Source organism: Phascolarctos cinereus, unplaced genomic scaffold (genome assembly GCF_003287225.1).
Source record: "Phascolarctos cinereus isolate Bilbo 61053 unplaced genomic scaffold, phaCin_HiC Scaffold_4;HRSCAF=312, whole genome shotgun sequence".
Lineage (NCBI taxonomy): Eukaryota > Metazoa > Chordata > Mammalia > Diprotodontia > Phascolarctidae > Phascolarctos > Phascolarctos cinereus.
The window spans coordinates 466,083,596-466,307,156 of NW_027555847.1; the positions used below are offsets into that span (position 1 = coordinate 466,083,596).

A 223,561-nucleotide genomic window follows, 5' to 3' on the forward strand; every position below is an offset into this window, starting at 1 on the left:
TCCTGGGAGAGTATAGTAGGAGTTACACTTTATTGTATCGTGTTTTAATTATCCATGTGTACTTTATGAATCATCTATGTTTTAAGTATTTCTTTTGTAGTAGGGAAAATAAAGTTTTCATATAACTCATCTATCTTGTACATTGACTGTTCTTCTACTCCCTTTTGAAGATATCTAAACATGAACCAAAGCTAAACCTTTTTAAAGTAATTTTCTTTGTTAAAATTTTCATTTCATTTTATTTTTATTCTGAACTTAAACACCAAAAAAAAAAATGAGCAGTTCTGTATACATTGTAGAATAATTGGAAGAAATTATATATGAAACTAAAAATTTCTATTACATAGAGCTTGGTTTTCTTTATAAATTAAGTCAGGGTAGGGATCACTGGAATCAATCCATCAAACACTCCCATTTCACTTAAAGCAACTGACAAGAGGGAGAATAAAACCTTTGTAACAAATAAGCATAGTCAAACAAAACTAATCCACACAGTAGCCACATCCAAAAATTCTCGTGGCTGCACTTTGCATCCATCACTTTTCTGTCAGGAGGTAGGTAATATGTTTCATCATAGCTCCCTGGAGACATGGTTGGTCATTATATTGACCAGAGTTCTTAAGTTTTTAAAAATTGTTTTTCTTTGCAGTGTCCATATCCTTATGTAAACTTTTCCACTGGTTTCTCTCACTTCACTCTGAATCAGTTCATAGTACCCAGGATTCTCTGAAATTGTTTCTTTCATCATTTCTTACAGTGAAATAATATTCCATTACATTTCATGTACCACAATTTGTTTAGTCACTCCCCAGCTGTTTGAGAGTCAATCCAAGGCACTTAGATTCTAGTTCTTTGCTTTTCTTTTCCCACCCTTTTAATTCAATCTTCAAAACTAGAAAGTTTTGTTTGTGACTATTTCCTCCCCAGTATTATCCTCCCTCCTAACCTCCCAACCCCACTCCTCATTTGTTTCCTTCTTGAGTTTGAAGTAATTTTCCATCAAATTGTTTGTGTATAGTGTGCATGTATATGTCCTTTGTCCACTGTAAATAAGAGGAAAGTTCATCAAATGCCTACTCCCCCCACTACTTCCTCCATGCTTATATGTTCTCATACACCCTAATTATGAGAAATAGCAAGTTCCATTTCCTTTTCTCTCATTCTACATTAGTGACTTCTTTCTTTTACCCTACTGTCTCTTTCTCCTCTTAAAAGCCTCAGAACATAACAACCAAAATCCCTCCCCAACTCCATACCTCTGGGTTTTTCTTTTTGTTAGTTTGTTTAGATGCCTTGATACCCTTTAAAGATATTAAGTTTCTGAAGGAACGTGGTTCTTGTGTTGTTGTTTTCCTCTCTCCTTTTAAGACAGCTATCTAGGTTTCTCCAGACTCTTCTGTTTGTATTTCAGAGTTCCTACTGAGCACTGGTCTTTTCATCAGAAATACTTGAAAGTCCTCTATTCCATTAAAGATTCATTTTTCACATATAGGATTATACTCCACTTTTAGGGTTTTTAAAAATTACATTTTATTTTTTTCAATCAACAAAAACCAAGCTTCTCTCCCTCCATTAAGAATGAAAGAGCAAAACCTCTGTTACAAACATGTATAGTCAAACAAAACAATTTTTTCATGTTGGCCATGTCCAAAAAATTACATCTCATTTTACATTCTTAGTCCTTTACATCACTATCAGGAGATGGGTAGCATTTTCCATGATAAGTCTTTGGAATCCTGGTTGGTTCTTAAGTTGATCTGAGTCTCTAACTCTTTCATCGTTGTCTTTACCATATTGTAGTCATTGTATAGATTGTTCTGGTTCTGTTCACTTCACTCTGCATCAATTCGTGTAAGTCTTTCCAGGGTTCTCTGAAACCATCTCCTTCATCATTTCTTATGATACAATACTGTTCTATCACATCTGTATGCCATAATTTGTTTCGTCATTCCCCAATTTATGAGCACTCCCTCTGATTCCCATTCTTTGCCACCTCAAAAAGAACTATAGATAATTTTTCACATCCTCAGTGAAGATTGGTTTTGCTTAGGAATAGTCCTGCCCTCAATCTACTCTCCCTCTGATTCCTCCTTCTCCCTTCTCCCCTTTTCTTACTATTGCCCTGTTGAGTAAAATGTATTTCTGTACCCAGTCTCTCTCTCTCTCTCTCTCTCTCTCTCTCTCTCTCTCTCTCCTCTCTCTCTCTCTCTCTCTCTCTCTCCTCTCTCTCCCTCTGCCTGTGTGTGTGTGTGTGTGTGTGTGTGTGTGTGTGTGTGTATTGTAATCTTCCCTCCTTGACCTGTTTCAGATGAAAGTGAGGATCAAGTGTCAGCTGCTCCCCCTACTCCCTCTTCGTAGTCTGTATAGATGTCTACTTGGGCAGCCTGATTACATGAGATAATTTTCACTAACCTTCCTTTCCCTTCTCCCCAGTGCAATCCTCTTCCCCTCTCCAATCTTCTCTTTAAGATGATTCAGATATAACAGAACCAATCCTAGGCAATGTCTAATTAAACTGCCTCTATGACTGCTGATGATATCTGAGGCTCAGAGGGGACATGCATTTTGTCTCCCCATGTTAGAATGTAAAACACGGGGGCAGCGAAGTGGTGCAGTGGATACAGCGCTAGCCCTGGAGTCTGGAGGACCTGAGTTCAAATGTGACCTCAGACACAATACTTACTAGCTGTGTGACCCTAGGCAAGTCACTTAACCCTGATTGCCTCATCAAAAGGGAAAAAAAAATGTAAAGCAGTTTGTCCTTGTTTGGTCCCTTATGGGTATTCAACTTTTTGTTTCCCTCGTGTTTGAATTTCAAAGTTTCTATACAGTTCTGGTCTTTTCATTAGGAATGCTTGAAAGTTCTCTATTTCATTAAAGATCTATCCTCCTACCCTATAAGATTATATTCAATTTTTCTGGAAAAGTTACACTTTATATATACTTTATACTATATCCTTTGCATTTTGAAATATCATATTCCTGCTAAATTGTGTGTGATCCTGTCTGTGGCTCCTTCGTATTTGAGTTCTTTCTTTTAGGTTACTTTCAGTACTTTTTCTTTGACCTGGAAGCTCTGTACATTGTCTGTGTTTCTAGGAGTTCTCAGTTTGGAGTTTCTTTCAGGAGGTAACCAGTGGATCCTTTCTGTTTCTACTTTGCCTTCCAGTTCTCAGAGATCCAGTTAGTTTTCAGATTTCTTGAAACTGAAAGTTTAGAGGACTTGATTACAATGTTCAAGTAGTCCAATGGTTTTAAAATATTTTCTCCTCAATCTGCTTTTTAGGTCAGTCACTTTTGCTATGAGATACTTTATATGTTATTTTTCCAACGTTTTGACTTTAAATACTTCTTATCTCTTATAGTTATTGTCTTCTCTTTGGCTCGTTCTCATTTTCAGGGAGTTAAATACTTGGTCAAGGTTTTTACTTCTTGTGCCAAGTTGTTAATTCTCTTTCTAATTTTCTATTCCACATCTCTCGTTTCTTTTCCAATTTTTTCCTTCAGTGCTTTAATTTCATTTAGAAAAAAAAAGTTAAATTCTTTTTTAACTCTTACATCATTCTCTTCCCAGAATTCTAGTTAAATTTGTGGCCCAAGCTATGTTACTGGGTGGTTGTTTTTTTTAGGCTTTTCTTATAGCTGTTTTGGAGTTAATCTCTTTTGGGTTTGCATCTTAAATATCTCTGTTGCTGTAATAGCTTTTTATAGTGGGATTCTTTTTGTTGTAATTGTTCATTTTTCTAGACTCTTTCCTGACTTCAGATTTGATGTTAACATTGGGCTCTCTATACTTCTGAAAGGAAAATCTAGGTTCATCTTGTTGCTACTTTCTTGAGGTATTGGGTATTGTCTTATTCCAATATTAGGCAGGGGACCTACAAGCTTTCAGTGCTCCCAAAATAGTCTGATCCAGCACAAAGTTTTCATCTAGAATTTCTTGAAATACAGTTTCCACAGTGATTTGCTGGGAGTCCAGTGATTTTTAAATGACCTTTCTTTAACCTATTTTCCTGGTCAGGTGTTTTTTATATTTATATTTTGTATGTCTTGCATTTTCTCCTATTTTATCAGTCTTTTGATTTTATTCTAATATTTCTTGCTGTCTTGTAGCGTCATGGACTTCTGTGCTCTATTCTAGTTTTCATGGAGTCCACTTCTTGGGTTAGATTTACTATTTTCCTTTCTAATCTACTTATTCTCTTTTAATTCTATCCTCCAGAGTTTTTGTTTTATGTTTTAATCTCTTGCTTTATTTCTCCTAGATATTCATGTAGTCCTTGTAGAATTTTTTTTTCCCTTTGAGTCTCTGCTTTGCAATTGTTATCAAATTACTCACTTCTTTTGAAGGATCATGAGATTTTTCATGTCGGTCAGAGTTTGTTTTTTAAAATTTACTCCTCTGATCCATTTTAGTTCTGAAATTAGAGTTTTATGCCAGGACCAGGCTCCTCACCCTGCTATACTTTTAGATTGGGTGCTGAGCCCTGCTTAGGTCACCTTCATTCCTGTGCTGATCTCTATCTCCTGGAGTTAGGAACCCCTGGATCTTTGGGTTTCAGTGTGCTGGATCTTCAGGGCCTTTTCTGACATAGAATGACAGAGTGTGAAGGACCTCAAAGGGCTGTCGAGGTCAGAGACTTAAGTGCTGTGTCACTATTTGGTGCCATTTCCTGGGGCTTCCAGAGTCCCCACTCTAGGGCTTTCTGACTACCGTGCTGCTTTTTCAGGGGACCCTTTCCCCCACTCTTGCTGCCTCTGAACACAAAACCTTGCAGGATATGCATGTCTCATCTAGTTCTTCTGCTCTTATTTCTGTACTCATCTCTTTGGAGGGAGTGGGGGAGCTTTATCCTTAGGTCTTCATCCTTCTTTAGGCTGCACTCCTGACTTCCTGGATATTCTCTACCATACCATAGATACCTGTTCAACCTGCGGGCTCATTGTACCCCTAATGCTTCTCACATTGGAAATACTTATCACCCCTATAGCCTTTCCCTCTGATTGGCTGATTCTTCCCAGAACCTCTGCTTTAAAGGAGAATGCCTAGGTCAGCCATGTCTTTATTCCTTTATAGGCTGTACTCCTGAGTCTCCGGTTTCCATCCCACCCACCCCCCTCCACTTTTCAGTTTCCCTTTAATTGCTCTCTTGCCACACTAGAATGTAAACTCCTGAGGGCAGAGACTGTCTTTCTTTCTGCTTATGTTTATATTTCTAGCACTTAGTACAGTGCCTGGCATATAGTAAATGCCTATTGATTTGACTTGACTTGCCTAGGCTCCTACTTCTGAATCCCTTAGTTGGAAAGAAAAGAGAAGAAAAAATGCTCATTAATCAATATGCATTTTTAAGCAAAATAAATCCCCAAATTGACCAGACCCAAAAATGTGTGTCCCATTCTACAACTGACTCTAGCTGACCACTTAATGTTTCTACGTTAACTGATTCTAGACTGTTTCATTATAAACGTCCTTTTAAACATCTAAGAGTAGTGCATTGTGCCTATCCCATCCTGCCTAATGTATGGTATTGGCCCTCCTCACCTGGCCATATTACCTTCTTGGTCTTTTTGTCCTTGAGTCTAAATCCACAACCTTCCATTTATCTTTTGAACAACCTAGTGACCTCCCAGGTTCCTATGCCTGAATCTCTGTCTTAAATTTGCCAATTCCTGACAATTAAGACCACTCATTTTGGAGGAACTTAATAGTTACCTTCCCCCCTCCCCAATTTATTAGTAATCTATAAAACTTTTTGGCATTTTTCTTCATTAGTTATGAATTGTATTTTTCAGCTTTTTTCACTTACTATATTTTCTTTCTTTTCAATGAAGTCACCAATTATCAAGATGTACATTGGCTTGGTTTAGAGCACGGGTTCCCAAACTTATATGGCCTACCAACCCCTTTTCGAAAAAAAAAATTTACTCCATATCCCTCCCGGAAATTTTTCTTTAACCCTTTAATGTTTTTTTTAATTTGTGTCATTTCAAAAAAATATAAATTATATATTTTTTGAAATGAATCATCTTAAATTTAATAGTTTGTTGTAAATTTGTGGGGTTTTTCCTGCATTGAAATTTTGATGACCTAATAATGCAAGTCATTATACCCACATATTCCTACCCATGCATGTTAGACTTCTCAACAATGCCCAATACCCTGGCCTGCCAACATTTGCTTCTTAAGATTTGTCAGTGGACTTGACCACTGATTGGTTATAACTTGCATTTTGTGTTTATTTGGAAAATAATGTAATTATTATGACTTTAACTCTGTTACACAACAGATGAAAATGTACTAATGGTTTTTCAAAATTTTCTTCTCTTCTCTTCTTTCCTTATGCTTCTACCACCCCCTTATTTTTATTCAATACCCTCAATTGCATCTGAGGCTACTACCAACCCCCTGCATTGTTCCAGCACTCCCCAGGGGAAAGTATTGCCCACTTTGGAGTTTTTTTTACAGTATTTTTGTGAAGTTCTTTACAGAATTTTTCTTCTACATCCTCCACAATAGATTTTTGATACATAAGGTGCCACTATCTTCATGGAGGACCACTTTTTACACTCTTTTTGTTCTGGAAGTTTTCAAGACCAAGTATCTAATGAAATGATCCTTCTTTTTTTTTTTTTTAATTTATGGAATAAAACAAGTATTTCCATAACATCATAAATAAAAAAGATGATGGTACCTGAAACTTCAAATCTACTGTGTACAACTTGCTGTTCCTTTCAAATATACAACAAAATTATCATGTAAATTTCTTTTTTTTCCTTCCTTCTCCCTGCCCCCACTTTAGAGATGGTTACCATTAAACACAAACAGGCGCATATATATATGTGTGTGTGTGTGTGTCTGTGTCTGTATGTCTCTCTGTGTGTAAAATTATTCTATACGTACTTCTGTTTATCAATTCTTTCTCTGGATACAGACAGCATCTTTCTTCATATGCCTCTTACTGGCTTTGGATAAATAGTAAAACCGATTGAGAGCCATAATTACAAGTAGCTACAACTTTTTTATTTCTTTTGGTTGTATCAGGCTTCCAATGGAGCTTGAGGCTTTTTGCATACTGCTGTTATATTTGCAAGGAGACATAAACTCCACACTGGTGGAGGGAATGCTGAGGTGATTCTGGAGACCTACCTAAGGCACTGATTTGGGATCAGAGCTTTTAGTGAGACACACACATGTGAGTAGAAAGGCTTTGGGAGAGAAAGACAAGTGATGCCAGAGTGTCTAAGGAAGAGGGAGAAGACTTTGGAAGCTGCAAACATATAGAGAAGCCAGCTCTTCAACATTTCCCTCATTTTGTGTTTGCCTTTTCAAAAGACTCAGGCACCACCAGTATCTTCATCCCAAAATGCTCTGAGAGCACATTTGTCCTCTTTTCCAGGAAGCTCTGGCCCCAAATCCATTTCTTATCAACATATGCACCATTCTCTCCCGAAGTCCAGAATCTCTTTGTGCATATGCAGCCCCAATGTCCAAAGCCTGATTATATATGCATAGTTTAAAAAAAGAAAAGTCAACACAGAGCTCAGGACCTCCTGCAATGTACCAACTTATGGTCATGGGACAAAAACCTCATATTAAGAGAAACAATGGTTGAATGAAAGTTTGTATATATTCTAAAACCTTTATGATTCTTAGTATTTTCTCTCTCTTCTGTCACTCTCCATTTTCCATCAGCAGCTCTGCTTTGTTTCTGCCCCTCCCAGGATAAGCTTATCACCAGAAAGCACCATGCAGATTGACTCAGTAACATTCAACACCTTCTCAACTCCCTCAGGAAACTCCTCCCAAAGTCTTACTTTTATTTTTCTAAAATTTCAGAACTTTCCAGGTAACACTAATTTTCTGTCAGCAGCTCACCTTGATATAGATTCCATGGAACATTATACCCTTTGGCGCCCCCTTTCCCTTTCATGTTCCTTTTTAGGTATTTTCTTCACCCCATTAGATAGCCAAGGTCCCTGAGCATAGAGACTGTCTTTCTCATTTGTATCCCAAGAGCTTAGCACACTTCCTGGCACATAGTAAGCAATTAATAAATGTTTTATTGAATTGAATGTAATGCCACTTTATTATCATCATTGTATAAGAAGACTGGTGGCTATCTTGTATCTTTGTCTATTTCATGGATTGTCATAAAAAAAAAGAATTCATCACACATTGTCCAGTTCCTTTGAATTTAGCAGTGGTAGTATTCAGATAACAAAGAGTCTATTTCTGAGATAATACTTTCCAGCTTGGCAAGACCTGTCAGATCTTTTGTTTTACTGGCATATTCTTCTAGATACTAGGGTCATAGAATCAGAGATGTAACACCTTCAAGTCCAACACAGTCATTTTATAGATAAGGGACCTGTTGCCACAAAGAAGTAAGGTGACTTGCTTAAGGTTACAGACAGTGAGTTGTTATTATCAACCAGGGTTTGGACCTAGGTCTTCTCACTCCAAATTTAGTACTATTACCCTTAAATCAAGCCATAATGAGGAATCAGAGGAGGACTGCTATAGAGGGTATCTAAGAATAAATCACAAATGTAGATCTTCAGGTGGAAGTGTTTGTCACGCATAAGATGAATGCCATTGTAATTGTAAAAAGCAGTTGAAATCTTTAAAGAGATAAGTAGTGGCCTTTTCTCTTAAAACAGAGATAGTAGTAGCAAAGATGGGGAGCTGGACCAAATGGGCAGGAGAAAATGCTACTGACTACCTGGAACCTGGCAAAAGAACCAAATAAGAGTCCAAGATAATAGCAGTAAGGTTGGCAGAAGGGTGGAGAACTCTCACTAGCCACAAGGAAAGGACAGACTTCTGTGGAATGTCTGGGAGAATTACAAAAAGCCGTGTGCTTTCATCATGGTACACGACAAGCTTTGCGCCCCTTAAACTAAGCTCATGACATTTTGCCTTTGTTTGATGTCAATGGGGATTGTGGCAGGCCTGCTCCAGGTCAGGTTACTCTAGTTACTATGTGGGTCCAAAGTAAGAATCCATAAAGCTGCTTACAACATTAAGAAAGGAGCAGACGTATTCTCTTGGGTTGAAATGCTTTCCATTTAGTCTTTTAGTCTACCTTTTACTAAATCTTCTTCTTCTTGTTGTTGTTTTAAGATTAATTCCATGGTCGATTTTTTAGCTGGAAGATGTCAGCACCAACCAGACTGCAGCCTAGCACTCTCAAGACCCAGTTTGAAGAGGTTTGTGGTGAAGCCTCTTTAACAAACTTTTCAGATAAATTCTCAGCGAGCCAATCTCTCCTTAGCACACATGAAATATCAGGTGACATGAAAAAACACAATACATTCCCAGGCAGACGTGCCCTAACACAACTAAATTGTGACCGCTTTACCCTCTTGTATTTTGAAAATGCAAATCACTAATTCCAAGTGACTTATGCCTTAGTTATTCAAGCAAAACTATCTTGCTTAGCAATTACAACAGATAGTTTACTCCTGTCAGGCTACTTGTTTTCTTTTTAATTCTGTGGGTTGAGTTGATATGTCAAGGCTTTCACCCAGTTTAAGGAGAAAAAAGACCATGGTCACTGGGAGATGAGATGGTATCTCAATCTTCTGTTTTTATTCACCCATATTCCCTTTTCCTGTTACTCCATTACCTGCACATCAGTGTTCTGGCAATATCCAGAAATGTATGATATCTATGTGTAGATTCCAAATAGGCAGATTCCAAATGCACAGTCAGTGAAACCTACCAGAAAATTTTCTTCAGAGTATATTTGTTTAGATGGTTATCTATTTACCGAAGTATTATGCAGTGTTTATCATCCTGTACCTGAAAAAAATATTGCATTAGTGTATGCAATAAGCCATAAATTATCTAGTAGAAGATGGAGGATTTTTGCCAGAACTTGGCTTACTATTTTCAACAATCATGTCATTAACAACACTTTTCATCTGCACACTAACATTGCACAAACCATAACATCATGAAAGAAATGCTAAAAAACAACCTAACAATGTTACTATCTTTTCATTCAAGCCATATGTTGCCCTCAGCACCACAATTTTATTTAAACATAATTATAGCATTTCGGCTGTACAAATATCAGCATAAATTAAAAAGGCTTTAATTGGGAGACATCTTCAACTTTCATTAGGAAAACAGTTATGCTGAAACATCAATAACAGTAATTCACATAATTATGTTTGTTTGCCAGACTTATTTGGTCTAAATGATTTAACAGCTAAAGTCAGTTTTCATAGCTTGTATAGTTTTGAATTTAGGCTTTCCCCAGTACCACCATCGGGGAAATACCAATTACAAAACTGGATGTTACACACATGAACCCTGTGTGTAACATCTCCCTCTGGAACAGATGACCACCTTTCAGCGGAAATTTCATAAACACCTTGCTCTATGGCTGATAAATGTCTAAGACAGCATTTATATGGGGCTCTGAGCTTTGCAAAAAGTTTTACAAAGACTATCTCATTTGATTCTTATAATAACCCTAGAAGAGAAGTACTATTATTATCCCCATTTTACAGATGGAAAAACTGAGACAGAGGTTAAATGATTTGCCCAGGGTCAACTAGCTATTAAGTGTCTCAGGCAGGATTTGAACTCTGGTCTTCTTGCCTTCAAGTCCTCTCTCCAGAGTATACTACCTATCTGTAAAGTTTCTAATGTTATGGATAACAGGAAGTCACATATAAATTTAAGGTTTCCAAATCTCTCCATAAACATTGCTTTATTTGATCCTCATAAAGATCCTGTGAGGTAAATGCTACTATTATTCTCATTTTACAAATGAGGCACCTCAGGTTGTGAAAGCTTAGTACTGTGAGAAGTTAGACACAATATCTGAAGGATTAAAACCTCTAAACCTTGCTAATTCTAAATCAAGCATTCTGGCCGTTTTGCCTTGGATGCTGAGCCATAAATTTGGTCATTCTTAGTATAATATCTGTGTATTCATAAGAGGCTCAGGCTATGTGACAACATTTTACTTTCTTTTATCCTTTCTTTGTCTTTCTTCCTTTCTTTCTCACTCTCTTTTTCTTTCTCTCCTTTCTCTCTTCCTTTTGCATTCTCTCTTTTTTCTTCCTCTTTCTCTTTTTTCTTTCCTTCATTTTTCCTCTCTTTCTCTTTCCTGCTTTCTTTCTCCCTTCCCTCCCTTTCTTCTTTTTCTTCCTTATTAATTTTTTCAATTTGATTTGTTTATTTACTTATTTAATATTTGTACTCCAAAAGGTTTTGGAGGCAGGTTATGTAGATTACTCTTAATGCAAAACAAGGCAATTAAGGATAAAAAACCAAACAAACAGAGGCTAGATAAAGGGAATAAATGTTACCAGCCACAGTAGATAAGTGGATTACTACAATTGGGAACAGAATTTGACTCTAAATTTCCTGTCAGTTTAGACAAAAAGAGAAACACATTGGGTTACATGATTTGCATTTCCTGACAAAAGAAAGCAAACAAACTCCTCCTCAGAGACAAACTTTTTTTCTCCTTGGAACAAATGGAACCATTAAAATTGCCAATTCTCCTGATTTGGGTGGAAATCTCTTGGAACCTATTCGCATTTCCCAAGGGGAAAAGGTTAGGAAAGGAAGTTAGGACTCAGCCTCTCCAGTGATATTTTACTGAAAACAAACAGGTCCTTTTGGGGGGTTTAGGGAGGAAGTTGGCAGGTAAAGGAGAACAGAGTGTCCTTTTCAAATTAACCCAGGCCTTGGGTCATGTCCCATTTGCCCACATTTGAGTGTCTAGCTAGACTCTAGCCCCCTTCCACCAGCACTAATCCTGAGGAGAGTGAAAGCTCTGGCTGTCAGAGGCCACATTTAAACACAGCTAACTCTAGAATCCACAGAATCTGAGTAGGTATAGCCTGCTTGTATATCCACTGTAGTATAGCCACGTGTAGGAACCGGCCCATATCTTGATTCCTGTAGTAACTCACTCACTCCTCAACTTGTGGATTCTTGGCTCCCATTCTAACATCTTTTCTTGGGTCTCTCTCATGACTCAGCACTACTTCTCCCCACTCCCACCCCTGTTTCCCCTTAGGGCAGATCTCTAGATATGATGTGGCCTCTACTTTCACTTGATTGGCTAACACCCTAAGAACTTTCCAGTGGCTATTCCTGACAAAAGAATTTGTGCTTCCATCAATACTCTCTTTTCTTTAATCAGTCAATCCACAAAATATTTATTAAGTACCTACTACATACCAGGTACTGTGCTAAGAGCTGAGAAAGCAAGTATAAAGAATGAAAGAAACCAGTGAGCTTACATTCTAATAGAAGAGACAAGTACGTACAAATATTGAATCTATGCAGATATAGTCAAAGCAGTTAAATCCAAATAGTTTGAAAGGGAGGATGCTAGCAGTTGGGGGAACACGGAACACTTCTTGCAGAAGATGGTGCTTGAGTTACATCTTAAAGAGAAGAACTCTGCAAAGCAGAGATAAGGAAAGAGTGCATTCCTGCCAGGGCAAAGGCAGAGAGAATGGGAAAGGGGAAAATCTCTCTGAGAATCAGAGAAGGCCATTTTGGCTGGATCTCGGAGGCAGGGAGTAGTTGTGATGTTCAGTATACGATACGTCTGGAAAAATAGGTTAGGGGTAGGTTGTGTAGGAATGTCAAAGCTAAACAGAAGAGTTTCTAGTTGATCTTAGAGGAAATAGGAAGCGGGAGAGATGATTAAGTAGAGAAGTCACATGGTCAGATCTGTGCTTAAGGAAAATTACTTTGACTGCAGTGGGTAGAGTGGACTGGAATAGTGAGAGACCTGGCTCTGGATTCTTGTTCTTACTCATCCCAGAGGCAAGAATTTGGTTTCATTATTAACTAAAACTGAGTCCAAAGGTAGAGCATTCTTACTTTGAGTTTGTGGAGTTGACCCGTATCATCTGGTGCCAAAGCTGCAGCCCAGTCAAAGTGGTGGAGACAGGGATGAGAAGCTCTTGGTTCACTGGTATCATTTTTGTTTTCTAAACTACCACCAGGACTCCTTGCTTACTCTAATATTGTAAGTCATCTACAAGGGGAGAAGAGTATGGGTTGTTTTTTTCTCCCTATCCCTTCTCCCACTTCCTAGTAACAGCCTGACAACCTCTTCTTCTTCTTCTTCTTCTTCTTCTTCTTCTTCTTCTTCTTCTTTCGTTTGCTTTTTTGGTGAGGCAATCGGGGTTAAGTGACTTGCCCAGGGTCACACAGCTAGTGTCATGTGTCTGAGGCTAGATTTGAACTCAGGTCCTCCTGACTCCAGGGCTGGAGTTCTATCCACTGCGTGCCTAGCTGCCCCATTACAACCTCTTCTGAATTTAAAGATTTATTCTGAAGTCTTACGTAGACAATTCAAAGATGGGTTAATAACTCAAGTAACAGGATGAAAATGTGCATTTTCATACCTTACAAAGCTTTAAGTGTTGAACCCTGGTCCCACTACAGGACGTGTGTCAATCTTCTTAGTTCTTCTTTTCAGTCTACACCATGGCATTAACTCAGTTCTAGTCTTGTGACAGCCTGAACTGCCTTTTGCAGAATTCTGGAATTATTTCCCCCCATTTCCAATAAGACATACAGGAATTGAGGCCTGTGCAAAAGTTCCCCCTTCAGTTTGGTTATCTTGATGCACTTCATCTTCAACCCAATCACAGGTATTTGGGAAAACCCATCCTGCCTCTTTATTACTGAGTTAAAAAAAAATCTTCCCTATCTGGGCCCCAAAATCACCACTTTCTGGGGTTTAGCCTTATATACCTCTTCAACTTTTCCTGGAAGACTGCATGTTGTGGCCCCTTTGGGAGCAGTGGACAAAATGACAGATTTGCCATCAGAAGATCTAGGTTTGAATCCTGGTTCCACTGAGCATCACTTGTATGGCCTAGCCTTAGGGCAAATCTCCTAACCTTTCTGAATCTCAGGTTCTTCATCTGTAAAATTAATGGAGTGGATCAGATGCCTCTGGGTTCCTTTCAACTCTATCTATTCTCTTAATATACTTTTTAAGAAAATCACTGATGGACTATTATTGTTAAATTGTTGGCCTTTTATGGATATAAATAGTTTAGGATCATTGCAAGCACCACACAGCTTTCCAAAAGTATTAACATATCTCTTCCTCCTGCTCAGCCTAGGTTTAGCTATTATCAATCTACAGTGGTTGTGTGAAACAGATATATTAATGTACTAAATCACTGGCCTGCCTGTCCAGCCTCATATCAAAACCTGGTCAATATATTTATTTATTTTGTCTTGATATAGTAAGTATAGTCTTAATAGTCTTTTAATATAGTAAGGCATTCCTCTTCTCGCATAGTCTATTTCTATCTTAGCTGATTCCTTGGAACAGGTCATATCAGTTGAAGGTTTTGACCTGTTCAGCCTTTGATGAATGATATTAATAAGCCGGCTGAAGAGAGGTAACTTCAGATTCCACCAGTTATCATTAAGCCTATTCTACTCCTAATATGTTGAGGGTCATGACTCCTGGGATCTTCAGGCTTCTTTGGTCATTGCAACAGGGGCTCTAGATTCTCTCTGACAAAGAAAGGAAGTTGTCCCAGTGTGCTGTTTAACACAAACACATTTATTATATTTATCACCAATCAAGTAGCGAGTGATTGCAGGGAAGTACCAAAGACGGTTGGAGTTGGGTGAGGTCCTTGAGGACAATCACTGTCTAAGATCCTACTCCTGCTCAACCATTTCTCCAGTAGAACACAAACCGCTGGCAGATAAAAGCTTGTGCCCACCCAGAGTGACCTATCAAGACAAGATAGCTTCTCCCTTTATATCCTAGAGTCAGCAATCTCCAAATAAGGTCACAGATAGAACCTGGCAGGGTCATCAATGACCTGACACCTTAAAATACATTTAACATCTTAGATCACTCCAGGACACATAGACCTGTAGAATCTGTGAGATGGACAGACAATCCAGGGATAAAGTGCCTGGAAATTGACCTTCAAAAAAACAGAAATACATAATTTTGCTTGAGAAAGAGAGAGATTTAATAGGAACTATCAGCTCCTAGACGATAAACAAGAAAATCCTGTAGAAGTTGAATTACCAACCATATGGACTATTATGAGAACTATTAACATACAAATGAAAATCATTTGTATATGATGAAGATAGAAGCTTCAAGAATAAGACAAAATAGAAGATATAGAATTATTTAATGGATCAGTACTTGTTCTTAGCCCAACAGAGCCTGACTAGACAAGAGGCCATATGGATTTTTTAGCTCCTGGAAGATGAGGAGAGGCACAGAGAGAGAAAGAGAGACAGAGACAGAAAGAGAAACAGACAGAGACAGAGAGAGAAGGAAGGAAAGGGAGGGAGAGAGAGGGAGGAAAGTAGAGGAAAAGTTAGTTCTCACTAAAGTTTATTTTTGTCCACAGGGAGGTTGGGGGGCAGGAGGGAGGGACAGGGCTCCTCAGTTCTCCTACTGCTCTGTCCTCAGGATAAGGACAAGCCCAGAAAAGAGCCAGTTCAGATTGATGCTGTCTTGCTGACTCATGGCTAAGCAGAAGGAGAGAAGAAAGGTCAAAGCAGTGTCAAGAGGCTGGTGCTTTCAACACTAACTGGAAGGGAGAGAGAAGTCAGAGACTTGTGTCCCTTCAAGTCAAGCCAGGTCACATGCTTCCTGTTATATCCAAGGCTATTCTCCCCTTCCCCAAAGGCAAGACAGTATCTCTGGTTCTTTCAAGAAAGAGGTTATTTATATATATATGAATAAAGAAGGTCTGACTCCATTGCCAAAAGAAAGCCACCTTTTCAGGCCAGTCCACACAATTCATTGGAAACCATGGTTCTACACTAAGGGAGCCCTGCACTATTCAGGATAAAAAGTCATCCCTTTAGTCAGGGGAACATTACTGTACTGGTCAGAACTAAGTGATATCTGTTCCCAAAAGCATTAGGAGTTAGTTAGGCAGCATCAGTATAATTAGTATTTATGGCACATGGACTAGCTCATTCAAACTTCTCTAAGTCTGTGCTTCCTCACTCCATGGTTGCTTACCCCGAGGCACTTTTGCTCTCCACTATTGAACCTATGTCCCTACTATTTGCAGAACTAGATTCATGATTAAATTGGAGGAATGAAAAAATAGAAACCGAACACCTTTCTCCTGGACTCAACTAGAGATCCAGTCTAATCATTTTCCTATCTCAGCATCATCAGCAACTGACCCTACTTTGGCTATTCCTCCTGAGGATAGCTATAAGCTATGATAATTACAAAAACAAAAATTACACGGGCATATAGCACCATTAACATATGCTCACTCTCACTCCCTCAGATCCCTACCCCCACCATTAATTGGGCAGGATCATCCTATCACTGGCCTAAAGCATTAGTGCCTGCATTAGAGAACTCAGATTATAGTCTGGGTATATATTATATAATGTGACTGCCAAGTCACAATATTAAACCTTAGGATGATAATATTAACTGACATTTATATAGCACTTTAAGGTTTGAAGAGTACTTTACCTATATCATTAGATCCGCACAACTCTGTGAGGCTTATCATCCCCATTTTACCAATGAGGAAGCTGGGACTCATAGAGATTAAACCAATTGCCCATGGTTACAGTTTGACTTAACTTATTATAGCAAAAATCACTGTGTTTACAATCTGCTTGTGCTTGAACTATCAAGTATTCTTTTTTCTTTTTTACATTTGCTTACCTATTTTGTTTTGACATGGTAGTCATTCCCTGGCAAACAACCCTGCCCTGCTCTTGTAACACATTTTGAAGGCCTTATGAGGCTCTTAAAAATTTAAGCAGAACAACTTATTAGAGTGATTTGGACTCTCACTTTCTTTTTAAAAAATCTCTCTGGATCATGCATATAATCTTCTACCTACTATGATTCCTTCATTACTGGGAGTTTGAAAGTGGATATGGAAGGGAACAAACATCTAGCCAGCAGTTTGGCATGAGGAGCAAGGGTCAGACTGCTTACAATATGATGGGAGAAAAGAAAAAGTTGTCTTAATTCTCCAAACTTTAAAGTGATTTTAAGGAAAGGATTAGTCACATCATTAGCCACCAGAAATTAGGAATCTTAACCTCAATTTCACCGTTGACTTGTTGCAATATGACTGAGCCGGGGAGGGGGTGCGGCAAGGAGAGTAGGCAAGGAATGGGAAGGTTTATTTCAAATTGGAAATACTGATTGCCTGACCTGGTTTTTATGTAGATTGCAAAGCAGTTTGCAACTATACAATGCTTATTTTATGGTTTTTAATTAAGCCATATTTTGTTAGGAAACTCTGAAATCATGGGTAATATTCAAAGATCTTACATTTTTAGAAGTGTTATAACTTGTCTGACTTCGTTTCTCTCCTACATTTAAGAGGAGGAAAAACGTCTGCCTTTCTATTTCATGCCTTTAGATAATTAGTTTAGCTCTTCTAGCTAGCTTTAATAATGGAATTAATCTGTTTGTCCCTGCTTTCTAAATGACATAGAAACTATCAAAAAAATTAGAGGATTTATTATCATCTTTGTGTTTCCTGGGAGATGAAGATAACACCTAAGACTTTTCCAGTCTGAACATGTTCCCCTATCTCAAGTCAAGGAAGATAGTCCTACAAGTGGGAATGATGCTGAATATATTTTGTGAATGAGTTATTCAAGAATATTGAGAAAAATTAAAGGAGGATGGGGGCAGCTAGGTGGCGCAATGGATAGAGCTCCAGCCTTAGAGTCAGGAGGACCTAAGTTCAAATCTGGCCTCAGACACTTGACACTTACTAGCTGTGTGACCCTGGGCAAGTCGCTTAACCCCCATTGCCTCACCAAAAAAAAAAAAAAGAAAGAAAGGAAAAATTAAAGGAGGATAAGAACAAAAGGTAGTGAGACCTAAATTCAAGTCCCATCTCTGACACATACTGGCTAGGTCACCCCATATAAATAAGTCTCTTACCCTTTCAGTGCCCTGGGCAACCCTCTAAAGTTAGAAGCTACAGAGCAGATGCTGGTCTGAACTGGCAGGAGTTCCCTCACTGTGAAATCCATTTTCCAATGAAATCATAGCTCCGGCACCCTCACCCCCACCCCCCTCCACGCAAAGGAGCAAAAAGTGTATGTATTGTCAAGAAAAAAGTAAAAGTCTACCTGACTCCCCAGGGACTAGAGGATCAATCACAGCACCTGGCAGCTAGCTCTGAACATTACATTCAAGGAACCAAATTTGGCAGTCACCTCTGGCTTGAGAGAAGGAAAGGGAGGATTTATAGTAGTCATTTTCAGACAAGATGCTGCTGTGAGAAGGCAATCCCCTTCATCACTAGAGGACCAGTTTGTGGCTGAGATTAGAATCAAGGGATCCTAGAATTGTCCCGTTGGGTTGTAAATCTCTGAATGCCATAAAATCCTACCAAACCCTTCCCCCCTTTTTTTCTGAAGAGTGGATTTTCAAAGAGTCCCTTCTAGGCAGGAGGGTGGAAGCAATTTAATGTGGGAAAGCTGTTTTAGAGCTTCAAAATGCTGCTCTCTGCAGTCCAAGATAATGGAAGAGTTCATGGAAAGACTCAAGCTTACAGTGCCCTCTAATTTATTCAGTTCAACCTTAGAGAAAATCGAAGGAACTGAAGAAATGGCAGGTATATGATGAGCCTCTCAGATTCCCAGAAATTCCATTTTGAGGGACAGATGTTAATAATTTCTCATTGCATCATTTGGTGGATCGGCTGAAAACAAGAGACCAAAATCAAAACACAGTATCTTAGTGCCCTTAAAAGTTATCTAGGCCAACTTCTTCATCAATGCAAGAAACTTCCTACAGGCCTCTGGTTGAATATTTCTAATGAGAGCTAACTCATCACTTTACAAGACAGCCTGATCCTTTGGTGGAGAGCTCTGATCATTAGAATAGCCTTATCCCCCAGTTCTCATTGTCTCTTCTTCCCCTCACTTACTCCAACATCTCCTTATCTAGGACTTCAGAACTTTAGATTTCCAACACTAAAGACTACCCTTTCCCCAGGCTACATTTCAAAACAACAGCAAGGTATTAATTCTAAGATTCTGACAAATACAAAAACTGCAAGAATACATTCACTGGAATCACAACGCTATTTTGATTTTTCAAAGGATCTATCATTGTGAACATTCCCTTCACTGGTGAAGATCACAACCCCATTTGGCATCTTATCCTATACAATTCTTTTCCACAGATTTCTATTAAATACTCCATAGCGAAACAGAGGCTATAAATCTATACATAAGCATCCTTGCAGGCTGCATATTGACTGAGTTTGAAAATGTAACATTGTCTTTGCTTTATTGTATTTTTATTTATTTTGTTAAATATTTCCCAATGACTATTTTAATTAGGCTCAGACTTCACTCTGGAGTGTTGTGGACTGTGTGTTTAACATCTCTGCCATAAAGGACCCACTTAATATATTAGAGGTTTTCTTCTTCTTTTGTTAATATTTCTTGTGTACCAGTACAGTACGTGAGCTACTAAACTATAATTCCTTACTTTTGCTTTTGACCAGAACATCTCCTTCTTTAGTCACACGTGTCATTAACAATTTCATTTACATCATATTTTAAGTATAAATCAGTGTTAGAAACATGTGCTGCTTACTTACGCCTCCATTTTTCTTTCCATTGCCTTTTGGATCATCTGAAATTTTGATTCATCTGAGGTAATGATATTCCATGATTCACAATCACATAATCACCAGAAATATATTGGGATTGAAAACGTGTTTTTACAGCAGTAAGTAACGGGAGATCATCAAAAGCAAAGAAAAAAATGCAATAAGATCTCTTTTACAATTATGGCTAGGGGAGAATTTGTATTCAAACAAAGGATAAAGAAAATCACAAAGATAAAACATGATTTTGATGACAGGAAATTGAAACACTTTTATGCAAACAGAACAATGCAACTTGGATTAGAAAGGTAATCGTTAGTACAAGGGTGAAGGGTGGAGAATCTTTGTAGCAAATATCTCAGTAAAGGTCTACTATCCAAGAAATATAAGAAATTAACACAAATATGTAACACCAAAAGTCATTCCCCAGTGGCTAAGTGGTCAGAGGATAAGAATAAACAGTTTTTTTTTTAATGAAAGCTAACAATCATATGAAAGATTTCTCCAAATGACTCATTGTAACAAATGAAAATTCAAACAACTCACCACACACCCAGCAAATTGACAAAGGTAATAGAGGATGTAAATAGGACCAGTACATATATTATTGGTGAAACTAATCTAACCATTCTAGAAAGCAATTTGGTTTTATTCTTTAAAAAAGGTGATTAAAATGTCCATATCCTTTGATTTACTATTAGGCATATATCCCAAGGAGGCTAAAGACAAAAAAGGTCCTATATATACCAAAATATTAATTGCAATACTTTCTATTATATCAAAGAACTGAAAGCAAAATTGTAGTTCGCTGATTGGGAAATGGCTAAATTATAGTTTAGTGATATATTGAGATATTAATCTACTGTAAGAAATGATGAATCTGGGATAGCTAGGTAGCATAGTGGATAGAGCACTGGCCCTGGATTCAGGAGAACCTGAGTTCAAATCCGGCCTCAGGCACATAATACTTACTAGTTGTGTGACCCTGGGCAAGTCACTTAACCCCATTGCCTAGCCAAAAAAAAAGAAATGATGAATCAAAGAATTCAGAAAAATGGCAAAGATTTATATGAACTGGTACAGAGTGAAATTAGTAGAACTGGGAAAACAACACACACAACATTTACAAAATAAAGGAAAGAATGATGAAAGCAAGTAAACACCATATAATTATAGTTATCCCTTCCACATCACAACTTTCCCCATTGTGGTTTTGGTATATTGCAGTTGGGCATAAGAAATTAAATGGGAATTTTGGAGGAGTTTTGTGGAAGCTGCAGATGACATGCAAAGGCCAGCAGATGACACAGAAAAAGTTCAGAAACTCAGAAATACATAAAATATATGTACAGTAGTAAATAATATTAATCCAAATTTTACAATAAGGTACTGTAAACATCCCATTAAAGATAAAAGAAAAAAATTCAGGTTTCTCTGGTTTAAAGGGAGGGCCCAAAATTTTTACATGGATTTTTCAGATTGTGAGGGTGCCATACCCCTAACCCCTGCAGTGTGGAAGAGATAAATATAATTTCTTATGCCTGACCTATGATATAGCAAAACTAAGATGGAGAAAGTCACAATGTGGAAGGGATAACTGAATAATGACTATATATGGCCTTGGAGAAGTGTTGAGAAAATGCTTCCCCTTGTTACAGGGGTAGGTGACTATAAGCAAAGGATATCACATAATCTAACAGATATGGTCAATGTTTTGGGCTGGTTGTACTGAACTTTTTTCTTTTTAAAAAAAATTAAGTATAAACAAAATAATATTTAACATCAAAATATTTCTAAAATTTTGAAAATTTTATCACAAGAGAAATCTTGCTAAAGGAAATCTTGATGGAAGAAAAATATTTTCAGAAGTGAATGGGATATTCAAACAAAAAATATCAATTTTTGATATTATTTTAATTAATTAATTAATTTTTCGTTTTCAACATTCACTTCCATAAGATTTTGAGTTCTAAATTTTTCTCCCCCTCCCTCCTCTTCCTCCTCCCCAAGACAACATGCAATCTGACATAGGCTATACATATACATTCATATTAAACAAAAAAGGTATAGTTTTTTTAAAGAGAAAAGTATGGCACAATTTCCCAAATGTGATCTAGTGTTACTATTCCTAGGCTAGACGTAGAGGTGGGAGGAATCTTATAGGTGGTCAAATTCAACCCCTTAATTTTACACATAAAGAAACCAAGGCTGACAGAGATTAAGTGACTTGCCCAGAGTCACACAGGTAGACCTGCAGAGAGGAAGTAGACTACAGAAATGGAATGAATGACATGTTGCTATCTTTGTTTTGCTTTATGAGAGAGCTCTATTGGTATGGTGTTCAGAAATGACAGAAATGAAACAAAATCACCAATAAACTTGTTTTAAAAGAAAGTAAACTTATGGGGGCAATAATTTGTTTATGTCTTTGCAGCTACATATTTTGGGTTAAAATTCTGTCTTCTAATTTTATCACTGTTTTGGAATCTTCCCCTCTTTGAGATATTTTCAAAATGGACTCTGCAGGGCATTTAAATTTTATTTTCTCCAGCATCCATTTTATTCTGTATGTATTTGGTAAGGACCACTCATTCTTCCAGGCTTCTTCTTAGGTGTCTTCACTACTTTCTCACATAGAACTGAAGTGACAGATTCCAAACAAGCTGGCTCCACGTCTGTTCCTGATGAATAGAAATTACTGCAGAAATGTAGGAAGAAATTTATAAGAATAAGAGCCATTCCTCAATTGGCAACTGGTCAAAGGATATGAACAGGCAGTTTTCAAAGGAAGAAATCAAAGCTATCTATAGTTACCTCCCCCATTTTATAGAAGGAGCCTTTGCCTTCGTAGAAATGGGAGGTCCACAGGAAGGGAACAGTGAATATATTTTCACATTTTTTCAAAGTATTGAAAACTTCAAAGTTTTGCTGATGGCTTTCTCTTTTCCTCTTTTTCTTTTTTAAAAAAAACATTGTTTGTTATATTGGTGGCTCTCTGGAAGGAAAGAATATAAAGGGAAATTTAGACACTATAAAAACAAAAGTCACCAATATCAATTTTTAAAAAGAGAAGTCTCAATCTGGTGTACTGTTTGTCATTAAAATACTAGCAAGATTAAAACTTAGCAAGAAAAATTAACATGCACTGTGTAGAATTGTTTTCCCAAACTTTTTAGCATCCTGGCTAATGATTTGCAGAAATATGTGAATAAAGGGTTTTTAGATTATCAGTATTTTGTGATTATGAAACATTTGACTAGGAGGAAGAAACTGTACCTTGAGATTCAAATGCAAAACAGATGTAGTGGGTCAAATTCTGCTCCAGAAAGTTCATGAGTTGATGAAGGTGTATGTCTTACTAAGCTAGAGTAAATGCCAAGTTTTACCATTAGGGAATTCTGGGGACTGAATCTAGCGTGGTACGACATTCAAAATACAAAAAGTCATTCGCATTAGTTTATTAGTTGTATTGACCTCCAACTGATTCTTTCAAAGGAGTCCTTAGGTTTGAAAACACGCAATTATTTATATATAATACTATAAAACTAGAATTAATTACAAATCTGAAATTAGATTGCCATATTTTAAGAGCGGTAGCATGCAGCAATAGCTTGTATTATCTGTATTTATATGATACTTTGATGCCAATGCTTTTTTCCTAAAAACACATAAATGCTTTGATTTTTTAAAAATTATTAGCTTTGAAAATTTTAGTATAATTTAGTTTAAATTACTTTGAATGTGGAGGAATATGAAAAAGGATGTGTTATTTACACATTACTGAGTGAAATACAAAACTGTATGGGAATAATTTATGACATAAATTTTGATGTCCTTATTATTCTGTATAAATTCTTAAAACCAAAGATTTATTAAATTCTCTTTGTCATCACTGTTTAAAAGTTTTATCTAAGTCAGTCACCTGTCATTTTACATAGCTAACATATTATCTCTTCTTTTCTTTCCCATTCATTTTACTCCATGAAGTAAGGTTTATAATAGAAACACTAACTTAACAAATGGGAAACTGTCAAGTGATATGATTAGATCATTGGTAAGACCATTGGGTGATGTTTTATGATAATAGGTTCCCTTTGGGTTTTATTTCCAAGATAAAATGATATCTCACTTTATAAAAAGTATACAAAATGTGGGAGCCACAGCAGAAAGAAATTGATGAACTGGCAAAATACGCCTCTGTTGAATATTTCTTCCTAGCATCTACATGAGTATATAAATCTAGTGATCTTTTTTTACTAAAGATATATTTTCCAGTATTCTAGTTTTAAAATACAAAACAAGAAGCAGAAATTTTGGAAATAATTAATGTATTTTAAATTACATTAAGAATTAAGGAAAATTTCTATTTTATTTTACACCTCATAATATTCAACCACACAGTCATGAGTAAAATGTGAAGTGGAACTTAATTTCAAACTTAACAACCCATTATGCATCTTCATCATGTCACTGAACTCAAACCAACTGTTGATATGTGTTCTCTCTTAAGAATTGATAGCAGGGTTGAGGGTGGGTTGGCGGGAAAAAGTCAAAATGATTCAGTGTGTAACAAGTTTAAAGGAAGGAGAATATGTGGCTCTGTCCTATACCACCTGGACTTCTAGTCAGGAGAAAAAGCAGGAGCACGGACTAGGACTCAAGGAAGCTGGTTGGCCTCTAGGGTACTCCAAAATGTGAAATTTAGATTATTGATTGATTAATGGTTAAGAGGTTTTTTGTTTTTCTGTTTTTTTGGACTGCAGCAAAATATATTCTTCAGGCAATGATAAAATCATAATGTATGATAAAGGAAAAATAAACATTTATATGCTTACATCAGTGAAATCACAGAGAAAAAGAATCAGGGAAACTACATTACATTTTTAAAAGCACTATGGTCAATGAAAACTATATGTAATTATTAAACATTTGCACCAAATGACAAAAATGTTTAAATTCTTAGAGAACAGTAAGCAAATTTTCTTTTTTTTCTTCTCCAGATCATTTTAAAAAATAATTAATTTATTTCTTTTTAGTTTTCAATATCCATTCCCATAAGATTTTGAGTTTTAATTTTTTTCCCCTTCCCTCTCTGTCCCTCTCCCCAAGATGACATGCAATCTGACATAGGCTTTACTTATACATTCATATTAAACATTAGTCATGATGTAAAGAAGGACTTAAAACTAACGGGAGGAGCCACTAGAAGGAAGAAACAAAACAAAACAGAAAAAAAAAAGAGCAAACAATATGCTTCAACCTGCATTCAGACTCTTAAGTTCTTCCTCTGGATGTGGATAGCATTTTCCATCATGAGTCTCTGGAGCTGTCTTAGATCTCTGCATTGCTGAGAAGAGCTAAGTCTATCAAAATCAGTCATCTCACAACGTAGTTATTACTGTGTACAGTATTCTCCTGATTCTGCTCATTTTACTCTACATCAGTTCATATAAGTCTTTCTAGGTTTTTCTGAAGTCCGCCTGCTCATCATTTCTTATAGCACAATAGTGTTCCATTACATTCATATACCACAGCTTGTTCATCCATTCTCCAATTGATGGACATCCCCTCAATTTCCAATTTTTTGCCACCACAAAAAGAGCTGCTATAAATATTTTTGTACATGGTAAAGAGTTTTAATCACATATCTATGGATCAAATTTGAATTTAATAGTGCGGGCCTCAGCAGTAGAGTTTGTAAGAGCTTAGGTACCCAGATTTTAAGGGCTACAAGCTGGTCCTGTCTTTTGTGGGAGATAACAAAGATGAGCGGTGGATGAATCCACATGGTCAGGAGATGTTTGCCCAGCACCAGGTCTCTCTGGTTTTAACTGGTATCTGTCACAGGGCTTTCCTGAGGGTGTTACCCAACTGTGTATATTCCCTGTTGCTATGGATTCTAGAACCCCCTCTTGCCAGTCAGTATGGTTTGGTTTGCATCACTGGGTGGCAACAAACTACATAAAAAGCTGCCCTGATTGTAAGGTGTGTCTCTGATTAGTGAAGGGCCATTGATCTCTGTTATTGGCAACTGCTAGCCTTGCTAATAAGTAGATTGTGCTCAGACTTTAGTGCCTCAGTTCCTCTTTACTGCAGGTTTTTGCCACAATTGGTAAGCTAGCCAAGAACCTCACCTCTTGGGCCAGTCTAGTTGAGGAATTCTCAGAGTGCTCCAGGAGCATTTTTTCACTACGGGACTTTCCCAAGGAGGATTGCTCCTGGGATAGGATTTCTTCTCTCGGCCTTAAACCTAATTTTCTCCAAGGTAAGGTAAGTTCCTAAATGGGAGATATTGTAAACCAGTCAGAAGTTTTTATGCTCTGTGTAAAAGAATAAAGGATAAAGAAAAAAAATCTATTGTAAGCAGAGCACCTTCTCTCTTGCAAGAGGAGACAGATTTATTTTTCCAATAAACTAAGGAATTTCTTTTGCAGATAGAATAGCATTTTCCTGCATCTAGAAAAAGCTTTAGGGTACTAAGTTATTATACAAGCAGAATATCAAGGCTATAACAGGGGCCTCTTAAAATCAATTGTGCACACTAAGCTTTTAGCAGAAAACTTTAAAGAGAAAGTAAATACTTCACAGGGAGATTTGAGAAAAAACTAACAGCCACTTTTTTTCCAAGTGGCAGTTTGCCAAAGCAATATAGTGTTCAGCTGGTAAGACAAAAAAATGTTTTTAAGTAATCATTTGGCCTTTTCCCAAACAGTCATTCAGAATAGAGAATCAGTCCTCAGGTAACCCTTTAAGTCATGAACCAGACACCCACTCTGACATGAAAATTAGTAACAGCTGCACCAAGGCTGTTTTGAGCATGGTGCTGTGATAGCAGTCTCAAAGGCAGGGGCAACTAGGTGGAGTGCTGTGAGCCTCTGGGAGGGACCCCCTGGTGAAATTTCCTGGGCTTTGTTAGATCCATGAGTCAAGGACCAGGCCTATGGCTATATGCTTCTAAGGCAGCCATGCCTACATTGCCAGGTAAACTGAGGAAGCAAGGACCAAGGGATGTAGCTGAACCATGTGACCCCTTGGAAGGGAACTTCTGAGGGATAAACCTTAGAAGGAGCTCCTGCCTTTCAAGGCAATCCTACAGCCTAGATCTCTAAATAATTAACTAAAAGTAACAAGTAACTCGTAACAGTTTGAATTCTGTGCTTTGGTACAAGTAGATGATGCCTCACTAGTCACCACTGTGGAGTCACCTGTGGCCACTTCCTAACTACCCTCCCTGGACCACTTGTGATCACTACTGTTGCTTTCCCATTTAATATTTCTTTAAAGAGTGACAATGGGGAGAGGTAATGGTATTCCTGCAGGGATACTCCTGGAAAAACTGCTTAAATCCTGGAGTCAAAGCAAGCTGTTGGTTCATCCAGGAATGACAAAAGCATATGCTGTCAAATTAAGCGAGCACTGATCTAAAACTGCTAGTGAATCAACTGATGAACTGTTTTGGCCCAAGCATGGCTCCTTGGACTACCACCACATCTTGGAAAATTTGAGAATGGCTATTGAAAACTCTCACTTGCATCAAATGAATTATTGGTCTTAATGGGCATGTTTTTAGTGAAGAATCTTGCTCACAGCAACAAAAAGGGCCTTCTTTCTCTCCTTTCCTATCTTACACTCCTTCCACTCAGTCTACTCCTATTACTCTTCCATCTGCTCCTTCAACCTGTTCCTGAATCTCAAAGAACCCCACTCCCTCTGGGAATGGAGGAAGGCTGACCGGCTTGGTACCTATTCAAGGAAAGTTGACTCATGGTAATGCTACAGGGAATCTGACTTTTTATGAATCTCCCACAGAACAGCCTGCTGGCATTCTCCCTCTGCAAGAGATGCTCATTCAGGATTTCACTAATGGAGCTTTAGCCATTGTTAGAAATTACCATTCTTTTAGTCCCTCTAATCTTGTCACCTGGAGGAAGGACACCCCCCCAAATTCAATGAGGATGCTGGAGCTGTTATCAATCAATTCCAGGCTATTTTAGAGAGTATAATTACATCTGGGGGGATATCATGGATTTAATGGACACGGTACTTTCACCCAGGAGAAAGGCAGCTGTTAATAGAAGCAGTCAATAGGCTACCAGGAGACCAAGTCTCTGCTGGACAGATAAATCTTCCCAATTGGCCCTTATAAGACCCTTTCTGGAATCCTAATGATTCAGGTAATTGTGCTAGGCTGACACAAGCTAGGGATGCTTTGATTAGAGGAATGGAAAATTGTGCAACATATCCTGGGAAACAGACAATAGTTTCCTCAAGAAACCATTCAGGAGGAAAATGAAACTCCCAGACACTTTTATAACAGACTATGTTAAAATGCAAAGAAAAACACAGGGTTAGATCTACTCAACCTAGGGATACCAGGAGAGTTGATTCAGCTTTTGTTCATCAGTCACAGTAAGATATATGTAATTAGGTCTCATGAGACCTGTCATGGATTGCATGAGAAGAACATAAGTGAACTCAAAGGTATTCCCCAGTATGTTTATTAGGGTAGGTACAAGGATGAAAAAGCTCCAAAGGAAAGGGTCAAGAAGGAAGCCCCCTCCCTTTTGGTTGTGGTCCAAGTGACCCTGGTTGTGAGAATTCTATATGTTTTTATTGCTACAAAAGAAGACGTCTCAAAAGAGACTGCATGAAAAAACATGATCTGTATTTTCAGATTAGGGGTGACTTCATCACTCCTCACTTTTCAAACAGCAGTGAGTTTGCAAGTTCCCATAGAGATGGGTTTGTAAGACCCTTATGAGAGTCTTTAGTATGAAGGTGTGAGGGAGAGACAGAGACAGGGATTCTGGGGAAAACGCCCTTTTTCCTGGACCAAAATTCTTTGCCCCAGTTATCCCAGTTGTTGCCTCTCCCACTGGTGAATCCCATGTTCCTTTTAAGGTTGGTAATGTTTCTTATGACTGATTGACACCAGCACCTCCAATTCAGTTTCAAATACATTACAAAGTTCTGTGTATTCCAACTGAACTCCAAAAGGTTGCAGAAATTGAGGGTGTACCCCAAGATGTTTCCGTGCTATCTCTGCAAAGTGTCACTGTAGCCCTCTTTCAGTGCAACATTGATGTCCAAGATGCCTATTAATCTGTTGGGGTGAGATCTATTTTGTAAATTAAAAGCCACTATTTCATGCCTTCCTGGTAATTACTTTCTCCTTATCTCCCAGAAGATTCTTGGTCCATGATTTCTGTATTAATTGACCTCTCTGATGATGATAATAGTGACGATGATGATGATGATGAAAGTATTGTTCCATTATTCCCAATTTTATCTTTTACTACTCAAACTAGTTTTTCACCAGACATTCCTGACTCATTATGGGCCAGTTCATCTTTTGATGTAGGACTTTTGAAATCCGCTTTCTCAGTTACAATCACTCTTGAGAAAGGAGACCCCATCATCCCTACCCCAGCACCTTTTGTCTCAAGAAGCAACCAAAGGAATCTCCGCTATTATTGATTCACTAAGAAAACAAAGTATTAGGGGGCAACTAGGTGGCTCAGTGGTTACAGCACCGGCCCTGGATTCAGGAGGACCCGAGTTCAAATCCAGCATCAGACACATAACACTTACTAGCTGTGTGACGCTGGGCAAGTCGCTTAACCCCCATTGCCCAACTGGAAAAAAAGAAAAAGAAAACAAGGTGTTACAATACTCTACAAATCCCCTTATAACATTCCCATCCTACCTGTTAAAAAGCCTAAACCAGGCCTAGATGGCAAATCTGTTTATCACTTTGTTCAGAACCTACATGCTGTTCATGCTTATGTTATACCTAGACATCCAGTGGTACCTAACCCTGCCATTATTGTTTTTTCTCTTCCCTGCAAGGCTACCTGTTTAACAGTGATAGATTTGTGTTCTGACTTTAGTATCCCCATTCACCCAGATCCCTAATACCTATATGACTTCACCTGGAAGGATACCCGGACACAGTGTCTGCCTCAAGAGTACGTGGAAAGTCCCACCTTGTTTTCCCAATTGTTACAGCAAGATATGGCTTCTCTCACTTTTAAGGGTTCTGCTTTTATCCAGTATGTAGAAGGCCTCCTCCTAGCCTCCCACACACCTGACATCTGCCAAGAAGATGGCCATCATCTTCTTCAGTTTCATCTAAAGGGCCATAAAGTCTCCAAACTAAAGGTACAGTAGTGCCTTCCTCGAGCGGAATACCGTGGTTTCCTTCTGTCTGCTGATACTCAGCTCTCTTTCTCCCAAGTGCATACAAGCTCTGTGGCAGCTGTCTGTGCCGGGAACCAAGAAGCAATCATGAGCAATCCTAGAAGCTGCAGGTTATTGCAGGCGATGGATTCCTTCGTGGGTGAGATTCCTCACCTCACAGCACTAAGGACTGAGTACCTGAACCTCTGCAATTAGAACCTGAACATCTTGCTACTGTCATTGATCTCAAGAAAGCTTTTCAGTCTGCATCTGCCCTCGGGCTCCCTGACTTCAGGAAGCCTTTTACTCTTTTCAGCTCATGAGCCAAGCAGGGTGGCCCCCCGGGTCCTGACCCAGAATTTTGGTCCTTTTTTATTCCCTGTTGCCTATTATTTTGCCCAGTTGGATTCTGTGGCCTCTAGTGCTCTGCTCTGTTTGCTGCAACTGCTCTTTTAGTGGAAAAGGCTAATGACTTAGTTATGGGAGCCTCTTTAATAGTGCCATGCCCCCATGATGTTGAGGCTCTTCTTCTCCTTCACCCTATTTAAGCCTTTTCAGAACACAGATTAGCAAGATATGAAGTGATTTTGTTTGGGAAAGAAAATGCGACTCTTCAACATTGCTCTGTTCTCAACTCTGCAGCACTCCTTCCTGACTTAAACATTTCTACTGAACCTTTACAGGACTGTGCTTCTGTGGTGGACATGGCTGAACGACCCCGGGATGACACTCCCCTCCAGAACTCTATGTCCTTTATGCTGAGGGATCTTCTTTCATCAGAGATGGTGTCCATGCTACTAGTGCAGCTGTGGTCTCTGACCATGACACCGTTTGGGCAGGCTCATTGCCATCCAACCTTGGCACTCAAGCTGTGGAGTTGGTGGCTTTGACTCACCACTTTGCTGCTGATAATAATGCTGCTGTCTATACTGACTGCTATGCTTTTGGAGTCTGCCATGCGATTGGAATATGCTCTGGCTTCAGAGCGGTTTTCTTACTCCCTCCAGAAAGGTTATTGCTAACGTCAAACTCATCAAAGATTTTCTCTCAGCCATTTACCTACCTGAGGCCTTAGGTTATTGTCCACTGTTCAGCACTGACAGTTTGTCAAGGCAATAATAAAGCAGATGAAGCTGAAAAATTTGCTGCTTTGTATTTCCTCTAATGACAAAAAAAAAAAAGAAAATGGAACCCCTCCCACTATGATGACTTTGAAGTAGAAAAATGGAAACAGCAATATAAGACAAAACAGGTCTTTGGGGTCTGCCTGACTGAGGATGGTCAGCCACTCCTTCCTTGGAGTTTCTGTCACCAGATATATCTTTTTGTTTGTAAGATGGGCTATTACGAGGAATTGTAGACACAATTAAAAGGGGTTGGGTTACTCCAAGAATTACTCCTGTTGCATTCTGATTTTGCGCAGCATGCCCTACTTGTTCATCTTTTAACAACATGCTTTTAGGAATGCAATTTTTGTTGGCTTTGTGTGTGTGTGTGTGTGTGTGTGTGTGTGTGAGAGAGAGAGAGAGAGAGAGAGAGAGAGAGAGAGAGAGAGACTAAGACCACTTAGTCTATACCCCTTTTGAACAGTTACAGATTGACTTTATTTGCATGACTAAAGCAGGTTATTATTAAATTTGTCTTGTGATTGTTGATCAACTTATTCACTGAGTGGAAGCATTTCCTAGCTCTAAAGCCACAGATGCCTTTGTAGCCAAAATGCCAAAATGCATCTTAAAGAGATTGTGCGTAGGTATGCCCCCCAACCCTGCCACCCTGAATGGACTTTGACCCCTATTCTCTTTTTACAGATTCCATTGTCTCTCAAGTCTATTCTAATTTGGGTATCTTTCCTAAATTTCATACACCTTATCATCCCCAGAGTTCAGCTCAGGTTGATCACATAAACAAAGAATTAAAATCCCTTATTAGAAAACTGTGCTCTGAAACCCACCTTGAATAGCCTGATATCCTTCCCTTTGCTTTGTTCTGTCTACAAAGTAGACCAAGGAGGGAATTACATGTTTCTCCTTATGAAATGCATTTCAGACATCCTCCCATAAAGGTAAAATCTTTTTCCTTAGTGAATACATCATTGCTCGGAAGAGGTACTTCTGCTGCATCATGTATAAAGGAATTGCAAAATAGACTGAAAACTCCATGACATAGGAACAGCGATACAAACAGGGTCTTTGGACTTTTTGCTTTCACAACCTTCGCCCCAGTGACAAAATCTGTATAAAGAACTTCCAACGAACTAGCAGAACTCAACTGGCTTGGGAAGGCCCATTTCAAATGTCCTCAAGATTAGGGAAAAAACACTCTTGGATTCACTGTTCACACACAAATCCTGTGCCATATTCTGATGCACGACATGCTTCTTGGTGTTTAATTCTTCTAATTACATTTGTCATACCACACCACAATAACACCACTATAGAAAGTGGAAAACAGAGAGGGCCTCTAGGGTTATGGTTGCCTTCATCCTACTGCTCATAGCAGGTCTTATAATTCTTGCATGTGTGATTTTCAGTTCAGGCCCACAGCCCACACTTCCTCCTGCTCCCATCTTTGCTTCATTACTGATTGGTTTACCTTTTTTCTGCTCTGACTCCTTCTTTGGTTGTCTACCAGAACCTGACAGTTCTTATTTACATAATTCTGGTAATCTAGCGTGTTATCTAAACCCTGGTTCTGGCAGTGCTATAGTCTGTTCCACTGCCTTTTGGAGACCTCAGCACAAGCCTATATGTCAACTGTCTTTCCCTGAGCTTTCTAGCCTTGTCACTAGGTCCCTAAATCCTCCTTCTGCCCCTCCACTCCTCTTCTCCCTTTTCAATAGAACTTGTTAGTACTGTTTCTCTTTCTGTAGGGTTAAATCATGTGAATCAATTCTTCTTAGTAAATATGACTACTGTAATCCCAATAAATCTAATTTGTCCAGTACCTACAAATAGTAGTTTTTACTCTCTATTTTGCCTATTTCTAGGAAGTCTGTAGGAATGTTAGCCTTAATGGGAATAGGCACCCATGAGACAGGATCATTATTATAAAGCTGATGACAAACCCAGCAGCCACGGAATCCAATGATTCCAGCCTCCTGCCAGCTGTATGTGACCTGGTGATGGATCCTAACCACCACATTATCATTCAGATATATTGAAGAGGGAAGGACTAAAGGTGACATTTCCAAGACCAAACCAACATGGCAAAGGTTATAATGCCAAGTGCATGACTTTTGTAATTCGGATTCATCTATCTGTTCTTCTAATTAGCTAGATTCAGAGAATGAAATAAAATGCTGTTTTGCATCTCCAATTAGAAGAAAGCATTTACCCAATTCCTTGTCAAAGTGCACTTCTTCAGGCTTAGAAAAGGACCCCGCAGTTCCATTGTCCAGTGGGTTTTCAGGGTTAGAAATCCAATTTTGGAAAATTTGGCTTTTGGGAGGGTCAAGAATATCCTTTAATTACCTAGTTTCCCCATTTCCAACAATAATAGGTGCTGTATAAGACCAACAGAATAACAATTATTAGTGGTAGTGTCAGCATCCATATGTGGAAAGGGCATTCCTACAAACTTCCTAGAAATGGGCAAAATAGAGAGTAAAAACTACTACGTGTAGGCACTGGACAAATTAGATTGATTGGGATTACAGTAGTCTCCGATTGAATGTGCAAAGGGCAGGGCTAACACCTCTTTTCAAATACCTTTTGTATCTTTTATTTTTATCATCTGTGAAACCACAAATGGCACGTGGAATTTGACTTGGAGTTTGGGCAGCCCTTCAGTTCAAGTACATATGAAATATCATTTTCTTAGATATGCCCAATTTAGAGGAGCAGCCTAAGACTTCCTTTAAGGAAAGAATTTCTCCTCTCCCTCTCATGTCACCTCTGCCTAGCTTTGACATTTGTGCAAACATCACTAAGACCCCTATTACTGGAGTAGTGAATATGGGTAATGGTGTTCAATATCACCTGATGTTCCCCTTTTCTGACTCCTCCTTGGTCTGTGCTAAGGTAAATCATACAAGTGGCCATTTTTCTTTTGTGTCATGGCCCTTCAAAACTTCCCAGAACATCCTTGGGGCCCAGTTTCACTGGGTCATTTTTTTTTTATATGCAATCTATTTGCTTAGTCTACTCTTCCTCTTGGATCATATAGGGTCTGTAGTATTGCCAATCTAGCTCCTTCTGTTTCTGTTTATAATCACTCCTTTGGATTTGTAACTTGGAAGTCCATTCAAAATTTGGGATCCTGGTGGCCTTCTGGCAACAAAAGGTCAGAGGACTATAGATCTCCAAATCCTATAAAGGATTCTTCCCATGTAGACAGATTTTTTTTGGTCCCTATTTCCATCTGTTGGGGTTGCCTTCACTATGCAAACAATTAGAAATCTCTGCAGAAACTGAGATCTTAGCTCAAGATACAACTCAGGCTATTTCTCAGACCTCTGGTGCTATTTCTTCTTTGCAGGTTAGAAGTTAATTCCTTGGCTGCAGCAGACTTGCAAAATTGTCTAGTACAGCAGCGGCTGGAGGGGTTTGTTCTGTTATCAAACCTGCTATATCTATATTAACAAATCAGGGGATATACTTAAAAAATTCATGAACTTCAATGGATTATGTTATATACACAACTAAGAGCTAATGAAACCCATGTATCTCCAAAAGAGGATCTGGTGGGGTCCCCTCTTCCTGGCCTTTCTCCTTCGTTCCAGTGGGGAGTCATTCTCTCCACCTTAGTAAAAGAACACTGATCTGGCTTCTCCTAATTGGTGTCCCTTGTTTTATTAACTGAGATACTGGCTTATATTCCAATTTAGGGTCAAGATTGATTAGATTGGATTAATGGTCAGCCTCCCTGTTTCAATGTTACAATCTGATTACTGTAATAATGACCTTCTTTTGAATCACCTTAATGCTATGACTCTTCCACTCTGCAAATTTACATCACTATCTGAAATCTCCTGCCTGCCTACAGATACTCCCTTAAAAGATGAGAATGGTAAGAGTCAGCAGCATCTTCTCATCTTCAGTGACTGCCTCCAACCTAAATGAAACCCAGTTGCCCCCGTGTCCGGAAGATTTCTCTTCTCTGGCACCTCCTTTTCCATGAGAGGAGTGTTCTCGTTGAGTCTGTGGGGCTGTGGCTATGGTCTGTTATTATGGGGGCCTTGCTTGTGGGAATTGTAATATCTTCTTTAAAAGAACCGTAGACAGTGAGAACCCTCCTACTTGTAAATATCAGAATAATAGTCAGATCACCTCACCAGAAGGAGATGCTCAGCTTGTCAGTTATGAAAAATGCTACTTCCTATTTATAACCAATAAGAAATTCAGATGGGGGCAACTAGGTGGTGAGTGGATAGAGCTCTGGCCTTGGAATAAGGAGGATCTGAGTTCAAATCCGACTTCAGACACTTGACATTTATTAGCTGTGTGACCTTGGGCAAGTCACTTAATTCTGATTGCCTCACCAAAAAGGAAAAAGAAAAAAAAAAGGAAATTCAGATGGATGAGAATCTTGGGTGCTCCCCTATAGAGCCTTCCTGCTGGTTTGCCACTGTCTAGATATACTGTCATAATCAATGCTGTCAATCATCTTTCCTTAGAGACTAAAAATCTGACTAAAGCTTTGTGTGAGTCTCTTGACTCCCTTCAAACCCAAATTAATTAATTAATTCTCTGGATCAATACTTAAGCAAACTCTGGATCAACTAAAAGACTTTGATGATTTTATCAGTGACCCACAAACTGATTTTTTATTTACTATATCCATATTTCTATTGTAAATCTAGTTCAGATAAGCCAATCATTATGTAACAATGTATGTTTAGAAGGTAAATGCCCATGTCTTCCCATTCTTCCTATGCACTGACACATTTACATTTGTAAAAATTTTCTGGTGGAGATTGCTTCTACCAGACTTTGTCAATGCATTGATCTTATTTGTGATCCATAAAACTCAGAGGGGAATTGTGAAATTTAGGTGATTATTGATTAATGGTTAAGAGTTTTAGTTATTTTAGTTAATCACTGTAACTAGTATCTACAGATCAGTGAATTTAATAGCACGGGTCTTAGCAATAGAGTTTGTAAGAGCTTGGGTACCCAAATTTTAAGAGCTACAAGCTGGTCCTGTCTCTTGTGGGAGATAACAAAGACGAGTGGTGGACGAGTCAACATGGTCAGGAGATGTTTACCCAGCACCAGGTCTCTCTGATTTTAAGTGGTATCTGTCACAGGGCTTTCCTGAGAGTGTTATTCCACTCTGTGTTTTCCCTGTTGCTATGGACTCTGGAAACCCCTCTTACCAGTCAGTGTGAATTATAGCCCACCCTTCGCATTTCTTCTGACCAATCACAGGTTTAGTTTAGTTTGTATCACTGGATGCTATGTAACCACCAAATTGTATAAAAAGCTACTCTGATTGTAAGATGTGTCTCTGGTCACTGAAGGGCTATTGATCTCTATTATTAACAACTGCTAACCTTGATAATAGATTATGCCCAGGGGCAGCTAGGTGGCCCAGTGGCTAAAGCACTGGCCCTGGATTCAGGAGGACCTGAGTTCAAATCCAGCCTCAGACACATAATAACACTTACTAGCTGTGTGACCCTGGGCAGGTCACTTAACCCCATTGCCTAACCCCCCCCAAAAAAACAAACAAACAAAAAAAACCACATAGATTATGCCCAGACCTTTGTGCCTTAGTTTCTCTTTACTGTAGGTTTTTGCCACAGCAGGGAGAAGCAAAACTATCAAGGAACAAATAGGGTTCACAGGGCTGAAGCAAAGACATGCCAGAAAAACAGCATCATAAATCAGTTTAAAAAGCAAAACAGGGAGCTAAATTGGAGAATCCTAAGGGGAAAAAAACCACCACAATAATTTGCTTTAATCAATGGCTGAAACTGTCAAGCTTTTAGAACTGGGGGTAGTGGATTAACCCAAGTCCCCCACCATACTACCTGGTACTATACAGCTAAGGCACCTGGGATACACTGAAAGCATTGGATCATCCATCCTTACTTGATTAGCACTAGGTTTAGCCTCAAACTTAATAGATATAATGTTCCAACCCGTGTGACTTTTGACATTTGATGGCAGGCATTATCTACTGGAAAGAAAGAAAGAAAGAAAGAAAGAAAGAAAGAAAGAAAGAAAGAAAGAAGAAAGAAGAAAGAAAGAAAGAAAGAAAGAAAGAAAGAAAGAAAGAAAGAAAGAAAGAAAGAAAGAAAAAAGAAAGAGAGAGAGAGAGAGAGAGAGAGAGAGAGAGAGAGAGAGAGAGAGAGAGAGAGAGAGATGGAGGGAGGGAGGGAGGGAGGGAGGGAGGGAGGGAGGGAGGAGAAAGGAAGGAAGGAAGGAAGGAAGGAAGGAAGGAAGGAAGGAAGGAAGGAAGGAAGGAAGGAAGGAAGGAAGGAAGGAAGGAAGGAAGGAAGGAAGGAAGGAAGGAAGGAAGGAAGGAAGCTTTATTATAGCGCCCTGTTGCAATGCTTCATTAGGGCATGGAGCTGACCTTTAAGTTTCAAAGGATCTGCACAATTAACACAAACTCTGGCAGGTCTTCCAAAATGGGAAAGGCTTTGATTATGGACCTGGTGATTTGAGGACCAGCCAGACTAAGTTTAACTCATCACCAGATAATGTGACCACCAAAGTTTTAAACCATGTGTGGCAAGACCAACAAAACTTTCATTTCTGCAATATTTTCCATAGTCTCATCTTCTCCGAAGGTCTTTCCCCTCTTTTGATTATGTGCATAAGAATGTGGTCTTGCATCTTAGAATTTTGTAGATGCAAGTGCTATCCTTTATTCTAAGGAATATAAATGAATATTTCCTGCTACAGAATATAAACATGCATATACACATTTATAACTAGCTATATTTTTTAAATTTCTTTTTCTGTTTTAATATTTCTTTTTTAAATTACATATAAAAACAATTTTTAACGTTTGTTTTTTAAATTTTTGAGTTCCAAATTCTCTCTCTCCTTCTCACCATGCCACCCCTCTAAGATGGAAAGCAATTTGATATAGGTTATACATACATGTGCAGTCATGCAAAATATTTTTCAGGGCAGTTAGGTGGTGCAGTGGATAGAGCACAGGCTCCGGAGTTAAGAGGACCTGAGTTCAAATCTGGCCTCAGACACTTGACACTTACTAGCTGTGTGGCCCTGGGCAAGTCATTTAATGCCATTGCCTAGCCAAAAAAAACCCCAAAACAAAATATTTTTCTATATTAGGCAGGTTGTGAAAAAAATGTATCAAAACCCCCCAAAATTCCACAAAAAAAAAATAAACTAAAAATAGTATGCTTCGATCTTCATCAGTTCTTTTTCCGGAGATGAACAGCATTTTTTCATCATAAGTCCTTCAAAATTGTCTTGGATCTTTGTATTGCTGAGAAGAGCTGTGTAATTCATAATTGACCATCATATGATATTGTTGTTACTGTATACAATATTCTGGTTCTGCTCACTTTACTTAGCCTCAGTTCATGTGAGTCTTTCCAGGTATAATTAGCTATATTAAGAGAAATCTTCTGATGGAATACTACTGTGCTATAAGAAATAATGACCTCAATGATTTTAGAAAAGCATGGAAGGACTTGCATGAAATAATGAAAAGTAAAATGAACAGAATATTGTGTGTAGTAGCAACAATATTGTTTTAAGAATGACTTTGAGTAAATGGTTATTTTTGACTATTATAAATACCCAAACTAACTATAGAGGACATATGAAGACACTGTGCATCCAGAGAAAGAATTGATAAATAGAAGTACATATAGAATAATTTTACATACATATACATATATATATGTCTATTTGTATCTAATGGTGTCTAGGGTGGGAAGGAGGAAAGAAAATAAGGGAAAAAAAGAAATTTACATGATAACTTTGTGTATTTGAAAGAAATAGCAAGTTGTACATAGTAGATTTGCAGCTTTATATGCAATCATCTTTTTTATTGTACTATGTTATGGAAATGTTTGTTTTATTCCATAAATTAAAAATAAAATAAATTTTAAAAAGAGTCATCTTAGTAGAATATCTGTGTATTGGAAATTTGTTCAACCTTCAAATCTGAGTAAACATTTCACATAGAGAATCCCAAAGTTGGGAAAATATAAACAGGCCTCCTAACTTATAACTTAAGGCCTTCTCCTGTTACTTGTCAGATTAATAGCATGCATCCTGTAACTTTTAAATGTTTCTTCTTTCTTGTTTTCACCACTCTTTTCCCAATAACTTCATCTGGTCTCAGACGGTGCTATAGTGCCTGGCATCATAGATAAGACCCTTCGTGTCTCCCTTCTGAGCCAACCTTAAGTAAATCAGAGAACGTTCTAGTCTGATACTTTTATCTTACTTTACTGCCTTCAAAGATTCCAAAGTGTAGATCATCTGGATACCAGATAACACCAGTAACCATCCTGGAACGCCTAAACAGAGGAAGAATCTTTAACCCATATCAGAGAGGTAACTTTTTCTATACAAAAAGGGAAAGCTGGGAAGACATCTTTGGAGCTGTTACATTATCCCAATCTGATGTAACTGCCATACCATCTCCCTAATCTGATTGAAGATTTAGAGGTCCCCTTTATTCCATTCCCATCTCCTGTCTGTTGGACAGAATATCCATTTAATAAATCTCTACTGTACACATAAGTCTTAAGCATATGTTTCTTTATCTCCTTCCTAGTGCATTAGCTTGAGTTACCACCTAATTACTCATCTGGACATACATGTGCTGACAAATCAATGTATTGAAATGGGCTGCAGAAATTAAGCAAGTTTTCTCATTTTTAAATTCATACAAATCATGGAACCTACATTCAAATTGCTACAGAGATGAACCCTCATTTGCACAGTAACTCAAGCCCATGTACTAGGATCTAGAGGAGTCACCGTCTGTATCAGTGGAGGGATAAAACTGATGAAATCCTCCATCTTTAAGATATTTGGATGCCTTGATTCTGCCCATTGAGTTTATGACTTTTATTAGTTTATGCTAACCTTTATATGGTGAGCCTTGGCTGATGCAGAGTTCAGTCTCCCTACCTTTTCTCATTCTACAAAGTTCTTTTATTTGTCTTTCTATCATAGCCAAGGGAATGATGGCAATATTTAGAATCAACATTTTTTTTTAGTGCAAGTGTCTGTAAAGGGTATCTTCTAATTGACATTAAATGCTAAAGTCAGGAATTAGAAATAGAGCAACCCTCAATTGTGATTTGAGCAACATGACAGGAGGATTTCATAATCTCAAATGCATAGGGCTATTGTAAATTTGAAATGCTGCATTCCAGAGCTTCAATATATAACTTACTCTTGTTTATTAATCTCTTAACAAACCACCACTTGTCTATTCCCTCAAAAGGTGTAACTTTACTGAACTTTACTTCCCTGTTTGAAAAAAATGCTTTATTTAAAAAAAACCACAACCACAAACATGAAGTGAATAAATTATCTTGAAAGTGTTCCTTAAAAGTGTAGGAACTCTGTTTTTAACTTTTGGCACGGTCTGAATTTAATCATTCTATTGAAATTCTATTAAGTTACCATGTCTATTACAACATTTTTGGATTACATATATGTTGCCATTCTGTTAAAAGTACCATAATAATTTCTAAAATAATAATGGCTTGTATTAATATAGCATAATATAATTTGCAAAGTGCTTTATGAATATTATCTCATTTTATCCTAACAACAACCTGATCAGGTAGGTGCTATTATTATCTCCATTTTACAGGTGAAGAAACTGAGGCAAAGAAAGGTTAAATGATTTGGTCAGGGTCACATAGCTGAAGCTAGATTTTAACTCCGTTCTCCTAAACTCCAGGTCTAGGCCTTCTACTACTACCATTTGCCTAAAAGAAAATTATGTAAGTCAAGAATCCAGAATCATTTATTTATTTGAAGCCACAATTCCAAAGTCCAAAACCTTATCTCAGATATCATCTTCCTACCCATCAATTTGCTTCCCAAATTTGCCTTTCTCTTATGAATCCCTTGCCTTCTATGGGCAACAGTGATAAAAAAAAAAAAAGCAAACAAACAAACAAAACCCCACAAATAACACCTCTGCCCTGAGGTCTTTAGTTTCCTGACCTATAATTCATAATTCTTTTTAAAAATTTTCCCTAGAAGACTTGTATGGGCTGATGTAAAGTGAAATGTACTGTGTACAACGTAACAGCAATATTGTAAGATGATCAGCTGTGAATGACTTAGCTATTTTCAGAAATACAATGATCCAAGAAGGACTTATGATGAAAAATGCTATCCATCCCCAGAGGAAAAACTGATGGTGTCTGAATACAGATTGAAGCATACTTTTTTTAAACTTTCTTTTTCTTGAGGTTTTTTTTTGTCTATGTTTTCTTTCACAACATGATTATTGTGGATATGTTTTGCATGACTACACATGCATAACCTATGTCAAATTGCTTGCCTTCTCAGTGAGGGTGGGAGGTAGGGAGGGAGGAGGGAAGAGAATTTGGAACTCAAAGTTTTTAAAGAGAATGTTAAAAATTGTTTTTACATGTAACTGGGGAAAAAAATAAAACACTAAATGTTTAAAAATGTTTAAAAATTCCTCCTAGATTCTGTCTGCTTACATAAATCAACCAAATGGACAGTAGTAATCAGGTCTGACAAGTTCTGGAAGATTCTTCATCACATCATGAATACATTAATAGACATTCTCTGTTTTTAATAAATTAATACATTAAGAAATTTGCAATACCCACATACAACCCAAATGCAGGGACAAAAGGGCTTTTTATTAATTTGACTAAAGATTTGAAAGTAGATATACCATAATCCTAGTGGTGCATCAGTCTAGTTTACTGTCACCATATCTCTATATTATCCATTAGATACATACTGGAGGATAGAAAGCTGATGATAAATGTATACTTGGACTTCTACCTCCAGAGGTATAAAACCAAAAGCCAGGTACAAGTAGACTTTCCCGCTTCCAAAGACCATCTCACAGATGTGACAGACAATCAGTCATCTGGCAAGTATTTACTGAGTGATCAGAAGAGTGCATAGCTCTTTACTAGATTTTGAGCTTATATATTAAGAGTAGTTAAATCAGAATTCCTGATCTCAGTGAGTTAAGAATGCATGCAAATTCCAGAGATAAAAATCTACTGCCAACTATGTGTCTTTGTTTGTCCCAGAACTTCAGCCTCTGGTCTAGGGAAGAAGAACACTAGAACTCTTTAATCACCATTAAAAGGATTTAGATGGACAGCACAAATAAAATTGGATTCATGTTATATTAACATTATGTATATTAATATTATATAATATTAAATGAAATATTTGATAGTTTTACCTATGACCATGTATATTTTGGTTGTATCTGATATTTGCAACACTTAATAAGAAGTAAAGAGTGGAAGAATCAGCACACTTTCAACTTTGGAAATATTGCCCAATGCATAGAGCACTGGGTTTAAAAATTAAAATTTATGCATTTGGTTACTAACTCAAGTAATGAATTAATAAATAGATCATATCAGACTAATCTCCCGTGTGTGTGTGTGTGTGCGTGTGTGTGTGTGTGTGTGTGTGTGTGTGATACTTGGGTTTTGACAAAGTCTCTCATGCTATTCTTGTGAAATAATGGAGAGATGTGACACAAATGACAGTAGAGATGTTGAATGTCCAGTTGAATGTCCAGAATCCAAGACTAGTCGTTAAGGAGTTGATGTCAACTTGGAGAGACTGACCCAGTAGAATGTCCAGTGAATGGATTGTATTCAGCCCTTTGACATTTAACTTTTATAGAAATGACTTGGACAAAGGCATTCTTATCAAATACGCAGATCACATGAAGTTGGGAGGGCTAGGAGCTGCATGATGGGATACAGAATGATGCTGACTGACTAGAACACTGTGATGAATCTCATAAGATAGAATTTAAAAGGGATGACTGTCTTACCTCCACTTTGGTTAAAGGAATCAATCTCTTAAGTACAGAAAGGGGGAAATGTTACCAGACAACAGTCATTATGAAAAAGATACAAGGAATTCATCAGACGGCAAGATCAAAGTGTGTCAACAATGCAACATGGTAGATAAAAACACTAAAGTGATTTTAGGCTGCACTTGAGAGAGAGATGGTGTCCAGAATAAGGGAAATGATAGTCTCATTATACTCTGCCCCTGGTCAGATCACGTCTGGAATATTTGTTTCCTAACTCTCCAATTTTGGTGTTGGTATATTTTTAGAGGAGAACAACTCAGATTATGACCAGGCATTGGAGAAAATACCATACTAAAAGAATATAGGTACTAGGGTTGTTTATACTGGAAAAGAGGCTTATAGAGGATATAAGAGCTGTTTTCAAGTATTTGAAGGGCTGTCTCTGAAGAGGGACTTAGACTTTTTTTGTTTACAGAACTACAAGCAATGGATAGGAGCTTTCTGAGAGGCAGAGAAGGAAAAACAGCTTTGCTAAAAATTACAGAAATTCAAAAGTGGAATGGGCTGCCTCCAAAATGAAGGGAGCAAGTTTCCCTTTTTTGGAGATCTTCAAGCAAAGACTGGATTGTAGACACTATAAATGTGCTTATTAATTGATTGATGACCATCTGTCAGGGATTATAAATTCACTGGTCTAGAACTAAAAGGAACTTTAGGGGGCTTCTGGTCTGACTCCCTTAATTTTACAAATGAGATAACTGAGGCCAAGGAGGTTAAGTGATTTGACTAAAGCCACACAGGTAGTCAATGTTACAGGGAATTTCTTTGTGAGCTGTGGGTTAGATTATATAACTTTTGAGATCTCTTCCAACTCTGAGATTCTGCCAGTCTATACAACCCACAGGCAGCTAGGTGGTACAGTGGATACAACACTGCGCTGGACTCATCTTCATGAGTTCCAATTCAGCTTCAGACACTTACTAGTGGTGTGACACTGGGCAAGTTGCTTAATCTCATTTGCCTCACTTCCTCATCTATAAAATGAGCTGGAGGGGGAAAAATGGCAACACTCTAGTATCTTTGCTAAGAAAACCCCCAAATGAGGTCCCAAATAGTTGGACATGACTGAAATGACCCAATAACATGCAACCCACAAGCAAAAGCCACAATAAAGGAAGAGGTCAGATTTCAGTAAAGCTAACAAAATCAGGGGACCAGAAATAGGCAAAGGGCAACCATCAAGCCAATGCAGCCCAAAGCTGAGATTTGACGAAATGGCTTCTTCTCCCAAGCAGGTTCTGCAGTTTGGTGCTATACAGAGATAGCTCTGGAACAGTAACATGTATGTAAAGCTTTATGAAACCAGTTCCTTGATCTTCTGCTGCTTATTTTCTCCCTGAGGAAGGTCATGGCCACTGTATGAGGTTCATTCCTCTTTCCCTCTTTAAGCTTTTGCAATCATCCTATCTACAGTAACTTTTTTCATGGCAATAGGATACAGACATCTATCTCACAGATGTGATCATGGTCTATCTTTAGCTTCTAATTGGCCATGTGACAAATATTCTAAACCTTTGCTAATTAGTCAGTTTGTGAATATATAGCAAATGGGTTCCCTCTTCAAACAGAAGTCAGATGACTACTTGTTACAAATGTGATAGTGGGGATGCTTTTCTTGCAGAGGTTGGACTAGATCCAGTTCTCAAATTCTATGAATCTTTGATTTTTTTCTATTCTCTCTTCTAGTGCAGATAGTTACTTCTCCATAACTTCTCATTCTTTTTTATTCTTATCCATGTCTTTCCATAAATATAGGATCTCTCCAATATACTGGAGATCTATCAGTCAGTCAATAAACATTTATTAAGTATCTATTATGTGCTAGGCACTGTGCTAAGCACTAGGAATACCAAAAAATAAAAGTAAAAAAGAAAATCAATCCCTGCCTCAAACTAAAAATCTGATTGCCCTGAAGTTTACAATCTAAGGCGGGGGGGGGGGGGGGAGACAGGAAAGAAGAACATACAGAGGGAAGCTGAAAAGGTGGGGAGGAAGGTGCCTAGAAACTTGATGGTTAAGTCCAGAGGAGTATGTTTGGGGAGGAAACAAAGAAATGGTTGATCTAGGTGCCATCCTTAAATGGAGGAGCTCTCCATTTCCACCCTCTCCAAATCAGAGGGAAGGGCCCCGACAAAGGATACTGATGAGGCATGAGTTCCAGGGTTGAAGTGATCTTCCTAGATGATATAGTTCCTGGGGCATGGTGGTAAAGGCCAGAAGAGTGCAGCCACGTAGGAAATGTGATTAAGATAAGCACTGAAGGAGAGGAGAGTCAATTTCCTCCTAGGCACAACAGGTAGAGTCCAAAGCAAGGAAGGCCAGGGTTTCCTTGGTACGAGAATCCTAGAACTTCAAATGGGAAACCAATTTCAGAAGAAGATATTCAGTCCGGGAGGACAGGATCAGGGGACAAGACTCAGGAAATATCAAATATATGACTATTTGTATGACTCACCCTTTTTCTCCAAAGTTTGGTGGACTTTTGTGGCACCTATACTCATTTTTTTACTACCATTCTGCACTAATAGGTTGGCACAGTCATAAGTGAGGTCTACCATGTATTTTCCTGACTCAGATGCACCAGAAAGACCATGATTTGATGAATGTCCATCTGTTGTACATTATTTTTCCTTCTTTTCTAGTCATACACACCCTTTATGTTTTTTTGTGGCCTTCCAGATCAATTCAATCCCAAATATATTAAATATCTACTGTGGACAAAATCCTTCTGTCATGCAAATTATCCATTATCACTTGGATAATTTACAGTTGGGATTCTTCTGAAATTAGTGCTTCATGATTCATAGTTTTGAAACATCAGCAGGAGACGACTGAATGAATAAAAAGAAATGATTAAGCACTAACTATGTGCCAAGAAGTGTGCCAAACATGAGAAATATAAATACACAGACACGACCTTTGCTCTCAAGGTGTTTTCATTTGAATAGAGAAAGGCAACATACAAAGGGGAGGGGTAGACATGAAAGGTTGTTTTGGTTTAGGAAATCAAAGAGACTCCAAATGGAGCTGTCGTTGTTTGTCCTTCATCTCTTGAAGAGGACAGTGGCATCAGGAAGGTGATGCCATGACTTGCTGCGCAAAGTCACCAGCCTCATTTTCTCCTCTGGAGCCATCTGGGTCCAATGGCAAGATATGGATCAAGATGACTGGGCATGGCACCATGCAGTGGGAGACCTTGACCTTTTTAAGCTAAGGTTTTTCTTTCCCAGGTGTGTTTGTCTGAGGCAACTAAAAAATGAGGAAAGAATGGCCTCTTTTACCTAGTTAAAAAGAAAAAAATCAATCTAGGAGAGGAAGACCTTCAGGATTTCTGGCCAAAACAGAAACAGTTGCTATTTATATTCACTCTGAGCAATCAAATGGGGCTTGGCCTGGGATCTACTGTTGAGAGCCAGAGTGATCTGGGTTTAAGGCATGGCCCTTAAGAAAGAAATCTAACCCATAAATCCCAAGATACCTTTTGAGGTTTCAGCAATCAAAATTTATTTTCCTTTGGCAGGTAAGGGTATGATACCTTATGTGGACAGAGAGGAGAGCAAAGGAGAGGAAACGGGACCCAATTTGACTGAGGCAATGCCATTCAGTGATTAAGGCTAAGTAAAAAATGAGGCAAAGAATGGAGCCATTGAGGAGCTGATTGATATAACCTTTTCAGAATCAATGGTATTATTGATTTGATTACAATTTTAAGAATAAGAAAGGGAGGTGTCAATAAACTCCAAATAGACATACGACTTGGGCATAAAGGGTCACATCATAAGCAATAATTTGTTTAATTAAAGCAGCACAGGAAAAGATATCTTTTTCAACCATGGATAGGGGAAGAATTTTTGACCAAACAAGAAGATCACAAAAGATAAAATGAACAATTTTGATTACATAAAATTGAACAGCTTCTACACAAGACAGAGTCAATAAAGGGGAAATTAGAAGAGAATCTGTTAATTAGGAAAAAAATCTTTGCAGCAAATTTCTTTGATAAAGGTCTGGTACTTATAATAATTAATATTTATACAACACTTACTATGTGCCAGGCACTGTACTAAGAGCTTTACAATTGTTATCTCATTTGAGCTTTACAACAACCCTAGGAGGTATGTGCTATTATTATGCTAATTTTTCAGATGAGGAAACTGAGGCAAAGAGCAGTTAATTGCCCAGAGTCATAAGTAAGTGTCTGAGGGCGGATTTGAACCTAGGTTTTCCTGACTAGGAGCCCAGCTCTCTATCCACAACATCCTAGCTACCTTTAATACCCAAGATATACAGGGCTTCAAGCAAAATCCAATCCTTAGTTGATAAACATTTAAAGGATAAAACAGTCAATTTGCAAGAAAAAAAAAACCTCAAGCTGTCAATAACTATCTGAAAAAATGTTCCAAATCACTAATGTAAGGTGCATGCATATGCACATGGGATTTCTAAATGCAGCTTCCAGGGAGATATGGATAGACATTTCTGGAATCTTGCCCACCCCTCTCCAAGGGAGACTTTGATTCCTGCCTAGAGGGGAGCAGGAAACAGGGCCAGGAGATTAGATATTTCTTTCTTTCAGAAGGGGCACTGAACTAGAATTATATTGCTGTACTAGTGATGTAATTTAAAAAAAATCAAAAGCAGCTAAGCTGCTAAGGGGGAAAACACCCCAAAGTTTATTCCCACAGACTTGATTCCTTTACACCAAATGCTAGGTACACAAAGGCCATCAAACATAGTGAATAGAGAGTAAACTCATTTATCTAAGCAAATAGTGAACAGAAATTGGAGAAGTTATTCAGATTAGAATATACCAGGAAATACACAGGGTGAATGCACTGTTCTCCTCGGAGTGAAATATTTCAACTCAACTGAGAGAGGCTTCTGATATCACCCAAGGGGAAATCTCCTGAAGTCTCTAAGGAGGTAAGCATTAAAAAATGCTAGCTGATTGTTTCAATGGATGGCTAGAAGCATAGTTCAATGGTCATGGGTTGGCTAGTTATAGTTGGGTTACCCAAGTATGAGCTTACTGACTCAGACCCAGGCTGGGTGTTCCAAAGTTGAAATGGATTGTCTCTCAACCCTGGTCACTGGAGGTCTGGAGGTCAGAAGGGTGAATCACTGAGAGCAAACATACAGTCCTCAGTTTCTAGCCAGCCCCAAATCATCAGAGCATGCTTCCACCTGTCTTTACCAGTCATCTTCTTGTCTGTATCTTCCAGACCACCAGATATATAGATCACCAGAGACCATGCCTTAGAAAGCCTGAGCCCATTCAGATATAGAACTCTAGCTCTAGAGCTAAGCTATACTGATCAGTGAGTCAGTGAGCATCATCTTATGTAGCTCACTAGACCTAGCTGTCCCTACACCACTGAAGTGATGTTCAATTTCCCAGGTGTGATCTAGTACAACCTCCTCCTTTTCCACCATTTTAGGGACAGGTCATTGTCCATCTCCAATTCTTGTCAATGGGCATATTTACAGGGCGTCTCTAAAGTCTTAGTGCACTTTTAAGCTCTAATAGCTTAAAAATGCACTAAGACTTTGGAGATATCCCATAGCATATGTGTGGAGATACACACACACACGCACACACACACACACACACACATATATGTATGTATTATATACATATATATATATATATATATCCACATATATATGTGTACCTACATCTGTATATACACACACATATTTCCATGTATATTGTGGGTGTGTGTGTATGTGCATGCATATTTATGTGTGTATATGGTGGAGGGGAAGGAAGGGAGGGATTAGCTCAATTGACTCCTCATTAAGCTGTAAATCTCTACTCTGCTTTTTTTCACCTACTTTGTTCTTCCAGTGTGGATGAGTAGAGGGATTTCTTTATCCCTAAACCATACCAGAAGGAATTTTACACCACCATCATAAATTCTGCTAATTATAACTTTTTATCAGTGGTCGTCACAATTTGTTTGACTTTCATTCCCTTTCCATTTGGGAAGCTGAGGATTTCCTAGACAAAGTTTTCTCTATACTTGTGTCCCTTTCTTTCATGAAGCCCTCCTTTCTAGCACATTTGTGCTCTAGACTTAGCTTATCTTCCATTTTCTTATCACTGGTTGTTACCAACAGTCCTTATCCTGTCTTCTTTCTACCAACAGGCACCCATATATTCTATCCAAAGTAGAGATACAGACCTCACTGTTTGGGAAGGAATACTGGCAGACACCCAGAAGCAGAGGGATATACTAGATAATTTCTCGAGTTTTCTGTGGGTTCTAAATGACTGAGGAACCTATGAATATATGACATCATAAAAAGAAAGGAAGCTAATGTATTGGGTATCAAAATACCACAGAAGTTTTTTCCACTTAAGAAAAAACAACAGAAGAATAAGAGGGCAGAGTTTAAATATGCAGCTATAAGATCTAAAGAAAAATTGCCAAAATAATAAAATATCCTCTAGCACATTTTCCTGAATAATTTTATTTTTCTACTTGTATTTAAACAGTAATATAATAAAAATTTGCAATTATGGTTAAGATAAAAAATTTTAATTCATTACTGAAAATTTAGTTTGCTTTTAAAAAACACCTTTATTGTACTCTTAATACTTAAAAATTAGATAACCTGTTTTAATGGCAACTATAAAACACATTTTTTTTAAAAAATCAAATTACTTCAGAATTTAAACTCAATAGCTGCTTTACTTTGAGCAAATGACATACTGGTAAGTTAAAGATTGCCTTTCATCTTTATTTTTCCTTTCTAAAGACACGACACCAGACAATTCTCTGGCATACATTTTCCTAATGACGTCACATCTTCCATGGCAACTGATACAAGCCTATTGTGCATAAGGTAAAGCAATTCCTGGTTGCTTTTCTTTTTAGAATCATTATATAGTCTAGTAAAATTCTGATATTATTAGACCTATTTATATTTTCATATAAATAAATGAAATTGATGTTAAAAATAAAACCTCAAATTTTTAACCTTCAGGCCAAAGAACAGGGCAATCTGGGGTAGTTATGACTATGCTAAGGTTTTTACTAATCTGAGCCCATCCAAGCCTTTGTCAAGCCCTTCGTGATGGAAAGTAGGTTTAATAAACATCTAAACAATTAACTGCCCAGGAAACAGCAAAAACAGATCCTATCTAAAGCTACTTAAAAAAAAAAGAGAGAGAGGGTGTATAGTATCTGAAGTCATGTCACTGGAAATGCAAAGCAAAAGACAAACATGCTAATGAATCTGGAGTAAAAAAGAAATCAGTGAGATTGATAGAGTACATTTTTATGTCCCTTCTCTTCCTTCCTTCAATCAATCAATCAATCAACATTTATTAAGCACCTACTATGTGCTACGCACTGTGCTAAGTAGCCTGGACATTTGAGTTCATCCCTCACCTCAGACATATCTGTCCAATATCTGATCACTTCATTGCATACCTGAGTGGAGTCATGTGATACATTATCACATAGCACAGTCCTTTCAGAAGCTTCTTAGTCCTAGATTCTCTCTAAATATTTTTTGATCACGCGTCCATAACAATAAAGATATTTTGATCATCTACTCCCAATATATGCATACTTATTTATTTGTAAATTATATGCTATGTACTATTGTGATCATAATTATGTAAAAGCTTACACAGAAATACAAATTTTAAAAGGATGAGATAAAAATGAAATAATATTTGATACTAGAGTCAATAGGGGGCCATTGGAGTTTATTGAAGAGGTGGGGGTATGTGACATGGTCAGACTTGTGCTTTAGGGAAGTCTCTTTGGCAGGGGTATGGAGGACAGATTGAAGTGAGGAGAGACTACAGTCTAGGTGACCAATGAGGAAGCTATGGCAATAGTCTAGGTGAGAGTTGATGAGGGTCCCAACTAGGATAGTAGTTGTGTCAATGAAAAGAAAGGGAGAGATGCAAGATTTTGTGAAGGTAGAATTTACAAGATTTGGGAACTGTATCAATATAGGGGTGATTAAGAGTGAGTAATTGAGGATAGCATTGGGGTTAGAAACATTAAAGGAGGGTAGTGTCACATGGAAGAATGATAAAGGGAATGTTTTTTATTGCTTTTATTTGGGGACTTTATTACTTTATTTGGGGAGGTTGGAGGGCAATGCCTACAGCAGCCTTGAAGTAATACCAGGGCAGGAAAAAAACATGCTTGGTGGGGGCAGGGAAAGAACAGGAATTTTCCCAGTGGCATCAAGACAAATACTGCTCTGGGTCCCTGGTAGCTGTTATGCCTGCCTCTGAAGGGATGAGGTTGGATACTTGAATAGCAAGAGCAAGAGGGTAGAGTAGAGATATACTGGGGATAATGGTAGGTATGGCTTTTTGGAGATAAACCTCCCTTAAAATTGGCTACTTAAGAGAGGGTGAGATATCTATTTACCCTCCAGTTGGTTGATCACCTACCTCTGAGGTCAGGTCAAAGTTCCTGGGGTCATACCACAGCCTCCTAAGGAACTATAATTCTCTCTTTGGTGATCACTGGTCATGACATCTTATACCACACACCACAATAATCTACAAATGGATATGCAACCCAAATATAAAAAGTCACTCCATAAAAAACTAAAGAGAATGGAAGGATGAGCTTTGTTCAACATTGATAATAGCAGAAATTTTTACTAAACAAGGGATAGAGGTGATCAAAAAAAATATAAATTTGATTACATATAAAATTTAAGTTATTGTATGAATAAAATCAAGGCTGCTAGATGATAACTGGGTAATCTTCATTATCATGATTATTATTTTTTTTGTACCTGAAACTGTAGATCAATTGTACGCAACTCGCTATTCCTTCTAAATATACAACGACGTTATCACGTAACTTTCTTTTTTCTTTCCCTCTTTCCCAGAGCTGGCTACCATTAGACATAAATATGTCTATATAAGTCAGTTCTTTCTCTGGACGATCATGATTATAACTGTCATTTATATAATGCTTTACATTTTTCAGTGCTTTACTAAATTACTGCTTCTGATGCTCACTACCTAGGAGTTTTTGCATAAGTCATTTAACCTGCTGGGTCTCCCACTCAGGACCTCTGTATGCTCATCTGTAAAATAAGAGGATTGGACTAGAAAGCCTCTAGAGCTATGATCCTTCGGTCTTATTTCTAGAATAACCCTGTGAAGTAAGTACTAGAGGTAGTGTTATCCAGAGGAAAATGAGGCCCCTGGTCATGCAACTACCAAACATCAAAGGTTAGGTCTGAACTTGTGTTCCTGACTCCAGGTCTAAGCCTCTGTCTACTAACTATACCATGCTGCATGACCTTAAATATGGAGGTAAGGTCCACTATCAAACCAATGAGATGGGACAAAAGAAGAGTTTTCTCTTTCTTCATATGAAGTCCAGTATCCTTAGGACAAGTTCGAATTTGAACTACATTGTATGCAGCAAGCTTATTTACCATAGCTGGAGCTATGATGGCCACAGTGAAGGACTTAGATAAATCTGTTTCCTGCAGATTATTCCTGACTATGGCAGGCTGACAGGCAATGGGTCAGTCATCTAGCAAAAGCGAGTAATAATAAATGAACAGCTCAAGAGTTGCACTGATAGCCATGAAATAATCAGATAAGGCTCTAGCTCTTCATTCTGAAACCTCACTCCAGTTTGGAATTCACACATTTGAAGTATTCTCTCACCCCATAGCTCTCCCTCAGACTGGATGGCTCTTCCCAGACCCTCCATGTAAGGACAGCACCTGGGCTAGCCATGTCTCATTCCTCTCCAGTACACATGCTAGACCTCTGCTACCATGTCCCAGCCCTGGTTACCTTTGTGTGCCCACCCCCCTTTAGCTTGCTCTGATGTTCTGTCTTTCCCCATTAGAATATAAGCTCCTTGAGGAGGAAGGGGCTGTCTTTCTTTGTACCTCTGTTTGTGTTCTTAGTGCTTAGGAGAGTGCCTGACACAGTTGTTCAGGAATGTTTGATTCTTTGTGACCCCATTTGGGGTTTTCTGTGCAAAGATACTGGAGTGCTTTGCCATTTCCTTCTCCAGCTCATTTTATAGATGAGGAAACTGAGGCAAATAGGGCTAAGTAATGTGCCCAGCATCACACAGCTAGTAAGTGTTTGAGGATGGATTTGAACTCACGTCTTCCTATCTCCAGGCCTGACACTATCCACTGAGCCATATAATTGCCCATGGCACATAGTAAGTGCTTAATAAATGCTAGTTGACTGACTGACAGAGAACTTCAATCATTTCATTAGTGTCCTAATCCTAGCAGCTTGACACAATATATGTATCAAGAGATATTCTTATGTCAAGCTGCTAGGATTAGGAAAGGCAACTTCATGATTCTACAAGGAGCTCACCAGAAAAGCTACAACATACATAAAGGGAATTTGAAATGGATTTCTAGCAACCAAGAGCTGTAAATTACCCCCTTGGCCCACTCATTCTCTAAGCTTGAGCCTACTTTCCTCTGAACTTACATATATACTTGCGGAAGAATGTGTTTGGGGCTGCGGGTGGGGAAGATGCTTTGTATCTACTATTCTTACTTTGATGGTCAGATGATGAAATACAAGGACACTCTCAAAGTCTCTCTTAAGCACTTTGGAATTGAGTGACATGGGAGGCACTGGCACAGGACCGCTCAGCATGGTGTGCCCACATCAGAGAAGGTGCTGTGTTCTATGAGCAATGCAGAATTGACATAGCTCAAAGGAAATGCAAGATGCGCAGATTTAGAGAATCTACCCCAAATGTTCACATGGACTATTTGTGGTCAACCTGTGGTAGAACATTCCGAGCTCGGACTGGTCTGATCAGCCACAGTCAGACACAATGTAACCTGACTATAGCACAGTGATGTCCCTTTGGTACTCTTCAAGAATGAAGGACAACAACCTACCAGCAAATACCCTAATTAGGCCTGGCTAATTCATGTCATCTGGGAGGCTATGACGGCATGGCCCAGTGAATAGTGTCCTGGGCCTGGAACCAAAAAGACTGATTCATCTTCCTGAGTTCAAATCTGGCCTAAGACACTTACCAGCTGTGTGACCCTGGGCAAGTCATTTAACCCTGTTTGCCTCAGTTTGAGAAGGAAATGGCAAACCACTCCAGTATCTTTGCCAAGGAAACTCTAAAGGGGGTCATGAAGAGTCAGATTGAAATGAACAACAGCAATTCACATCAAATGACAATCAAGGGGGAAAGCACATCAATTGTGGCTCAGGAGCTATAGCATTAGAAAGAACTCTGTGCAATACTTCAGGCTAAATCTAGAGCCCAGAGGGGTTGGGAAGCAGACTCAGAAGAGTGGGAGTTAGACCTCAAAGCATATGCTGCTATATAGTCTTGAACAGCTAGAGCCTCATCTAGCTCACTGACCTACCTAAAGAGAGATCTACTTGCACAGAATTTGTGTCAGGATGGCCTTGTAATCCACACCGAGGAACATGGTGAAGTCATCCACATTCTTCTTTGTCTCTCCCCTCCCCGATCCCCACTGCCTAGCCAAATGACATCACTTCCTTTCTAAAGTTTCTTACTCCACTTAAAACCTTGTTTATTTGCAGCCTGTACTTTTATAAGGGGTTTTGTTTCCAGATAAAAATAAGCTCATTTTTTTTCCCTGCATTCTGAGATGAGTGTTTGCTGTAAAGGAATAGAGCACACGAGAGAGGGTCAAAAGGGAACCCAAGACCAATTGCCTTAAACTTAACTGTGAGCCTATGTTAAGCACCCTTGCTGATTTCACAAAGTGTGGCTTCCTCCAGAATTCCTTCATTTCTCTTTTGCCTCCTGCCAGGTGTGACTCTTAAAATGCTGCCCATGGTTTAAAGGCCCACACCAAATGCCACCTCCTTCTGAAAGTCTTCCCTGATGCCCCTGATAATGAACCTTGTCCTTGGACTTAATAAAACACATGATTCGCTCTTCATTTATGAACTTTTTCACATAGAATTTTGTATTATAACTTATGTATTATACCATACTACTAAATTTTTTACTTTCATGAGGGTAAGAAATGTGTCAATTTATATTTTGGTTTCCCTCATTGTCTGGAACAGTGTTCTAAACATGGTAGAAGATTAATACATATTTGTTGAAGCCAAAGTTAAATAAGATATGGCCCTTGGCCCCCTCCTCAAGTAGTTTAAGATAGCAAATATGTCATATAAATAAAAGATCACCATTTCTTTTTTTAAATTTTTTACTAATCTATTTTCATTTATCAACAATCATTTCCATAAGCTTTCGAGTTTAAAATTTTTCTCCCCCTTCCTTCCCCAACATGGCATGTAATCTGATATAGGTTCTACATATACATTCCTATTAAACATATTTTCACATTAGTCATGTTATAAGGAAGAATTAGAACCAATAAGAGGAACTACAAGAAAGAGGCAACAAAACAAACAGAAGAAAAAGTAGTATATAGTATGCTTTGACCTGCATTCAAACTCCATAGTTCTTTCTTTGGATGTGGATAGCATTTTCCATCATGAGACTTTGGGAGATGTCTTAGATCCTTGCATTGCTGAGAAGGGCTAAGTCTATCAAAGTTAGTCATCGCACAATGTGGCTGTTACTGTGTACAACTTTCTCCTGGTGCTCATTTCACCCAGTATCAGTCCATACAAGTCTTTCTAGGTTTTTCTGAAGTCTGCCTGCTCATCATTTCTTATAGCACAATAGTATTCCATTACATTCACATTTTTATAGCCCTTTGGGCATAGTTCCAAATTGCTCTCCAAAATGATTGGATCATTTTACAACTCCACCAACAATGCATTAGTGTTCCAATTTTCCCACATCTTCTCCAACATTTATCATTTTCCTGTTTTGTCATGTTGGCCAGTCTGATAGGTGTGATGTGGTACCTCAGAGTTGTTTTGATTTGCATTTCTCTAATCAATAGTGATTCAGAGCATTTTTTTCATATGACTATAGAGGGTTTTAATTTCTTCATCTGAGAACTGTCTGTTCATGTCCTTTGACCATGTATCAATTGGGGAATGACTTGTATTTTTATAAATTTGACTTAACTCTCCATGAGGCCCTTATCAGAGACACTGGTTATGAAAATTCTTCCCAGTTTTCTGCTCCCCTCCTAATCTTGGTTGCATTGGCTTTGTTTGTGCAAAAACTTTTCAATTTAATGTAATCAAAATTATCCATTTTGCATTTCATAATGTTCTCTGTCTCCTGTTTGGTCATAAATTCTTCTGTTCTCCATAAATTTGACAGGTAAACTATTCCTTGCTCTCCCAATTTGCTTATAGTATCAGCCTATAAAGGTATGATATCTAAATCATGAACCCATTTTGACTTTATTTTGGTGTATGGTGTGAGATTTTGGTCTATGCCTAGTTTCTGCCATACTCTTTTCCAGCTTTCCCAATAGTTTTTGTCTTACAGTGAGTTCTTATCCCAGAAGCTTGGGTCTTTGGGTTTATCAAATAGTAGATTAGTATAGTCATTGACTGCTGTGTCTTACATACTAACCTATTCCACTGATCCATTACTCTATTTCTTAGCCAGTACCAAGTAGTTTTGATGATTGTTGCTTTATAATATGATTTAAGATCTGGAATTGCTAGGCCACCTTCCCCTGCATTTCTTCTCATTGGTTCCCTTGAGACCTTGTGTTATTCCAAATGAATCTTGTTATTATTTTTTCTAGCTCTATATAATAATTTTTTGGTACACCATTTCTTTGGTCTTAAAAGCAAAGGTATGGGCTCTGGAAAACACCCCTGCCCTCCCTGAACTTTCCTTGGGCTTTCCCAATGTGGCCCAGGTCCCTGGGTTCACCTGGCCCTTCCCAGTTAATCCTTTTAAGTGCCCTTTCATTGTGGCCTTCATTGTTTGCACCTGACCCCACCCTAGACCACCACTCCCTAATCCCATCTAGACCCCTTGTCTGTTACCTCTAACCCAGCCCATCCCTTCTGTAGAACATCCCAGTCATCCTATTTCTTAACCACTATATATAAGTATTTATCTTGCCCCCATTACATCGCTCAGACACCTTAAGTGTATATTCTGGTTGTATTGGCATCACAAATGCTCAGATTCTTAAAATCTGGCCAATAGTGCTGACTTACTAGGAATCTCGCCCACCTGAACTAGTGTTTTAATATACCTTGTCTCTGACAAAGAAGGTTTGAGCAGAATTCTTTCAAGGTAGGACCTGTGTCTTTTGCCCTTGAATTTTGGGGTTACCAGCACCCCTAGACCTCAACAGAATTACTGTCTAAATCATCCATCATCTGCTCTCGCTTTGGAAAGCAATAGGAGGGAAGTTAGGCAGCCAAAGATTTCCAGTTGTTATATGTCTATAAAATTATCTTTATCACAACATTTTCTACCACATGGGTAAGGAGAGAAAATGGAAAAAGGAACAGAATATTAGGGGAAAATGTAAAAATAGAGAACATTAGAGAGAACATTAGAGAAAATAAGATTTTACAAAACAACAAAAAATAAAAAACATGCCACACCACACCCAAACTTGGGTGATAGGTGGAAAACTGAAAAGTGATACAAGAAAACAGAAAAAATGGATGAGAAAGACCCATCTATGGAATAAGGCATAGAGAAAGTTGTAGAAAAGGAGAAAGAATTGCCTGAAAAATAACTAAAGGAGGCAGCTAGGTGGTGCAGTGGGTAGAGCTCTGACCTTGGAGTCAGGAGGACCTGAGTTCAAATCAGGCCTCAGACACTTGACACTTACTAGCTGTGTGACCCTGAGAAAGTCACTTAACCCTGACTGCCTCACCAAAAAACAGAAAAGAAAAAAAAAAGAATTAAGGAATAATCCCTGAAATAGGAGTGAGGAGTAGTAGCTGGAATGAAGAGATTTGTTGGTAGAGAAGAAGTAAAAACATTTCTTCTTGCCTCAAAGATAAATCATGAGTGACATTGGCCCCTAAGCGATGTACATATATTCACATGATAGTCAATGTCTTTTCTTTGATGACACAATCTTGTAACTTGAAATCATCTGATTTTCCTCCAAGAGTGTGCATTTGACACTCTATTATTTGGAATAACACCTTCTTTCTGGCTAACAAGTTAAGCATACATTTTTTCATTCTTTTTAAATTAAAAATTATTAATATATTTTGTTTTTATGTAACTTTCATTTTCAGATATATTCTTCCTCTTCCCCTACCCAATAAATAATTCCTTTTAAACAAAAAAGAAAATGAAAAAAGACAACTGTTAGCAAAACTAACAACACATCAGTTGTGTTGGATAGTACATGCAAATCTCTGCATCTAGAGTTTCCCACCCCTTCAATGAGAGGAAGGAGGTGTTCTCATCTTTGTGTGTAAACATAGTTATTAGAATTATACTACATTCAGTTTTCTGTCATTACTATTCTTCCCACTTCTATTGTTGTCATTATGTATATTGTTTTCTTGACTCCTTTGTGATGTGTTGTGTTCCTTAATTATTAGAATGTGAACTCCCTGGAAACAGGGACTGTCTTACTTTTCCATTTTTAACCCCAGTTTAGCCCAAGGCATACAGTAAGCGCTTAACAAATGTTTTTCCCTTCAATTACATTCAGCTTACTTCACTCTTCATCAGTTTATAGGATCATAGGATTTTAATTCCATAGCTGGAAGGGACCTTAGAAGGCATCTAATCTAACTCTAAGGAACCTGAGAACCAGGGAGGTTAAGTAACTTGTCTACAATCACAGAGTAAACCAGATCTGGTGCTTTTCTTCCCAAAAGCTTACATTTTCTTCTTCAAAAAAAAATAAATTTGGGGGGGGCGGAGCCAAGATGGCAGAGTAAAACGTATGACTTTCTTGAGCTGTCCCCCAAACCCCTCTAAATACCTGGGAAAACGGCTCTAAACAAATTTTAAAGTGGCAGACTTGTGAAAGACAGAATGAAACAAATTTCCAGCCCAAGACAATCTAAGTGGTTGATCACAAAGTTCTATCGGCCCGGGTGGGTAGAGGAACGCAGCTCAGCAAGTGCACTCAGGCTGCAGCAAACCTGGAGCAGGCCTCAGGGGAATGAATTCCAGGTAGCTGTGACAGTTTCCAGACTTCTCAACCCACAAACACCAAAGACAACTTAGAAGGTCAGTGGGAAAAGTCTGTGACTGCAGTGAGAGAGAAGCTTGGTCCCAACCCCAGTCTCTGTGTGTGGCCCCAGGGTGGCAGTTGCTTCTGGACCTTCCAGTCCACACACTGAGGGGGAATCAAGTGGCTGATTAGAGGGGGATTGCAGGGATCTCTTTGCTGGTACAAGATTCTCTTGCTTCACTTGTGCTTGGATCTGGGACACAGTTCTAGGTGGCGATCCTGGGGCAAGGAGGAGAGCTAGCATGGTGGAGCTTGTAGTGGTGGTAAAGAGAAAATCCTCCTCACAGTTCCAAGGAAAAAAAGAGTCCTTGAGTACTAGACTAGAGCACAGGCCAAGAAAGGAGTAAACACCTCACCCCTTATCATACCACCTTGGAAGAAATGAAAATTTACAGGTCCCAAGAAGTAAGCTTGGGACAGTACATTCTCCACATTGGAAGCAGACTCTTACCTTAACAAAGAGTTTAAAACTCAAGTAATTGGCTGGGATCATGAGCAAGCAGTGCAAAAAGAGTCAGACTATATTATCTGACTTTGGTGAAAAAGAAGATCAAAATATACAACCAGAAGAAGACAACAAAGTCAAACCTCCTACATCCAGAGCCTCCAAGAAAAATATGAATCAGTCCCAGGCCATGGAAGAGCTCAAAAAGGATTTTGAGAAGCAAGTAAGAGAAGTAGAGGAAAAACTGGGAAGAGAAATGAGAGTGATGCAAGAAGATCATGAAAAACAAGTCAACAGCTTGCTAAAGGAGACCCAAAAAAATACTGAAGAAAATAACACCTTAAAAAATATCCCTGGGGCAGCTAGGTGGCACAGTGGATAGAGCACCGGCCCTGGATTCAGGAGGACCTGAGTTCAAATCAGGCCTGAGACACAAAACACTTACGAGCTGTGTGACCCTGGGCAAGTCACTTAACCCCATTGCCTAGCCAAAAAAAAAAAAGCCCAACCCAAATGGCAAAAGAGATCCAAAAAACCAATGAAGAGAAGAATACCCTAAAAAGCAAAATTGGCCAAATGGAAAAGGAAGTTCAAAAGACTACTGAAGAAAATACTTCCTTAAAAATTAGAATAGAGCAATTGGAAGCTAGTGACTTTATGAGAAATCAAGATGCTGTAAAACAAAACCAAAAGAATGAAAAATTAGAAACCAATGTGAATATCTCACTGGAAAAACAACTGAGCTGGAAAATAGATCCAGGAGAGAGAATTTAAAATTATTGGACTATCTGAAAGCCATGATCAAAAAAAGAGCCTAGACATCATCTTTCAAGAAATTATCAAGGAAAACTGCCCTGATATAGTAGAACCAGTGGGCAAAATAGAAATTGAAAGAATCCACAGATCTCCTCCTGAAAGAGATCCCCAAAGGAAAACTCCTAGGAATATAATAGCCAAATTCCAGAGTTCCCAGGTCAAGGAGAAAATCTTACAAGCTGCCAGAAGGAAACAATCCAAGTACTGTGCAAACACAATCAGGATAACACAAGATTTAGCAGCTTCTACATTAAAGAACCGCAGGGCATGGAATATAATATTCCGGAGGGCAAAGGAGATAGGATTACAACCAAGAATCACCTACCCAGCAAAACTGAGTATAATCCTTCAGGGGGAAAAATGGTCATTCAGTGAAATAGAGGACTTTCAAGCATTCCTGATGAAAAGACCAGAGCTGAATAGAAAATTTGACTTTCAAATACAGGACTCCAGTGGAACATGAAGAGGTAAACAGGAAAGAGAAATCATAAGAGACTTATTAAGATTGAACTGTTTACATTCTTGCATGGAAAGATGATATTTGTAACTCATGAGAACCTTGTCAGTATTAGGGTAGTTGAAGGAAAAAAATTGTATGTATGTATATATGGATAGATAGATAGATAGATAGAGGGCACAGGGTGAGTTGAAGATTAAGGGGTCATATCTGAAGAATAAAATTAAGGGATGAGAGAGGATGAGAAGACACAAGAAGGGAGAGGTAGAATGGGGTAAATTATCTCACAAAAAAACAGAAAAGAAAAGTCTCTTATAGTGGAGGGGAAGCAGGGGAAGGTGAGAGGGAATGAGGGAATCTTATTCTCATAGGATTTGGCTAAAGGAGGGAATAACATGCACATTCAATTGGGTATGGAAGTTTGTCTTACCCTACAGGAAAATAGGGGGAAGGGGACAAGAAAGCAGGGAGATGATAGAGGGGAGGGCAGATTGGGGGAGAGGGTAATCAGAAGCAAACACTTTTCAGGAGGGACAGGGTCAAAAGAATAAAATAAATGGAGGGCAAGATAGGATTAAGGGAAATATACCTAGTTTTCCACACTCAAAAAAAAATAAATAAAACAACCAATAAATAAATAAATAAATTTATTTATTTATTTTTAGTTTTCAACATTTACTTCCATAAGATTTTGAGTTCCAGATTTTCTCCCCATCTCTTCCCTCCCCTTACCTTGATATAGGCTCAGCATATACATTGATATTAAACCTATTTTCATATTAGTCATATTGTAAAAAAAATTAGAACCAATGGGAGAAACCATGAGAAAGAAGAAACAAACAAACAAAAAGAACAAAAGCTTACATTTTCAATAGCACTTATTCATTACTCTTTGTTTATATTTCACTTAGCCGCTAATTTATAAAATCTAAGAACAAACTGTTGGAAAACTACTAGCAGTGTATTGCATAAAACAGAATTTCTGTATTCCTTTGCCAAAACAAACCTCAACTTTGCAAATAATTAAACAAAAACAACAATAACAACAAGCATGTAACAGTAGCAAGGGGAAAAAAACAACAAAACTCTTCCTTGTCCCCCTTCCCAAAAGATAAAGCAACAACAACACTCTTAAATGAAAATGCCATATTGAAGGTCACTGAAATTTGAATTCTGGCTGGCTAGTCAGCTAGAATATTCCAACTGAGCAAGTCTTAATTAAGTGTCTACTATGTGCAAGGTACCATGCTAGGTCTTTGGAATGGTTGTTGTCCTTTGCTCTTGAAGAGGACCAAAATGATATCACTATTTTAGAGTCAAGTTACAGTGTGTCAAACTGTGGCTGATCAGATCAATATGAGCTTGGGATGCTCTACCCCAAGTTGGTATAGTCCATGTGAACATTTGGGGTGGATCCTCTAAATTTGTGCATCTCGTGTTTCTTTTGAGTTACTTCTATTCTGCTTTTCTCATACAGTACAGCATCTTTTTGACAAGGGCCTGCCATGCTAGGCAGTCCTGTGCCAGTGTCTCCCATGTCACACAATCAATTCCAAAGTTCTTAAGAGAGACCTGGAGATTGTCCTTATATAACTTTTTCTGACCACCATATGAAGTGAAGTTCTTGGGAACACAAAGATAAAAAATGGCCAGAAGGAGCTTATAGTCTAACAAGAAGGTTTAACATGTATACAAATTCAATTCAGTTCAATTCTTTGAGAGCACAAAGACAAAAATGTAACAGTTCCTCTACTCAAGGAGCTTACGTTCTACTGAGGGAACACAACATATATATATAATGCATAAATAAGTATATATGGTCAGTCAACAAACATTCATTTACTGCTCTGTGCTAGGCATTGTTAAGGAAGTACTAACAAAGTGGGTAGAGAAGAGAATCAGAGAAGGCTTCGTGGAGGAGGAAGGCACCTGACAATATAATTTCTAAAATCATATTCTGAAAGATAGAAGTAAACAGGCATTCCAATCAAGACAGCCAGTTTGAACACATGCACAGAGGCAGAAAGTATGAGGTTAGGTTAAAAAAACAGTGAGTAATCCTGTTCGAGTGGAGCACAGATTTCACAGAGGACTGGAATATGGAGTAAATCCATCCTCCATTGACTTGTCATATTGAGCTTTCTAAAATGTAGGTCTGACCATATTACACACCCCACTTCCATCAACTCCAATAGCTCATTGTCTCCAGGATTCTTTTTGTCTTTCAAATATTTTCATAACTAGGCCACGTTCCTACCTTTCCAGTCTTCTTACACCTTCTCCCCTCCAAGTACATTTTGATCCAGTGACATGCCAAATTGTGGAGGGTCTTAAGGCAAGAAGCTTATATTTTATCCTACAAGCATTAAGGAGTCCCTAAAGGTTTTTGAGTAAGGGAGGGACCTGGTCAGACCTGCCTCTTAGATTATTTTAGCAGTTTTATGGAGGATTGTAGCAGGGAGAGACTGGGGAAAGGGAAATCATTAGGAGGTAATAATCCAGGCCAGAGGTCATGAGGGCCTGAATTAAAGTAGTTACCATGTGAGTGGAGAAAAGAGAAAGAATTGGATGTGAGGAATGAGTGGAGTCAAAGATGATCCTTAGGTTAGAAACCTGGATGAGAGGAGGAAGAAGAGAAAAAGGAGGGAGGAGGAGGAGGAGGAAAAGAAGGAATGGTGGTAGTATAGTAATTTGGCATAATGTTAAAGGGGGAGGGAGGAAGATAAGCTCTATTTTGGACATTTGCGAATGGGATACCCAAGAAAAAATGTCCAACAATCTTCAAAACTAGAGTTTTGTTGAAAGATTATAGCTGGATATACTGAGTTGGAAGTTATTTGTGTAGAATTGAAAATTGACCCTCAGAACTAGGTAAGCTCATCAACATAAAGAATAAAGCAAAGGAGGGCAGGAAGGTTTTTACTAAGTGCTTACTATGAGCCAAGTGCTGGGGACACAAATAGAAGATAGTTTCTGCTTTCAAGCCTTTCATACTCTAATTGAGGAGACACAAGACATATAGGAGAGATAGAAAATCCTGAAGATCCCAGGGTAAAAGTAGCAGAGCAGATAGCAAGGTCCAGGAGTCTTTAGGGTTTGTCAAGGTGTCTAAAAGAAGGGGAGCCAGTAGGGCAGAGATGTCAAACTCCACATGCTGCTGGCAAAATTTGGAGTGCGGCCTAAACTAGATTAAAATGTAAGTGGGAAATATTTAGCAAAATAAATAAAAATACAACATAAACAATGGTAGTTCGTGGTTTTCTAAATCAATATGCTGCCCACAGGAATCTGTTTTCATTTAACTTTGACACCACTGCAGTAGGGACTAATCTGAGAAGCAGGGAGTTGGCCCAAGAAGGGTTGGAATGGAGTGAGGATTCTGAATTTCCTCTGGCAGTGAGAGGGATTGGGGAGGGGAGTAGAGAAGAGAGTCAGTTCCTGTCCCCAAAAGGAAAAAGGGAAGATGTGTCATTTTCTCTGGCTCATTGTCCCCACTTAAAGTTAACCCAGGTAATTTCCAAAATGCAGTTTGAGTATACCTTGCATCTAGGTTCTCCCCAAATGTGGAAAAAAGGTAACTCCAGTTTCCATAAAAGTATGTAAGGCAGCATATGCAAATAAATATAGGACAGTTTTTATTTTGGCCTATAGAAAATGCTGAAGGTGCAAAAGACTCACAGGAACCCATAAACAAATACAGAAACTCAAAGCAATCAAATAATACATTAGCTCTAAGAAGCTTTGGGTTACCATTGGGGTTACCTTTTGACATTCTGGTGAGTCGAATCCTCTTTCAAACAATCCCGCAGTTTCCCAAAGACTCATAGTACCACCCTGTGGTTTAGATTCCCCCAGAAGGTAAATACACTTTGTGGTTTACTGAATAAATAATCCCTTTCTCTTCAGACCTGAACTGTACAAATAACTCACTAGCTTTGCTTTCCAAAATAGGATGCCCCTTAGGAATCATGTGGACTATCTCTTCTTTCTTCAAAGAGCAATGCTGTATCAAAGAATTCCCTCCTTTCTCTAGAAGATCCAATCCACAAATTTTTCCTCCCCATCCAAACTCTTAGATCCAGTGATACTGGTTTCCTCCCTGTTCCTCAAATAAGACATTCTACTCTAGGCATTTTCACTGGCATTCCCCCATGCCTGGAATGTTCTCCTCCCTCATTTCTGCCTTCTGGCTTCCCTTTAGGCTCCCCCAAAATCCTGTGTTCTACTTCTCAATTCTAGTGCCTTCTCTCTGTTGCTTATTTCCTATTTATCCTGTATATAGCTTGTTTATACATAGTTGTTTACTTCGGTTCCCTCATTAGATTGCAATCTCATTTTTTTTCAGTCACCATTTCCTTCTCCAGCGCCTTTTTTTATAAATTTTTTTAAAAATATAAATTTATTTATTTGTAGTTTTCAACATTCATTTCCACAAGTTTTTGAGTTTCAAATTTTCACCCTGTCTCACCCTCCCTCCCCCCAATATGGCACGCATTCTGAATATCCCTTCCCCTAGTCTGTCCTCTTTTCTTTCTCTCCCCCCTTCTCTTATCCCCTTCCCCTTCTATTTTCCTGTAGGGCAGCATAGATTTCTGTGCCCCATTTCCTGTATTTCTTATTTCCTGATAGCTGTGAAAACTTTTTTTTTAAACATATGTTTTTAAAACTTTAGGTTTCAAATTTTCTCTCTTCCTCCCTCCCCACCCACCCTCACTGAAAAGGCAAGCAACTCAATATAGGTTGTACATGTGCAGTTATGCAAAACACTTCCTTAGTAGACATGTTGTGAAAAACTAACTCTATTTCCCTTAATCCTATCCTGCCCTCCCATTTATTCTATTCTTTCTTTTGACCCTGTCCCTCCTCAAAAGTATTTGCTTCTGATTACCCTCTCCCCCAATCTGCCCTCCTCTCTATCATCCCCCTGCTCTCTTGTCCCCTTCTCCCCCTATTTTCTTGTAGGGTAAGACAAACTTCCATACCCAATTGAATGTGCATGTTATTCCCTCCTTTAGCTAAATCCTATGAGAATAAGATTCTCTCATTCCCTCTCACCTTCCCCTGCTTCCCCTCCACTGTAAGAGACTTTTCTTTTCTGTTTTTTTTGTGAGATAATTTACCCCATTCTACCTCTCCCTTCTTGTGTCTTCTCATCCTCTCTCATCCCTTAATTTTATTCTTCAGATATGACCCCTTAATCTTCAACTCACCCTGTGCCCTCTATCTATCTATCTATCTATCTATCTGTCTATCTATCTATCTATCATCATATACATACATATATTTTTTCCTCAACTACCCTAATACTGACAAAGGTCTCATGAGTTACAAATATCATCTTTCCATGCAGGAATGTAAACAGTTCAATCTTAATAAGTCTCTTATGATTTCTCTTTCCTGTTTACCTCTTCATGTTCCACTGAGTCTGTATTTGAAAGTCAAATTTTCTATTCAGCTCTGGTCTTTTCATCAGGAATGCTTGAAAGTCCTCTATTTCACTGAATGACCGTTTTTTCCCCTGAAGGATTATACTCAGTTTTGCTGGGTAGGTGATTCTTGGTTGTAATCCTATCTCCTTTGCCCTCCGGAATATTATATTCCATGCCCTGCGGTTCTTTAATGTAGAAGCTGCTAAATCTTGTGTTATCCTGATTGTGTTTGCACAGTACTTGGATTGTTTCCTTCTGGCAGCTTGTAAGATTTTCTCCTTGACCTGGGAACTCTGGAATTTGGCTATTATATTCCTAGGAGTTTTCCTTTGGGGATCTCTTTCAGGAGGAGATCTGTGGATTCTTTCAATTTCTATTTTGCCCCCTGGTTCTACTATATCAGGGCAGTTTTCCTTGATAATTTCTTGAAAGATGATGTCTAGGCTCTTTTTTTGATCATGGCTTTCAGATAGTCCAATAATTTTTAAATTCTCTCTCCTGGATCTATTTTCCAGGTCAGTTGTTTTTCCAATGAGATATTTCACATTGTTTTCTAATTTTTCATTCTTTTGGATTTGTTTTACAGTGTCTTGATTTCTCATAAAGTCACTAGCTTCCAATTGCTCTATTCTAATTTTTAAGGAAGTATTTTCTTCAGTAATCTTTTGGACTTCCTTTTCCATTTGGCCAATTTTTCTTTTTAGGGCATTTTTCTCCTCATTGGCTTTTTGGACCTCTTTTGCCATTTGGGTTAGGCTATTTTTTAAGGTGTTATTTTCTTCAGTATTTTTTTGGGTCTCCTTTAGCAAGCTGTTGACTTGTTTTTCATGATTTTCTTGCATCACTCTCATTTCTCTTCCCAGTTTTTCCTCTACTTCCCTTACTTGCTTCTCAAAATCCCTTTTGAGCTCTTCCAAGGCCTGGGACTGATTCATATTTTTCTTGGAGGCTTTGGATGTAGGAGCTTTGACTTTGTTGTCTTCTTCTGGTTGTATATTTTGATCTTCTTTTTCACCAAAGTAAGATAATATAGTCTGACTCTTTTTGCACTGCTTGCTCATGATCCCAGCCAATTACTTGAGTTTTAAACTCTTTGTTAAGGTAAGAGTCTGCTTCCAATGTGGAGAATGTACTGTCCCAAGCTTCAGGGGTTTGTAGCTGTTTTCAGAGATACTTGTAGGGACCTGTAAATTTTCAGTTCTTCAAGGTGGTATGATAAGGGGCGAGGTGTTTACTCCTTTCCTGGCCTGTGACCACAAGTATTCCTTTCTGTCCTGTAACTGTGAGGAGGGGTTCCTCTCCACAGCCACTACAAGCTCCACCACACCAGCGGTCCTCCTCACCCCAGCACCACCGCCCAGAACTGTGACCCAGATCCAAGCATGGGCAAAGCAAGAGATCCCTGCAATCCCTCTCTGATCAGCCACTGGATTCCCCCTCAGTCTGTGGGCCAGAAGCTCGGGAAGCAGCTGCCCCCCCCCCTTCCGGAGCCATGCTCTTGGGGAATGAAGCTGAAACCCTGCCTTCTTTTCTCAGCACTGACAGAAACAGACTTTTCCCACTGACCTTCTAAGTTGTCTTTGGCATTAGTGGGTTGAGGAGTCTGGAAACCTCCACAGCTGCCTATGATTCACTCCTCTGAGGCCTGCTCCAGGTTCGCTGCGGCCTGCACTCCCACGCTGAGCTGTGCTCCCAGACCGGTGATACACCTTTTTGATCAATCATCCAGGTTGTCTTGGGCTGGAAATTTGTTTCACTCTGTCTTTTTGTGGGTTCCGCTGCTTCAGAATTTGTTTAGAGCCATTTTTTATGAGTATTTGGAGGGGTTTGGGGGAGAGCTTAAGCAAGTCACTGCTTTCACTCTGCCATCTTGGCTCCGCCCCCCCAGCTCCTTTTATAGATAAGGAAACTGAGGCAAATAGACTTGCCCAGGATCACATAGCTACTGAGTGTCTGAGGCCAGATTTGAACTTAATGAATTATCTTCCTGACTCCAGGCCAGCTTATCCACTGTACCATCTAGCTGCCCTTCCTTGAAGACCTGGAGTGTCATTTGCCTTTTTTTGTAGTGCCTGGCACATTGTAGGCAATAGGGACTTAATTAATGCTTTTTGATTAATTATGTGCATAATCACTCTCTATAAGGAGGCACTATTTTAAGATTTCCAAACAAAGGCTTATGTTTCATAATCTCATCAGGTTGGCCTAGGGACCTTGATTCAAATTGATCAAGTACTTCCCTTATCAGTCCACCTTTCATTTATATATATCTTATACATATTTATATATCTCTTTACATATCTTATTTGTGTAGAGTAGTGAGGCAGGAAGTTGAATTACAAGGAGTTGAGAAGGGGGTTATAAGGAAGTAGAGGCAGTGTGTATAGACAAATTCTTTTTATTGGTATAGCAGTGGGAGGAGACATGTAGGATGGCTGCTTAAAGGGATGTCTAGGATAAGTGAAAGGCCTTTTAAAAGATTGGGGACATCAAGCATAGTGGTAGCATTGAGAAAGGAGACAGTACACAGTTATTGATTGAAGATTAGAGATCATAAGATCGTAACATATAAATGTGGGATATGGATGTGTGATGTAGGGTGTGAGTCGTGCATTTTAGATGTACTTTAGGACAATCACAACAATCTCAACCTTTTTATACTACTGGATCATCCTATTAATTCTACGTTTCTCTCTAAGATCAAAGGCAGTCTAGTAGATATGCTCTGGAATACATTCAGTAAATTACCAAAAATCATGTAAATGTTCTAACTGGCTTACCTTCAATCTCATGGGGTGGGGAGTTTCCTAAGGGGAAAATCTCTTTTCTCAGTGGGCTAGCTTTCCCTTTCTCAGTCTCACAGCCTTAGACAAAAATCATTTTATGGCCATACAATTTATCTGTATGAAGTAACAAATTTAAGTAAGAAATGTAGATAAACATTCATACAAAGTATAGAACTCTGGGATGGGGCTTGCAACTAGGGTTACCTATTTCTCTTCTCCACCCTACTCCCAGCTAATCTGATTGAGATTTAAACTCTAGGTGATAATTATACCATCTGTGCTCTGGGGAAAAATCAGGGGGATGAAAAGAACTGTTGATTGAACTTCAAACTCACCAACCGCCAACAATGAGTTCAGCCTGATCTCAGTTCTTCCCTACTCCTGCCACACACCTGTCTTCTGTCCTCTTGCTCTCCAGTTCTTTTAGGCTCATTTTTCATTTATGTTTCTCTACCTATCCTTTCTGATTTCTCAAATTTGGGTTGAAGGTGACTGGAACACCAAAACAAATTCTCCTGAATGCCAGACAACCATTTGGCCCAAGAAGTGGTCCCAAATCTGTGATCTTGGAGAGGTCCTCTAAAATCTTCAGGAATGTTATCCTGAAACTTTCTAGGTCTCAGGAACTTGAGGTAATGATAGGGTCTGGAAGGGACCTTGGGGATCATTGAGTCCAACCCTATCATTTTCTACATGAGAAAATTGAAGCCTTGACATGTCTGAGGCAGGATTCAAAACCAGACCCAGTACTCTATCTGCTATACCACACATTCTCTCAAAGAGAGGGATAAGGAAAAAAAAGGCAAGCTCCCAGAGGAGACATAAGTGATCACAGATTTGGACCTGAAAAGGTGCTTAGAATACTCTAGTATTGCCTCCCATTTTACAGGACATAGAAACTGAAGCCCAGAGAATTTAGGTGACTCACCCAAAGTCACATAGGTAATAAATGACAGAAGTGGTATTTGACCTCAAGTCCTCTTGATGGGATTGCAGCTAGATGGTGCAATGGATACTATACTGGGCCTAGAGTTAGGAAGAACTCATCTTCTTGATTTCAAATCTGGCCTCAGACACTTACTAGCCATGTGACCCTGGGCAAATCACTTAGCTCTGTTTGCCTCAGTTCCTCATGTGTAAAATGAGCTGGAGACAGAAATGGCAAACCATTCCAGTATCTTTGCCAAGAAAACCCCAATGGGATCACAAAGAGCTGGACATGATTGAAATGATTGAATAACCAAAGGAGGAAAAGATCAGCTATGAAGAATATTTTTGATGTGTGGAGTAGGTTTTGATGTGTGGAGTAAGAGAAAAGACACTCAGAGTAGAAGCAAGGTCACGTGCTGAGAGAAAGAGAAGTGAGAATGACAGAGGGCTTAAGGAGAGAGAAAGGATATGGTTTGGAACAGCTTCTGTGATATTCTGATAAAGAGAGAATCAGGAAATTTTTTTTTAAAAAAAGGCTCCTTGAAACAGCGAGGGTCTATTTGAGATTAGATACCATGAATTGATAGTTCAATCACCTGGTTGAGCAACTTCCTTTGAGATTGTGTTCAAGAGTAGGAGTGGAGAAACAAGATAATGTGATATAATACATAGCGTGATGAGGCACAGGAGAGATCTAGACTAAGTGCCCTACGAAAATTTGAAGAGAGAGAACATTTTTATTTGGGGTGATCCATTTCTGTAAAGTTAAGTCTTGGAAGACTTAATAGCTGAACTAGTCCAATTCTTATAGATGCTGTAATTTTTAAAGGTAAAAGGGGGTCTAGTCCACACAAACAGGTCCTGTATTACTCAGAGGCTTAAAGATTATTATCAGCAGCATTATAGCTTGTTCCTTAAAGCAAAAGGGAACCAGTTTAGTTTGCAGTACAGGTCTTGTGTACGTGTAAAAGGTTGTTCTTCCTGGGCTAATCAAGCAGATCTACATTGCCAAATTATGGTGCTATGACCTGTAAAACCCTTTCTTCACATCACTCTAAGAAGGCTGTCTTCACAAGATTTTAAACTGGTGGCATGACCAAGATCTTCCATTTTTTGTCCAAGTACAGAATTCCTACAGGATTTCACCTCTAATCTCAAGACAGGACAGAAATCATAGTCATAATGACCAGGACTTGGCATGTAAATAAAAGAAGTATTTTGTCTGTTTTGCATTTTTTAGTTCATTTTCCTTATGTCAGTAGCTAGGGGTGTGAAGAAAGTATTTGAAATTCTGAGTTCTTAGTGTGGCTTTCTGAATTTACCGCAGCAGCTGAATACCTTAACAGCTTGTTCTTAAAAACTGTTACTGCCAAAATTGACCAAATCCTACTGTGCCTGAACATTTCAGGATAATTGAGGTGACTGCTGTCTATTCAATTTCCTAAAATGTTGGGAAAATCTGGAGGGCTTGTTAAAACAACCTTTTCAATACATGGGCATTGTACATTGACTGGTTTGTGCTTTTGACCTTGGTAGGTTAAGTAAGCAGTCCTATTTGGCATTAGCTGAAGACTCTGAGGGATCTTCAAACTGTGCATTAGCTTAAGTATTTCCAAAGGAACAAAGAGGCAATAAAGAGTCATATTAGACTCTTTATTAGAATGTGTAAAATGAGCCTGGCTTTTAAACTGTTTCTTCCGCAGTTTCCCTGTATATGAAAATAAGAAAGCTTGACCTAATATACATTCTTTAAGGATAACTGAGTAGTGTGAAGATGACTGCAATAATCCATGAAGAGCAGAAAGAAAAGCTGGAAAATGCCAACAGGGAGGGAAAAGGCTGAAAGAGAATAAAGTAGTAGAATCTGTGGATTTCAGGAAAGAAAAATGGAGTGTAATGGAAAGCAGCAATAGATTTTTGTAGAGCTTGGAGTTGTCTTCTTCTCTGGGGTAGAGGAAAAGTTGCTAAGATGACCTGAATTTTTATTGTGGATTTCATAGAAGTATACCGCTGAAAGGAATATTAGAGATCATTTTGTCCAATGCCTCCACTTTATAGATGAGGAAACTGAGCTGCAGGAGATAGATTCTGATAGAATATATATATTCCACTACACACACACACACACACACACACACACACACACACACACACACACACATACACACACACAAACACATTCCATATATTTTGGTAATGGAATAAAAGAAATAGAATAATGAAATATTTTACTGTGTAGAAAACAATTGTGAAATGATAAGTTAGCAAAGCAATATTTGGAAGGTGAGAAGGGAATCATAATATCATAAATCTACAGCTAGAAATTATCTTAAAGGCCATCTAGTCCAACTTCTTCATTTTATAAATTAGGAAACTGAGGCCCAGGGAGGTTAAATGACTTGCCCAAGTCACATCAGTAATTAATGGCAGAATCAGGACTGAATCCCAGTCGTCTGACTTCAAATTCAATACTTTCTACTGTTGTACCTTACCTGATCCAAGGAGAGCTACAGTGTAGAGATATGAAAAATTGAGTTTAGAATAAATTTACTACAAGGAAATTATTTACATGGGGAAAATTGTGGGTATTATATATAAACTGTGCATGTTCAATAGTCATACATCTCCAATATATAGTTCAAAAATATTAAAAGATTGATATTTATTCAAATGTTTATAACTTGGGAAAGACATAAATTACGCAGAAACATAAAACTATGAAATTAACTTGGGAAAGACATATAAATTGCGCAGAAACACAAAACTATGAAATTTTCAGTGAAAGTTAGGAAAGGAAGAATAGAATCATATTAGTTGTCAAGATCCTGCTCATATCAGGACTAAAGAAAATAATTTAGAAAAACTATATAGAAGCTAAAGTAGAACCAAGCAGAAAGCCCTTTTAAAGGGGGATAAATTGGGTCCATCCTCAAAGTCAGAAGAAGACTATTTAGAACTAAAGAAACAATAAGGATTAACAAGGATTAAGTGCTACCCTTCTATCAAATTCTTTCAGCACTCTGAATGCCCTTCCAACCTTGTCTGCAAATCCATGTTGATTACCTGCTTTAAGCCTCAGCCTCACCAGCCTCAGGAAACCTTTACTGTTAAGGAAACTTCACTTAGGTGACCTTTTTATCCTGTATCCAGTTTGCACTTTAAGACTCTGTGCGTAACATGGCACTCTGCACTATTAATACCGTATTCACTTTATCATTCTCAAGTGTGGAAACAGCAATAGTTTTGGAGTCAGAGACCTGAGTTCAACTACTGACTCTGTCAGGATTTGGTAGTGGAAGAATGGCATTCAGTTGAATTGTCCTGATTTCCCACCTGGCTATTTTCCTAGACTCCATCATCTCAAGAAATTCATCGTCCTTTTTTTGTTTTTTTACTTCTAAATACAACTTTAATTAGTAACATTTTCTTAAATATAGACAATCAACAAAACAACAAATCAAGTCCTGCTTTGTAGCATTGATGATTACTATAAATACTCACACAGAAAATTAGTATATACTATCAGCTTTAGAGAGTGGTTAGAGTTGGCTTTAACTTCCCCATCCCTCCCCCCTATACTTAACAATCATATGCTGTGGTCTTCTGAAGAAGAAAAAAAAAGTCTTAAAAATCCCTGCCTGTTTACTCATTCTTTTGTTTTTTTCTCAAGGATTTTCTAATATATATATATAGAGAGAGAGAGAGAGACTATTTCTGAAACTCATCATTCTGACAGATGAAATCAACTTGGGAAATCACACCTCTTCGGATCATTTTCCTGTCTGGAGGATTTTATCATGACCTTGCACTGAGCATGTTCAGGTCCATTCCCTTCCGTCCCTTGCCACTTTCACCTTCTTTTTTATGTACTGTCTTCCCCCATTAGAGTGTGAGCTCCTTGAGGGTAGGGACTGTCTTATGCTTTGTTTTGTATACCCAAAACTTAGCACAGTGCTTGGCACATAGTAGGTGATTAATAAATGTTTATTAACTCTGATTCTGAGTCTTGCTTAGTAGCTAGGTGATCCTGAGAAAATCATTTAACTTCTCTGGGCCTGTTTTTGTAAAATAAGGGGTTGGACTGCTCTCTTCTAGGTCTAAATCTATGATTCCATTTTATGTTTTAATGTTTTTCCCTTCAACTATAAAAGCTCCTAAAGTCAATAACTGTTTATTTTTCTTTTGTATCTTGTCTATTGTTGGAAAGATTCTAAAGATGCTTATGTTTGCGGAACATATTCCTTGTGCTGATTGCACTGAACATGGAACCACTTAATACCCCACTGAGCATGGATTCTTCTTAATAAGGTTCGTGGTCACTCAAAAGAGATAGACACAGGCTTCTGTATAGGAAGAATTAAATTTATGAAGAAGGCATATTTCCAAGATTATGATGTAGTTGAGTGTGAATTCACTCATCTGATCTATCAGTACATATACCACTTTAAAAGACGGGAAATTAACTGGGCCCAGAATTGAGTAAGAGGTGATCATATTTGGATAATAGTGCTGGAAAAGTGGGTGGGCTAGTCATACAGTAAGAATAAGGAATAATAGATGGATAGGTTCTATATGGAATCTAGAACCTTTGAAATAATATTTTTTTAATAGGGCAAGATCTTCACTATTTTGGGTAGACGCTCTATGGACATTTTATCAAAAATCAGACTCTCATACAATAAGAGGGTATGGTTTTGTCATCATTTGCATTGGTTGAGGGAGATCTCAAACAAATGAGATCATGGATCCATTGAAATATTGAAGCATATGCCCAAAAAGCCTAGTGCTTTAAAAAAATTGACTCTCCCACACTAATTTGTCTTCATCTTTTCCTTTTTCCACTTTTATTACTTTCTGCATCAAGAAGAATAGAAAATTGACATATAAGGCCATTTTAAAAGAAAAGTATGCTGATGGTATTGACTGCAGGATGGAAAGGAGAGATGGGAAAAATAAACTTTCATAATATGTGGCTTCTAGAAGTGTGGATAAATAGGATTTGATGGACATCAAATAATTGGAAATTTTTAATAAGGAAGAATACCTACTGTAGGTATATAAAGGAAAGGACACAGTCAAGTCCAACTTTGCAGTAGTATCAATGTCAAAATATTTTTTGAAATAGCCATGGATTGCGAGTGTCAATAATGTAGAATTGGTTCTGACCAATTCTGCATCATTAGCAATCTTAATCTGATTTATAAGAATTTTATAAGAATATATGGTTTATAAGAAAACAATAATAAAAGAACCTAATAATAAATGGTAATTTTTAAAAAGAGGAATCAGCAATTAGTCTTAAAAGATCTGAGGGTAATGTGTGCTGGAATTAAGGTCAGTCTTTTGGTAGTTTATGAAACACTTGTAGATTGTTCAACAGTTAACAAAAGGAGATTTATTTAGCCTTAAATAGCCTTAGCAGAAGGATGCTTAACAAGGATATGCACTGGGGATACACTGAGTTAATTCAGCTGAGCAAAAATCTCTTTAGCTGAGTTGCCCATCATGATCCACAGCCAAGCATCAGAATCTATCCAGAGCTTCTCTGGTTGTTTTGTACTGAGGTCAGTATCTAGAGCTTTTAGTCTCTTGAGTCAATCAAGTCTTAAGAATGGTTTCAATATCTTTTAGTCTAATTTGCATGGGGAAAGGAGTTAGGATATTGCTCCTACTCCACTCCATCCCTTGGTGTTTAATTCTTCTAGAGGGCTTCCCTGAAGAGGAATTGCTCAATGATCATTGAGTATTGCACTGGCAGCAATGTGGAGGAGCCATTCAGTTCCATATTACAGTAAACAATGGGCTATAGTGGGCTTGCCTTTTACTGCTACCCATGACAATGCCCACTCTTCTGTCACATGGCTGCCATCACCACTGGAATGGTGCAAGCTGTTGGGGGAGGTACTAGAAAGGACAATGCTTAATGCTTCCCAGGAGCCCAGATACATTTCTGTAATTGGGGATATGGACAAATGTGCCAATTGCAGTCCAGTTAATGTGCTGAAGACAGGCAAAGGATGCTGCATCAAGGGCCTTCTTTCAATAGGCTTTCCCCAAGGCAATTAGTTGGTGATGACCATTAGCAACACAAAAGCCTAGCAAGGAAGAGTACAGATCATTCTTCCAAATTTTTCCCTTTAAGCGAGAAGAAAATTGTCTTCAATCCCTAAAAGTTTAATTCATCCTGGCTGCCTTGAAGGTAAACTGAATCCTGAGGAAATTATCTAGTAGAACTTGGGAAAGCCTCAAATTTTCAGTTAGAAAAGCAATTATCTTCAAGGTAATGTTCTGAAGGATACCAAGAATAAAAATGTAAGTCTTTTTTTTTGCTGAATTGCCATAGGCAGTTTATTCTCTCATTTCCAGGGGTGGGGGACACCTTATCACAAGTAGCATGAAAGCCAGTCTAAGCTTACCTTCCTCTGCATTACCATACCCTTTTTCAATATCATTTGATTCTGATCCTCAAGAACCAAGCCAATTGTTCTAGGTTAGGCCTGACTCAGATTAGTCTTAGTCGTTTATGTTCAATTTTGGAACAAAATGAGGTATTCATAATTCAACAGTTAATAAAAGATTTACTTAGCCAGAAAGGGGAAGGATGTTCAGTGAAGATTGGCATTGAGACACCTTAAGTTGATTCAGTTGAGCAAAGTTCTCTTGGCCGAGTTGCCCATCATGGTCCACAACCAAACATTAGAGAGTACTTGGAGCTCAAGTGACCAAGAAGTGATGTCAACACCCTGAGTTTTCAGCTTCTTGAACCAACCAATTCTTGAGGATAGTTTCACTATCTCTTGAGGAAAAAAAACAGAATAACTTGCAGGGGGGGAAGGGCTAAGTTATTGCTTTTGCCAGGGTGTTGGGAAAGGGGTGGTGTTAATGGGCCACAAACTCTATGTGAATCAATAGCATGATGGTAATATAATTAAGTATGCCACTGCCCTCATTTGAAGTCTTCAACCCTTTTAAAGGGTGGATGACCCTTGTCAGGGATGCAACAAAGTGTAGTGTATAGAGAATTAGGGCTTATATCCAAATTTTGCCTCAGATACCAAGCTATGTGACCCTGAGGAGGTCACTTAACCTTTGTCAGTCTCAATTTCCCCATCTGTTAAGTAGGATAATAACAACCCTTACCTCACAGGGTTGTTGTGAAGATCAAATGAGATAATATATGGAAATCAATTTGCAAACATAAATGTTAACTATTATTATAATAGTTGTGAAGTACTATTATCTTATATGTTGTTCCTATACAGATTGTTCTATTGGAATGGGGAACCTGTGGCCTTGAGGCCACATGTGGCCCTCTAGGTCCTTAAGTGTGGCTCTTTGACTGAATACCCCCCCTGGTCTAGGCGGCCTCTTGAGTCTTTTCCAACCCTTGATATTATGAAAATAAAATTTGAGAATGATAAAAGTCATAAGTATGGGTGTTCTAGAATAGTTATAATGAGAAAATAAAAAGAACATGGATATTCTAAAATAATTAGAAAAGTAAAATGAAAATCATGCATGTGGAAAAATACTGCATCAGTAGAAAGAAGTAGGAATTTAAATGAAGCTCAGTATAGCTAAAAAAACAAAGACAAGTACTGATGTGAACTTTAATGCTATTTTTTTTCCAGTGGAAATGATACATTTTTAAAAATTGAATTATAAATTGAGAGAAAGGAGTAAAAAAGATGTATACCCAGATAAAGATCAGAAATTATGTTTCTTAAGAATACAAGTTGTACATGTTATTCATTTTAAATGTCATTTTAATAAATGACAATAATAATATCTTACATTTATATAGTGCTTTTTAAGGCTTACAAAACACAACCTCAGCAATGTATGAGGTTTTGTATAATAAAGGAAAAAAGAAAAAAAAAATGATGGCCTGATGAGGATAAGTGAGATAAATAACTTAGATGAAGCCCTGGAATCTCTTCCATAGGGGAAAAAAAAAGTTCAATATAAGTTAAGGGTACTTTTATTATGTTTCTATCAACACCTTAAAATAGCATAATGGCCCTAACTAGCCATAATAAATATATTAGAAGATTGTAACTACCATTGTGATGAATATAGAGAAAGTTACTGTCACAGAGAACTCTCTAGTCATGTAAGACTTCAAAAATCATAATGAACTCCATCAATTATTGTATACCTACAAATGAAAGAGAAGGTAGAAAAAGAGGGCACATAGTACTGGTGACTCACTCAGAAGGTAGCAACCTCATCAATGTCCGGTACTCCTTCAGATTAATTGCTTTATTTTTCATCCATCAGCTTTTATTACATCTGCATAAAATTATATGAACATCTCTTCCCCATTCCCTCCCCCAAATTCTTTCCTAACTTCTCTTTAAGTTATATATGAAGTATGCATTACCCTCTTGATTTCAGATAAAAAGAATCAAAGAAAGGGAAACTATCCTGATGATTATTTGGCAGATCAAAGCTCACTGTAGATTTCTTCTTATAAGCATTTCCCCCTTTCATGACAGAAAATCATGCATAGTGAAAGCAACTTACTTCCTGTGGCTTCTGTAATACTGTTTGTTGTTTTTGTTGTTTTAAAAAGACAGTTCTTCCCCAGAAATCTCCTACTTGCAAATATTTAGCTTAAACCTTTCATCAGTGATATTTTTTTAAGTTTGCCTTAGGTTTGTGATTTATTCCATTGTATTTCCACGTGTGTCCTATAATTTTCCTTGCTGTGGCTGGCATGTAGGCTGTATTGTTTATGATAATTGCCAGCAGGTACATTGTAATTATAGTATTCTGCCTGCTGGTGTTGGATAGTTGAAGCAAACTATGGAAATATATAAAAGAACCAAGTTGTCAAGTCAGAGTGACAATGTTATTTGACATTTAAGTACCAACACTGCATGGTAGGCACTATAGACAACTACTGTACAACGGACCCAATCTGAATCTTAAGAAAGGTGAGGAAAATAAAGGGCAATGCTCAGATAAAACACTGGTGGTAAAAGCTTTGAAATTACATGTTAATTCATTCTGGAATAGTGACTATTAAACCTTCTTGGTCAAGATTATTCTTTGAGGATCCTTAAGAATGGTTGGTTAGTTACTGTCCTTTGTTCTTGAAGAGGACAAAAATGACATCACTGTGCTATAGCCAGGTTACAGTGTGTCCAACTGTGGCTGATCAGACCAGTCCGAGCTCCGAATGTTTTACCACAGGTTGGGCTCAAATAGTCCGTGTGAACATTTGGAGTAGGTTGTCTACATTTGCATATCTCATGTTTCTTTTGAGTTACTTCAATTCTGCTTCACTCATACAATGTAGCACCTTCTCTGATGTGGGCACACCATGCTGAGCGGTCCTGTGCCAGTGCCTCCCACGTCACACAATCTATTCCAAAGTTCTTAAGACAGACCTTGAGAGAGGCCTTGTATCGCTTCTTCTGATGACCAGGTGAGCACTTGCGCTGTGTGAGTGCTCCATAAAATGGTCATTTTGGCAAGCGTATGTTTGCCATTTGAATGATGTGGTCAGCCCATCGGAGTTGTACTCTCGGAGGTAGAATTTGAATGCTTGGCAGTTTAGTTCAATAAAGGACCTCAGTGTGTGGTATCTTATCCTGCCAAGTGATCTTCAGAATATTTCTAAGACAATTCAAATAGAAGCAATTGAGTTTCCTGGCATGGCGCTGGTATACTGTCCAGGTTTCACAGGCATATAATGAGGTCAGCACGATGGCTCTGAATGCCACAGAAGACCTTGAATAATAATGCCAGTTAACAGTTACATATCAATTTGCATTTATTAACTTATTTGAAGAGCACAACAGTCCTATGTGAGAAGTACTACAAGTATGAACATCTTCATTTGACAGACGAGGAAGTTGTGTCTCAGAGAAGTAATGTGACATCCATGGGCACACACAGCAAGTGCCAGAGAAGGGATTCATGCCAGGTCTCTTTAGATTCCAAGTCCACCTCTTTTTCCATGATTCCACATCATCCCAGAAGTGGATGAGATGGAGGAAAAAAATTTCAAACAGGAACCAGCATCAATTATATAAAGGGCTATTGCGTCTCTAATTATCTAAGATTACAGTTATATGCCTGAATACAGACCTTGTTTTTGGAGGGATGCTCTAGAATAATGGAAAGTAGACTTGGTATCAGAAGATCTGGGTTTGATTCCTGACAGGAACATATTAGCTGTGACCATAGGTAGGTCAATTTACCTCTTTTCACCAATTTTCTCATCTGTAAAATTTCTTATGTCTTCAGTCCACAGCATTTACATGAAAAAAAAAAGTAATTGTAAACCTTAAAGTGCAAAGTAAATGTAAAGTCTTTTTATTATTTTGGAGTGTTTGTATGTATTTCTGCCCATATGGTGCAGAGGCACTGTAGGGATTTCTCTACCTTTCAGTGATTTTTTTTTTCTCAACAGTCCATTGTAGTGGTGGTGACTCTATATCCTTGGCTTTTGAGGTAGTAGAACTTGTAGCTGAGGACCAGGAAACACACCCACACACCCACACCCACACACACCATAGTTCTTCTAAAGGTTTAAATCCTGGGGTCCAGGAACTTTAAAATATATATACATATATACATATATATAATATATATATATATATAACATATATATATATATAGTCATCATTGTATTTCAATAATTGGCTTCCTTTGTAGTCCTAGCTATCTTATTTTATGCATTTAAAAACATAATTCTGAGAAAAAGAACTTAGGTTACACCAGACTGCCCAAGGGATCTATGAAGTTAAAAAAAAAAGTTAAGAACCTCCATTATCAGGTAAATAGTAGTCAATCCACTTTCCATTGAGCCACATCAGTTCAATGACCAATTTCACACTGCATTTTAGTTGAAGGAAGTGGTAAGAACATAGATATTTTACCTGGATCTGTGATTTCATTGGTGTAGGGACCTCTCCTATGAGGAAGCTTTCTCTACTGAGGCAGAACAGCAGCTATTCTGCAATTTATGGTCTTATAGAGTTGACTGGGCCACCAAGAGGTGAGGTTACTTACCCACAGTCATATAGTCAGTAAGTGTCAGAAGTAGAACTTGAATCAGATCTTCCAGACTCCAAAGATAGCTCTCTGTTTAGTGTTATATTGTCTCCAGTGCAGATAGTTATTTTATAATGCATAGGTTTAAAATGAATGTTTTTTGGTTTTTAATAATAATGTATTTATACATATATACATGTGTGTACTTACATATATGTATATGTATATCCTAGAGTTTATTAATGGTTTTATTGGTGTGGGTGGCATATTTTGAAGTGGATCAAAATTCCTCCATATCTTATTCTATACCGTTCTCATCCATATCTTTCCAAAATCATTCACACAAGATCCAGTTCTAAATCTAGGATCCATGGTAGAAAATGCTTTCAAAGCAATAGAAACTATTCTTTCATTCTCTTATTGTAAAAGGGTGCCATTGTACTATTTGTACTGCTCACGGGCTGTCATTCCTGTGCTCTTCATGGCCAACCAACTCCTTTTCCGATCACAAAGGTCGTCAATATCGTCTTTTAGTCTACCTCATCCAAATCATTGGTGGTAAAGTATGATAATTTAATTATATGCCCTTTGGCTTATAAGTATTTTTTTCTTTTCATACCATGCTGTTACAAACTAAGTATTATATATTGATCCTTGCAGCCACAGGAATAGTGAATTCTATTAACAAACTACTATTGTATATGCTTTTGTTTTTCTGCTACTTTGTTTTCCTTGCTTGGGGGGGAAATAATATATTTTTTTTGGAGACTGGATCTCTCTGTCTTGGGCCTGATCCCATTGTACATGGAAGATCTGACCTTCTATATTTCCAATCTGAGCCACTTTGCCCCTCCCTCAGCAGCTCTATATTGGTGCCCACTATATTGGTGCTAGACTTAGTACAGATCCTTGATTGGCTTTAGTCCTGCTGCAATTCAGACCTCCTGAGTTTAAGTGAAATCCTACAACCTTCCCAAGTGTTTTTAAAGTTTAATACTCTGATTCAGACAGAGGCAATGAGGTGACTCAGTGGACAGAGTGCTAGGCCTGGAGTCTAGAGCTCAAATCTGGCCTCAGACACTTACTTTGTCTTACTTACTTACTGTGTGACCTTGGGCAAATTACAAACCTCTGTTTGCCTTAATCCACTGGAGAAAGAAATGGCAAACCACTCCAGTATCTTTGCTAAGAAAACCCCACATAGGGTCAGGAAGAGCTGGACATGACTGAACAGCAACTCTGATTCAGGGTAGGCTGTGAGTAGGTTAAGTTTTATCATATGACTCTTCAATATAGCTCCTTAATACAAACGGATGAAGGGGTTCGGTACAGATGACAATAAATACTAGAGGCTATTTGGGATTGTTGGCATAGTTTGCAAAAAGCTTATTTTTAAAAATGCCAACTCTAGCTTTGGATGGTGTTACATAGATTGTTTGTGTAATGGGCATCTGGTGCGTGCACAGAGCACTTCTGATGGTATCTCCTCACATGGTAAGGCTAGCATAGGGAGCCTGCTTTCTAGTCATGATTATAATGGGAGATGATGCCTTGGAGAGATGATGGAGCATGCAGAGACATGCTGGTTCTGGTTGGCTATGTGATAAACAGTGGCTCTTTGATAGGCTCTGGAGGCATTCAAGAAGACTTGGTTCTTGGTGTGTCTCATTGTTTTTCTCTTCTAGTCACTCAGTTCCACTGCTTAGTCTTCTCCCCTCTGAGGTCGTGTGACCCTACAAATCCAGGCCTGTCTATTCATTCTGTTCCATTCTAGGTGAAGGGAGGTCAGTGTCCTTGTATCCCAGGGTCTGGGTTTTGCAGCCAGCTCAGTATTGATGCCCCAAAGAGCAAGGAATGACTTTTGAGACCTAGTCCACTGGTAGCTTATACCATGAGTTATTCAGTAGCAATGCTACATTTGGACATGAACTTGGTGAGAACAATGCTATGCAGAAAATGAGTAAGTATGAGCCCACTCTCCCCAGAAACTGAGGTGAGTTAGCGTCTATTCCAAAGGAGTCAGGGGGAAACAGCACCTTTGTTATTGCCCTATCTTTAAAATAAATATACCTTTATAAAAGCTAACTGATATTAAATGAAACTGGGATGCTAGTCACTGGCACCTAAAAAGGGGGAACAAAGCTTGGTTGGGACATATTCAAACTTCTCAGGGTATCCCTAGAACTCTTAGGGGGAGGTATAGCTAGCCTGGATCTGGAATATTGAACTAGACTTGCTACTTTTGCACAAAAAATAGAATCTTCCTAAGATCTTAGAGCAATCTTAAATTACATGGTTAATATATTCAAAAGGAAGGCATGTGATTGCTTCAGTGACTTTTACTCCCATCCTTAATCTGAGGGAGTTCAGGGAATGTGGAATAATGGATAACTGAAACACTGCTTAACTGAAGAACCTTGGTTTACAAAATATAAGGTTTTTTTTCCCTGTCAGTTTGTTCTCTCTTTATTAAAGAATATGTTCCCAAAGAGCGTTAAAAAAGTTTCCCATTATTTTTTAAGCCCTTAGAAGAGTGCTATGCATATACATTCAGCTGTTTGCAGTGATGATTAGAGCTTTAAGTACTTACATACTAGAATTTTGTTAGCATCTTTGTAGAAAATTACTTATGCTCTAAAGATTTATTTCTAAATTAATCAATTTTAAAAGGAAAGTTCTTTTAAGTCTAATCAAGGAAGTGTGTATGTATACATAAGATCAGAAAAAATGTTATTAATATTACAAACACCTCAGTTAAAGGGTTTTTTAAATAAAAAATTCATGACTTATTTTATATTATAACAAGGAAATGATGAAATCTAGAATTATTGTTTATGAGGGGAAAAAATCAGGTTAGATTATATCAAGTCTACCTTACGATACTATATTACTGAAAAATAGTCATTCTGCAAATCCTTGTAAATTGTTATTGTGTTGAGTGGATTGTTGGGGGGGAGGGGTAGTTTTTGTACTACCATCAGACTGTTCTACTTTAGAGATAGTTCTGGGTGACAATATTTTTAAAAACTAAATGTAAACCTCAGTTGGGCATACACTTAAATATTTATAACTAGAAACTCAAATTTGTGATTTCAACCTTGCCAATCCTCCCACATTGCTTAATTGAACAGATGGGCTTTGCACTGTGCCCTAAAAACCATCTAACTTGATTTGATTACTGTGGTTTTAAAGAAACCTCCAGTATGAAAATCAACCTATTTGAGAATGCTGTGCCTGTAATATATGTGTATGTAAATTGCTAACTGCTCTGGAGTACCTAATCCCAGCTCAATTGCTGTGTGATGGAGACGAGTGGTCTTTAATGTAAAACTGCTTTCACCTAGAACTACTAGTTAAGGGGCTGCTACTGTTCCTAAAGTTTCTATCAATCTTCTAAGCCCAACTCAAATTTTTCTTTCAATTACTTCTATTTCTCTAAATGTCTTTTATTTTAAAAATCTGTTCCCTGTAATTTTCTGCTAAAAAGCCTTACTCTGATGCCTCACAGTAGAGTGGAAGTGACTCTGGGTTCTCAAAAAACATGCCAACATTGTGCAAGCTCTGACAGGTTTTACAAGGAAAGGGAACAGACTGTCTCTGCCTGGGACTAGTCTGGCTAAGGTCAGAGAGGCTCCTTACCAAATCATTGATTTTGGGGTGACAAGAACTCATGAAACCATTTACTAGGGCTCAGAGGTTGCAATGAACATAGGTTTCCCTTCTCTATGGATGACAATGTACACAGGTGGAGGGAATACTCATACAGATAAAGTCACAGATCCTTCAAAGGATCCTTCAGTTAGAGAACTTTTAAGATGTCATTTGCATAAAGTTTTCAAGTATATTGTTGAGTTGCACATAAAGGAGACAAGTTTACTGAAAAGATTAACAGAGCTGAACCTTAGATATTGTCATGTGTGTTTTACCTGTATGGCACACATTTATGTTCCCTGATCATACAGTGACTATCTTGTCATTAAAAATTCTATGATTTTTTAAGGCCCAAATCAGCCACTTCTTTCACTTTTATTCTTTTTTCCTTAATGTTTTTTATGTTATTGTATATTCTAGTTCCATGAGTCGGTGCCATTCCCCCTCTCCACTTTACAAGAGGGCAAGAATTGCATCTTATTTAAGCTTTGTATCCTCCCTAGTAGTTAACAATGCTTTGCACACAGTAGGTACTTCAGTCTTTGTTGACTTAAAATTATGAAAATTCTTGAATATAACCTGGAATTGTTTAGGTTATGTGAGTTTAAAAGCTACTTTCATCCTCCATTTATGAATCTATTGAATGTGCAGAGGTGCTTGGCAGTGAGCCAGCTGCATATCAGAAATAAAGGAGCGGAGGGTGGGTTTAAAGCAGAGCCCTATCAGCAGTCCTGCTAATATGGGGAAAGGCTTGCCTAGTATGACACAGCTGAGGCTAGGGGGGAAATAGAGTTAAGAACTTTCAGGAAAATATGAGCAACAGTGAAATAACATACAAAATACATGTCAAATATCCAAAGCAACGCAGCTTCGATTCGCTTTTTCCTTTATCTACTCTCATCTAATTCCTTTACTCCCCCGCCCCAATATTGCTGTTTTTTATTCTTTATTTCTCCCACCAGTTTTCTATTTCTTCCCCTCTCCTGTGCCTCAGTTTCCCTTCTCCACTTTTCCAGCACCAGCTGTTTCAAAGGGTTGCACCTGCTAGTACAGCTAGCATAGAATGACATCACTAGCATAACGGCATGTTGACGTCACTCGGCGAACTGGTTCTCAGAGGAAATAAAAGAGTAAAGGGCTAGTGGAATGGAGGGAAGCCGGGACCCAATGGTCCGGGCTGGAAGCCAGGGAGGGTTTCAACATTAGTTGGGATTTCCGTGCTTGGAGGGAAGGAAGGGGAAGGAGGACTCGGGGAGCTAGTCCGGTGCCCCGAAGGAGCGGTGCACCCTATACCCCTAAGAGCGCGAGGCGGGGGGGTCACCAGAGGAATATCCCCAGGGTGTCGGAAAAGAGAGCGCACGCGCTCTGGAGATCGGGTGCGTGAGCGAAAGGAGAATGGAAAGGATCCTAGGGAGTGGGACGTCTGCTTGGAATGTGGTTGGAGGGGATGGTCAAAGGGTTGAGTTAGAGGGTGGAGACGTTAGTTAACCACCCCGGCCCGTTCGTCAGCCTCCCGCAGAGGGGCGACGGCAGCACGATCCAACCGCGCGCGCCGGCGCGGCGTCGTGACGTCACAGCGGCAGCGGCGGTGGTGGTTGGTGCAGGGTCTGGGGCTGCAAAGTGTGAATTACGCCGGGCGCGCGCTGGCGGCGGAGTGAAGTCAGGACGGGGGGGAGGGGGAGGGGGAAGACCGGAGAGGAGGGGGGAGGAGGAGAAGAAGAGGAGGAGGAGGAGGAGGAGGACGGCGGCAGAGAAAGCCAGTCGCCTGTCGCGGAGCCTCGCGCGCCCTGGGTCTCGCCGCCGGCAGCAACGGTCTCTTCGCTCCCCCTGTGCTAAGCTCGCCCCCCCTTTTTAAAGGTCCTGCTTGCCCCGGTTTTTTCTCCCCGGCCAGCAGAGGACCCCGGGCACCTCCCGGACTTTGCCGGTCCCTCTCGGCTCCACTCCCCCCCTTCCCTCCTGACAGTAGCGGGGCGCGCGTCGCTAACAGTAACCGCCACCGCCGCGTCTTCCCTGGCGGGGGAAGAAGGGGGCGGTAGAACTGGGGTGGGAGGGAGGGGAAGGGGGCGGGAGGGCCGGCCCCCGTCCCGGGGAGGCGTGAGTGCGGCTGCCTTCGCCGGGGTCCGCGCCTCCGCCGCCGCCTTCACCTCCTCCTCCTCTTCCTCTCCGGCGCTGCCCGGGTCCCCCCGCCCGGCGGCTGCGAGGCTGCGGCGGTCCGGGGCCGGGGCCGGGGCCGGGCCGGGGAGCAGAGCGGCTGTATTCAATGGAAGTATGCTACCAGCTGCCGGTGCTGCCTCTGGACAGGCCGGTCCCTCAGCACGTCCTCAGCCGCCGAGGAGCCATCAGCTTCAGCTCCAGCTCGGCGCTCTTCGGCTGCCCCAACCCCCGGCAGCTCTCGCAGGTAACCGCCGCTGCCGCGCGCCCGGCCGCCCCTTCCCCTGTGCGCCGGCCCGGCCTCCGCCCCCTTCATTGTTTGGGGAGCCACTTCTCCGACCACCCCACCCCCATTACCTGCCTGTTCGCGCCGTTCTGCCCCCCTCGGTCCTCAGGGGTGCCCCGGGGGGGCTGCCTCCACCCACACCCACCCTCAGCTACACACACTTGCCCGCATCCTCCAACCACACACACACGCACACTCGCCTCTCAATTCCTCCCGATTACACACACACGCCTGCCTTCCAACCCAACACACACTCCTGCCTCCTCCCCAACCATATACACACCCTATTTCCCCCAAACCCCAATTCACCCCAACCACACACACACACACACACACACACACACACACACACACACACCCCTGCCTTCTCCTATATCAACATACACATACATACACGCCTGCCCCCCCACACCCTGGTTCCCCCGAAAATACATACCCCAGTTCCTTCCTCTTCTCCACTATTTTCAGCCTACTAAATAAAGTCCCACGGTGTTGACCCTCTGCTCTTCTTTCCACCCCCCCCCGAAGTTTCTGCCCCTTGTGTAACAGCCTTGAATAGCACCTGTATCTTATCTCTCGACCCTTCCCCTGGTATACCCCTCCGCCTAGGTTTTCCTTCCACACCCGAAATTCTTCTGAAATTAATCTTCTCTTTTAAGTGGAATGGGCCCTTGTACTGTGTCACTTTACACTGTTTCTTTTTTTACCTTAAAAAACAAAACAAAACAAAAAAATCAACCCTGGACAAAGCTTCCTCATTTTCTCTCAGCTCCCTTTACCTCTTCAACTCCTAGATTACAAAGAAAAAATATGAAGCTTAGAGATAGATTAAAAAAAATATACGCATACATACGCATATATATAGGAGCAGCTGATGAGACTTCAAACAGAACAGAGTTGTGTTGAATGAATGCCCCAGTGCCGGTTGTCAAAAATTAGTTACCAGTGGTCAGATGTTCGCTTCGACAGAGCTACTTTGGTTATTTATTTATTTTTTGTGATCACGCCTGTGTTCTCCTCCTCCTCCTCCCCCTCCTCATCCTCCTCTCAAGCTCTCCTCCTTTTTCTCCTCCTCCTCCCCTCCCTTCTCTCTTTCTCTCTCCCCCTCTCCCTTCCCCCTCCCCCTTTCCTCCCCCATTAAAAAAAAAGTGTATCTGTGTCTTTACTCTCCACATCCATTGTAAGCTCCTTGAGGGGAGGGATTAAACTCTTTGCTCATCTCAGATGGTCAGTAAAAATTTCTTGAATTAATAAGTGAATGAATTGTTTCGTTTAAATACCAGCACAGAGGAAGTACTTAAGATCCAGCTCCTAATCCTGTTCACCATAGGGTGGTACTGTGCTAATGAGGATTGAGTGGAAGTTACTGTAACAATAAATGTCACTTTTCATAAACTATTTCATTAAAGAGTTAGTTGTGGTGTAGTACTGGAGTCTACTTGATAAACTATCACTGCTCAGTCTGTTTTCACATCTGTAAAATCGGAATGATGATGGTTTATACTTCACAAGGTTATTATTGGGAGGGAGTTAATATATGAAAAAGCTTAAAGTGTTATATGCATATTGGCTATTCTTATTCAGAAATAGCTGCTGAAAAATCAATGACTTGTTTTTGTTGACTTGCTTAAAGCATTCCCCAGTTGCAAAGTGTTGAATTTAAAATGCCACTAAAATATATAGCAATTAGAAGTCTGTTACTTTTCTCTACTTCTTCTAAAATAATATTTTTCTTTCACAAACCAGCAGGTACGTGTTGACTTTCAAAACTGATTTTCATTTCAAGATATAATCAAGAAAATAATCATTACTTATAAAATAAGAGGGTAAAATCATTTGTGTTCCTTATAAAGAAAAGGTATGAGAAGGGAAATCCCAAAGGGATTAAAGAAAGTAAAGGTGATCTCAGAGGTTTTTACTTGATGTTCTAATTAATCCAGAGAGACCAATTTTAAGTCCCACTACTTTCTTAACTCATTTCCTGGTATGCGTTTTAAATGTATAATGGAATTTCAAAAGCATGACTGGTGGCAAACAAGAAGCAAATAGTAAACTTGATTAAGATAGGTCTACTAATCTCAAAAACTTTTTTCATCTTTCTAAACCTGAAGTGAGCAGATTGGGACTTCTGTAAATTTAGATTATAAACTCACCTAACTAAAATAACTACTTTTTCTAGTTAGTTCTTTGCTCAGTGTTTACTGAGTTACTGCGTACTAACATTTTTTGCTGTCTTTTGTAGGAGAGAAGTGGGATTAGAAGGGACAGGAGGATGGGTCCTTGTCACTGCTAACACTTCATATTATGAGAAAGTATATGCTGGTGATATCGATAGGTTATATATTATATGTCCAAGTGCAACAGATATATTTTTAAAGTCATTACAAGGGCTGATAATGCAAAAAGGGAATAAGTGATTCTCTGCACCTGTTCAGAGCTCCAGAGAATGAAAAGATGGTTGCTAAAAAGTTATTTTTCTGCTTATCTGTAGTATTAATAAGTTGTAGACATAATTTCTATTTAAATTTGGTTGCACTTTTGAAGTATTTATAAACCTCACTTCTTTGAGCAAACATTAATTTTTAAAATTGACATGTTTCTATTGCACAAAATTTGAAATGTTATCCTATTCATTAGCAGCTATTTTATCATTTTAATCATGTTAATGATGTCATTGTTAGATATCAACTTGGAAATGTTGCAACAGTGTCAACATTAAAGTACTTCACAAATCCATTACTTATTTGTCAATTTCAGCTTTTTGAAGCAATGGCTGAGTAAAAGCTTCACCACTACCACCCTAGAGGTAGCCAGTAGAGAGTTCTTTTATTATAAAAGCTCTTAGTGGGAGAGACAAGGGAAACTTAAATAAGAGTACTTTCTCATTCTGTTAAAGCACAGTAATAGATGGTCATAATGGTGACCTAGAGTCAACAAGAAAAGATTGTTAGGGGCACTATGCTCTAAGATAAGAAAGCGTGCAATATTTTTGAAAGATTTTAATATAAAATGGCCAGGATGTTTTAAATTTTTTCGTGGTGCATGAGGAGGGATTTTCAGTTCGTTGACTTAGAAACGGCTCTGAATGTCATCTAGTCCAGCCCCCTCATTTTACATATTAAGAAATTGAGGCCTAGGGAAGTTAAGTGACCTGCCAAAGGTCACACGGGTAATTGGCACAGTAGGATTTGAACCTAAGTCTTCTGGCTCATCCCCCATAATCTGGAAAATTCCTTTGTGTGGAATACTTCCTCAGATAAATAAATGACATTTAAACTGTATTGGGTAACATGTTACTTTTTTTCCCTAGGCAATTAGGGTTAAGTGACTTGCCCAGGGTCACATAGCTAGTGTCAAGTGTTTGGTCTGAGGCTGGATTTGAACTCAGGTCCTCCTGACTTCAGGGCCGGTGCTCTATCCACTGTACCACCTAGCTGCCCCAACGTGTTACTTTTTTCAGATGATTAATTTTAAACGAATTTGAGCTTTATGAAATAAATGAAAGAAGAATATACTTGATTATTAGATAAATATTTAAATTCTCTTACCAGTTTAAAAAATTATTACAAGAGTTAGGGGGTTTGAAGAATATTTGCATTGAAGTAGGAAATAGTTTTTCTTGTTGAGTTTAATTTCATGTCAGAATTGTTCCTGGTAGAATCAGAAATGAAATTTTACTTAGGGTAGAAATTTTAGTCTGTACAGGAAATTTTAATGTAATGCTATTGATTCATAAGTTCAGCATTACCAGGTAACAAGTCTTAAACTTATATTATTCTTATTTAGTATTATCTCATTCAGCAAATACAACTTTGGGAATGCTGACTTTTTGGCTTAGTTATTTAATGAGTTGGAAAGTTGAAAGTTACAATGAATTGTATAATAAACCATCAAATTTACATTCTGTTTTTCTTTCACAAAATTTTTTGGTGAGTCTTCAGATTTGCTTATACACTTCCTATAGAGGAACCTAAAAATTCAGTTTTGAGTTTTGAGTTGCTCTCCCTTTCCTCCTCCCTCCATCTCTTTTAGTGATGTCTTCTGTTTATATGTTAGTCATTTCAGCATATGTTGTCTCTCAAAGAAAGGGGGTTAAGCAGGTATAGACATCATCCATATTTTACAGTTCGTGGGATGTTCTAGAGCTCCCTGTTGAAGGGAGGAAAGTTTCATCATCTGAGATCAAAATTGACCATTAAAAGGATGCCATATTCTCAGTGATTAGAGTGTTCTTTTCATCTTAATTATTATAGTTGTTGTACTGTTTATTCTGGTTCTGTTTATTTCACACCACATCTGTGTATATAAATCTTCCTAGGCTTCCCCAAATTACTTACATCTGTTGTTTCTTGGGTGTAATAATAATCCTTTCCATTTATATACCACAGGATTTTTTTTTTTTGGTGAGGCAGTTGTGTTTAAGTGACTTGCCCAGGGTTACATAGCCATTAAGTGTCAAGTGTGTGAAGCGGAATTTGGACTCAGTTCCTCCTGACTCCAGAGCTGATACTGTCTGGTGTTCTATCCACAACGCCACCTAGCGGCCCCTTACATACTACAGTTTGAATAGCCATTTCTTCATCTGTGGTTGTCCAGTTTTTTTTCTTTTTTTGCTTTAGGGTACCATTCAGAAGAGACGATTTCCTACTAAAATCATGCTGAATTATAAGGAGATGGGAATAAGGACTAACAGGCACATGTTTCTTCTCAGGACCCTTGTTCCTCACTTTTTGGATCATATGTAGGATTCTTTAAATCTTAGTTCAGATTCAAACAGTTTTTTTTAGTCACTGCTTGTGAGCCTGCTTTAGTTTTCTTTCAGATACATGTTCAAGTAAAGTAAATTTTCAGTGAGTTTGAAATATAGTTCTGGTTGTGTGGTGCCTTTTTTAGTTTATTAGTAGATATTGCTGGGCATAGCAGTAGAGTCCATCTACCCCCACCCCCTTTTCTTAGAATGACAGAAGATCTAGATTAGAATGCCACCTCTGACACATTGGCCCTGTGACTCTGAGTGACTCATTTAATGGGGCTGCTCCCCCTGTAAACTCTCTTTTTTTGGGTTAGGCAGTCAGGGTTAGGTGACTTGCCCAGGGTCATACAGCTAGTAAGTGTCAAGTGTCGTGAGTCCAGATTTGAACTAAACTCTCTTAAGACTTCAAATTGCAAAGCAGATATCCTGCTACATTGGTAGAGAGCATTTCCTCATTGGTATCCACTAATGAAATAGGGTCCTGTCCAAAAGAGGTTATGATTTAAGGTTTTCCAGGAAGGAACCCCAGCACCCACTCCCTCACCCCCAAAACAAAAACCAACCCAGAACACTCGAGCTCTTCATTATTCGGGGAGGTTGCTGATGCCTGAAATTACTATGCTAACATATTACTTGGATTGCTCTCTTCTGATATCCCTTTTAAAACTTCAAGAGTCCTAGAGGGGATGATAAAACACTTAAGCCAAAGAATTAGCTACCTAGTGCTTGGAGGAAATTGCCAGAGGTGACTTTTCTATGTGAACCATTATGGCATAGAGATGACACTTCTGAAAGTTTCTCTGAGGTATGAGTGAATCTAATTTTAAGTTTGTGTGCTCAGCCACTGATAACAATAACTGACATTGTAAAAACACTCTAAAGTTTGCAGAGTACTTTATATTTGTTATCAATCTCATTGAAGCTTTATAACAGCCCAGTGAGGGTAAGTATCAGAGGTAATACCTCTATCATGTTGGAGTTGGGATTTGAACCCCAGCCTTCCTGACTCCCAAGTCTCAACACCTTATTGAATAGACTTGTAGTTGCAGTAATGTAGCAGTATTTTGGATTTATCAAAGCTACTTTATTTGCTTCTTGATCACTTACTAAGTCATCCATTGTTCAGGGAGAGATAAAACAAAAAAAACTATATTCCATATATTCTTAACCTGTGGTCTTACAATTATTTTTTATAACTATGTCAATATAATTGGTTTCCTTTGTATTCCTATGCATTTTATGTTATGTATTTAAATGGTGTGTTGTTGATGCCTGAAATAAAATGTATTAATATTACCTGGATTGCCCCCTCCAGGTAATTTTATTATTCAGAGAAGGTTCTGTAGGCTTCTTGAGACTGTCAAAGGGGACTATGACGCTAAAAAAAGTTAAGAATTCCTGCTATAGCTAAATATTTCTGATGAATATTGATTCAAAAATACCAAATAAAATATTAGCAAAGACACTCCAGCAGTGTATTCTAAAGACTATTTATTGTGACTAGCAAGTATTTATTATACCATAGTTTAACAGTAGGACTCCTGTAAACAAAATGATCCGCATTAATAACAAAAACAAGTGTTATCTTTTGATCATTGCAATAGTTGGTAGAAAAGCCTTTACCAAAATACAGCATTTCATTATTAAATGTGAAAAAAGCATAGGAATAAATGGATTTTTTCTTAATGTGATAAATAGTATCTTTCTAAAACCAAGAGTTAACATTATTTATATTGGAGAAACATTAGTGAAGATGAGTTTAAGATCAGACATAAATGAAAGATGATTGTTTTCAAATCTATTATTTGTTAAAGGTCTAGAATGTTAGGTATACGATAAAATGAGAAACAATGGGAAGCTACTTGTTTTTACTTTTAAAACTTCCCCATTGGTTTGGGGTATTTTGTGATATAGAACTTAAACTTGAATGACCTGACCTTGATAAGAAAATTTGAATTTTTATTATTTTATATAAGATTAAAGATTTTACTTTTTCTTATGCATTTTTCCCAAAAATGCTTTTCAAAAAAGCTATATACATGTTTTATCTAAAAACTTGTGACATAAAAGTTTTGAATTTGAGTATAAATAAAAGTTTTAGGACTTAAATAAAATTAAACATGTTGGGGAAGTTTACATCTGTCAAAGCAAGCAAAGTTTGGGGGGTTTTTTTATTTTAATTTTTTCCTCCCTGCATCTATATAATCCCTATTAATTGGGTATGTGTAGGACCTGGCTATTCTCTCACAACTGAGAGTCAGGTGGACTGCTCAGTTTTACTGGGTCCTGTCTGTCTGATTGTTGCTCCCTGCTTCCATCTGGTGGTGGGATTTTCCTTGGTCTTCTGAAGTCAGTAGAAGACTTTGAGATCAGAGGTTTGGGGTAGAACAAATGTTAAAATGAGGAAGAGACCTCAGTAAATCTTGAAGCAGTATCTAAATGTAAGCCGTTTTTGTTAGAAAAGAATGAACTTATAAAATGTGTAAATTATAGTATAATAAGTATTGAAAGGATTGGACCCATGGTTTTATTGGTGGGCATACTCTGCCATTTGAGGTAGGTTGCAGTCCCTCAGTAAATTGGTAGGTAGCTAGCTGGTCCTTCTTTGAGAGTTTTGCTGAGGTCAGAATGTATCACTTTGCACTCAGGTTCTTAGCTAATTACAAGTCCTCAGATAACAAAGTTGTCAGGCCATGTTCAAAACTTTAATAGCTTTTTAGGATTTGCCAGAGTTTTTACTCTACTGACATAGCCTTAGAAAAGTTGAATGATCCACATCACAATGAGACATTGAAGAAGGACTTTATTAGAGGTACTGGGGTGATTATCCTCTTTAAAAGGGAATTTTAACTTCACAAAAAGATTATTTTGAACTTCTTTTAAGTCACAATATTTCTTTAAATAGCAGAGTGTGCCTAGTATTTTTTGTGTACTTATAGATCATCAGCTCTTTGATTAGGACCAGCCTTGGAGTCTTACACTTAGTTATTCTGTGACCTTGGGTAACTCACTTATCCTCTCAGTGCTTTAGGCAATTCTCACAAATTGGTTAAATTATCCAGCAGCTAGACTTTTTTTTTATCATAGCAAAGAACTGGGAACAAAGTATGTATTAATGAATTTTAGGAACAGTTAAGTAAACTATACTAGTTAAGCAGGTTACACTGTAAGAATACTGTACCTTAAGAAATTATGAATATGAATAATTGAGAGAAATTTGGAAAGACTTTTATGAACTGATGTTGAGTAAAATGAATAGCACTAGGAAAACAATATGCACCATGAGAAACTATAAACAAAACAATAAAATGAAATTAAACCCTGTAAATCATAATGGCCAAGCTTAGGCCAAGGGAATAGTTGAAAAAAATATTACTTTCTAACCTCATTTTATATTACACCCCCACCTTATGTCCAGCTCTGTGATCTAGCCAAACTGCCTTTCTTTCTGTTCCTTATATATAACCTTCCATGTGCTTTTTCTGTGCCTTTGTGTTGACTGTTCCCCGTACTTGGAATGTACTCCTTCCTCACAGAATCCCTGTGTTCTTTCAAGATACAGCTCAAGAATTACTTTGTATATCATCTTCTAAGTTCTTGACTCCTTCAACTGCAAATGTCCGTCCTCCTATATTCTCCTTTGTATTTTCATGGTTCTGTATTTCTTTATTTGATGTATGTGTATATGCACATGCTAATGTGTGTGTACAAAAATCTCTACTTTGTGTACATGTATTCTCTCTCTCATCAACACAATGACCAACCACAATTCCAGAGCACTCTTTTCCTCCCTTCTTTTTTTAATTTTTGGTGAGGCAGTTGGGGTTAAATGACTTGCCCAGGGTCACACAGCTAGTAAGTGTCAAGTATGTGAGGCCAGGTTTGAATTCAGGTCCTCCTGACTCCAAGGCCAGAGATCTATCCATTGCACCACCTAGCTGCCCCCAGAGCACTCTTGATGAAACAGTGCTAGCCACCTCTTGATAGAGATGTGATGGACTCAGTTGTAGATTGAGGCATAGTTTTGAACATCGCCAATGCAGGAATTTGTTTTGACTATATATGTTTGTAATAGGGGTTTTATTTTTCTTAATTTCTCAATTTCTCAATATGTGAAGTATGGAGGAAAAGAAGGTGGCTAGGTGGCACAGTGGGTAGAGCACTGGTCCTGGAGTGAGGAGGACCTAAGTTCAAATGTGGCCTCAGATACTTACTAGCAATGTGATCCTGGCAAGTCACTTAACCCCATTGCCTTCCCCTACCCTCCCCCCAAACGACAAATAACAAAAAGTAAAATTAAAATGTGGGTCTTTGTTTTAGGGAGAAGCTTGAGTTCATTGTTCTTTGCAATTTCCCAAAGCCAATTTAGCCACCTCCTTCACCCTTTTCTTTCTGTGTGGTTGGGTGTTCACACAGGGCTTGTCTCTCCTGTTAGAATGTAAGCTCTTTGCCAGTGGGGATTGTTTGATTATATCTGCATCCTAAGCACCTAATTGTTTCCTTATATTTGTATCCTAAGAGCCTGGCTTATATTAGGTGCTTAATAAATACTTGTTGGTTGATTCTCTATTCCTTCTTTGCAGAGATGGGGAGAAAGGAGTTCTATGGGTGTAGAATGTTGCACATACATATGCAGTTTTGCTGAATTATTTTTTTCCTTTTTTTAATCTTTGTTACAAGAAAGCTGGTCAATTTGGGGAGGCTATATATAGAAAAATTTGATGGAGAAAACGAAAGACATAAAAAAAGTAGATGTGTAGGGGACATTCAGGAGTGGGGGAGGGAGGAGAGATTTAATTTAGCCAAGCTAAATTGGCTTTGGCAAATTGCAAAGTTCAAGCTTCTCTCTGAAACAAAGACCCAAGTTTTTATTTTTAAAATTTTATTTTTGAAATGAATAACCGGCCTTTTCTCTCTCCATCCACCTGCACATATTAGAAAACAAGAAAAATAAAACCCATATAGTCAAGCAAAACAAATTTCTGTATCCACCATGTCCAAAAAAATATAGCGCAATCTGCCATTCTGAGTCCATCACATCTTTATCGAGATAAGTAACATGCTTCATCATGAATCTATGGAATTGTTGTTGGTCATTGTGTTGATCAGAGTTCTTAACTTTCAAAGTAATATATTTTTACAAAATTATTTTTGTGCAAATTATTCTCCTGGTTCTGCTCACTTTACTCTGCATCTATTTCTATAAGTCTTCCCAGGTTTCTCTGAATCATACCTTTCATCATTTCACATGAGATAGTATTTGCAAAGCACTTAGCATAGTGCCTGGCACACAGTAGGTGCTATATAAATACTTATTCCCTTCCCCTACATCTTATAGAACAATAGTATTCTATCATATTCATGTACCATAACTCATTCAGCCATTCCCTGTTCTTTGCCACCACAAAAAAAAAATTGCTGTAATATTTTTGCATATATGGGTCCTTTATTTCTTTGGAGTATAAACTTACTATTGGTATCACTGGGTCAAAGGGTCATTGTTTAATAGTTTTTAGGGTATAGTTTCAGATTGCTTTCCTAATTTGCTGGATTAGTTCACAGATCTACCAACAGTGGATTAATGTACCTGTTTTCCCATTAGCTCCTCTAGCACTTGCCTTTTTCTTTTTTTGCTTTGCCAATCTGATGGGTGTAAGGTAGAACCTCAGAGTTGATTTATTTACATTTCTTTATTAGTGATTTAGAACATTTTTACAAAAATATTAATAGCTTGAATTTCCTTCTCTGAAAACTTCCTTTTCATTTTCTTTGACCATGTTATCAGTTGGAGAATGACTGTTATTCTTATAAATTTGACTCAGGTCCCTATGTATCTTAGAAATAGTATCTTTATCAGAGAAACTTGCTACAAAGATTTTTTCCCCACTTATCAGCTTTTCTAATTTTAGCTACATTGATTTTGTGTAAAAACATAAATTTTATGTCATCAGAATTTTCTATTTTATTTATTGTGATTCTCTCTATTTCATTTGGTCATGAGTTCTTCCCCTATCCGTGAAGCTGACAGATAATTTCTTCCTTCGGTAATTTGTGATATCGCCTTTATGTCTATTACTCCACCCATTTGGAGCTTATTTGCCAAACTTTTTTCCAGCTTTCCCAAAGATTTTCATCAAATACTGTCAGTTCTACTGTAATGGGATATTATATGCTATGCAAAATCAAGAAATATAAACCTTAGGGCTTATATGGAAAACAGTTGGGACAACACTCAAAAACTTCATTGGTGACACACACAAAAGATAAGGACTTAATAAAAATGATGATACAATTTTATACATGGGAAATAGTCATGTGAAGAAATATATATATACTAGTACATATTGGTAGTCGGCCCACTTCTCTGGTACCTAAGGGGGCTGGGGTTAGCATTAGGGGCTGGGATCATGGTGGGAGGTGGAGAAGGAAGGTGTGAAGATCAGCTCAGCTCTCTCACAGTTCACCAAAAGATACCTCTGAAAAGAACTGAAGTGCATTTGTGGTATAGTGGATGTTGAAAGATTGTAGCCTGTGAATTATTGTGAAGTTAATGCAATTTTCTGCATTTTTTATGTCTCTCAAAATGAAATCTACCATAATAAGCAAAGTGAAATTTGCATTATGCTCAGATTGTTCCCTAATTATATCAATCAAGTTGGAACAAATTCAGGTTTTCAAAACAAGTCAGCAAAGCTGACTATAGTGAGTTCTTTCCCTAATAGCTGAAATCTTTGGGTTAATCAAATGCTAAGCTAGTGTACTCATTTGATTCTTTATATTACAGTACCTACCCTGTTCTAGATTATTACTATTTGTATTTCTTAACCCATACTAAATTTTTTTGATGATTACACCTTTGTAGTATGGTTTGAGATTTGGTACTGTTAGATCTCCTTCCTTCCCTCTTTTTTTCATTAATTCTCTTGAGATTCTTGACCTTTGTTATTTTGTCTAACTGTATAAGATAATCTAGTTTGGTATAGCATGGAATAAGTAAATTAATTTAGGGAGTTATTTTATTAAATAGACTTGGCTTGCCCATGGGCAATTAATGTTTTTCCAATAACTTAAGTTTGTCTTGATTTGTATAAAAGAGTGTTTTGAACTTGTGTTTATATGATTCCTGTGTTTGTCTTGGCAAGTAGATTCCCAAATAGTTTATATTTTCCATAGTTCTTTCCTTCCTTCCTTCTTCCTTCCTTCCTTCTTCCTTCCTTCCTTCCTTTCACTAGGCAGTCAGGGTTAAGTGACTTGCCCAGGGTCACACAGCTAGTAAGTGTCAAATGTCTGATGCCCAATTTGAACTCAGGTACTCCTGACTCCAGAGCTGATGCTCTATCCTCTGCGACATCTGCCTGCTCCTATAGTTATTTTTCTATGGAATTTCTGCTGCACTTTGTTTGTAATATTTTAATAAATGCTTATTATTTATGTGAGTTAATTTCATATCCTGCTACTTTGTTAAAGTTGTTAATTGTTTAGGCAGTTTTTTAAAGTTGGTTTTGTAGGATCCTTTAAGTAAAAAACAAAACAAAACATGCCACCACAAAACAGTGTTAATTTTATTTCCTCTTTGCCTATGCTTAGTCACTCTGTTTCTTTTTTTGTCTGTTATAGCTAGCATTTTTAGCACTCCATTGAATAGTTATGATGATAACAGATAACCTTGATATCCGTAAGACTCTTGATCTTATTGGAAAACCCTCCATTGTCATTATAGATAATACTGGCTCTTTGTTTTAGATAGATACTATTTATATATTTTTATGTAGATACTGTGTCATATAATGGAAATTAAGTAAACAAACATGTATATAGCACCCATCATGTGCTAGAACTTGTGCTAAAGGTTTTAAAAATATCTGCTTTGTTCTTCACAACACCTCTGAGAGATAGGTGCTGTTATTATCCTCATTTTATAGTTGAGGAAACTGAGGCTGATCGAAGTTGAGTGAATTGCCCAGGTCACACAGCTAGTAACCCACATTGCTGTATTTTTTAGTGTGTTTTTTTAAAAAATAGGAATGGGTGTAACATCTTGTCAAAAGCTTTCTTGATCTGTTGATATAATCGTGTTTTTTATTCTTATTGTTAATATGTTCATTTATTTTTACAGCTTTCACAATAATGAACCAGCCTTATGTTCCTGTTGTAGATCCAACCTGGTCATAGTGCATAATGTTTTTGATATGTTTTGGTAGTCTCTTTTTAATTGCATTAATATTAATTACAGATATTGGTCTATGGTTTTCTCTCTCTAGTTTGACTATTCCTAGTTTAGGCATCAAGACTACATTTGTAGTCAAGGAACTTGGTAAGACCTCTTCTTTTCCTATTTTTTTTCAAGCAGTTTATGTAGAATTGTATAGAAGTAATTTTTCTTTAATTGTTGATAGAATTTACTTGTAAATACATCTAGTCCTGGGTTTTTTTTCTATGAGAAATAACATATGGCTTGTTTAACTTATTTTAAAAGTTTTTTTTAATTCTCATTTCTTATTCTGTTAATCTGGGCATTTCATATTTTTGTAAATATTTATCCCTTTCATTTAGAGTTTTATTTGTATATAGTTGGGTGAAATAGTTGCTAATAGCTTCTTTATTTCTTTATTTGTTGTGAATTCATTTTTTAAATTTGGATACTTATAATTTCATTTTCTTTTTATAATCACATTATCTTAGTGGTTTTATTTATTAATTTGATGATTTTTTAAAATAAATTTTTTTCTTTGCTTTCAATTTTGTTAATCACTTTGATTTTTAGAATTTCTATTATGGTATTTTTTTGGAAGGGGTTTAATTTTTTTTCTAGGTTTTTTAGTTGCATAATTCATTAATCTATGCTTTCTCTTTTATTGGTAAAAGTGTTTAGAAATAGAAATTTTCCTCTATGGACTTCTTTGGCTGCCTCCCTGCCTCCAAATTTTGATATATTGTTTCATTTTTGTCATTATCTTTGAGGAAATTGGTAGTTCTTATAATTTGCTGTTTGAGTCACCCATTCTCTAAGATTAAGGTATTTCATCTTTAATTCATTTATAATAATTTTTTCAGTGTTTTTTTTTGTTTAATATACATTATGGTCTGTAAAATAATGCATTTTTGTTATTTGTACTTTTCTGCTTTTATTCATGAAGTTTTATGCCCTAGTAAAATAGTCAGTTTTAATGAAGTTCTCATGTATAGCTTAGAAATTTGTATACTGTGTTTCTATTCAGTAATCTTCAAAGGTTTGTCAGGTCCAACTTTCCTAAAATTCTGTTTAGGTACTTCACTTCTTTTCTTCATTCATTTTTTGTTTTTAGGGGTTTTTGTTTTTTTGGTTAGATTAATCTAGGTCTGAGAGGGGTAAATTGTGGCCCTCCATTACTGTACTTTTATTGCCTATTTCTCCTTGTAACTCTTTTAACTGTTCCTTTAAATATTTAGATATTATACTAGTTGGTGCATATATTTTTAATATTAATAGAGTCATTGTCAATGGTACCTCTTAGCAAAATGTAATTTTCCTTTTTTTCTTTTAATTAAGCCTATTTGTGGTGTTGTTTTGTCAAACATCATGATTATTACCCCTGCGTTGTTTTTTTTTTTACTTCCACTGAAGCATAATGGAATTTACACCAGCCTTTTTCTTTTTTAAACTTTTTTTCCCCTGTTTCTTATAAACAACATATTGTTGGATTCTGGCTTCAGATCCATTCTGCTATCCTCTTCCATTTTGTGAGTGAGTTTATCCCATTCACATTCATGGTTATGGTTGCTAATTGCCTATTTCCCTATATCCTATTCTCTTATACTTTTCCTTCTCTGTTTCCCACTCCTTCTTTATAATGAAGTTGTAGGTGATGAGAGAGCAATGAGCCCAGCACCAGTGCTCTAGATATGGTGTAATCTGCTTCTCCCTTCCCCTTTTTCTCCCCCCTCCCCAATCTGTTATCCAATAATAGCTTCTTATCCTTTTCTTTTAAACTCTTCTTTGAAATCCATCCTCCTTAGTTTATTTTGCTTAAGACTAATCTCTCCCTTAATCTACCCTCCCTCTTTTTCTTCCTTTCTCTCCTCTTTATCTGTTGAGTGAAATATTTTTCTGTACCCAGCTGTATGTGTATTTATATTGTTCCCTTCTTTGACCAGTTAAGATGAGAATAAGATTCAAGTGTCACCTGTTCCCCACCCCACTCCCATTTTTGTAATCTTCTTGAGCACTACATTTACTTGAAATAATTTTTCTCATCTTTCTTCTCATTCAGCGCTCCCCCCCCACCACTACAGTGTATTCCTCTTCCCTTTCCTTTAAGATCATCAAAACATTATGAAACCACTCTTTGTTTAATTAGACTCCTTCTATGGCCTCTGATGATGATGAATTAGAGAGGGGATATATGTATCATCTTCCTATATTTGATTATAAACAGTTGTTCCTTATTTAGTCCCTTATGATTACTTACTCATGTTACCTTTCTTTGTTTCTCTTTATTAACTTGTGTTTGTATTTCAGAGTTTATGCTTGACTCTGCTCTTTTTATCAAAATGATATTTTCTTTTTGCCCTCTGCTTTGAAGAGATCCAAATAGTTTTATGATTTCTTGAAATATGATGTAGAGGCCCCCCTTTTTTGGTCATGGCTTTCAGGTAATCTAGTGATTCTAAAATTACCTTTCCTTGATCTTTTTTTCCTAAGGAAGTCAGTTATTTTTTCTTGGCAGCTAGGTGATACAGTATCTGTGTGATCCTAGGGAAGTTACTTCACCTCTATTTGCCTCCTTTTTTTTCAACTTTAAAATGAGGATAATAATAGCACCTATCTGTCAGGGTTGTTGTAAGGATCAAATGACATCATATTTGTTAAGTGCTTAGTAGAGTGCCTGATATACAGTGCCATACCTCATGTTTTCTTCTATTTTTTCATCTTTAGACTTTGTTTTAATATTTCTTGTTTCATGGAGTCATTAGCTTCTATTTGGTCCATTTTGATTTTCAAGGAGTTTGATTCTTAGGTCAGGTTTTATACCTCTTGTTATATGTTGTTAATTATCTTACCAGATCTTTCTTAAATAGCTCTAATTTCTTTTTCCGTTTTTTTCTCTCTTGCTCTCAATTGATTTTAAAAATCATTTCAAAGCTCTTTTTATTTAATTTTTCCCTTCATCTCATTAGGAATTCTAGTTAAATTTGTACCTAAGCTATGGGTTTTCATTTTTTTGGATGTTTTGGACTAATTTTTTTATTTTAGATTTATATCTTGATTGTGCCTGTCACCACATTAATAATAATAATATTTATGGAAGAACTGTTTGATTGCTCAAACTGTGTCCTAAAATAATAATACTGTGCTTTGCATACTTCTGGGGGAACTGAGTCCTTCTGCTCCTTTCATGAGACCTCTGGAGTATTGTGTTATTCTAGATCTCAGGATTAGCTCAGGCTGGAGAACTACAAACTTTCAGTGTTTTAATCCCAAAGTGTTTTAATCCAGAGCAAAGTCTGATCACTACCTTCTTGATCTGAACTCTATAAATTTTTGACCTGAGTTTGGGTCTCTGCAATGAACACTCTTGTAAACTTGGCTCTGCTTGGAAATTCCAGGAGACAGCTGCTGGACTCAGATGTCAGCCACCTGGAAAGCTCTGCAGCTTCAGAGTAACAGAATTGCAGGCCCCTCTTTGATCCTGAATTCCTGCAAATGTTACCCTGTTGAGGGCTTAGACTGGACTGGAGGCTGAAGTGAGATCCCATTCAGCTCCTGGGGTCATGGATACCTAGCTGCTGTTTACTTTTTTTTTTAATTTAAATATGTTTTTATTGATGACTTCTGTTTCTTTCATTATTGTAGTTATCCCAAGTATATCTCACGGGTGCCTGAAGCGCTAGAAGATCTATTCCATTTATGTTCACTTGTTCTTTTAGTTTCATTTACAGTTGCTGTCAGGATGGTCTGGCACAGCTATTTCTCACACCAACTTCTCTAAAGATTTTTTTCCCCCTTATAACTGCTTTTCATTTATTTATAAGGTGATATGGCAGAGCAGCAGTTCTCTGCTGGTATGGTCTGGGATTCCCCTTTGGAATCTTTTCTGTGAAATCAAAGCTGTTTTCATAATAATGCTAAGCTGTTTTATTGTCTAATATGGCAAATATTGATAGATATAAAACTCTTTGGGTAGTCCTCAATAATTTTTAAGAGTATATAGGGGTTCTGAGAGGAGAAGCTGGATGGCTCAGAGGATGGAGTACTGGGTCTGGAGTCAGGAAGACTTGATTTGAAATCTCACCTCAGACACTAGCTGTGTGACCTTGGGCAAGTCACTGAACCTCTGTTTGTCTAGGAGGCAGCTAGGTGGTTCAGGGGATACAGTGCTGGGGCTGTAGTCAGGAAAATCTGTGTTCAAATCTGGCCTCAGATACTAGTTGTGTGACCCTGGGGCAAGTCACTTAACCCTGATTGCCCCCTCCACGCACAGAAAGGAAGAGAAAAAAGAAAGGGTGTTTCATAGACAGATGGTCTACAAGGTCACAAAGTGTCAGACTTGACTAAACAACAACCGAAGTGGTTCTGAGACCAAAAAGTTTGAGAACTACCATGATTGAGTGTAGTCTTTCTCCATCTTATTTCATGCTTTCTACAAATTACTTTCTAGTTGATACTACTTTTTGCTGCTGTATCTCTTTGCTTGTCAGGAAGATGAAATGTTTTGCAAAAGTTTCTGGGCTCTTTCTGCCTCTTCCTTGTGGTGACTGTTGCAACAGATTAACTTCTCCTAGTAATAGTGATAATAGCTGTCTTTGCTTTTGTTGCATTTTTTCTGAATTGGCAACTTACCTGAAGCAGCTCCAACCTAACCTATTTAATGGCACACATTGTCAGGTCCTCATGTTTATCCCTTTTTTTCCTTTCTAATTTGATAATGATTTGAATTTTGCTATAAACCTCCATAAAGACAGCTGATTCACAGAAATACAGATTTTTAAAGGTATAAGAAATGTCAGCCATTAGAAATGACTCAGATTTGTAACCACTTGTTTGATATCTGTTAAGATAAGGTTCAGTTTTAATGAACACATCTAATATCTTCTGATTCTGTTCTTGAGGAAAATATTCATTATATTTAGACATGAGGCTTCTGAGCAGTTTTAAGCCTGTGGCCTATTTTGTTTCTCAATCCTAAGCCATGTTTCACATCATTTTAAAATGTATTTTGTGCCCACTCTAAATTGAAGTCACCAAGTATGAAAGAATATGTTGATTCTAGAATTTCTCTACAGCATCGATTTTGTGTGTGTGTCTGTGTGTAGGGGGTTGGGGTGTGCAGGTGTGCTTAAGTTGCCCTTATTTTCTAATTGGCCTGTGTTTCTTCAGCTTTTATAAGTATGGCATGTGGAAGGAGGCCTTGCTTTTAACAGTTGTTGTTCTGAAAAAGATCTGGGAATTCAAAGGCCTGAGAGCTCAATATGAGTCAGCAGTATGATATGGCAGCCAAGGAAACTGTTACAGAGAGAGAGTATCCAGGAATAAGATGGTAGTTCTTTTGTTCTCTTCTACCCTGGGTCAGATAACATTTGTGTTATCCACAACATTGTGTGGAGTTCTTGACTCATAGTTGAAGAAGAGCATTTTTGAGCTAGAGAATGTTGGGCTCAGGATGGCAACCAGGAATTGAAGGACCTTGAGTTCATGTCATAATGGCAATCTTTTAACTGGGAATAGTTACCTTAGAGAAGAGAAGATTGGGGATGGGGTTGAGGAATAAGATAATTGTCCTTAAAATAATTGAAGGGTTGTCTTGTGGAAGAGATATTTGATTTGTTTATTCTCAGAGGGAAAAACCACGAGAAACAAGTAAAAGTTGAAACAAGACTGTTTGAAATGGGATATAAGCCCAAAATCTTAACAACTAGAGCTATCCAAAAGTCGAGAATTAGGGCTTCCTTGGGAAGTAGTGGGTTCTTCTTAATTGGAAGTTTTTAAAAAAGATTGAATGACCATTTGTCAGAGAGAGTCCTCTATCCTGTAGGCTACATTCCAAGGGGACCTTAAAGATGATCTCATCCAACCTCAAATGCTTTAATATTATTGTAATTTAAATTACTTGAGGGCAAGGGATTCTGTCTTATTTTTGCCTGCACTAGTAAACAAAGTGTTTTTCATGTAGGTGTTTTGCCACCCGTTTTTCAGGATTCTTCTCATGTAAAAAAATTTTAGAATCCTAGAATTTAATTGGACCTCAAAAGTCATCCATCCTAACTCTCCCTGGAGAGTGAATCTCTTGTACAACTTTCTTAACAAGTGTTCTTTCATCCTCTGCTTGTACTAGTTCCCGGGAAGTAAATTATAGTTCTAATTGTTAAGAAGTTGATTGGGTTTTGTGTTTGTCTTTTTAAATGTTGAAGTGATAACTGCCTTCCTGTAGCATAGTTCTACTTTTTAGGATCAAGAAGACTAAATGTAATTCTTTTGTGTGAAATCCCTTCAAATATTTGAATACAGGAATCATGTCCCCCCTCCCAATAATCTTCCTTTAGGCCAAACATCTCTAGTTCCTTAACTTGATCCTCTTGTGGAATAATTATATCAAGAAAATACTGAGCTAAGCCCAAGATCGTGGAGTTGCCTCTTATCTAGGGTAGAAATTCCTTTTGGGGGCAGTGGAAAACCCACTGATTCTGGACTCAGAGGATCTGGGTTCAAATGCCATCACTGACAGTTATTAGCTATGTGACCTTGGGCAAATCAGTTTGACCTCCTTCAACCTCAGTTTCCTTAATTGTTAGTTAAGGTCCCTTTTCTGCCCGTGTGTGTGTGTGTGTGTGTGTGTGTGTGTGTGTGTGTGTGTGTGTGTGTGTGTATGAACTTAGTTACAAGCCTTTACTTAAATACTGTTCTGCTGACCAGTCTCTGAACTCCAGTTCTGTGATGGCTAGGACTGAATGCAGTACTTTAAATGGTGACTGACCAGGATAGAACACAATGAGACCATCCATTCCTTCCTGGACATTTCACCTCTCATAAACTCTTTGGAGTTTATGATTTTACTAGCTTCTGTGGATGCCACTTATTATATTGAGTTTCAAGTTTATCAAAACCCCCAGAACTTTTTTCTGACGAACTATTTAGTACAGCCACATGGCCACCCCTTAACTAAACATTTTTCAGTCCTAGGATAACACTTTATTCTTTAAAAATTTCATCTCATTAGATTTTGCCCATGAAATTTGGATGTTGACTTTTCTTATCTAGTGTATACACTGTCTTTCCCTATCTTTTCCAGCTTTGGGTCATCACATATTTGGATAAGAATTCCATCTGTGTCTTTAGGGAAAAGGAAGAGTATAGGATAAATCAAAGTTCAGGGTTTGAGAACCTAGGTGATTAGAAGGACTTAGGTGTTTGAAAGGATGTTGTTGCCTTAAACAAATAGAAAAGTTAGGAAAAGGGGTTGGATTTGGGAAGAGCTGGGGGTGGCAAGGAACGTAATGAGTTCTTTCTGGGCATGTTGAATTCACCATGCTAGTGGGATATCCAGTTGGATGTGTGCAATAAGCAATTGGTAGTACCGGGCTAGGAAGAGAGATATACAGGAGTGAATATGTAGATCTAGGACTTATCTTTTACACAGATGATAATGGAACTTTGGAGAGTTGGTGAGATTATATAGAAAGTTGAGAGGAAGCCCAAGGTAAGTACATACAGCTGTAGTTTGGGAGTGGGACATGAATAATTCAGGAGAGGAGAATAAGAAAGCTGTCACTTGGAGGAAAATAGAGACCAATTTTTATAAGAATACTGGAGAGAGTATTTAGGATTGGCCTGTGGTGTTTGTTCAGTGCTTCGGGAGTGAAGGAGGGTAAGTACTGAGAAAAGGCCATTGGGTTTGGCAGTTGGATTACTTCCACTACACTCTCCTTATCTACCAATCTAGAAACCCTGTTAAACAATGGAATGAGGTTAGTCTAGCATGACTTGTTTTTGATTAACCCATGCTGTAGTTATCCCTTTTCTCTTTAGATATTAATAAACCATCCCTTATTAGATTTCTATAATATTGTTGGGAATTGAAGTCATGCTTACCAGCTCCTAGTTTGTAAAATAAGCCTTTCCTTTTTGAAAATGGATGGATTTGCCTATCTCCTGTCCTCTGAGGTGGGGGGAGGGACAAGATGGGGAGAAAATTTGAAATTCAAAAATCTTGTGGAAGCAAATGTTGAAAACTAAAAATAAATTAATTTTAAAAAAAGAATTAAAAAAAAGAAAACAGACACCACCACCCCCCACTCAAAAAAAAAACTTGAAAAAATAAAGTGAAAAATGGTATGCTTCCATCTGCATTCAGACTCCCATCAGTTCTTTCTCTGGAGGTGGATAGCATTTTTCATCATGAGTCCTTTGGAATTGTCTTGGGTCATTATATTGCTGAGAATAGCTAAGGCCCAGATGATCATCGTATAGTAGTATTGCTGTTACTGTGTACAATGTTCCCCTGGTTCTGCTCACTTCACTTTGCATCAATTCATATAAGTCTTTCCAAGTTTCTCTGAAATCCATCTGCTCATTATTTCTTATGGCACAATAGTATTCCATTACAATCCTATACTACAACTTGTGTAGCTGTTTTCTAATTGATGGGCATCCTTTCCATTTCCAATTCTTTGCCAACACAAAAAGAGCTACCATAAATATTTTTTTGTACAAATAGATCCTTTCACTTTTTCTTTGATCTCCTTGCAATACACACCTAGTAGTGGTATTGGTTCTGCCAAAGGATATACGTAGTTTTATATCCCTTTGGGCATGTTCCAAATTGTGCTTTAGAATGATTGGATCAGTTCACAACTCCACCAACAGTGCATTAGTGTCCCAGTTTTCCCACATCTCCAACATTTATCATTTTCCTTTTCTGTCATATTCACCAATCTGATAGGAGTGAGGTGGCATTTCAGTGTTGTTTTAATTTGTATTCCTGTAATCAATAGTGATTTAGATTATTTTTTCATAAGACTGTAGAAAGCTTTGATTTCTTCATCTGAAAACTTGTTCATATTCATTGATCATTTATCAGTTGGGGAATGACTTGTAGTCTTGTAAATTTGACACAGTTCTCCATATATTTGAGAAATGAGGCCTTTATCAGAGATACTTGCTATAAAAGAATTTTTCTCAGCTTACTGCTTTCCTTCTAATCGTGGTTGCAGTGGTTTTGTTTGTGCAAACCCTTTTTAGTTAAATATAATAAAAATTATCCATTTTATATGTCTCAATACTCTCTATCTCTTGTTTGGTCATACATTCTTCCTTTATCCGGAGCTCTTACAGGTAAACTATTCCATGCTCTTCTAACTTGCTTATGGTATCACCCTTTATGTCTAAGTCATGTACTGATTTTGACCGTATCTTGATGTATACTGTAAGATGTTAGTCTATACCTTGTTTTTGCCATAATGTGTTCCAGTTTTTCAACAGTTTTTGTCAGATAGCAAGTTCTTGTTCCAAAGGTTTGGGTCTTTGGATTTATCAAACATTAGATTGCTATGATCATTTACACTTCTGTGCATTGTGTACCTAATCTGTTTCATTGATCCAATGCTCTGTTTCTTAGCCAGTACCATTGTTTTGATGATTACTGCTTTATTATGTAGTTTGAGATCTGGTATGACTAGGCTACCTTCCTTATTTCCTTTTGTGAATTGTCCCCTAACAAGGGACAGTAGATGCAGTGACTTGCTCATGGTCACATAACTAGTATGTGACAGAATGTGACTTGAATAGGGCTTCTAACACTAAAGCAAGGCCTCTAGCCAAGCTGCTTTTTTAAGTTAAAAAACAAAACAAAACACTTTGCTACTTTAAATTTCCCTTCTATAAACTTTGCTGTATTTAATCCTAACTATTATATAAAAGACAATGGTACAATGGTGATACAAGATATTCTTTTTTTATTTAATTTTAAGATATTCTTTTAAATAAACTTGTTTTTTCAGGAACACTTACTGGTGTAGTGTTGGTAAGTTGAGCCTAATAGGGAAGAAATTGAATAATTCAAATGGAAACTATTTTTTATTAGATGCAAACGCTGTTCAAATAGATATATTTTAAATTGACCGACAAAGGGTAAAGATAATAACTTAAAAGGTCATGAAGGCATTTTTGCAGGAGGCCTCATATTGTGTGGTCTAGATGCTTAGTTTATTATTTATTAAATTAACTTTGAGAATCAATGCTTGCCACATAGTAAGCACTTAATAAATGCTTTTTCATTCATCCTCTCAAAAAGGGACAGGAGAGAGTAAGAATTATGTGAGATTTGTATTAAATGTAAATGTTAATTTGCCTGTTGTAACTCTAAATGTGAGATCCTTATCAGTCTTCCAAGTTGACTGAACCATATAGTTCATTCTGAGCTCATACTGGTCTGATCAGCCACAGCTGGAAACACTATAACTTGACTCTAACAATGAAACTAGAAGATAGGAGGTTACAGTTTAATAAAAGATAGCTTTTGGGTTTTCCATGAAGAAGCAAAGAAAGGTTTTCAGTTGAGTTTGTTTTATCATGTAGTCAAAGGTAACAAGAAACAATTCATCTATTATTTTACTATCTTGCCTTTATCTTGTTTATGATGAGCATTGGCAGAACAAAACAAAACTAAAACAAATCAGAAAACCTCCCATAAATAAAATTGTACCTTATACACCAAAATCTTTTGTAGAGAATGAGGAGTTAAGAAAATTCTATGAAAGACCCATTAAGTTCTTTCGTATTAAATCCATATATACTTTAATACTCTTGTCAATTCACTATAAAAACTTTATAGTAAGAGAAAATGGAGTCTTTGTTGAAAATATATTCAGGGTTAAGAAAATTTAAGAGCCATTGTCTTTTAGACTTCATAGAAGCTTCTTGTTTATGTATTGTAAATATTTTTTTTTCCCAAAGAAGAGTTGAAAGATGTTGGACATGTACATAACAAATAACAGAAAGTGAAATTGAATTAAGACAAAATAATGGTTTACTGATGTGGTATCCTCTATTTTCATATGTAGAGGTAACATTTTACTGATTGCACCAGGGTCTGTAATACCAGAGAACCACCTAAATGAGCTTTAAATCCATTCAAAGTAGTTATGTTCAACATTTTGCATGGGTAAAACCAAGTGCATAAAGAATGCTTCTTTTGTCCAGACTATGATGTGTAATTGGATGGTCGTCCATTAGTCGTTGTTGTTCTTCATTCTTGAAGAGGACCAAAATGACATCATTATGTTAGGGTCAAGTTATAGTGTTTCCAGCTGTGGCTGATCAGACCAGTATGAGCTCAGAATGCTCTACCACAGGTAGGGCACAAATAGTCCATATGAATATTTGGGGTGGATTCTTTAAATTTGTGCATATCTGTGTTTCTCTTGAGCTACTTCAATTCTGCTTTGCTTATAGAGCACAGCACCTTCTCTCATGAGGGCATGCCATGCTGGGTGGTCCTGTGCCAGTGTCTCCCCTGTCACACAATCAATTCCAAAGTTCTTAAGAGAGTCCTTGAGAGCATCCTTGTTTCTCATCTTCTGACCACCATGTGAGTGCTTGCCTTTTGTGTTTTCCATAAAATAGTCTTTTAGGCAAATATACATTTGGCATTCAAACAACATGTCCAGCCCATCAGAGTTGCACTTTTTGAAGTAGAATTTGAATGCTTTGCATTTTAGTTTGAGAAAGCACCTCACTGTCTGGTACCTTATCCTGCCAGGTGATCTTCAGAATCTTCCTAAGACAATTCAGATGGAAGTGATTCAGTTTCTTGGCATAGTGCTGGTATATTGTCCAGGTTTCATAGGCATACAGCAATGGGGTCAGTACAGTGTTCTGTAGACTTTCAGTTTGGTAGTCAGTCTACTCTTATCTCCTACACTTTCTTTTGGAGCCTCCCAAACACTGAGCTAGCTCTGACAGTGCGTGTGTCAGCCTCATCATCTGTGTACATACCTGGAAAGTATACTGCCAAGGTAAGTGAACTTATCCACAGTATTCAAAATTTCACCATTTGCTGTTAATTGATGATTCCACATATGGATGGTGTGGTGTTTGCTGGTGGAGAAACTGTGTTTTCTTGGTGTTAATTGTTAGGCAAAATTAGTACAAGCAACAGAGAATTGGGCCATACTTTGTTACATCTCAGCTTCAGAGGCTGAGGTTTGAAAGAAGCCCGGAAACAGATGAAGAAAAAGAGTTTGAGGCTTGGGGAAACCTAGTGAAAATGTCAGGAGTCAGGTAGCTGTTAAACTTACTGTGCAAAGCATTGTGCTAGGCTGGGGATATAAATAGAAAGAGAAGACAATGCCTCCTCTCTAGCTAACGAGCTGAGAGGTCACTCGGCACAGTGGTGAAGTTTCCAGGTTGGGGGCAGAGCCAAGATGGCAGAGTAAAAGCAACAACTTGCTTGAGCTCTCCCCCAAACCCTTCCAAATACCTGGAAAAAATGGCTTTAAATAAATTCTATAGTAGCAGAACCCACAAAAAGACAGAGTGAAACAGATTTCCAACCCAAGACAACCTGGATGGTTGATGGGAAAGGTCTGTTGCCCCAGGGTGGGAGAGGAGGGCAGTTCAGTGTGGGCCTCACAGGCAAAGACCAGGCCTCAGGGGACTGAATCATGACCAGCTGTGGCAGTTTCCAGACTTCTCAACCCACAAACATCAAAGACAGCTTAGAAGGTCAGGAAAGGTCTGTCAGATTCTCCACACTGGAAGCAGACCCCTACCTTAACAAAGAGTTCATAACTCAAGTAATTGGCTGGGGTCATGAGCAAACCTCGCAAAAAAAAAAAAGTCAGACCATAGAATCTTTCTTTGTAGACAAAGAAGATCAAGAGCAAAGGCCAGGCCAGGAGAACAGTAAACACTTCTCCTTAGATCATATCACCTGGGAAGAATTGAAAATTTACAGGTCCCTAGAAGTATCTCTGAAAACAGCTGCACAAATCCCCTGAAGCTTGGGACAGTACATTCTCCACACTGGAAGCAGACCTCTACATTAACAAAGAGTTTACAAGTCAAATAATTGGCTGGGAACATAAGCAAAAATGCAAAAAAAAGTTGGACCACAGAATCTTTCTTTGGTGACAAGATCAAAACATACAACCAGAAGAAGACAACAAAGTCAGAGCTCCTGCATCCAAAGCCTCCAAGAAAAATATGAATCAGTCCCAGGCCATTGGAAGAGCTTAAAGGGGATTTTGAGAAGCAAGTAAGAGAAGTGGAGGAAAAACTGGGAAGAGAAATGAGAATGCAAGAAAATCACAAAAAACAAGTCGACAGCTTGCTAAAGGAGACCCAAAAAAATACTGAAGAAAATAACACCTTAAAAAATAGACTAACCCAAATGGCAAAAGAGGTTCAAAAAGCCAATGAGAAGAATGCTTTAAAAAGCAGAATTGGTCAGATGGAAAAGGAGGTCCAAAAGCTCACTGAAGAAAATACTTACTGAAAAATTAGAATAGAATAATTGAAAGCTAGTGACTTTATGAGAAATCAAGAAATTATAAAATAAAACAAAAAGAATGAAAAAATAGAAGACAATATGAAATATCTGATTGGAGAAGTTACCAGGTCATATCTCCACAAGGGTTGTTGCTTCTCTGGATCATGGCTTCAGGGACCAGATCTATGGGATTAATGGTTTGGGGGTTACTAATATTCCTGGTCTCTTGGGGCTTATCTATCAGTAGTAGTTGGTCAGCAGAAATAAACAGCATTTTTATATAAATAAGAGGCAGCATGTACCATGCAAGTTGAACCACCACCATTTCCTTCACAAACTCAGACTCTGGTGGGAGTAGTGAAGGACTCTAGACCCTATATCCAGGAGCACTGGGAGTAGTAACATTAAATAATGGCTGGGAAGAGGTATTAACATCGGCTTTGCTGCAGTACCCTAAAGTACTTTTCCATCTGACTTGCAGCTGAAGGCTTCCATATGTGTTATATTCCCCTACTCCTATTAGAATGTGAGCTCCTTGAGAACAGGGCCTTTTCTATTTGTGTCTCTAGCTCTTTGCAAAGTAAATTCTTAATAAATCATCCATATAACAAAGTCGAGGAGGGAATAATATAAATGGAAGTCCCAATCAAAATAACTGCCAAATGCATAAAATTCTTGGGAGTCCATTTACTAAAACACTACTCAATACCTGAATATTCAATCACAAAATGCTCCTCAAGGAAATAAAGAACAACTTTAAAAGTTGGAGGAAAAATCAGAAATAACTGAACCTGGTATTCCAGTGAGTAAACCCTAAAACTTAAATTACCTGGGAAAGAATTCCCTGTTTGATTAAAATGGAAAGCAGCCTGGAAGAAATTAAATTTAGGCAATATCTTATGCCATATGACACAGATTCAAAATGGATTTATGACTTGAATTAAAGATCATACCTTGATAAAAGAGTAGATCACACACATTTCCTTGCTATGAGTAGATAGTGACTTTTTTTTAACAAGATAAAATGTAGAAGTAATTAAAAAACAAAATAAATCATTTTGATTATTTGATGCAATTGGATCCCCCTCCCCATTTTTTGTTTGTTTTTTGTCTAAAATTAAGGAGGGAAGGGGTCAACTGTGGGAAAAAATCAGTATTAAATATCTCTTATAAAGGTCTGATAATAAAGATACATACACATCTAAAAATATTTATAAGTCCAGAAGACATTCCCTCAAATAGATAAATGGTCAAAGAATATGAGTAAACAGTTAACCTGAACAGAATTGTACATTTTTAACTATAAAAGTGTATTCCTATGAAAGAAAGTTCCAGATTGCTTGCTAATCATAAGAGAAATGTAAATCACAATAACCTTGAAGTTTCATTTCACACCCAGCAAATTGTTAAGATAAAAAAATAAAGGAGTAATCACTTTGGGGAGGGGATGTGGATAAAGGGTATACTTTTCATTGTTGATAGGGCTCAGAAAAGGTACAACCATTCTGGAAAGTAATTTTCAGTTATGCAGATTAAGTGCCTAAACTATCCATACTCTTCTACTCAGGTAGTCCACTGTTAGGCACATACCCCAAGGACGTCATTGACAAAAAAAGAAAGCTACTTACATACCAAAACAAATTGTTGTACTCTAAGAAATGATGAACATGAAAAAAACATGGGAAGACTTATGTGAAATGATAAAAGTGAAGTAAGCAGAGCCAGGAAAACGATATACACAATATATACAATGATATAAGTTGAACAAAAACAACAAAACAATTGGAACATTGCGTAATTATGTTGAACTTTTTCAATGTGCTGAGTGATTTTGCTGAACTTCTTTCCCTCTATCTTATTCCGTATTATAAAGGATGGCTCCCCAGGAGGTGAGGAGATGAGAGATTCAGAAGGAAATGTAAGTGATATAAAAAACATACCAGTATTTAGAAAAAGAAAAGGGTGCTAATAATGAAAAGTATTATTGTAAAGGTATCTTAAATATTTTTTCCCATTCATTTAACAAGTATTTATTAGACATTAAGGATACAAAGACAAAGATGAAACTTCGATAGAACATAAGCACTCTTTTTAAAAACTATCATAGGATTGAAGAGTGTCTAATTATGGAGATTTTGGCCCTAGGGTGTGGTGAAAATAGGATAGCAAGCTTGGATTGTCAGAGGAGAGCAGTTTTAGCCTGACTCTTGGGATTGACTGAATAAATAGCAAGAAAAGACCTTTTTTGCTTACCAAGAAGTTAGTCAGGTAAAGCAGAGGAGAAAGTTCATAATTGTGATAAATTGGACCAGGACAAAGCTGAACTCTGCAAGTATGCTATATGCTTGAAATCTGCCTGTATTTTGTTTGCAACTGTAGAGTCTTCATACCAAAGTTCGTTAAGTCTCTTTGGCTAAATTATTACTGAGAACTCCTGTGTAGTTACATAGCACTCTTTTTCATTTTAAAACTGTGTCAGTATACAGCCAGCTTGGATTCTGTGTTCTGATTAGTGGCCTCCATTTCTAATTGATTTTGACATCCCTGCTCCAGAGGATTGTTGAATTGTGTTATCTTCATTATTGTATCTATCAAGAAATTAATTAGCAAATTATGAAACACTGTATTTGTAAACAGGAAACATTATTTGATGACAGCTTTTTAAGATTGTTGCTATACTGACTGTTTGTAATCGACAAATGATTGTCTTAGGTGGTGCTTTGTGAGATAGCTTTCATTGGTGGCCTTTCAAGCAAAGGCTGCATAACCACTTGTTGGGAATGTTGTTTAAGAATTCCTTTTCGGGAACAGATTAAAGTAGATGACCATTGATTGTACCTTGCAACTCTGAAATTCTGTGCTTCTGCAAAATAATAAACACAGCCAGGCGTAGTATTCTCTATCCCTTTTAGATAATGACTGTAAAGATGCTATAGAAAATAGACTTTGAAAGAGACGGCCGGTTCTCTTCTCATGTTTTCAATCAAGGATAAACCCTGCATAATTAGATGGTTCTCATAACAGCTTTATAGAGATGGGAAAGCAGACATATATGTTTGTGCCTTTAAAATTGTGTTGCTTTCAGCAAAGACTTTATCTGTAAACTTTTAGAGAGGTCTGGCCACAATACCTGACTTTATCTTACTTGCATAGTCACTTTTTTAAATTATGATTGATACCTAGTTAATGAAGAGTTCAGATGTAGTAATATCATCATCAATGATGAGACTGGATCACTCCAGAAACAATGGCAGAATTGTTCTATTTTGCACTTCTTTGGTGTTTTCCTTCAGGTCTAATTTCCATTCTTCATCAGCTCTTAGGATGATCCTGGGTAAAATGAGTTTTATGATATACTTTCCATAGTTTTATTTTTCTTCCTACTAATTACTATTTTTAGTGGTGTTACTATTGCTTATAATTTTTGTGTTATTCTCCTCTAATGGTTTGAAAAAAAAAAGCTCATGCTTTTAAGCTGGTTTTGCCCTTCACTAATTCTTTCTATTGGTAAGGAAATATTTACTTTCCAACATAGTTTCTGTGCTTTTTGTTGTTGTTGTTAAATTCATTGTGGTAGCTAAACTTCTTTAAGAAAAGGTAATAATGCTTTTTCTTTTATCCATTTTTTTTTCAGCCAAAGACAGGGTTTATTAGAACATCCTCCATATTAGCCAGACTTTTAAGGAATCTGAGCATCTGTGAGCTATTGGCTAGATTTTAAGAACCTGAGCCTGTCCATTTCTCATTTTCAGAATCAACAGCTCTCTCTTGGTTTGTTTTAAATGGCTACTTTAACTACTTATCATGTTGTCTTATCTTTGGTTTTTCTTCTAATTTGATATTTTTATTGTTCTTGAAATTAATCTGCAAACAACTGATTCTGAAATAAATCCTGTGTTGCAACCATTTATTTCCTGTGTATTAAGTTATATTCAATTTTGTATATTTTTTGGTGTGATTTTTCAGTTTTCCTTAGCTTTTCATGCTTTTTGAAGAAAGCCTTCATTTGGGGCAGCTAGGTGGCGCAGTGGATAGAGCACCAGCCTTAGATTCAGAAGAACCTGAGTTGGGATGTGACCTCAGACGCATAACACTTACTAGATGTGTGGCCCTGGGCAAGTCACTTAACCCCATTGCCTAACCAAAAACAAAAGAAAGAAAGCCTTCATTTGTATATCAACATTAGACTTCTGAGTAATCTCTAAGCCTCTGATTGCTTTCTTAAAATCTGAACTATATTTTTCTTATTCTCTTTTTTTGAGAGTGCCCACCTTTGCCTTTAAGTCTCCAAGTATCAAGCTATGTGTTTGCTTGGTTTCAAGAAAATTGTCAAGTTCTCTAGAATTTCTTTACTTTGTCTTCGAGAACAGATGTTGACATATAAGCTGTGATCATCTTCTGGGTATTCTTTTTGATTACATTCATTTTATAAATACCTAAAGGTGAAAATATTCCATCAAATGTTTTTTTTTGCCCTCACAGCATGGAACTCATTCCTCCTAAGTTTTTTGGTTTTGATTTTGGTTTTTACGCTCTTGATTACGGGATAGAATTTAATGCCCCAAGTTTTTTTTTTCTTTTACCACTCAGAGGAGAATCTGTGAACTGCCATTTTATTTAGTTTTGGTTTCCTGTTTCATCTATAACAGAGATAATGACTGGACCTGGGATTTCACAGTTATAAATTCTCTGTCAGTCATTCAATTACTAAGTATTTATTAGTTGCCTACTATGTTCCAGGCACGGTGCTAAACACTGGTGATGCAAAAAAAAAAAAGGCAAAAGAAATCCTTATGTCCAAGGATTTCACAGTCTGATGAAGACAGAAGGAAAACAACTATGTACAACAAGGTATATAAAGGATAAATTGGGGATAATCAACAAAGGAAAAGTAGTAGCTTTAAGGGGAAATCAGGAAAAAGCTTCTTGTAGAAGGTGGGATTTTAGTTGGGACTTGAAGGAAGGCAGGAGGAGGAGATAAGGAGGGAGAGCATTCCAGACTTAGGGAACAGCAGTGAAAATATCCAGAGTAAGGAGATGATGATGGAGCATCTTGTGCAAAGAGGCCAGTGTCACTGGATTGCAGTTTGTATGTTGGTTAGGTAGAAGGTAAGGTATGAGAGGATTAGAAAGGTAGGAGGTGAAGGACTTTGAATGTCAAATAGAGGATTTTGTATTTGATCCTGGGAACAATAAGGAGCCACCAGAGTTTATGGTTAAGGGGTGTCATGGTCAGATTTGCACTTTAGGAAGATCCCTTTGACAACTAAATAAAAGGATGGCCTGGAGTGATAAGAGACTTGAGGCAGGAAGACTAACCAGCAGGCTGTTGGTATAGTCTAGGCATGTAGTGATGAGAGCCTGCACCAGGGAGATGACAGTGTCAGAGGAGAGGAAGGAGCATATATGAGAGAGGTTACAAAGACAATATTGATAGGTCTTGGCAACAGATTGGACATGGAGGGTGAGAGAGCGAGGATTTGAAGATGACACCCAGGTTACTACCCTCAGTAACTAGGGAGAATGGTGATGTCCTGAACAGTAATAGGGAAGTTTGGAAGTAAAGAGGGCTTAGGGGGAAAGAGAATGAGTTCAGTTTTTGGCATGAGTTGATATTTAAGATGTGTACCCAAAATCCAGTTTGAGATAGATGTCTAATAGATACTTGGAGATGTGAGTATGGAGGTTAAGAGAGAAATTAGAGCTGGTTGAGTAGATCTAAGAATCATTAACATAGAGCTAATTGAATTCATGGGAGCTGATGAGATCACCAAGTGAAAGTGGAGAGAAAAAAGAAGGCTCCAGACAATATCCTGGGGGGACATCCACTTTGAATAAACCTCACCTGATGAAGATCTAGCCATGGAGACCGAGAAGAGACAGTCAGATAAGTAGGAGGAGAACCAATAAAACTGAGGTGTGGGGTTTTTTTTTTATCCTCCATTACACTAATTTACTATAATTTATTCAGCCACTTTTTTCAATCGCAGGGCATACTGGTTGTTTGCAGTTTTCTGCCATTGCAAACAATGCCTTTAAATTTTTTTTGTGCATATACAGTGTTTTTGAGATAAGATCCTTCCTAATAATGTTGCTGTGATGAGAGGCATGATCGGTTTTTGATTCATGTTGTATATTGTAATATTGCTCTTTGAATTTTTGGTGCAGTGTATCAGAGCTTCCGTTTCCCTGTTGTCCCCCCAAAATTGAATTCTTCCATCATTTTTTGTTATTTTTTACCATTATAGTAGATCTAACATGGTAATTTAAGATTGTCTTGATTAACATTTCTGGTTGAGAGGAAATATGGATACCTTTTCATGGGGTTATTAATAGTTTGTATTTCCTCTAAATTTTATATTCAAGTACTTTGACTTCATTTGGGAATGTGTTATAATCTAAATAATTTGTTACAGATATTTTTTCCCAACTTGTTTATTTTCTAAATGATGCTGCTTTTTAAAAGTTGTTAAAAACAAAACAAAACCTTTTTTATCCCTGTATATCAAACCCACAAAGGAAGTCTGTGTGGGAGGCAACACAACTTAGGAGGACATGAAGGATTTATTTTTTAATGTCTTTGAAAGATGAAGATAACAGTTACTTGGGGAAAATGGCATTATTCCTACCAAAAATGCACATTGTCAATAACTACTGATCCCTGAGACTACTTTTCCATTTCTCCAAAATCTTTTCAGACTAATCTGTATGTGTTGAGGGCATATTATTATGAAAATATGAAAAGAAAGCAGGCACACTTTTTTCAGTAATTTTTTTGTAGCAAACCACATCTTTATAGTCAAACAATTAACTGAAAATTTCAGGGAACGCAATATCTCACTGTGCTGTACAAAAAAACCATTTGGTTTGGAAGAGTAAAATGCCTCTTTAGAGGTTCTTTAACAAGGTGACTCTCATACAAAGATGATATGGCAATAGAAAACTTCAGTGGCCTTTAGATCATAAATATCGAACAAGGCATTAAAAAAAGAGATGTATAATCATCAAAGGAGTTTACGCTGTCATAGAATGTTCCTAGGATAGAAGCCAAATGGAAGATTCCTTATAGATAGATCTTGAGGTCCTCAAGATGTCCTGTCTGTGGGTGATTGCCTCAATCCTCACTAAATAATGTCAGATCCTCTAATTAGATCTGGAGGCAGCTGGGTGGTGCAGTGGATAGAGTGCTGGGCCAGGAGTCAAGAAGAACTGAGTTCAAATAGGACCTCAGAAACTTACTAGCAGTGTGACCCTGGACAAGTCACTTAACTTCTGCCTGTCTCAATTTCTTCAAATATAAAATGAGGGTAGTAATAGTACTTGTCTCCTGGGGTTGTTATTAGAATCAAATGAGATAATAATTGTAAAGTGCTTAGCACGGTGCCTGGCACATTAGTAGGCACTGTATAAATGCTAGCTATTTATTAAGATCTGTGATCATTCAAGTGATAGCCTAACTATCTACAGAGCAAAAACCAATTGGATAAAAACTGCCTATTGACCAGATTTTGATAGGTGGTTAGATTTACAGCCCAAAGAGGTAGTTGATCTGTGTGTTCATGCGATATGTGTGTGTATGCATGACAGACAATATAGATGGCATATGGACGGTAAATTAGACACAAAATTGAATTGAAGAAGAGTACATCTGAGAAGTTGTATTTGAGAGAATTTGCAAGTTTATTCCTTTAAGAAAAGTCTGTTTTTTTGAAAACCAGTGTTCTTCTGGTGTTGCTGGATAGCTTTCAAACATGGAATACCTCAGCTCCAAAAATTTAAAGTTGCAGGTCACTTGAAGGACAACAAAGAAAGTTATGGTGGATTTGAGTAGGTTGTAGCATATTACAAAAGATGATTTTTATAAAAATGGCATAAAAGATATCAAAGTATATGACTGGAAAAGGAGGATCATGTAGCCAGGTCAGGTGACATCTTTTAACTCTGTACTCTGTTGATAACCTTCAGTATCACTGGGTGAATCCCTTTTGAAAGATTCTTAGGAATAGGCATGGATGAGATTTGTTAGCCTAAAATAAAAAAAGGATTAGTGAATTGTGACTTGCATCATTGGAGGGAACATCTATGCTGATGAGCTCCTAGCTTCAGTGAAAGTATCAAAGTATGATCAGACTCTTCTATTTTTAAAATCGTCAGTAATTCCTTTTTCTTTATTGATAAAAATGTTCCTCTACTTTGTATTGAAGCAAAACATGTGTTGTGGCTTTATATTATTTCGGGGGGAAAAATCTTTATATTACTGATCTAATAAATCTTTATTGTGGTATGATGTGTGAGTTGTTCATTTGTTTGAGTCATATCTCTGAGACCCCATTTGGAGTTTTCTTGGCAAAGATATGGGAGTGGTTTTCCATCTTCTTATCCAGCTCATTTTACAGATGAGGAACTGAGGTAAGCAGGATTAAGTGACTTCCCCAGAGTCACATAGCTAGTAAGTATCTGAGGCCAGATTTGAACTCAGGAAGATGAGCCTTCCTGATTCCAGGCCTGGTGCTCTATCCGCTGTGCCATCTAGCTACCAAATGTGTAAGTATAAATCCCTAAGTTTGTTTTTTTTTCTCCTCTTTCATGTAGTGAATGTGTTTCTAAAGAAGTTTTCATTTAATATTGATTCCATTATGGGTTTTTTTTGTGAAACTACCAACTTATTCTGTTTTTTGGCTTTCTATTCTCTCCCACTATTTTAGTTTCACATTCTTTTTCTAGTACCAGATAGTTTAAAAAAAATTTTATAGTGTACTTTGAAATCAGATTGTTACTATTTTATCTAGCTCCATGAAATGGAGCCTGTTGGTGTTTTTATTGATAGTGCTTTAAATCTGTAAATTGGTTTGGGGAGGTATTATCATTTGCTTGAAACCCAACCTTAAGAAGTAATTTTGCCCTGTTTTGCCAGGGCCCAGGCCTCTACTATACAGCCTAGCCCAGACTATTTATTTATGTTTGTATCCTCAGAGGATAGCACAGTACCTGGCATATAATAAAAGTTTAACAAATGCCTTGTTAACCTACATCTCTCTAATTTTTTCTGTATTTCCTTAAATTCTATCAAAATCATTTTTAAGTTCTTTGAATAGAAGTTAATTCCCAAAAAATATATTTTGTTTTTGTGAAGGATATTTCTTTTGGTGGTGGTGTATAGAAATGCAAATGACTTTTTGTGGATTTATTTTCCGTGCTACTACTTCTCCAAAGTTATTTATTATCTCTTAACTTTTTTGTTGCCTATCTAGGGTTTTCCAATTATGCAGTCTTGTCATCTATAAATAGATATATATTTTTGGCTTATTGGTTGCCAGTACTTTTTCATACATAATTACTCTTAATAAAACTTCCAAAACAATGTCAGAATGAAGAAGTAAAGGTCTTAATGAGAATACTTCAAGTGTTTCATGTAATATTAGCTTATGGTTTCAAAAGTGTATACTTTTTATTGTATTAAGGAAAGTTTATTAAAACAAATGAATTGTGCATTTCATGAAAAAGTTTCTCTGTATCTAGTATATATCATGTAGTCTTCAATTTTTCTCACAATATTAGAATTTATTACATTGTTTTCCTGGTATTAGACCATCCTTGATATTATTTTTAAATCCTGGCTGGGCCTGGTGGATAATTTTTGGAGGTGTAAAGTATGTGAATACTTTAGTATTTTTTGTTAAATTAATAATTTGGTTATCTTGGTTTTGTTTTCATTGAATTTAAACATCAAAACCATATTTGCCATATTAAATAAGATGAGTAGTCTATGTATGATCAGCATGTTTTAAAACAGTCTGCATAATGAGTTAATTGCTTAAAATATTGGTGCAATTTTCTTGTGATTATGCCTGGACCTCATGTCAGTTTTGTAGGGTAACTCTTTAATTGGCCTAACTTCTCTTTCTGATTATCTTTAGGTTCTCCACTAATTGTTTTGTTAATTTTGCTATTTTTTGTACATGTTTCTCTTTTATATTTTCAAATTTACTATTAAGAGCTGTTTCATCTCCAATAATCTTGATGTTTTATATTCTCACATGATGCTTATGATCAGAATATCATTAATGAGGTTTGTCTGTTATTTCTTGAATTACTCTGAAATATTGACTGGGAAGAATGTCTTTTAAAGCAGCGTTTTGCTCTATTAAAATTTTAAAATATAATCTACAAGCATAGTAAAATGTATATTCTCTATGTCTTTCAATGCATTGTGTGATGATGGTATAGCTGTGGTCCACTGTGGAATGTTGTGAACTCCTGTCTTTTCCTTACTAATACTCCTGAAGGATATCCTCAAGTATGTGAAGGTGATTCTTGTAAAATTTTTATATAGGGAAAATGGAGGAGTACAGACTGGGACCTAGCTGAACTCTCCCAACATTCCTCTCCTAACAACTTTAAAATAATGCCTTAAATCAAATTTTGGAGTGTCATAGCCAACAAAAAGTCAGAGGGAAAAATTTTTCCAGCCTTAAGGCAAATTAAATGGTCCGCAGGAGAGGTCTGTGACACTGGGGCAGAAGCTGGCCTCGTGTGTGCCAGGAGTATCAGTGGTGGACTTTGGAGGCAGCTGTGACAGTAATAGCAGCAGCAGCTTTGGAAACTCTTACTCCAGAGATGGCAAGCGGAGAAGACAACTGGTCGGAAAGATTATGGGAGACCCTTTGCTGTCACTGGGTACAGCTGATGCTGGTAAGGCAACTCTTGCACATAAACAGTTCTGGGTCACAGTTGCAGAGTGGAGAGAAATGCTTGTATCGCTTCACAAAGGAGCAAGGGCCCTAGTCACAGTTCCAGGGCCAAGAGGAGTTGCCAGCACTTGTGACGGCAGGAGACACAAAGCTCAAGAAGAACACTAGTACTTGCAGCTTCAGGGGAGCAGGGGTCCTTCCTGGGTAAAGAGCAGAGCACAGAGTGACCAGAAGAGTGACCACACCTCTTCTAAGATAATACCACCTTGGAAGGGTTTATAGATCCCCAGAACTAGCTCTGAAAACAGCAACCTGAAAAAGCCTGAAACTTGGGATGATGTCCACCCACCTACATCCCTGGACAGAGCCTAACTTTAACATAAAGTTCAAAATCAAGAAATAAGCTGGAGAAATGAGCAAACAACAACAAAATAACCTGGCCATAAAAATCTACTGTGGAGACAAGAATATTAAGACATGAACTCAGAAGAAAACAATGTGAAAACAGCTACAAGAAAAACCTTCAAGAATTAGACCCAAGGCTGGCAAGAATTCCTGGGATAGTTAAAGAAAGAGTTAAGAATGGTAGAGGGAAAATTAAGAAAAAAATGAGAATGGTGCAAAAAAATTATGAAAGGACAATCAACATCTTGGTAAATGAGTCACCAAAAAGAAATACTGAAGAAAATAACACCTAAAAAATAGAACTGGCCTAACAGAAAAAGAGGTACAGAAGTTCACTAGAGAAAATAATTCTTGAAAATCAGAATTGGGCAAGTGGAAGCTAATGACTCCATAAGACTTCAAGAAACAATAAAGCAAAGTAAAAAAAAAAATAGAAGAAAATGTGAAATATCTCATTGGAAAAACAACTGATTTAGAAAATAAATCAAAGAGAGAGAATTTATGAATTAATGAAGTGACCTGAAAGCCATAATCCAAAAAAAAGCCTAGACATCATATTTCAAGAAATTATTGTGGAAAGCTGCCCTGACATCTTAGATCCAGAGGGTAAAATAGAAATGGAAAGAATCCATCCATCACCTCCTGAAAGAGATCTCAAAATGAAAACTCCCAGGAGTATAAATATTTAAATTCCAAGTTCCCAGGTCAAATAGAAAATATTGCAAGCAGCCAGAAAGAAATATTTCAAATAATATGGAGTCAATCCAGGATCACACAATCGGGATCACACAAGATTTAGCAGCTTCCACATTAAAAAAGCAGAGGGGCTTAGAATGTTATTTCAGAAGGCAAAGGATCTAGGATTACAAACAAGAATAACCTATCCAGCAAAACTGAGTATAATCCTTCAGGGGGAAAAGTGGATAATTAATGAAATAAAACTTTCAAGCATTCCTGACAAAAAGATAAGGGCTAAATAAAAAAATTTGGCATTCAAACACAAGACCCAAGAGAAGCATAGAAAGGTAAACATGAAAGAGTAATCAGTTATAAAAGACTAAAGTCAAACTGTTTACATTCCTACATGAGAAGATCATACATGTAGCTCTTAAGAATTTTATCATTATTAGGGCAGTTAGAAGGAATCTATATAAAAAGCATAGGTGTGAGTCAATTTTATTTGGATAATCTCCAAAAAAGAAAAAAAATGAAGGAGTGAGAGAGAGGGTTGCACTTGGAGAAGGGGAAAGAGAAAGGTAGAAAGGTGGAATTTTTTCTTGCATAAAAGAGGCATCTATTATCATGGTTTCGCATTGGATATTTTTTTTAATCCTGAGTAGTATGAATATAGTATTTATACATACGTATATATAATTGAGTGCAGTCTGAATAAATTACATTATACATTTATATTCTGTGTCATACTATTTAGCATGTAAAGTATGTACTATCTTGTATGGTAATTCCATTGTTTATAAGCTTCTCCACAGCAAGGACTATGAATTATATTTTTCTTTTGTAGTAGTATACATATAATGGGGTCTCTGAGTTTTAATTGATTCCTAATATTTTAAGCATATTTTATCCATAAAGACTTCTGTAACTACCTTTTCTCTCCATCAATGATAGCAAAGCCGCGATACTGAGGAGGTAGAAATGGCACTAGAGAAAAATAAAGATTGAAAAGCAGCTTAACAATCCATTAAAAAAAAATTTAAAGAAGAAAAGAAAAGCAACTTGACTAGATCAGGGACACATTGACAAGGTCTATGAAAAACTGAGTATAATTGTCTGCCTGATAATACTCCATTTTAAATTCTGTATTTCTGAAACTATCTTGACTTAGCTAACTTTATGTGCAAGAATTTTTTATTTATTATTTCTGCATCCTTCTACTATTTTTAACTTTTTAAAATTTATTTTATTAGTTTATTTTGATTTATCAGCAATCACTTCCATATGTTTTTGAGTTTAAAATTTTTCTCCCCCTTCCTTCCGAAGATGCACGCAAACTGATATAGGCTATACATTTACATTCCTATTAAACATATTTTCACATTAGTGAAGTTATAAATAAAAATTAAAACCAATAGGAGGAACTATCAAAGAGGAAACAAAACTCAACAGAAGAGAAAAAAAAAGGTAGTGATTCAACTTTCATAGTTCTTTCTATGGATGTGGATAGCATTTTCCATCACAAGGCCTCTGGAGATGTCTTAGATCCTTGCATTGCTGAAAAGGGTTAAGTTTATCAATATTAGTCATCGCACAACATGGCTGTTAATTGTGTACAACGTTCTCTTGGTTCTGTTCACTTCACTCAGCATCAGACCATATAAGTCTTTCCAGGTTTTTCTGAAGTCAGCCTGTTCATCATTTCTTATAGCACAATAGTATTCCATTACATTCATATACCACAACTTGCTCAGCTAGGTCAAGGGGTTTTTGTACTTTTCATATACTGTGAAGACCTCTTTCCAGACATTTTTTATCGAAGAATACTTGTACAATTTTATCTTCAGAACTAAGAATTAAGTTCATTCCTTAGCTTTACACGTTCTCCTTCACATTAAAAGCCTTTTCCAGTGGATGATGGCATATGTCATTGTTAACCTACTAGATGGACTCAGTTACAATAACCACATTGATTGGTTGTGCTAGTATTCAGTTCCCAACCTAATAATATTTTTAATTAAGGTTATTATTGAACATTATCTGTTTATGATTAAGTTTTAACGTATAATAGTTCCCCATCACTGCATGTTAGCCTTGTCCACTTGACTAAATCTCCTATAAATGCACCTTTAGTTCCACTTCTATACCCTGTCCTACAATTATAGTCACCTTTCATAAGAAGCAGTATGGTGTAGGGGGAAAAGATATGGCAATTGATTTCAGAAAATTTGAATTCCATTTCTACTTCTGATACTTACTAGTAGTGTGATAATAGGCAAGTTATTTAACTGTAATTTTTAGTCTTCTGTAAAATGGAGCTAATAATTCTTGTATTTCTCTCCTGATAGAATTATTGAGAGAAGTGCTTTGTAAGCCTTAAAGGGCTATTACATATAGCCATTATTCAGTGTGAGCCGTTACTAACTTTTTCCATTGCACTTACTATTTATGTCACATATTTTGGCTCTCTTGTCCACAAGTCTGATTTATACTGTAAGCTCTTGAAGTCAGTGGCCCTTGAAATGGACAGCACTGAGACAATGTTGATTAAAATACAGAGCCTGTAGGAAGGATCTAGTAATTATTATAGTTCTAGACAAGCAAGGAGTCAAGTTCAGGAGATAAAGGCAGAGAGGAGTAAGATGATAAATACCCATAATTTCTGTTTAGGAAGAGTGAAGTTCCTTACGGTAAAATTTTAAGTTAAAGAAGTTAAAACACAATGCAGTGAATTTCTGCTTAAATGAGGAGTACTTGTATAATTGGTGTGTCGTGGATGAGTTTTAGGTTAAGATTAAAATTTCCCTGTACAGTGTGATTACAAATGCATTTTTCTTGAACGAGGAGTATGATGTGCGTCAATGCAAATTTGAAAATTATCTTTGTGTCCTTTGTCTATTCTACGTTAAACAAAGCATCATAGTTGCAGCTGTTAAATACATAACTTTCTTTGTTCTGTGTTATTTTATTAGATGTAAATGAAGGGTGTTAATTTGAGAATAGCTTCTTTTGTTAACATTTTACTAAACTGCTTTCAGCACATTATTTTGGTTCCTGAAAATAGTGATAGTTATTTCTAATTTACTTTAAAATATCTGTAGCAGTCTTAGTGATAATACAGTCAGTTCAGCTAGGTTGCAGAAAAAAAAGTGGGAGGTGGGGTGAACAGGGAGGCAGGGTTTTGGGGTAGCCTCTGGAGGATAGATAGAAAGGCAGGTGAGATGAACTATAGCAAAGTAGGAAGCAACTACAGTATTTAGACAAGAAGGAATGAAAGAACTTATTTGTGGATTGTGGAGGTAGGAAAGAACAAGATAAATTATTACCTCTATAAATATGGGAGCAGCCACAGGGAGAATGCTCTGATAGGGTTTCCTGTCTCTTTCTGAACCTAACAGCTCTTAGAAAGCCTCTATTACATGATGGCATAATAAAATCTCATCATCCTCCACTCAAACTATGCTACTCATCCTGCCCCTTATTTCCTGGCCAGGGACAATTCCTTTTTTCTCTAGCTGTAAGCTGATTCCCTCTCATTGTGTTGGAACTGTACTCCTTCTTGGGTCCTGTAGATGTGCTTTGTGAAATGAGTCAGTCTAAAGTTTGTCTGTTTAAAGGTTTCCTTGATCTTAACTCTTTTCTAACTTGTTGATGTGTTTACTTATCTTTGGGAGATTGCAAATCATTATTGGATATCATTAGGAAGAGTTTGGATGTCCATTTACATAGGATAATGAATAGTTTTCCTGCTCAGATATTGGTTGAACTATATAATCTTTGAGGACCCTTTTAGCTGTGAGTTTTTACTACAATTTTACTTTTCTGGAATTTTTGTTGTTATAATGTTATTTGCTATGATGAGATTTGTCCTTGTTGGGAAATCTCCTTTGTCCTTTTTGCCTATATCCTCTCCTAGGATTGACCACCTAACAACCTCATGTCTTCTTTAGCTATTCTAGTCCTTTACTTCTAGGGGAAACACTCAAGGATTGAAAGGGGAAGCTTTTTTTTCAATAGGTTTTCTTTAGACAAGTTTGAACTAGGAATAGGAACTGTGTGCCTTCCACAGGCTATACTAGTCAAATCAATCGGTAGAACTACTTAAGTTACTGTAGGGTAACAGATCTGTATTCTTTAAACCCATTTTTTTTGTGTGTGTGCGCTTTTGTATTTTATTTTGATTGTAGTTTTTCTTACCTAAGTTTTCTCTCGAAGTTCCTTTGCAAAAATTTCAACTTGTCTGATCTCTTTCTCTGTATTGAAGAAAAAAAGATTTATTTGTCCATATAACATTAGCTAGGGAGATCAGATTGCCTTTAGAGATTAGACAGAATGGTGGTCCTAGCTTCCTGAATGGAATAAATGGACTTAGGACTGATAAAAAAAAAAGATGGCAAAAATAGGGAATGTAGAATGAATAGTTATTGCCAAAGATAACTAAATATTTATGATCGCTTCCCATCTGGTGGTTTCATTAACTGACCTGAAAGAAACAGAGACTATATTCTGGCATAGAATAACAGTTTTTGATTTGAATGTGTACTTTTCTTTCCTGTAGACACCGCTTCCATTTCAAATGAAAACTTCCACTATATTTCTTCATTCTTTATATTCCATGATGTTTTCCTGTTCCTCTACTGTAAAAGTTCTACCCAAGTGGGCTAGAAACCTTCTTTTTTAAAAAAAACATGTCAGCGGTACCAATTTTTACTTAGATATATACTGATAAAGCAAAAAAAAATGGTTAATAACAAATCTTAGGTTAAAAAAAAGACTTTAGGTAGTTAACTAAAAGCACTTGGAAGTTGAATGTAAGACCATTGCTTAAAATTCCACGAATTAATTCAAATTAATTTAAAGGTGTGAACCTTCCCCTTGAAATTCTTACAGTTTGGGGTGGAGATGAGTTGTAATACCAACATAAAATGATCATAGCATCATAGAGTTTAGAGCTAGAAGGGACCTTAAAAGTTATCTACTTCAATCTTGTTATTTTACAGAGGAGGCTAAACATCAGAAAAGGTAAGTGACTTGCCTAAGGTTGTATTGGTGAGGTAGCAAGTAGAAAAGGATTTTAACTTAACTCATCTACTTAGATTCTGGTGCTCTTTCTACTATGCCTAAACTGTCTCTCATGACTTAACCATCGTAAAACAATGTGAAGTAATGTTCATTTGGTTTTTGAAAGACATCTCTGTCCCCCTCTAGGATTAAGAAGCAAATACCTATCTGACAGGACTCAAAACCCCTAAATTTAATTGGGTTATAATCTTTATCTGAGAAACTTGGCAAGTGACCCAATTAAGATAGATCGGCCTGAGGGCATTTAAGGATGAAATGAAGAGGACAATCAGCAGAAAAAAAATTTTTTTAAATGAGTAAAATTTTCTGTAACAGACTTCCCCATCAGTTATGGCAGAGAAACCAGATTTCGATTCCTCATCATAATCCTTGATATACTGAATGAGAAAGTAAAAATAATAGGACAGAAAACAAAGATAGGGGACCCAGAAGAGGTGGCACAATTTTGAAGGCATTAAGAATATGATTCTCAGCATTTAAAACAGATCAGGCACATTGAAGGGGGGCACTTAATACAAAAAAAGAAAAGTCTGCAAATGAGAAAATATTAGTAATTACCTATTTGCCTCTACTTTCCCATTTCCACAAAATCTTTATGAGAATAACCTCTAAGTAGCATGATGGTATCCTTGATGGAGTTATGAGGAAGGAAAGGGTGGATTTTTGCAAATGATATTTAACAGAAGACATCTTTATAGTCACTGATTGCATTTGTGATTGACTGATTGAAAGGTGAAATGATTATAAGAATCTCCAGTGCTTGTTATTTGTTGACTAATTTAAAAAACATTTAATTTGGAAGAATAAAGTACTTAATAGTTCTTTAACAAGATGCCTCCCATGCATATATAGAAGTCATGCAGAATTCCTTTAAAGATATTTACAACCAAGATGATTTTGATTCCTCTAACTACTAATCTCAAGTGAACATATAATAAGAAAATGTTTGTCAAAAATCTTTGCCACCATTATGAGGGATAACCAACATAGAATCTAAACAAAAAGAGAATTCTTACAGATGATGAGGTTCTCCATATGATCCTTTCTGTGGATAAAGCTGAGCTGATTGCATCAAGTTCTGCAGCTTTGAAGAACCTTCTAAATGAACTAATTGTAGTGTTTTTAAGTTTTACAGAACAATTTACATATATTGTCACATTTTAATCTCACCTTATGATATAGTTACCATAAATCAATTAGCAAGTCTTTTTAAAGAGTTTTCTTATGTGGCTTGAATTGGTAAATGGAGAAAGAACAGGAATGGGCAGGGGTTTCTTTGTTTTTAAAGAAGAAATCTGGGCAGCTAGGTGGTGTAGTGGATAGAGCTCTGACCTTGGAGTCAGGAGGACCTGAGTTCAAATCCAGCCTCAGATACTTACTAGCTATGTGACCCTGGGCAAGTCACTCAACCCTGATTGCCTCACCAAAAAACAATAAATAAATAAATAAAGGAAGAAATCTGAGTTATCTATAACCATATGAAAAAATATCCCAAATCACTAATAATTAGAAAAATAAAAATGAAAACGACTCTGAGATTGCACCTCACAACCATCCTAGCAACAAAGTTAACCAAAAGGGGAGAAAAAGGAAAATGACAAATATTGGACAGGCTAAAAGAAAAGGCATATTAATGCACTGTTGGTGGAGCTGTGAACTGATCAGTCATTCTGAAAAGCAAATTGAAACTAAAAGTTATTAAAATGTGCATTACCGTTGACTACCCGTAGTAATAATGCCACTACTAGGACTATACCCTAAAGAGATCAGAGAAAAGGGAAAAGGACCACATGTACAAAAATATTTATAGCAGCTCTTTGTGGTGCCAAAGAACTGGAAATTAAGGTAGGTACTGCTCTTTGAGCAATGGCTGAAGAAATGATAAAAGGGACAGTTTCAGAGAAACCTGGGAAGACAGGTATGAACTTGAATTGAATGAAGGGAGAAGAACAAGGAGAACAATTTACACAGTAACAACAATATAATAAAGACAAACAACTTTGTAAGACTTAACTGACCAATGAAATGACCAACCAAGATGTCAAAGGATTCACGAGGAAGCAAACTCCCTTCCTTTTGATTCAGAGTGCAGATTAAGACATAGATTTCAGAGACGTGGCAATGAGAATTTTGGGAGGAGGCTTTACTGGGCTTGCTATAAGGGTTTTATTTTTCTTATTTTTCAGTGGGGTATGGCAGAAAAGGAAAAGGAAGTACATTTTTGTTCATTGGAAAAAAAAATTAATCTCTTTTAAAATATCCCAGACACTGGGATAAGCCTGGGGATACAAAAACAAAAGAGAAAAAAGTCCTGCTCTCAAACTTACATCCTAGTGAGATCACACATAGGTATATACATTGCACATACAAAGCAGAAACAAGGTAATAAAGGCCTTCAGCTGAAGGTAGCACCTGATTATTCACATTTCACGTAGGAGAAAATTGAGGTTTTAGGGAGGCTACATAACTTAACCGATCACCTAGCTAATAACTATCAAAGGTAGGAATTGAACCCAGGTTTTTCTGACTCCAAGTCTAGTTACACTGTCTTCCTAATCACTCAAAAAGAGTTTAATCTGATTATTCATGTAGGAAAAAAAGTGAATGAAAAATACCTGTTGTCCAAATTACATGTAATTGGATGGACCCCAGCACAGGTATCTTGGACAGATATTAAGGATAAATAATGATCTGGGCATAGAATTAAATAGAAGGATGTCAGTAGAGAGATGCATGGCCAGAAATGGAGGTGGACTGGTTATGTATTGAGATGAAATAACCAGTAGCATTCAAGCTGTATCAAGAGATTTAGCAGAAAGTCTCGCTAACATGTTGCTTGGACCTTATGTGGAATTTTTATAGGTATAGCAGAAAGAAGTGCGTAGAATGAAAAAGTGTAAGGATATAGTAACATCTTTACTTTTTGAATGAGATCACAGAAGTAATATTTTAGTTTTCTGGGATTAGAGCTCCTTAATAATGTATATTCTACCCCTTCTAGTAAAGTAAGAATTAAATGTGAGTACCATAAAACAGATTATTGTTGAAAAACTCAATTCAGAAGTTTAAAAATATTATACTATCAAGGCTTCATTTGAATAATAAACAGCAGCATGTTATAAAGAAAGGAAAGTGCCTTGAATTTTTTAAGTAAAAGGGTCTTGACTCAAATCCTGTTGAATCTCACATTGCAGCTTAATACTTTATGTGATATCGAACAAGACAACTTTTCTGAATTTCTCTTTATCTAAAAGTGAGGTGGTTGGACTAAATGATTTTTTGATCCTATGTTAAAATAATTCCTATACTATAGTACATAAAAATTAGTGCCATTAAACTGTTTATATTCTTATTTTAAGTTTTATAGTGAGTGTAAGAAAACCTAAAACAAGACTTTAATTTAAAAAAAAAGGTATTTATTAGCAAACTTGACAGGGTTTTTTAGGTATTTGTGGGGGGAAAAAAACCCACATGTAGAATTTTTGCTTTAGCTTTTTTGTCACTCTTCCATAAATTCAGCACTGTCTTCTGCCTGCACTTAATTTGTATACTGGTTTCTGTGATAGGCTATTTCTGGCTATGAGATTCCAAAATTATAGACACTGATGTCAATGCAGATGAGGTTAGCCTAATTTGGTCAAGAGAGGTATGTGCTATGCTAAGTCTTCACTGCATGGAGAGATAAAGGCCAGTGCCAAGATTGACAGGTGTCCTGTGGGTGGCAGAGAACCCTGAGGATAAAATTTGCTACTGACATTGCTATAGTTCTTATTTCTGTTAGAAACAGTATTTCCAAAGTTATTTTCATTTCCCTAAGAAGCTATCTTTTCCTTAATTTTTTTTTTAGTTTTTAAATCATAAACAAAAGTTCATCCCTTGTAAAATCAAGTAGTATCATCTAAGGTTCAGACACATCTGCAAATTGAATAGTTGCTAAGAAATGTGATTCATTTATAATTTACTTTAAAAGATGTAATCCTTTATAGATTAGTATTGTTGAATTGAATTTTTCCCCCTTGTGAATTTTCTTAGGAGACAACTCAGAACTTGAAAGTATATATCAAGAGTGATTTTGGTGAGAAGTGTTCTCCTTTTGTTTTCCCAGCTTTATTGTAGCATTTTTTCCATTTCCTTTTGTTTTCTATTTGTGATGGAGAAGGAGGTCCAGTGGAAAGTTTTGTAGTCAGAGACCTGAATTTGAGTTCTGCCTCAGATACTTACTAGATATTTGTCCCTGGGCAAGTCACTGAACTTCTGTCAGTCTTAGTTTACTTATCAGTAAAATGGAATTAAAAATAGTACCTACTTCTCAGGGTTGTTGTAAGAATAAAATGAGATAATATCTATAAAGCACTTTGCAAAGCTTAAAGTACTGTCTATATGTGGGCTTTTATTATTATTACTGTGCAACTTTGGACAAGGTACTAATCCTCTAGGCTTCCACTCTGTCTAGATGGACAAGGTAATTTCTAAGGGCCCTTCAGATCTAAATCTTGTGACCCTTATTGGTCAAGATAAATTAATGCTACATCTCTTAAAGACCACATATGCACTAATTATGACTTCATTAAAAGAGGTTTGCATATACATGAACAAATATCAAGAGAAAATTGGAAATGATTTAAATAGTTAACATTTTTTTGGTTGTTTTTCCCCCCTGTAAAGTTCTTCATGTACTAACACAATTTGCCACAGATCTTAATGTTTTAAAGTTGTTTCAAGTCATTTATTAAGTGTCTCAAACTTAATTTTGAGATCTTTGACATTTTGTACTTCTTTAAAGCATAGTGGTTGGTAAAATTTTTAAAACTGATTTTGGGGAAAGTTTTTTGGGTTTTTAGTGTTTTTTGGAAGTAATGAATAACTGAAAATGCTTCTTTTGATTCCAGTGACTGCCTTCTGTAATCCATCCTCCACATAGTTGCCAAGATAACTTTCTGAAGGTATAAGTCTATCCGTGTCCTATTAAAAAACCTTTAATGGCTTCCTTTTGCCTCTAGGATAAATTGCAGCTTTTTTTCTTCTTGGCATTTAAAGCCCTCCATCAGCTTAAGTAAAGGGATAGATAGCATGTTTGTCAAATTAAATACCATGGAGGTTAATACATTGAATGATAGGTTCCAAAAAGACCTTGATAGGCTTTTAAGAACATTGGGCCAGATCTAATAAGATTAAATTTAAAATAGATAAATCTAAAGTTTCAAAATGCCAACTTCAGAACAATAAGATGAATAAGGCATAGCTGGATAGCAGTTTGTGTGAAAATATCTGGGGTTTTTAATGAACCTGAAAACTTACGGTGTAGCAACCAGAAAAATCTAATGCAATCTTGAGTTACATTCAAAGAAACATTAGTATCCAGGACTAGGGAGGTAATATATTGTCTGCCTTATTCAGACCATATCTGGAGCATTGTATTCATTCAGTTCTGGGTGCTACATTTGCAAAGGCTGTTGATAAGCTGGAGAGCTTGCATGGGAATATGATAAGGCTAATGGAAGGTCTTCAAGCCCATTCCTTTTCCATTTCTTTTTAGGGAACCACTAACCTTCCAGCCACCCAGGTTTGCGACCTTGGAGTAATACTTCTTCACCCCTCATAATCAAAATTAGTTGGCATGTTTTGTTTTTACTACCTTTATAATATCTCTTCCACAGCATTCATCCCTTCTCCTGATTTACACAGCCTACTGCACTAACTCAGAATTTCATCTCTTACCAAGATTATTATAGCACCCTCCTAATTGGGCTTCCTGCTTCCATCTTAGTTCAGTTGTTTCAGTTGTGTCCAACTCTCACGTTGTCACCCACACTCAAATCTTTAGTGACTTCCTATTTCTTTTTTTTAATAATTTATTTTTAGTTTTTAGCATTCACTTCCATAAGATTTTTGAGTTTTAAATTTTCTCCCTCTCCAAGACGACGTGTAATCTGACATAGGCTCTACTTATACATTCATATTAAACATACTTTCAAATTAATCATGATGTAAAGAAGAATTAGTACTAGAGGGAGGAACCATAAGAAAGAAGAAACAAAACAACAAAAGAAAAGGAGAGCAAATAGTATGCTTCTATCTGCATTCAGACTCCAAAGTTCTTTCTCTAGATGTGAATAGCATTTTCCATCCCGAGTCTTTTGGAGTTGCCTAAGATCCTTGGATTGCTGAGAATATCTAAGACTATCAAAGTCAGCCATCACACAGTGTGGCTGTTACTGTATACAGTATTCTCATTCTGCACATTTCACTTAGCATCAGTTCATATAAGTATTTCCAGGTTTGGGTTTTTTGTTTTTGTTTGTTTATTTTTCCGGCTAGGCAGTCGGGGTTAAGTGACTTGCCCAAGATCACACAGCTAGTGCCACTTGTCTGAGGCTGGATTTGAACTGAGCTTGCAGGAGCTCTATCCACTGCACCACCTAGCTGCCCCCTCTTTCCAGGTCTTTAAACAACATATTGTAGGATTATGGTTCTTAATCCACTCCATTTTATGGGAGAGTTCATCCCATTCACATTCACAGTTATGATTACTGTCTGTGTCTTTCTCTCCATCCTGTTTCTCCCCATGTTTATGCTTTTCTCTCTCCCTCCACACTAGAGTTTTGCTTTCGACTTCCACCTCAGTCTGCCCTCCCTTCTATTAGCCTTGTCCCCTTTCTTCCCCATTACCGTTACTACTTCTTCCCTCCCTTTTCTTCCCCTTTCCCCTCCTACTTCCTATAGAGTAAGTAAGATTTCTGTACTTGATTATGTTATTCCCTCTTTGAGCCAAATCTGATGAGAGTAAGGTTAAAAAATTGCTCATATCTCTCCCTTCTTTCCCTCTACTGTAGTAGGTTTTTCCTGCCTTTTCATATGATGTAATTTATCCTTGTCTGCCTCCTCCTTTCCTCTTCTCCCAGAACAATCCCTTTTCACCACTTAATTAGATTTTTTATCATCACATCAAAGTCAACTTATACCCACACCCTCTGTCTATGTATACCTCTTCTAAATGTTGTAATAATGATACAGGTCTCAAGAGTTACAAATGTTATCTTCCCTTGTAGGAATGTAAACAGTTTGCCTTATTAATAACATGTTGGTTTTTTCTTTCCTGTTTACCTTTTTATGCCTCTCTTGAGTCTTGTATTTGAAGATCAGATTTTCTGTTGAGCTCTGGTCTTTTCATCAGGAAAGTTTGGAAGTTCCCTGTTTCATTGAATGTCTATGTCCTCTGCTGAAAGATTATGCTCAATTTCGCTGGGTAGCTGATCCTTGGTTGTAATCTAAGCTCCTTTGGCTTCCTATTTCTTGAGGATAAAGGTCTAATCTTTCATCCTTCCATTTAAAGCTCTTCACATTATATAGCTCCTACCCATCTTTCCCATTTTATTCCCCTTCCTATACTCTATTCTCAGTGCAGCCCTATACAACTGTATAATTCCTTTCCTAATCTCTTTCTCCCTCTCCCCCTTTCCTCTGTAGAATGGAAGCTCCTTGAGGACAATTGACTGTGTAGTTTGATTTAGTATCTGTACATCTTTGCATTGCATATACTACATACTTGATAATTGAATTGTTGAATCAAAAAAAGTTCAGTTCAAGGCACTGTGCTAGGTGCTAGATATACTAAATACAAAACGAACATAGATAAATAAATGCAAAATATATACAAAGTTATTTGAATAGAGGATGCTCATAAGTTGTATGTGCATGAAGATTCAGCCTATGTGCCAACATCTATTGCAGAGAATGAAAAAATAGTGCAATTCTATTTAAAGTTAATCATTAAGCAAGCACTTACTAAGCACCTATTGTTTTTCTCAAGAACTTGACAAGATTCTCTTTTTTTCTTAAATGGAATTTTATTTTTCCTAATTATATGTAAAGATAGTTCTCAACATTTATTTTCTTTATAAGATTTTGAGTTCCAAAATATTCTCTTTCCTTCCCTTCCTCCCTTTTTCCCCCTTCCCCAAGACAGCAAGCAATCTGGTATCGGTTATACATGTGCAATCATGTTAAACGTATTTCCAGATTATTGACAGGATTCTTAACTTTGTCAATATAAACTTGAATACTTGGCAACTTCTAAGCAAAAGTGTTATGAAAAACAAGGGCAGAAAATGGGAAAGAAATGGAAGAAACCAAAGGCTTTTATTTCACTTACAAGTCTTATGCATATGTACTTATTTGGTGAGAGAATCTGAAGGTGTTTGATGTTGTGAGCAACAGATAGCATAAAAAATTAAGTTTACTGTATCTTGATGATTGATTATAGGTATAATAATAATTTTATAATTACCAGTTTCTGTACAGTCATATCATTGACTGCTTAGAGCAAAGGTCAAAGTAAATAATAAATAATAAGAATCAACTTGAAAAGACATCATAGTTTAAACATTCTGTCAACTATGAATAATGGGAAATGATGGAATATATTTTGACTGTCACTGTTTATTAAAGAAATTTGAATGCTGTAAATAATCATCAAACAGGAGATGAATAAAACCCTCCAAATGTCTCAGCCAACCAGCACTTTGTCTCCTTGTCAAATGGAGGGACTTTGGAAGGAAAAAACCACCTAGTTTTGAAGTGTAAGCTAATTTGCAAACTATCAGAGAATGAAGGAATAGTATGACTTAGATTGTTACATAGTGGCTAAACTGCTGAACCTGAGTTCAAATCCCATGGCTAAAATTTACTAGCTCTGTCAGCATGGGCAAGTCATTCTCAGAACCTCAGATTCTTCAGCTTACAAATGTGCTACATACTAGTAGTACTTACTTCACAGTGGCTTTGAATTTTGGCTCTTCTATCTACTACCTGTGTTAACATCTCAGGGCATTGCCTTTTTTTCATTGTTACATGAAAGTTTGAGGCAGATTAAATGTTATGCCAATCCAGCTACCAAAAGGATACTTTACAAAAGTTGATTAAAACAGTTAAAAGAATTCATTTGGAGGAGCGATACAACTTGAATATCAAGGGGGAAAAAATGAAAAGATAAGAATGAAGGGGACTATTATTTCTCTACCTTAAACTATATTATGAAACAATAGTCATCAAAATAATTTGGGATTAGTTAAAAAACAGAAAAGAAGATCAATATAACAAATTAGATAAGAGAATTTGACATAATGGATACAATAACCCAGTGTTAAGTAAACTGGAAAACATAAATTACTTAGGGAAGAACTCTATTTGATCACTGCTTGGAAAACTAGAAAGCTATCCGGCAGAAATTAGGCTTAGACCAAGATCTTACACCGTATCTTACACCATATCTTACACAAATAAAAAAAGATATTAAGGAGATGAATTCTTTTATTTACATTTTATTTTTTAATTAACAAGTATTTATTTTTCCCTTCTTCTTGAGAAAGATAAAAAGAAAAACAAAATCTTTAATCATATGTAAAGTTAAAACATCCCCTTTTGGTTCTATCTGAAATGTGTGTGTGTGTGTATATCTCATTCCACATATTGAATCTATTGCTTCTCTTGTCAGGTGGTGGGTAATATTTGTCATGGGTCCTCTATCATCATAGTTGGTCATTGTGTTAACTGATCAAAGGTTTAAGACTTTGATTGTAGTTTGTCTTAACAACGAATGCTATTATTGTATAAATTATTTTTCTAGGATCTGGTCACTTCCCTCTGCATCATTTCATACAACTCTTCCTAGGTTTCTCTGAAATTGTCCCCTTCTTTATTTCCTACTGCACATTCATGTATCATAGTTTATTTATAACTTTTAGGACAAAGTTCAAAATTACTTTCCAGAAGGGCTATTAATTCATAGCTACAATAACAGGACATCGATGTGCCAATTTTCCCACAGCACCTCTAGCATTTGACATTTCCCTTTTTTTTGGTCAACTTTTCCAGACTGATAGGTGTGAGATAAAACCTCATAGTTGTCTTTAATTTGCATTCCACTAATTATTAATGATTTGGAATGTTTTTTCATGTAGCTATTGATAGTTATTATTTCCTTTGAAAACTGGCCTGTTCATAACCTTTCACCGTTTATCAGGTAGAGAATGGCTCTTATTTTTATAAATTTGAATCATTTCGTTATATATCTTGCAGAAGAAACCAGAAATCAGAGAAATTTGTTGCAAAGTTTTTTTCCCCCTGGTTAAGATTTCACTTCTAATTTGGCTTTGTTTTCACAAAAACTTTTAATTTTATGTACTCAGAATTGTCCTATTTTATCTCATGCTGATGTTCTCTATACCTATCCCCTATTTCTTCCTTACTCATCTAATTTATTCACAGTGTGGCCTTTTGTAGCTGTCACATATCCAATTAGAACTTATCGTGGTATATGGTGTGAAGTGTTGGTTTAAATCTAATTTTTTCCTGACTACTGACAGTTTTCTCAAAAACTTTTGGCAGACAGTGAGCCCTTAACCCATACCTGGGGTCACTGGGTTTGTTGAACATTTCACTACTCTGTTTATTTGCTTCTTATATGTTACAAACCTGTTCTACTGATTGACCTCTGTTTCTTAACCAGTGACCAAATCAAATAATTACTGTTTTGGAATATGTTTTGAGATCCATTACTTCCCACATTTTTTTCATTATTTCCTTTGAGATTCTTGACTTTTTGTTCCTCTAGATGAATTTTTCATGTTTTTCTAACTATAAAATAATCCTTGTGTAGTGTGATTGGTATGTCTTCAATGAATAAATTGATTTAATTGTGTGTCATATTTATTTAATTATTTGGATTTATATTTGAGTAGTGTTTCATAGTTGTATTCAAATAGTTCCTGTGTGTACCTTAGTAAGTAGATTAGGAGATGAATTCTTAACCAAACAAGGAATAGATGGCAATTACAAAAAATAAATAGATAATTTTGATTACATGAAATTCAGGAGCTTTTGAATAAACAAAATTCACATATGATAAAAAGCAGTTGAACAGAAAAAATAGCTTTGTATGTGAGATTTCATAGGTAGGGGATTGATACTCAGCATGTGTGGAAAACTAACAAATATTTTAGATCCAAAGGCCCAGTAAAGAAGCAATCAAAGGATAGGAATAAACGGTTCTCAAAAGATTTGCAAACTATTAGCAACTTTATGAAGGATACCCTAAATCACTTATAATTAGAGAAATGCAAATTAAAACGACATCCCATTAAATTGGCAAAGTTGACAAAATTACAAATTCTAGAGGGGCTTTGGGAAAACAGCTACATTTAATGCATTGTTGACAAAGCTGTAAATTAATATAGCCACTATGGTAAACAATTTGGAATTATGTAAATAAAGTAGTTAAATATTTTTTCCCTTTGGTGCCAAAATCCTACTACTAGATAAATACCCAAAGGAGGTCATTGATAAGAAAGACTCCATGTATACCAGAATATTTATAGCAACACTTTTTGTGGTAGCAAATAATTGTAAACAGAGTAGATATCTCATCCATGCATTGGGGAATGGCTAAACTATGAATAATGGGATATTACTGTACTCTAAGAAACAACAAACACAGAAGAAACATGGAAAATCTTGTTAGTTGATGCAAAGTAAAATAAACAGACATATATATTATGTAGATGTAGAAACTATTGTTTCCCCTTCTCACCTTCTAACACAAGTATGCAAAACATTTTTCAATAGATGGAAATATGGTTACAAATTTATTGTTTATTTTCTTTGAGCTTAATAAAGAATAAAATAACCATGTTTCAGCACACATATGATTGACCCCAGATAGTTTTAAAGAACCTTTAGAGTAAATAAAGAGTTTAGACTTGAAAGGCACCTTAAAACCAAATTTCATTATATAACATTTTACAAATGAGGAAATGAATAGTCCAAGGTCACATGGTGATAGAATCAGGATTTGAACCCAAGCCTTCTGACACCACCAAATCCATGCTGAAGTACTGAATTACTGCTGTTACTAAAATGATAAAACTGCATGTGTTCAATAATATTTTTTATGGTTCCACAGAAGTATACTCCTGAGAGGCAGCCTTAAAGAATGCTAAACACTTTTAAAGTCAGACCTGGGTCAAATCCTAACTCTGGTTCTTAATATTTTTATAACGTTTCTAGGCCCCAGTTTCTTCATCTTAAAAATAGTAATAACTATTACTTTACAAAGTTGTGAGAATCAAACACAAAATGCTTTGCAAATCTTAAAAGTGTTTTGTATGTATATATATATATATATCCATTGCTGCTGCTTGAGATTTTCAGTAATTCAGGTTGGCTTCCTTTTACCTTTAGTCCAAGTTAGTACATTTTTATTGTGTATGGGCTATTAAGACCTAAGTGGACTATATACAGTTTTCTAATATGTTCTTTGAAATTACTGCAAAATGCACATTCTTAAAGATCATTATAGTTAAAACTAATAGAAATTAGGTAGGTCATCAATACATGTCTTAATAGTTTTTTAAAAAGTCTAAGGTGCTGATAATTTTAGGTTAAGTATGTTCCTTGCCAATAATATCATCAGCTTGATGCTGGTATATGTGGAAATAGCTGATGAAATTGTCTCTATTAAGCAGAGGGGAAGCTCACAGATTTTTCAGCCAAGCTATTCTAACTCCTGCAGACAGACATTCTATTACCACTAAGATATTTATTTGTTTATTTAATTTGCAATTTGTCTTATAAATATTAAGCTGACTGAATTGGGCTTAACTTTTCATCCTTGCTTTGCTAAACTGTTAGGTAAGCACCACTGAATTTAGTCCCTGCCTCCTTTCCCCCCCAGAGCTCCTTATTTTTCATTGTTGCCTAACTTTTTCTACCCCCTACCTAGTATTGTGGTGTTTAGCAAGTGTTCTGTAATGAGACCTTCAGGGTGGTGCATTCCCAAAGAAGTCAGGTGATCATTGCATTAAAGCAGCTGCTTGAGGTTCAAGTCAGTCAGTGCCCCCTCTGCCTTCTGCCACAGGATCACTTCTTCTTTATCAGATTTAGATAGCTTTCAGTACTGGCTAGGTTTTTAAAAAAAAAGATTATGCTGAAGTCTTTTGGGTGATCCAATGGGAATTACATTGATCTGGTGTTTGGCTTTGGTTCTTATCAAGTGGATTACCTCTAAGGTAGGCCATAATTATTTTTCAGGATTTAAAAATTAATGTCATATAAATGTGACAGAATAAACTAATGGGTTTCTCATACTTTATCTTAGTATTTGTTCTACAGCAGTCATTAGATTTTAAATTAGTATCAGGCAGTCTTAAAATTGCTACTTGCCCTTTTTAGTTGTTTTTAAGCAAATTTATTCTTAAAACTTTATAAAGGACTTTTTGAGTGACTGACTTAATTATTCTGCACCAAATATATTTTTTGTAACTAAAGAAATTTCATTTTCTAGTGGAGGAAAAAAACATTTAAATAACAGAGACCAAAAATATATTTCAGGTATAAACTATAAACTTTGCCCTTTGTAAGGACAGAGTTCATTTTTGTTTGACTTAAAAATTTGACCCTTGCTTTCCTTTTTCATCTCAAGTTCTATATTAGGCCCTCTAATAACGAAATAATTCTTACTGTGAAATTGACATTTCAGACTTGGGTATATCTTTATACATATCCAGTGAAGGAAACTATATTGGTGATTGGTTTTCATCTAAAAAGTTTTTGTCTTCTAGTTGGAGTGTAGATGCAATTTTATTATTTCTAATAATAATCGGATGTCCTAATAAAGTTATTTCTGCCCAAACACATACCTCATTCCTTATAGTCTTTGCCTTCTCTTCAATCCATTTAAATTTCGAAAATTTATAGAATCTGGAAAATTGTTTTTTTAATAGAAGGAATGAAATGATTGTTTTGCTGGCCTCAAACCTAAATACCACACTGTTGAAAGAGATTAGTGCATGTTAACCTATTGCCATCTAGAGTCAGAAACTGTTCATTTGAAGTATCTTCAGTAATTAGAATATTTTAAGATTTTTCTGGTCATATTCAAAATTTTCTTTCTACCTCTACTGCAGTTGTTTGTTGTCAGATCTGATAGATTTGATTTAAATTTATAAAACCAGCATTACTTTATATTTTACTGGTTTCAAGAATTTTTAAAATTTCAGAACAAAATTTAATACTTTTCACCATGTGACATATTGTTCTTTGAGATGTCTTTTAATCTATTAATATAAAAATGGGTACATTTTAAATAAAGAAACCTCATAGTTTTTAAATTTGAAGTATTATTTTATTGATTTAATTTATCATTATTCACTTGTTAAATTGTGTTTTTTTAAAGCTTGCTAAGTTATTGAGTAAAGATCAAATTAATGTTAACAGAAAGGAAGTGTGGCTATTTTTAAATGAGTTTCTAGTCTATAAAACTTAGACCTTTTCGATCAAATATAGAGACTTTGAGAATAGGCATTTTCGTTAAGCTATTATTAGTCCAAAAAGAGTAATATTTCAAGTTTGAGTTAATTTTACATTGTTTGGGGTGGGGGGACAAATCAGTCTTGGAAGGATAGAACAGGAGAGATACCGGTCCAGGTTGAGGGCTGAGAGTCCAGACAAAAGTCTTACATTTTGTGTTCACATGTCAGCTCCAATTACAGATTTGTAACCATTGTTCCCCTGGGCATCAGTCTCCTCATTTGTGAAGTAAAGAGTTTGGATTAGGTGATCTAACTTAAATGCAAACTCCTTTACTTGACATTTAAACTGTTTCACAGGCTGGTTCCAACTGACTTTCCCAACCTGATATATTCTCCTTCACACACTCTAAAGAGAGTCCAGCAAAACTGGCCCTTGTGCTGTTACTCATACATAAAATTTCATCTCTTATTTCCATGCCTTCTTACAGGCTGTCCCTTATACCTGAAATGCCTTCCTCACCTCTGCTGTCTGAAATCTCTAGTTTTTTCCAAAGTTCTGCTCAAATGTCACCTCTTGCCATGAGGCCTTTCCTGATCCCTGTCAATGTTCCTGCTAGTGCCCTCCCATTGCAAGTTGTAGTAGTAAATATTTGGTAATATTTGATAAATATTTGTTGAATGAATGAATGAATTTTATAAAAAGATTCACTTCAATGTTCTTTCAGAGTGTTTCTGTTTACCTAAAACTTTTTAGGAACATTAAATTTTAAAAAAAGTGGAGTACACATTTTTATGTGTATTGTATATTAAAATCAACTTTATATACACACGTGAAAACTATTTGAAAATAGTGTCAGTATTTTTAAAAATTGTATTCAATTTTGAAAACTTTAACTTTAATCCAGTTAAAAATCATATACTTAAGAATATTTATTATGCTTTCTTCTGTTAAAAAACTGTACCAATAGAGGGTTGATTCATCCTGACTCCAGAAAGGGGAGGGTAAGAGTGTTGGTGTGATAATATTACAAAGCAGTCAAAAGGAGTCGCATTGGGAACCTGCAGCGTAGCTTGTTTTTTCTGTAGCTGTCAGTAGTTTCTGATTAGCTCAGCCTCGCCCATGTTTTGACCTATACTAGCTTGCTTTACAAGCTGTTCCCAGGATGGCTAAATTAGAAAGTCACGAGTGGAAGCCTCTTAGTTATTTCCATTCACTGATGAGGTGGAAATGTGGATAAGAGCTGAGTGTTTTATAATTGGTAATTGTCATGGAGTTTTGATTATAATTTTACTTCACAGTTTTTCCAAAAAAATGCACTTCTATTTTTATATTAACATTTTAAACAAAGAAATCGGTAGCTGTAACAACCCTTTGTAACCAAATATTTACTACATAATCTTTGTACTATAACTTGATTCTTAGATAGAAATTTCTGACTTGCGGAGTTACAAATTAATTATCTGGAGGGCTTTTTCAAAATTAGTATTTGTAGGATATCTTGTTATGAAAATGGGAAGGTTTAAACAATTAGCATATAATTGTTTATGCTAATAGCTGTAACTGGTGGCATTATTCAAGATCCTGTCATTAAAACATTGAAATAGTTTTGAAGCTTAGTTGTTTGGGGATTTTTTTCCCTTCAGATTGGTTTCATAAATTTTTATTTCATTTGGGAAAATATAATTTATTATGTCTTTATATGTTTATAAATTAAATAATTCTGTGTTTTATGATTCACTTAATGGCTTATGTTGGGATAGTATAACTTTATACATTCCACAGCTGAAAATGAGTTTTTAATAAGAGCTGGAGATTTTGACTTTTAACTCAAGGTTCATATTAAGTATATTTAACTATAGTCTTGTTCTTTATTTCAGCTATATATAAGAACTGACTTGTGTCTAGCAATCAGCAAGATTTGACTGTGAGCTACTATTAGAACATTCAAGATTATTAGTACATTAAAATGAAATTTCAGCATAGCCAAAAGAAAAAAAAATTAATTACGCTTTATACTCTCATCCCAGAAGCTAAATGTTTTCCTCAAAACCTAGTAATTTGTTGGATATTAGAGGCTTAATGGAAATTGATTTATAGCATATGTCATTTCACTGTTTCATGGTTTCCTTGTTCTGATTTGGCTCATAGAAATCAATATTTTCACAGGTGCTATCATGCACCATAGGGTTTTCCCTATAATGGTATTTTTTCCTCTGGTTTTGTTTGTTTTTTTTAATAGTATTTTATTTTTTTTCAATTACATGTAGTTTTTAACATTCATTTTTATAAGATTTTGAGTTCCAAATTTTTCTCCCTTCCCTCCCCAAGATGGCAAGCAATCTGATGATATAGTCTATAAATGTGCAATCATGGAAACATATTTCTGCATTAGTCATGTTGTGAAAGAAAAAAAAACAGAAAAAAAGGGAAAAGTCACAACGCTCCTCCCCACAAAAAAAGTGAAAAATAATATGCTTCAATCTGCATTCAGACTCCATAGTTCTTTCTCTGGAGGTGGATAGCATTTTCCATCATGAGTCTTTTGGAATTATCTTGGATCATTGTATTTCTGAGAAAAGCCAAGTCAACCATAGTTGATCATTGCACAGTATTACTGTTAATGTGTGCAGTGTTCTCCTGGTTCTGCTCACTTCACTCAGCATCAATTCGTGTAAGTCTTTCCAGGTTTTTCTGAAATCCACTGCTCATCATTTTTTATAGCACAGTAGTATTCTATTACATTCATATACCACAGCTTGTTCAGCCATTCCCCAATTGATGGACATCCCCTCATTTTCCAATGCTTTGCCACTACAAAAAGAGCTGCTAGAAATATTTTTGTATGTGTGGGTCCTTTTCCCTTTTTTATGATCTCTTTGGGATACAGACCTAGTAATGGTCTTGCTAGATCAAAGGGTATGCACAGTTTAATTGCCCTTTGGGCATAGTTCCAAATTGCTCTCCAGAATGTTTGGATTAGTTCAAAATTCCACCAACCATGCATTAGTGTCTCAATTTTCTCACATCTTCTCCAACATTTATCATTTTTCTTTTCTGTCATATTAGCCAATCTGATAGTTGTGAGTTGGTACCTCAGAGTTATTTTAATTTGCATTTCTCTAGTCAGTAATGATTTAGAGCACTTCTTCATATGACCTGTAACAGTATTATTGAATTGAGTTATATGACCCAATCATTTTCTACAGGTTAAACAGAAAGAGCACAGGATGAGGGTTGGGGGAACCACTGTCAGTCAGTGGTTTTTAGCACCAATTGATGACAGGTTTTTTGCTTGAGAATAAATTAACTCAAGTTTACCAGGAAACATACCTGTAGGATTGTCTTGTGGATTTTTAGTAGATTTAAATTAATAAGGAAATTGACAATTTTTAACCAATATGGCTAAAGTATGTGAATTTATGTTTCTCTTTTTTAGCTTAATTTGACAAAAAGCAATTCTTTTACTTGGAGACCTAAAAGAAATAGAATTTTTTGGCTTTCAAATTGAACACATTAGCTATGAAAATTGTAGAAAGTAAGTACACTTATGCTAGGTTAACAGGCATATTTTATCTCAAGCCTTTTTAAAAAGACTTTCAAAAATATGTAATAAAAAGTATGTTAAGTGAGAAAAGTCATTTTATTAAGCTCATCATGAAGAACAGAACACACACTTCAATTTGATCATTGGTTTTCAAAATCAGACTGGAAAGAATACTAGTCCATTGAAAAAGCGACTGATTGGCCCCCTATACTGTATCTTATTTGTCAGCATGTGAACCTCTGTTTTGAGTAGGATCAACTTTAGTTACAATTTATAAGCGCCAAAAAGTAGTCTGCTTAGGCATAAATAAGCTTAAAAAGAATTGGTATGTAGTTTTAGAATATAATTTTATTTGCATAGAATACAGAATTACACATGTAATTTATAGAAGATGTGGACATTGTATTCTTTGAAAGATGGGAAGGTATCTAGAAGTTATATACTCTAATATCTTAATTTTGTAGATGAGGAAACTAAAACATAGAGTTTGTGGCTTGAGCTAGTGGTCATAGCTAATCTGTTTTCAGAGCCAGGAAGAAGACTTGAGTCTCTTTGCTCTTGCATAAGCCAATGTTGTTTTTACACAGCCATGTATTTTTCTTCAGATTATTTTAATTCAAAGTGTAGAATTAAAGTTTTGTAAATTAATGTAATGTAAAATTCTAAAATGTGGTATCGGAGGAATAGTTTGTGAGCATTTAGAAAGGGAAATGGTGATGCCTGAAAAGCAGCAGCAGGTTAGTTAAGACTAGGTCATGCCAGGCTTAGCTTTTTTCCTTTGAAAAGGTTAGACTTATAGATTAGGTTGCAGTGCAGTAGACCTGAATTTCATCAAGCCATTGAAAAAGTCTCATGATATCCTTGTGGGCAGGATGGAGATGTGGACTAGACAGTAGTGTACAGTTAGGTGGATTTCAAACTAGTTTCAGTGGGAAGAGCATTGACTTTTTAGACAGGGAACCTTGGTTCCAATGTCAGTTCTGCTATTTACCACCTTTGTGACTTTAGACAAGTCACTAACCTGAACCCTGGTTTCCTCACCTGTAAAATGAGGTTGGAATAGATGGTCTTTGAGTTCCTTTCAGGTTTTAAATCTGTCAAACTAGGAAATGGACTAATAGAGAGCAACTTGGCCATGATCATATAGCTAATAAGTGTCAAAGATAGGATTTGAACCAAGGTCTTCCTGATTTTAAATCCATTGTCCTTTTCTCTCGGCTAACCTGCTTTTCACCAAGCCATACTCCTCATTGTATGGAAGGTGATCCTGGGTTCTCAGAGGCTGTACTCAGGCTCTAATAAGTTCTGCCCTGTTGGAAAAAACATGCTGTCTGCTTTCTGAGGACCAGCCCATTAAGTGTGGTGATGAATTCTTTGGCTGTAACAACGCAGCAGTAAAGAGTTTAAAGTGGCCCTAATGCCTGTGAGGTACCTTCCACTGTACTAATAACTGTGGCAGAAAGTGGACAGAGGGCATTAAAGAATCACACCTTCTGTAGAGCATAGACAAATATTAACTTAATTGTTGGCACTGTCAACAGGAGAGCATTTTCCCGTGATTAAATAGAAGTAATAATGCCAGAGGAACTAAATCATATCAATCTCTGCATTCTTGTCATAAATGAAACCAGAATATTTTCATGATTGACATTTATTGGAAGAGTACTTTGAAAATAATTGTGGTTTGTAGTCCAACATTTATTGCTGAGAATGAGGAGATAGAGAATTCAGTGAGGAACAAAATTCCACTTTAAAGAGTAAGTGAGCGTATATTTATGCTTGTTACATATATGATTCAAATCAATATGTAAACTTAATATTGAGGGTATATGCACATTGTATATATTTGAATACTTTGACTTCAACACAAAACTGAACCTGGGGAGGAGAATGAAAAATAAAGCTGTGAATATGATTGATTCATAGGTCATTTAAAAGAGGAGAGAATGCCAAATATTGGGGGGGGGACTTGGATTTTATTGTACCCTCCAAAAGTGACCAAGAGAATATTAGAGACTATTAACTTATATGCTTCCTTTCTCATAAAGTTTTAATGAGAATAATATACATACAAATTGAAAGCATCCTCAGTGAAGGTATAAGAAAGGAATAGGTAGCATTTAATAAGCAGTGTTGATGGCTGGCCATATCACCACAATTGTGTAGAGAATGAGATCCTACTATGCTTATTGTACTACTGCTTATAAAAGCTTTGATTCAGTAAAGAAAAAAAACAAAGCCATCTTGTAATAATAGCTAGCATTTATATAGTTCTTTAATGTTTGCAGAGTATTTCGTGTTGTTAACCTCATTTGATCCTCATAACAACCCTGTGAGGTAGGTGCTATTATCCTTATTTTACAGATGAGGAAACTGAGACAGAGAGATGAAATTACTTGCCCAGGGTCTCATAATTTTTAACTAAGGTCAAATTTGAACTCAGGTTTTCATGATTCCAAGCCCAGTACTCTATTCACCACACCACTATCCTCTAATAAGTTATCTTCCATGCGTTCGCTTTTTTTAAAAAAATCATACAAAATTTCTTTCATAATGTAAATATGTATATAGCTATTAACCTCTGATTAATATCAATCAGTTCATAAGATAGGGAGATAAATGCTTGCCAAAAGTATTTGCCACCTTTATGATATCCTATGCAAATAGAACAAGAATTCCCTAGATAATGAGGTCCTCCAAATGTTGTTTACAGATGTCAGTCATTAGTCCCCAAGCATTTATTAAGTGTTTATATGTGTTAGGCACTGTGGTAAGCACTGGGGTTACAAAGCAAAATGTAAACTATCTACCCTCAAGGAGGTCGCGTTCTAAGAGTGGAGACACGTTAATAGATTGGCACTTAGAAGATATAGACAGTAGCTGGTTTGCAGTCTCAGAGGTGAAGAGAGACAGGGACTGGGGAAGGCCTTTTGCAGAAGGTAGGATCTGAGGTGAATCTTGAAGGGCGATAGGGAAATGAGGAGGCAGCAGTCCAGAGGGAAAGTATTGCAGGCATGGGGGACAGCCAGTGCAAAGATGCAAAGTCAGGAGATAAAGTATGGTGTGCAAAAAATAGTAAGCAGATCATGTACTTGTGTCATAGAGTGTAGAGGAAAGTCAAGTGTAGCAAGATTAGAAAAGAAAGAAGGGGTCAGTTTATATGAGCTTTAAATGTCCCAGAATTTCATAGTTGACGATGGAAATAATAGGGAGCCATTGGAGTTTATTGTGCTCATTAGATCAAGTTTTAGAAGTTTGCAGAACCTACTTCATGAGGCCTATATACCTATAATTTTTCAAAGGAGTTCAATTGAACTGTGCACACAGAAGAAAAAAATGGATAAAGAATGCCTTTGTGCGATCAATGCAAGTAATAAGCAACTACTATGCGGGGCATTGTATTTGCTAATGTTGAGAGCAAGGAGTAAGTTATTGGATAGCCCATGTGCTCCATTCTTAGGATAACTTGAAGAGACATGATGCATTGGTTTGACCCCCTGTGGAGAATTTACAGGGGACATAGGCAAGTGTTATGTAAGATGAGATGATTGATGAAATATGTTCTGCATCATTTGAAGGGGCACCAGCACTGATATCACAGAGCCATTGAAATATAATGAAAAAGTTTTGCTGGGTAAGTAAATAATAATGAAATCCATGTAAGTTTTCTTTAGAAGAAAAAAACCATCACATTTTCAGAAAATTAAGTATTGTGTTTTTAAAGATTTGTTGGAGAGGAGCAAGGCATAATGGAAAGAGTGCTACCAGACTTGGAGACAGCAGAGCTGGTGTGTTCTCACACCTCAGGCACTTATTAGTGCGAGATGATCACACGCAGCTCACTGAACTTCTTTGAGGCTCAGCTTACTGGTTGGCAAAATGAGAATGGGAACTTGCACTGCATGTTATAATAAAGAAAGCACTGTGTAAACTTGAAATCATAATTTGAAATAGGTTTTCTACTTACATTCAATGGATGTAGTATACTTTTTTCTAATGGCTAAAGCAGATTTTCTGAAAGACTTGGTAATGTCTTCCTATCATGGGTTAAGTAATAAAATTGTATTTTTTTTAAAAAGGATGTTTCAGACTTTTAATGAATTAGACTATCTGTTGTCCCAGTTAATTATTTTGTAAGGTTTTACTATAGTTTAAGAAGAATTTAAAAGAAATGTATTGTCCCCTTACTAAAAATAACTCAACAGATTTAACATGTTGCTTACAGGGTTAATCCTTATCCTCACATTTAAGTTCCTTTTCAACCTGACAAAAGCCTAACTTTCAAATGATCTTTCAATTTAGGCAGTTTTGCTGTCCTGAAACATGTCTTGTATATTTCTCTTTCTTTTTTATTATATTTAATCTGCTTTCATAAATGTTGGTCATACTTCCTTCCATGCTCATTTTATTCGTAATAACTATTTTTATAGCTCTTTAAAATTTATAAAGCGCCTTCCTTGTAACAGCTCTATGAAGGAAATGGTGTAATAATTACTCTCATAGATGAAGAAATTAAGATTTAGACATGCTTACGGTTAAATGAGTAAGTAGAATAGTTTGTATTCCATTTTAGCCAGGTCATCTAATGTAACAGGCATCATACTGTTTCTCTAAATCCTACTTCTCTGGGACTTTCCTAACAACCCTTGCCATACTTTGTTACTCATTTAACCATATGTTATTTTGTATTAATTTTTTTTACTTTTCATGTGCTTGTCTCCATTATAAACTCTTGAAAATAAGGCTTATACATTTTTGTATCTCCCCTTTGATCAGTTTATTATACATGTTTTGTCCTCCTTGCTAGATCATAAACTTGAAGGTACAGGGATTATATTGTCTCCTCTCTCTCCCTCTTTCCCTCCCCTCCTTTCTCTTTTCCTTCTTTCTTCCTTCTCTTCCTCCCTTTCTGTCTTTTATTTTTTTTAGAATATGTATAATTCCTCACACATAGTAGGACCTTAAGTATTTTTTCAGTTGAAGATATGAAAAGAAACTACCTTGAAGTTTCTCTAAATATCTTCACTTCTGTTCCTATCAACAGAAACATATTGGCCAGAATCCACTATATTCTTATCAATTTCCTAAACAATAATAGCACATCCCTTTGTTTCATCATACATGCTAAATTCTGATATGTATATAAACGTATATTAAGAGTGGTTTTTTTGTTTTTCAGAGACGTGGAGCAATTTCCTATGACAGTTCTGATCAAACTGCATTGTACATTCGTATGCTAGGTAAGTATTTATATTTTTCCTTTTTAATGAGCTAAAATGTGATTTGAAGTTGTGTTTAAGAAAAATATAAAAATATGGTAGATGGCACAGTAGATAAAAATGCTGGACTTGAAATCAGGAAGACCTGAATTCAAATCCTGCCTCTACAACTTATCAGCTGTATAATCCTGAATAAGTCATTTGGCCTAAGTCATAGTTTCCTAATATGAAAAATGGAGATAATAATAGCTACAGGGATGTTGTGAGAATCAAATGACCTAATAGTGTAAAGCACTTTGCAAATCTTAAAGTGCTATATAAATACTTATTTTATTATTGTTATTATAACAAAAATAGAATCTTGAAGCTGCTGAAATGCAGATAGGACAGTCTTGGGGGTTTTTTATATATCAGTTCTGGTTTTATTTGTCCAAAAGGGAAAGAATGATTTGTCCTCTATGTCTGTTCTTCAAGATGCTGGAAATGTTTTTGAATATATGCATGTAGAAAAAAAAATGACACATTAGTTAATATGTACATTTTATGCACAAACACTAATAGTATTCTCTTCTTGGTTTTCTATTGGTCACACAGAGATTATACTTGCATGTGATTGAATGGGATCTAGAGTAGTATTTTAAAAAAACAGTGATCTCCTACATGAAACTAATTATATTTTAATAAAAAATTAGTATTCATTAAATTATATTATATGGTGATTACAGAAACTATGTAATTGAGATTTGATTCTCAATTGGAAACTCAGTAAAATAAAGAATTGGAGACTGTTTTGATATTAAAATTACTTTATCCTAGAAAGAACTTTTGTCTCATATGTAGACATAATACATTTTAGTAAAACTTACCTGAGTATGAATTTTGGGGGTTTGAATACTACTTTGTTACAATATTACTTGTTCTTATACAGTTCCTTATTTTTTCTCCCATGAGCAATTTAACACTGATTGTAAGAGGATATAAAAATGACACTCGTGTGATTATGGTGAACATAACGGTATTTCTTCTCAATTGGGAGTAAACAATAGTCAAGGGGAGAAATATATAAGCAAATAAAGAATGTTGTTTTGTGCATCTTAAATATAATAGCTTAATGTTTCAATTTCTTTTTTCTACCAATACTTCTAAAATCTGCACGTTGGTATTAATAACCATTTAAAATAATTGAATCTTAACATTCGGAAGGGACTTTAGTGATACTTGTATACATTATATATGTGGATATTCCAGAATGGTCCAAACTGGGAGAAAAGAGCATAGTTTTAGCAAGATTTTGCAAGAGGAATTTTCTTTGTCAAATTATATGCACTAAATTTTAATTTGGTCAGATAGTCACTGTGTAGATATCATTAAGTACAAACTCTAATAGAAAGAGAATAACCTTTAAATGAATGATTAAAATTTGTTGTTCAGTTCTTTTCAGTCGTGTCTGACTCTTCATGACCTCATTTGGGGTTTCTTGGTAGAGATAACTGTAGTGGTTTGCCATTTCCTTCTTCAGCTCATTTTACAGATGAGAAAACTGAGGCAAACAGCGTTAGGTGACTTTCCTAGGGTCGCACAGCTAGTAGGTTTCTGAGGCCCAATTTGAGTTCTAGAAGATAAGTCTTCCTGACTCCAGGTCTGGCACTCTATGCATTGCATCACCTCACTGCCTTGTGAATCGTACAAGTTCACAATGAGAACTGCAAAAAATGATGTTGATTATGGAGTAACATTTTCTTTTTTTTTAATTTAAATATTTATTTTTAGTTTTCAACATTCACTCCAAGATTTTGAGTTCCAGATTTTCTCCCTATCTCACCTCTCCTCCCACCCCAAGGTGGTGTGCATTCTGAATACCCCTTCCCCTAATCTGCCCTCCCTTCTGTCATCCCCCTTCTCTTATTCCTTTTCCCTTCTATTTTCCTGTAGGGCAGGATAGATTTCTATACGCCATTGCCTGTATATCTTATTTCCTGGTTGCATGTAAAAACAATTTTTAACATTTGTTTTTAAAACTTTGGGTTCCAAATTCTCTCCCTTCCTCCTTCCCCACCCACCCCTATTGAGAAGGCAAGCAACTCGATACAGGTTATTTATATGTAATCATGCATAACACTTCCATAGTAGCCATGTTGTAAAAAACTAACTATTTCCCTTCATCCTGTCCTACCCCCTGTTTATTCTATTCTCACTCTTGACCCTGTCCCTCCTCAGAAGTATTTGCTTCTGATTACTCCCTCCCCCAATCTGCCCTCCCTTCTATGATTTCACCCTCCCCCCCCCCCCATCCCCTTCCATCCTATTTTCCTGTAGAATCAGATAGATTTCCATACCCAGTTGAATGTGTAGTAACATTTTTTTTCAAAGTTCTTTTGGACAATTGAAATTTTCTTTTTTTTATACGGAAAACACATTTTTGAAGCTAAGTTTTGCTTATCTACAGACATTTGCTTAAGAGAGAAGATAAGACATTATTTCATTGAAATATATGGGACATGAGAGTAAATGAAAAAATTTTAAAAAAGGAGGCTAATGTGAAATCCTTTTGGCTAGGATTGGAGTAATGAAATATTTCTACCACTTTGTGCATCATGTGGGCAGGGGAAGGGGAAAGGAAAAACAAAAGAAATGTCTCTTTGCTCTTGAGCTCGTAACAAATATTAGACAAATATGAAACTGTTGGAATACATGGTAATGTATAAATTGTATTTGGAAGTCCTAGAGTGAGTGATTAGTATGATATACTAATTATATATTAGTATGTAAATTAGTATAATATACTAATACTATGCTAATATATATTCGTATGTAGACTGGTGATCAGTCTAGACCAGGCCTGCACAACCTGTGGCACGCCAAAGGATTTCGGGTGGCCTGCGAGAAATGTAGAAGGAAACATCCTCTGTATTTTTCATAGCCTCCTGAAATCCTTTGGCGTGCCTGTGGGCCTCAGATTGTGCACAACTGTAAAGATTGTTGAGAAGAATCTTAGGATACTATGCATGTCCTAGCAGGAATAGCCTATTGCTGTCCCTATTTTTCAGATGACGAAATTGAAACTCAACAAAATTGAAGTGATTGGCTTAACCTCACACAGCTGATTCTACCAGGCAAGACTGGAACTTAGATTTTCTAACTCATGGTCTAATGTTGTTATCCCTATATCAGACTGTGTACTACTCCACTATAATTTGGAGGAGAGCATTCTGAGTGGAAGTGTATACAGCATTCACAAAAATACAGAGCCTAGAATAACAAAACTCTTTCCATATGAATTTAAATGGAAAGAAGGTTCTTAAACCTGTTTCCATATTTGTTCTGAAGAGAATTTCAAATTAACTACCATAATGGAAAAAGATTTTACTTTTTCTTTAAGAAAATGGGGAAATCCAAGTGTATAGTAGTTCAGGTTAACTTCTGCTCTTATAGACATATTTTCTACCGTTCTTTCTGGATTGACATTGCCAAAGTGCAGAGTAAAATGTGCGTTATAAAATCTTGGTTTGTATGCAAATATTGTTTGAAAGAAAAACTTTCTCTGCCATAATATAGCTATTCTAGCTCAGTTTTGTGTAGTGTAGGTGTTAGAAGCCACCAAATGTCACAGTATCTGCTTATGAACAAGCAAATAAAATCAGTCAGCCAATCTGTAAAAATTTTTTGAAGCACCTGCTGTGTGACCCTGGGCAAATCACTTAACCCCATTGCCTAGTGCAAAAATGAAAACAAACAAAAAAAAGGGCATTACTAAATCACTGGAGTGGGAAAGGCTTTATTTTTGGAATATAGCTTTTTTCTTGGGTTTTATCTAAGTTGTTTCACTTACTCTCAATCAAAACAAAGCAAGTACTATCTTTAGATGCAGTGGGGCAGAGAGTAAAATATATATATTTGAGTTGGTCCCATGTCAATTTTATAGTTAGTCAGTCAACAAGTATTTATTAAGCACTCATTCATTATGTGGCAGGCACTGTCTGAAGATATAAAGAAAGGCAAAAACAGAGTCCCTGTTCTCAGAGTTCACAATTCTAATGGTGAGACAACATTAAAACATACACACACACACACACACACACACACACACACACACACACACGTATACGCGCGCGCGTGTGTGTGTGTGTGTATACATGTATATATCACAAAATGATATATTTATATCTTAATATCTCACAGGCAAAGCACTGTCATGGCGGAGAGAGTAGGGGAATGACACCAGGAAAGGTATCTTGTAGAATGTCAAATTTCAACTGAATTTTGCAGGAAGGCAGTCAGGGAAGACAGGAGGCAGAGGTAAAGAAGGAAAGCATTAGAAACATTGAAGACAGCCACTGAAAAGGCACTGAGATGTGGGCTGAAGCCTAGTGTATGAGAAATATCAAGTAGGCCAGTATACCTGGACCATGGCATACTTGGTGAGGAGTAAAGTGTATAAACACCAAAAAGGAAAGAAAGGGACAGGTAGTGAAGAGCTTTAAATGCCAAGCATGATATTTACCTTTTTTTAAATTTTGGCGAGGCAGTTGGGGTTAAGTGACTTGCCCAGGGTCACACAGCTAGTAAGTGGCAAGTGTCTGAGGTTGGATTTGAACTCAGGTTCTCCTGACTCCAGGACCAGTGCTCTATCTAATGTGCCACCTAGCTGCCCCTAAACAGAATATTTGAGGTTATTGTAGATTATAGGTAGCAACTGGAGGACACAGGCAGACCTGCACTTTAGGAAAATCACTTTGGCGGCTGAGTAGAGGATAAATTAAATGAGGAAGAGACTTGAGATAGGCTGACCAATGAGACCCCTCTTTCTCAGACATGAGGTGATGAGGGCCTATACCATAGTGTTGGTGTGTGAGTGGAGACAGACAGACATATGTGAGAAAAGTTATGAAGGTAGAAATGACACCAGTTTGAATATGTAGGATGAATATGAGTTAAGTACTATGTTGAAGATTGTATTTAGATTATAACCTAGGAGACTAGGAGACTTGAAGAATGGTGATACCCTTGAAAGTAATTTGGACTTTTGGAAGGGGGAATGGGTTGGAGGTAATGATAGTGGGTTCTTTAGACATGTTGAGTTTGAGATACCTATGGAACATCTAATTCACTATGTTTAAAAGACAGTTGGTGGTGGGGGACTAGAACTCAGGAGAAAACTATGACTGGATATATTGAACTGGGAATCACCTTCATAGAGCTGATAATTGAACCCATGAGAGCTAATAAGATCAACAAGTGAGATACTATAAAGGGAGAATACAAAAAGGGCCAGGACAAACCATGGGGTCACCCTTTTTCAGTGGATGTGACATGGATGCTAACCTCTAGCAAGGGAGACTGAGAATTAGTGGTCAAAAAATAATAGGAAAGCAAAGAGAGAACAGTGTCATGAAAACCTAGAGAAGAGAAAATATCTGGAAGGAGATGATCAGTAGGGACAATTATAAGTCAAATAGGATGAGGATTGAGAAAACACTATTAGATTGAATAATTAGAGATCATAGATAACTTTGGACAGAGCAGTTGCCATTGAGTGATGAGGTCAAAAGCCAGATTGTAGATAATTTTAAAGAGAGTGAAAAGAAAGGAAGTGGAGGCAACTACTATAAATAGCGTTTTCAACAAATTTAACCGTGAAGAAGGGAGAAATTAATGATCTAACAGGGATGATATGATCATGCTAGGGTTTTTGAAGGATGGGGAAGACATTGGCATGTTTGTAGACATCAAGGAAGAAGCTGGTAGATACAGTGTAGGACCTTACTTCAAGGACTTTAAATTGTATTGAAGGAAAAGAACAGGTTCACAGGTGTAGGAAGCCAAACCATACTGATAATAGTTCTCCAAATGCAGCACACCAGCTCCCATCTTGGTACAATTGCAGTCTGTCCCCAATCCGTAGAATATGCTCCTCCTCCATCTCTGGTCTTCAAAATCCTTATCCTCTCACAAGCTTTAGTTTAAGTACCATCCCTTCTGTGAAGTTTTAGTAAAACCCATTCTTCTTTTTCCTCCTTTCCTCATCTGAAAGTCCCCTCTTCCTTGTCAAAATTTCCTGTATACTTTCTCTGTATTTTTCTTGCTCCTACCACACCCAACCTTGTTTAAATCTATGTTTGTATGTATGTATGTATGTATCTATCTATCTGTCTGTCTACCTATCCATGTCTATATATATATATACATATATATATATGTATATACATATATATATATACATATATATATATACATATATATATATATATATGTATATATATATATATATATATATATATATATATATATATATATATATATATATATGTACACACACACACATATGTATTTGTGTCTGGTATTTCCTACTTCTGCCCCATGTTTGGCCCTGCTTTTACCCAGAATCCCATTCTTTATTTAGGCTCTCCTTATTCCTGTTCTTATTTCCTGTGGGAGAAAAGACAGGAAAAAATGAGAGAAAAGGTACTGAGGAGAGTGACAGCAAGTGTTTAGAGCATAGGTAGTTGCTCAGCCTTTCCTAGCTGATTATTCTGCGTGGGCTTCCCAGATTTCTTCCATGAAAGTATCTTCTTGATGTATAATTCTATTTTGCTACCATTCTTATTTAATGGGAACTTTTTCAATAAGAAGTACGTTTCTGTAGATATTCTAGTCATTATTCTGTTCTTACTAAGTTACCCAGTTAGATTAAATTGACCTTTTAAAGTTCTATATGTTATCCTTTATTCATTCCTTTGTATGTTTGTGAATGGACATCTGAGGTCATGAATTTTGTTGTTGGCTCTCAAGTATTGTCTCCTTTGAATTAATGGTCCTTTCCACAGCAATCCTTCCTGCATCGTATCTACTGTTCTCTATGATAGATTGCTTAGCAAGTCTTAATGCATTGTTTTACCCCTCTGTCTCTATGTTCAGTTTAAAATCGTCTTGATCTGGGGCAGCTAGGTGGTACAGTGGATAGAGCTCCAGCCTTAGAGTCAGAAGGACCTGAGTTCAAACGTGACCTCAGACACTTGGCACCTACTGGCTGTGGGATATCAAGAGCTTCTGTTATTTCAGTGGTATCAACTATTATATCAAATGAATTCAGAACCCTTAAGGGAATTGAAGTCTACACTGCAAAACAATTCACCTCAACAGACATTTAATAACCACTTGTTGTGTGTATAGCACTATACCAAACATTTGGTGACAGTCAAAATTTACCTGAGATGTAGTCCCAGCCTTCATGTAGCTTGCAGTCCAGTTGGAAGATGGGATTTATGCTGCCCAAAGCCCTTATCCACAGAAGCAACTCCTATGAAGAAGGGGTTAGCCATTCCTACCAATTACTGACCTCTAGGGTAGACAAACCTGCCTAGCTGAAGGAGCAAAACATCCTGAAGGAGAGACAGGAGATAGCAAGTGCCAGGCAATTAAAACCAACACAACTGTCTTGACTACCAGCTTCCTTGGACCCTAAAAGAGCCCAGGACACTGAGCCCCACAACAAGACCTAGACCACTGGTCTTGCTTTAAGCCCAGTCCCCAGAGCCATCGTTCCAGGAAGGAACACTAGTGGAGATACAGCCTTTCAATTGCTTTTGCAAAGCTACTGAAGAACAAGAAAAGAAAGTTTTTACCACCAAAGTTATTGGCACTGTCAAATTGCTCAACATTAGAAACTGTTGATTTTATCAATCTAAATGACAATAAAGAATTAATATTATTACTAGGTGCATTGCCATCTGTTTTGCCACTGTATCCTAAGGCTTATGAGACTTTTTCCATCTAATTTGAGGCTGAAACTTTCTGTATGCATTGTTTCTGCCATTAGAATGTGAGCTCCCTGAGAGCAGGGACTGTCTTACTTTTGTTATCCTTCTTTGTCTGTCCTTCCTAGTTTTCTATTTTTACTTTTTGTATCACCAGTGATAAGCACAGGACTTTGCAAGTAGCGCTTAATAAATGCTTTTTTTCCTCATTGGTTCATTCATCCATACACAAATAACTATTTTTTAAAAATTCATAAAAATCTAAGGGAAAGGTAAAATAAAGTTCTATGGAAGGGCAAAGCAGAGATCGGAGAATACTTCCTGGAAGATTTGGAATTTGAACTATTATTTAAGAGGATTAGAATTAAATAAGCATAAATGTGGGGGGGGGACACGGTACAGCATTCGTTTTAGGTACTTTAGATAGCATGGACAATTTGGCTTCACCATAGTACATGTGAAGCAAATTAGTATGAAATAAGAATGGAAATATACAGTAAATTGAACATCATTCTTTTCTATGTAATGGGAACCACTGAACTATTGAAGATTCTAAGGCAGGGGAATGCAAAATGCATAAGGAGTTAGTCTTTCAGTGGTGTTAGGATGAATTGGAGGACTATTTCAATAGGCTAAGTGGGCTGCAGCGAGGCCCTGTATTAGATTGGAAATAGAAAAGAGAAGAAATGGACATGAGAAAAATAGCTGAAATACATTCAACAAGATTTATTGACTGATGCAGTATTAAAGGTGAGAGAAGAGTAAAAGATAATTATACTATTTTTGAATATAGAATACTAATCTTGGCACTGACAAAAAGAGGGATTTCTACTGAAGGAACAGATTTTGAAGAAAAGATGAACGTGTTGAGTTTGAGCTGCTAGTGGGTAGTTAGTTATGTTCAAGCATTTGAAGGTCTGTCATGTGGAAGATGGAATAGATTAGGCTTTCACATCACCAGCAAGATGGCTGAACAGTTTACTTGCTGCAAAGTTTTCCAGACCCCAAACCTTATTGGAAAGCTTTAACAGACATAGAATAATTATAATTGAATCCACAAGGTAAAAAGACTGGGAATCCTCACCTTCGAATCGCCTCCACCATATACTTCATGAATTAATTCTGGAGAGCTTAATACTTAGAATTCTCATTCAGTATCTGTCTCCAACTGATAACTACCTGCTCACATTTTTGAGCAAGACATATGAAGAGGCTTGTGATTAAGGGTTCTCCTATAGGACTCTTCAATGATAATGAATCTTCCTGACTCTTCAAGAAGCAACAGACAGTAATTATACCCAGCTAGTCAAAGGAATGGTAAATTGAAATCTTGTGGAAGTGTAGCAAAAATGCACGTAGTGTTGAAAACAAAGGCTGGAAGGAGCCAAGTACAAGGCCTAACAAAGCATTTGAGGTCAGTACTCTCTCCCAAGAGGTTTCTCAGTGCATGGGCCTGGCCCAGCTGACCCCATCAGCATGAAAAGCTTTTGTATTGCCATGGAAAGGAGAGCCCAAAGAGTGAGCGGTAATACAAAAAGAAAGCTGAAACACCAGGAAGTAAGCAGAGAAAGCCTGAATAAAGATATAGCACATAGGCAGATAAACCAACAGAGAAGGTCAGATCTTTTCTGTTGGTGTATTTGCCTGTATATTTGTATAAACTGTCACTTTTTGGACCATCTCCTTTCCACTACAACACAGACACCAAACCATGTTGAAAAAATTGAATGTGACTCACCTTGATGTATCAGAAAAAAGATAAGGAGCCTACAGTTTTAAATTCTTAGCAGTAGATGTATTCTGAATATCATTTATCCTTAAAAATGTTATTGGTTGAATAACCCTCAAACTCTCCAAAATATTGTTTGGATCTGTAAAGAACGTGACTGGTTAGTATCCATGTTATATGTGGCCTGCTTTTTTTTTTTCTGCTGTTAAGGCTTTATCCTAGAACACAGTGAATATTGAGAATATTTACTGTCAGGGTATCTGACCTTTTAAAAAATTTTTTCTTTTCCTTAAAAAGTTATCTGGCAAGAAAGGAAAGGACTGTCTCTGTAGAATAGTAATGTTGAAGTTTATTCTTTTGGAAGTCAATTAATATTGTTGGCCGAGTGAAACTTGCTCTTCCTAATCTGTAAGCATTCATATCAGTGCCTAGTATTTGTTATTAATATATAATTACCCATAACTTTCTGTTATTGCTTTCTAATCCTATGAAGTAATACTGGGGAGTGGACACAACTCTGGTATTTAAGTTTAATACCAACAGCGTACCAAATGTTAGCTTTTTTTGGTCATAACAACTTGTGAAGGCTGTGTGCTAAGAGTTAGAGTAGTAGTAGTCTTTCTTGGTGAAGGCAGTACTTGAATTAATGAAATTATGAGTCCTTGATGTATAGATATTAAGAATTCACGTATAAGTGCCAGTCAGACCTGATGAGATGCTACTTTCATTGTATAATTACCAAGTGCTTTCTAAGATGTGTAAAACACAAAATGATAGATTTAATTTGTTTGCTTGTGGAAGAAAATGTTAATTTGAGTTTAGATTTGTTTCTTTTCATTCATAAGTTTTAATTCACTCTAATTCTAAAATGAGCCATTCATTAGAATCAAGAGAGCTTAGATTTAATCTAATTTAGTACCCTCGTTTTAAAGTTAAGGACTCTGACTCGATAGTTATTATTTCTAGGATTATTATTTGTAAGAATTCTGTGTAAATACAGTCATAACTGGCCTTATCAGAAACAAGTGCTCTTTAGCTGAGATCTCTGTGTCCTGAGCATTATGTGTATGTCGCCATCTATTGATTGCCTTGCTGTGATAGTGTAAAGGCCAGGTATTCATAAAATACTGGGTCTCAATCATTTGGATTCAAACTTTGCCTCTGACAATTAGGAACTATGAGACCCTGGGTGAAATCATTTAGCGTATGCCTTAGGCAAGTCCCTAGGACATAAGTATTTGCAATCCACTGTTAGTTTAGGAGGAGGCTTAAAAAAAAGTAAATTGATTTTTCACCAACCTGTAAAATGATTTTCCTTTAAAAAATCGAATTTTATTTCTAAAGGGTTTACCTCAGTATTTGGAGTTATGAAAACATGTGCAAGATCATCATGAAGTAAATCCACTTCAAACCCACCAAAATCAGTTTCTTTATTGCAAACGTACTTCCTAATCAACAGAAAAAAAAATACTGCTTATTCTGCTCACTGCAGTAGCAAATAGAATCATAGAAGATGCTTTCTTCCCCTATAATGTGTGGAATTTTACCTGTGTTAGATAAACTTAGAAGACAAGGAACTTTTAAAACTGCTTTGTATTTTATATTTCTTTTTTCTGATCAGTCATATAATTTAGTACTTCTAGAATGATAAAACTAATCAGTGCTTCAAAGTAAGCTGATAGATGGATATTGTACTCTGAATAATCAATTTTTTTGTCTTACATAAACTCACTAAAATATTAGCTGTAAATTGATAAAGTAGCAGATAAGATATTTAACATTAAAACAGAACTAATGTGCTTACATCTTGGATTTATTGAAGTAAAATTTTCTATACTAACCATTGTTTTGACATTTAACAAATTTGCGTTAGTTTAGCTGGGTTTTTTGTTCCAGGAGATTTTAGAAGCAATTTGTGCTCATTTCGTAGAAATAGGATTATCATCCATTTGTGTTTAACTCCTTTAAGACGTTATACCTTAAAACAAATAATATAATATATTACTGAGATTTCTTGTAATATAAAAATCACAATAGACTATCCTTAGAAATGAGTTCTGTCAATGTTTTTAGCTACTTGACCCATAGAAATCATTAATAGATAAGTTGTGTAGATCGCTAGTTTTGAGACTGCTGTGTATTGCTGACAGCAGCTTCTTTTCATTTGTGTATTTACCTCTACAGTCTTCCAAGCTTCTATTTTATTCTTGACCCTATCTAGGAGATGTACGAGTAAGGAGTCGGGCAGGATTTGAATCAGAAAGAAGAGGTTCTCATCCATACATTGATTTTCGTATTTTTCACTGTAAGTATAGCAGTTGAAAAAATACTTCTTATTGAGGCTCTGTTAAAAACTAGAAATTTTAACTTTCATATTATTTCAGTAACATAAATTGCAAATTTTCAAAGCAATAACACCCTTGTGTTAGGGCGTTTAAAAAAATAACAGAATATGGAAGAAGTATCTTTTCAGTTAGTAGAAGGGGATTTAAGGTTCTAAATAAATAATCAGGATAAGTTTTGATGATATGTGTGAGTTTATTTTGAATCCTGTGATTTTGCTGAAGTTATTTTTTTAGTTGACTCTCTAAGATTTTCAGAGTATAGCATTATGTTGTAATAGTGCAGTCCCTCATCAGTAGATTAAAAGGATTAGATTAAATGTCTCTGAGGGCCTAAATCTCTGATACTAAATGGTATTTGTTTTACAGACATTTGTTATACACAGATATCAGTCATCAAGTATTTATTAAATGCTTGCTATGTATCAGTTACTGTGCTAAGTGCTGAGAATATAAATACAAAATTGAGGCAAGCTGTTTCCTCAGTGAGCTTATCTATTCAGACCTATGGTTAAATATTATTGAATATTTAAGCTCAGCATAACTTAAAATATGCTTTTCTGAACTCAATTAGCTTATTATAACTAGTTGGACATAATATATGTAAATTCCTGATAATAATTTCTGAATGGTTGATTGATTGAATTATATAAGCAACAGTGGATTTAGGAGTGAAGTGACAAAGTTTAAACATGGTACTTTCAAAGCAAAAGCATAGCTATACTACTACAGCCCTTTCACACATATCTCTTTCTTAAAAATGAAGTCATTTAAAGCTTAAATTGCTAAGTAATTTTTTGAGAACATTTTCTTGTGACTTTTAAGAGAGCATAAAGATATATGGAATGGAAGGCTGGGACTTGCACAGTACCTGAGAGACCAGATACCTGCTTCTTCCATAATCCTGAGGCTGTGGAGATGGCATAGATGTTCTGTTTCACTAACTGCATTGTCAGGGTAGTAGTTAATAAGAATTTTGAAGTCCTTAGTTGGCTTCTATCAGCCCTCTTGGCCTCAGTTTTCTTCAGCTGCCTACTCGTGGTGTAATGGCATCTGGTGAAAGACTGTGATATAAAGGGAAGGGCTTTTAGGCCTTCTTCCCCTGTGAGAAATAAGCATAGGTTTTCAGCCTTTTTGTTCATTCTTTTCCATTCTTAAGTACAAGATGTAGTCCCTGACCTTTGAGTTTGGAGAAGTGAGCCACAATCAGGCTAAGGTTTCCAGCCAGTGTAGCACTGATAGCCCATGGGTCAAGGTACTATCTTTGGTAGTGACATTTTATATCCCTACTAGCAAAACCTGAAACAAGGACCTATTTGGCAGCAATGCCTCTTTTGGACATTAACTTGGTGAGAATGATGCTTTGTAGAAACTGACCTAAGTTTTGAGTTTAATTCCCACACTATTCCCAGATGACATAGGGGAGATTATGCCCCAAAGTGTTGAGGAGGAGAATGTTTGTACATTTGCTCTTGCTATATCTTTGAAGTAAGTATCCATTTGTAAAATCAATGTTAAATGGCTTTAAAAAATGGGATTTGTTGGCTGAGAGTGGTGTGATACACAGAGAATCACCAACCAGCTTAGATTTTAACAGGAAATTTACTGGAGACCAACCAAGATGGCAAAGTATAATGAAGTGGTTACAGTCCAGATCTCAATAACAGTGATGACCATGGCAATACCACCACCATCTACTACTACTACTACTACTACTTCTTTGCTGCTGTTGTTACTACTACTACTACTGCTGCTGCTGCTACTACTACTGATAATGATAATGAAGCATTCATATAGTGCTATATATGCTTATATAGCTGCTGTTACTACTACTGTTGCTGCTACGACTACTACTACTGATAATGATAAGTAAGCATTTATATAATTGCAAAGCACTTTTACAAATAACTCATTTTATCTTCACAACAATCCCAGAAGGTAGATGCTATTTTTATTTCTATTTTACTGGTGAGGATACGAAGGAAAATAGATTAAATGACTTGTCCAGAGTCACATAGCTAGCAGATTTCTAAGGAGGGATTTGGATTCATGTCTTCCTTTCCCAGGCCCAGAATTCTATCCACTGTACCACCTAGCTGCCTACTTTAAAAAGACCTTGAAAAAGCATCAGAACAGGGCCTGATAAGGAAATCTAAGGAAAAAAAGTCACACCTGAGTCATTTTTCCTGTCAACTCAACATAAGACAGGGATCTGTGGAACTGGGAATGATATCTAGACAGAAGGTGGCCCTGTGCCAGATGTTCAGCATAGAAATTGAACCAGGGTCTGCATCTGTGCATTAGGGCCAAGAGAGGTCCTGTATCATACAGGGCTAGGCCTGCTACTAACCTGGGAACAGGAAATGGCGCCAGCTGGTACCTCTGCCACTCATACTCTAGAGCTATGCCACGGATCCAGTACAGACTGAAGAAAGGATTTGCTCCTGGAATGGTGATCCAGTACTTAGCATGAGGCTATGTCCTAGTCAAGGAGCAGAAACAGAAGTGACCAGCAGCTGTGTTTCTTTGAACCTAAAGTGTGTTCTCTGATTCAGCCCCCATCCTAGTCTGAAATCTGTAGAGCCTTCTGGCTAGCTGATGGGAGTTAGGGCAAGCACAGTCTATTGGAGCTCCGACTAAGAGCCAGCCCGCAGTTGTTTTGCCCAGACCTAAACCAGGTCTGTGAAGCTCAGACCAGGAAGGCAACAATCAGACGTTACTCTGGATCTGAAAGCTTAGAGCATACTCAGAGCCTACAATCTATGGTCTGTTCTTGGAGATCTTTGAAGAATACAGCATGCAGTATCTCAAGAAAGCAGTAGCAGAGCCAAGAGAATAGAAAATAGATCTAAGCAAAGCATAGACATTTCCTTCCAGAAATGTGTAGAGGCTGGCCTTAAGACAGAATACCCATTCAGAAAGTAAGGTTGGATGAAATAAGTAAAGAAAAAATGAACCCCACCATAAAGAACTCTTAGGTGACAAGGAGATAAATCAAAGACACAAACCCAGAAGAAGACTCTAGAAATATGACTCCAGAACATCTGCATGCAAAGCTTCAAAGACAAATGCAACTTGGACATAAATTAAACTAGAATTCCTGCAAGAAATAAAGAGAGATTATTTTTAAGTTAAAATGATTTTATAAATGAAATAAGTCATAGAGGAAAGAATTGGAAACAAAATGAGAGTTGTAGAGGAAAGAGTGGCAGCTAGAATTAGTTTAGCACAAGAGGTATAAAACCTCACAGAAACAGATTCTTTGAAAATTAAAAGATCAAGGGGCAGCTAGGTGGCGCAGTGTAAAGAGCACCGGCCCTGGATTCAGGAGGACCTGAGTTCAAATCCAGCCTCAGACACATAACACTTACTAGCTGTGTGACCCTGGGCAAGTCACTTAACCCCATTGCCTAGGCAAAAAATAAAAAAGGAAAAGAAAAGAAAATTAAAAGATCAAACAGAAATGAATGACTCCATGAGACAGGAAGAAATGTTAGTCAGAAGACTAAAAAAAGTAAAGTATCTCATCAAAAATAACTGATCTGGAAAACAGATCGGGGAGAGAGAGAACATGGAATTGATATTGTACTGCCTAAATGCTGTGATCAGAAAAGTATACTGGGCATCATAATTCAAAAAATCATGAAATAAAACTGTCCAGATCTGTCAGGACCAGAGGGCAAAATAAAATCTCTGGTCACCTGCTGAAAGATACTCCAAATAAAAACTTCCAGGAACTTCATAGCCAAAATCTGGAGTTCCCACATCATAGAAGAAATACTCCAAGCAACCAAAAAGAATTCCAGCACCAAAAAGCCATGGTGAGGATCATACAAGAGATAGCTGCCACTGTCTTTAAAGAGCAAAGACCTTGGAATATGATATTCCAAAAGGCAAAAGATAAATGTTGTTCTTTGCAGATGTAGCTCCCCATTTATTGAGAAGATCAAATGTTTGCTAACTGAGGTGGTTTCTGGGCTGTTTTGGCTTCCTTTTTATGACAATTGATTTTCATTATTAAAGTTACTTAGAAAATGGTAATAGTGGCAATGTATGTTTTATCCATTTTGCATTTTTCAGTAGCTTGTTTAATTTTTATTTTATTTTTCAATAGCTTATTCAAATAAGTTCTGTAAAAAACTTTTAATTGCATGCCATATTCTCATTTTTATGCTTATTTTTTAATTTGATAATGATTTTTTTTTAAGGCAGTTGGGGTTAGGTGACTTGCCCACGGTCACACAGCTAGTAAGTGTCAAGTATTGGTCTGAGACTGGATTTGAACTCAGGTCCTCCTGACTTCAGGGCTGGTGCTCTAAATACTGCGCCACCTAGCTGCCCCTTAATTTGATAATGATTTTGATCATGTTGAAGGAGTTACTATACACTGATAAGTGATTCAGAAGTGACTCACAGTGGTAACCAGTTATTAACTGTCTTAAATTTTTACCATTTTCATTTCTAAATGATGTTTATTTAGTTTTCACCATATCCTTTAGCTACTGATTGGAAAAAGTATTCATGATGTATGGCACATAGCAGGCACTTAATAAATATTTATGGATCAGTTAATAGTTAGGCATGAAGCTTTTGATGATACTGAGCCTTTGACCTCTTTATTTTTTAATACTGAGCACTGTGTTTTAGCATACATTTTTGCCATCCTTCCTATCCTTCTTTTACACTGAAATCATTTAGTTCCAAAGTATTATGCTGATTTCATTTGGAGCATCTTATTCAGTTCTTCATTGATTTTCTGCCACCTTATCTGCAGCAACAAATATTGGCATATAAGCCACAATTATTTTCCTGATGATCTTCTTTTGTATGTACTTATCAAGAATATGGAAATATAAGATGACCAAATACCCCAAGAAAGGTCGCTTTTGGGGCAACTAGGTGGCGCAGTGGATAGAGCACCGGCCCTGAAGTTAGGAGGACCTGAGTTCAAATGTGACCTCAGACCAAACACTTGACACTTACTAGCTGTGTGACCCTGGGCAAGTCACTTAACCCCAATTGCGTGGGAAGGAAAAAAAGGTTGCTTCTTGTTGCCCTTTAGAACACCATAAAGCACATTCTACCAGTTCATTTACTGGCCTCTCCAAGCCTCCAGGGATGCTACTGCTTCTTTTTTTCTCTCTCTTGGTTTCACGTATAACAAGCATGTCAGTTGGGCTAAACCATACAGTGTAAGAAGGGGGATGAGGTATAATAAGGCTTTATCAGAGATGATACTTGAATCCTAATATTCCTGACCCTAAGGCTATATGTCTTTCTCTCTTACCCCACAGTATCATTCTGCCCTCAAAACTGTCTGTTATTTATGTTGTACATATTTTCTATAAATCTATATACGTATGTGTTGTCTTTTCACTAGATTGTAAGCTGCCTGAGGGCAGAGACTTTGATTTTTGTCTTTGTGTAAAATCATAGTCCCTCACTGTGTCTACATCAGCTTGATAGGACCTCCTAGAGCTTGTATTCCAGCAGTATTGTCTTTTGAGAATCCAGAGTGTAATTTATTGTCTTAGAGATGTTCCTGGTACACATTCTTAATTAGTTCACTAATAGCTTAGCCAGGGGTGGGGAACCTGTGGCCACAAGGCCACATGTGGCCCTGTAGGTCCTCAAGTGTGGCCCTTTGGCTGAATCCAAACTTCACAGAGCAAATACCCTTAATAAAAGGATTTGTTCTGTAAAATTTGGACTCAGTCAAAAGGCCGCATCCAAGGACCTAGAAGGCCACATGTGGCTTTGAGGCTGCAGGTTCGCCATCCCTGGTTAGACCTATATTAAATTGCTTGCCATTATCACACATCTAACTCTTATTTTAGAATAGAATAGAGAAATGTAAAGAAAAATAGTTGCTTTGGCAGGGGGGAAAAAAGCCGTCGTGCCTGCCTTCTGGTGCTTTATAAGCCTTTCCTAAGGCTATCTTGGCCCTTGGACAACAAAGTCTATCACTGGATATGTTTCTGAAATCCTTGCATCTTGGTAGCAACCTGCCAGAATTGAGCTCTACTGTTAAATGTTTTGAAAGCTGAGAGTCACTTCATGCCGTGATGAATCATTGGAGCAAAACTTTAAAACCTGACTCCAGCCTACTTTTCAATCAGTTAATCAACAAGTATTTATTAAATACTTACTATGTACTAGGTGCTAAAATACAAAGAATGAAACAATTCCAAGTTCCAGCCAAAATGGCCTCCTCAGTGTTCTATCTTTCACCTTCAAGCCTTTCTTTGTACAAGTGGTCCCACCTACCTAGAAAGGAGTCTTTCCCCACGTTTTCCTCTTAAGAGTCCTTACCTTCCTTCAAGGCTCAACTTGGGTACTACCTCCTATAGAAAATCTTTACCAATACCTCTGCTTGCTAGTGCAGTTTTCCTCATCAAATTATCTTGTATTTACTTTAAGTCTTTTTAATTTATATATTGTCTTTCCCACCCTTGGTGGAATGTTAAGTACCTGGAAGACAGAAACTGTTTTAAAAAAAAAAATTGTCTAGGTGATGCAGTGGATAGAGCACCAGCCCTGGATTCAGGAGGACATGAGTTCAAATCCAGCCTCAGACACACAGCACTTACTAGCTGTGTGACGCTGGGCAAGTCACTTAACCCCATTGCCTAGCCCAAAAAAAAAATCTCCCCAGTGCCTAGCGTAGTGTCTTGCATGTTGTAAGTACTTATCGAATTGAGAAAGATAACAGTAATTTGCTCACTGAGCCATTCTGCTTTTACTTGTTGGGATGGATTATTAGATAATGATGCAAATTAGGACTAACTTATAGTTTAAAGGAATTTAGTCTGAGCCTGAAAAAAAGCTGAGCTTTAGGAAAGAGAAATTTTATGTATTTGAAAGCCGTATTATTAGTAACGTTCTCAGGCAACAGAATAGAATCTTAACGTTGGCAACAGAAATGACCTTGGTTTTTGTGACAGATGGAATCTTAAGCATTATTTGTTAGGACAAAGAGTTGGGCAAGTTGAGGGGAGCATGGGTTTTTAGCAAAGAGGGTGACTTGTGAGTAAATCGTAGAATAAAAGTGAGAAGAAGGAGTGGGTAGTGATTCTGTGCTCAAGAATGTTGAGGAAGCTGTTTGTTGAACCGATAACAGAAAGGTCCATTTTTTTCTCCTAAGGCATTTATACACAAGATATACAAAAACCTCCAAAGCCTTATGAAAGTGATTGACTACTACTACTGCCTGATTTATATGAGCACAAATAGTACTGCCAAAAATGACAAAAGATGGACGTAGATAATGTTGGAGGGACTGTGGAAAGATATTAACGCTAATGTCCTGTTAGTGAAACTGTGAATTGGCCCTAGCCATTCTGGAAAGCTACAGAATTGTGTTTAAACAATACTAAATTGTGTCCATGCCCTAAGGCTATCAAACAAGCCAAAAGGTCCTATTCGCACTAACATATTCACATGAAACTTTTTGTGGTAACAAAGAACTAAGAACAAACTAGTGCCCACTGATTGGGAAGTGACCGTAAGCAGATTTTGGTATGTGACTACGATGGAATTAAACACTTGCATCATAGTGAAAATGGGCATTAAGAAAGCAGAAGAGCACGGGAATGCTTCTGTGAAACGGTGTACAGCAGTGAAGTAACCAGCACAAGGACAACTGTATGCGCAGCTGCTATGACCCTGAAGTCGGACTGTGTTTCACTGTTGTTTGTGTCCCCAGCTCTTAGCACTGTAGTTTATTCTTACTAGGTGCTTAATAAGTGAGAAACTGAGGCACAGAGAAATGAAGCGAGCTGAGGTCATAGAGCTAATAAATGTCACAACTGGCACTTGAACCTTGGTCTTCTGATTCAGTGTTATTGTTGACTAAATCATAATCACTAACATTTTTATAGCACTTTCAGGTTGGCAGAGTGCTTTCCATGTATTATTTCATTTGATCCTCATTTGAACCTTTTAAAGTATATGTAATTGTTATCATCCCCCTTCACAGCTGAGGAAACCGTCCCTGAGAAAGGTTAAGTGACTTGCTTAGGTTCACACAGTTAGTGTCTAAAGCAGAATTTGAACCCAGGTTTTCCTGATTCCGACCAAGTCCAATTCTATATCCGTTATGCCACATTGCTTTTAAAGACCATGATCTCTAGTCCTAATTTCTCCACTGACTGAACTCCACTAATACTGAACTTTGTCATGTCTATGCTGCTGGTGCTTCAAACTTAATATACTCAAAACTGAATTGATCATATTCCCTCTGAACTTGGCCCTTCTTTTCTGTTTCTGTTAACCTAGACACCATTCTCCCAGTCACCTAGGCTCAGAACATCAGTATCACTCTTGATTTATCCTTTCCCCTTATTTTTCATGTAAAATCTGTCGTCACATCCTGTTTTTTTACCTTTACTTCAAATCTTAAATGCATCCTTTTTTTCTCAATTCATATGCCGCCACCATTCTGTGTTGGTGTCTCATTACATCTGGCCTGGACTGTGTTAGAGCCTATTTCTTGGTCTCCTTGCTTCAAGCTTCACACAGCTGCCAAATACCTTCCTGTTAGATAGGTCTGATGCAGTGTCACTCTCTTGCTCAAAACCGTTTAAGGGTGCTCACTTGTCTCTAAGACAAATTATTTAGCTTGGTATTTAACATTCTTCATAATCTTGTTCCAGCTTACTTCTCCAGCCGAATTTCACATTACTAATCTTCAGTCATTCAATCAACAAGCATTTATTCTGTGCCTACTATGTATATTCCAGGCACTGAATTGAGTATACTGAGACAAAAATGAAATACTTCTTACCCTTAAGGAGTTTACATTCTATCTGAGGAGACAAGTATATATAATATAATATGCAAATATAACATAATATAAATATGTAGTATAAATATAAGGTAGCCAGACTAGCAGTGGTGCTCCTAATGGTCCATTGTATGTAATGGCCTTGATTCCAGCTCTTGCGTCCTATTTGAATTGGGATACAAAATAATGTGAAGGTAATTGTTAAAATTATGAACATTCTGATTATAAATCCTTCCCAAATTATTTTTAATAATTACTAAAGAATATGTAAGTTACCAGGTGTCATGGTTGTCTCAGAAGTCAATCTGTAACTAAACAACAATCTGCTTTATTATATGTGTAACAAGTGGTCATCCAACCTTTGCTCAGACACTTCCTGTGAGAGGAAATCCATCCTCTCCAGAGGCAGCCATTCGACTTTTGGATAATACTAAATGTTAGAAATATTTTTCCTTATATTTCCCTATTTACTTCTTCCACTATTGTTCCTAGTTCTGTCTTTTTGGGCCAAGCAAAACAAGTAACAGCCGTTGTAATTAAAGTCCTTCCTAAGTCTTCTCTTTGTCAAGCTCAATCACCCCAGTTCCTCCAGTAGATCTTCATTTGGCATGAATCTGGATCTTCGCTGTCCTGTTTGTCTTCCTGGATACTCTACAGTTTATCAGTGCTCTCTGGAAGAAGTGGGTGGTAGAAGGACGCTCTCAAAATCTCTCTGAAGAGCTCATAGGACATGGGAGACGCTGGCACGAGACCACCCAGCATGGTGTGCCAGCATCGAAGAAGGTGCTGTGCAAGGCAGAATCCCAGTACCTTAGGGGAAACTTGAGATGCACAAATCGAGAGACATCTCCATCCCAAATGTTCATGTGGACTGTTTGTACCCAACCTGTGGCAGAGCCTTCCGAGCTCGTATTGAACTGGTCAGCCCCCGTTGAACACGCTGTATCTTGACTCCAACATTGTGATGTCATTGGTCCTCTTCAAGTATAAAGGATAAATACAACCTTAAAATGTAACTCCCAAAATTAACACAGTATTGCAGATGTGGTTTGACAGTGGCACAGTGTGGCAAGACTCACCTTCTTAGTCCCAGGTGCGCAGACCGTGCTAGATCTGGAGCTGGAAGGGATTTCCTTGCAGCTTTAAAGCACTTTAACCTTCCTTGCCTGCCTGTATCTTTTTCAAATGAACTACTGTATATCTGTGACTCTCCTCCCTAGGACTTATTAAGTTGACGTTTTGATATTTGTAGTCACATTCCAAAATTTGTTTATTGTCACTTCCCAGTCAGTGGGCGCTATTTTGTTCTTAGTTCTTTGTTACCACAAAAAGTTTCATTGGGGATTTACTCTAGTTTAGTGATTGGGGAGCCCAGGACTGAGGTAGTTGTAATATACTTTGTTTTGTAGTTCTTTCTTTACATTTCAAAAGTAAACTTTTTAAAAATTAAAATATCAAGTCAACAGATATTTATTGAACTCTTTAATACGTGCCAGGCACAGGTGGGGGGGTGGGGGACCTGGAGGAGTGGAGACAACTTGTAGTCAACTGTATACAAACAAGGTATATACAGGATAAATTAGAGATAATCAGTAGAAGGAAGGCACTAACATTAAGGGAGATTGGGAAAGGCTTCTGGTACAAAATAGGATTTTAGCTAGTACTAGAAGAAAGCCTCTGGAGATGGAGCTGAGGATGAAAAAAAAAAAGCCAGGCATGGGAGACAGCCAGTGAAAATTTTCAGAGTTGCAAGGAGTGTTTGTATGAGGAGCAGCAAGAAGGTCAGTGTCACTGGATCACAGAGTATGTGGTAAGGAGTAAGGTAAAAGAAGATAGATAGATGAGGAAACTGAGGCTGAGAGAGATGAAATGATTTGGCCCAGGATCAGACAACGAATGAGGGTCTGAGGCTGGATTTGAAGACTTAATCCTAGGCCAAGTACTCTATCTGCTGTACCACTTTGTCACCTCTGGAGGGGATAGAGAGCCAAAGGAGCTTATTGAATAGGGTTTCACATAGTTATGCCTGAACTTTAGGAAGATCACTTGAACAAGTGAGTAGACAGTGGACTGGAGACTTGAGGCAGGCAGATCTACCATCAGGCTATTGTGATAGTCCAGGTGTGTCTCAAAGGAGAGAAAGGGGCATATACAAGAGATATTTTGAAAATAGATTTGAGCGTATTTGACCACAGATTGGACATATTTTCCTTTAAGTACAAATGACAGAATATAGAATTAGACATTTATGACTATTTGGGGATATCCTTAGTAATATACAGATAGGGGCATAGCTAATACAAACCTGACTAATGCATTCAGATGTCAAATGATTTTTAGCAACACCAGCTTTACTTTCTAATTAAATTTTGCTTAATTTGCAATTGTATTTCCTCAGCCACGTGGCTACTAATGGTCCTCAGGCAAGCTGAGTGACGTTGGAAAACTAGACTATAAATTTTATGTAAATAGTATTTTATTTTTTCCAATTACATGTAAAGACAGTTGCAAATATTAATTCTTAATAAGATTTTGAATTCCAAATTTTTCTCCTTCCTTCTTCTCCCCTGTCCCCAATATAACAGACCATCTGATATAAGTTAAATGTGTGCAGTCATGTTAAATATATTTCCACATAAGCTGTGTTGTGAAAGAAGAAACTGAACAAAAAGAAAAAACCCCACAAAAACAAAGAAAGTGAAAATAGTATGCTTTGAGGTGCATTTAGACTCCATCAATTCTTTCTCTGAAGGTGGATGGCATTTTCCATCATGAGTCTTTTGAAATTTAAACTATAAATTTTAAAACATGTTTAAAAATCCACATCCCCTTGTGGATGATATAGAGTTGAAGAGGGAGGTAGAAGTAGGAATATTAAAGGGTAGAGGACTTAGGAAAAGATATTGCAAGTATTCAACTAATCATATGGTTATTACACTTAACCATTTAAATGTGACTTAATTGGCTGTTTTTTATAGTATAGCTGAAGATTTTTTCAAAAATGAAAAGGAAAGTAAAATTTGTTCTTGCTGAAAGAACTTTTATTTGAGGCAAAATATTTGTTTTGGAATAAAATAGTTGTTGATTGTTAAATACATTACTTTCTTTTGGAAATGAGCAAACTTTGTAGATTATGGTATTGGGGGACGTTTTATTAGCCTGGTGTGTTTACATGTAGCCTTAGTAAAATAGTCTATATGCTGTTTGCCAGAAACAATGTAAATTACAGTCAGTTGCTTTTAGGAAATTTGTTTCCCGTCTCTATATGAGTTATAGAAATCATCCTTAAATCAACTTGGTCTTTTTTTTTTCTCTCAGTGAAAACAGTTTCTTTTTTTAGGAAGGCATTTTAAGAGAGTCTAAAGAGTTAAAAGATAATTTTGAGAGTTTCAAATGTAGCTTGGGAACTGGTTTCTAAGTGTGAAAGTTAGTATTAATCCAGGTTTGGCAATTTTGTACATATGCTACTTAGAACTGGTGGAAAGACCAAATAATAGTGCAGCTAGGGGTAGGTGGTCTGAGAGGCACAAAGTCTGCCTTCTTTTTGGGGTCTCTTTGTGCTCTTTAAGTGATCATTGGGTAGGCCATTTCAACTTTCCTCCTCAATGAAAAAATGTTATTAATATTGCCTGTTTTTCCTTAGGGTGGTAAAAATTATTAAGTAGGTAAGTTCTAAAAAATTTGCTGTGGAAGCATAGGGATTGGCAGAAAGATGCTGTATATTTTATGGAATGATAGTTTTGACTGATCTACTGATTTTGTTGTTATTTTTCAGCACAATCTGAAATTGAAGTATCTGTGTCTGCCAGGAATATAAGAAGGTTACTAAGTTTCCAGCGATATCTTAGATCTTCTCACTTTTTCCGTGGTGTTGCTGTTTCAAATTCATTAAACATTTTAGATGATGATTATAATGGACAAGCTAAGGTTTGTACAATTTATTTTAACATTTTCAGTTTTTTTGAATAAATTAAGCAAGGAATTTCACATACATCTGCTAACATAATAATTTATGGAGATTTAGTCCAGTATTTGAGATACATTTTTGAGCTAACCTTTTTGTATGCTCTTTTTCCTTTTGAATGACTGCCTTTGAAATAGACCAAAACCCCTTCTTCTTGCTTAATTCTCTCCTGTCATTCTCCCTCCCCAGCCGAAACACTGAAGAAATATGAAATGATTCATTTTTCAAATCATAGTAACTTTATCTCTTTCTGAATCAAGTAGACAGGTCTTTCCTTCATAATATGAGAGTAAGTCAGTTTCAATTTCCATTGCTTTTTTTTGAAGCAGCCACAGATAACAGAAAATGTTGATTGAAATTATGTTAATAGTGGAAACATTTTTATTTTATTTCAGTGTATGTTGGAAAAAGTTGGCAATTGGAATTTTGATATCTTTCTCTTCGATAGATTAACTAATGGTAAGTAAAGAATGGTTTATTCTAATCTACTTTGTCAAAGCAAAAGTCATCCATAGTAGAGAAATGTGAGGGAATAAAGAAAGACAGTAGAGAGAATGAAAGTCTAAAAAAATGCTCAATTTGATTTCTATAAATAAGTCACTCCTAGAAGACCAAAATATTTTTCTTCCTCTACGGGGTGTAGTGGATAGAACATCAGGCCTGGAATCTGGAAGGTTTATCTTCTGAGTTCAAATCTGGCCTCAGATATTTACTAGCTGTGTGACCCTGGGCAAGTCATTTAACCTTGTTTGCCTCACTTTCCTCATCTGTAAAATGAGCTGTGGAAGAAAATGGCAAACCATTCTAGTACCTTTGCTAAGAAAATCCTAAATATGGTCATGAGGTATCAGACAGGACCATCTACTTTTTTTTTTTTTTGCCTATTTGATGGGTATGAAGTGGAACTTCAGAGTTGCTCTAATTTAAACCCTGATCTTCCGTCCATTCTGTCATACTGCCTTTCATAATGTAGGTAGCTAAATTGACTACTTAATCTATGAACATTGAACATATTTCATATAATTTGTATGTAGAACCATAGACTTAAAGTTGAGGGGGACTTCAGAGGACATCTAGTATAACCTTATTTTAGAGATGAAGAAACGAAGTGAGAAATTAAGTAACTTGACCTAGGTCACAAAAACAATAAGTAGCAGAGCTAGGATTTAAACTTAGGTCTACTGATTCTAAATCCAGCACTTTCCCCCATACCCATCATCATAATAAATTGTGTCTAGCACATATTTGTATGTTTGGGCACTATGCTAGGCAAAGCTAGGTAAATAAATATGTTACTGGCCAAGTGGAAATTTAACACATAAATAGAACACTTAATGTTACTACTGGCAAAAAAATGACTTATTGTTTACCTACCTTGTGTGTGATATGTACCTAGATTCAGCATAAACTGTTATGCAGTATTTCAGTAGATTTTGGTGATAAAAATAAGTTTATTGTAGTCTTAAATTTTTATAAATTGAATATTTTTAAAGAGTCTACTGGTTTTAACCAGAGCAGCACAAGATCAGCAGATATGAATAGATTACAATCTTTGTCATCAGATGGGTCAGCCAAATTCATATGATCACAGATTAAGCTGAGTAATTTTTCACATTCACTCATTATAATAATCAGTTCATATTTTGGAGCAGTGAAGGAAATACTGTTATGTACAAAGCCCCTCTGGTTTAATTTATGTTCCAGGCTTTAAGTTTCTTTTTAAGTTTGTAAGTTTCTTCCTTTGTGCTACAGTCCTGTTTTATGTAATATTCCCAATGTGCAATTTTCCTAATCCCCAGAAGATGGGGATATTTTCCCATCAAAGTAGACCATAGACTCCCAAGCCCATACTCACTCAGCCACAGGAAATTGATAGGTTATATTCATGTGAAAGATATTATTGGGTATCACTTTGTAGTAATAATACTACATATAATAATACTACATTAATCTAAGGATAACATGATATTTACCCTTTATAGAATATTATGGAAACAATTACTAACTTTCCTGAGACAGATTAGATACTCCAGGTGAAATTTGGAACAAGGATGAGCAACAGCTTACCGTTTCACAAGGATTTTCCACACAACATAGTTCATGTTTATTAGTTATTGTTATTTGTTTAGTAAATCATGATACTTTTTCAGTTTTGTGAAGGTACTTGTTTTTGAACTGCCTTTTAGGTCTCTCAAACTAGATATTCTTTTGGTGGCATCTTAAACTCACCATGTCCAAAGAGAGTATGTGTTCAACCAACTTGAGGTTGGGAATTTGGTTTACATGCTCGCCCCTTCCCCATGCACAATAGCCAGTCATCGAGCTTGTCTCGAGCACAAACACAAGGCTCTCCTCTGCCCCTTAACTCCCAACACTGCCCCACCCTGCCTCCTTCCTTTGTTGTTCAAACTCCCAATCCTGTCCCCCCACCTCTGCCTGGCATGCATCTCTGAGGATGGTTGTGTTCTAACCTCTGAGCACGATAACCAGCAGCTGCACACATGATATCGGGAAGATCCCCCTTTACCCTTCCTCCAGCATATCAGTTACCTTGTTGCTGCTATTTCTTCCTGCCAGCCCCCCCACCACCTCACCCCCATATAACTTTGTGGCTACCATAGGTATCTTTTAGCTTGCTCTCTTCTCCTCAGTTGGTTCTGTGATCTGGAGTAGTGGAATGAATAAGTTGTAATCTTTATCAAAGACCTTGTTATATTATCCTTCTCCCCAAATCCATCCTTAATCAGAAAATCCCTATTACTGTGGAAGCACCACTACTCTTCTAGTCACCTAGGTTCCAAAATTCAGTGATATTCTCAATTACTCTCCCTCACCCTACATATCCAATCATTTGTCAAGTTTTGTTGTTTTCATCTTTACAACATCCCTTTTCTCCATTCACATAGCCACCACCCTAATACAAGTTTTTATCACTTCTTGCTTGGACTCTTGCAGTAAACTCCTAATTGTCTCACTGTCTCATATCTCTCTCCTCTCCAGTCTCTTCTCCACAAAGCTGTCAGAAGCACAGGTCTAATCATGTCATGAGAGGCAGCTAAATAACAAAGTGGATAGAGCAGTAGGCCTGGAATCAGGAAGACTCCTCTTCCTGAGCTCAAATGTGGCCTCAGACACTTACTAGCTGTGTGACCCTGGGCAAGTCACTTAACTCTGTTTGCCTGAGTTTCTTCGTCTGGAAAATGAGCTGGAGAAGGAGAAATGGCAAACCACTCTAGTATCTTTGTAAAGAAAACCCCTAAAGGAGTCATGAAGACTCGGACATGACTGAGAGACTATTAAACAATGATCATGTCACTCTGCTTTTCAGTAAAATCCAATGGCTCCCTGTTAACTCTTAGGATCAAATATTATTTCATTTTATTTATTTTATTTTGCTTATTCATTATTTATTTTAAAAGTTTTATTTTAAATTATTTTACAAAAATATAATAATATAGTAACATAGGTATATAACTTATTAAGTATATATAGGACACATGTACGGAAAATTTTTTTGCTGATGGGGTGTATTGTAAAAGAAGTTCGTAGGCCACTGATTTAGTTCAACCCATCATTTTACTGATCAAGAAACTGGGTGCCATGAGGCTCGATGACTTGCCTGTAGGTCACAAAGACAGCACAGACACAAGATTCAGACTCAGATCTTCTGATGACAAAATCCAGTACTCTTTCTATGTTACCTTACTGCCTCCTATTAATACATTAATTTGAATGAATCACTTTATTAAATTTAAATTTTTTATTTTCTAAATGCTGAAAAAATGTGATGAAATTAATTTTCAGACTATTGCTCACCATATATATGTCACATTAGTAGGTGTTTGGGGAATATAATAATTCGTAAGACATGTTTGCTGTTGCCAAAGAGTATTTTGTCAGAAAAGATATTAAAAATCTAAGATGCTATCAGTTTACATGAGGTAGTTCTTTTGCAAAATTGTTTCTATGAGGGGGATTTTCATTGTTCATAACTCATTGCACTTTCTAAAATTATATGTAACGGTCACATCCTCATTTGGAAAAAATAACCGTGAATACATCGTTTTTATGTAGAATGGAAATAAGATTTCATTTTTTAAATCTGACTTGGAAAAAATGAAGATAAAAATCATAAGGTAGTACATTATATATAGTGATGTCTGTACATATACAGAAAAGTCTGTTAATGTAGTCAGAGACGTATTAATATTATAGATATGCCAAATGCATTTCCTGGTTAAAAATGCAATAAAAAATTTCTGTGCTGATATTTATATTGGCATAACATATTTCCCTTTTTCTTTTTAGGAAACAGTCTAGTGAGTTTAACCTTTCATTTATTTAGTCTTCACGGACTAATTGAATACTTCCACTTAGATATGATGAAACTTCGTAGGTTTTTAGGTAAGAAATTCTAGCTAATGTCATGGTAGTTACCTAAATTTATGTAGGAATTTGTTTAAATTTTTATGTTGTATCCTGCTATAAAAAATGAAACAGTTTCTGTTTTTTCTTTCCTACATATAAGACTGCTTGAAGAACACACACTGTAATATCTCATGCTATACTCTTTTCCTACCTGAACACTGTAAATAACAGTAACCAACACAATAGAGGCAGAAAGCATTCTGGGATTTGCTATGATCAGGGTGTTTGTGGGTTAATGTTTAATTACCCACATTCTGAAAATGCAGGAAGCACTTAAATTTAATCTGCATTATTAACATTTTCTCCATCACTTTCTTAAGTTAAAACAATTAAGAAAACAAATTAAGCCCCAGTTTTAGCATTTTCTGATTTTCAAGGTATAAGTGTTAATGTTGAAACAATATTCTTTCACAAGCTGGTATAAGCTGGCTCTAGCACTCTCTGGATATAATGGAAACCTAAGTTTGGATGTGCATGTTGTATAATGTTTGTGTAAGAAGTGTGCCTATCGTTTGTAAACAAGTAGTTATCTTTTCTAACTAATGGTGGTATCCATGATGCATCTTTGTTTCTTAAGGGAAAAATTTTTTAAAACTTTGTTCAAATATAAGAAATTAACTAAGAAATTTCTTAGAAATACTTTTGGCAGACCCTTCATTCAACCTGTAGTCAGGGCATTGGATCTTATCAAAGCAAAAAATGTTAACAGTACCACAAATCCCAAGCTTTGAAATCATTATTTCATGTTCTCGTTACTTAAATATGATTAAAGTATGTGGTGACTTGTTTCTAAAATATATCAGGTCATTTTCAGATGATGAGTACTCAAAACATATATTAATACATAATCTGCATTTATCACATGTTAATATATTTCTCCATTATAATTAAATTCATTTTTCTCTCTTTAGTTATGATTCAAGAAGATTATCATAGTCAAAATCCTTATCACAATGCAGTTCATGCTGCAGATGTGACTCAGGCCATGCACTGTTATTTAAAAGAACCTAAGGTAAGATGTTGACATTGATTCTATCTATTACTATGAAAAGAAAAACATAATTTGAATGTTTGAATATTAATTTTCAAATGTTTTATATTTCTTTTGGTGTCTTAAATCAAAGATTAGTAACTTCCTATGTAAAGATAGCATCTAGACTAGTAAAGGTTTCTAGATGGCATGATAAGAGAGCCTAAGTCAAGGGTAGGGAGATGATTGGACTAGATCTGCCTACAAATTTGGGTCCTGTAGTTATTGATATATGTGGTCACTGCTTCATTACCACTATTTCTCTCGAATATTTCTCCATTATTTTTATCCACCTCTTTTTAGCCAAGTATTTCAGTTTCCACTTAGTCTCCAAGCTGGTTTTCCCACCTGTACTTTCTGCCCCATCTAATTCATCCTTCACATTACTGCCAGATTGATATTACTAATGCAAAATAATTATCACCTTTTGGCCAAGTGTGATGAGTGTATCCAGACAAAACTAAGTTGATCTTCAGATGACAAAAATATAGTCCATCTTAGGTTCTGTACTTAAACATTTTATGTTTGACTTGTATTCTACTGCATTGCCTTCAGGAAACCAGAGCACCTCCATTCCACAATGAGGCATCCAAAATAGGACTTTGAGGACCAGAGGAGAGATGGATGACACATCCTTTAGAGCCTATCTTAAATGCCAACTCCTCTATAAACTTCACTTATTTCTTCCATACAGAAATGATTTTTCCTCTTTTGGACCTCACCTAGCACTCTGTCCTTCTCTGTGCAGTTATATGTATTATTTTTTTACTACAGTGTCAACAGAGACTATTTGCTTCATCTTTGTTTCTTCTAACAGAACTAATACAGTGCTTTACACCAAATGTATGCTTAATAAATGTTGAAAAAATAGGTAACAATTACAGTAATAATCAACAATATTATATGTCCGTTTCTTAGGATGGAGAAGACTTGAGGAACTTGGGGGGAAGGTGAAACAGTTACATTATCTAGTTGACAAACCATTAGCTTGTCAGTACCTACAGGAAGGACAGATATAGCCAATGGATAATATGCTGGATCAAGAATTGAATGGGAGGAAAAGAGCAGGCTGAAATCAGACTTTGGGGAAAGTGAAGAGTTCTTTTAGTGACCCGAGATTCTCAATATTTTTAACCTTAACATTCTTCCATTGCTGATATGTGGACTTAAATCATGAAATATTGCAGTTTTCAAGTAATTGGAACTATAGTTCACCCAAATGGAAAAGGAGAGGTATATGATTGTCATGAGCAGGCTTTACTACATTAAAAATGAGTAATGATGAGAGAGAGACAGTATAAAAGACATTAGAGGCTACTAGTCAACACCTCTCATATACCTACTCCAGCAAAAAACTGAAGTTTAGGCAAGATCAAATAATGATGTAAAAAAAAAGTCTAATGAGAAACTATGGTATGTGACTTCTTCTATCTCAGAACTGCCTCTAGAGTAAGCTGTAAGCCCATGAGCAGTTGCAAATGAGGCCACCAGTGAAGCCCATGTAAACAGTCTGGTAGTTTCTCAGTTCAATACTAGTTAGGCCAGAGACATGTGTAATCTATAGAGTTCTGTGACTGGAGGCAGTAGGATGGAAGTCTCCTACAAGAAAGCCCCAGTGGGGTAGGAATCCAGACATTGGAAGACCGAGGTAGCTTCATAACAAGTAGGATGTGGCAGGCCCCAGGCATCCAGGGGCTCTGAGTTTTCTAGAACTCTATCCTGAGAAACCATAGAGAGTACTAAAGATCCCCTGCTCTGAACCTCAAAGATTTAGGCAGGTCTAATCACAGGAGGTAGAGGTAAGTAAGGGCAATACCAAGCAGTACGTATTATATCACCTGAAAGGTATTAAGGGGCAGACCTGACCCTGGCACAAACCCCAAGTCAGGGACTGAGGCTAGAGATAAATAAACCAAACAATATGCCAGCTAGTACATTTGTGGTTGAGCTCAGATTTGCAGAGCAAGTCATCCTGGGCTACATCCAGTGCTCCATTGTTCTTTGGAACACATTATTCCATTCTTTCCTGTGTTTTCTAGTTGGTACAGAATAGTCTTATGGTGTTTTTTTTTAATTCCCTCTCTTTTGTTTTTGAAGGTCTTTCTCCTGCTAGCTTGCAATTTTTTGTTTGTGTTTGTTTCTGAATTCGTTTGTCAATTTTAACAGCTATGTGTCTTAGAGTTTACAGCCTTGAATTTTGTTTTATTTTTTTCTGGAGGCCATCTATGTATTCTTTCAATGAGTATTTCCTTTTTTGTGTTCAGAAGTTCTGGGCAGTTTTCATGTAATATTTCTTGAATTATAGTGTTCAGATTTTAAAATTCTTGAATGTGAAGGTATGCATTCAGGGGTGATGGGAAGATCAAGGGTATGGCCATATCTATGTGTGACTGAGGTGAGCAGGTCATGGGAAGTGAGTAGGTTGAGGAACCAGTTGTTCAAGATGTTTAAAGATGAGATTAAATAATGAAATAAAAGCCCTGGAAGAAAGAATTAGGAGAGGAATAAATAGATTAAAACAGAAAGTGGTAAATCTTACCCAAATAAGGGACTCTCTGAAGATGAAAATAGACCAAACAGAAATCAATAATTCTAACTTTCATTTTTCTTTTTTCTTTTCCTTTTTTTTGCATCTCTTTCCCTAGAAGATTTTTCTCCTTCTTTTAATTATCTGTCTTCACTGTCTTCTCTAGAGTCTCCTTCTCTGGTTCATGACCCCTTTACTTCCCTAGTCCTTCTCTATTCTCTGCATTCTTCATGGAGTCAAAACTTGTGAGGTATCATTCTGGATTCTCCCCTCTTAAGAGGGGAATGCCTTATAGAGCTTGCCCCATGGATTCCCCTTTTCCATTGTACCTCACTCCAAAAACAATAACAATTTCTGCAGGTGTCAGGACATTGCTCCATGGCAGGGATCTTCATCCTTTTCCCCACATTCCTGATTATACCACTAACATATGTCTTCCCACCTGGTCACTTACTAGCTGTGTGACCCTGGGCAAAGTCACTTAACCCTATTACCTCACCAAAAAGTAAAACAAAAAACAAAAACATGTCAGGTGTCTGAGGCCAGATTTGAACTCAGGTCCTCCTGACTCCAAGGCCAGAGCTGTATCCGCTGTGCCACCTAGCTGCCCCAACTTGCCATGTTTTTCTGGGAGATTGTCCCTCTACAGCCTGTCTTTGAGACCAATATGTTTTTGCTTAAATAGAGAGCATTTTTTATGATGTTACTTCTTTTTGCTTCTCTTCTATTGCCCTTTGCTTCTGGGTATTTGCATTCGCAACCATTTGTCCTCTATTTCATTTCTTTGGTGAGACTTGCCATTATAGAATCAATTTTTCTATTTTGCCCATTATTTCTGGTGAGTAAGCCATAAATAAATTCTGCTCTTGTGATTCTAATTTCCCTTTAAACTGCTCAGGAAGAGTGTTTTGTGATTCCATGTTCTCTCAAATTTCACGAAATCTTCTGTCTCATCAAATGTTGAATCATTTTACTTTGTTTTGTAGTATTTATTCAGAGAGACCTAATTAGATTCAACTAGAGACATTAACTAGATCTAGACACTGTATATTTCCTTTTGCAATTAGTGTTTTCTCTATTGATTTGCTTATACTCAAGGTCTTTGGGTTCTCTTTCTCCTGAGATCTTTGGTTATCTCAGTCTTTTTTTTTTTCCTGTTGCTTGTTTTCTGACTCCCTCCCCTTTGATGGTGGTCTCCCTGGGGTTCGGGTCTCAAACCATTTCAGCCATCCCATATGGAGCAAGTCAAGATTCATCAGCCAAGGCCTTTGCTTTCAGTGACTTGTGGAAAAGAACTAGCCCCAGCTGGGTGCTGGGATGGTTTCCTTAGGCTTAGTGGAGTATCACCCAGCCATCACACCCATACACCCACATAAAGCTTCCTGGCCTAGCTGTCAAGAGCACTGCTGTCCTGATGTTGTGGCATCAAGGATTGATTTCCATCTTTTAGCCTTTAGATCTCTGAGATTCTGGGAGTTGCAGGGAGAAGTTTGAGAGGGGGGTTGAGCCCTGCTTCAAGACCAGACAGGTATCTTGTCCCTCTCCCTCTGTTCCTCCATTCTTCTGCAGAGATCTTTTGCAGCATAGAGTGCTGCCAGGAGGCTTCAGCAAATGTTTGCAGTTTGGAGCTTAGGTCTCCCATAGTACTGGAATGAAGAAGGAAGTGATATTGTGTTGTAAGTGTGTGGAGTAGTTCAGTTAGTGCAGCCTTCCTGCCAGTACTGTGGTGGGCTCGGGGGGGGGGGGGGGGGGGGGGTGGAGATGGTATAATAAGTAAGCTCAAGATAGTTATTAGTTCGTGGCTTTTTTTAAGCCTTACTTAGACTATGGAGACAGCTGAAGTTGTTGTTTTATCTGATGCATAATTTCTGTTTTGGAGAGGTTTTTGAGACATTGTAAGGATCAGAGAAAATACCTACAGCTCACTCTTGTTGTTCACATGACTCAGAAACCCCAGATCAATGACTGTGAAACAACAAAAATTAGTAGAACAGAATCATAAGATTGAAAAATGAAAGAAGATGTAAGCTATCAGCTGTCAAAAACAGCCTCACCTGAAAAAAAGATCATGAAAAGATGATTTAAGAATCATTGTACTCCTTGGCTTGGAAAATGTTTGTAAGTGAAAATTGTCCACAGCTGTTAGAACCAGTGGGCAAAGTGAAAATGGAAAGAATTCACCAATTATTTCCTAAAAGAAATCCCAAAAGGAAAAGTATCAAGAATGTCAGAGCCAAAATCCAGAATTAGTCAACACTGAAGCGTTTATTAAACTCTTATTATGTGTCAGGCGCTGTGCTAAGAAAAGGCAAAAAAAAAAAAAACAAAACCAGTTCCAAGTCTCAAGGAGCTCATAATCTAATGACAAAGAGGTGAGGGATTAGAGATTAGAGGTAATTAACAGAGGAAAGGCTTCTTGTAGAAGATGGTGTTTTAGGTGGCACTTGAAGGAAGCCAGGGAAGCAAAGAGGTAGAAATTAGGGGGGAGAGAATTGCAGGCATGGATCCAGAGGACATGCTCAGAGTCAGAAGATGGATGTCATATGCAAGGAATATCAAAGAGGCTAGTGCAGAATGTGCTGGGGGCAGTAAGTTGTAAGAAGACCGGAAAGGTAGGAAGGGTCCAGGTTGTGAAAGGCAGAGTTTTATATTTGATCCTTAAGGTTATAGGGAGCCACTGTAATTTATTATATGAGGGGAATGACATGATAAGGCCTGCATTTTAAGATCAATCTGACAGCTGAATAGAGGTCTGGAGTGGGAAGAAACAAAGAAGGGAGAACAACCAGCAGGCTATTGCCATAGGCCAGATATGTGATTTTGAGGGCCTGCCTATACAAGGGAGATAGCAGTGTTGGAGGAGAGAAGAGATTTCTGTAACTTAATAATGAAAGAAGCTATAGACCTTTTAATTCCCAAAGGAAGGACTTCTAATAAGACAGTATCACTAATAGGTAAATCAAGTTTGTTAAAAATGAAAGTAGTTGTAATTTACATTAACTTACAGAACAACATTTAGAGAACTTCATTAAAATAAAAGTGGTATAATATTCATTTTGGCTAATGCAGTGGTAGTAATGGTACAGAATTTCTCAGGTGTGTTCAGGTGATTAATAATCCATTTTATTAAATTATAGCTTGCCAACTCTGTAACTCCTTGGGACATCTTGCTGAGTTTAATTGCAGCTGCCACACATGATCTTGATCACCCAGGTGTTAATCAGCCTTTCCTTATTAAAACAAATCATTACTTAGCAACTTTATACAAGGTAAGTACAATTATAACATAAAATAAAACTTAAGTAAACTTGTTATTTTAGAATTATGACACACTAGAATGTGAAATACTGTGAGTGAGAACAGTAAGTAGAAAATCTCTTGGGTTGAGGTTTTTAGGCAGTTTGATGGAGGCATCACTAAAATATGTTAAATAACTTAATGCTTTGCTTTTATTTTTAGAATACCTCAGTATTAGAAAATCACCACTGGAGATCAGCAGTGGGATTGTTGAGAGAATCTGGTTTATTTGCCCATTTGCCATTAGAAAACAGGTATGTTGGATAGATTTAATGCAATTCATTAACATTAAATTCATTTCGTTATGAACCATGGAAAATTATTTTACCAAATGTTTTGAAGTTAGTATTTTCCTGTTGCCATTTAACAAATTTTTGTTTGAATATTCAGTAAATTGAAAAAGAAAAAGAAAGAATATATTTATATCCATACAATATATGTATGTATTAAAATGCATATTCATAAAAATACATATAGGCTTCTATACACGTGACATCTCTCATATTTCCAGTATTTTTCCTGGAATTAATGGATGACAACTGGGGCTTTATTTGGGAGGGTACTTATATTAGTTTTAAAATTAACTCAGAATTTTACCAAAGACTTATTTTTATAGAAAGTCATTCCAGTAGACTAGTTTGTATGAATTATGGTGTTAAGTTCTTAAAATTTACAACTCCACTCCATCCATACAATGGAGTGAATCATATATTAAGATTATACCATCATTGGGGGCAGCTAGGTGGCACAGTGAATAGAGTTCCAACGTTGGAGTCAGGAGGACCTGAGTTTAAATCCAGCCTTAGACACTTGATACTTACTAGCTGTGTGACCCTGGGCAAGTCACTTAACCCCGATTGCCTCACCAAAATAAAAAGAAAAAAAAAAGATTATACCATGGTTATCTCAATTAGGTGCTAAATTAGCTTCCCTTTAAGGCTGAATTCAAACAAATAGGGAAGGGAAGAAACAGTAGTTAAAGTCCAAATTCCTAAAAATCCATAAAAGCTACTTGTTTTTAATCTCCACAAAATTTACTGTTTAGAAGTTGTCACATACAGTAACCAAAATATTATCAAAAGTTCTTTGCATTATAGACATTTCTGTTGCTCTCAGAATAAAAGGACACATCAAAGCCGGTAACACATCAAAATAAAAGAAAAATTATAGAAGTCATTTTGGGAGCTATACACTATTATAAGATTATCACATTGGCTTGTTTTTCATTGATGACTGTGCATATGAAGGAATTTAATGGTGTCTCCATACAATATATAAGCAAAAACACTCCCAATGCAGACTCGTCATGAATGAGATGACTCAGTTCAAAAATAGTAAATGATTACTACATCCAAAGAAAATCAGCATTAAAATGTTATTAGAGAACTGTGTGACCAAATAAAAAGATGGGCTGTTCATATAATGAGAGTGAGGGATACCTGATGAACAGCCCACAAACTTCATTGTCAACTGTATTATAGAGACCTAGAGGAAGACCCTCAGTACCATATGGTCGATTTAGCAGAGGATATGGATAATGGGCAGGGGTGGATGGATTTGTGATCTACATTATAGAAGGAAGTAACCATATTGATGCAGTCAGAGCTCTACAAAATATTGAGATTATTATATACAAAGTACCGTTCTAGGCATTGTCAATAAAAAGGCAAAAACAGTATCTACCTTCAAGGAGTTTACATTTACTGTGTATATAACCTTTGAATGGATAAGTAAATATAAGACAATTTGGAGTGAGCAAGAGGGAGAACTAACAACTTAGAGGTGGAGTGTTTTTTGGCAGAGAAAGTGGCACCAGGACTGAACATTCAAGGAATCCAAGGATTTTAAGACAAGTGAGGCGGCAATATATCCCAAGCATAGGGGACTTCCTGTGCAAAGGAACAGAGACACAAGGGGTGGTGGAATGCTGATTTTGGTAATCAACTAGTAGCTAAGTTTGGCTATGAAGTAGGATGTGTATGAAAGGGAGTAGTATGAAATGACACTGGAAAGGTAGGTTGGAACTAGATTATGGAGGGATTTAAGTCACAAGCTGAGGAATTTGTAATGGCAAGAGGGAGCCACTTAAATTTTTTTTAATTGATATCTTCTATGTTTTCATCATCTTCATTTCCAAGTACATCCCTCGTCCTTTCCTTACCTACCAAGCCATCTCTTATAACAAAGAATAAAAAAAGAAAAAAAGTCAAGTAGCATTTAATAAACACTTGATATGTTCCAGGCTCTGTGTTAAATGCTGGGAATACAAAGGAAGTCACAAATAAAAACAAAACACAAAAAACCTGCTTTTCTGTTCACAGTCTAATGGAGAAGACATCATGCAACTATGTACATATGTACATATACACACATAATGTACATATATATATATAATACATGTATATGATAAATTTGGGGTAACCTCAGTGGAAAGTCACATTATAGAAGACTGGAAAAGGCTTCTTGTAGAAGGTGAGACCTTAGCAGAGACTTAAATAAGCCAGGGAGGCTAGGAGGCAGAGACAGTGATAGAGAGAATTTCAGACATGGGGAATATCCGGTGAAAATTCCCAGAGTTGTAAGATGGAATGTTATGTGTGAGGAACAGCTAGGAGTCCGTGTCATTGGATCACAGAGTATGTGGGGGTAGAGAGGGACTAAGTTGTAAGAAGATTGGAAAGGTAGGAGGGGGCTCAGTTGTGAAGGACTTTGAAAGGTAAACAGGGAGTTTTATAGTTGATGCTAGAGGTAACCAGGAGCCAGCCACTGGAGCTTGTTATGTGGCAGGGGTGAGGGGTGGGGTGGGTATTTTAGGAAGATCATTTGGAGGATAGACTGGAGTGGGAAGCAGACCAATCAGCAGGTTATTGGTGAGGTAATGAGAACCTGCACCAGGCTGGTTGCAATGTCCATACAGAGAAGAAGGTGCATACAAGAGAATTATAAAGCTAGAAGTAATAGGATTTGTCCACTGATTGGATATGGAGGGCGATAGAGAATAAAAAATTAAGGATGATAACTAGATTTCAAGTCAAGGTGTTTGGGAGAATGGTGGTTCCCATGACAGTGTTAAGGAACTTTGGCAAAGGGGGGAAGGGTTTGGGGGGAAAAATAATGAGTTCAGTCTGGCACGTGTTCAGTATAAGATGTGTATGGGACATACAGTTTGAGATGTGTAAAAGACATTTAGATTAGATTAGATTAGATGCTGCATGTGAGGAAAGGGATTAGGGTTGATAACGTATATCTGTGAGTCATCTCCCTATAGAGATGGCAATTGAAAATAGAGAATTGATCATGTCACCAGGTGAAATAGTGTAGCGGTAGAAGAGAAGAGAAGGGGCAACTAGAAAGAGTACTCATCTTCCTGAGTTCAACTCTGACCTCAGACAGGAAGAGTCAGACATGACTGAACAACAACAGAAGAGAAGAGGGCCCAGGGCAGAGCCTGGGTTCTCAACCCTCTATTGTTGACAGTTGACACCTGAATGAAGATGCATCAAAGAAGATAGAGGAATAGTCAGACAGAAAGAAAACCAAGAGAGCAGTGTCAGTTCTGCAAAAGTAACAAACATATCAACAGAGTCAAACGTTATGTGCAAAAGAGGACAATGAATTTTCTCTTCAGGACTGAGCCTGGTCATTATAGTTAGTGTTGAGTTTCATAGATTGTTTTTATCTTTTTTTAAAAAAGTTATGTTGTTGTAGTTACTGTGAACAGAATTTTCCAGATTCTCCATATTTCACTTTGTCTCCATTCACATAAGTCTTCCCAATACTTCTCTTATATTCTTTATAGTCTTATGATGTGATAGTGTTCCATTACATTGATTTATCAATATATTTTTTAGCCATTTCACAATTGACAGACATTTATTTTGTTTCCAGTTCTTTGCACTACAAAAAGTGCTATTATAAATACTTTGGAGTACATAGAACCTTTCTTTCTATATTTGACATCTGTAGAACAAGGCCCTTGACTTAGCTTCCTTGTGGCCTCTGGCTATTGACATGGCTTCCTGGTCACCTGGGGATATAAAAGGTCCCTTCTAGGCCCCCAAAATCTAGAAATAGAGTGGGTCCCCATAAATTGCAAAATAGCATATAAATGCAGTGAATTACTATTATGTCATAAAAATTATGAATATAAGGATTTACCCAGTCTGCAATACAGGACTCTTTACTCTCATCCCACATACCAAAACCATTGCCACATTTTGTCATTTTTACCTTTACAACATTTTTGTTTATGTCCTATTCTCTTCATTCATAGACACCCCCCACTTTCAAGTCCTTAATCCTCCCTTAGCTGGACTATTACAATAGTCTCTTAACTGTTCCCTCTGCTTCTAGTCACTTTATATTACAATTAGTTCTGTAAATGTTGTTTGTTACTATTCATCTCCAGAAGTGATTCTTTAAAAATTAGTTTTTATTGATATTTTGGGTTTTAGTGTTTTTTTTTAAAGGCTATTGGAGTTAAATGACTTGCCCAGGGTCACACAGCTAGTAAGTGTCAAGTGTTTGGTCTGAGGTCGGATTTGAACTCAGGTCTTCCTGACTCCAAGGCTGGAACTCTATCCACTGTGCCACCTAGCTGCCGTTTTTAAGGAGCATTTTGTAATTGAATCTAAGCAAATCTTTTCTGTGCTTTTGGAGGTTGATCTCCAGATATGTAATGCATTTTGTAGTTACTAGGAATGTGATTTCCCTTTCTATTGTTGCTTCTTGTGTTTAGTTTCTAATATATAGAAGATGCATTTGGTTTTTGAGGGTTTGTTTTGTAGCCTGAAATTCATTGAAGCTATTAGTTTTCTTAGGATCTTCGCTGATTCCCTGGGGTTTTCCAAGTAAATCATCATATTATCAGCAAACAGGGATAGTTTTATCTCCTCTTTACCTATCATTGTTTCTTTAGTTCCTTTCTCTTTTCTTACTGCTTTTGCTGCGTTTTACAGCACTATGTCAAATAATAGTGGGGAGATTGAGTATCCTTACTTCACTTTCATATTTATTGGAAAAGATTCTACTATATGTCCATTGCATGTCGTGCTTTCTTTTGATTTTAGGTAGCTGCTTTTTATGTTCTTAAAAAAGAGATCTTTCTGTGCCTAGGATTGGTAGAGTTTTTAGCACAAAGAGTATTGTACTTTATTAAAGGCTTTTTCTTCATTTTTTTTATGAGATCAGGTTAAGATCTCTAGCTGGTTTTCTGGTAGTCTGGGTATTTTATATTTTTAAAAGTATTCCTGTATTTCTTTTGTGTTTTCAGTTTTGCTTACATGTATAATATGTCCTGATTACTTGTTTTATTTCTTCTAGTTTTGCTGTGATTTTACAAGGTGATTTTTCTAAAGCATAGGTCTAACCATCTCTCATTCTTGCTCAGTGAGCTCCCGTGGTTCCTTTTACTTCAAGGATTAAATAAAAGCTCCTTTGTGTCATATTTGAAGCTCTTCAATACCTGGGTTCTTAGTCTTATCCATTCTTCTTATACCTTACTCGCCTCTGTGAACTCTGTGATTCAACAACCCTGGCATACTTGTTCTTCCTCAAACATGACACTCCCTAATCCATCTCTGTGCTTTTGCATTGGCTGTTTTCCATATTTGAAATGTGCTCTGCCTCCTAGTTTTCTTGACTTTCAGGACTCAGTTCAAATCCTGTCTTCTACAGGAGGCTTTTCCTGGTCCATACACACACACAACCCTTTCTCCCAGCTGTTTGTGCCTTCCCTTTAAGATGCTTTCTATCTAAACTGAGTGTAATACTACAGGGGTTAAAATGAATCTTTAATGAAATAGAGGACTTCCAAGCATTCATGATGAAAAGACCAGAGTTGCAGAGAAACTTTGAAGTTCAAACCCAGGAGTGAAGAAAAGCATAAAAAGATAAACATGAATGAATAAGAGTAAATGTCTAAACAAGGATAAACTGCTTACATCCAGCTTTTGGGAAGATGATATGTGTATTTCCATACCTTATCATCAGGGTTTGTGGGAGTCCAATTAGACAAAGTCTGGGAATGGTTTTGTTATGTCTTGATGATTTTAAGAAAAGAATGGAAAGAAAGAGGGGGAAAAATACATTTGGGGATGAGGGGGGTTGGTTAGGGAAATTATCTCATGTAATGAGGGTACACATAAGGAGAAATCTATATAAATGAGGAGGAGGTGGGGGAGTGGCTGATGTTAAACCTAACTCTGGTCCGAATTAGTCAATAGATAGAAACATACACACACACACACACACACACACACACACACACACACACACACACACAGAGTTGGGTACAGAAATGTGTTTCGCTGAGCTGGAAAATAGGGAAAAGGGAGAAGGGGAGGAGTAAAGAGTAGATGGAGGACAGTTTAAGGGAAGGATTAGTCCTAAGCAAAACAAACTCTTAAGGATGTACAGAAATATTTATAGCTCTTTTAGAGGTGGCAAAGAATAGGAATCTGAAAGAGTGCCCATAAATTGAGTAATGATGAACAAGTTGTGATATATAAATATGATATAATACTGTTGTGCTCTTATCAGATCAGTGACCAATCAGGATTCCATGTACTAATGATGAAACATTCTAACCACATCCTGACAGAGAAATGAAGGATTCAGAGTGCAGAATAAAGTAAAACAGTTTTGGACATGGGAGGGAAAGGATGTATTGACTGACAGTAGAAGCTCTGTATGAACCAAAGGCATCATTGTATAATAGAAAAAGCAGTGGCTCTAAAGAGGAACGGAGTTCAACTCCCATCTCTTGTGGGCACTACATATGTAACCTGAGGCAAGTCAGTTAACATCCCTGGGCCTTAGTTTCCTCTTCTGTAGAATGTGGGCATTGGATTAGGTGTCCTCTGAGACATGAATCAGAACCAAAATAGTATACATAATGACTATAATAATTTAGATAAAAATCCTGAAAGGCATCCAGATTCAGATTAATTTTAATGATCCATCTTGGCCAGCGAATTTCAGGGTTCAAGCTCAGTGGCCATCTAGTCAGCCTATACCTGAATAATTCCCTCTATAACATGCTGGATAATTGGTCACTTAAACTTTCTAAAAGTTTACCAAAGCACACAGTTCCACCTTAGTTCTGACAATGTGTAAGTGTTGTCCTTGGAGTATTTGGATATGCCTACTTCTATGAAAACCATCTTAAGTCATAGCTGTAGTTACTTAAATAAGTTATTTTCACAAGAGTAATTCACATCATGATTATAGATAGATATGTTCATCCTGTGATAATCATTTAGTTGGAATTTGAATATTTTACAGATAAAAACTTTTAAGAAAAATTGAGAAATGTTTATAGTTATTCTGCTGTGTGTAAATATATATCTCATAATTTGTCTATTTTTCTCATTCCAGGCAACAGATGGAAAACCAGATAGGTGCTTTGATTCTAGCCACGGACATTAGTCGACAAAATGAATATCTGTCATTGTTTAGATCCCATTTGGACAAAGGAGATTTATGTTTAGAAGATGCCAATCATCGGCATTTCATTTTGCAGGTGACACTGACTTACAAAACTTGTATTTCTAATGTATGTCATGTAGAGAGATATCAGAATGAAAATAAAATGTGAGTACATCAGACTGGTATTGTAATGATGCATAAATCCTGAGGCAGTGCTATAACTTTAATGTTTATAAGTTGCTAGCAGGAGGTACTTTGACTATAATATCATCTTGTAATATATTACAGTATTGTTTTTAAGATGTCCCCTTAAGTTGATTATATATGATTATATTCTTATTTTTATTTAAAATCTGAGTATACCACTCACTGTCAGAACAGCAGAAAACTATATCCTATATTACAATAATGTTTTTGAAAAGCAGAATGTTTAGTATTTGGTTAATACTGTTTCAGTGAAACTGCCTTGCAGATACATGTGAAAAAAGAATCAACCTGACATTTTTCAGTCTACTAACTCCAACTATTCCATACTTTATTTTTTTTTCAGATTTTATTTATTTATTTTTAGTTTTCAACATTCACTTCCACAAGACTTTGAGTTCCATATTTTCTCCCCATCTCATCCCTCCTCCCATCCCAAGATGATGTGTATGAATACCCCTTCCCCTAATCTGCCCTCCCTTCCATCCCCCCACCCCTTCTCTGATCCCCTTCCCCTTCAGTTTTCCTGTAGGACAGCATAGATTTCTATACCCTATTGCCTGTATGTCTTATTTCCCAGTTGCATGTGAAAACAGTTTTTAACATTTGTTTTTAAAACTTTGGGTTCCAAATTTTCTCCTTCCCTCCCTCCCCACCCACCCTCATTGAGAAGGAAAGCAACTCGATACAGGTTATACATGTGTAGTCATGCAAAACACTTCCACAGTGGTCATGTTGTGAAAAACTGAGTATATTTCCCTTCATCCTATCCCACCCCCCATTTATTCTCTCTTTTGACCCTGTCCCTCCTCAGAAGTAAACACTTCTTTTGATTACCCCCTCCCCCAGTCTGCCCTCCTCTTTATTATCCCCCTGCTTACTTGTCCCCTTCCCTCCTATTTTCCTGTAGGGAAAGATAGATTTCCATACCCAACTGAGTATGTATGTTATTCCCTCCTTAAGCCAAATCCAATGAAAATAAGATTCACTCATTCCCTTTCACTTTCCCTGTTTCCCCTCCACTGTAAAAACCTTTTCTTGTCTGTTTTATGTGAGATAATTTACCCCATTCTACCTCTCCCTTTCTCGTTCTCCCAGTATAATCCTCTCTCACCCCTTAATTTTGTTCTCCAGATATCACCCCTTCATCTTCAACTCACCCTGTGCCCTCTATGGTCTGACTTTTTTTTTTACAGTTTTCTCATAATCCCAGCCAATTACTTTAGTAATAAACTCTTTGTAAAGGTAGGGGTTTGCTTCCAATATGGAGAATGTATTGTCCCAAGCTTCAGGGGTTTTGTGCAGTTGTTTTCAGAGATGCTTCTAGGGACCTGTAAATTTTCAGTTCTTCCAAGGTGGTATGATCAAGGGCAAGATATTTACTCTTTTTCTGGCCTGTACTGTGGTCTATGAGTGACCACAAGTATTCTTTTCTGTGTTGGAACTGTGAGGAAGATTTCCTCTCCACAGCCACTATAAGTTCCACCATGCCAGCGCTCTTCCTTGCCCCAGGGACCACCACCCAGAACTGTGACCCAGATCCAAGTACCGGCAAAGCAAGAAAATCCTGCCTCAGCACCAGCAAAGAGATCCCTGCAATCCCCCTCTGATCAGCCACTTGATTCCCCCTCAGTCTGTGAGCCAAGAGCTCTGGAAGCAGCCACCACCTTGGGGCTGAGCTTCTCTCTCACCACAGTCATAGACTTTTTCCTACTGACCTTCTAAGTTCTCTTTGGTGTTCATGGGTTGAGAAGTCTGGAAACTGCCACAAATGCCTGTGATTCAGTCCTGTGAGGCCTGCTTCAGTTTCGCAGAAGCCTCTTTTGCCTATATGCCCAAGCTGAATTGCTTTCCTCTTTCCACCCGACATGGTAGACCTTTCTAATCAACCATCCAGGCTGTCTTGGCTGGAAATTTGTTTCACTGTCTTTTTGTGGGTTCTGTTGCTTTAGAATTTGTTTAGAGCCATTTTTACAGGTATTTAGAGGGGTTTGGGGGAGAGCTCAAGCAAGTCACTGCTTTTATTCCGCCATCTGGGCTACACCTCTACTCCATACTTTAAAAAGAAATATTTATTCCTTGTATATAAAAGATGAATGTAATGCACCTTTTAAATGTGTACATCTAGAGGAAGAAGAGAAAAAAGATGTGAATGGAATCAGGGGAAAAAACCTAATATTTTCCTTTCTCCACTATCCTTACTTTCAAATTCATTCATGTTCTTCAAGTACCAAGACCCACTAATTTACACAGGCCTACATGATTTCCAGCACTGAAATATGTTTAGATCATTAAATATTACTTTGGCAGCAATATTGGCTATTAGAAACCAGGTAATATGGGAGGAAACTCTCACATATATAGACATAGATACAAAATTTTTCCCTGTTTCTGTCACAGAGGCACAAAGACAAACACTGTTAATTTCTGTTCCTTCTGTTTACTCCTCTCCCATCTCCATTCTTTAGGGACTATAACTGCAGCTACCTTGTGAATGTTCCTTTCACTACAATAAGTCTGAGAGGGAGAAAAGTGGAAGCTCAAGCTCTTCTTCCTTTGCTTCCTGCCTTCTTCTATTTCTTCCTTCCTCTGCTTCCTGCCTTCTGTTCTTTCTTTCCTTCTTTTTTTTTGACAGGGTTTCATGGCAGCTGCTTATTTGGTAGAACCCAAGTTAGTGAAAGCTGGAGTAGATCACTGAGCTTCTTTCTCTCTGTGCTTCGTTAGAGGTGGTGGACAGGCCTGGATTTGTGCCCTCTCAGAACCAAGTTAAGCTAACTCCTGTGCCTTGGAGGATAATAGTGCTATGACTTCCATGGAGAGAGAAATTGTATTCACATTATTTGGTTGTACATTGTTACTTTTTTTTGGAGGCAATTGGGGTTAAGTGACTTGCCCAGGGTCACACAGCTAGTAAGTGTCAAGTGTTTGAGGTCGAATTTGAACTCAGGTCCTCCTGACTCCAAGGCTGGAGCTCTATCTACTGCGCCACCTAGCTGCCCCTTGATTGTACATTAGAAGCACTGAGAGGCAGTGCAGTATAGTGAAAAGAATTTTAGACCTGCAATCAGGAGGCATCTAGGTTCAAATTCCACTTCCTACATTTAGAACCTATTTGACCATATGTAAGTCACTTAACCTTTATGAAATATAGTTTCCTTATTCATAACATGAAGCCTACTTCTTAGGTTTATTGTAGCAAGTGAGATAAAATATAGTAGCATTTTGTGAATGTGAATATCAGCTGTGCTTAAGGTAGAATTTATTGAAGATCTATAGCAATAAGCCTTTCCATTAAAAAAAAGGATCTATCTATATCCACATCTGGTCAACACTCAAGTCAATGAAGATGAATCAATTTATATCATAATGCATCAAATAACAGCTAGGAAATACTCAGTGCTGTTATTTTAAAGTAGCTACTTTTATCTGGAAATTTCTGATCAAATGCTCTAAGGGGAAAACTCTTTGAAGAACATCTTCAGTCTAATGTTAGAATCTTAAAAATTGATAGAATTAGATGACTTAATTTTAGCTTTATTTCTGAATCAAAAATGGGCTGTACACATTATTAAAAATGAGCCAGAAAAATCATATCATTAGGTGCAAAAAAGTTTTGACAAAATACAATGGCCATTTTTGTTAAAAACAAAACAAAAACTAGAAAACAAACCTTTGTTTTATGCCTTTCATTAATATGCTAAGGTAGTATCTATTTAAAACCAAGAACTTACATGACTTTCCATTAAGATAAATAATAAAACAAGGATATTCAGTGTCACTACTACTATTTGATATAATGCTAGAAATAACAGATAAATCAGTAAGAGAAGAAAGAGAAATTGAGAATAAGCATAGGGCAACAATGAAACAAAACTTAGTTATTTGCAGGGACTGCTAGGTGGCACAGTGGATAGAGCATTGGCCTTGGAGTCAGAAGGACCTGAGTTCAAATGCGGCCTCAGACACATAACACTTACTAGCTGTGTGACCCTGGGCAAGTCACTTAACCCCATTGCCTAACCAAAAAACAAACAAAAAAAAGTTATCTGCAGATGGTGTGTTGCTTTACTTAGAGAGTCAACTAAAATTAATTAAAACCAGGAAAGGTGCTAGGTATAAAATGAAGCCATATAAATTATCAGTATCCCTTATATTACCAACAAAACCCAGCTAGAAGAGATAGAAATAGAAACTTAAAAGAACTTAAGAGTGTGTAAAATACTTGGGAGTCTACCTAAGAAGACACACAAGACTGTGTGAATGAAACTACAAAATGTTCTTTATGAAAATAAAAATAGACATAAATGTGGAGAAATTTTAATTGCTTATTGTTAAAGCTGAACCAGTTAACAAAAATGACAGTACTTTCTGAATTAATTTACTTACATTGTACTAGAAAAAATAATAGTGAAATAAAGATGTTTTATACTGTCCTGTCTGCCAAAACAGATATCAGTTTAGAGATGACCTTAAAGAGTTATTGTGCTACATAACTTAATCTTAAACAATTAATGGGTCAAAGAACAAATGGTAGAGGTAATATAAAATTTCATCAAAAAAATTACAACAATAACACAACTACTTGTGGGATACAGCTAAAGCAATCCTATGGGGGAAGTTTATGTCTAAATGTTTTCATCAACAAAAGAAAGGGGAAAAAATCAACTAATTAGGTATGCAACTAAAAAAAACCAGAAAAAAGACAAAGTAGAAATACTGAAAATGAAAGAGGAGCTTAAAATGGAAAGTAAAAAATTAAGTTGGTAAATAAAAGTAGGAGGTTTTTTTTAAAGAAATGAAATAAATTAAGAATTAGCTAATGTGGCAAAAATAATCAGATAGAAAGACCATATTGGTCTTATAAAAATTAGAAAGTAGAATTCACCACAATTGAAGAAGAAATAAAAGTAAACTGTCAGAACCTACTTTACCCAATCATATGCCAACAAAACCAATGACTTAGATAAAATGGATGAATATTTACGAAGATGTCAAATACCCAGAATAATCAATAAAGGAATCGGTTATTTAACTTATTTTCAGAAAAAAAGAAAAATAAGCCACCATAAATGAAAAAATAGAAGAATATAAATTATTCTCAAAGGAAAAATAAGTCTAATATCAGATGGATTTACAAATGAATGCTATCAAATACTCAGAGAACAATTAATTCCATTATTACATAAACTGTTCACAAAAACAATAAAAGAAGTCCTCTTATGTTACAAGTAGATCTTCATACCTAAACTTAGAGAGAGACAAAGCTGAGAAAGAAAAACATAGACCAATGTCTCTGATAAATTTTGACACAAAGCTGTTAATACAATATTAGCAAATAAACTACAATAATAATAGCTGACTTTTATATAGTATATACTATGTACTAGGCACCATTATTATCTCATTTGATTAAGAGTGTATGCTATAGACTGGTTGAATTTATACCAAAGAGAAAGGTTCGGTTCAATGTAAGGAAAACTGTAAACATAATGGATAATATTAATTAAAATAATTATATCAATAGATGCAGAAAAGGCTTTTGATAAAATCTAATGCTTCTGTTACACTAAAAAACATAGCACTAAACAGGTTTTTCCTCAACATAGTAATATTTATCAAGAATTTGTCAAGGGGTGTGTGTGTGTGTGTGTGTGTGTGTGTGTGTGTGTGTGTGTGTGTGTGTGTGTGTGTGTAACATAAACACATATGAAAGGAGTTATTTCAATAAGATAAGGGTTAAAGTGGTGATGTCCATCATCACCATTACTATTTAACATGAGAATAGAAATGCTAGCTATAGCAAGAAAAGACATGAAGAAAATAAACTTAGGCATTAATAATGCAAAGTTATGGCTTTTTGTGGATGATGTGATAATGGTTTACTTAGAGAATCCTAGATAGTCAGTTTTTAAAAAATTGAACTGATTAATAACATCAACAAAGTTGCAGGATGTAAAATAAACTCACATAAATCAACCACACTTCTGTATATTAGTAATGAAAACCAGCAAGAAGAGACAAAAAGAAAAATTCTATTCAAAATAAATATACAAAATACTTGAGTCTTCTTAACAAGACATATGCAAGTACTATATGAATGATACTACAAAACAACCTTTACAGAAATAAAGACAGAACTGAGTAACTGAACAGATATTAATGGTTCTTGTGCCAGCCAATATAATAAAAATGACAGTACTACCTGAATCAATTTGTTTAGTGCTGAAACTACCAAGCAATTATGGAGATAGAAAAAAAAATAAAAAATTCATCTGAAGGAACAAAAGATCAAGATTTAAAGGGAGAGTGGAAAAAAAAAGTTGGAAAGGAAGGGAGTCTGGCAGTACCAGATTTCAAACTAGACTACAAAACTTCATCAGAATTTGGTAATGGTTAAGAAATAGAGAAGTCAATCACTGGAAAAGATTTAGTACCCAGCAGACCAGCAAACAAACCTAATAGCCTAGTGCTTGATAATCCCAAATCCCTCAGCTACTGAGGAGTTAAGGGCTCTTTGACAAACACTGCAAGGGAAACTAGAAAGGAATCTGGTCTAAACTAGGTATAGAGCAACATCTCACACTGAATACCAAGACAAACTCAAAGTGGATACATGACTTAAATACAATGGGTCATAGCATAGACAAATTAAAGGGTCAAGGAAGAAAGTGTCTTTTGGATTTATAGATAGAGGAAGAGTTCATGACCACATAAGGGGCTGGGAGGATCACAAAAGGTAAAATGGACAGTTTTGAATACATAAAATCTAAAAGGTTTTGTATAAGCAAAACCTATGCATCTAAAATTACAAGGGAAACGGGTTTTTGGTGCAGTTTTTTTTTAATGAAGATCTCATTTCCAAGATTTTTAAGTGACTCAAATTTATAAGAATAAGAGCCATTCTCCAACTTTATCATGATCAGACAATATGAATGGGCAGTATTCCAGTGAGGAAATCTAAGCTATCAATAGCCATATGAAAAGATTCTCCAATACCCATCTGTTGGGCAAATATGACCAAAAAAGAAAAGTGACAGTTGTTAGGAGGGCTGAGAGAAAATAAGCACATTAATGCACTATTGGTGGAGCTGTGAATTGGTCCAGTCATTTTAGAAAGTAGACTGTAACCATGCCCCCAAAGTCATTAAACTACAACTCTTGGAACTAGCCATGAGTAGGCCTATAGGTCAAGGAAAGTAGAAAAGAACACTTCTGTGCAAAAGTCGTTATGGCAGAACTCTTTTTATAAAAACAAAGAACTGCAAACTTAAGTGGTGTCGGTTAGTTGGGAACTTGCTGAACAAATTATAGAATATGAATTTGATAAATATTACAGTGTTGAAGGAAATGATGAAAGGTATGTTTTTCAAGAAACCTGAAGAAGCTTGTATGAACATCAGCATAGTGAAGTCAGCAGTCCAAGAGGACAACCTGTAAAATTAAAACAACTTCGCGAAGGCCAATCCAATCCCAACTGATGCTTATTAGAAATCCTGCACTAATACTTAATATTGAAAGACTTGAAGTTTACAGAGACATTTCAGCCATTTTCCTGTACACATAGTATAGTCAGCATCATCTCAGTTCGTAAAAGATAATGAGTTTTTTATTTTGTAATAACTATGCATAATGTAATGGTGGTTTTTAATTTTAGTACTGGAGAAATTAATGCTAACATTTTGTACTTTACAATAAAAATGGAAGTATTTTGGTTTTATACGTAATGATTGTAATTGTTGTAGATGGCTTTGAAGTGTGCTGATATATGCAACCCCTGCCGGACCTGGGAACTAAGCAAGCAGTGGAGTGAAAAAGTCACAGAAGAATTCTTCCATCAGGGTAGGTATACATTACAACTCATTCACTCAGTTTGGGTATCAGATGAAGAGGCTATAGATTCAGTTACTTATAGAGTGTGTAATTTTCAGTAGTACGTATGATAGGGAAATATGAAAAGGGAATAGGAAAAAGTATTCTACAGCAGACTACATCATTTATAAGTTCCTGCTGTATACATTAGTTGACTACTTTTAAAAAAAAGTATTTGACTATGTAGTATAAAATGTAGTCATAAAGGTTCTTTCAAGTAAGATGACTGATGAATATGTTAAGATCTTACAAAATTCCTTGACACAAAAAAATCAAAGATCTGCTGTTTACCTACATCAAGCAGGGCATAAAATGTGGAGATAACATGCCCACTGAAAGGGCTCACTATTGTCACATAAGATGAGCTGCAGAGACCAGATATAAAAAACATCCTCTTTAGATATTAAGATTATCCAGATGTTTCTGTTAGCAGATGGTATTGCACAAAGCCCCAGGATAATGTAGAATCTTCAGGAACATTTGCCACCACAGAAAGGATAAGTTGAAGAGTCCACACAGAGCAGACTAAAAGGATGAAGACTGCTTATTGTTCAGTTTCTGATATGCATTTGGATGGGCAGTCCCATGAGTTAGTCTACCAGTATATATGTCTTAGACAACCTCTGTAGATGGATAGTGAGCTGAGCCTAGACTCGAGTAGAAGAAAGGAACAACTTGGACTGCTTTGGGGAGATTACATAGTGTTTTTAACAGTCCTAAACTACTCTGACACAAATCTATTTGATAAATACCAATATTCTCCCAGTGTTATTGTGAGTAATAGATCATAAACTGTTCTACATTCTCAACAAGTCAAAATTGTGAGTGACCTAAAAGAGGGCTATGCAGAGGCATGTAATGAGCACAATTAGAATATTATAGTAGCATATTACTAACAATGATTCGTTCAAAAGAAGGGACACAAAACATATACTGCATGAAATTTATGATAATAATAGACATTTATCTAGCATTTTAAAATTTGTGAAATGTGTTATGTGTTACCTCATTTGATCCTCACAGTAGTCCTCCTTTTTTTAGACAAGGAAACTGAGACTCAGAGAGATGAAGTGATTGTAAATGGTTGCACAAGAAGTGCCAGAGATAGGATTTGAATCCAGGTCTTTTTTGACTCCAACTTCAAACTGTCACTTTTGCCACACTTCTTTTAATGGTGGGAAAAGGAGATGGTCTGGTTATGTAGCAAGAGCAAGAGATAGAGAGCTTGAATGCTGCACTGGTACACATAGAATGTTAAAAGAAATAGATGAAAACCTCCTGTGTGTTGACTGGATCACACGTGGAAATACATGGACAAAATAACAGATAAAAATCAAACAGGATGAGGTAAAGATACACTGTGATCTGCATTATTTTCAAGAATTTATGCTTTGATGAAGTTACTATTAAGTAGTGAATATACAGTAAGTCTTTCAGTGTCTTCATTTGACAGGATGCTAACTTAGTCTTCAGAGACTGAATAATTTTTTTTAAAGCAGCTCAAAAATAATTCGTGGAAGGTAGACATCTTGTTCTGTGTTCATAGAATTTACAGGCAAAGCCAAGTCTGTAATTTTACAAACACGTAAGTAAGCAAGTATTGTGGTAACGTTACGTTTCATGTGGGAGCCAGAAAGCCTGAGTTCTAATCCCACCATTATTACTAACTCAGTTGCATGCCTTGGGAAGTTTTTTAATCTCTTAGACTATCATATTGTCTGTAAAATGTTTTCTGTGGTGTACTTTCCATTTCTAGCATTGAATGATTCTATGTTATATAGTCTTTTACATCTGCTGCCTCATAGTATTAAATCTGGGAAGGATATCAGAGACAGTGTTTTACTGTTGGAGAAACAGAATATTCTCTTCTCTTTTATCATTTTTTGCTGTGTAGGAGATATTGAAAAAAAATATCATTTGAGTGTGAGTCCACTGTGTGATCGGCAGACAGAATCAATTGCCAACATTCAGATTGGTAAGTGTATATATTTTGTGTAGTTTTTTAGAAAAATGTCATTACTTGCTTTCATTCTTATTTTTTCAGGAGAAATATCTTTGAAATATAATGTTCAGTATTGTCTTATTCTATTAAAATATTTTCCAGCATTTTTATTGTACTTTCATGTTTACTTATTTGGTTTGCTATGAAGGAGAAAAAAATAATACCTAGTTTAGGCAAGTAATAGGCTAAAAGACCACCATGTACATCTCAGTAGTTGTCACTTTGGCACAGTGGTTAAATTGGCTGGAAAAACAAAAATGACCCCTTTCATTTCTAAAAAATCTATTATTCAGAGAGAATTATGGGAAGATGGTGGGATAAAGCAGGAAACTACGTGGCTTTCCCAAATTCTCCCCAACAAATAACTTAAAATAATGCCTCAAAGTAAATTTTAGAGTAGCAGAAATAATAAAAAGTCAGGGTAAAGCAGTCCTCCAGCCTAAGACAACTTAGGAGGACATTAGGAAAGATCTGACCTCTTAGGGTCGTTGGTCTGACTGGAGGGAGGTACAGATGCCTCAAGGCAGATGCTGTTGAGTCAACAAGTAGCAAGCCCTGGGGGCAGCTGGGGCAGCTGTGTCAGCTGTAGCCTTAGTTTCAGAGCTTTCATCCCACAGACAGTGTCAAAAAGATTGCAAGGGCCTCTGCTGGTGTTGGACAAAGGGCCCAACTGAACAAGCCCTGAACAGATAGGGTCTCATCCTGTGAGTGGGGGCAAGGAGGAGCAAGCAAATGCTGTGTGGTCACAGAGGGACAGGGCCCCTGCTGTTTGTAGAGACTCTTAGTCCCTGGTTTCAGTTTTTGGTCCCAGGGCAGTGGAGCAAGTGACACTTGGAGCTGCCTGAGGGACTTCAGGGGACAAAAGCTATTGTGATGGCAGCTATGCTGTGGGCTCTGGTTGAAGCTCAGGAGTGGAGAGGAATACCTGAGGTCACTCATAGATCAGGGCGTGAGCTGGAGGAGCAGTGGCTACACCTGGTCTTGAATTATAGAACATTGAAAGAACCAAGAGGTCAGAGCCCACCCCCAGATGGAGCTCAGTAAACAAGAGCATGAAAAACCTGAAGCCTGAAATGTTATGCCCACACCCTAGAAGCAAAGCCCAACTCTGACATAAAGTTAACAGCTAAGAAATAAGCCATTTAAAAAAACGAGTGAAAAACAGAGAAAGAACTTAACTGTAGATAGCTACTATGGTGATAGAGAAGATCAGAGTTCAAACTTGAAAGAAGGAAAAGCTTCTTGTAAAGCTTCAAAGAAAAATGTTAAAATGTTCACAAGCCCAAAGAGTTTTTGGAGGAGCTTAAAAAGGACTTTAAAAATCAAATGACAGAGGTTGAGAAAAAATTGAGAAAAGAAATAAAAATAATTCAAGAAAAGCAATAAAATTTTTTAAAAAGTCAGCCAATTGAAAAAAGAGATCCAAAAACTTACCAAGGGGGAAAACTGCTTAAAAATTAGAATTGGGCAAGGGGAAGCTTGTGACTTCATAAGACATGAAGAAATAATAAAACAAAATCAAAGAAATGAAAAAATAGAAGACAATGTGAAACATCTCATTAGAAAAACAACTGACCTGGAAAACAGTTCAGGGAGAGATAATATAAGAATTGTCAAACAACCTGAAAGTTATTTAAAAAATAATAATAATAATAATCTAGACAGTGTATTTCAAGAAATTATTAAAGAAAATTGCCTTAATGTTCTAGAACTAGAGGGTAAAATAGAAATTGAAGAAAACAACTGATTGCTGCCTGAAAAGGTTCCAGAATAAAAATTCACAAGGACATTATAGCTAAGTTTCAAAGCTCCTAGGTCAAGGAAAAAATATTACAAGCAGCAAGAAACAATTTAAATACTGTGGAGCTACAGTCAGGATGACATAAGATTTAGCAGCTTCTATATTAAAAGACTTAAGGGTGTGAAATATAATATTCTGAAGAGCAGAGGAACTGAGTTTACAACCAAGAAGAACCTACCCAGCAAAGCTGTGCATAATCCTGTAAGAGAAAAAATTGGATACTTAATGAACGAACGGACTTCCAGGTATTCTTGAGGAAAAGACCAGAACTGAAAAGAAAGTTTGACCTATAAGAATCAAGAGAAACATAAAGTAGACAAGAAAGACTGAATTATAAGGGATTTAATAAAGTTAACCTGATTATTTCTTATATGGGAACAAATGATATTTGTAACTCTTAGGAGTGTTATTACTACTAGGGTAATTTGGAAGAGTATGTATAGATAGAAATCTTGGGCTTGAGTTGATGAAGGAATAATCCTAAAAAATAAAATTGGATAGGGAGAGGTAAAATGGAGCAAATTATCTCATACGAAAGAAGTGTGAATGAAAGAACTGTTCCATTGGAGGGGAAGGTGAGGTGGAGGGTGAGTAGTGTAGAAATGTTATTCTCATTGGAACTGGGTTAAAGAAGGAACAACCATATATATTTAGTAGGGTAGAAAAGTCTGCTTAACTTAAGAGAGATATAGAGTGGGCAAGAGGATAGTTTGAGGTGGTGCTTCTTAGAAGGGTGTGCAGATTAAGAAATAGGGCAAGGGGATAGGATAAGAGAGAGACTTTTAGAAAGGTGTGCAGATTAGGGAGGCAATTACCAATTAAACACAAAATTGGAAATCCTGAAAATTAAAGGTGATTATAAAATTATATGTAAGAAAACCATTGAATTAATAAACAAAGAATTGGTTTTATGAAAAAACTAATAAAACAAATCATTAATTAATGTGATTTTTAAAAAGAGAAAAAAATCAAATCCCTAGAATCAAAAATGAAAAGGTGAATGAATACACCACTAGTGTAGATGAAATTAAAGCAACTATAGGGAGTATTTTGCCCATTTATATGCCAATAAGTACAACAATTTAAGTGAAATGGGAGAATACTTGCAAAAACATAAATTTCCCAGATCAACAGAAGAGGAAATGGAATATCTAAATCAAGTTAATTTAGAAAAAGAAATTGAAAAGGCCATAAATGAGCTTCCCCAAAAAGAGGCATCAGGACCAGATGGATTTGCAAGTGAATTTTGCCAAACATTTAAAGATCAACTAATTCCAATATTAACAAAATTATATGGAATAACAGACAAGGAGTCCCACCAAACTCCTTTAATGGAATAAATATAGTGCTGATCCCTAAACCAGGAAGAGCAAAAATAGAGGAGGAAATTATAAACCAATTTCACTAATGTGACATTTAAAAAATTGAAGAGATATAATTTGTGGGAAATCATTTTATTAATAATAGTAGCATATTACCAATAAAAGGGGTCAATGACACTCTCAAATGCCAAAGATGAATCAAGACGGTTGGCTTCACAGTTTATGTGCCCTTGGAAGAGTGGGTGTTCCTGAGGGTAGAAATCAACTCTGATTAGTTAACAATTAATGAGAGGGAATTAATGTTACAATGACAAGTGGACCTATTCTAATGAGGCACTGGGGGATGTAATTTGAAATATGTTATTTGCGCCCAACCTTGGGCAATCTAATCAAAGAATTTATTCCCACCATACCAGTATAGAGCACAGTGAACTTCCCCACCTTGTATGGTTGGGTGGGGTCTGAGCAAGATTGAGGAGAAAATTAATTCAATCTCATTGTCAGCAAAGTCCTTCAGAGATTGAACAACCTGCAGGATTGTTAAAAAAAAAATTCTGGTCCTAAATTAATAATTGATTATTAATATGAGAGAGAAATAATAATTTCTCCCAATGTTGAGATGAAATACTAGGTGGGAGACTACAACTATATATAACAAAGCTTATACATTATGACCAAGTGGGATTTATACCAAGAATGGAGGGCTGTTTCAATATAAGGAAAACTATTAACATAATTTATTACATCAATAACAAAAATATAGATTCAGTAGATTCAGAAAAGGCTTTTGACAAAATATAACACTTATTCCTATTAAAAACACTTGAAAACATAGGTATGAGTTGATTTTTCCTTAAAATGACAAGAAATGTCTACCTAAAACCATCAATAAGTATTATCTGTAATGAGGATGAGGTAGAAGCCTTCCCAGTAAATTCAAGAATAAAACAAGGATGTCCATTATCATCAATATTATTCAACATTGTATTAGAAATTCTAGTGGGAATCTTTCAGAGATTTGGTGTGTAGCATTGCATTTACTCATCTGGGTCATAACACTCAAAACATCACGATTGGTTTGATGAAAATGAGGGGAAATTAAGAAGCTGATAAATGAAAAACAAGAGCTCCACAGGGTTTACCAGCAGTATAGGTCATCTGTCTCTAAGAAGGTAGCATTTAACTCCATCAAAAGTAAAGTGCAATTGAAGTTTAGAGATTTGCAGGATTCTTGGCTGAATAAGAAGGCACATGAAATTCCGTTTTATGCGATAGTAACAATCCAAAGCACTGTTATGATGCCCTGAAGGCTATTTATGGGCCGAAGACATGTGGTGCATATGAACTACTCAGTGCTGACGGAGCCACATTGATTAGTGATAAGGACATGATCCTGGAGATTTGGGCTGAAGACTTCTATAGTGTTCTGAATAGATCATCATCAATCAATGTTGATGCCGTTAACCATATACCTCAGATTGAAGTCAGTCCCTCTCGAGCTGAATTTCTAACTAAAGAAGAAATTTTTGAATGCCATTAGGTTCATCTCTTGTGGCAAAGAACCTGGTGTTGATTCTGTTCCAGCTAAGATTTGCAAGGCAGAGGGTCCACTGCTCATATAAAAGCTGACTGGGGGCCGGGCCGGAAGCAGAGTGGGGCCGGGGTTGGTAACAGCTTGGGGGAGGAGGGAGTAGGGGAGAAGGGAGGCCACTGCTGCCACTTGTGCTGGTTCCACGCTGCCACCATGGCCATGATGATCCACAGCTTCCAGAGCAGTCGCCAGGACTTCTCTTTCGTGCCATGGAAGCTGACGGCAGCCAAGCCTCATATCATGAAGTCCGCCGATGTGGAGAAATTAGTGGATGAGGTACACATGCCATGTCTTCCTGAAATGATGTTTGGAGACAACATTTTAAGAATCCAACTTGTTTCTGGCTTTGGAATTGAGTTCAATGCGACTTACGCTTTAAAATGTGTAAACAATTATCAGGGAGTGCTTAAGGTAGCATGTGCTGAAGAATGGCAAGAGAGCAGGGCAGAAGGTGAACTCTCCAAAGAGATTATTAGACCATATGATTGGACCTGTACCACAGTTTACAAAGGAACATTGCTTGGTGAAGCACTTAAGTTAAAGGTTGTGCCTACAACAGATCATATAGATACAGAGAAATTGAAAGCCAGGGAACAGATTAAATTTTTTGAAGAAGTTCTGTTGTTTGAAGATGAACTTCATGATCATGGAGTTTCAAGCTTAAATGTGAAAATTAGAATGATGCCTTCTAGCTTTTTCCTGCTGTTGAGATTTTTCTTAAGAATTGATGGTGTGCTCCTCAGGATGAATGACGCAAGGCTTTACCATGAGGCTGACAAGACTTACATGTTAAGAGAATACACTTCAAGAGAGAGCAAAATAGCAAATTTAATGCACATACCACTAGCCCTCTTTACAGAGCCTAATGAAATATTACAATACCTACCTGTAAAGGAGGCAGTCTGTGAGAAGCTGGAATTTCCAGAAAGAATGGATCTCAACCTTGTGGCAACACAGGAAAATACATGCATGGAATCTAAATAAAATGTCATACAATATGAAAAAAAAAGCTGACTAAATTTTCTGTGTTTTATGGCAAAAGGAAGTTATCTCTTCCTTCCCTCCCTCTCCCCCGAGTTCAAGGATGCCTCCATTGTCCATCTCTGTAAAGGTAAAGGAAATAGATTGTCCTATGACAATCACACTTTCTTAATCATTGCTAGCAAGATTCTTGCCAGAGTTCTCCTTAATAGGCTCATCCTTCACCTGGAAGATAGTCATCTACCTGAGAGCCAGTGAAGCTTCAGAAAGGGCCAAGGAATGGTTGATATGGTATTTGCTGCCTGACAACTTTAGGAGAAATGTCAGAAGCAGAACAGAGGTCTGTACACAATGTTTGTTGAGCTAAGTTCTTTGATACTATCAGTTGTGAGGTCTTATGGAAAATTATGTCAAAATTTGGTTTCTTGGAGAGATTCATTAGTATTTGTACATCAGTTTCGTAATGGCATGATTGCCCAGTCACCAGTAGAGTGAAGCAAGGTGGTATGCTTGCTCCCATGCATTTTAGCATGATGTTCTCAGCAGTGTTGTCAGACACTTTCAGTGAGAATGAGCACAGCCTGAAGGTTAGCTGCTGCACTGATGGTAAATTATTTAACTTGCAAAGGCTACAAACCAAGACTGACATAGAAGGAGAGTTGGTGCATGTTTTTTTTGTTCGTAGATGATTGTGAACTCAGTGCAACCTCTGAAGCTAAGATGCAACAAGTATGCATTGATTCTCTGCTGCTTGTACTAATTTTGGCCTGACAATTAACACTAAGAAAACACAGATTCTCCACCAGCCCTATCATCTATACGTGGAACCATCAGTTGCAGCAAATGGAGAAATTTTGAATTTTGTGGCTAAGTTCACTTACCTTGGCAGTATCCTTTCCAGGGATGTACACATAGATGATGAGGTTAATGCATGCATGCTCAGTATTTGGGAGGCTCTGAAGGAAAGTATGGGTAAGAAAAGGTATTAGACCATCTACCAAATTGAGCATCTACAGAACCATTATGCTGACCTCATTGTTGTATGGCTATAAAACCTGGACAGTCTACCAGCACCATGCCAGGAAACTGAATTGCTTCCATATGATTATCTTAGGAACATTCTGAAGATCACCTGGCAAAACAAGGTACCAGTCACTGAGGTCCTTTGTCAAGCTAAACTGCCAAGCATTCATACTCTGCTGCAGAGAGTGCAACTCCAGTGGGTTGGTCATGTTCTTCAAATGCCAAACATACATTTGCTTAAAAGACTATTTTATGGAGAATTCATGCAAGGAAGGCACTCATATGGGGGTCAGAAGAACACTTTTAGGGTCTCTCTGAAGAACTTTAGAATCAGTTGTATGACATGGGAGACGTTGGCAAAGGACCACTCAGCATGGCATAAATAGACCCATTACCCCTTATTAACTGCAAGGGTATAATTTGAAATTTTATACTTGTACATTAACCTTTTGTGGGTCAGTGAAAATCTATTAGAGCTGTTAATTAGATTACTAGTTACTTATTTTTAAATTTTGGTTTTTTATTTAAAAGTATTTTGTTGGCTTTATTATACACATTAGTTTCTGTCAATGTAGTATTTGGATTTTACAAAATGCATCGCTTTTGGCATTTTAAAATCAGGACTTGTGCTTTCATACCATTTTAGTAAAATAATACTTGTCATCAACCATAGAATATAATCAATGATGGCATCTTAATTAAGCTAAAGAAAAGTTAGACTCCACAACGAAATTTTCAGTAGGCCCTCCCATTACCACTGTTCATACACCCGTCACCATGCTCTTATGACCTCTTTCTGTAAAATCTCTGTAAGTCCCTGCCAGAACTTTGTTGGGTTCTCTGGTTTTAGTCTTTTGTCCAACCCGCCATCTATCCCAAATTCACCCTCTGCTGTCCTGAAAGAGGTCAAGTACATTTTGACCATTACTACCAGTAGTGGCAACTGAACTCAGTGGGTTCTGTGTATGAGAATGGTGTAATTGTGTTTGTTTTTAACTGTTTTGAAGTTTAATTAAATTTTACCTACTAGTCTCATTGAAGAATTATAGACTCTGGTAAATATTGAATCAGGCAGTTTCTGACCAAATTTTAAAAAGATAATATGTAAAAAATATATTCATATTTCATGTTTTTGTTTTTGCTTTCTCCCCTTCAAGGCTTTATGACATACCTAGTGGAGCCATTATTTGCAGAGTGGGCCAGATTTTCAAATACCAGACTATCACAGACCATGCTTGGTCATGTGGGACTTAATAAAGCCAGTTGGAAGGGAATGCAGAGAGAACAATGCAGCAGTGGTGATGATACTGACACTGCCTTTGAAGAAGTAGACTCTGAATTATTACCTCAGGAAAATCGATTGTTATGACCCCACCTCCATCTGGCCTGCCCAGAATCAGTGACAAAACAGACTCTTGGAGGATTTTTTTACAAACTGTGAAATGGTGTCTTGAGGTGAAAGAACTTAACTCCTGTCTGCTGAGGTTTCTGAATGAATGATGCCAGCATTATTTATTTCCAAGATTTCCTTTGATGGATATTTTAAACCCACTTTCTATTACAAAACCTGAACATATAGCAATATGCATATGCCTCAGTTGACTTTTGCGTGAATCCTTTAATATGCAAAACACAGCAGGGACAGGATCCTCCAGGAGTAACAGAGGACATTTCATGGTTTGCCACATGCATGTGTTTTTCAAAGCAAAACTATGAGCCTCAAAATGGCTCCTTCAGCAGAGGTCTCTAGGAACTTAACCAGGCTGATGGGACAAAATTTAAAGAAGGCCTGCCACCACTAAGTTCTCACTATGGAAACTATGGAAATGTGAAGTGCCCAGCCTCTGCTGCTTCTGACAAGACTTGATGTTTACAAATTGACTCTAAAAATGTGGGTTCTAAATTTGCCTTGGAGCATGATTGTGAAAGAACCACTCAATTTTTTAAGATCAAATCTAAGACTGCAGCTCTTTACCTAAACATCCCCTTTTGTTTGACTTTCTCCTCTCATTTGGATGCCACACAAGTCTCCCATTTGCTATGGTTTTACTTTATGCACTGGGAACTGAGCTTTTATCAGAGAATACAGCCCAATTTTCACTCCAGTGCTGCGTGGGAATGTAATTTTGTTTTCAAAGTACAAATACCAGTTTTGAATTGAGAGGTGGGATGGGGAGATGGGGGGGGCAGGGTGGGAAGATGAACAATGTCCGAGCTGTCTCGCTGTTCTGCAGGGAAGACGCTGCATGTGGTTTTCACTACTGCACACTCAACCTGCACATGCAAGAAAAGGTGGAATATTTAAAAACACCATAATCAGCTCAGGGTATTTGCCAATCTGAAATATAGTGGGATGGGGAAATATGTCCTTCAGAGCCAAGGGTACAAGTGTCCCTTTCGCTGCAGTGAGAGTGCGAAAAAGGAATTTTAAACTTTTGCATGAGTGTAGGGGTGAGTGAGAGAGAGAGAGAGAGAGAGAGAGAGAGAGAGAGTGTGTGTGTGTGTGTGTGTGTGTGTGTGTGTGTGAGAGAGAGAGAGAGAGAATGTTTGTGTTTGAATATGTGTTTATCCTTGTGGGAAAGGATTTAAACTGCAAACTTTTAATTTATTCTTTTAGAATGTGATGACTTAATGAGCAACCACACTTGGGGGAGGGAGTTTTGGAAGCTGTAACAAATTGCTACAGATGCCTTAAACTATGCACACAGCTAAGTGACCAAACTTCTTGTTTTGATTTGAAAAAAAAAAGTGCATTGTTTTCTTGTCCCTCCCTTTGGTGAAATGTTACCCCTCAGTGGGCCTTTTGATGTGAAAAGGAGATGTTTTCTAGGACAAATTTAAGAACTAATTTTAAACTTAAAACATTCCATTTTTGTAGTTTGTTTTAAATTGTTTTAAGTACAGTAAGCACAACTGTAACCTAGTTTTAAGAGAAACTGGTGCTTTCTTTTAGTTCATTTGTATTTCCCTTGTTACTGTAAAAGACTGTTTAATAATTATGTTTACAGTTTGTTGCAACAGCCATTTTGGAGGAGAAAGCTTCAGTGTAAAGCCATTTGTAAAGGCTTTGCCATACTCATTTTAATATGTGCCTGTTGCTGTTAACTTTTGATGAATAAAATCTTATCTTTTCACACTCTGATCTTAGATGGTTGCATTATTTTTCCATATATATTTTTAAACTTCTGCACAACTAGAGGCAATATGACTTCGTTTGGACATTGGACTTGAGTCAGGAAGAAGTAAATTTGAATCTCTCCACAGACACATCATAACTCTATGACCCAGGCAAGTCACTTAGCCTCTCATCCTCAGTTTCTTTATCTGTAAAATGAGGATGGTAATACGTACATCATAAAGTTGTTGTGAAGATCAGATGAGCATCATACACACACACACACACACACATGCAGCAGTTTGTCAGCCTTGAAATGCTCTATAAATGTTCTCCAGTAACTTAGATTATTGCAGTAACTTCATTCGTCTCTGTGTTTCCAAACTTTGCCCTCTACCATTCCCCATTCATATATGACTATCAAAATAATCTTCCTAAGCATGGGTCTGATCAGCTAATTCTACTCAAGAAGTTTCAATGGATCCCTATTATCTCTAAAACAAAATATATATTCCTTTGCCTTCAAAACCCTTCTCAATCTGGCTCCAGTCTCCTTTACCAAATTTATCTTACATTATTCCTCTTCACATACTCTACATTCAAATCAGTTTCAATTGAATACAAACCTACTTGCTGTTTTTCATACATAATATTCCAGCTCTAGCCTCTTGCCTTTTCAGACTGTCCGCTATGTTTAGAATGTTTTCTTTCTTCACCGCTGTCTCTTGGAATTAATTTGTAGTTTCTTTCAAAGATAATGTCAAGTGTCCACCTATGCGAGGCTTTTTCTGATAACTTCTTATTGTTATTGCATTCCCCCACCCACCTAAATTTATATCATCATTCCTTTGACTCGTAAATGTAAAATTAATTTGTGTTCCTTTGTCCTTCTAATATCATGTATGTGCTTGAGAACAGGAGCTTTTCTTCTTGGCTTTGTGTCCCCAGCATTTGGGATGGTTCTTATCACATGGACACTCAATAAATGTTTTCAAATTGCTATTGTATGGTTATCCAGTGATTGAAGTGTTATTCAAGTAGCTAAAATAATCAGTTTCTCATAATTCTTTTCATTTTCGTGCTGGGCTTTGGGTAGATGATATACATAACAGCATCTACCCAGTTATAATGTGCCAAGTACTAGGGGTTACAAATACAAATAAACATGACCATCCCTCCCCTCAAATATTAAGAGTTTTCTAATGAGGGAAAATAACATAGAGGGAAACTAGAAAGATAGCCAGGTGGCTCAGTAGATAGAACACTGCACCTATAATCAAGTTCAGTCCAGCCTTGAGACATTTACTAGCTATGTGATCCTGGACAACTAACTTGGCCACTTTGTCTAGTTCGGGGTGGGGGAACCTGTGGCCTCAATGCCACATGTGACCCTTGAGGTTCTCAAGTATGGCCCTTTGACTGAGTCCCAAGTTTTATAGAACAAATCCTTTTACTAAAAAGATTTGTTCTGTGAAGCTTGGGACTCAGTTAAAAGGCTGCACCCAAGGACCTAGAAGGCCACATATGGCCTTGAGGCCCCAGGTTCCCCACCCCTTTTTCTGTTTTAAAATGGGGCAAATAGGGGGCAGCTAGATGCTGGCCCTGAAGTCAGGAGGACCTGTGTTCAAATCCAGTCCCACTCCAAACAGTTGACACTTAACTAACTGTGTGACCCTGGGCAAGTCACTTAGCCCTAATTGCCTAAAAATAAAATAAGCATAAATATTATATAAATATATATAAAGTATATAAATATAAAATATAAATAATATATATATAGAATATAAAATGGGGATAATAGCACTTATCTCCCAGTGTTGTTGTTAGGACAAAATAGGATAATATTTGTAAAACACTTTGTAAACCTTGGAAGCATTGCACATGAATGTTGTTATCATCATCATCATTATTGTTATGGTAGAAGGGCAGCCTGAAGATCAAGTTCAGGCCTTAGTTAAGTGAAGCAAAGCTGGAGTCCTTCCTAATGGTGAGGGTGTCATCAATCAGGCAGCAGGGCCTTAGGGTGGAGGTCACTTTGAGGTATAATATGCATATTAAGTCATTAAGAAAAGACTAAATGGTTTAGAGTTAATGATCAAGAAAGTTGCCAACAAGTGTAGATGTGGAATAAGGCACACACAATGTCAAACATGATAAATGTGTAGGCTTTTATTAATTTCACTGTTTAAAAGGTTAGTTCTGTTGTTGGACTATACGAGGAGAGGTTGTAAGGAAATGACAGTAATGTAAAAATAAAGTTAGAAAAGATTTAAAAGGTGCTATAAGCAATGCAGTGTAGTAGAAAGAGCCCTAGCTTTGGAGTCAATGTTCAGATCTTACCTTCAGCTCACAAGCTGCCTAGATTTGTTTCCTTTTTGGTAAAATTAAAGGGCTGGGCCACAGCTCTTTGAGATCCATTTCAAGCTCTGCTTCCATGATACTGTGATATAACAATATAAACTTTGTAATCAAACAGCACTTTATGAAAAACGGGTATGTGACAGAGAGAGAGGAATACTCTCTGGGCCAAATCAACGTTGTATTCATATCCCCAATTCCTTGCACATATTAGAACTGTTTAATAAATATTAATGATTTCAGTGGTCACTGTGTGTGCCACTGGGGGATTAGGGGGTGATTTATCTAGATTTCATTGCTTAGATCAGGGTTCTCAGTCTTCCAGTTCCTATACTCCTTACTCAATAGGTAAAGAGATACATTTTAGAATTAACCATGTGTATGCATATAATAAATGTTACTAATCTTCATGAACCATTCAGTATGTAACATTTTAGTATTATAAAACTGTTAAATGTTTATTAGAGCATAGTCAAATAAGCAAATCCTTTGATTCTATTTCTTGTAACCAACAGTTTTATGCAAATAGAATTTAAAAATATAAAATCCTCTTTTGTTCAAAACCTTATAAATCTCTTCCTGCCCCTCACCTTTCCTTTTCTATCTTCTTACACTTACTCCCCACCAACCTTGTACTCTATGATCAAGTGACACTGTCCTTGCTCTTCCTCAGACATGATGATCCATCTCCTTAGAGCATTTGCTTTGGCTGTCACACCTGGAATGCTCGCCTTCCTCGTCTCTACCTCCTGGCTTCAAGTCTCCACCTAAAATCCTGTCTTCTGTAAGCAGGGTTTCCTGACTCTAGGTCTCGTGCGTGCTCCCTCCCTTTCTCTCTCTCTCTCTCTCTCTCTCTCTCTCTCTCTCTCTCTCTCTCTCTCTCTCTCTCTCTCCCCCTCTCTCTCTCTCTCTCTTCCTCTCTCTCTCTCTCTCTCTCTCTCTCTCTCTCTCTCTCTCTCTCTCTCTCTCTCTGTTTCTCTCTGTTTCTCTGTCTCTCTTTCCCTTCTCCCCCCATGTTGCTCTCTCTTCCCTTCTCTCTCTCTGTGTATATATACATGTATGTATATGTATACATAGAAATCAAATGCTTTATGTATGTGTACATATTTATATAAAATCCATTGCTTTATGCACGCATTTATACACACACACACACACATATATATTTATATACATGTATATGTGTATACAGGTTTGAAGTACTTTGCTGAAATTTTAGTTATAAAGCAGGCATAGTAGATACTAATTTTTCTGGGATGATTATTAGGTAATACCATCTGGATATGAAAGAGTAGTCTGTATGAATTTTTCATCCTATGATCTTAGTTGGAATTTGTACAGGAGCAGACTTTTAAAAGGAGAAGGTCCTTGTATCCTAGATTTACAACTAGATGAGACCCCAGAGGTCTTCTGGGGCAACATAGTGCAATGGAAAGAGTAAATTGAGGGTGTTGGATTCAATGTACACCAAGCTCCATCCTGGTTCTAGTTAAAGCCCCTGTTTGCAGTTGAGAAAACTGAGGCCCAGTGAGGTGAAGCCGCTTTTCCAAATTTACACGTATAGTAAGAAATAGGAACAGAGCTGGTATTTAAATGCAGGTCCTGTTGACTCCAGTTCAAAGTACTCTCCACTTTGTCCTTTTCCATGTATTTAGAGGAATGTATTTAGGGTTTTCATTTGAAAAATGAAAACCAAGAGCTTTCTAGCCAATTAGAGAGTTTTCTCAATTATATTTTAAAGGCTTTTTAAAAAAAATTCTTGGTTCTCAGGCTTCTCCCACAATTTTATTGTGGTCCCGGCACCACCATTCTCCCACTCACCTAGATTCACAAACTTCACTCTTCTCCCTCACTCTCCCCCTCCCCAAATTCCCCATGTAGCCAAGTCATTGCTAAATTTTGTCATTTCTGCCTTTGCAATACCTCTCCTTTATGTCCTCTTTTTTCCACTCACAGCCATCACCCATACAAGTCCTCCTCACCTTTCGCTTGGGCTACTGCAATAACCTTCTAACTGGTCTCTCTGCCTCAAATCTCTCCCCACTCCAGGTCAGGATCCACACAATTGCCAAGGTAATTTTCCTATAGTGTAAGTCTGTCACTCCTCCCTTCCCTGCCCCCCCCACCCCGCTCTAATCAGTAAATTCCATTAATTCCCTGTTATCTCTAGGATCAGCTGTACTGTCCTCTGAGTGGCATTGCGGGCTGTTACCCTGTCACTTTCCTCCCTTTGTAGTCTTTTCACCCTTTGCACACTCTGCAATCTAGTAATAGTAGCCTTTTTGTTATTCCTCACCCCCAACACTCCATTTACCATCTCCATGTCTTTCTACTGGTTGTATCCTCTGCCCAGGAAGTTCTTCTTCATTACCTTTACCTTGACATACTTTTTGAGGTTTTTTCCCATACAGTTGAGTTTTATCCTCCAAGTTTACCTTCTTTCCTTCCTGTATGTGTTGTACAGGCACATTATTTATATGTTATCTCCCCCATTAACATGTGAGCTCCTTGAGTGCAGGGACTGTGGGTTTTGGGGGTTTTTTTTAAATGTTTTTGACTTTCTTTGCATCCCCAGGACTTAGCACAGTTCCTGGCACATAGTATGTGCTTAAGACATTTTTGCTTGATTGATTGATAAATGTTAGTTGAATTCTAAATTGGTTTCAAGTACAAATTTGCATCTTCTGTCAAGATGGCAATTTGATAATTATTGCTATAATATTTGGCATTTATATAGTACTTTAAGGTCCATAAAATACTTCACGCATCTTATTTTCTCCTCTCAACAACCCTGGGAAATAGGTGCTATTATTTTCCCCATTTTACAGATAAGGAAACTGAGTCTAAATGACTTGCCCAGGGTCACGCAGCTAGTAAATGTCTGAGGCCAGATTTGAACACAGGTCTTTCTGACTCCAGGTGCAAGTGTTCTGTTGACTGAGTCTCCTAGCTGCTATAATATAAATAATTTTCTTTCCTATGTAATAAAATATTGAGGAAGCAGTCTTGCTATACTGATCTTTATTCTTTTTTTAGTTATCATTTTACATATAATGCTATAATTCCTCAGACAAGTCTACGTATGTTTGTGATCAGAGTGATTCTGTTAAATAGTCCCTTGTGATGATAAATATTTACAAATCACAACTCATCTGTGCCTTCCTAGCCTGTGCAATTCCTGTCAGTATTCTTCCATAGATCCTGCACAGTATCTACACAACATGCTGGAGCCTTTCCTCCTCTAAATCAGGGGTTCTTTGTATTTTTTTGAGTGTGTCCTGGACACACTGCCTATGGATCCCTTCTCAGAATAATGTTTAACATTCGTAATTGAAGGAAACGCTAAATTTCAATTAGAGGTTAGTGAAAAAAAAGATGTAATTTTTTCATCATCAAAGTTCATGGACCCTCCCCTGCCAATATCTATCTTGGGTCCATGGAACCCCTGCTCTAGATCTTTTTTCCATTTCATGGGTATAAGTGCAATACTTAGATTGTCTATTTGTTGTCCCTCATTCTTGCTACATGACCTGCTCACTTTTTTTCTGATCATTGATATTCTGGATGATATCCCTTAAGCCACTTCTTGAATGTAGGTCATCATTGGAAATGTGCTGTAGCCTGTGGATGTGCATCATGTGTCTATCATCCTTTATGTTATTCAGAATTTTAATTCTGCAGTGATCATAGCCTTTCAAGGTTCATAACCATATAGCATTATGGAAGAGTAGAGGCACTGTTACTATAAATTTTTATATCAGGTAATGTCTTGGGGTCTTGAAACTTTCCCCTTTCTCCAATTTTCCAGATGCAATTCATCTGTCCTCTTTCTTCCCATTTGATTGTATATTGTGTAGAATTTTTTTTTTCTAATAATTCCTACCATCTGCACAAAGTAGGAAGGTTTCTGATTCAGTCAGTTGTTAGAGCAAAAATTATTTTTGGCTGATTTAAGAACTGGCTTTAGAGCTAGGAAAACTTGGGTTCAAGTCTTCTCCCTGACACATTGACTCTGTAACTGTGGACAAGACACTTAATCCCTCAGAGGTCTACAACCATAAGTTGCAGAGAAGGTTCTGACCTGCACTGATAGAGGAAGTTTCCTCACCTGGAAGTTCCCTTGGTCTCTGAAATCACAGGTCCAATCCCTGTCCTGATCTTAGGAGATGTCAGGGATGTTTTGGCATGTGACCAGAACCATTCTCTCCATAACTCTTAGACCAATTATTTGTAGTATTTCACCATAGTAGTACTGTCAGTGGAGAATGCATCTAAAGGTAATGGTGGGTAATTGTAATGGGGCTATTTGGGGACTTAGTGGATAGAGCTCCAGGCCTGGAGTCAGGAAGACTCATCTTTCTGAGTTCAAATCTGGCCTCAGACATTTACTAGCTGTGTGACCGTGAACAAGTCATTTAACCCAGTTTGACTCAGTTTCCTCATGTGTAAAATGAGCTAGAGAAGGATATGGCAAACCGCCTCAGTATCTGCCAAAAAAATCCCAAATGAGGTCACAAAGAGTTGGACACAACCGAAAACGACTGAACAGCACAGGTAATGGTGAGAATAGCCCTGTGATACTGCTACTAATGTACACACAGAAACCTCCCAAATCAGCTTAGCTATAGCAGCAGGACAGGGGTGGGATTGGGGAGGGGGTTGAGGGGAGAGGGAGATGGCTCCTACTGTGTTCTAGGTAAGTTGAACCACCACTACCTTGCCCTGAATCTTCCCTCTGACACCGATGGAAACAGCCCCAGACCCTGAAACTAAGAGCCTTGAGAATAACAAGGGGATTAAAAGATATCAAAATCACCCCAGCTTCTGGGATAAGAACTCACTATTTGACAAAAACTATTGGGAAAGCTGGAAAAGAGTATGGCAGAAACTAGGCATAGACCAAAATCTCACACCACATACCAAAATAAAGTCAAAATGGGTTCACGATTTAGATATGAAGGCTGATATTATAAGCAAATTTGGAGAGCAAGGAATA

General features: G+C 37.1%; 1 protein-coding gene, 1 long non-coding RNA gene and 1 pseudogene across 5 annotated transcripts; 2 read left to right on the forward strand and 1 right to left on the reverse strand.

The window, feature by feature from the left end:
- Window positions 1–19,692: 19,692 nt before the first annotated feature.
- LOC144456969 (uncharacterized) lies at window positions 19,693–87,910 on the reverse strand. Its single transcript, XR_013486216.1, has 5 exons — window positions 87,729–87,910; window positions 44,961–45,168; window positions 30,863–30,895; window positions 29,212–29,255; window positions 19,693–22,615 (listed from the first exon to the last, which is right to left on the reverse strand). It is a non-coding gene; the product is annotated as an uncharacterized LOC144456969 (long non-coding RNA).
- On the forward strand, window positions 86,504–216,234 carry PDE7A (phosphodiesterase 7A). Of its 4 annotated transcripts, none has more exons than XM_021002083.2 (13): window positions 86,504–86,836; window positions 152,976–153,036; window positions 164,720–164,803; window positions 177,401–177,552; window positions 177,985–178,048; window positions 181,898–181,993; window positions 182,929–183,029; window positions 188,712–188,843; window positions 189,034–189,125; window positions 196,249–196,393; window positions 204,246–204,342; window positions 206,267–206,347; window positions 214,250–216,234. In XM_021002083.2, the coding sequence occupies exons 1-13, from the start codon at window positions 86,699–86,701 to the stop codon at window positions 214,459–214,461; spliced, it is 1,455 nt and encodes a 484-aa protein (XP_020857742.1). In that variant the 5' UTR covers window positions 86,504–86,698; the 3' UTR covers window positions 214,462–216,234. The 4 variants fall into 4 exon arrangements, with proteins under 4 accessions (XP_020857742.1, XP_020857744.1, XP_020857743.1 ...); XM_021002084.2 differs by lacking the exon at window positions 86,504–86,836 and adding an exon at window positions 142,841–143,009; XM_021002085.2 differs by lacking the exon at window positions 164,720–164,803.
- Window positions 206,381–214,243, forward strand: LOC144456968 (TIP41-like protein pseudogene; annotated as a pseudogene).
- Window positions 216,235–223,561: the final 7,327 nt, after the last annotated feature.

What these genes read in the sequence shown, in the direction of transcription:
- PDE7A (XM_021002083.2), top strand. Translation starts at nt 86,699, where the DNA reads ATGGAAGTATGCTACCAGCTGCCGGTGCTGCCTCTGGACAGGCCGGTC. An exon ending in ATTGTACATTCGTATGCTAG is followed by an intron (nt 153,037 to 164,719) that starts GTAAGTATTTAT and finishes GACCCTATCTAG; the next exon opens with GAGATGTACGAGTAAGGAGT. An exon ending in ATCGGCATTTCATTTTGCAG is followed by an intron (nt 196,394 to 204,245) that starts GTGACACTGACT and finishes TAATTGTTGTAG; the next exon opens with ATGGCTTTGAAGTGTGCTGA.